Here is a 237,885-nt window from a genome sequence, read left to right on the forward strand (position 1 = left end):
TAATTTCCGTTCCAATGAGCCCTTCTACGATATTATAGAACCACTGGGTCAATATGATTACCCCTGGGAAAAAAAAACAAAAAAACACGGATCCGTGATCTTTCTTCTGGCAAAAAATAGAAAATTCTACATTTTAGTAGATAGGAGCTTGAAACCTCTACATTATGGTTTTCCGATATGCAGAATATGATGGTGTGATTTTCATTAAGGTTGTATGGTTTTTAGGGGGTGTTTCCCCCTTTTTTCCAACATCAGCCAAGTTTTCTCAGGAGCGTAACTTTTGATGGGTAAGATTAAACTTGATGGAACTAATATATTTGACATCAGAATTAAAATATTATTCTTTTGATGTATCTATTGGTATCAAAATTCCGTTTTTTAGAGTTTCGGTTACCATTGAGCCGGGTTGCTCCTTACTTACAGTTCGTTACCACGAACTGTTTGAAAACGTCAAGCCTTCCAATCCCTTTTGACTATTTAAAAGGGCACTAGGCCTTTAGTTTTCAAATTAAAAGATCCCTTTTTGGGTTTCTAAAACAAAACTGCCCAAAAACACTTTACATGCCCCCATGGCATAAATTAAAACCCTGGCTTGAAGGACTTTGAGGGGGGTTGCCACTTTCACAGGAATAATCTCCAAGTATTCCAAAAGCTTTGAACAAAACAAGTGTATGGAAACTTTTATTGGCTGTGCTTCAGGAAGTGGTGGGCGTGAAAGGGGTTTTAGTTGCCTTCCAATTATTTTCGACTTCTAAAAAGGGCAATAGCTAATTCAATTTCCAATTGAATGAGCCCTTTTCGAAGTTTCTACGACAACTTCTTCGATACGAAGTGCCCTGGTCTAAAGGAAAAAAATAATAAATAACACATTGTGCCAACATTAATCTTATATACCCCCAGGTCATAACTTAAAACCCCTGCCCTAAGGGTTGCGGGGAAGTAACCTCCTCGAAAACATATTTTCTCGCTGGAAATCAGTTACTCTGAACAAAATGGCTATCTTAAAATTTTTATTGGATGTGTTTGGGGAAATGGTGGGCGTAGAAGGGGTGTTATCTGCCTTCTGATCACTTTTGAGTATTAAAAATGACACTAGCTATTACAATTTCCAATCAAATGAGCCCTTTTCGAAGTTTCTACGACAACTCCTCAATGCGAATTACCCTGGTATGGAAAAAAAATACATTGTGCAAACATTGTTCTTTACTTAGGCAGCGCGATTGCGCTATCTATAATAGCATCCTGAATCGCCTAATGCTCTTTTACCTACCTTTTTTCATCCAAAAAATCAAAAAGGAAATGAAGAGAGTTTTAAAGTGGAAGGTAGAATTTTTGTTTCAAGAAAAATTTCTTCTACTTCTTCCTACGAACCGATATACATGGCGAACCCAAGATATGTTTGAGCATGATAAAAGCTTGTGGAGTACTATATTACGCCATATAAACAGACTGGGATTCTACGACAGAGTGATTACACCATAGGGGTAGCGTAGGCTACCTACAGATAAAGTTTTAATTCAAAACTGTGACCCTAGAATTCCACTTTCCAATTTAGAAGAATTTAAATATCCCAAATTTGAAGTGACTTATCACCGTCCTGAAGACGAGGTTAGGTTCTTCGCGCAGTGGATACCTAGGGACATACCTGATCGCGATAAGTGCATAAGACTTTTACTTTTTGCATGAGTAGCAGTAATGCGTCCTCTTTTTTCTTTTTAATTTTAATCTCATTTTTTTTCTTCACCGCTTGCGTACCGAAAATTTAAAGGAAAAACAAAATAACACAAGAAAAAACAAAATAATACAAAAAACACAATATCGAACAACAACCCATAGTAAAAAAAAAATAATAATATCACCTTAAAAAACATTCTAGTGAGATCACTAGTATCACCTTTTTTGCACTTAAAGTTTCATTTAAAAGGAAATTGCTACACCTGATGCATTTTGCAAGTACTAAACATGAAATGCTAAATAAATACATTTTTTGATAACAAATGCATCTTCATATACCAGGATGTCTTATTGGGACGATGTCTTATTTGGTATAGTATTTTTAGTCCAGGTCGGCCAGAACTCTCTGGCAGTATGGGCTTCTTTTTCTGTTTTTTTTCGACATTTTTCTTATGATAATGGTTGCAGCGGTAGCTGCAACCTAGTAATCACTATCATATACGATACGATACGAATTTATTATGTCAAATAACATGAGTTAAATGAGACACAAAATATAATTTAATTATTCACACTTCCTTGTCACTTACTTATTAAAATGAGACACAAAATATTGTCGAAAAGACAAACTGTATCGGTTCGCGGGCTTACAAGACTCTGGTTTGTTCTGGTGCCTTGTATTATACCCTGTTCGTGCCGGTTCGGGAAGCAAGCCTCGATGCTTGTTCGACTTCAAAAGCTTCTGTCCAAAGGCCATTGTAAGCTGGTGTCGCCTAGCATCAAGTCTTCCTAGGGCTAGGATTTTAAGGCTTTCATCGTAATTCGTGAACTCCGGTCCTAATATCAAACGGGTAGGTCGTTTCTGCACATTCTCAAGGTCATTTCTTTGCTCTTTACTTAACCCCGGATGCCGTACAGAGCAAGTATACACTAAAAGGCTCAGAATGTACAGTTTATAAAAATTCAACAGTGAAAAACGACTAAAACCGAACCGTCAAATTGTAACTAGATTACGCAACGCTATATTCGTCTTCTTTGTACTATTATTTACATATTCCATCTATGACATTTTTGAGTTAAAAGTCACACCTAAAATTGTCTTATTATTTACAATCGGCATATTTATATCGCTTTGACTTGGAACTTCTTTTTTCAGAAACGAGATTCTCATAAGTGCTGACTTTTTCCTATTAATTGAAAGCCGTTTTTCTTCGCAGTCAGCCTCCAAACGGCAAATTATGCCATCCGTACTAATCATGGAACCTAGCTTCTGAAGTATCATCAATGATAAATCACCTGCAAACTTAGCTCTGTTTTCATGCCAAGTCGCAATTTTGTTACACAGTATTGAAAATAAAACAGGTCCCGTTTTGGTACCTTGGGGTATTCCACAGAAAAGCTCAAGAAAATCCGATTGTACCCCATCAGTACTAACACACTGTTGCCGTCCGTGTAAAAAACTATAAACTATCCGAACTAAAAAAGATCTAAAATCTGTCATTGACTCAAGAATATCCGGATGGCTTGATTTGTCGAAAGCCTTTTCTAAGTCTGCTTGCAATATTTCTACAAATGTATCTTTATTTTTCTAGATGCTCCAGAGCTTCTTCCACAATTTTGATGAAAAAATGTACTGTGCTAGATTCTTTCATAAATCCATACTGACAGGGATCTATTTTATCCCACAAATCTTCTAGTAACCGTTTCTTTAGAAAATGTTCGAAAACTTTAGATACAGTAGGGGTTAAAGACATAGGTCGTAGGTCACTTACCCCTTTTCGATTCGGAACTTTAGAGTTTAGCGATCGTTCAATCCAGCTGGGTAGTAGATCGTTGAAGTCACCCATAACAACCACGGAACTGTTTGGGTGTCTAAATTTAATCTCACCTAAGCATGCTTGTAGATTGGCTATGAGCTCCCGCCTGTAACTCGACCGCGGCGAAAGATAGAGTACTCCAACTACGATCGAGCAAAACTTACGGGGAAGAACTTTTGGTCTCAGTATTACCCACAACAGCTCGTAGTCGGTAGCCTGAGAGCCTTTGTATATCTTATGCGGTATATCGTTTCGAATGTAGACGCCTACTTCTCCTCCATGTGTGACGGTTTGACGACAGCACCTTCCTTGTTTCTCCTACTATTCACGAGAAAATTATAGCCACTTATCTGGGCGTTACATTCATTGGCAGATCACGTCTTTGCTATGCAGCAAATATCAATTCTATGGTCATTTAGTCGAAAGTTCCGTCACTTTTTTGCTTAGAGACTGGGCATTAATAAGGAGGAAATAGGGGAGGTCGCAGGAACTAGCTGTTTCTTTCTTCTTATGTATATGGGGTAGATCGCCGGAAAATGCTAGAAGTTTCCCAAATTGTTAGAACTTGTTGGGACAAGGGGCGTGGGGGATGCAGGGACACCAAGAGATGACCAGTGACTTGCCATACTTCAGTTGGGAGGGAGAACTGGGCTTGGTTTAACAACTTGGCCGTTACCTGAGAAGAAAGAGGGAGCAGCATTTTGGCTAGGGTACATTAAATACAAAGGGGAAATGCCTCTCTCGTTAGAAACTGGTCTTCTATGATTATTCAGCGGGAAATGCCTAGGATGGTTCGTATTTGGCGACCTTGCCAGTCGCTGCTTTGGAGAAAGTTCCTTTTTTGCGGTGTGGACAAAGTTGTATTTCTGTTTGTTAGGGCACTGGCGTAACGAACCATGCTTGCACACCTTCGGGTGATGAAACTTGCAGTTCTGACTCTTGCACTTATTAGCTTTATTACTTGCAAGGATGAACATAAGTAAAAGCTTTACCTTTGTTCCATTTTCCCTGACCGAGATATTTGCAAATCGTCCTTTTCTGTTTCTATTCCTTGTGGTCGACTAGTAAACTGTGGGCGGCTTTGTTTAGAAACGCTTTGTTGTTTAAGGTGGTTGGCAACATCCTCTTTCAGCTCAGGTACCACAAGATTTAGCAATAGACCTGTTTGATTTTATTGAAGCTGAATGATTTTGTCTTTTTCAGCCAAAGCAAGGCGGAGCTGAATCAACTCTACTTGTGCAGAATCTTGATCTGTAGAGTAGTCGCTTTTGTCGTCTAAAATCATCGGTTGGAGACTTTTCTTAGCTGCAGGTTCTTTCCGGGTAAATTTAGGGGATAAAAATAATTCTTTATCCGTCACATTTCTGGGAGGAGTTGCCTGCCCACTCCCATCGTCACCATCCGTTCATAGCTTGGGAGCCGAAATTTCACTCGTGAAATTACATATCGGTTGCTGCAACCACAGAACAACGGCCCATAGTAACGAAAAATTAAAAACTTGCCATACACCATGGTCGAGAACCATATTCAGGAAAGTTACAGTTGCCTGGATTTAACAAACAAGGAAAATCACTTTTTGCATCCAATGAGCCCCCTCCGAAGTTTATATGATCACCCTTTTTATAAAAACCTTATATACCCCCAGGACATAGCTTTCAACCTTTGCCCTGACGGCTGTGGGGGGGGGGTGTCATTCTCAAAGACATAGTTTCTAGGCCTTTTAACTACACTGAACAAAATGGCTATCTCAAATTTTTTATTGGAGGAGTTTGGAGAAATGATGGTCGTGAGGGGGGGGACTGGTTGCCCTCCAATCACTTCCGACTATTAAAAACAGCACTAGCCCTTTCAATTTCCAATCGAATGAGCCCTTTTCGAAGTTTCTACGACAACTCCTTCTGTACGAAGTGCCTTGGTCTAAAACGAAAAAAAAAAATAATACATCGTGCCCACATCGCTCTTTACTTGCCTATGATAAGTATAATAGAACTGGTTAGTAAATAGCATGGTACTATTATGACTAAACGAGATAATAGTACGATTCCTGAACTAACAGTAAATGACCTCTTATTTTTTCACTAGCCAGTTTTTTGAAAACTTGTTTTATAATTTTGGTTACTATGGACCGTCGTTCACTCTTTAATAGGTTGCAGCTGTCGCAGCAGCCAGGATTAAAGAAAATGAAGACGTGTTTTTCGTCAAAAATTGCATTACACTTTAAATATATGTTTTTTTGCATAAAAAACACGTAAACATTTCAACTTTCTTTGTAATAAGCCCTTAAACAGTTTTCTATGTTGTTCCTCGCTAACGAGGACGAAAAAAAGGGTGAAAGAGGGTAAAAGAGGGTAAAGGGTAAAAGATGGGGATACATCAGTGCTACCTGTGCAAAAAACGATTTTCCTTGCTGCTCAGGCCAGGGGGCTTTAAGTTTTCTGTATATAGCTGTTGCTACAACTCGCTAATCCCAAAAAAATGCAAAGTGTAAGCAGTCACGTTGTCCCATGACACAATTACGACTCAGAAGTGTGTCTTCTTGAACCTTGGCAAAGCGACTTCCAAGATTTCTGCCTGATTCTATATCAAATCAAATTTTCCAGAGTTAGTACACACGAAACCTGATTTGCTCTGTAGACACATTCCGGGAAATTTCGTTCTATTGGTAAAACGTGTTTTTTCCAAATTTGCAAAAAGTCAGTGTTCTTGGTGGAGGAGTGGTAGTGTTTATATAAAAAGAAAACGTTCCAGGTCTTAATTTTGGGCTTAATTTTTGCCATTTTCTAAAACTTTCATTCACATTTTTTTAGTTAGAAAAACTTTCGTTTTTACGTTCCTTTTTCGTTTTTACCAATTTATCTGTTGTACCCGTTCCCTAAACATAAACGAAAAGACATCCTCAGTTTTGTATTCAGTTTCAAATTCAGTCTCACATTTTTTTTTTGCTATTATTTTTGATATTTTATGATGGGATGGTTTCCCCTCGGGCTAGGAGCAGGAAGGTGTTTGGTTAATTTTAGTAATTGGTGAGAGGTATGATCGTGTCCGAGAGGAGTGCTGACTATTGAGTATTTATGTTTAAACATGTAAATATTGTGGTTCTCGGCAGTGGCGTAATTTTGTCAAAATCCCGGGGTGGGGGAGCAAGTTGGAGCCACTTTTCTCAAATAAAGTGAAAATGACAGTAAAAACTAAAAAGAAAGTCATTTGGTATCATAAACGTACTATTTAGTACTATAAGAGTACTATAAAGCTACCTTACAGTACTGTAAAGGTAAATTTGTACTAAAAACTGATCTGTCTCTGGTGATGCTTGAATTATGCATGTTTATCTTAGTTTTGACAAGATTTTGGAAGCAATTAAATTTCAGCTGTGGGGGGGGGGGGCAAAACGAGATCTGGTAGGGGCAGTTGCCTCACTGCCCCATAGCAAATTACGCCCCTGGTTCTCGGCATCCAGGAATGGGCTGAGATGTTTTTAATTATGTGAGATTTTTTTTGTCAGTAAATCCATTGAACATTGAACCTGCTTTAGAAGCAGGAGGTGTCTTCTTTTGAAAAGTATACTACTCTGTTTGCCGAAACCTGTCATGCTACCTCTCACGTAGCCTCAAAGTTTGACTTCAGTTCTACCTCCGTGCCTTCAGCCTAGTCAGTCTTTCTCTTGAAGTTCACCCGTGTCACCAGCTAAAATTGAGTGAAATACAATGAGGTTACACGATATGTATGTAGTTTTATTCTGTATTGTTTTTATTTTAGATAAATAAGGAAAACGGATGTTGTACTCTGTTGGAATCTCCTTCAAACGGTATATAATCTTGAACCTCAAGGACAAAACTATTGCTTTTTTACTAATTTGCTGAAGAGCACAACTAAAAACATTAAATTTACTTAATGTATCGAAAAAAAATAGAAAAAAAATCTTGGTACTTGTATGATATATCTCCTACCTAATATTCTTCTATAGGCTCATTCCTAATGAAAAATACCAAAGTAAGGTAAAAATATAAAACCGGGGTGTTCTCGAATTTTACACACCGTAAACTTGAGTGAGTGGCGCATAAGAAGCAAGTACCAATATTCTTTCCCCCTACGGAAATAAAACAAATAAAACTCAAATAAAATTCTAAAATTTGGAAAGCCTTATTTTCCACGGGAGGGAGGGGGGGGGGGGATATTTTCCGTGCGGGAGGAGGTGGCGGTATTTTCCACGGGTGGAGGGTATTTTCCCTGCGGGGGGGTGCTTTCTGGAGGGATATTTTATGTGTGTGGGGGGTATTTTCCAGGGGATATTTTCCATGGGTGTATTTTCTGTGGTGGGGGGGTATATTCCAGAGGGGGGTATTTTCCGAGACGGTATTTTCCGTGGGGGGGGGGGTATTTTCGGGGGGGGGGGTAATTGCGGGGGAGTAAACGCCGGCCACCGTCTTATCTCACGCTAAACTGAAAGAAACTAACGAAAAAACCGGTCTATAATTCGTCAATGAATGAACAACTTTAGCAGTAGGGGGGATTATCATACAAGTACAAAATTCCTTATTCAGGCTAAAATATCATAAAATGATTTTATTGCCCCTTTAGGATAGACCAAATAATATATGCTAAAATCCTTTTTTGTGCATATACCATGTTAGGAAATTATACAGAAATACTTTCTATAAACGCGATATTCTTCTTTTTTGCACCCCCAAGGAGTTTTTCCAGCCGTAATTTAAATCCGTTATAGGCTAACTAAAAACGTGAACTTTAAAAAAATATTTTAGTCGACATGTAAGCTATTCCATATTTGACAATGGGCAAGACGAGCACACTACTCGATTTTTCCTTATACTCTGAAAAATATAATAACCAGTTCCCCCGCAAACGTACCCCCTTCCCCTCCTGATGGTCCCATACATCGCCCAAGGAATACGTGGAGGCTAAAGAAAAAACCTAAAACAAAATCCAAGGCTAAAAGAAAACCCAAGATGTTTCGGAAAAACCGAAAACATCTATTAATCAGATTATCATGTTTCCTTCCGTTATTATTCACTTTTTTAAATCATTGCAAACAGTATTTTGATAAATTATGCGCTCTGTTACACAGAGATAAATTTCAGACTGAGAAGATAACCAATTAATATAGGATCTATAACGTATGCCTATACCAGTACTGGCCAACACTGAAGCTATAGAAAAATGTATTATTAAGGCCTTATGACATTTGTGGAATTTCGTGTATATTGACCAAACTATCATCTACAGTTAGTTTTTTTTTTTAGGTAAACATCTTTTGCATTGTTTCGAGACACAGCTACATCATTTTTGGGAGGAACACGGATAAAGGCTTTTCTTTAGCAGCACCAGCACAGAGGGAGTTCCTGGGCCTGTGGCATCCCAACTTTAGAGGGTCTTTCTATTCTGCATGTAAAACCTATAATTTTCTATATTTTACGCATATTTTGCACATTGAAAAAAAATTGCTGAAATATTAGAGTTATTAGAATTTTTCCCGTATATTTTCCTATACTTTTCATACAGTTTGCCTAATCGGGCTGTTTTAACGAAGACCCCCCCCCCCCGAAGCATTTATATGGTTTATGACTGATAAGAGGTACAGAGCACATCCTTAAACAGGTACACACACAGGAATTTTGCTTGGAGGGAACATAAATTCAGAAAAAAAAACATAGAATTATTTCCTACAAAAGGATCTTATAAGTATTTTTTTGCAATCCACCTGTTTCTTGGACTTCGAAGTAACCTATTCACCCCTTCTTCAGGATGACCTGACCTTCTCCTATTTACCCCTTCTCCTGAGCACTAGCCTGGGGACGAGGGAGATTTTAGAATAAATCGAAGTTACTGTATCCTTAAAAACAAGTTCGTATTTCCTAGAATCGGAAAATTAAAAGGATTAACTCAGTAACTGAAAATGGTACTTCACCAGTATCAGAAATCTATTCAATTTACCAAACGAATCAGAAAATTTATTCAATATTCCCTAACGAGTTGTCTCAATGGTCGTCTAACCACAGTTATTAACCAGTTCATTGATTCATTGTAGCCTATAATCCTAGGTCAACAAAAAAAAAACGCATAAATAAATGTGTGCGCTTTTATAAGACACTCAAAAGTGAGATAACTTTACTGATTTACCATTGCAGTTGAATTTATTAAGCGTCATTTATATTTTGTGGTCTTATACTTAAAGGATATATCCCTGGCAACAGGGGAAGTATACTTTCCCAATTTTCCTTCTAATTTTTGAACTTAGATATGAGTATTTACTTAATATATGATCAGTACGTACCAAGGCCGTATCCAGGGGGGGGGGGAGGTTTACCCGGTTTTAACCCCCCCCCCCCCGAAATTTTTGACCGACTCGAAAATAAGTAGAAAATTAGTAAAACCTAGGTAAAAATAAGTAAAATTAGTCGAAAACTGAGTCAAAAATTAGTAAACCCCCCCCCCAAAAAATGTCAAAAATTAGTAAAACCCCCCCTGAACAAAAATCCTGGATACGGCCCTGGTACGTACATATATATGGTGAAGGGGGCTTTTGGCCTTTATATCTACTCCTGAAAATTTCGAGATAAGTACCGTGCAAATTTTAATTTCATTTTTTTTCGACTTAAAATTTGCCAACTGTTTAGTGTATTTTTTTTAGTTTGGGTCCTGTTTAGGTTGTTACTCATCCCACAGTTTGTCATTCTTCCTGCAAAAAAAATCAAAGTCATGCGCATGCGCCTGCCTTATATGTATTTGTTTGATAGAGCTATATTAAGGTTCGGGTATTGTTTATAGTAAATACCAGCTAAATACCAGAAAATCCTGGAAATTCTTTCCACGAATGATTGCAGATAAATTCCCTATGTGTCTGTTGACCAAGCTAAAAAAAAAAAAAAAGTCTCATGGGTCCAAGTGTTTTATTTTTAAAGCATTTCTACTTCACCAGAGTCAAATTTCGAAAAAAATTGCTTTTGTAATACATTTCCCCATTGACTTTCAGATTTTAAGTGGCTAATTCCTTTCCTGGCCTTTCAAAGGTACTGGATTCGTAAAGAGTATAGTCAAAACAAAACCTCTGGTGCTAAGGTTAAGTGGGGCGTTGCAGCAACTGTGACCAATTGGTTGCATTCAAGGACAGTCATATAAAATCAGGTTTCTAGGGAAAACTTAAATGTTCAATTTAATTTTTGCCCTGGAATTAGACAGCTCTAGAAACAAGTTCTATGTGCACAAAACAGTGAGAAAATGGATACAACGAAGACCGCCTCTTATGCATCTTTGTACATGCAATTTTCCTATTTTATCACGCATACGTGGGCCCTGAAAGAATCCCTGCAGTAAAGCAAAGTCTAGAATCTGTCATGGCACTTGCTTACGGTAACAAATCCTGTATATACGATAGGATTGGAGTCAAGCTCCCTAAGAAAACAACTAAAGCTCTATCGGCTAATCCGTATCAAATTTACCTAAGTCTTAGGCAGCGCAATCGCGCTGCCTAAGTACAGAACGATGTTGGCACAATGTATTATTTATTTTTTTTATTTTTCCATACCCGGGCACTTCGTATCGAAGGAGTTGTCGTAGAAACTTCGAAAAGGACTGGTTCGATTGGAAATTGAAGTAGCTAGTGCCCTTTTTAATAGTCAAAAGTGATTGGAGGGCAACATTCCCCGCCACGCCCATCATTCCCCCAAACACATCCAATCAAAATTTTGAGATAGCCATTTTGTTCAGCGTAGTTGATTTCCAGACATAAAATGTGTTTTTGAGGAGGACACTGCCCACAACCCTCAGGGCAAGGATTTTAAGTTATACCCTGGGGGCATATAAGAAGGATATTGGCACAATATATTATTTATTATTTTTTTCCTTTAGAGCAGGGTACTTCGTATAGAAGAAGTTGCCGTAGAAACTTCAAAAAGGGATCATTCAATTGGAAACAGGAGTGGCTTGTGCCCTTTTTAATAGTCGAAAGTGATTGGAAGGTGACTAACACCCCTTCCCCGCCCACCATTTCCCCAAACACATCCAATCAAAATTTTGAGACAGCCATTTTGTTCAGCGTAGTTGATTTCCACATAGAAATTATGTTTTTGAGGAGGGCACTCCCCCACAGCCCTCAGGGCAAGGGTTTTAAGTTATGCCCGGGGGCATATAAGGTTTTTATAGAAGGCGTTGTCGTAGAAACTTCAAAAAAGGCTCAATATATTGGAAATTCAAAGGGACAGTCCCGTTTTTAATAGTTGTAAGTGATTTGAGGGCAACTAACCCCCCTCTCACGCCCATCTTTTCCCCCAACACATCCAATCAAAATTTTGAGATAGCCATTTTGTTCAACGTAGTTTTAAGTTCTGGAAATTAGGTCTTTGAGGATGACACCCCCCCCCCAGAGCCCTCAAGGCAAAGGTTGTAAGTTATGCCCTGGGGGGCATATAAGGTTTTTATAGAAAGCGTTGTCGAAGAAACTTGAAAAAGGGCCCATTCGATTGGAAATTGAAATGGCTATTGCCCTTTTTAATAGTCGAAAGAGATTGGAAGGCAACTAACACCCCTTCCACGCACACCATTTCCCCAAACACATCCAATAAAAATTTTGAGATAGCAATTTTGTTCCACGCCGTTCAAAGTTCAGGAAATTATACTTTTGAACAGGACACTCCCCCACAGTCTTCAGGGCAAGGGTTATAAATTATGCATTGGGGGCATATAGGGTTTTTATTGAAAGCTTTGCCGTAGAAACTCGAGAAAGGGCTCATTCGATTGGAAATTCAAAGGGCTAGTGCCCTTTTTAATAGTCGAAAGTGATTTGACGGCAACCCCCTCTCACGCCCACCTTTTCCCCAAACACATTCAATCAAAATTTTTAGATAGCCATTTTGTTCAACGTAGTTGAAAGTTTTGGAAATTAGATCTTTAAGGATGACAACCCCCCTCCCACAGCCCTCAGGGCAAGGGTTCTAAGTTATGCTCTGGGCGGCATATAAGGTTTTTATTGAAAGCGTTGTCGTAGAAACTTCAAAAGGCTCATTCAATTGGAAACTGAAAGGGCTAGTGCCTTTTTAATAGTTCAAAGTGATTGGAGAGAGACTAACGCCCCTCTCACGCCCACCATTTTCCCAAACACATCCAATGAAAATTTTGAGATATCCATTTTGTTCAACGTAGTTGAAAGTTCTGGAAATTAGGTCTTTTAGGATGATAACCCCCTCACAGCCCTCAGTGCAAGGATTGTAAGTTATGCCCTGGGGGCATATAAGGTTTATATAGAACGTTGTTGTGGAAATTTCAAAAAGGGCTCATTTGACTGGATATTGAAATTGCCCTTTTTAATAGTCGAAAGAGAGTGGAGAGTAATTAACCCCCCTCTCACGCCCACCATTTCCCCAAAAACATTCAATCAAAGTTTAGCGATAGCCATTTTGCTCAACATAGTTGAAAGTTCTGGAAATTATGTATTTAAGGACGACAAACCCCCCAGAGCCCCCATCGCAAATGTTGTAAGTTATGCCATGGGGGCATATAAGGTTTTTATAGATAGAGTTGTCGTGAAACTTCAAAAGGGGCTAATTCAATTGGAAATTGAGAGGGCTAGTGCCCTTTTTAATAGTCAAAAGTGATTGGAGGGTAACAAACCCCCCTCTCACGTCCACCATTCCTCCAAACACATCAAATTAAAATTTTCAGATAGTCGTTTTGTTCAACATACTAGAAAGTTATGGAAATTAGGTCTTTGAGAATGACACCCCCCTAGTCCTAAGGGCAAGGGTTGTAAGTTATGCCCTGGGGTTAAATAAGGTTTTTATTGAAAGTGTTGTCGTAGAAATTTCAAAAGGACTCATTCAATTGGAAATTGAAAGGGCTAGTGCCTTTTTTAATAGTTGAAAGTGATTGGAGAGGGATTAAAGACCCTCTCACGCCCACCATTTTCCCAAACACATCCAATCAAAATTTTGAGATATCCATTTTGTTCAACGTAGTTGAAAGTTCTGGAAATTGGGTCTTTTAGGATGATAAACCCCTCAGAGCCATCGGTGCAAGGGTTGTAAGTTATGCCCTGGGGGCATAAAAGGCTTATATAGAAAGTTATTGTAGAAATTTCAAAAAGAGCTTACTTGATTGGACATTGAAATTGCCCTTTTTTTTAATGGTAGAAATTGAGCGGACACTATTTAACCCCCCTCTTACACCAACCATTTCCCCAAGCACATTCACTAAAAGTTTAGAAATCGCGATTTAGTTCAACGTAGTTGAAAGTTCTGGAAATTATGTATTTAAGGATGACAAACCCCCCAGAGCCCCCAGGGCAAATGTTGTAAGTTATGCCATGGGGGCATATAAGGTTTTTATAGATAGAGTTGTCGTGAAACTTCAAAAGGGGCTCATTCAATTGGAAATTGAGAGGGCTAGTGCCCTTTTTAATAGTCAAAAGTGATTAGAGGGTAACAAACCCCCCTCTCACGTCCACCATTCCTCCAAACACATCCAATTAAAATTTTCAGATAGCCGTTTTGTTCAACACAGTAGAAAGTTATGGAAACTAGGTCTTTGAGAATGACACCCCCCCCCCCTAGTCCTAAGAGCAAGGGTTGTAAGTTATGCCCTGGGGTTGTATGAGGTTTTTATTGAAAGTGTTGTCGTAGAAATTTCAAAAGGGCTCATTTGATTGGAAATTGAAAGGGCTAGTGCCTTTTTTAATAGTTGAATGGGATTGGAGAGCGACTAGCACCCCTCTCACGCCTACCATTTTCCCAAACACATCCAATCAAAATTTTTAGATATCCATTTTGTTCAACGTATTTGAAAGTTCTGGAAATTAGGCCTTTTAGGATGATAACCCACTCAGAGCCCTCAGTGCATGGGTTGTAAGTTATGCCCTGGGGGCATATAATGTTTATATAGAAAGTTGTTGTACAAATTTCAAAAAGGGCTCATTTGATTTGAAATTGAAATTGCCCTTTTTAATAGTCGGCAGTGAGCGTTGAGTAATTAACCCCCCTCTCACGCCCACCATTTCCCCAGAAACATTCAATCAAAGATTAGAGATAGCCATTTAGTTCAACGTAGTTGAAAGATATGGAAATTATGTATTTAAGGATGACGAACCCCCCGGAGTCCCCAGGGCGAAAGTTGTAAGTTATCCCCTGGGGGCATATAAGGTTTTTATAGATAGAGTTGTCGTAAAACTTCAAAAGGGGCTCATTCAATTGGAAATTGAGAGGACCAGTGCCCTTTTTAATAGTCCAAAGTTATTGGAGGGTAACTAACCCCCCTCTATCATCCACCATTCCTCCAAACATACCCAATAAAAATTTTTTAGATAACCATTTTGTTCAACGTAGTAGACAGTTATGGAAATAAGGTCTTTGAGAAAGACACCCTCCAGCCCTCAGGGAAAGAGTTGTAAGTTATCCCCCGGGGGCATATAAGGTTTTTATTGAAAGTTTTGTCGTAGAAACTTGAAAAGTGCTCATTTGATCGGAAATTGAAATGGCTAGTGCCATTTTTAATAGTTGAAAGTAATTGGGGAGAGACTAACGTCCCTCTCACGCCCAGTATTTCCCCAAACACATCCAATCAAAATTTTGAGATTGTCATTTTGTTTAACGCAGTTGAAAGTTCTGGAAATTAGGTCTTAGAAGATGACAACCACCTAATGGCCTTTAAGGTAAGGGTTGTAATTTATGCCCTGGGGGCATATAAGGTGTTTATAGAAAGCGTTTTCGTTTCAAAAAATGCTTATTTGACTGGAAATCGAAAGGGCTTGTGCCCTTTTCAATATTTAAAAGTGATTGGAAGGCTTGACATTTTTATAGTAAAGATCGATGTGGTTATAATGAATTATTTTTTGTTGTTGTTGTTGTTTAGACCAGGGCACTTCGTATTTAAGGAGTTGTTGTGGGAACTTCGAAAAGGGCTCATTCTTATTAAAAATAGAAAGGGGTGATGCCCTTTTTAATAGTCGAAAGTAATTGGAGGGCACCTAATCCCCCTCCCACGCCATCCCTCCCATTTGCCCATTATGTTTAAAAACTAAATGTTGCTCTTAAAATTTAACCAAATCAAAATAGCTAAATGTATCCAAGCTATCAAAGAAAGTAAACAGATTTTTTTGGTAATGGTATCAAGTTTTCCATTTCAGGTCAACAAAAGGAGGTAAGAAACTACACTAAACAGTATTTTTGTGTTCGGGTGGTTAAAACGGTGTATGTTATTAAAAATTGCTGAAAATTTTTCTCCAGCATACAAATAGCAGGCCAAACTAAAAAGTCTTAAAAAAATGTAAAGATTTAAAGTATTATTTTCTTTTTTTCTGAAATGACTATGTCAATATAAAACGAACATAAATTAATAAAAAAAAAAACTTTTTCGACAAAATAAGTTTTTCAAAGAAAAGTAAAGAACTCCATTAAACGAAAAAAGAGCAAAAATAAAATCAAATAATCTACCAAGTGTGAAACTACCACAAATCAGCATCAATGAATAAATGAAACCCAAAACGAACAGAAATTACAATAAATAACCGAGTCAAACTCAAAACGAGCAGAAATTAACATAAGTTGGGCTCAAAACAACTATGCCTTCGCAAGGCCAGAATAAAATTTGCACTTTACTGAAAAAAATACAAATGAATGTGCATTTTCAGTTTAATATACATACACTGATATTTAATAATCAAAATGTTAGTATTATTTTATTTATTAAAGTTATAAAAGTAAAAACATTTATATGTTTTTATATGCGTAAAAGTATATAGCGTCGTGTATCAGATAATGCATAAGTACCCATACTTCTTCTAGTCTACATATTGTATACTATCCCCCGCCCCCCTCTTCCGCCCCAAATTATTATTTTGGTAATTTTTGTTCCTTTAATTTCCACGACTAAGCTTTTGAAACTTAAACCGGACAACTTTACTCGTAATTCTGAAATTAACATATTTGTTTTTTACGATTTTATATACTAGCCTTAAGCTTAAAATATTATATTTTGTTGATTCCCGTTGAATTTTCAAAAAAACTGGAACATAAGAACTTATGAATTTCAACTAAGAGTACTCAACCCCTCAATTAGCACATTAATTTATTGATTCTTACTTTGGAAGTCCTGTACTTACTCTCTCTTCATCATATTGATAAAATATTATTTTTGATAAAAAATTTACAAAAAATAAACAACAAATTAAATTTGGAACTGAGAATATAACATATTATTTATGCAATATAGTAAAAGAATAAAAAAATACCATATTGAGTATTACAAAATCGATATAAAAAAAGCGTCGCTATTATCAAATTTGAAGAAAGCAGAAAACCAGCAGTTTCTAAAAAAATTTTGGAGGGTTTTACCAATAGTAAAGTTGTTGAAGGAACGATACAATTGGCAAATCCGAAAGAACTCTCAATTCCCATAATATATCCGATTTAAAAGAGTCGAAGTTGCGAGTTTGGCTGAGGCCCGACAGCCCATCCTGGAAAATGTCACAATGACGATAATTTTTAGACGCCCCTCCCCTTCACTGTTTGTATTGTGTTCACAACTTTGACTACCCCCTCTTCAGTTCCCCATAGAGATTGGATTTAATAGTACATTTACCCCTATATTTAATCAGTTTTAGTTTAGGTTTGACACTTGTAGGTATTGGGACAATAAGAATTCAAGGATCTAGGCCTACCCCCCCCCCTCCCGAAAAAAAACACACATAACGTGCAAATTAACCTCCACTCTCACCAAAATTTTGTTGAAACCTGGAATTTTACTCGGGTAGATATCCTAACTATAGGAACTTTGACCACCCCCTTTCCCCGCAAATTGGATCGAAGTCCAAACCAAAAAGTATCACAAGGAGGACACCAGATCTTGGGTTCCTGAAGTTTTGATTAATGTAAGAACTATCCGTTTTTGGACACGTCGTGATGACAAGAATGGAGCAACATTCTCTTGCAAAAAATGTGAGCTGGGTATGGACCCTCTTCCAAATGCCCACCAACAACATTTGACCTTACGTTCAACGGATTTTGGTTGATATCCTACAGCTCTCTTTGACTAATGCTGTGGTGATTATAAATTGGAGACCCTCTTTCCGCTCTGGAGGTTAGATTGTGCTCGAAAAACAAAGAAAGGATCCAAGCTTTTACTCACCACCAACTCTGGGTGGCACCCGATGTTGGTGCCACCAACAATGCATCCCAGAGAATGCATTGACAGTAGGAGTTTAATTTCTCCCACGTTCCTGTCCCAAAGAGTTGGAAACAACCCCTGAACCCAAAAGGTCCAACCACCATAAAATTTTTTTACTTCTGTCTAAGTTTGTTTGAGATTCCCCAACCCCTTTGGTGGATGTCCTACAGAGTTTATGGATCCCGATCTTGGCTGGCCTGCTGGGGTCTAGTTATGACCAGACATCCCAAAAACACAGCTTTTTCAGCTGGCTTGATTAGGATTTGAAGCCTTCTTCTTGTAGATGTGTTGGTGAAAACAGTTTAAGGACCATATCCCAGAGGCTGAATTAGGTATGGACTCCAAAACGGCTAAGTTTAGAGGTCCTTTAGAGTTTAAGGACCACATTCCAGAGGCTGAATCAGGATTGGACTCCAAAACGGCTCAACTAAGACCCGGCCCTCACTTCTCAGTAATTTGGTCAATATCCATCGGTGCGTTCTGGAAGGTGTTTTAGTGGCAAGAACTTAGGGTTTCATTAATTTCCTCTTCCGAGAGAGGCTGTATAGGGACCCTCAGTGGGCAGGAGCGTGCGAAGAAGTTTTTTAGAGAACGATGCTGATGATACAGTTTCATTGGGGGGGGGCAATAACAAAGAAATAAAATTTAGTTAAATTTTAATAAAAAGTTCTCTGAAATCAAAAAAAAATTTAGGATTTATTTTTCTTTGTGGGGACGGAGAAGCCCCTTAGACCCCTTCCTGCGCACGTAAACAAAAAATAACAAGTAGAACAATAGAGATTTTTTCTGTAAGACAGTGGAATTTCAAACTTTAAATGAATATTTCGACCCTAGTTCCAAGGGTTGTCCTCAGCATTGCACAAATGAAAATATAAAACAGAAACTTGCATTAACATACGACCCTTAAAATTATTTTTTTAAACAGCGCTAGCATACTTACTTCAACGGAGTTCAACCAGGACTTTGAGAAAAAAAAAGAAAGAAGACAAAAGAGTCCTCAGCATAGCACAAATTAAAATATAAAGAAGAAACTTACATTAAAATACGATCATTAAAACTACAAAAAAAAAAAAAAAAAAAAAAGCCCTAGCATACTTACTTCAACGGAGTTCAACCGGACTCTGAAAACAAGAGTCCTAGTTGAACTTCGTTGAAGTAAGGATGCTAGGGCTGTTTAATTTTTATTATTATTTTTTTTAGTTTTAATGGTTGTATTTTAATGTAAGTTTCTCTTTTATATTTTCATTTGTGCTGTGCTGAGGACGACCCCTGGACATAGGGCCGAAATATTCATTTAAAGTTTGGAATTTTCTTACGGAATAAATTACCTATTGTTCTACTTGTTATTTTTAGATTCTGATGGAAAGGTAGTGTGGTCTTCGTCGCTATTTCGCGGCGCACGTTCCTGCCAGAGAGGTCAACTACGACACTTGCGCATACTCTTCATCAATTCGATATAAGTTTGACAACATTTTTGTCATTCTGTGGAGATGACAAGAATTCAGAAATCCCTTAACCCATTCCCTAAAGAGGTTAAATGGAGTAACTTTGTGACTTTTCTAGAAATATTTCTGGGAAACCTAGGGGATATACATAATTTTGATCTCAGGTTTTCAAAAAGGGAATTCCATGTTCTATGCCAGTCTAGCAAAGAATGATTTTTTTTGGAGCTTTGGCGATTTCGTCTCATTTTTTGTTTATACAAGCTAAAAGGCTAGAAAAGAAGGCTATTATTTTTTTCTGAAAATTTTGTAAGCTTAGCAAATAGCCTTCTTCTCGGTTTCACAATTCACACTCAGGAAAAAAAAATTCGAGTTTTCATGTCTTACCATTACCATGATGTATATTCTGTTGGACAAATATTTTGTCCTATTCAGTCTTTTTAGGCTTAAACTACAACTACTAACAACTCACCGCAGCTCCAAGCCGCCTGAGGCCAACACAGCTACACGCGGTCCTCCACCATCCTAATTTACTCAAAGCATCCCTCTTTACACTCTCCCAAGAAGTTTCCATTTCCCTTAAATCTTTTTTTTTACACCCCCCCCCCCCAACCGCGGACGACTTATAAGATCATACAATATCACGATACCAAAGTACACAATTAACCTCAAAAAAGATAAATGCCGATCGTATATCAATTTTTTTTAGATGCTCCCCCCTTCCCATTCGTTCGTAATCACAATAATTAAATGTTGTGCTATAAAATTTTGACTTTAAGGCCAATAATGATGATAACATGTAATTTTTGTTAAAATTAATACCACTGCCCTAAGGTTTTCTGACACCCACAAATTGTCCTTTGGCAGGTTAGTTAATAATATAACTAGTGATGACGATAAGAAAAGGAATACTAATAAAGAATTAATTCACATGACAGCGCTGGACTGGAATACGTTCAGTTCCGACACTGAAGTGTTTCTTCTTAAAGAGATCCTGTATGCGCAGAAAATAAATTTCCACTGTCCCATCTTAGGCTACGGCACAAAGTTTATTAGAAGAATAGGCCGCTCGCCGAAGGCCAACAGTTTCGCGCGTAGCGGAGGCCAGCGGGGGCGGGACTTCTAGTCCAACTCTCTTTATTTTCTGGTTAATTGTTGTTCAGTGTTTTATGCATGGAGAAGAGTGATTTATTTTTGCATATTTGATAAATGTGGTAATTAAAGTGTCCTGGTAATTATATTGTGTCACTCTGAATCACCAAATGCATATCGAGTCTTCTGATTATCTTTGGATTATGATGGGCCTAAGGACAATTAAACCTTTGTCAAAAGTCAAAGGTTAGAATTTCATTTAGCCTACCAAATAAAGTTTTCTTTGATTTAGAAATAGACTATTTTTAACTTGGGTGTATATCTAGGAGCAGTCCAGTACATAAGGAAATATGTTAAGAAAACAATTCTTACTTCATAATATACAGAATAATCCTAGTTAACATATTTTGCTGGGGGAGAATATCTTCGCTTCTTTTCTTGTATTTCCAGTTTTTCTATCTGTTTCTTATTGGTAAATTTGCAGTTGGTCATATAATTTAGCTAAGATGAAAGCGAAAACGTCATTTGATGCTATGTTTTTATGCTCTTTCATAATTCAAGAATCGCTTCTGGGGCTAATTGCATCTTGAGTCCTTAAAGGTGCTCCGAATGTATTTTATATGAATAATTAAAGAGCATAAAAAGCATCGAATGATGTTTTCACTTTCATCTTAGCTAAATTATATGGCCCACTGCAAATTTACCATGAACTTTAGCCATCCCCACCCTCCTAATGTGCAAATATATACCCTGAATTGGAATAGCCTATACCCTGAATTGTCGACGGCAAATTCTCGAATCGGATAATTTAGCTTTATTTTTGTCGACGGCATTTGAAAATTTGAAAGGTAGGAAAACAGTTTATATTTGAGCTGCCTAATAAATGAGGTTGGAATTGTTATAAATAAGTATTTTTGGAATATATTACCTTTGAACAGCTTATTTATAAACTAGTGATATGTTTTTAACCACTTTTCAATTAACTTCCTTGAGTAGTTACAAAAATGGAATAGGCTACTTTGGGGCCCTTTAAGGGATCAAGATGCAACTAGCCCCAGAAGTGATTCTTGAATTATGAAATAGCATAAAAAAGGCATCAAATGACGTTTTCACTTTCATCTTAGCTGAATTATGTGGCCCGCTGCAAATCTACCCACTTATTTCTGTCTCTTATACATTAGAGATGAAGGGGGGATAATCTATTATTTGTTAAGCTAGCCCAAATCACTTTTTGATTTCCTTCGTTGCTTAGAGAGGCTAAATAAGGCTATGATTTTAAACATGCCTACATCTGAAGCAGAAGGAATGCAGGAGAAGAAAAGTTAGCCTATTAGTCTTATGGTTGCCCTCTTCTGAAGGAAATACTAGGCTATAATAATAAAAGAGTACAATAATTCAAATCCCCATTCCACACTTTTTCCAAGCGTAGCCTAATGATCGCTGCCGTAACAGTTGGTTCCCAGACCCCTCCCCTAATGGGGCCAGGTATGGCCCTAGTAAATGTACAGTAATTTCCGAAATTAATCAGTATTAACTTTCCCCCATTCCTCTAGACTGGATTTATGCTGCTGCTTCCGTATCTTTTAGTCATTAACTTCAGTCAAAACCTCGAGTGTTAAGAAAAAACAAGGCCCTTTTGCTCTTTTAAACATGTTCGCATATGTTTTAAATATATGTTTTGATATATGTTATAAATATTAAATATATGTTTTAAAAAATTCGAACCTAAAGCTTGAATCGGATTTTTTCCCAATTTTTTAAGAATTACTCCTGAATAGCAAAGGCCGTTTAGTTAGAATAAATAGCTCTTTTAAAAGACCCAAAAAAACTTTAGCGTAAAGAGCGAGGTATTGATGAGAGGGTTACCTCCCTCATATACGTTATAATTTCTGTTCGCTCTAAGTTTTAATGTTGCTCCTTACTTTCAGTTAAAAAAAACTCGCTTTTTATATTTAATTTCTGATCGTTTTTCAAATAATGCTGGGAAATCTGGCTCCCCCTCCATGGAAAATTCTCCTCCGCACGAAAAATCCATCCGTGGAAAGATCCTCCCACGCAATCCCCAGGCGCCCCATCAGAAAAAACCTCCCTGAAAACTTCTGTATACTTCCCAATAACCCTTACTGTATGTAAACAATGGGAAAGTTCATAGCTTGCAGCCCTTCCCCGGGGGATGTGGGGGGGGGAAGGTTAAATCATCCTCCAAGACATAGTTATTAGTTTTTCGACTATGCTGAACAAAATGGCTATCTTAAAATTTTGATCGGGTGACTTTGGAAAAAAATGAGCACGGGAGGGGGGCTAGCTGCCCTCCAATATTTTTCGTTACTTAAAAAGGGCACTAGAACTTTTTATTTCTGATGAAATGAGCCCTCTCCCGATCTTCTGCTATTACTGATTCGATATGATCACCACTGGGGAAAAATCAACAACAAATAAACACGCATCTGTGATCTTTCTTCTGGCAAAAAAAAAATGTAAAATTCCACATTTTTGTACATAGGAGCTGGAAACCTTTACAGTGCTAAATATGCTATCTCTAATATGCTAAATCTGATGGAGTGATTTTCATTAAGATCATTTGATTTTTTGGGGATGTTTCCCCCCTTTTTCAAAGATTTGGCAAATTTTCTTAGGCTCGTAACTTTTGATGGGTACCATTAAATTTAATGAATTTTACATATTTTGAATAAGCGTCAAAATTAGGTTATTTTGATGTATCTATTGTTATCAAGACTCTGTTTCTTAGAGTTTCGGTTGCTATTCAGCCGCATTGCTCCTTATTTGTAGTTTGTTTCCTCGAACTGTTTGATAAATTAGTTAAAAGTGTGCACTTTAATAAATAAACTGTCGAGGAAAGACGCTTAGAAAGAGGATGTGGAATTTGTTGAAAGAGCAATTAATGTTTTCGCCAGTAGCCATTGGTGCTCCCTTGAAGACCTCCACACTAAGGAGTGAGACTGCTTCTTCACTTAGGGAGTTTTTAGAGCCCCACAACTCTATTTGGGAAGAAGTTGTTCTGTAGTCTGGTGCTGGCTCGTTTGCAGTACAGCTTCATGGTGTGCCCTCCAGTTCTGTTGACTGGTCAGGTTAGCCCACTAATTAAAACAACTCCACGACTTGTGAATATATGCAAAACTACTGCTATACAAAAAAGGAGCAATTTTCTTTTATTGGGGAGCAATCTGGCACTCCTTAAATTTCTTGTACCCCTCCCTGCGGAAAACATTTTATAGCCTTGTCCCCGGAAAGTTTTGTTTGTTGTTGAAATAAATGAACTGAAAATCTCATAATCCGTAAAACAAAGGATTTAAAATATTAAATAAGCAATATCTATAATAATTCTCACTAAATAATACAAGTTAAAGATAAATTAATTTCGGCTGAAACGCCAACTAACACAGGTATGTAAACAGAGGGGAGGGGTTCCATGTCCGCTCCCCCTTCTGAAAAGTCACTAACCTTATGATCTTCTCATAATTCTTATAATTTGTGTATAGGCCCAATTTGCTTGTTTCCCCCACCTTATGTACCCTATAAATTAAATTTTTGCTCATATTGCTTGGCCATTTCGCTTAATCAGATAGCATTATAGGAAAGGCCTACTTTTGGCGTGAAATCGAAATTTATCAAGGAATTTGTAGTGTTTCAGGCCTAAATGTTCGGTATTCTGCGCGTTTTAGGGTCGTAGCCTATAACAAATGAAATAGCCTAACCTCCATTTATGCTTCGCTCTGACGGACAATTTAAAAACTTGGGATATAAAAAATAATGCCAAAATCTCCTAAGTAAAACAGCTTATAACAATAATTTAAATTTAAAGCTTTAAACGAATAAGTGATGGTAACGAATCGTTAAGGAATAAATGGTGTTGCCGAATTAGCATTAGTGATATCTGAGGAAGGGTGCCTTTTTCGCGAAAGTCTGGAGGTGGGACCAGATGGTTAAAGTGGTCTATGCTTAAAAAAGAGAGCCATCAATATTTGTACTATACGAAAACAGTCAGTAAGTGGTTCAAGATTTTTTTTTGCTGATTAATTTGTATTAAGAGTAAAAATTAAGTATTAGAATAATAGTAAAATTGAATAATAATGCAAATAATAATACAAATAATAATAAATAAATAAATAATACAAAACAAGAGAAGATCCCGAGGAAATTTGTGAAGACAGTGAATACAAGCTAAGGGGATAATTCGGCTATATATGCAACAGTCGTCATAAGCGAAATACAATAAAAAAAAACTTTTACAAAAAATCTCATCGATAAGATAGATTTAAAACTAAAATCACAGAAAGAATTCTGAAAGAGTCTCAGCTTTCTTACCTTTTATAGGTTCAGCCAAGATGAGATTTTTTGAGCAAGTTTGTTTTCTTTTCATTGTTGAATAAATTGTATTTCGCTGATGACGGCTATTGCATGCATAGCCGAAATACCCACTTAGATTTTTTAAGTAACAATGGGTTTATTTAAAAAAAAAAATACATATACATCATCGATTCCCTGAAGCTTTCTTGTGCGGGAGAAAACCCTCCTAATAAATAAAAAACCAAGAAACCAAAAAAAAGAGAGAGAAAAAAAACAAAAAAAAGAAAAAGAAAAAAAAAACATAATTACAGCTCAACTTACCGGACCCGAAAACCAACGAACCTCCAAACAACACCCAACAAAATTATAATAATTATAATCATATTCAGCTGCAACTAAACCCTCCTCAAAAACATAACTTAAGTGGCGTGGATTGTATTCACTTTCTCATTCACTGTCTTCACAAATTTCCTTGTTATGTATCTTCTCTTGTTTTGTATGATGGAAAGGTAGTGTGTTTTTGTTCGTATTTATTAGTAAATGTTATAAATAAATAAATAAATTATATTACTTAAACTAATTAAATAATTCGTTAATAATTATAATAATAAATAAATAAAAACAATACATAATAATATGTAAATCAGATCAATAATAATATTTAAAAAATTGGTTAATTTAAAATTCAATTATGCTTAATTACGCATGGGTAGATTTTTTAGACGGTCATTTTCAAATGCCCCCAAAAATCGAGGTATACACTATAGTAGAGTCCGGTATACCCATATACCTGCGCGGGAAACCCATCCTAAATCATACAACGACGTTTATGTAATTCCGGTACAGAACTATTTAAACAGTCAAAATATTCAGGGCCATATTATTTTATTTCCGATTGCAAGATGGTTAAGAAAAAATCGGATACGGAGACATGGATTGTATCAAGTTGCACCTTTAGGTAGACGGTTGGGTCTCGACCATTTGGTGCGTTTCATTATCAGCTGAACTAATGATTGTGACATATGGTAGCCGGCTGCAAGCAACCCCGTGACTTTGGTCACTCCAGACAGAAATCTGATACCCACTCTAGTATCAGATTACTACTACCCGCAACAAGATGGTCCTAGTAGTTTATTGTCTTAACTAAGTCATCGAGTCTGCATGGTGGTCCCTTATTTTTGAATTATACAAATCTAATAACATACCGACTTTCGGCTCGCTTCATCTGAGAGATGAGCTGTGCCCATAAAAATGGAAAATACAAAAACAGTCTTTTTGTTTAAATTTTTTTAATTATATATTATTATTCGCATTTTATTATTTGTTGACTTATTAATATATTATTATAAATATTTACAAATTATTAATTAATCATTTTTAATTACTTTAATTTAATTAATTTTAATTATTTATTTAGTAATTCATTAGGTACTGTTTTGTTTAATGGTACACACCGCTATAGACTCTATCAAGGAGAGACAGAACGGGAGAGATAAAAACAAAATAGGATGAATATATAATATTTTAGAAACTAATTTGGGCTATATATTTGCACATTAGGGGGTGGGGGTAAAACAGAGCATATAATAAATACGTAACCTAACCTAACCTAGGTACCTTTTATCCATCCCCCCCCCTAAACCCCCAAAAACAACAGTTTAAATATTGTAAATTGTTCATAAACCATTATAACCGGGTATCTGTCTTTCTCGTTTGACTAATTTCCTTAATAGAGTCTATAGCGGTGTGTACCATTGAGTAAAACAGTACCATTCATTATTATTTATTTTTATCATCATTAGTCTATTAGTTTATTTTTAAACTAAAAACTGAAACTCAAGTTTGCATGTAGCTTAAATTCTCTTGTATTTTATAATTTTCGCCCATGCTTGATCTGAGAACGAGAACCATTGGCGTAAAGTTAAAAAAAAAATCCTGGAGGGGGTAAACTTATTTCCCAATACACAACCTAAAGTGGGCTGAAGTAGCAAAAAGTCGAAAGAGGGTAAAATTAAGCGAAATAGAGTGTTAGGCATTTTTTATTGTATGGATAACAGGTTATATAACATAAAAGAATGATACAAGCGTAATATAAGCATGGTCCTAAGAATTTTCTATGCTTAAAACTGCTACAGAGGACAAAATTAGGCCTTCCAAGGGCAACTGTCCTAAAGCATAACTGTATTTTTGTATAGTATTTTGAAAAAAAAGCGAAACTAATGAAAAAAAAGCGAAGTCCAAAGAAACACGAGTTTACCTTTAGCTTAAATTCTCTTCTTTTTTACCATTTTCAGCCGTGCTTAATTTGCGTTCCTAGAATCATTGGCGTAAAATAAAAAAAAAAAAAAACTCTTGAAGAGGGCAAACTTATTTTCCAACAAACAACCGTAAGTGGGTTGAACCGGCAAAAAGCCAAAGGAGGGTAAAATTAAGCGGGATAAATGGATTTTTATCGTATGAGTAAGAAGTTGCATAAAGAATGATTGAATCATAATCGCAAATACGAGTTTACGAAATTGCCGAATTTCTAAAAAAAATTGGCAACCTAATCATAACTGATATAGAGGGCAAACTTTGGGTTTGCAGAGAGAAATTGCCCCTTGGTCTCTAGCTATTTACGCCCCTGCAAGTACCCTATTTGTAAGTTTCTACACTTCAATGGAAATTCTTTTCTTTGAAATTAAGCCTTGTTATTTTTTTCTGTCCTAGCACTTGTAATTCGAAGTCCGTTCTTTCCGCACATCGAGTGCCCGAGTTTAGGCCAATGAAATTTATATTCCATAAGCAGTTCAGTATCTCAAATTGATACAAGTATCAGGGTCATATCCAGTATTTATTTCGGTAGGGGGAACTTTAAAAAAACGCATCAAAAATTTGTTTATATTTGTTTTTGTTACGTTTTTACGAGTCGGGCAAAAACTTAGGGGGGAGGGTGGCCTTTGATACACCCCCCTGGATACGGCCTTGACAAGTAGGCCTATGACCGGAGATTTTCTACCTAGAGTCTCTCTAATGCTTAAACCTTTCACCTAAAGAAATAATGAAAGGATAGAAAATCTGACTCTGCGATTAACTTATACGAAGTTAATCGAGAAACATCGTCATTTCAAGTGGACATAGGGTGCGTACCTCTTGCCGCAAAACGTACATTTACTAGTAGTTTCATGATTGTTTATGATGGTGTGGAAACAGCGCCTGCGGTAATTCACAAGGTGTTATGTTACGAAACATAAATTTTACAGGAAGGTAAAAAAAAAACCAAAAGTGTGTTTCGGGTTTTTGACTGTTATTAGTTAGTAGCCTATATAACCCAAAAATTAATCTTGGCATCAAAAGCTCTAGTATGCAACTATTTTTGTTAGTAAAAAAAGAGGTAATAACGTATTTTAGATGAGAGAGCAACTTCTGAATATTTCAGGAACCAGAATCTATTAGGTTTGTTCTGGTTGGCTGTATAAAGTGAAAATATTTGTTTTCCAAAAAATGTTACAGAACTATTAATTGGGAAACTAAACATTCCGACAGCATCTGCCCCCAAATAAGGAATTTTTTTGTATTATAATTTTTAGAGGATTCACAATGTACTTCCATTGTTTAGTTGTTGTTTAAATTTCGTTCAAGTCTGAAGACTGCGTTGCAGTAATAATATAAGACGTTTTTTTACGAGTAAGTGTGAGTACAACCATGCACTATAATTCCCCATAGTATTCTGTTAATGCATGAGTGCTCTTTACTGAGGGATTGTCCACTCTGCCAACGGGCGTGCTTCTTAGAGCGTTACTTGTTCTTCCCCTCGTGGCACATTTCCGCCACTTGGCAAACTTCCACCGCGTGTGATGCCCGCCTCCTGGTCTTCGTGATTTTTAAAAGTGGGTGACACCCAGCCCTGTTTGTTTCATGTGTAGTTATTTTTAAATCACAAAATGCGTTATGAATTGTGCAACATTTTACTGTGCTAGTTGAAGCATTCAGAAGCCAAATCGAGTTACATATACCCTTTTTAGATGTACTCTTTGGGATCAAAAGTCAAACGAAATCACTCTGCTAGAAAAAGTCAAATTTCTCAGTGTACACCATACGTTAATTGTGGGATACATACCTGCTCGTTGGAGCAATTCTCCCAGGGCACTTATGCAGGAGAGACTTTCGGATTGGGCCCTAAAAAATTTGGACGATTATTGCTATGTCTATTATTTTTCAACTTGATTTGCTTGATTTCCGAGGGTACCCGCCTCCCCTAAAATAAATTCTGGTGTACAAATCTCATCACTCGTGAGATGAGAAAATAGTTTCTTGTTTTGGTGTTACGTCAGGAAATATTATCTTTCCTCATCCCCTAAGTGTTGGTCTGGTGTGCACTTATGGTGAAGCTAGAGCGAAACTGTGATCTTTAGAAATAAAGAGACACAACATCAAAGGTGGATACAGAATTAGTTCTTGAAAGGGATACCAGCAAGACTTGGCTCGGCCAATGGTATATTTCGTCCCTCCATCCCTAAAATCGAAACAGCTTTAAACCTTCTGGGAGGGGTGCCTCTAATACCACTCCCTAGATCCGCCCCTGCAAGCTCAACTGATTTGTTCTCCAGTCGAGTGATTTTTCAGTGATATGTCTTGTGATATAACCCTTCAGACAAAATCCTTAATTTGGCATTTCCTGACATATTTTAGTCATGAAACAGGTATCAGCTTAACCAATATCTTGTTACTATCTAACACATTACATTACACTGCATTTTCACTCCAATAACCTAAGACAAATATTGACATAGCTAATGCTACACCTTCTAAAACTGGGGTGCAACATTTTCGTTTAATGTTTTCAACGTTCCGGGGATTTCAACTTTTTCTAAGACAACTATTTACGTAGCTAAATGGTACACCTTTCTAAAACTGGGGTGCAACATTTTCGTTTAATGTTTTCAACGTTCCGGGGATTTCAACTTTTTCTAAGCCAACTATCTACATAGCTAAATGGTACACCTTTCTAAAACTGGGGTGCAACATTTTCGTTTAATATTTTCAACGTTCGGGGGATTTCAACTTTTTCTAAGCCAACTATTTACATAGCTAAATGGTACACCTTTCTAAAACTGGGGTGCAACATTTTCGTTTAATGTTTTCAACGTTCCGGGGATTTCAACTTTTTCTAAGCCAACTATTCACATAGCTAAATGGTACACCTTTCTAAAACTGTGGATACAACGTTTTGGGGATTTCAACAGTTTACTAAGGCAAATAATAACATCGCTAATACCACACCTTATGAAACTGGTGGCCTAACGCTTCACTGAGCGTTTTCAACGTTCCTGGGATTTCAACGTTTTGCTATGGCAAATATTAACACAGATAATACCACAACTTCTGAAACTTGTTGCATAACATTTTCATTGAACGTTTTCAACGTTCTGAGGATTCCAACGTGTTACTAAGAGAACATAGGTGATGCTTCACCTTTTGAAACTGATGGCTCATCGTTTTCTTTGAACGTTTTCAACGTTCAGGAGATTTGTACATTATCCTGGCAAATATTGACGTACATAGCTAATGCTAACTCACTTTTTCACTTTTACAGAATAAAGTAGTACCCGTCAACACCAACACAAAATTTACCCACCATGTTCACAGAAAAGATTAGGCCTTTGTCTAGCCGAGTGTGGAAGACTTGGAATTCACTTCCATCAGAAATAGTTGCAAGTACCATGGTCCAGTCTTTCAAAAGTAGTTTAGCCTCTACAGATTTCTTTACTGGGTCCTATCACAATCCAATTTGAGAATATTTTTACTTTTGTATTAGCTGATTTGTGACAGTGTGACAGTTATTTTGTAGGCTTATTTTTTGGTAGGTTTCAATTATTAACAAATATGTTTCAGTTAAGTTGGTATGCTATTGTATGTTTCAGTAATATTGTTTCCAATGTTTTCAGTTACTGTATGTTTTTGTTATGTCATTGACATTGTTATAGACTTTTTTATAATTGTTTTGTGCGACAAGCTTTCTAAAGCTTACCGTATCTTGGTATTAATAAATAAATAAATAGCTAATGCTTCACCTTCTAGAACCGAGGATATAACGTTTAGATTTAACGTTGTTAACGTCCTGGATATTTCAATGTTTTCCTAAGGCAAATATTGATATAGCTAATGTTACACCTTTTAAAACTGGGGATACAACGTTTTCTATCCACATAAACGCAGTTTTGTCTATATTTTATGGTACAGCTGTGGCATTATCTGAAAAAAAGGGGCGTATGCCAGGCAATAGAGATAAGAGGCACCCGGTTTTGTGGGAATCTCGTGTTAATTACTCTATCTCTGCTAGACATCAGGAGAAATAAATACTATTTGAATATGTCAAAAGCAAATGTTCACCCATGTGGGGTAGGCCAATTGACAAAGCCGTTATCTTGTTATTCATTCAATTTGCTTAATTTTGGAGTCAAGGGATTTATAATAGGCAACTGTTTTCGTTTTTTGTTATGTCTCAGTTTATTTCTTTTTGATATTTGGTTATCAGGATCGCAGGTCCATTTTATGCACTTTAAAAGTGTCCACGTGGACACAAAAAAGTGTCCACGTTTGAATATGGTCTTTGAATTTAACTGAACGAAAAGCCAAATATTTTAATCTTGAACCAATGTTTTCTTTTTCAAAAATTAATTATTGCCTGGATTAATTAATATTTGTGTCAAAAATAGCGTCTCAGCTTCTAAGTCCAAAATTTTGGTACTTATTTATTACAGCGACCCCACTCAAGAAGTGAAGTTAGGTCAATGCTAATGAAATATATCAAAATATGATGAAAATATAATACTTTAGAAACAAAATTATTGAAACTACGGAAGAAAATCATGGAAAGCAGGCCTCCCAGAACGCATTATATTAAATGTCTAATCACCTCTATATGTCAAATATTTATTCAAAATATACCTACACCATAGTTTTTCTCAGTGCGACCAATAATGACCTACTGCAGACTAGTCAAATAAACCGGTTTTTCTCATATCTTACATATCAAAGTTCTTGAGTGGGGTCGCTATATTACATAATTCCCAAAAATTTAAACGGAGAATTCATTTTGTTTTCACCGTCATCACTTAAAAGATTAACATCAGAGAAATAAGGTAAAACCATGTAAAACAAAATAGTTCGAGTTATTCTAGGTTTTACAATGACGGGTTGGACAAACACTACGTTTGACATGCTAAAAACAACCTTATATATTCAATACGGAAGTATTTAACGCCAGTGTTCAAACGACCTTATCTATTCAATACGGAAGCATTTAGCACCAGCATTCGGAATAAGAGTTATTTTTTGATTGACGCGCTGATTTTTAGCGCTGATTTTCTTTTTTTTCACTGGCTTAGTTTCAGATCTTGATCCAAATAAAAAAAAACAAGTTTTTTAAACTGAAAGTAAGGAGCGACATTAAAACTTAAAACGAACAGAAATTATCCCGTATATGAAAGGGGCTGTCCCCTCCTCAACGCGTCACTCTTTACGCAAAAGTTTGACTCTTTCTCACAAATCTACTTTTTAAAACAATAAAAAACTTTAGCGTAAAGAGCAAGGCGTTGAGGAGGGGACAACCCCTTTCATATACGGAATACTTTCTGTTCGTTTTAAGTTTTAATGTCGCTCATTACTTTCAGTTTAAAAAACTTGTTTTTTTTTAATTTATGGTATTATAGTTGTTTATTTAATACAGGGGATGTTTCCCCCCTCTTTAAAAAATCGAGTAATTTTCTCAGGCTCGTAGCCTTTGATAAGTAATGTTAAACTTGATAAAATTTATATATTTAAAATCAGCATTATAAACATATTATTTTGATACATTTATTGACATCAAAATTCCGTTTTTAAAAGGTACTTGTATGATGTTAAATGAAAAAAAAACAAGTTTTTGTTAACTGAAAGTAAGGAACAACGTTAAAACTTAAAACGAACAGAAATTATTCCGTATATGAAAGGGGCTGTCCCCTCCTCAACGCCTCGCTCTTTACGCTAAAGTTTTTCATTGTTTAAAAAAAAATAGAGTTGTGAGAAAGTCAAACTTTAGCGTAAAGAGTGAGGCGTTGAGGAGGGGACAGGCCCTTTCATATACAGAACAATTTTTGTTCGTTTTAAGTTTTAAAGTCGTTCTTTGCTTTCTATTAAAAAAACTTGCTTTTTTATTTAATTTTTGAACGTTTTTGAATTAATTCAAGTTTTGATTTTGACTCATCGAGAACGAATAATAAAAAAAAAATGGCACATTAATTTTACTTTTATTTGGTTAAATGACTTTCTCGAAACCTGTTCAATTTTATTTACGAACGTTTTTATTAGTAATAAATATACGTAACTTACGAATTAACTTACGCAATGAACCTCTATATTCTTATATTTTTAATACGTATATTAGAGGGTTCGCCCCCTAGTCAATACCTTGCTCTTTCAGCTAAAGTTCGAATTTTGTTCCAATTCTTTAAAAATGACCCCTTAATAACAAATGCCGTTAATTAGAATAAATAGCTCTTATGAAAGTACTAAAAAATCTTTGGCTTAAAGAGTGAGGTATTGACTAGGGGATGAACCCAATCTGATTGGGCCAATCATATACGTAATGTTTTCTGTCGTTTTAAGTTTTGATGTTGCTCCTTACTTTCAGTTAAAAAACTTGTTTTTTTATATATAATTAGTAGAGATGGGGGTCCGACTCCCACGGGGACTCCTTATATGGGCATAGAATACTGACGGGACTCCTAATAAGGGCATAGAGTCATTAGGGAGAACACGTGGTTAATGGGGTCAATGACCTAAATTTCCAAGTGTGTCAACAACAACAACATCGACCTTGACATTCGATGAGAGCGTGCACTTACAACAACAACAACATCGACCTTGGAACACCTGTGCTGTCGACCTCAATTCACCTATCGTGAATCAATAATTCCCCTTAGAAACAACAAATTAATTTCCCTTTCTTGACAGATCAATCAATCAATGACATCATCTGTCAGACTTTAAAAATTTTCGCCTAGAAACAATTCTCCAGGAATAGATCCAAGTCATTAATGTCTTTGCCTCGGGAACAGTTCTACTGGTCGAACTCCAAAAGATATTAATAACCAAAGGCCATGGAAACAGTTCTCCAAGAAACATCTTAGCGATGAATTGTTTTAGCGCGGGAATCAGGTTTCTTATTAATTTGAAATGCGTTAGTGCAGAGATGCTAATAACAAAGGAATACGCTGAATTTACGTTTAGGGATTATTTGGGCGAAACTGTTTTAGAGAGGTTATGGAACTATTTCGGCGAAACAGATAGACACATTTTAAAAGAAGAATTTGGAAGAGATTTTAGAAGAGAATTTAATGGTGAAACTCTGTGATCCTTATAATACACAAGTTTCATTTGAACAGTGTTGTGAGGTCCTCTAACCCAACCCAAGTTCCAACCCTCCTATCCCAACCCCGAAGGAAGACTCCAGTACTCAAAGGCCTCCCAAGCTCCCAAAGGGCCACCGGCGCCCCCAAAGGCCCACCCAGACCCCCAAAGGCCCACCCCGCGCACCCCACAGGCCCCCCAAGCTCCCAAACGCCCCCCGGCGCCCCCCAACGCCCACCCCGACCCCCAAAGGCCACCCCCGGGCCCCCCAAAGGCCCATCGAGCTCCCAAAGGACCAACGGGGTCCCAAAGGCCCTCCACCGGTCCCCCAATGTCCCCCCGGGCCCCCCCACTGCCCCCCGGACCCCAAAGGCCCTCCCTGTGCCCCAAAGGCCCTCCCTGTGCCCCAAATGTCCTCCCCCGGCCCCCTACGGCCCCCCGGCCGAGAGACGCGCTGCCAGGATGCTCCGCGGGTCAGGAAAGCGCCGCAGGGATGTATTGTGGTCCCGCAAAGCGCCTCAGGGGATGCGCCGCAGGGAGGCACCGCAGGACAGTGCCGCAGGATGCGCCGCAGGGATGCGCCGCAAAAAAAAGTAAACTAAAAAGTAAAAATTTCGATCACAGAAGGGCACCCTCCCCCAAGGGTCCCCCCAACACCCTCCCCGGCCCCCCCCCCCAAAGAGTCCCCTCTCCATTTTTTAATACTTTTTTATGGCTTTATTTTATCCTTTCTGAACAAGTTCCATTCATAATATCATTCCTAACCCCATTTTTCAACCTCTAAGAGTCCCCTCCCCAATTCATAAATAATTTCTTGAATTTTTTAACATGGTATTTTTTTTAACATTTTACGTATCTTAAAATGACATGAAATATGCGTACGGCTCTACCAATCGTACTCTGTGCTTGTTCATGGACACGACGCGGCTTTTCCACTGGTACTCTATGGCAGGTTATCTTAAATTCAATTCCGACCTTTCTCAAAGAGATGAAAAAATTTAAAGTTCTATTCCAAATATTTCCCCGGAAGAAGAAAAGTTCAACTTCGATTCTGAATTTTCCCAATGAAAATGAAATAAGTTATTGCTCAATTCTATTTTCACAAAATAAAATAAAATTTTCCACTTCAATTCAGATTTTTCTCAAAGAGATGAAAAAATTTTAAATATTTTTCAAAATTTTTCTTAGAAGATAGAAAAGATCAAGATCTAATCTGAATTTTACCAAAGAACACAGTTCAATTCTAATTTCTACAGAGGAAATAAAAAGATTCCACTTCAGTTTTAAGTTTACCAAGACATTAAAAAATTTAAAGTTCAGTTATAAATTTTTCCTTAGAAGATAGGAATAGTTATACTTTGATTGTGATTATTTTCTATGATGATAAAAAGTTTCACTTTAATTCTAAATTTTCTTAAATTCAGTTCCGACCTTTCTCAAAGAGATGAAAAAATTTAAAGTTCTGTTCAATATATTTTCTCGGAAGAAGAAAAGTTCAACTTCGATTCTGAATTTTCTCATTGAAAATAAAATAATTTATTGATCAATTCTATTTTCACAAAATAATATAAAAATTTTACACTTCAGTTCAGATTTTTCTCAAAGAGATGAAAAATTTTAAATACTATTCCAAATTTTTCATAGAAGATAAAAAAGTTCAAGTTCTCTTCGGAATTTTACAAAAGAACACACTTCAATTCTAATTTCTCCAAAGAAAATAAAAATCTTCCACTTCACTTCATTATTTCACAAAGACATAAAGAAATTTAAAGTTCAATTCTAATTTTTCGGTGGAAGATGGAAAAAGTAATACCATACTTGTGAATATTTTCACGGAAGATAAAAAGTTCTAGTTCAATTTAAAATTTTCTCAATGAAGTCAAGGAAAGTTTAAGTTCTCTTCTGAATTTTCTCAGTGAAAAAGAAATTAGTCATTGATCATTTCTATTTTTTCCAAATAATATAAAAATTTTCCACTTTAGTTCAGATCTGTATCGAAGAGATGAAAAATCTAAAATACTGTTCCAAATTTTCTCAACGAAGCGAAGAAAAGTTCAAGTTCTCTTCGGAATTTTAGCAAAGAACACACTTCAATTCTAATTTCTCCAGAGAAAATAAAAAATCTTCCACTTCAGTTCTTTATTTCACAAAGACATAAAGAAATTTAAAGTTCAATTCTAAATTTTTCGGTGGAAGATAGAAAAAGTAATACCATACTTGTGAATATTTTCATGGAAAATAAAAAGTTCTAGTTCAATTTAAAATTTTCTCAACGAAGTGAAGAAAAGTTCAAGTTCCTATTCTGAACTTTACCAAAGAACACACGTCCATTCTAATTTCTCCAGAGAAAACAAAAATCTTCCAATTCAGTTCATTATTTCACAAAGACATAAAGAAATTTAAAGTTCAATTCTAATTTTTTGGTGGAAGATGGAAAAAGTAATATCATACTTGTGAATATTTTCACGGAAGATAAAAAGTTCTAGTTCAATTTAAAATATTCTCAGCGAAGTCAAGGAAAGTTCAAGTTCTCTTCTTAATTCTCTCAATGAAAAAAAATTAGTCATTGATCATTTCTATTTTTCCAAATAATATAAAAATTTTCCACTTTATTTCAGATCTGTCTCGAAGAGATGAAAAATTTAAAATACTGTTCCAAATTTTTCACTGAAGATAAAAAACTTCAAGTTCTCGTCGGAATTTTATGAAAGAACACAATTCATTTCTAATTTCTACAGAGAAAATAAAAATCTTCCACTTCAGGTATTTATTTCACAAAGACATAAAGAAATTTAAAGTTCATTTCTAAATTTTTCGGTGGAAGATAGAAAAAGTAATAACACACTTGTAAATATTTTCCTGGAAGATAAAAAGTTCTAGTTCAATTTAAAATTTTCACAACGAAGTGAAGGAAAGTTCAAGTTCTCATCTGAATTTTACCAAAGAACACATTTCAATTCTAATTTTTCCAGAGAAAACAAAAATCCTCCACTTCAGTTCTTTATTTCACAAAGACATAAAGCAATTTAAAGTTCAATTCCAAATTTTTCGGTGGAAGATAGAAAAGTAATACCATACTTGTGAATATTTTCACGGAAGATAAAAAGTTCTAGTTCAATTTAAAATTTTCTCAACGAAGTGAAGAAAAGTTCAAGTTCTCTTCTGAAGTTTAACAAAGAACACACTTCAATTCTAATATCTCCAGAGAAAACAAAAATCTTCCACTTCACTTCAGATTTTTCACAAAGACATAAAGAAATTTAAAGTTCAATTCTAATTTTTCAGTGGAAGATGGAAAAAGTAATACCATACTTGTGAATATTTTCACGGAAGATAAAAAGTTCTAGTTCAATTTAAAATTTTCTCAATGAAGTCAAGGAAAGTTCAAGTTCTCTTCTGAATTTTCTCAATGAAAAAGAAATTAGTCATTGATCATTTCAATTTTTTCCAAATAATATAAAAATTTTCCACTTTAGTTCAGATCTGTATCGAAGAGATGAAAAATCTAAAATACTGTTCCAAATTTTCTCAACAAAGCGAAGAAAAGTTCAAGTTCTCTTCGGAATTTTAGCAAAGAACACACTTCAATTCTAATTTCTCCAGAGAAAATAAAAATCTTCCGCTTCAGTTCTTTATTTCACAAAGACATAAAGAAATTTAAAGTTCAATTCTAAATTTTTCGGTGGAAGATAGAAAAAGTAATACCATACTTGTGAATATTTTCATGGAAGATAAAAAGTTCTAGTTCAATTTAAAATTTTCTCAACGAAGTGAAGAAAAGTTCAAGTTCCTATTCGGAACTTTACCAAAGAACACACTTCAATTCTAATTTCTCCAGAGAAAATAAAAATCTTCCACTTCAATTCTTTATTTCACAAAGACATAAAGAAATTTAAAGTTCAATTCTAAATTTTTCGGTGGAAGATAGAAAAAGTAATACCATACTTGTGAATATTTTCATGGAAGATAAAAAGTTCTAGTTCTATTTAAAATTTTCTCAACGAAGTGAAGAAAAGTTCAAGTTCCTATTCTGAACTTTACCAAAGAACACACTTCAATTCTAATTTCTCCAGAGAAAACAAAAATCTTCCACTTCAGTTCATTATTTCACAAAGACATAAAGAAATTTAAAGTTCAATTCTAATTTTTCGGTGGAAGATTGAAAAAGTAATATCATACTTGTTAATATTTTCACGGAAGATAAAAAGTTCTATTTCAATTTAAAATTTTCTCAACGAATTCAATGAAAGTTCAAGTTCTCTTCTGAATTTTCTCAATGAAAAAAAAAATTAGTCATTGATCATTTCTATTTTTCCAAATAATATAGAAATTTTCCACTTTATTTCAGATCTGTCTCGAAGAGATGAAAAATTTAAAATACTGTTCCAAATTTTTCACTGAAGATAAAAAAGTTCAAGTTCTCGTCGGAATTTTATCAAAGAACACAATTCAATTCTAATTTCTACAGAGAAAACAAAAATCTTCCACTTCAGTTCTTTATCCGGGTTGCAGCGGTAGCTAGCAACCTAGTAAGAGACGATCACGTCCAATGTTAAGAAATATAAAAACCCATAGCTCCTAAAGCAGGAGTCAGATCAAAACAAAAAGTACACCATTAGAACCGCCTTGTCCGAAACCCCTGTATAGGAAACTTTCTGTCCCTTGGCTTGAACAGCAAGGGAAATATATTGGCTTGAAAATCGAGAAAATTGACTTTAACCACGTTATTCTCCCCAAACGAGATATTTTTTTCTTTTTTTTTCTTTTTTGTATCCAGAGATAGCTTGGCACTGGAACATCGTAGAGGGTTGTTCAATAGCTCATTTTAAAGGAAATTAATTGGGTTAAAAATCTATAGTAACTAAAATAAATTATTTCTAAAAGAGAATAAATTTTTCCAATAAAAACTGTATTTTTAATGCAGTGACGTCATAATTACTATATAAGAAACGTCAAAACTGTAAATGGTCTCATTCATGAATACATAATGGTTAGATCAAAGCAAGCTACACACAAGTTAAAAAATCAGTACTAAAAAATCAAGAAAAGTGGCAGCTACTACAACATTCTGCCTAAACAGGGTATTTTTTTTCTCTTTTCTTTGTTTCCAGTATACTAAACGGGATTTTTCCACCAAAAACTGCATTTTGATGTCTTTTCACACTGCAGTCTTTCAAACATAATCGTATACCAGCGGTAAGAATTGAACCCACGCCTCTGAAGAGACTGGTGGCTAACACCAGTGCCTTGGACCACTCAGCCAGGCTGCCTCTCATAAATAAATATATATGTGAATTTGGGTTGCAGCAGTAGCTAGCAACCTAGTAATAGACGATCAGTCCAATGCTAAGAAATATAAAAACCCAAAACTCCTAAAAATAGAGTCAGATCAAAACAAAAGTACATCATTAGAAATACCTTGTCTGAAACCCTACTAGATAAATAATGAACGTCATCATAGTTTTATATTAGAGCTATGACGTGAATAGAGTGTATATAGTAAAGAACCATCTCTCTCCCATAGTAACTAATATATGGTGGTTCCAGGTGTAGTTTATAATAAAGAACGACCTCTTGCCTATACTAAATTTTATAGGCATACAGTAAAGAACGATCTCTCGCCCACAGTAACTTATATAAGGTGGTTCCAGGGGTAGCTGCAAGCTATCCAGATTGCAGCAGTATCCGGGTTGCAGTGGCAGCTGTAACCCGGAGTCTCTTCGTTTTATAATAAAGAACGACCTCTTTCCTATACTAAATTTTATAGGCCACTTAACTATAGTATAGGCTAGTACAGTTATTATATTTAAGGTCAATATATTAAAAGTTTCCACTAAAAGACGGTCATTGGAATAAAAACTCAATACATACATTTGATTTAGTTAGCTACTTGATTGTTTGAGGCTAGTCTCTTACTATTTCAAAGAAGAAAAAGCCGTAGGCTCTTTCCTGTTTTTAATCAATTAGAAAGAGTTCTACCTTTAAAATGAGTTACGTATCCGGGTTGCAGCGGTAGCTAGCAACCTAGTAAGAGACGATCACGTCCAATGTTAAGAAATATAAAAACCCATAGTTCCTAAAAAAGGAGTCAGATCAAAACAATAAGTACACCATTAGAACCGCCTTGTCCGAAACCCCTGTATAGGAAACTTTCTGTCCCTTGGCTTGAACAGCAATCCGGGTTGCAGCGGTAGCTAGCAACCTAGTAAGAGACGATCACCTCCAATGTTAAGAAATATAAAACCCCCCAACTCCTAAAAAAAGAGTCAGATCAAAACAAAAAGTACACCATTAGAACCGCCTTGTCCGAAACCTCTATAAAGGAAACTTACTGCCCTTTCGCTTGAATAACAAAGAAAATATATTGGCTTGAAAATCAAGAAAATTGACTTTTACCACGTTATTCTCCACAAACGGGATATTTTTTTATTTCCGCTTGATTTTCCTCCTCAGCTAGCTGGGCACTGGAAAATCATAGAGAGCTGTATAATAGCTCATTTTAAAGGAAATTGCAACATCTAGTGCCTTTTGTAATTAAAAATAAAATACTTTTTAAAGTAGATTACATTCAAGAATGAACTCTAGTCTATAGTAACTAAAATAATATAAGGAATCATTATTTAAATGATGAATTTTCCTTAAAAATCATCATAGATAAAAAATTTCTATACCGGGAATCGAACATAGGAAAACTAGGTGAGAGCCACCTATCCTAACCACTAGACCATATAGAATATATTAAATATCTGATTAATGAAGTTTATATTATGGATTTATATTAAAAGACAATCATTAGAGGAACAAACCATTGCATATATTGGACTGATTTTACACAAAGGATCGAGCATAAATGTTGTCAGTCAACAGGATCTCACGTAGTGGATATTAATAGAAGTTTTGCTTGGACTTTAAATTGGCAAATGTGTAAAAATTGCCAGCGCCAGGAATTGATGCTGAGACCTTCGAAGTAGAATTTCAACGCACTTTGCACTGAGACATGCAGGTTAAAAGGCGTAAATTTTTAAATAGTATACAATAATTCAAAATCTTTAAAACAAAACCAAAAGTTTAAAGCTTAGTATATATCATTGTCAGAAATCGTCTTCGATAATCAAATATCTTGAAACGATTACGGTAAAGAACGATCTTTCTCCCATACTAACTGATATATGGTGGTTCCAGGTGTAGTAACATCCGGGTTGCAGCGGTAGCTAGCAACCTAGTAAGAGACGATCACGTCCAATGTTAAGAAATATAAAACCCATAGTTCCTAGCAAAGGAGTCAGATCAAAACAAAAAGGACACCATTAGAACTGCCTTGTCCGAAACCCCTGTATAGGAAACTTTCTGTCCCTTGGCTTGATTTCACAAAGACATAAAGAAATTTAAAGTTCAATTCTAAATTTTTCGGTGGAAGATGGAAAAAGTAATACCATACTTGTGAATATTTTCACGGAAGATAAAAAGTTCCAGTTCAATTAAAAATTTTCTCCAAAAAGTTATGGAAATTTCAAGTCCTCTACTGAATTTTACTACAGAACACACTTCAATTCTAATTTCTCCAGAAAAAACAAAAATCTTCCACTTAACTTCTTTATTTCACAAAGACATAAAGAAATTTAAAGTTCAATTATAAATCTTTCGGTGGGAGATAGAAAAATTAATACCATACTTGTGATTATTTTCACGGAAGATAAAAAGTTCTAGTTCAATTTAAAATTTTCTCAATGAAGTGAAGAAAAGTTCAAGTTCTCTTATGAATTTTACCAAAGAACACACTTCAATTCTAATTTCTCCAGAGAAAACAAAAATCTTCCACTTCAGTTCCTTATTTCACAAAGACATAAAGAAATGTAAATTTAAATTCTAAATTTTTCGTTGTGAGATAGAAAAATTAATACCAGACTTTTTATTATTTTCAATGAAGATAAAAAGTTCTAGTTCAATTTAAAATTTTCTCAATGAAGTGAAGAAAAGTTCATGTTCTTTACTTAATTTTACCAAAGAACACAATTCAATTCTAATTTCTACAGAGAAAATAAAAATCTTCTACTTAAGTTCTTTATTTCACAAAGACATAATGAAATTTAAAGTTCAATTCTAAATTTTTCGGTGGAAGATAGAAAAAGTAATACCATACTTGTGACTATTTTCCTGGAAGATAAAAAAGTTCTAGCTCAACTTAAATTTTCTCAACGAAGTGAAGAAAAGTTCAAGTTCTCTTCTGAATTTTACTAAAGAACACAATTCATTTCTAATTTCACCAGAGAAAATAAAAATCTTCCACTTCAGTTCTTTTTTTTCACAAAAGACATAAAGAAATTTAAAGTTCAATTCTAAATTTTTCGGTGGAAGATAGAAAAAGTAATACCATACTTGTGAATATTTTCACGGAAGATAAAAAGTTCTAGTTCAATTTTAAATTTTCTCAACGAAGTGAAGGAAAATTCAAGTTCTCTTCGGAACTTTACCAAAGAACACACTTCAATTCTAATTTCTCCAGAAAAAATAAAAATCTTCCACTACAGTTTTAAGTTCCCCAATGAAATAAAGAAATTTAAAGTTATATTATAAATTTTTAGACGGAAGATAGAAGAAGTAATACTATGACAGTGATTGTTATCCATGAAGATCAAAAGTTTCACTTTATTTCTAAATTTTCTTAAATTCAGTTCTGATTTTTCTCAAAGAGATGAAAAATTTAAAGTTCATTTCTAAATTTTTATCTAGAAGATAGGAAAAGTTATACTATGATTGTGATTATTTTTCTGTGAAGATAAAAAGTTTCACTTTAATTCTAATTTTCTTAAGTTCACTTTCCGATTTTTTGCAAAGAGATGAAAAATTTAAAGTTCTGTTCCAAATTTTTCATAGAAGATAGAAAAAGTTATACATTGATTTGAATATTAGACATGAACATAAGGACCATCACTTTAATTCTGAGTGTTCTCGAAGAAGTGCAAAATGTTCAAGTTCTCTTCTGAATTTTCTTAAAGAAGTAAAAAAATTTAGCACAATTCTGAATTTTAGAAATGAAAATGAAAAAAAAGCTTCCACTTCAGTTCATAATTCCTCAAAGACATAAAAAATTCAAAGTTCTCTTCTGAATTTTACCAAAGAGCATAATTCAATTCTAATTTCTCCAGAGAAAATAAAAAGCTTCCACGTCAGTTTTAAGTTTACCAAGACATAAAAAAGTTAAAGTTCAGTTCTAAATTTTTCCTTAGAAGATATGAAAAGTTATACTACGATTTTGATTATTTTCATGAAGATAAAAAGTTTCACTTTAATTCTAAATTTTCTTAAATTCAGTTCCGACCTTTCTCAAAGAGATGAAAAAATGCGGAAATGTACTAGCTCAGATTTGGGGTTTTAGTCCAACAGCCTGAATGCTGAAAATCCATTAGCTCAATATTGGGGTCTCAGTCCACCAGGCTGAACGGTGGAAATTCACTGGTTAAGTTTGATTAGGTTAACTTATCATGAGCGCTCATGATAAGTTAGCCTAACCTTTTCCCGGGAGTCTGGTTAGGTTAGACTAGATTAAGTTAGGTTAGGTTAAGTTAGGTTAGGTTAGCCAATGTACGCTTCACTTAGGTTAGCCGAGGTTAGGTGAGAGACAGGCAAAAAGTTAGGTGTATGATTAGGTTAGGTTAGGATATATTAAATTAGGTTAGGTTAAGTTAGGTTAGGCTAGGTTAACCTACGTACGCGCGTGAATTTCTGTCATGAAATGCAAGAGTTTGAAAATTGGGGTCTTAGTCCACCAGCCCGAATGGTGGAAATCCACTAGCTCAGTATTGGAGTCCCAGTTCACCAGCCTGAACGGTGGAAATTCACTAGCTCAGAATTGGGGTCTTAGTCCACCAGCCTGAATGGTGGAAATCCACTAGCTCAATATGAGGGTCTCAGTTCACCAGTCTGACTGGTGGAAATTCACTGTTTAAGTTAGGTTAGGTTAACTTATCATGAGCGCTCATGATAACTTAACCTAACCTTTTCCGGCGAGTATGGATAGTTAAGGCTAGATTATGTTAGGTTAGGTTAAGTTAGGTTAGGTTAGCCCATGTACGCTTCACTTAGGTTAGCTTAGGTTAGGTGAGAGACAGGCAAAAAGTTAGGTGTATGATTAGGTTAGGTTAGATTAAGTTAGGTCAAGTTAGGTTAGGCTAGGTTAGCCTACGTACGCACGCGTACGTAGGCTAACCTAGCCTAACCTAACTTAACCTAACTTAACCTAACTTAATCTAACCTAACCTAATCATACACCTAACTTTTTGCCTGTCTCTCACCTAACCTAAGCTAACCTAAGTGAAGCATACATGGGCTAACCTAACCTAACTTAACCTAACTTAATCTAGCCTTACCTAACCATACTCGCCGGAAAAGTTTAGGTTAACTTATCATGAGCGCGCATGATAATATAACCTAACCTAACTTAAACAGTGAATTTCCACCATTCAGACTGGTGAACTGAGACCCCAAAAGTGAGCTAGTGGATTTCCACCATTCAGGCTGGTGGACTAAGACCCCAATTCTGAGCTAGTGAATTTCCACCGTTCAGACTGGTGAACTGGGACTCCAATACTGAGCTAGTGGATTTCCACCATTCGGGCTGGTGGACTAAGACCCCAATTTTCAAACTCTTGCATTTCATGACAGAAATTAACGCGCGTACGTAGGCTAGCCTAGCCTAACCTAACTTAAACTACCCTAATTTAATATATCCTAACCTAACCTAATCATACACATAACTTTTTGCCTGTCTCTCACCTAACCTCGGCAAACCTAATTGAAGCGTACATTGGCTAACCTAACCTAACTTAACCTAACCTAACTTAATCTAATCTAACCTAACCATACTCCCGGGAAAAGGTTAGTCTAACTTATAATGCGCGCTCATGATAAGGTAACATAATCTAACTTAAAAAGTGAATTTACACCATTCAGCCTGGTGGACTGAGACCCCCATATTGAGCTAATGGATTTCCAGCATTCAGGCTGGTGGACTAAGACCCCAAATCTGAGCTAGTGCATTTCCACATTTTTTCATCTCTTTGAGAAAGGTCGGAACTGAATTTAAGAAAATTTAGAATTAAAGTGAAACTTTTTATCTTCATGAAAATAATCAAAATCGTAGTATAACTTTTCATATCTTCTAAGGAAAAATTTAGAACTGAACTTTAAATTTTTTATGTCTTGGTGAACTTAAAACTGACGTGGAAGCTTTTTATTTTCTCTGGAGAAATTAGAATTGAAATATGCTATTTGGTAAAATTCAGAAGAGAAATATTAATTTTTTATTTATTTGATGAATTATGAACTGAAGTTTAAGCTTTTTTTTCCTTTTCATTTCTAAAGTTAAGACTTTTTCTAACTTTTTTTTAATTCTTTAAGAAAATTAATAAGAGAACTTGAACATTTTGAACTTCTTCAAGAAAACTAATAAGTAAAGTGATGCTCCTTATCTTCATGACGAATGTTCAAATCAATGTATAAATTTTTCTATCTTCTATGAAAAATTTGGAACATAAATTTAAATTTTTTATCTTTTTGCAAAAAATCGGAAAGTGAACTTAAGAAAATTAGAATTAAATTGAAACTTTTTATCTTCACTGAAAAATAATCACAATCATAGTATAACGTAGTATTCCTATATTCTAGATAAAAATTTAGAAATGAAATTTAAATTTTTCATCTCTTTGAGAAAAATCAGAATTGCATTTAAGAAAATTTATAAGTAAAGTGAAACTTTTGATCTTCATTGAAAACAATCACTGTCATCGTATTACTTTTTCTATCTTCCATCTAAAAATTTAGAATAGAACTTTAAATTTCTTTATTTCATTGGGGAACTTAAAACTGAAGTGGAAGATTTTTATTTTCTCTGGAGAAATTAGAATTGAATTATGTTCTTTGGTAAAGTTCAGAAGAGAACTTGAACTTTTCTTCACTTCGTTGAGAAAATTTTAAACTGAACTAGAACTTTTTATCTTCCGTGAAAATATTCACATGTATGGTATTACTTTTTCTATCTTCCACCGAAAAATTTAGAATTGAACTTTAAATTTCTTTATGTCTTTTGTGAAAAAAAAGAACTGAGTTGAAGATTTTTATTTTCTCTGGTGAAATTAGAAATGAACTGTGTTCTTTAGTAAAATTCAGAAGAGAACTTGAACTTTTCTTCACTTCGTTGAGAAAATTTTAAGTTGAACTAGAACTTTTTATCTTCCGGGAAAATATTCACAAGTATGGTATTACTTTTTCTATCTTCCACAGAAAAATTTACAATTGAACTTTAAATTTCTTTATGTCTTTGTGAAATAAAGAACTTAAGTGGGAGATTTTTATTTTCTCTGTAGAAATTAGAATTGAATTGTGTTCTTTTGTAAAATTCACTAAAGAACATGAACTTTTCTTTACGTTATTGAAAAAATTTAAAATTGGATTATAACTTTTTATCTTCCATTAAAATAATCACAAGTATTGTATTAATTTTTATATATCACACCGAAAAATTTTGAATTTAAATTTAAATTTATTTGTTTAATTTTTAAATAAATAAATGAATTGTAAGATTTTTTTTTTCTCTGGAGAAATTAGAATTGAAGTATGTTCTTTGGTAAAGTTCAGTAAAGAACTTGAACTTTTCTTAACTTCATTTAGAAAATTTAAAATTGAACTAGAACTTTTTATCTTCCGTGAAAATAATCACAAGTATGGTATTAATTTTTCTATCTCCCACCGAAAAATTTAGAATTGAACTTTAAATTTCTTTATGTCTTTGTGAAATAAAGAACTTAAGTGGAAGATTTTTGTTTTCTCTGGTGAAATTAGACTTGTAGTGTGTTCTGTAGTAAAATTCACTAGAGGACTTGAAATTTCCTTATCTTTGTTGAGAAAATTTATAATTGAACTGGAACTTTTTATCTTCCGTGAAAATATTCACAAGTATGTTATTACTTTTTCCATCTTCCACCGAAAAATTTAGAATTGAACTTTAAATTTCTTTATGTCTTTGTGAAAAAAAAGAACTGAGTTGAAGATTTTTATTTTCTCTGGTGAAATTAGAAATGAACTGTGTTCTTTAGTAAAATTCAGAAGAGAACTTGAACTTTTCTTCACTTCGTTGAGAAAATTTTAAGTTGAACTAGAACTTTTTATCTTCCAGGAAAATATTCACAAGTGTGGTATGACTTTTTCTCTCTTCCACCGAAAAATTTAGAATTGAACTTTAAATTTCATTATGTCTTTGTGAAATAAAGAACTTAAGTTGAAGATTTTTATTTTCTCTGTAGAAATTAGAATTGAATTGTGTTATTTGGTAAAATTCAGTAAAGAACATGAACTTTTCTTCACTTCATTGAAAAAATTTAAAATTGAACTAGAACTTTTTATCTTCCGTGAAAATAATCACAAGTATGGTATTAATTTTTCTATCTACCACCGAAAAATTTAGAATTTAACTTTAAATTTCTTTATGTCTTTGTGAAATAAAGAACTGAAGTGGAAGATTTTTGTTTTCTCTTGAGAAATTAGAAATGAAGTGTGTTCTTTGGTAAAGTTCAGAAGAGAACTTGAACTTTTCTTCACTTCATTGAGAAAATTTAAAATTGAACTAGAACTTTTTATCTTCCGTGAAAATAATCACAAGTATGGTATTAATTTTTCTATCTCCCACCGAAAAATTTAGAATTGAACTTTAAATTTATTTATGTCTTTGTGAAATAAAGAAGTGAAGTGGAAGATTTTTGTTTTCTCTGGAGAAATTAGAATTGAAGTGTGTTCTTTAGTAAAATTCAGTAGAGAACTTGAACTTTCCTTAACTTCGTTGAGAAAATTTAAAATTGAACTGGAACTTTTTATCTTCCGTGAAAATATTCACAAGTATGGTATTACTTTTTCCATCTTCCACCGAAAAATTTAGAATTGAACTTTCAATTGCTTTATGTCTTTGTGAAATACAGAAATGAAGTGGAAAATTTTTGTTTTCTTTGGAGAAATTAGAATTGAATTGTGTTCTTTGTTAAAATTCCAACGAGAATTTAAACTTTTTTATCTTCAGTGAAAATTTAGAAAAGAACTTAAGATTTTTTATGTCTTCGAGACAGATCTGAAATAAAGTGGAACATTTTTATATTATTTGGAAAAATAGAAATCATCAAAGACTAATTTTTTTTTTTATTGACAAAATTCAGAAGAGAACTTGAACTTTCATTGACTTCGTTGAGAAAATTTTAAATTGAACTAGAGCTTTTTATCTTCCGTGAAAATATTCACAAGTATGATATTACTTTTTCCATCTTCAACCGAAAAATTAGAATTGAACTTTAAATTTCTTTATGTCTTTGTGAAATAAAGAACTGAAGTGGAAGATTTTTGTTTTCTCTGGAGAAATTAGAATTGAAGTGTGTTCTTTGGTAAAGTTCAGAATGGGAGCTTGAAATTTTCTTCACTTCGTTGATAAAATTTTAAATAGAACTAGAACTTTTTATCTTCCATGAAAATATTCACAAGTATGGTATTACTTTTTCTATCTTCCACCGAAAAATTTAGAAATGAACTTTAAATTTCTTTATGTCTTTGTGAAATAAAGAACTGAAGTGGAAGATTTTTATTTTCTCAGGAGAAATAATAATTGAATTGTGATCTTTGCTAAAGTTCAGAATAGGAGCTTGAACTTTTCTTCACTTCGTTGAGAAAATTTTAAATAGAACTATAACTTTTTATCTTCCATGAAAATATTCACACGTATGGTCTTACTTTTTCTATCTTCCACAGAAAAATGTAGATTTGAACTTTAAATTTCTTTATGTCTTTGTGAAATAAAGAACTGAAGCGGAAGATTTTTATTTTTTCTGGAGAAATTAGAATTGAAGTATGTTCTTTGCTAAAATCCCGAAGAGAACTTGAACTTTTCTTCGCTTCGTTGAGAAAATTTGGAACAGTATTTTAGATTTTTCATCTCTTCGAGACAGATCTGAACTAAAGTGGAAAATTTTTATATTATTTGGAAAAATTGAAATGATCAATGACTAATTTCTTTTTCATTGAGAAAATTCAGAAGAGAACTTGAACTTTACTTGACTTCATTGAGAAAATTTTAAATTGAACTAGAACTTTTTATCTTCCGTGAAAATATTCACAAGTATGGTATTACTTTTTCCATCTTCCACTGAAAAATTAGAATTGAACTTTAAATTTCTTTATGTCTTTGTGAAAAATCTGAAGTGAAGTGGAAGATTTTTGTTTTCTCTGGAGAAATTAGAATTGAAGTGTGTTCTTTGGTAAACTTCAGAAGAGAACTTGAACTTTTCTTCACTTCGTTGAGAAAATTTTAAATTGAACTAGAACTTTTTATCTTCCGTGAAAATATTCACAAGTATGGTATTACTTTTTCTATCTTCCACCGAAAAATTTGGAATTGAACTTTAAATTGATTTATGTCTTTGTGAAATAAAGAACTGAAGTGGAAGATTTTTGTTTTCTCTGGAAAAATTAGAATTGAAATGTGTTCTTTGGTAAAGTTCAGAAGAGAACTTCAACTTTTCTTCACTTCGTTGAGAAAATTTAAAATTGAACTAGAAATTTTTATCTTACGTGAAAATATTCACAAGTATGGTATTACTTTTTCTATCTTCCACCGAAAAATTTGGAATTGAACTTTAAATTTCTTTATGTCTTTGTGAAATAAAGAACTGAAGTGGAAGATTTTTATTTTCTCTGTAGAAATTAGAAATGAATTGTGTTCTTTGATAAAATTCCGACGAGAACTTTAAGTTTTTTATCTTCAGTGAAAAATTTGGAACAGTATTTGAAATTTTTCATCTCTTCGAGACAGATCTGAAATAAAGTAGAAAATTTTTATATTATTTGTAAAAATAGAAATGATCAATGACTAATTTTTTTTCATTGAGAAAATTCAGAAGAGAACTTGAACTTTCCTTGACTTCATTGAGAAAATTTTAAATTGAACTAGAACTTTTTATCTTCCGTGTAAATATTCACAAGTATGATATTACTTTTTCTATCTTCCACCAAAAAATTAGACTTGAACTTTAAATTTTTTTATTTCTTCGTGAAATAATGAACTGAAGTGGAAGATTTTTGTTTTCTCTGGAGAAATTAGAATTGAAGTGTGTTCTTTGGTAAAGTTCAGAATAGGAACTTGAACTTTTCTTCACTTCGTTGAGAAAAGTTAAAATTGAACTAGAACTTTTTATCTTCCATGAAAATATTCACAAGTATGGTATTACTTTTTCTATCTTCCACCGAAAAATCCGTGAAAATATTCACAAGTATGGCATTACTTTTTCCATCTTCCACCGAAAAATTAGAATTGAACTTTAAATTTCTTTATGTCTTTGTGAAATAATGAACTGAAGTGGAAGATTTTTGTTTTCTCTGGAGAAATTAGAATTGAAGTGTGTTCTTTGCTAAAATTCCGAAGAGAACTTGAACTTTTTTATCTTCTATGAAAAATTTGGAATAGTATTTTAAATTTTTCATCTCTTTGAGAAAAATCTGAAGTGAAGTGGAAAATTTTTATATTATTTTGTGAAAATATAATTGATCAATAACTTATTTCATTTTAAATTAGAAAATTCAGAATCGAAGTTGAACTTTTATTCTTCCGAGAAAATATATTGAACAGAACTTTAAATTTTTTCATCTCTTTGAGAAAGGTCGGAACTGAATTTAAGAAAATTTAGAATTAAAGTGAAACTTTTTATCATCATAGAAAATAATCACAATCACAGTATAACTATTCCTATCTTCTATGGAAAAATTTAGAACTGAACTTTAAATTTTTTAATGTCTGGGTAAACTTAAAACTGAAGTGGAAGCTTTTTATTTCATCTTTAGAAATTGTATTTGAAATCTGTTATTTTGTAAAGTTAATATTATTACTTTATATTTTCTATCTTATATTAAAAATTTTGAACAATATTTTAAATTTTTTAATCTATTTGAGAAAAATCTGAATAGAAGTGGTAAATATCATATTATTTTGTGAAAATATAGTTGATCAATAATTTATTTCATTTTCATTGGGCAAATTCAGAATCTAAGTTGAACTTTTCTTCTTCCGGGTACATATTTGGAATAGAACTTTAAATTTTGTCATCTCTTTGAGAAAGGTCGGAATTGAATTTAAGATAACCTGCCATAGAGTACCAGTGGAAAAGCACCGTCGTGTCCATGAACAAGCACAGAGTACGATTGGTAGAGCCGTACGCATATTTCATGTCATTTTAAGATACGTAAAATGTTAAAAAAATAGCATGTTAAAAAATTCAAGAAAGTATTTATGAATTGGGCAGGGGACTCTTTGAGGTTGGAAAATGGGTTTAGGAATGACATTATGAATGGAACTTGTTCAGAAAGGATATAATAAAGCCATAAAAAAGTATTAAAAAAAAATGGAGAGGGGACTCTTTGGGGGGGGGGGGGGGCGGGGGGGGGGTTTGGGGGACACTTGGGGGAGGGTGCCCTTCTGTGATCGAAATTTTTACTTTTTAGTTTACTTTTTTTTTGCGGCGCATCCCTGCGGCGCATCCTGCGGCGCTTTCCTGCGGTGCCTCCCTGCGGGGCATCCCCGGCGGCGCTGTCCAGGCCAGCGGTGCATCCCTGAGGCGCATCCCTGCGGCACATCCTGCGGCGCGTTCCTGGCCCAAGGCGCATCCCGGCAGTGCTTCTCTGGTCCGGGGGACCTTTAGGGGCGGGGGGAGGGCCTTTGGGGCACAGGGTGGGCGTTTGGGGCACAGGGAGGGCCTTTGGGGTCCGGGGGGGTAGTGGGGGGGCCAGGGGGACATTGGGGGCCCGGTGGTGGGCCTTGGGGACCCCGTTGGTCGTTGGGGCGCTGGCGGGGCCTTTGGGGGGCCCGGGGATGGCCTTTGGGGGTCTGGGGGGGCCTTTGGGGGCGCCGGTGGCCCTTTGGGAGCTTGGGGGGCCTTTGTGGGGCCCGGGGATGGCCTTTGGGGGTCTGGGTGGGCCTTTGGGGGCGCCGGTGGCCCTTTGGGAGCTTGGGGGGCCTTTGAGTACCGGGGGCTTCCTTCGGGGTTGGGGTAGGAGGGTTGGAACCCTTTGGGTTGGGTTAGAGGACCTCACAACACTGTTCAAATGAAACTTGTGTATTATAACGACCACAGAGTTTCACCATTAAATTCTCTTCTAAAATCTCTTCCAAATTCTTCTTTTAAAATGTGTCTATCTGTTTCGCCGAAATAATTCCATAACCTGTCTAAAACGGTTTCGCCCAAATAATCCCTAAACGTAAATTCAGCGTATTCCTTTGTTATTGGCATCTCTGCACTAACGCATTTCAAATTAATAAGAAACCTGATTCCCGCGCTAAAACAATTCATCGCTAAGATGTTTCTTGGAAAATTGTTTCCATGGCCTTTGGTTATTAATATCTTTTGGAGTTCGACCAGTAGAACTGTACCCGAGGCAAAGACATTAATGACTTGGATCTATTCCTGGAGAAATGTTTCTAGGCGAAAATTTTTAAAGTCTGACAGATGATGTCATTGATTGATTGATCTGACAAGAAAGGGAAATTAATTTGTTGTTTCTAAGGGGAATTATTGATTCACGATAGGTGAATTGAGATCGACAGCACAGGTGTTCCAAGGTCGATGTTGTTGTTGATGTAAGTGCACGCTCTCATCGAATGTCAAGGTCGATGTTGTTGTTGTTGACACACTTGGAAATTTAGGTCATTGACCCCATTAACCACGTGTTCTCCCTAATGACTCTATGCCCTTATTAGGAGTCCCGTCAGTATTCTATGCCCATATAAGGAGTCCCCGTGGGAGTCGGACCCCCATCTCTACTATAATTTCTGATCTTTATTTAAATAATGCTGGGAAATCCGGCGCCCCCTTCATAGCAATGTCTCTTCTCCCATGAAAACTCCCTTCATGGTAAGATCCTCCCACATAACCCCCGAACCACTCCCTCCCACTACCAGAAAAAATCCCCTCTGAAAACGTCTGTATAGTTCCCAATAAACAAAACTATATGTTAACATTGGGTAAAGTTCATAACTTTCAGCCCTCCCCCCGGGGACTTCGGGGGATTAAGTCATCCTAAAAGACATAGTCATCACATTTTCGACCCTGCTGAACAAAATGGCTATCTCAAAATATTGATCGGTTGACTTTGGGAAAAAAATGAGCGTGGGAGGGGGCCTAGTTGCCCTCCATTTTTTTGTCACTTAAAAGGGCAATAGAGCTTTTAATTTCCATTCCAATGAGCCCTCCAACGATATTCTAGGACCACTGGGTCAATACGATCACCCCTGGAAAAAAAAAAATAAAAAAAAAAAAAATAAACACGCGTCCGTGATCTTTCTTCAGGCAAAAAATACAAAATTCCACATTTTTGCAGATAGGAGCTTGAAACCTCCGCAGTAGGGTTCTCTGATACGCTGAATATGATGGTGTAATTTTCATTAAGGTTCTGTAACTTTTAAGGGGGTCTTTCCCCCTTTTTTCGAAAATCAGCCAAATTTTCTCAGGCGCGTAACTTTTGATAGGTAGGACTAAACTTGATGAAACTTATATATTTGAAATCAGCATTAAAATCTGATTCTTTTGATGTATCTATTGGTGTCAAAATTCCGTTTTCTACAGTTTCGGTTACCATTGAACCGGGTCGCTCCTTGCATACAGTTCGTTACCACGAACTGTTTGATAGCGTCGACCTAATATTCTTCATATAAGTAGAACCTGTTTTCTGACGCTCAATCCTAATGAAATATTAAATAAAAAAAACAAGTTTTTTAAACTGAAAGTAAGGAGCGACATTAAAACTTAAAACGAACAGAAATTATTCCGTATATGAAAGGGACTGTCCCCTCCTCAACGCCTCGCTCTTTACGCTAAAGTTTGACTCTGTCTCACAACTTTATTTTTTAAAACAATAAAAAGTTTGACTTTCTCACAACTCTATTTTTTAAAACAATAAAAAACTTTAGCGTAAAGAGCGAGGCGTTGAGGAGGGACAGCCCTTTCATATACGGAATAATTTCTGTTCGTTTTAAGTTTTAATGTCGCTCCTTACTTTCAGTTTAAAAAACTTGTTTTTTTTATTTAATTTCTGATCGTTTTTTAGTTAATGCAGCTTTTATTTGCATAAAAATTTTACTTTTCTTTTGCTAAATGGATGTCTTTACAAATTAACTTACGTAACTAACTTCTATATTCGTATATTTTTCTTCTGGCAAAAAATACAAAGTTGCAGATTTTTGCAGATATGAGCTTGAAACCTATGTAATAGGGTTTTCTGATACGCTGAATCTGACGGTGTGATTTTCATTAAAATTCTTTCACTTGTAGGGGATGTTTCCCCCTCTTTAAAAAATCAAGTAAATTTTCTCAGGCTCGTAGCCTTTGATGAGTAATACTAAACTTAATAAAATTTATATATTTAGGATCAGCATTATAAAAACATTCTTTTGATACATTTATTGACATCAAAATTTCGTTTTTAAAAGTTTCGATTACTATTGAGCTGTATCGCTTGTTTTTTTAGTTGTTTTTTTTTATTACGTATATGTTATTACTTATATGAAGGGGTTCTCCCCTTAGTCAATACCACGCTTTTTACGTTAAAAGTTAAAAAAAATTTTTATTCACAAACCCCTGAATCACAAAAGCCGTTCAATTCGAAGAGATAGATATTTTGAAAGCACTAAAAAAAAAAACTGTTTCGTCAAGATCGAGGTATTTACTTGGGGGAGAACCCCCTCAACTACGTGATAATTTCTTTTCGTTTTAAGTTCTAATATTCCTTCTTACATTTCAGTTGAAAAAACTTGTTTTTTTTTATTTAACTTCTGATCGTTTCTTAAATAATGCTTGGAAATCCGGCGCCCCCTTCATAGAAATGTCCCTTACGCCAAAGAAACATCCTCCACGGAAATATTCTCCAGAGTACTCCTCTCCTCTAGCCCCCCGCCCCTAGCGCACAAAAAATTCCTGCAAAATGTTTTTAAATTAACAAAAAAAAAAAAAACAATCTTGCAAGAACGGCGCCCCCTAAATGGCCATTTACCTACCCCCAAGAAATCTTCCTTCATGGAAAGATCCTTCCATATAGCCCCCGACCCTCTCCTTCCCCCACCTACCAGAAAAAATCTCCTCTGAAAAAGTCTGTATACTTCCCAATAACCAATACTATATGTTAACATTGAGTAAAGTTCATAACTTTCAGCCCTCCCCTGGGGACTTTGGGGGATCAAGTCATCCTAAAAGACATTTTTATCATATTTTTGACTATGTTGAACAAAATGGCTACCTCGAAATTTTGATCAGGTGACTTTGGGAAAAAATGAGCCTGGGAGGGAGCCTAGTTGCTATCCATTTTTTTGGTCAACCAAAAAGAGCAATATAACTTTCAATTTCCATTTCACTTAGCCCTCTCAAGGGCCTCTGGGTTTATAAAATCAACCCTGGGAAAAAAAACAAAAAAAAAACAACAAATAAACACGCACCTGTGATCTTTATTATGGCAGAAAATGGAAAATTCCACATTTTTGTAGATAGGAGCTTGAAACCTCTACAGTAGGGTTCGCTGATACGCTGAATATGATGGTGTGATTTTCATTAAGGTTCTATAACTTTTAGAGGGTTTTTCCACCTTTTTTCAAAAATCAGCCAAATTTTCTCTGGCGCGTAACTTTTTATGGGTAAAACTAAACTTGATGAAAATTATGTATTTGAATTCAGCATTGAAATATAATTCTTTTGATGTATCTATTGGTATCAAAAACCCGTTTTCTAGAGTTTCGGTTACCATTGAGCCGGGTCGCTCCTTACTTACAGTTCGTTACCACGAACTGTTTGATACCTAATTACGATACAAATGTAATACTTTACAAACAAATTCGGGCTATATATTTGCTCATTAAGGGTGGGGGGGTTGTAAAGTATAGCATGTGTACTTACCTTGTGTGTTAGGCACAATCATTCTGCGTATCATGAAGTAAGAATTGTTTATTAACTTCACACTGTCCAAATACTTTACCCCCCCTAATGTGCAAATATATAGCCCAAATTATAAATTTCCCATCAATTTTGTCACTTCTCTTTGTCTTGTCTCACGCTAAGCTGAAAGAAACCAACGAAAAAAAAACAAACAAGTGAATATTTTGAATATTGGATTTGCGAAAATACTTGCAATAGAGTTTTATTTTGCTTGATGGCGACATAGCTTTCATGGCTTAATGTGGCAACATGGTCAAAGGAGATTTCTTCTTTGAGCCTCAATATTTTGCATATTCCAAGTATTTGTGAAGATAAAGCTGTGTTCTGTGAATATGCCAGCTTCTCGTTTGCACGCATACGCTCTCAAAACGCCCAAAGAAAACAATTCATTTTTTTCCAGCCCTCCCGATCTTAAATACATTATTTGAAAAAAACTACGTTTTCTAAAGAGTTAAAGAGGCTGAGTTACAAGGTCGAACCTTAAAACGTACAGGGATTAGGAGGCACAGTTGGGGGGCTGCCGCCCCCAAACCCCCGCTTTCGCAGCCTTTAAATAAAAAAAAGTTTTTTAAACTGAAAGTAAGGAGCGACATTAAATCTTAAAACGAACAGAAATTATTCCGTATATGAAAGAGGCTGTGCCCTCCTCAACGCCTCGCTCTTTACGCTAAAGTTTGACTTTCTCACAACTCTTTTTTTAAACAATAAAAACTTTAGCGTAAAGAGCGAGGCGTTGAGGAGGGCACAGCCTCTTTCATATACGGAATAATTTCTGTTCGTTTTAAGATTTAATGTCGCTCCTTACTTTCAGTTTAAAAAACTTTTTTTTATTTAAAGGCTGCGAAAGCGGGGTTTGGGGCGGCAGCCCCCAACTGTGCCTCCTAATCCCTGTACGTTTTAAGGTTCGACCTTGTAACTCAGCCTCTTTAACTCTTTAGAAAACGTAGTTTTTTTCAAATAATTTCTGCACGTTTTTGTACAGTTTATTACTTATTATTGCTTGACTAAATGTTAGCTGATCGTGTCAGGAGTTGAAGTTGGGGGGGTGCCGCCCCCCCCAAAACCACCGCTCTTTAACAATATTGTGTTTAGGCTTTTAATTCCTGAATAATCAAATCACGTCGTACAGGGTGCCTCCTAACCCCTGTACGTTTTAAGGTTCGAACTTGTGACTCAGCCTCTTTAACAGCCCCCCCAACTGTGCCTCCTAATCCCTGTACGTTTTAAGGGTTGACCTTGTAACTCAGCCTCTTTAACTCTTTAGAAAACGTAGTTTTTTTCAAATAATACACATAAACAGGTTAGACATGCTTTGTTATGAAAATTAACCCGCAGATATTTTCATAACAAAGCATGTCTAACCTGTTTATCTGTATTATTTGAAAAAAACTAAGGTTTTTCGTAAATGTAAATTCGGGGGATAATTTTTTCGGTCTGAAAATATCAAAAGGCCCTAACAGGTCGAATTCTGCTTCGAATGAGTCCTCATTCAACCGGATCCGTTGCCAACTGTGTCCTGTCGGCGTGGCTAAGAAAAAAAAGAGATGATGATGAATTTTAAGTGGCTATATTTGTTTTTTTGAAAACAGGGAAGGAGTGATCGGATTGAGCTGAAATTTCGAGGATAAGCTCCCGGGCCCTAGGAAAGCTCAACCTCTAAATTTCAGCCCAATCAGACAACGTTAAAGGGGGGCTGTGGTGGGAGGGTCCAAACTTCCGGCCCAGTTTACTCCATGAAGATAAAGTCGGAGGAATTTGAAATTTTGCAAGTTTCTTAGTTTGAGCTTGGGCTACAAAATACGATTGCCGTCGTCTCTCTGCGACCTCTAGGACCTGAAATCGCTTAACATTGTGGTGGGTCGCCTCTTTATAGAGGCACAAGTGTGCCTCCTTGATAAGATCAAGATCAAACCGCTTATGCTGATGGAACGGTAAGCAAAAAGTGACCTTTGTGGAAAAACAGAAGTTCATTGTAAAGAAAGTGACCATTTAAAGAGGCGATCTAGTTGAAGCATAGACTTTCCTATAGTAATCTGGAAAGAACATTATCTGTTTATCTAGGGTCGGGAGGTACGCAGGAATGACCTCAGGACCTAGCTCGCCCCGAAATCCTTATTTCTGTTTAATTACTAGCTAGTTCTTGTTCTTATGAAGCAAAAGTTACCTTTCATTATTACCCTTCCCCCAGTTTTGTTTCATAACCCCCCCCCCCCCCCACGCCCCCAATAAACCTCAAGTACCTGCCTGATCTGGCAGTTTAATTCTAGTGTTTATTAACTTTAATTGGTATTAATATTGACATTGTCCGGCAAGGCCGTATCCGGGGGGGTGGTTAGGGGGTTTGACCCTCCCCCCCGGGAATGTTTGTCTGACTTGTAAAAGTGTAACAAAAATGGACATAAACAAATTTTGTATGTGTTTTTGAGATTTTTTGTGTACCCCCCCCCCACACAAAAAAAAATTAGTAAAACCCCCTCCGAAAAAAAATCTTGGGTACAGCCTTTTTGTCCGGAGCTATTAATGTTGTTTGGGTAATTGTTCGGTCAATATCTATCAAATCATACTATTGAGTTAGGAATAAAGTGAATACACCATTCGATGCCTTTTTTTATGCTGATTACGAATATAATAAGCATTTCTATCGGAAATGAATTTCAGCCCCCCCCTATTTAGGCTGTATCTAACCTAACCCAACCTAACCTAACCCTGAATTGGTCTATATAGGGGGGGGGGGGCTGAAACTCATTTCCGATAGAAATGCTTATTATATTCGTAATCAGCATAAAAAAAGGCATTGAATGGTGTATTTATTTTGTCCTAACTCAATAATATGATTTCGTAGATATTGACCAATTGTTCCTCCAGAAACTGTAACAACAAAAACCGATTATAAATTCATGTCGTAAATGTGGCTATATTTATCCAGGTCGGAAGATGGCCTTTTTTATTTCTTTGTCTAAAATAATATACAAAGTTTGTAAAGCTATAATTGTCTTTAGTGTTTGCTGTTTTTGTTTTGTCTCGTTCATCAAAAAGTCATATTCTGTATGTGGCAGTTCAAAACACGAAAATGTATTGTTTCATTTCCCCTTGAAGGCATTCACAGATGGGTAGCGGTGGGTAGAGAAACCCTCTGCTACCCAAAATTAATTATAAACCGTGTTTTGTAGCTTTTTTGCATGGGGTCATCTAAGCATGGGAAAGTCAACTTGAGTACTGGCGCTAAATTAAGTAAATTGTCTTTATTCGAATCGGATGTTCTCCACGCTAAGGCGTAATTTAATGTATCTAAAGCGTAATAGAAAAAATTATCTTGATAGCTTGTATTTAACCTTGTTGAGGCTGTAAACACCTTTATAAATTAAAAGAACGAAATAGTGCTGTAGTATTTTGTATAAATTAAAGTATTTTGTATTTTGTATTAAGTGTTTTGTATAAATTGTAGTATAAATAAAAAGAAAATTAACGTATGTAGTATTTTGTCCCACTAGTTGCAAAAAGAATGATTTGAATTTTGAAAAAAGGAAATAAAGAGGAATACAAGTGAATTTAATATTCAAACTGTTTTGATAATATAGAATTGACTCACCCAATAACAAAATCTTAACAAAGGCGTGGAAGTTACATCCAAAGTCAAAATCTTAAACATACGGTTTAAAATATTTCCAAGTGTTGTGGCGGATCTAGGGGGTACCGGGGCACATGCCCCCTAGAAAGTCGGAAGTTGTACTAATTACAGAGGCAAACAGTACTAGTAGAGGAGCCCATGTTTCGTTGGTGTCCCCCAAACATAAATTTTGTATATACCCCCGTCTAAGTGCTTTACGTTTTTGGCAAATTTTACCACTGGAGAAGAGGTTTGTAGCCACTCTAAGGCTTATACATAGGACAGAGTTCTTTGGACTCGTCTGGCCCATAAATATCACAGTTTTTTCACAAATTTTTTATATTATGCCATATTTTTCCGGTTTTTTTTTAGATTTGCCCGCCCCCCTATAGAACTTTCTGAGTAAGTACCTAGGCATCCCTCATCTTAAATGGAAATAATTTTGTTTGTTAGTATTTTTGGTCATGCTCTTTACTGTAATTGAAAAGACTTAATCTTTTTTGTATTAAGTTTGAAACTGCAAAAACATCCAGGTTGATTTCTACGGTATTTTCTGATACATTCAGGGTAAGGCGAAGAACAATGATTTCTTGTGTGACTTATGTGCTAGAACCTCGCTCATACCTCCACCGATTCCTGCTTAGATTTTGCGATTGGTGTCTTACCTACATAAAAAAAAAACTAATTCGGCTTAAAATATGCCTCCCCTGGACTGTAGGTAAGCTTTGACCCAGTGATTCCCTAGGCTTGAGCTGGATTCTAAGCGAGAACTCAAATCTTGTTGGATGTTAGTAATCTATCTTTCACCATCCTACTCAGCTCCCAGCTTTACGCCCCTGGGGAGGAAGCATAAAGGTAATTTTTTTTTGATAATTTGAATCCCGGGCTCTAGGCACCACTTTCGAACATCCACGATTGCTATACTTATATAAACCAAAACAAACTTGTTTGTTTTGATAATTCCATTAAAATATAAGTTCTAAGAATTGATAAGCTTATTAGACTTTTTAGTCAGCAATTTCTAATAATGTACATTTTTGTGACGACATCTCCCTTTGCGGCTGTAAGTTTTCTACCGGAAGTAACATTTATAGGTTTTACAATTTCAACAAGCATTGACTAAATTCAGCCTGATATATATTTTTTAACCATCAAAAATATTATTTCGGCCTTTGAACTTTCGCTGTTAAATCTTATTGCTTGTTTACAGTTTTTCTCTTCTTTTATGCTAAATTAGCATAGGCTATAATAACGAACAACAGAAAAAGACTATATCAAAACCATTATTTTTAAAACTAGATTTTCAAAAAACATGTAGTACTCGACAAGGGTCGTATCCAAGTTTGTTTTTTTTTTGGGGGGGGTACAAAAGGGTTTTTTTTGGGGGGGGGGGGTAAAACATTTAAAAAACGCATCAAAAATTTGTTTATAACCATTTCTGTTACGTTTTTACGAGTTGGGCAAACATTTTGGGTGAGGTAAAAACTTTAAAAGCCGCATCAAAAATTTGTTTATATTCATTTTTGTTACGTTTGTACAAATTGGACCTACATTTTTTTTTTGGGGGGGGGGGTCAAACCCCATACCCCCCCCCCCCCCTGGATAAGGCCCTTTACTCAACTCTGGGTCAAAATTAGTGTTTCGCTTTCGTTTCATGCCTTTATTTTTATTTCAGTAAAGGATGAAATATATTCTAGAATGCATTGGGGGGGTCAAGGAGGGGGCATCCTCCTCCAATGCTTTGCAATTTTTTGCTTTGAAGGATCTAAGTGTGTTTCTTCAGTGAAAAAAGCAAAACACTATTCATATTTTTCTTCAGTGTGATAACCTACTCTGTAAAAAAGTTTCTTGAGACAGTTGGCTTTTGAAAAACAAGGGATTGGTTGTTGAGGGGGTTCTGGTTCTTCTATATTTAACATGTTTTTAGTAAATCAGCAGAAATTTATGCCTTCCACAATAAAATAAGTTTTATTGTAGAACAAAAAACAAACATCGTATAACAAATATGTGTCACTAATCCACACAGGGATAACTTATCCATGGCCTGTTCAGGAGGGAGAAGATACATATACAATTTAGAAATTAAGTCATAAACAATAAATAAAGTCTCTCTCCCTGGAAGGAGAGAGAGAGGAAAAGATTTAAGCGAATAACAATGTCGAAAGTAATATTCGAGTTTGAGCTAAAAGCGGTATTTGTTATTTGTCTTATTATATCGATGGACAAAATATCCGGATTTGTCGGTTGGGTCCAAGGGATTTTGTCCGATTTGGAACCCGTCCCCGAATTGTTTTTTGACTTGTACAAACCTAACATAAATAGGCAACATGTAAAAAAAAAAAAAATGCGCAAAAAATCTGGAAAATCACTAATCTATTCAACGAGATTTTTTTGTAAGCTGCCTCCGAACAAAAATCCTAGATATGGCCCTGGTTTTGATTTATCTTTCTTCAAGACGCAACTTTTGGCATAATTTTTCGAAGGATCTAGCAACTTCAAGCTACAGTTACCCAGTCTCTTTTTTTTATCATGTGTTTTCATTAGTAGATGATTTTTACTGAAATAATATTATATTAAGTTAGTCGAATTGGTCTACAAAAAAGTATTTACTCTTCGATTGAAAAGGTTTTAAATTTAATCAGTTGGTATTAACTTTATATTTGCATTGTCCTGTAGATAATATCAATCAAGAGCTCTGAACTTGAAACCAAAAAAAGAAGTCTGAAAGTGGGACTTCGTCGGATTGGGTTCTGAAAGACTTATATAGTTAAAGACTTAATATTGAGAAAAAACTTATATAGACTTAGCCTATATAGGGAAGACTTAAAGACTTATATAAGGAAGTCTGAAACTATGAAGTCTGAAAGTGGGACTTGGTCGGATTGAGGTTCTGAAAGACTTATATAGGCTAGTTTCGGATAACAATTATATATTCAAATTTCCTTTCAAACTGGTTTTAATAGTGAAAACTTGGGATTTCTCATTTTTTGCTGTTTAGTGAAAAAGAAAAACAGATAAACCGAGTGAAAATAATAAGCAACGACGAAATGGGGAAGAATAGCAAAACCTATAAAACGCACCCTAAACATTTTGTTTCGTCCATATTATTTCATTGTTTATTTCAGAGTGTTAATTGAATCGGAAACCGGTCTTTTCATCTTGAAAACCAGCATCTTAACTGCTATTTATGTGAATGTATAATACTTGTAATTCTCATTGTGAAGCTGATTGTGAGCATGGGAGAAGTCAAGTTTTATTACTCTCTTTAGCTATTTTCTCACAGTTAAATTTTGTAAATTGCCTATTTTGTTAAGTAAAAACTCTGTTTTTCTAAACCACTCATCATCTCCTTATTTTAGTGATATTTTAATGCTTCTATCATTTAACTTTTTTTAAAGTTACTACGACTCTGAGGTATCAGCTAAACCACACAAAGGTGCAAAGAGTTTAAAAGGTGTACCCGTTCTATGCGGATAGGTTCCTCCTAATCGTTTTAATTCTCTTGTGTGAGTTAAGGTGAGTACAGAACAATTTATTTCGGGGAACGGGAATTAGAAAACAATGCAATAATATGTGGATTATTATTATGTAAATATACAGGAAAATCTTATAGGATAATCGTAAAAATTTTTTCCTGGAGGGGGGCTTAACCCCAACTGCCTCTCCAGTACGTACATGCTCTATTTTTATATAAATTCGATATCATATTGTTTTTTTTTTCTAACTTGCTAACCCCGGCGGGCCTATCCGTGATTAAATAAAAAAACGTTTTTTTTTCAACTGCAAGTAAGGAGCAACATTAAAACTTGCGGTACTGTGCTAAAATCCAGGACACACGAAAGAAAGACCGCATCGAAATCTCAAAGCCGCTATTGATAAACAGGTTATGCTGCATAGTGAGATATTGCTCACTCCATGACAAAAATTTAAACTTTAGTTTTTTGAAGTTTAGGGGTACTAAAAGGTAGCTAGGTTAGGTTATGTGTTTAATATATGCTATGCTTTACCCCCCCCCCTAATGTGCAAATATATAGCCCAAATTTGTTCATAAACTATTATATTTTCATTCTATTTTATTTTATTTCATTAGCATTAACCAAACTTCACTTCTTGCACGTGTCCTGGATTTTAGAACAGTACCAAACTTGCTCTTCAACACCTCACCTCAACACCTTGCTCTTCACCCTAAAGTTTTTTTTATCACTTTTAAAAAGTATCTTATTGTTCTAGTTAAACGAACCTTTTGTTTCAGGAGTCGTTCTTAAAGAATTGGGACAAAATTTAAACTTTAGTATAAAGAGCGAGGTGTTGAGGAGGGGGCAACCCCGTTACATACGTAAAAGTTTTTGTTCGTTTTAAGTTTTAATGTTGCTCCTTACTTTCTGTTGAAAGAAACTTGTTTTTTTTTGTGATCGTTTTCTAAATAACGCCAAAAAATCTGGCTCCACCTTCACGGAAATATTCTCCTCCTTGCGGAAATATCCTATGGATAACTCACTCCCGATGAAAATTTACCCCGTACAATTACCCTTAAGATCTCCACGCGTAAAATTGAGTTGGTAAAGAGCAATCAAGACATATAAGAAGAATTTCGTATAGAAATTCTGGCAAATTCACCCAGTGTAAAGTTTACCCCCTGGAAACTTCCCTCCCCACGGAAAATTATCCCAGTTGAAAATACCTCAGATGAAGATCCCCCCCACCCGAAAATGCATGCATACTTCCCAATAAAAAATACTACATGTAAATAATGGGCAAATTTTATAACAAAGACCTTTTCCCAGGGGTTTTGGGGATCATGTTATCTCCAAAGGCATAGTTATTGGTCCTTTCAACTATGCCAAACAAAGGGGCTGTCAAAATTTTGATTGGACGATTTTGGGGAAAAGGGGGCATGGGAGGGTTCCTAGTTGCCCTCCAATCTTTTTGGTCACTTAAAAAGAGTGCTAGAACCTTTAATTTCCGCTCGAATGAACCCTCTCCTGATGTTCTAGGACCTGTGGGTCGATACGATCACCCCTGGAAAAAAAAACAAACAAAAGAAACGGTACTTGTCTGTTAAACGGAACGCACTCAAGAATTAGGCTGTGTAACATTTGACAGAGACCGGTTTCAAACAGTTCGTGGTAACGAACTGTAAGTAAGGAGCGACCTGGCTCAATGGTAACCGAAACTCTAGAAAACGGGTTTTTGATACCAATAGATAGATCAAAAGAATCACATTTCAATGCTAAATTCAAATATATAACTTTCATCAAGTTTAGTCCTACCGATCAAAAGTTACGCGCTGGAGAAAATTTGGCTGATTTTCGAAAAAAGGGGGAAAGACCCCCTAAAAGTTCTAGAACCTTAATGAATATCACACCATCTTATTTTTCGTAACAGAGAACCCTACTGTAGAGATTTCAAGCTACTATCTACAAAAATATGGAATTTTGCATTTTTTGCCAGAAGAAAGATCACGGATGTGTTTATTTGTTGTTGTTTTTTTTTTCCCAGGGGTGATCGTATCGACCCAGTGGTCCTAGAATATCGTGCGAGGACTTATTGGAACGGAAATTAAAAGTTCTATTGTCCTTTTTAAGTGACAAAAAAATGGAGGGCAAATAGGCCCCCTCCCACGGTCATTTTTTTCCCAAAGTCACCTGATCAAAATCTTGAGATAGTCATTTTGTTCAGCATGATTGAAAATATGATAACTATGTCCTTTAGGATGACTTAAACGCCGGAAGTCCCCGGGGGGAAGGATGAAAGTTATGAACTTTACCCAATGTTAACATATAGTATTGGTTATTGGGAAGTATACAGACGTTTTCAAGGGGGTGGGTGGGTCGGGGATATATGGGAAGATCTTTCCATGAAGGAAGTTTTCATGGGGGAAGGGACATTACTATGAAGGAGGCGCCGGATTTCCCAGCATTATTTAAAAAAAAGATCAGAAATTAAATATAAAAAAAAGTTTTCGAACTGAAAATAAGGAGTAACATCAAAACTTAAAACGAACAGAAAATATTACGTGTATGATTGGGTTCACCCAATCATACACGTAATATTTTCTAGATTTTCTAGTACTTTCATAAGAGTTATTTACTCTAAATAACGGCGTTTTTTATTAAGGGGTCGTTTTTAAAGAATTGGAACAAAATTCGAACATTAGCTTAATGAGCGAGGTATTGACTCGGGGGCGAGCCCCCTAATATACGTATTAAAAATTTATGAATATATAATTTCGTTACGTAAGTTAAGCATATTTATTACTAATAAAAATGTTCGTAAATAAAATTAAACAAGTTTCGAGCAAGCCATTTAACCAAATAAAAGTAAAATTAATATGCAAATTTTGTTTTAATTATTCATGTACGGTGAGCCAAAATCAAAACCTGCATTAATTCAAAAGCGTTCAGAAATTAAATTAAAAAAACAATTTTTTTTAACTGAAAATAAGGAACGACGTTAAAACTTAAAACGAATAGAAATTATTCCGTATATGAAATGGGCTGTCCCCTCCTCAACGCCTCGCTCTTTACGCTAATGTTTGACTTTCTCACAACTCTTATTTTTTTTTTTAACAATAGAAAACTTTAGCGTAAAGAGCGAGGCGTTGAAAAGGGGACTGTTTTATGGATCTATAAGTATTAGGTTGTTTTATTGATCTATAGGCTAGGTTAGGTCGGATATTTAATATAATGCGTTCTTCACGGTCTGCTTTCCACAATTCTTTTTCGTAGTTTCCATAATTTTGTTTCTGTAATATATTATCATTATTTTTCATATATCATTAGGACTATCCTAACTTCACTTATTGGATGCGTTCCGTTTAACAGACAAATACCAAAACACAAATAAACACGCATCCGTGATCTTTCTTCTGGCAAAAAAAATTTACAAAGTTTCATATTTATGCAGACAGGAGCTTGAAAACTCTACAGTTTGGTTCTCTAACGAGCTGAATCTGATGGTGTGATTTTCATGTGATTCTTTTATTTTTAAGGGGTGTTTCCCTTTTTTTTGTAAATCAGGTAAATTTTCTCAGGTCATAGCCTTTGATGGGTAGCACTAAACTTAGTGAAACTAGTACTAGTACTTAGTACTTAGTAAAACTAGTACTTAGTGAAGCTACTTGTGTAAAAATTACACCCTTACGCAAGCACAAGTTCCTTGGGGTGTCAGGTTTTTTCCTTCTGATATTTTTTTTTTATTTGCTTTTGATTTTAATTTGTTTGTTAAGATTCCGTTTCTTAGAGTTTCAGTTACTATTGAGCAGCATTGCTCCTTACTAAGTTCGTTACCACGAACTGTTTGATTGATCTACGTTATCACGAACTGTTTGATTGATCTATAAGTATTGGTCGGCTTTGGCTGTTTTCCCTTGATATTGAGCAATTGTGAAAAAGTAGACCCTTACGCAAGCACAAGTTCCTTGGGGTGTCAGTTTTTTCCTTCTGATATTTTTTTTTGTTAATAAAAGTTTTTAACTTTTTTAAAGGTAATCCTCATTTTTTATAATGACTTACAACAATCATTTTCTAATTGAATTTGATTTGACGCTTCAGAATCAAACTTTAATAATTGTCATTTTTCCTTCCTTCTCCCAATATTTTTTTCTTCGCATGACCAGATATTGATTACTTTATTTTGTCCTCAAGCTAAACCTCGAGGCAATTGTTTGAAATTGCTCCCTTGTACCAAAAGCCACAGCCACCGCAATTGCTCGGTGAATCTACCTTCAAAATTATTTGATGACCATGGTGGCAATCAACCAAAAGAACAGACGGAACTCGCAGCAATGGTTACAAAAACAGTCACTGTCATCGTTTATAATTATGAAAAACGAAAAGACATTTACTGGAAGCTCGAAACGCTACATACATCCAGACAAATTACTCGTGCAATTGGGGGCAGTTGCAAATTTTCAAGCGCCGCAACGCTTGATTTACTACTGTTTATTGATAGCGACACAATGATTATTTAATTATGCAATTATTACAGGGGTGAAAAAAGAAGAAAAGAGAATGCCATAACTTAGGTACAAAAGGATCAAATATTTTGGAACCCCATTCTAGGACCATTGGTTCGATACGATCAACCCTGAGAAAATGGTTTTGGTTTTTTAAGGGAAATAGTTTTTTTGCCATTTTAAGAGTCGGGGGAATATTTCTGGGGGAGGAAAGGAGGTTCAAACCTGGTTCCTCCCTCCCTGGACGCAGTCCTGGCGACCCTATACTAAAACACTGGCCCGAAGAATCCTCTTCCCATACAAATGATGGCATAGATATGCACGTTTTCCTATTTCGGAAACCCCCTCCATTGCGGTGAATAATAACATTAAAATATTAAGAGTAAATATTGAAATTTATCTAATTTTAAAGGATAATACTAAAGATCCTTTTATGCCACTGTTTATATAGTTTTTTGTTTTTTTTACGGGGAGCTCGAAAGTCTCCCCCATCCCCTATGTACTCTTACAGCTATTTCTACTATTTCTATAAACGGGTCTTATCATTTGGAGGCTCAGTTAATATTTACTGGAATAGAGAGGGTTTTCGAAATACGGAACCGAGCATATCTATGGCATCATTTGTATGGGAATAGGATTCTTCGGGCCAGTGTCTTTTCTATAATTTCGATAACATAGTTTTTTTTAACTTGCTAACCCCGATGAGCCTATCCGTGATTAAATAAAAAAAACAAGTTTTTTCAAGTATAAGTAAGGAGCAACATTAAAACTACTTATATGAGTGGGGGGGAGGGGTTGCCCGCTCCTCAACGCCTTGCTCTTCATGCAAAATTTTTTTTTAGCACTTTTAAAAAAGTTTCTTATTGTTCTAGTTTAACGACCCTTGTGTTTCAGGGGTCGTTCATAAAGAATTGGGACAAAATTTGAACTTTTATGTAAAGAACGAGGTGTTGAGGAAGGGGCAACCCCTTCATATGCGTAATAGTTTCTGTTCGTTTTAAGTTTTAATGTTGCTCCTTACTTTCAGTTGAAAAAAACTTGTTTTTTATTTAATTTCTGATCTTTTTCTAAATAACGCCAGAAAATCTGGCTCCATCTTCATGGAAATACTCCCCTCCCTGCGGAAATATCCTCTGGACAATTTGCTCCCGGTGAAATTTTACCGCATACAATTACCCTTAGAATCTCCACGCGTAAAATTTAGTCGGCAAAGAGAAAGCAAGACATATAAAAATAATTTCTTACGGGAATTCTGACAAATTCCCCCAGTGTAAAATTTTCCCTGAAAATTTCACCCCCTGGAAACTTCCCTCCCCATGGAAAATTCTCCCCGTGGAAAATACCCCAGCAGAAAATTCGCCACCCCCCACCGAAAATGTATGCATACTTCTCAATAACAAATATTACACGTAAACAATGGGCAAATTTTACCTTTTCCTAGGGGCTGTGGGGGCATGTTATTTCGAAAGGCATAGTTATTGGTCCTTTCAACTATGCCAAACAAAGTGGCTGTCAAAATTTTGATTGGACGAATTTGGGGACAAAGGGGTGTGGGAGGGGGCCTAGTTCCCCTCTGATCTTTTTGGTCACTTAAAAAGAGCACTAGAAATTTTATATTCAGTTTGAATGAGCCCCTTTGGGGCTCATTGGGGTTCTTCGGGCCAGTGTTTTATTATAGGCTCGCCAGGACCGCGTCCAGGGAGGGGTACTCGGTTTTGAACCTTATCTCCTTCCCTAGAAATATTCCCCCAAATCTTAAACTGGTAAAAAAAAACTGTTTCTCCTAAAATAACAGTCTTTCTCAGGGCTGATCGTATCGAACCAATGGTCATGGAAGATGGAAATGGGCTCATTCAAACGGAAAATAAAATTATAGTTCTGTTTTCAAGCGACCAAACTATTGGAGGACAAATATTGGAAGCTTCCTCCCCTCGCCTTTTTTTTTCCTAAAGACATTCGATCAAAATTTTGAGATAGCCATTTGGCTCAGTATAGTTGAAAGCTCTAATAACTATGCCTCTGGGGATGACGACCTCCCCTTGCCCCTGGGGAAAAGGCTGTAAGTTATGTAATTTATCCATTATTTACATATAGTATTTGTTATTGGTAAATATACGGCAATTTCTCAGGGGGGGCTTTTGCAGGGGACTATTTTCCATGGGGAGGAAAGTTTTCAAGGGGAATTTTCCACGGGGGGGGGGGATATTTCCGGGCATGATTTGAGAAACGATCAAAAATTAAATAAAAAACAATTTTTTTTCAACTGAAAGTAAGAAGCAGCATTAAAATGAGCGAAAATTATTGCTAAATTCCTCGGTGTTTTCGCTAAATTTAGATTTTTTTTGTCATAATTTTTTAAGAAAGACTGCTCAAACACAAGGGCCTTTGAGTTTGAATAAGAAGTAGTTTTAAAAAGCTTTAAAATTTTAGCGTAAACAGCGAGGGATTGAGGAGGGGGCATCCCCCTTGAATCGAATCCCATAAATCCCACACATTTGGCTCTATGTTTCGATCTACCATCCCTATCGAACATTCGCTCAATAAATTGCCCCGATGGATCCTATCAAAAATCTATTGCGGAATATGAGAATTTTAAATGCCCCCCTACCCCCAAAGGGGAGTAAATATATTTTAATTTTTATTTGCTGAGCAATGACTTTTTTTTATATTAATTGCGTCTGCTGCGCAGACCACCTGATCAAGCATTTTCAAAGTAATTTTTAATGCTGCAGGATAATGAGAAAGTACTTTTTTAAAATTTTAAATTGTCCAACTTAAATTTTCCAGATGCACGGTAACTATCATTTAATTGCTGTCCTTGTTTTAATTATTAAACACGCTTACTTCAAAGTGAAAAAACCGACTACCAAGTTTCATTTGCGGTAGTAGATTAGCCCACACCTGTCGTTGTCCAGGTGCTGTAAAGCAGTTACACGGCAATTACCCTTTTGGGGGGTGAATTTTTCAAAGAACAGTAGCCGTCCCTTTTGAACCTTGAACCCATTTCTCTTTTAGAAGCTTGGTACTAATAACTTTCCTTACTTAGACAATGACGCCGGCAGGTGTCGGAAAAATTATGAGCGATAAAATTAAGTTTAGATCCCTAAATGTGCGAGGGAGAATGTACTATATTTTGAAGAGGACCCGTCTACCTAAGCCATCACGCCAGTTGGAATGGTATCATTTTTTTTTCAAATAACACCTGTGTCGTTTTCTTTAATAGCAAGAGTTGCGGCGTAATCAATTAGTCGCTTTCATCGCTTTATAAGATTGGAACCGTCAATGACCTTGCACCTATCCTCGGCAAGGAGGGAGGTAACCTTTATGGGATCTATGGCTGGTAGGTTGTGAGGCCACCCATACTCCGTATTTCAGATTTTCAGACTCGCTTCCATGTTAACGCTATATCCCAGTCCCAGTGGCGTCAATTCACGAATATATGGGGGACAAAATGTAGTTATCGGAATCTAGGAAAGGAATTTAGTTGTAAATAGCCACTTTTCAATAAAAATGCCCAAAAAGCTATTTTTCAAAAACTAGGGGGAAACGCTCCCTCTAATTGACGCCCCGTCCATCCCCTCACCATAATGCCGGATGTAATCCTGGGTTTTATTCAAAAACTTCTTGATTATATTTTTTTAAATTGACATTATGAACTAGCATAGGACGAGAAATAAGTTAAAAAAAGGTACAAATAAGTACATATAAAAGTACGTGAGTAATAAAAAAGTGCATAATAAGTACAAAAAAAGGCAAAGTAATAAAATCATCAAACTTTAGAATATGGCCTAGGATTATGTCCAAGCATTGGGGTGGAGGGCTGGGATACAATTAAACTGGAAGCTAGTCTGAAAATCCAATAAACATAAACTTGAATGTAGCGAAGGAAGAATTTTGTTATTATAGCGCTTAGTTCAGAATAGGCCATAAAGTAAATTGTTCGCAATTTTTTGTAAAAGATACCTCTTTTGTGGCCGTACCTTACTTATAACCCGTCGATCACCCATTCGTGACCTCAATCAAGAGATAATAACTAGTAGCTAATAAAGGCGTTTGAATCCGTCGGTTCTTGATACAACTGGACTAGTAATCTTGCCAGAGAAAATTGCTGCTGTTTAGTTTAGATGAGTTTTTACCCCATTATTACTTTACGCCTATTATCCACGCCCTCTCCTGTTAATGGGCTGCTCTTGAGAGATGGTCTGTTGTTTTTTTATTTCTGTTTTTTATGAGAAAGGGTGTTGCTGCTTCCCATAAACAGTCTGCTTCCGAGTGTTTGGTCACGCAATTATCACGACTAATTCATAGACTAACTTTTTAAGTTCGTTTCCTCCTACTATATCCCATTATTTTTTCTTCTTTTTCGTTATGCCTTTTGCTTTGGAATCTAGAGTTTAGTGTTAACATTGTTTGGGTGGTGAAGGCCTCAAGGTGGGGATGGTTTTGTGAAAACCAAGACTGAGGACTTTCTCCGCATAAAGGAGCTGTTTTTCAATACTCTTCTTCTTCTTCCACTTCTCCTTATTCTGTGTGAACTAGCTTCTTTACTGGTTCCTTTTCTCTTAAATAGGCACATAATCATTGTTAGGGGCCTTCGGGCCCAAAGTATGTCCTTATTATTAGCCTACTTTTGCAGTTTTTGAACTTCTCCCTTCCTCAAAATTTACCCTGTGCATATGCCTGCTCGTAATCGTAACGTTTGTTCCTTTCTTTGTCTCTTTGTTCCTTTCTTTGTCTCTTTGTTCCTCTCTTTGTCTCTTTGTTCCTCTCTTTGCCGTTCGAGGGATCACTCACACTGTTCCAACTGCTGTACATCTTAGAGTGCAAAGTGTGTTGCACAGTTCTGCCACGCGTGGCACAGTTTTGCTAAGCTTTCCACATTCTGGTCACGATTGGCACACATCACATGTGTACGTGATTTCTGAAAGTTGGCACCCCTTTGGGTCCGTCGTAGGGGTGAATCTATCCTCATTTAGACTTGCCCCTATAATTAAAATACGTTTTGAATCTTTTCGAGCTTCTACCACCCCCGAAATAAAACTTGACTGCTTCCACGTAACCTCTTGATCCCTTCTTAGAAGTGATTCTTGCCCCATTTACATAGATAAATTGAACTGTATAGATGATATTCTTTAATTTTTTTTTATAAATCCTACTGAGTAATCTATTGTTTTACAATTTATACTACATATTGGGGGCTCAAATGAATAAACAGCGGCAATTGCAAGTAAGGTGCCGCTGGGGGGCAAATCATACCATTAACCAAACACCTTACGATGCTAACTAACTGAGCGCAACACGTTCAAAGCGGATGACAATGTGCACTCAGTAAGTCTGAAATATAGCAAAAGATATGTGAGCACTTTCAAAACAGACCAACTATCTTGGACCATAGTTATAACCTATGTTAATTCAAAAAACGGAACTAAATCGTCTATATCAACAAATGAAAATATAGAGGTTTTGATAGACACTTGATGTTGTTTAAGCAACGCTTTAGTGGTATTTAAAAAACATAGGCTTTGTTAAAAATTATTTAACCAGTAGCGATGAATACGTAAAATATGTATGTATAAGAATTTGGTACTTGTGCCTTATATCCTACACACGAAAGAAGTCAAGTGAGGTTAGTGCTAATGAAATAAAAATAAAATAGGATGAAAATATAATAGATTAGAAATAAATTTGGGCTATATATTTGCACATTAGGGGGGGGGGGGGTAAAGCATAACATGTATCAAATACGTAACCTAACCTAGGTAACATTCCCCCCAACCCCCCCCCCCAAAAAAAAAAAACATTTTAAATATTGTAAACGCAATAAGAAGTCACGCTTTGCGATCCATTTATCCATTGCTAATACCCGTTTGACTGTTTTCCTGTAGTATTTCTTTGTACAGTCTATAGCGCTGTGTAAGATATAATGCGCAAGTACCAAGAATTTCAGTATAAAGAAATAAATAACTGTACATAAAGCGTTATAAATTAGCTTACGTCCTTAAAAAAGTTGTTTATGCACAATACTGCATTGCCAAGGACCAAGGCTGTATTGAGGAGGGTTAGAGTTTGACCCCCCCCCCCAAAAAAAAAATATATTTGTCCGTCTCGTAAAAAACGTAACAAAAATGAATATAAACAAATTTTTGATGCGATTTTAAACTATTTTTTTTACCCCCCCCCCCCGAAAAAATCCTTTCGTAACCCCCCCCCCCCACCCCCTAAAAAAATTCTTTTATAAATCCCCCTCCCCGAAAAAAATCCTCGATACGGCTTTGGCAAGGATCCAAGCACTTAGCCTTTATTTGCTTTCAAGTTTTTAGATACATATCCACCAAATGTAGTTCGTTCGTCTCAACGTTAGTATTGTTGCCTATATTCTAATTCTGATTTTGTGCATAAAACCAGCAATTGGCCCTTATAATCTTATAACAAGCAATAAAGCTGGACTTGGATCAAAGTTGAAGAAAACTACCCCAAGTTTGTCCTAACACTCCGCCTGATTTACTATGAGGTGGGCAACTGTGTCCCATCCTCCTCAATAAAATATCGGTTTAATATAGAATTTCATTTATTATTGTTTATTTAAGCATTGTGTCTTTCATCTGATGTTTTGACTAATACCCCCTCCTCCAAATATACTCTATAAGGTTGCTTTGAATTATTTAATTATAATTTATTATATCCAATGATATTTATATTTAATTATATTTATATTTAATTATATTTAATTAATTATAATTAAGGTATATTTAATTATAATTTAATATACCAATCCAATTGTTTTTTAGATTTACCGGCTCAGGTGCCGCCATTAACCCCTGGAACAAATAAGAAAATGACAGAAGCCTTAAAAGCGTCATTTGCATCATGGGAAAAGGAACAAGAACAGCTCAATATCCCCAAAGGTAATTATTTTTGTAGAAATCAGTTGCTGTTATCACTTGTGAATAACGGGATCACAGTTTTCAAAGAGCAAGGAACTTACGTAGCTATTCGGCTGGAATAATTTAAAAGACGTTATGTGACATTTTGAGCGAAAATGTGGCTAATTTGCAATTTCTTGCTAAACTTTTTTTTGAAAAGTTGCGCTGATTTGAATACTTCAACGCGCGACCAGCTCACAGAAGCACCAAAATGGTGCAAATTCGTGCCAAATTTGTGCTACCTGTTGTACATCTCAGAACACCAAGTGTGTCGCTCAGTTCCGTAACGTTCAGTTCCGCAAATTTTTTATATTTTGGACTTCTGTATTTTAAAACAGTTTTAATCGTTTGAACCACTTTCGAAGTTCAATTTTTAACTCTGAACTCGAAAATGGAACCAGATCCTTACTAATCATTGGGGTTAGAGCAACTGCAATGTCATTTATTTTGACAATTAGCGTAGTGAAAATTAGATGGTCAAGGACAGTACAGATTGGATTGTGAACGGTAATCCATTTATTTTGATAATCTGACAATCCCAATTTGGTATCTGTGTCGTCAAGTGAAGAGACAGTGATTTACAGTTAAAATAAAACATAACCATTGACATGTTTCTTTTCTAACAAAATCATAAGGTAGTTCTGAGACTTATACAGGTGGATGTCTTCGGGTCTGCTCCATTTATACCCCAGAAGTTCCCGTAATAGTTTTAATCGATTTCCCTATATTTTTGTCACAATTTCCTAGCTTTAGGCCCAGCGCCCACAGGGCAACTGTTTCAAGACAGCGGTTGTAAACTAGTCTCATCTGCAACTGGTTTATGACCAGTTTACAACCAAAATGAAACGTGTTTCCGCCTCCGGACGTGAGTGTTTGTGAGTCAGTTCGTCAGTTGTGTTTATTTAATTGAGCAGTGCAGTGTCGTTAACTATGTGGAGTTCCGACGAGGAAGACTTAATTGATTACTATGAGTACCGCAGATTTCGTAGGGTTCAGAGGGAGTATTGGGTCCATCCCTACTTGGAAAAGAATGCAAAGTCTCCTTTGTTCTTAGCAGCAAAAGAACTGTCTAACAGATAGAAAATTTATCGTATTTTACGGAATGTCGAAGGAATCTTACCTGGAGTTGACAAGGATTGTACGTCCGTTCGTCGAAAAATGGATACAAATATGAGGGAATGTGTGCCTGCAGTAGTTTGTTTAATTTTGTTTAGTTTCGCACGTTCAATTCCTGGTCTGACATGTTGAGAGCCAAAATAATTGGACAATATCAACGCGGCAGCTCTCGAAAACGTGTGGGACAACACTCCAACGCAACGCAACTGTGACCACGGCTGGAGGCTCAAACGCAACCGGTTTTAGACGGATTGGAAACCGGTCTCATCTGGATTGCCTCGTGGGCGGGCCCCCACTCTACTTCGAGGCCACGGTTACAAAACAGTTGCATGCGCAATCGGTTAGCAGTTCTAGTCTCAAAACAGTTGCCCCGTGGGCGCTGGGCCTTAGGGTAGGTGGTTTTAAAACTTCACTATTTACATGAATACATCTTTAAAAAAAAATTATTCACTCAATGATGAATATTTGGATACGAAAGAAATTTAAACTGAATATTTTAGACCGATAGGATGACAAAAGTCTCTTGATTCTTTTGATAATTGCTAAATGATTAGTGGCTTGCGGTAGCCGAGATTCCCTTTTGTGAAACACAGCTTGTTTTTAGAACAAAAGATAGCTGTTTATTTTTTTCAATTCTTTACCTTGCTGACAAGCACGGGCGCGGTATAAAAAGTTTTGCATGGTTACCTTTTCACTACACCCATGCCGAAATGGTCTACCGGCCAACCTTGTCGGGAAAAGACTTAAGTTTTATTATTACTATCTAGGAGGTATTTTTTTATTTACCAATGTTTGAATAAAATTGAGGGGGTGCCAACTTTCAAAAATCGCGTTCAACGGGTGGGGCATGCCAAGCGTGGCAAAAGTGTACCAAGTGGCGTGGCGAAATTTGGCCACGCGTGGTGAAACTGTGTCAAGCGTTGCGAAGATTTGTCACGCATGGCGAAATTGGGCCACGCGTGGTGAAACTGTGTGACACACGCGATGCTCCGAAATGTATACCAAGTGACAGAAAATGGGAAACTCTTCGAATAAAATCAATAGAGAAAATGCGACGTTCTGTTATTTCCTTACCGCCAATTAGGCTTTTATTTTGATATGTTTTAAGTTGTGACTATTTTAGATTTCTGTGTAGATCGAACCTTGGCACCTATGTCTGTGTTTGCATAAAAATGATGGCGCGTCATTTTTAGTTGCTGCGATATTAATATGCCGTTTATTATCCTTGATTTTTTTCTTTTTGTCACGAGGCATCAAAAAATCCTCGAGTTCCATCAAGACGAAAAGGGACTTCTAAAATAGGTTCATAGGTAGGATGAAGTTTTCGGTTCGTCCTTCCCCGCCGAAATCTCGAGCTTTGTCTGATCACTCGTATCATTTCTTATATTTTACATATAATTTATCTATGTTAGGCACTTCTTTCGAATTCGGAATCCATTTCCCCTAGTCTTTTTCCTTAAATAAAAACCCTGGGTAATTACTTAAGTAGATTCAATGCCTTAAAATTAGTTAGCGAGCCTCAGCGTCGGCTGACCATCTCAAAGGCAAAGGGGCCCATTTCCAAATTCTCCCAGGGGCCTAGCTACCATCGAAACCTGTCGAGAATCTGCGGTTTGAGTATAAAATTTGATGGAAAAGACAAACAAATGTTACGTCCCCTTTGTAGGCAATGTTTTCAAAGCGGGTAGCACCACAGGGAACTCACATAGCTATCAAATTGCTCAAATGATGTCCCTTTAACTGGGGTGGATCCAGGTAGGGTCGGGGCCCCTGACCCCCCTTCTAGATTTTCTGGTGCCCTCATTCCGCTTTTTATTTTTTTAAATAAACTTGTCAATTTGGTCAATTATTTTTGTCCTTGTCATATTCCCCCCCCCCATATTTTTCTCTAGATCTGCCTTTATCCTTTGAGCTGATATTTATCGTTTTCCCAGCTGCTAGGCTAGAATATTTTAGGGACTGCCCTTTCCTGAACTTTAGAAAGAAAATTCCTCTCCGTCTCATCGAAAAAACAAGGCTCATACTTTATAATGTTGGAAGTTTCAACTAAAACTGAATGTCTCTATCTCCGGCACGATACGTTAAATGGTTATTCTAAGATTTTTGGGAAAGTAGTTGTCGCCATCTAGGTTTCTATCGTTTAGTCGGTCTCTTATAAGTTTTGACAACACCTTAAATGTTTCTAAGACTAGTTTTTTATATTTTTCTCGTATATCTCAGGCTTGTTCTCAATTATCTGAAATTCATATATCCAAAGGCCTTATTGGTAGACCAAAGGATGGCCATGTCCGTTTCCTAGGTATCCTCCTTGATGAAAATTTATCTTTTAAACACCATATTGATTTGATTGAAATGAAGGTATTCAAAAAGCTCGGTATTCTAAGAAAACTCAAGCATATTTTTCTAGGACCAATTCTAAGAATCCTATTTCATAACTTAAGTCATTCCTGTGTTCCCTGTATGGATGTCTACTTTCCCTTCTTTTCTCAAACCGCTTTCGAATACTTACGATAAAGCTATAAATCTTTTTCAGGATGTAAATCGTTCAGCAACTAAACCGCAACTAAACCGTTATTAAAAAACATTATATTCTTTCCTGTGCGTTTTTCGCTTTTCTTCAGCTCCATGGTGATATTTCTAGGTCCCTTAGATTTACGTCTTCTTTTGTATCTGATTGGTCAAATTATCAGCTCTATAGTTATCTAAATATCCCAATTCCGCATACACCAACAATAAGATCCGATTTTAATCCTTTTGTTGTACGTCAGTTGACATGAAACGCCCTTCCCGATTCGGCTCGAGAATGCCACTCGTTTGGCACCTTCAAAAGACTAGTTATTTTGTTTTTTTCATGTGACTAATTTTCCTTACTTTTGCCTGAATAAACTTTACTTTATAGTTTTTATTTGTTTATATTTTATTTTCTTCTCCTTTTTGCTCTTCTTTCAGTAACTGTGAGCATAAGTGTTTTTGCCTTATACGCAGCCTTTCTCGTGTCTTACTTTTGTGTTTTGAATGGTTGGCAATAGTTTTTCATTTAATTGTTTTTCGTTTCTGTTATTCTTTTCTTTTTTTCTGTATAATCTTACTGTGACCAGTGGATTGTAGAAGGATATGAAGATCACCTTTTTGATTTGAGAATAATATGCAGAGAATGAATTATGTTATGCTGTATAAACGTTTGATTAATTTTTTTCGTACTGTTTTTTTTTCTTGTTCTTTTTTTTTATCTCAGTAAGTAATTGGCTATTGTTGGATCTGGGTTTCTTACTCGTATATACTCCCCTAATAACAGGCCAAGGAGCCTTTGGGGGGACTAGCACAGTGTATTATTGTATGTCTATTGATAATGAATAAAATCTTATGTTATCTATCTTACCGCCCAATCATAGTGTGGTCACACAGACTAAAAAAGTTTATAATGGACGAGATACGGGGATCTTTTCAAGTACCCAACTCCCTTAAAATAGTCGCATAAGAATACAGGGAACTGTCACAAAAAAAGAGAAGAAAATATTTAGTCAAATCTTGCGTTTTATGGGGAAAAACTAAGAACTAATAATTATTTTAGGGTACTTGTTAGTAAAACGAAACCCACCAAAGAAGTGAAATTAGGTTAATCCCAAGGGCGGATCCAGGATTTTTTTCGGGGGGGGGGGTACTAATTTTTAACTTTTTTCGGGGGGGGGGCACTAATTTTTGACTCAGTTTTCGACTAATTATACAGATTTTTACCTAGGTTTTACTAATTTTCGACTTACTTTCCGACTCGGTCAAAAAAAATTTTTCGGGGGGGGGGGTGGGTTCAAACCGGGTAACATCCCCCCCCCCTGGATACGGCCTTGGTTAATCCTAATGAAATATAACCTGTATATAACCTTTAATTTATATAATGATATAATTTGGGCTATATATTTGCATATTAGGGGGGGGGGGGTAAAGTATTTGGACAGCGCTCGTAACCTAACCCCCACCCTCTCTAATGTGCAAATATATAGCCCAGATTACAGAAATCTAATGCATTCTGTATAAATTGTATCATCCGTCACTTATTTTTGCAGCTATGAAACCGGTTTTCTGAGGTGTAACCTAAGCGTAATTCTTGAGTGTGTTCCGTATTACTAACAATTACCATTTTTAGTAATCGTTTGAAACTCTACTCCTTTATTACAAATCAGTGAGCGATTGGTATATAAACAGTGTGTATAACGGCTTCACTGACTTCGATCACCCCCCCCCCCCAATATCATCCAGGGTACGGTTCCGCATACATTACTCTTATGTGAGTACCGAAAATTGACATATCACCATAAGGAAAACAAATATTTACATTCTCAAATTAGACGTTTTATTTGGTACGTTTGTTTAGCCACGTAAATTTATTTGAAGTCTGCAATTTAACAACGATAACACCAAATAAGGGTAAAAAACGAAATGCCCAAAAGGGTATAATAATATTGCGCAGCATTAATGCGTCACAAGTTCAAACCGTTTAAAATCCAACATAGTTCTTTATTTTTTTCCAGTATTGATTAAACTATCAAGAACTTGAGGATTACTGTAGAATTCTCTCTACTGCCTTAAGGATCTATTTTACCCTAAGGTAGTGAACCTTTTACAAAAACCCAAATAAGCAAATAATTAACGTTTAGAATACATGAAAAAAAGCCTTGAAACTAAAATAAGTGTTTATTTTTATTTTTTGCTCCTTTAAAAGTTAATGACACGTAGACAATGTAATTACACAATAAATCGCTGCGTAGGCACGTGAACTGATTTTTTCCAGCGGGGGCGACCAATAATAAAATTTGTTCCGGGGGGGGGGAGGTTAATAATAAAGAACACCAGTTTGATTTGATAACTTAAATAAGAAATGCCCAGAAATTCAAGAAAATTTAGGGAATTGATGGAGGAGAGGGAACCCCGAGCCCCTTCTTCTGCACACAGCCATGTTTTTGTGTGAAGTTAGTTGCTTTGCGTCATTCTTTGGTATTAAAAGATCTATCTAAATAGGCACGTACATATGATTTTTTTTTGGGTGGAGTAGGGCAACGGGAAATAAGTTGAAAGCATGAGACATTACGAGGAAATTCGCAAAAAAATATCGAGGTTTCTGAAAGGAACGAACTCGAAGGCCTTCTCTCCCGCCCTGTCCGTCTGATTGTTAGTATGAATTCATAACAATAGAAGATAATCTAATGCTTTGGAGCTAAAATCTTAGGGATTGGAATTACATGATTGCATACCATGTATATTATTGCTCATTGATTTGTTATGAAACGAAGCTTTAATTACTAACAATAAGTGAAAGTTGTGTTTTTCTGATAATACGTCATTAATAGAATAAGAAAGGTTTTGGTCTACTCTTATTCGTGGAATCTTTTTCGTTAAATGGTCGTACTTCCTTTTTAGTTAATCATATTGAAAGTTTCATATTTTATGCCTGCAAAAATAACTATGATAGAATTTAAATTTTATTGCCATCAGTTTCAATTTGCTTTGGTATGATCAGAATGTGAATAATTTTTGCATGCTTGTTTAGAATTTAGTTATTCGATTTGCAGCTTAACTGTTTGAATTGATTCAGATTTCTCTGTATACAGGGGTTTCGAAGTTTTATGCTCCCCCCCTCCCCAACGTGGGAAAAGTAAACTAAATTAATGTTTACTATTCTAGGCCATTCGATGGTAGAAAATTATTTAAGTAAATATTGGAGTATAAAGCGTTTAAGTATTCAAATTTTTTATTAGTTGATCTACTCCCCTTCCATCGTCTATCGAGATCCTGGGCAATTCTTTGAATTGATTTATTTCCTTTTGATGTTTTGCAGACTGTTGCTTATTAAATAAAAGAAACGGCTGTTTAAAAAAAAGTTAAAAGCTACGTTAAAACTCAAACGAACCAAAATTATCCTACACGTAAGGAGGACTCCCTCCCTTCAATCCTCCCTTCAGTCCTTTGGCTGAAACTCGTGCTTTGTGGAAGTATTTAGAGTGCAGGTGCATCATTTTTTGGGGAGGGGGCCAGTTGCCTCCTGGGTTTGTTTGTACCGCTTCGTAGATTTTGAAAATACATTTGTTGGCATTTTCGTTAAAAAATACCGGTGCTTATTTAGAATCCGGTAAACACACGAGAAAGACCGTATCGAAATCTCAAAAATGCTTTATGAAAAACAAGTTTTCGTTGCCTTGTGAGGTATTGCTCACTCCGTGACAAAGATTTAAACTTTAGTTTTTTGGGGTTGAAGGGGCAAAAAAAGGTACCTATGTTAGGTAACGCATTTATTACATGCTATGCCTTATCAACACCCCCCCCCCCTAATGTGCAAATATATAGCACAAATTTGTTCATAAATTATTATATTTTCATCTTATTTTGTTTTATTTCATTAGCATTAAAGAAACTTAACTTCTCGCGTGTTTATCGGATTCTAAATAGGTAACAAAATACCTTTGTTTTGGCATTTTCACAGAAAACAACTACATTTTTGAAAACATATCCTCCCCGCTCCTATATTCTTGTGACATGACACTTTCATTAGAATGCAGCACGTTTAGCCCGACTCACCCCCCCCCCCTCTCACTACCAAAAAAATCCCCCTGAAAACTTCTGTATATTTCCAATAACCAATACTATATGTAAACATTGAGTAAAGTTCATAACTTGCAAACCTTCCCCCAGGGACAGTTGGGGATTAAGTCATCCTCAAAGAAAAAGTTATTGTATTTTTTGACCATGCTGAACAAAATCGCTATCTCAAAATTTTGGTCGGGTGAATTCGAGGAAAAATGAGCGTGGGAGGGGGCCTAGCTGCCCTCCATTTTTTTGTCACTTAAAAAGGGCACTATAACTTTTAATTTCCGTTCAAATGACCCCTCCCGCGATATTTTATGGCCACTGGTTTGATAAGATCACCCCTGGAAAAAAAAAATAAAAATAAACACCCACATCCGTGATATTTCTTCTGGCAAAAAATACAAAATTCCACATTTTTGCGGATAGGAGCTTGAAACTTCTGTAGTAGGGTTCTCTGGTACGCTGAATCTGATGGTGTGATTTTTATTAAAGTTCTATGATTTTTAGGGGGTGTTTCCCCGTTTTTTTTCGAAAATAAGGCACATTTTCCCAGGCGCAACTAAATTTTTATAACTAAACTTGATGAAACTTATTTATTTAAAATCAGCATAAAAATCTGATTCTTTTGATGTATCTATTGGTATCAAAATTTGCGTTTTTTAGAGTTTCGGTTACTATTGAGCCGGGTCGCTCCTTATTTACAGTTCGTTACCACGAACTGTTTGAAAGTCAATAAAAAAAATTGTCAAAAATAGATAAAAAAAAGTAAACGCTTGTGTAGAGCTTTTGACTGAGGGGGCCTGCAACGTTCTTTACATGTAAGATAATTTCTGTTCGTTTTCAGTTTTAATATTGCTGTTTACTTTTTCTGTTGTTTGATCTCCATCATTATGCCAGGCTTTTTTTTTTTTAATAATGTTTCGAGAATGAAAGGCTCATTTAGATATATTTACATCACAGAATAAAATGATGCTCTCTTAAACAGGAGGAGCTTGGCACCCATCCAACTTCATTTTTTACGTTGAAATAGCGTACAAATTCCGGGAAGGAGGGTTGGATAGGCAAAGAATTAGTTTTCAGGCCACGATTTTCAATTTTTCAAGGAGCTTTCTTTGGCACAATTTTGTTGACAGGGACTCGTCCTCCTTTGTAGGTAAGCACATGAATATAATCTTTTGTTTTACTTTCAAAAATATTTTTGAAGCGGGAGAGTAGCTGCCACCCCCTCAGCACCCCTATTGCAACTTTACTACAAATAAATATATTGGTCAAAATGATGGGGGGTCATAGGTTAAAGCCCCTACCATGCGAGTATATATCCAAAACTGTTTATTAAATGTTGTTGGAGTGCGAAAATTTGCCCGAATTTAGATTGTGGAGGGGTCAGAAGGCCTCAAAAAGTGGCATAATCTTGGCGAAAATGGCACCATCAAATTCAACGTGTCTTTTCAAGCCTCTCTCTGCAAACATACGGATTTTAGTATTTTTCAAACATTTTGTGGTAATGTATCAACTAGTTCATCTCTATCTTATGCTGGACCATGTAAAATTTGTTAAGTTTAAATGGGGCCATTAAAGGTTGTTACCATGAGTACAGCTGCATAATCAAGAAAAGAGAAAAATACCATTTAGATTAAAATCGAGTAGTTGCGGGCATCAAGCCATGGCTAATTGTAGAAAAAGCCAAGATAGATAGTCTGGGTGAGAGGCAAATCTGGCATAAGCCATTTTTGGGATTGTATAAAAATGATGTCATTTCACTTGTTGATAGATGGGTCTATCATCCGTCCGTCCACGAGTGGGCCTACAGCTGCATAGTTAAAAAAAAGAGAAAAATACCATTTTAATTAAAATCAAAAAGTTGCGGGCATCATGCCATGGCTAATTGTAGAAAAAGCCAAGACAGATAGTCTGGGTGAGAGGCAAATCTGGCATAATCCCTTTTTAGGATTGTATACAAATGACGTCATTTCACTTGTTGATAGATAAGTTTATCATCCATCCGTCCATACATCATTCTAGGGCTGAACTAAGGTAGTCATAGAACTAAGGGATGAAAGATTGGATTGATTTCGGGTTGACGCGTGACGGACAATGTCCACTGAACTTGTATGCAAAATGGGGGACTGAATTTTGCTTGGACTCACAGGCGAACTAGTGACCTAAACCTAATAGGCTTGGCCACTTTTAGTCTCAGGTGGAACACCGTGTCATAGGATTGACACATGACCAAAAAGTCCCCTTGACTCGCAGGCCAACGGCGAGACCTGTAGTTTTCCAAGTGTTTGGTTAAATGGCAAGGGTAAAGCAGGAGTAACTATGACTCTCTTATTGGACAAATGCTTGTGTGTTAGCTTCTGGAAAGGCACACCCGCCTAGAGTCTCAGACTGGTTGACCAAGAAATTAAAATTGACACAGGACCGTTAGCTCACCTAGAAGGGAAGGAGAAAAATACCAAAAGTGATCCAATCTTTTGAAAATTTCACAATTAAATTTTGAATCCCCATAATAACTAACAGAATTTTAAAGCTCCTAACTATGAAAAGGCCAAATTCTGTCTTTTTCATGTCACATGTGCATGCTAGTTGCTTTTCCTTTTTTTGGGCGGGGGGGTGTTTAACTAGGGGTAATCGCATTAAACCACTGGCTGTGAATTTTGTCAGAGGGTTTTATCCAGCGGAATACGAAAACATTTAACTCTGTTTTTAGGAGTTATTGGAGGATACCAAAATTAAAATAAGTTTGGTCACAATATATTTAGAAAGGGTTTATGTAGCCTATTGTTTACAACTTCGGTTTCTTAAAGTTTGGGATGCTGTTGACAAGGGTCACTCCATAGTTACCGTTCATTGTCCTGGGAATTTGATTGGTTTCTTTATTTTGTGGAATATTCTTTTTGAGCATAATCACTCGATAAATTTATCTAGCGGGAATCTCCCCCTCTCATTGGAAGATCAAAAGTATACGAAAAGCCCCCAAACTTAAAATGGCATTTTCCAAGCAAATATTTTGTTCACATAAAAATAATGTTGTTCACAAAAAATTTTTAGTTCACATCAGGCTAAAAAAATTTATTGGGGTTTTTGAAAAATCTAAAATTCAGAAAGAAAAACTTAAACATGTAAAAAACGTAATAAAATTACGCCACGATTGAAAAATACTGAGGTTTCAAGGAGGACATCCCCTTAATAACTCATTCCCTCTCTTCCTTCCTGTTTCAGAAATTTGCTTGTCACAACCCCAGGAAACATTTTATGCATGCATGCCCCAACCCCCGTGGAAACAATTCTGCAATAACAAATGTAGAGGTAGCGCCGGAGGTAGAGGCGTAACTGATGATTGGCTGGAAGACTTATCACGTGCACACTTTGTTGTGTCACATGTGTGACAATTTTGTTAAAATCCAATTGACGGGAAGGGACTTATTTTAAGCCAAATGGAATATTAGAGCCTCCAAATATCCCCAGGATGTTTTTAGAGGAGGCTTATATCGTTCATAATGTAATTCAAAGGAACACAAAGGGTAAAAGATTTAGTTTAAATCAGTATTTGGATATGTTGTGTTACAACTGCTATGCGTCATCTTTTGGCTATTTATGCGGACACATTTTTCAACATTTCCTAGATTTTAATCTTTCGCTATCCATGGCCTTGACCACCAGGAATATGGGTATTAGCTTTTTAGTTTTTTTTTTTTTAAATACCGTAGACATCACTTATAATTAGTCAATTATGAAAAAAATTAGTGATTACTGACGCAACGATTGTGAATCTGTTTAATCTATCGGTAGATTTATTTGGTTATGGTTGGAAGTTGAAAGCATGTTAGGGGAATTAGTTCTGTTGCTGATATTTCTGACCTCGCTGGGTCATAAAGGCTTATGCGGTGGTACTTTGGACCTGTGCCTCATCCCAAATTAGGTATTTCCTTTTTTACGATTTCTGCTATAATAATTTATTACCATCTCCGGTAGCATTATTGAATTTGTATTGCTCCTCCTCCCGAAGACAATTCCTGCGTGCATGTCTGGGCAGGGTATTTTGATGATTTGGTTTCGGAGTATCTATTTTTCCCAAGTCAATAAGTAAGCTGGGGTATACAATTTATGCTTCTTTAATAACCTCTATGGCTGAAGAAATCAAATTCTTCGAAAAAGAAAAATATTTCCCCCAAAAAACGAACTTAAGTTCGATTTTCTCGAATGTGCTCGAGATTGAAATAACACATTTACCCTACATTAGGTTATTTATTGGTGTCCATTTCCCACTTCTGGCCGAAGAGAGATATGATAGAAATAGAAAAGAAAAGATATAGCTAAAACGAAATGGAAATATAAAAAACGGATGTAATTTTTCATTAACACAATGCAGAGGGGCATAAACTGGGAGGATATGCCCATATGCCCTCCTTTGATTTTCCTCCCATCCAATATTTCGAAAAATACCTTTTTTATGAGGATTTTCACTGAAAAGGGCCTTTTTTTGTAGTATTTTTATCAAAACATTGAAAAAAAGGATAAATTTGTCCCCTCTAAATTTTGAAAATAGATTTTGCCCTTCCTCCCCCCAGTTTTCGTGAATTGACGCCACTAACAATACATAATTCACAAAAAAAACTGTTTTCACTTATATTAACTGAAACCAAAAAAAATCGGCTTCACGTACGCTTTTATCAACGGAAGAAAAAAGGAAAAGAAAACATCAACGAAGTGACTTACATAAACAAAACGTATAAAGAAAAGGAGAAAACACACGCTTTGTACCAAAAACAAAAAAGAAAGAGCCTACGTATCAAAACCGTCCAATATTCAATTATAACAAATGCACAAAACACAAGGTTGCCTTCCGGTGAGAAAAAAGTCACTAGATTTTAGTGATTTTTTATTGATTTAGGGATTTTCTTCAATAATCTAGTGATTTATCTACTGATTTACTGATTTTTTGTTTAGGTAATATAAAAAAATCACTAGAAATAGTGATAAATAACTAAGGATGGCAACCCTGACAAAGCATGGCTAACAAGGCAGAACAGATCAGGTGCTTCCGAAAAGAGACAAGGGCAAAAAGAGCCAAGGTGCTTTGAATAAAAGGGACAAGGCACCATGTTCTATAATAGTTCTGTCTAAATGATTCCTCTATCAGAACAAACTATCGACTCAAACACAAATAATTTATGCCGAAAACCATGGGGATGATGCAATAAGCTCTACTAAATGAACACGAATGTGCTACCTTTTACAAAGAGTTATAAGGGTTATAAGAATCCTTCCGGAAGTACCTTATTTCACAACTTATTGAGCAAAATTTGTCTGCGATTTTTTTATTTTTGCAATTATAGTTGAATTTGACTTCAAACTAAAAGCTGTGATATGTCGCAAGACAATGTTTCGAGGCAAGTTAAAGAAAAATTTAAAATTTATGGGTCCCTAAATCTTTTAAAATTGAGTTACTTATTGCCAGCATATATCTTGGAGACTGGAGGTTGATTTACGTTTCTCACAAGCAGCTCACCGTTATCCCTATTGAACAAATCTCCCCCAAAATTTCCCTGGAATTTCGTAGAACAAGACTGCACCTAATGGTTTCAAATAAACGGTTGTCAACCTGTATTAAAAAAAAACCCGTACATTAGAAGCGCCATAGAAACATAACGCTATATAGTTGAAAACTAATATGTTTAACGTTACCCAGAGTCAGTGACTTCAACTGGCAATAATTTAGGGATGAGTGAATTTATATTGCAAAATTTAGGGGGGAGGGGTCTTTTTTTCGAATTTATCAATGAAAATACCAAAAAACTAATTTTTTCAGTGAGACTACCAAAAAAAAGTATTTTAAAAATCAATGGGAGGCAAATGTCAGAGACCTATTCTATTGGTGAGACTATTCTTTTGGCAAAAAGAATAATTCCTCAGGTCCAAACAGCTGTACTTTAGTAGGGACCACAGCACATTTTTCAGTTGGAGGGGCGAGTTTGAATCCCAGTGATAAAGTATTTTCTCGGCACTTATCCGTTTTTATATAGATGATTCTGACGGATGTTGAAAAGGGAATTCCAGGTATTTCCCTTCCACGTAGGATTGTACAACAGCCGATCTAAATAAGTAACCCCCTGTGGTTGGAACTAAAACAAGCAAGTGGTTAACCCGGGGTCTGTTTGACCTCGCATGAACGAAAATATCGCGCTTTATAAAAAAAGAGTCAAGTAAGATGGCTTTTTGGAGTTATTAAGGCTGGAATATCGTGGATGTACAATCTAATCAAGGAGGCACACTTGTGCCTCTTTAAAGAGGCGACCCACCACAATGTTAAGTGATTTCCGGTCCTAGCGGTCGCAGAGAGACAGCGGTGATCGCATTTTGTAGCCCAAGCTCCGTCTAAGAAATGTGCAAAATTTCACCCCCCTGCGACGTTATCTTCATGGGTAAAAGTGGGCCGGAAGTTTCGACCCTCCGACCACATCCCCCCTTTAACGTTGTCCGATTGGGCTGAAATTTAGAGGTTAAGCTTTCCTAGGGCCCGGGAGCTTATCATCGAAATTTCATCTCAACCCGATCACTCCTTCCCTGTTTTCCAAAAAAACAAATATAGCCACACAATGTTCATTTCTCTTTTTTTTTATCAGCCACGCCTACAGGCCACAGTTGGCAATGGATCCGGGTGAATGAGGACTCATTCGAAGCGGAATTCGACCTGTAAGGGCCTTTTGATATTTTCAGACCGAAAAAATTATCCCCCGAATTTACATTTACGAAAAACCTCGTTTTCCTATAAGAGCCCATGTTAAATTTTCCTACCACAGCCCCCTTTAATGTTGTCCGATCGGGCTGAAATTTAGAGGCTAATCTTTCCTGGGGCCTGGGAGCTTATCCTCAAAATTTCAGCTCAATCCCATCCTTCCTTCCCTATTTTCCAATTACGCTAATTCCTTCCCTATTACGCTAAAGTTTGACTTTCTCACAACTCTTTTTTTTGAACAATGAAAACTTTAACGTAAAGAGCGAGGCGTTGAGGAGGGCACAGCCCCTTTCATATACGGAAGCGGGGGTTTGGGGGGCGGCAGCCCCCAACTGCACCTTCTAATCCCTGTACGTTTTAAGGTTCGAACTTGTGACTCAGCCTCTTTAACTCTTTAGAAAACGTAGTTTTTTTTCAAATAATTCGCCATAAAGACTTGATTTTAGTTCTTTAAGTAGTAAGAATTTTAGTCATAAATGCTCAGCGTTCGCTTCCAGTGATGAAACTAAGCACTAATTTCAATAGGCAAGCTTGCTGTCTTAAGATAGTATCATAAAGCTAATAAGAATCAAAGTAATGGGGTAGTAAGTAGAAGTAGCATCAGTAAGTAGTAAGTAAGTAAGTAGTATCAAAGTAAGTAGTAGTATCAGTGATAAATATGGAGCTTTACAAACGTCCAAAAAAGTTGTTCGTCCTTCCTGGAACCTGAATTTAAGTTTTTAAAGTCCAATCATATAAATAAGGAATTATACATTTTGTGGTTTTTAGCTCACTTGTTTTCCGTTTTTAGTTCCTTAGTTTTTGCCTTGCCTTTACCGTTATTCTTTGTCTCTTTGTCTTTATCTTATGTCTTTGTCTTTTGCCTTTGTATTCTTTGTCTTATTTTGCCTCTTTGTAAGTCTTCTCTACACATTTCTTTTATTCTCCTTTTCTTTGGTGCTGAAGATAAACCATCAATAACGGCTTAACACGTCTACCCTTTCAAGTGCGTAGTCTACCGAGCTTGGTACAAAATTACGTTAGGAACGCGCCGTTCGGGTTTAAAAAAGCTGGAAAGACATAACTTCATTCTCTCCATTGCTAGAGCCCCCCCCCCAGATCCCAATCCCCCACCCCTTGAATCAAGATTATGAGTGCTTCCTTGTGCAATTTCTTTGCTTTAACTATTTAGTGGATCTATTTGTAAGTTTGAAATTTAGAAAATCCTGGATTCTTCGGGTTGTCATGAAGAAGATACCTTTTTAGGATGTCTCTCTTCAAAAATGTATATAAGTCTCCCATATATGTAGCCTTGTGTTTCATTTTAGATCCTAGATTGTGGGCAGAAGGCGACGTTGAATCTTGGTTACTTTGGGCAATCAAAGAATTTTCCCTTGAAGGGGTCAATTTAATGGCTTTCAGATTAGGAGGCAGAGAAATGTGTGCTCTCGGCAAAGAGAGTTTCCTCGCCAGAGCTCCTCCGTTCATAGGTGACATACTTTGGGAACATTTAGACATATTACAAAGAGGTATTCTTTTTTTTCTTTTTTTATTTATCATATTGTTTTTTATACTTGTTTCTACAGGATAAATAGTAAAAAGGTAAAGAAAGGTGAAATTTTCTATTGGAAATACAGCGAATTAAGTAAACGAATTCTATTGGAAATAGAAAATAAAATGAAAACCTAACTTCAAGAATTTGCTTGTGCCAATAGAATAGCACATTACATAGACGTACCCATTCTTTTCACTATACAAATTTTTCTGACATTTGTTGCTACAGTAAGGATAGCAAAAAAAGAGATAAAGAACGGTAATCTGTTCTATTTGATGCACAAAAAATTAAATCAATGATTTCTACTGGAAATAAAAATATTGTAAACATAAAATCTAGGGTACTGGTGCATTATACGGACAGTTCTATTTACTGCTAAAGAAGTCAATTCTGGTTAATTCTAATGAAATAAAATAAAATAGGATGAATATATAATAGTTTATAAACAAATTTGAACTATATATTTGCAGACTATGAGGTGGGTGGTAAAGCATACCATATATTAAATACGTAATCTAACCTAAACAGAGACAGATACCCTGTTATAATGGTTTTTGAACAGAATTATAAGAATTACATAAATAATGGCAAATCCCAAATTGTTATTTTAACATTCATATTGGATCACCCGTTTCACTCAATTCCACTCTAACAACTGTTTTAGTACTGGGTATCTGTCCCGGTATCTGTAGCATCTCCCGTTTGACATTCCATATGCAGTATATAAAAGCGTCCGTTTAATGCACTAATACCAAACCTGGCTTCAAGAATTGGTACAATCCCATTTTTCGGGCCTCTAACGAAGTCAAACAAGAGATGCTACAGTCAAACGGGAGACACGCGTTGAAAAACCCGTTTTTACAAGATGATTCAAGACACTGCTGTAGAGAAATACATTGTATAGCGGGGTTTTAAGATATTTAAAGTGTTGTTTTTTTGGAGTTTAGATGGGGGAAAAGGTACCTAGGTTAGGTTACGTAATTTAATACATGCACTGCTTTGCCCCCCACCCCCCTAATGTGCAAATATATAGCCCAAATTTGTTTCTAAACTATTATATAGTCATCCTATTTTATTTTATTTCATTGGCATCAACCAAACTTGACTTTTTAGAGAGGCCCGCAAAATGGGATAGTACCCAAGAATCTGTTCTGCTTTACAAATACAAAGGAAACAAAATTTGTTTGGAAAACAACATATCCAGTAAACCTTCCCAGTGATAATTTTCTTTGGCATCCTTGTTTTTCTTTCTATTTGCTTTCTTTACATGCCTTACTTGCTAGACGAGGAAAGTAGAAAAATACTTTTAAATTTGCCTTGATCATTTTACGTGAAGTTTCCTGCCATAGATGACACAGACAGGTTGTTTAAACCACTAAGAAATGGAATTTGAAGCCTTATAAGACAAGTTGGTCTCAAGCTGAATTCCGTGTTTTTACCTTGACTTTTACTTTGACCTTGTTATTTTTAACTTGACTTTGACTTTTTCTTTTTATTTTGCTGCCAGTAACAATTATATCCTCTCTTGATATTTTATTTGTCTTCGTTTTTCATGAAACGGTTGAAATTCATTTTACGGTAATTTTTTGGGAAATTTTGGGAAATTTAGCTTGACTTTAGTTTTACTGGTTTAATTTAACTTTAAGTTTGATTGGTATAGGAACTGCTGCATCTAGAATGTACACTAAACCTTCATAGGAAAAGCTCCAATTCACATTCAAGAGCTTCAGACATTTTAGTATTCTGTTTGTGCTTTTTGTGCTAGAGAAATTAAGTGATTTTGTAGTTTTCTCGGTTTCATCAGGTGTATGCCTTCAGTGAAACTGGGAAATATGATTTTCAACTCAACAAAACTTTTGTGTGTTTCTGGTGCGACTTTTTCGTGTGTTTCCGGTGCGACTTTTACGTTGAATTAGAAAACGCAATCATAATTTTTCCTACACACATAGTTTTTGCGTAATGTTTTTTTTAGAGATTTTTTTTGTTCTGGTTGAATTTTGGATGTTTCAAACAAAACAATCTAAAAAAAAAAAAAAGAAATCGTATCGCAAAACTGTCGTTGCAAGAATAATCTTATTATATTTGAACTAAATTAAATTAACCAAAATTGTATCGCAAAACTTTAGTAAAGTGTTAGTTTTTTTTGAAAAACTTGAAATAAATTTCGTAAAAGATCCAAGCATAAAAATCAATATTTTATTTTTAAGGAAAAATTGGGAATTAACGTAAAATTCCAGTAGAAACGTATACTTTTAATTCTTGAATAATAGAGCTAAAATTTGCTGCAAAGCGTACTTTATTTCTCAAAAATTGAGGAAATCAAATAGGTATTGCGACAGAAGGGCATTATTGCTACAATATGAATGAATATAAATAAATAAATGATAAAGTACATATTGGGTGGAGGTTTTACTGACCAAGAATTAATGGTGAAAACATAACACCATATCTAACTTTGTTGACTTAGGTACTTGGCGTTACATTAATGCCATGTTTGCTGTAACTTTACACTTCGCCGACAATATCAGGGGTTATTTGATCCTCAGTTAATTTTGATGGTGCACACAGAGCATATTAAGAAATAATAAAAGAAATTTCTTAACTTGCAGAAATTGACTCTCCAATGAGTTGGTTTTGAGTCTCTTCCAAGATTTTAATGGGCGAATGAGGAGAATGTTGAACGAATAATTTCTGTTCAGACTCGTGGTGCATATCGATATGTTTTGCCGATAAGTCAAGTATCAAAATCTAACTTCTTTGCAAAAGTAGTGTTTCCCCAAAATACCAAACACCCCTTTGCGTTGGGGATGACCTTGTTGTCATGTTCTTTCAAACTGTCTTTTTTCTGAAATTCTTACTTTTATGTACAGTTAATTCGACACTGCATTTTTTGCCATTTTGAGCCAAAAACAAAAGCAAGCCATTTTGAGCCAAAAACCAAACTCTTCGGAATTATTTATCTCCAGTCTCCACCACGCACTTGCAGGAGGCGTTAATTGATGGAGGGGGCCACCCTAGATTTGAAAAAGTTTTTGGGTATGTTCACTGAAAATGCCCTATTTTTCTATTTTCATAGAAAAAACTGCCATTAGATCCTGAAAAATGGATTCCCAACCCCCCCCCCCCCTGCAGTTTCTTGAATTGACGCCATTTTGTACTTGAAAATGATTGTCCGCTTTGGCTACCTAGTATTTTTTATGCTAAAGTTTCAAATTAGATCAAGGTTATTCAAAATAATTATTTGAGAATAATTTAAAAGAAGGGGGAGTCTTTTTTTCAAACTCCCCCTCCTGGGTAGAGGTGGGGCTGATACCCAGTTTGATTGGAAAGTTCAAATGGAGCATATTGGGATATTATAAAAGAAAATTCTTAACTTAAAAAAATCACTCTTTGATGAACTGGTTTTGAGACTCTTCCAGGATTTTAATGAATGAATATGGAGAATGATACATGCAAGGCCGTACCCAGAGGGGGGTTAGGGGGGTTTGAACCCCTCTGAAATGTTTTTTGACTCGTAAAAACGTAGCAAAAATGGATATAAACAAATTTTGCATGCGTTTTTTGAGTTTTTTTCCTGTAAACCCCCCCCCCCTCCGCTTCGAGTAAAACCCCCTCCGAAAAAAATCCTGGGTACGGTCTTCTGGGAACTGTTTCTGTTCTGACTCGTGGGGCGCACCGATTTTTTTTTACCGAGTTAAGTGTTCCTTCTTATAGCAGGGGCGTGTTATTCCAAAATACCAAACACTCGCTTGCCCTGACTGGCAATGACAGTGTTGCCATGTCCTTTCAAACTAATATATATTTTTCCCTTAGATTATTATCTTTGCAATTTTTTCTTGATGCATTTTATGCTTCAATATTTTGTATTAAATGTTTGCTAAGGGTATGGAATTCACTATGCGACAGATTGCATTGGATTTTGTCATTTCAAAACTGTTCCTCCGTATTTATAAAATGGAAGGAGGGGGCAAAAATTCCGTTGCGCACGAAAAGATAAACCATGTGAATCAAACCCTTTGTGAAGGAGAGTAGTACAATTATACTCTTTTGAATATGCTTGTCCACTATGGCAACGTAGCATTTAGCTGAAAGCTGTCCATTCAAATGGAGAATATGCAAAATAATTATTTAAGAAGAATTTTAAAGAGGGGTAGGCTCCCTTTTATAATGAGTTGGATTTGAGGCGTAACTGTGCCAGGCGTATACGCAGGATTTTCCGGGGGTGGGGAGCGATAATGAAAACAAACTTCACTTTATAACGGCCAAGGAATTTCTTTTATAATGGCCCAGGAATGTCCCTGGACTGTAAGAATTGCCAGACATATTACGGACCTAATACACACACAAGTACTACATTACCGGGCGGGGGGGGGGAGTCTGATCCCCAGTTAGTTTCGATACAGAGAGTGCATTAAGAAATGACAAAAGAAAATTCAAAAATTGCTTGCAAAAATGGACTCTCTGGTGAATTCGTTCTGAGTCTGTTCCAGGATTTTAATGAATGAGTGAGGAGAATGTTGCATGGACAATTTCTGTTCAAACTCGGGGTACGTACCGGAGGAATACATGTGTATTAGGTTAACATTTTAATATAAAGTCATTGCAGAAATGGTACCATGGAATTCTATTAAGAAGGATAAATAGAATTTTATGCATATATTCGAGATATAATAGAATTCTCGTAGAAACACCCTCCACGGATGACTGCAAAGGTCATTTATTAAAGAGATTAGTGTTCGGTTCGTAAAAAAAAAACCAATAGGAACTTGTTGATATACTTTGAGAAAGGAGTAAATTTTGTCTAGACGGTTTTTTTTTTCTTAAAACAATGAAACTTCAAAATTTTTGCATAGCAGTTTGCTATGAAAAATATACTGATTTTAAGATCTGAAGCTGCATCCAACTAAAAAATTGCGCAAAAGCCAGAAATGTGTCCCGTCTGATATTATTGCTTCAAACCCTAATATCGAACTAATCCTCCTTGTGGGGAAGTTTCAGTAGGAACAACAAATTATATGAGATAAATAGATCCTAATTTAGGAGGCCCAGCTGTATAGTTAGTAAAACATTTTAAGAAGAGCCAGAATTAGCTAGAAAGGTTTAAACTGGGATGTCGGCATTGGTTGACAATGCCACAGATGGAGCCCGAGCAATAGTGACAGACGAAGTAGCAGTGACAGGGACACAGCCAGAATTGAACAGTGGAACAGAATTCAATTGAACAGAATTGGAAAGGGATGAACAGTGACATTGACACTGGGTCATTAACTTGCCGAATTCGAAACAAAAAGATAAACTTCAATGTTAGTATATTTGCCATATTTAATTGCAATAATTATCTTTTTAACAAAGTTTATCTAGGAAGAGAGTGTAGAGGGGCCATACCTGATGCAAAGGATCTGCCTATTGCATAATTTTCCCATTGAACAAGAACTTTTCGGGTTCCCCCTTTTTTTAGTTAAAGACACAAGAAAGTGCCATTTTATACTGCAAAACAACAATTCCGGTCGAATAAAACCCTAATGACGTAATAAGGCCGTAATAGCGGTGATTAAAAATTCTGAGGCAGAATTTAAGAGAGAGAAAAACGGGTATAATTCAAATAAAACAGTGTAACAAAAAAAAACAGCCTCTTTAAATAATAAAAAATCCGAATATTTTGACTCCACGTCCGGGAGCCTTTATCAACGGGAAAAAGTTAAATTAAATTAAATGCTACATATAAAGAAAAAAACGACAAGAATAAATAGAACACATCTTAATAACCTCCAAAACGCTGCAGATACGCAGATACTACGTCTGAGACAGACAATCAGTCGGAAACTTTTTATAAAGCTCCATATAAAGTTAACTTTTTTAAAAAGTTCACCTTTCCCCAATCCACCAGCTTAAGAGAGTGTAGAGGGGGCTATAGCTTCTACAAAAGGTCTGCCTAGTGTATAATTTTCATATTGACCTAGAACTTTTTTAGTTTCCCCTCATTTTAGCCATCAGTTATTTCACACACGACTAAGTTTTTTCTTCATAGGAGTTTCATCGTTATAAAGCCTGTAGTTTAGTTTTAGCGTTGTCGAGATTTTGTCTCTAATTGAAAGCCGAAAGTGGCGCAAATTAGTTTAACTTAGAACAGATATGTTAGCGGAGACTAAAGATTATCTAGGAGGTCCAATCGTATAGTTAGTAAAATGTTCTAAGACGGGGCAGAATTAGCTAGAAAGGATTAAATAGTGACGCTTGCATTGGTTGACAGTGACTGAGCCGGAGCAACAGTGACAGTGACAACCAAAGCAACAGTGACAGCGACGGAGCCAGAAGTAGTCAGAAAGGGTTAAAGCGAGGACGTTAGCATGGGTTCACTAACTTGCTGCAGTCGAAACAAAAAGAAAAATGCACTTTAATGTTAATACTTTCGTCATATTGTACTGGACTATTTGTCTTGATAACAGTCCATTTATAATTTGTTTCGACCGATGTAGTGCAGATGGCAAGAGAGTGCAGAGCGGGCTATAGCTTCTAGAAAAGGTCTTCCTGTTGTATAATTTTTCTATTGATCAAGAACCTTTCTAGTTGCCTCTCAATTTAGTTCCTAGTTGTTTTGCACCTTAGTACCTCCTAGACCTCCTTATAGATCCAATCAGTTTCATGTTTTTCATCTTCGAAGTAGCATCGTAATATAGCGTATAGTTTAGCTTTAGAGTTTTCGAGATCTAATTGAATTCCGGAAGTGGCACAAAGTGGTTTAACTTATACCAGATGTCCCCCTATTTGCTGTCAATTGACTTCTATTCTTCAAGGGTTTTCAAAGCTATGTAATAAGGTTTGACATTATGCTTAGTCATCCAGTTGAAAAAATGGAACTGACAAAGGGCAACAAACTCAATTTATTGAACGGAAAATTTTCCTTTAGTATGTATTTGTACCAGTGGGCCAACATGTAATTAATTACTTATTTTATTTAGATAAAGAATTGATTATGATTTATAAGATACATCAAATCTAGATGGTGGTTGGTTACAGTGGATAAAAACAGCGTTCTATTTTAAGATACGCTTTTAATTTTCAATAGGTCATGAATATTTGACATCAATGCCTTTAATATTATGCTATGGAGACATGCATATGCAGTCGGGGACATATATAAAAGGAATTTTGAGGCTCAACTTTCTCCATTGAAATATGTTTTGGCAGTGTAGGTGAGGGAGGGGCCAAATATAAATCCTTGGACGAAAGTCTATTATAATAGTTAATTCTTAGATTTGCGAAGGTGGAAAGGAACATCCTAAGATTATCTGAGGGCTCAATATATCAATCAAATGCATTTTTATTCATAATGATCTGACTTTGTATGTTCATCACATTTTATCCAAACTATCCTAGAACTAGTTCCTTGGCTAATTACCAAGAAAAGGGTCTTCCCTCTCCTGCTCAAATTATGTGATCACAGACTACAAAGTGACCACATTAAGTTGGGTACTAAAAAAAAGATATATTGTTCGGCATGATTTTTTTTTTTCATTGGTTTATATTGCAGTTTTTGTTAATGCTCTGCTATTCAAGGTTTTGTCCAAGCATCGTAACTGGTTGGAGTACTTATGTATTAGGCCTATACCGCCAACACTAGAGTTTAAGCCGTGTAAAACTCGAGAACAACCCGGTTTTATATTTCTGTGTTAAGAAACAATTAGCTTACGATCAGTGGAAAACAAGTGGCGGGTGACAGAATACATTGGTATTATATAATTTGGGCTATATATTTGCACATTAGGGGAGGGGGGGGGTTAGGTTACCCCCACTTGACCTCCCCCCTTCATTTATTCTTAAATCAAGTCTTAAATTTGAAAGAAAAGCCGCCTTACAAACTACATTTCCGCTCAACTTGCTAAACAAATAGGAACTATCAACTAGTGAAAATTTGTCTAAGTAGACTACAGGGCAGCCAGAAAGAGAGCATTAAATGTCATTTTTTCTTTTATATTATATTTTTCTGGTCATAAAAGATATAGAGAAACAAAAGGGACAGTGAAGCGTTCTTAAAATTTTGATTCCTCTTAGGTTCCATAATTAGTTTGTTAATTTTGACGTTAAAACTAGAACTCTAAAAAACGCAGAAAACAAAATTTTAAAAAACGACTGGGTACTTATGCATTAGATGGTCACTTCTATATACTGCTAAAGAAGTCAAGTTTGGTTAATGCTAATGAAATAAAATAAAATAGGATGAATATATAATAGTTTATAAACAAATTTGGGCTATATATTTGCACATTAGGGGGGGGGGGTAAAGTATAGCTTACATCAAATACGTAACCTAAACAAACATAGGTACCCCCCCCCCAAACCCCAAAAAACAACATTTTAAATATCGTAAACGCAATGAAAACCACGCTTTGCATCGCATTTCTCGGTACTTGGGCGTTATAGCCTATGAGTAGTTACAAGGAAACCAGTCATGAAAAACCCATTTTTGACGGGTTGTTTCAAGACAGCGCTATAAAGTAATGGAATGCATGGCGTGGTTTTCATTGCGTATACGATATTTAAACTTTTGTTTTTGGGGGGTTTCGGGGGGGGGGGTACCTAGGTGAGGTTAGGTTACGTATTTAACATATGCAATGCTTTACCCCCTACCCCCCTAATGTGCAAATATATAGCCCAGATTTGTTTATAAACTATTTTATATTCATTTTATTTTATTTCATTAGCATTAACCAAAATTGACTTTTTAGAAAAGCCCATATAATGCCCAAGTAGCCTACCCATTTCTCTATAGCAGTCTCTTGCAGTTAACCTGTCTTGAGGGTTTTTCGTGCCTGGTTTCCTTGCACAATATATAAAAGTGACCATCTAATGCATAAGTACCAACGACTTTTTATGGTGATTAAAGGGGTTTTATTTTATTTCCTTGATGACAAGTAACATAAATATCAAAAGAAGTTGCTAACCCCCATGCTTTATTCAGTCAAGTTTCAAATTTAAAAAGAAAACCGCCTTTCAAACTGAACATCCTCTCAATCCACAAAGCAAATATGAAATATCAAATAGTAGAAACTGGTCCAGATAGAGTTTGCTGACACCCAGCCCAAAAGATATCTTTTTGCTGGTCAGAAAGCAATTGTTAAACGTTTCGCTTGTTTGTTAGGAAATAAGTGAAATTCCAATGTGACGCGTGCCCGTACTGCAAGTTTACTTAGAATGTTTTGTTGGTTTCTTTGACATGTGTTTGGTTTTTTTTATCTTCCGGCGTTTAGATGGTTGATGTTGTCGGACGTGATTTAGCGGAATTTGCCAAATATGCTTGATTGTTTTTATACTTTGTGAATTTACTCAGTTCTAAAGGCAGAATGGATGGAACAAGGGAAATTCAGAATAGGGTTTTCTTAAAAGCATATGTACTGTGTGTTAAAATTGTATATCGCCTATGTCAAGATTAAAGATAGCATCTGAGATTTCCACATTCCCAAGATATTTCCCAAAACCATTTCCCAAGCTATTCTCAAGGGAAGAATCAGTAAGGCAATGGTCCTCCTGATCTAAATTGCGGATCATCCCTTTGAGAACAGCTTAGCAAATGATTTTGGTAAGTGTTGAAATGTGAAGTACGACTTCCAGGCTTGGCAGCGACGTTATATGACCATATAGACTACCGCTTTGAGGCCTAACTCCGTTATTTTTTCTGATGCCAAAGGATCTTTGGTACTTATCTGTTCAGCCAGTAGGCCTACACACTCCAGAATTTGGATCTATAAAATCCGACAATAACCGGTTTATTGCTGTTTGTATACAGAGACAATTAGCTTCGATTCAGTGGAAAACTACATTGTAGCTATATTTTAATAAATATTTAGTTGGTATTTTGGTTAGGTTAGGTTACATTTTACATGCAGTCCTGCTATACTTGACCCCCCAACCCCCCATCCTATTGTGCAAATATACAGCCCAAATTATATATATCGAATCCATCTTCCAAGGGTCTCAGTTGTTTCAACCCCGTACCTTTAGATCCAAATTCTCGAGTGTCTCCTGGCTAAAACATAAATACCGGATCTTTTTAGTCAATAGTAATTAATTTTGTAAATAAAATTCTGATAAATTCTTCAAGTATTGTACCGATTGTTTTATTAAAAGGTTTGTAGGAATGAATATCATAGGCAGCGCAATCGTGCTGCCTAAGTAAAGAACGATGTGGGCACAATGTATTATTTATTTTTTTCGTGGTCTTAGACCAGGGCACTTCGTATCGAAGGAGTTGTCGTAGAAACTTCGAAAAGGGCTCATTCGATTATAAACTGGAGTGGCTAGCGCCCTATTTAATAGTCGAGAGTGATTGGAGGGAAACTAGCCCCCCCCACGCCAATCATTCCCCTAAACACATCCAATCAAAATTTTGAGATAGCCATTTTGTTCAGCGTAGTTAATTTCCAGATAGAAAATATATTTTGAGGAGGAAACTCCCCCACAACCCTCAGGGCAAGGGTTTTAAGTTATGCTTTGGGGGCATGAAAGAATGATGTTGGCACAATGTATTATTTATTTTTTTCCTCTAGACCAAGCCGCCTTGTATCAAAGGAGTTGTCGTGGAAACTTTAACAAGGGGTTATTCAATTAGAAATTGGAGTGGCTTGTGTCTTTTTTAATAGTCGAAAGTGATTGGAAGGTAACTAACATCACTTACACGTCCACCATTTTCCGAAATACATCCAATCAAAATTTTAAGATAGTCATTTTGTTCAGCGTAGTTGATTTCCAGATAGAAATTATGGTTTTGAGGAGGACACTCCCCCACAGCCCTCAGGGCAAGGGTTGTAAGTTATGCCCTGGGGGCATACCCCATTAGTTTTGAGGAGGGGTGTCGCTTCTGCTTTAGGTCTTCTTTGATAATATCCAAAGTGTTTTTTTTTGCAAAATTTTGCTTTCTCTCCTCTTTTATTATTGTCAGGAAATGTTATTTTTTTCAAATAATTTCAATTTCTTCCAGAAACGGACCGAGAAAGAATCGCTCTTGGTAATGGACCTGTTATTAGCAATTTCTACCAACCAGAAAGCTGTCTTACCATACCTGAGTCTCAAGAGTTCCAATCCAGTGATCCCTTACCATTCCAACCACCAATGACAACCTCCCCTGTCCAGGGTTCGACTCCTCCAAGGCAACCGAGAACGCCGTACCATCCCTCGTCGAGTGGTAAGTCATATTCCTGTTTAAATGTACAAAACTGTTTTTCTTTATTCAAATTACGGTACTTGTCCATTATTCAGAACACGCTCAAGTCTTTTGATCTACAAGATCTGACAAAAACCGGTTTAGCTATCTGTATTTGGAGAAAATTAGCTTCGGCTCAGTAGAAAAACTACGTTGTTGGTATATTTTAATTAAATGTTTAATATATAGAGTTGGTATTTTGGTTAGGTTTCATTTTGCATGCAGCCCCGCTATACTTACCCCCCCTCCCCTCAATGTGCAAATATATAGCCCAAATTAGATATATCCTATCTATCTCCAAATGCGTCTCGGGCCCCTTCTGAATAATGGACAAGGACCGATTACATCAAGTTTGGACGATTTGATAGAAGTGCACAAACTAGTGCATGTTTAGAAATATGCAGATAGTATCTTAGTTTTTATCCCCAATGCATCTCAGTTGTTTCAATCCGTGTACCTATAAATTGAATCTTGGGTGTCTTCTGAGTAATTGACAAGCACTGATTACATTAAGTTTTGACGATGTGATAGAAGTGCACAAATTAGTGCATATTTAGAAATCAAAATCCTTAACTATTGTCAAAAATATTGTTGTACGTCCAGTTTGTATTGACAATATTGTTGTAGTGATAATATTGTTGTACGTTCAAAAATATTGTTGAACGTTTAAAAATATTGTTGTGTGTCCAGTTTGTATTGACAGTACTACTGTACTGACAGTTTTTATTGTCAAAAAATTCTCAGAAATATTGTACGTCCAGTGGATTTCGTTAGAAGGCTGCATCACCACACTTGTTCTTTCAATCATCTTTCAAGTTGTCACTTAAAATGATGAAATTCTTTTGTCTGGCAATAAAAATCTTCATTCTGCCAATTTATTTCAATCAAAATTCTTTTCATAATCTTTGTTTTGTCGCGTGTTTCCATTTCTTTCTCAGAAGGGATGAACAGGGGGCAAGGGGTGCTCCGGAAATAGTTGGCTTGCCCCTCTTTTCTGAAGGGGTCATTCTGTTAATGTGGGAACAAGAGACGACATGATAATCCTCGAGTTTCGATGCTATTTCCATGTCTCCGAGAAATGTTGATATTTTCACTCGGAAGTGAGTAATACCTAAAAATCAAATTCTCTATTACCAGATGTGAACGAAAGAGAAAGAATATATTAAGTAAAATTGGACATAGTTACGCAAAAGGAAACAAATTCATTGTTATAATAATCGAGCAACAACTATTGTGGTACCCCAGTGATCTATTTTTAGGCAGATTTTTATGCATCGTGTTATGAAAAACCGTGGTAACTTTATTTAAAAAAAGTAATGAGTTAAGTACTTAGTTTAACTCAGGACTAATAGTTTTATAGCCTAATACTGCCACTACTACTACTACTAATAATAACAAATAATCTCAGCACCAAACCGCCTGATCACACCCTCTTTTTCTGTCCAGTCTATTGAGATATTCACTCTTTACTCCCTCCTGTGAATTTCCCATTTATTTCGTATCCTTTCATGTGACCTTTTCCAACCCTATTTGACACTTTTATTTCAATATAGCTTTAGAAAGTTAGACATAAATTACTTGGTAAAATTACCTTCCACCACTTTCCCAATGGCCCACGGCGATCCGCTAGATCCACGGCCATCTAGATCAATGGCCATCTGCTAGATCCACGGCCAGTTTTACGATCTGTTATACCGTTATAGCCATCCTGAACAAGGCATACAATATATTCCTGTCCAATGTGCGGAGATGGTGACGATGATTCAAGCACTTTTTTTGCAAGGAGTCAAGAGGATTGAAAGATGGAATGAGTAGATATTATGTTGTGATTTTTTTTTTTGGGGGGGGGGGGTAGTAAAGTTGGGAAGGTTGGCTGGTTCTGTTATGGCGCATAGAGACTTTTTTTTTAATTACTTGGGAATTAAGAATATGTTTTTTATGTTGAAATTAATTTCTATATTAAAGGTCTTTAATTATAATAAATTTGATACTACTTCATATATGCCCTATTCATCAGTTACTAAGATTCACCGGGGTTGTAATACTAGCCTTTCCGAGTCGAAGTCCACACTTAAACTTAAAAGTTTGGGTTTTTCATCATACTATACAATTATATATAACAAACTGAGAACTGCTTTATTATAATGAATAATAATGTATTGTTAGTAAGTTATATTTCAGGGAGGTCATTTGAGAGAAGTAGGATGGTAGGATAATACGGTCTTCTGAATTTTATGGCATTGTTGCGAAGCTTTTCAAAATTATTTTTAATAAGAATTCGGACGATTTCGTAGCATAGCGTCTGTCAGGGTTGGATATATCCTCTTTTTTTAAGCGGAGCAAATTTTGGGCCCGAAGCTTTAAATATTCGTAGAACTAAGGTATACTGCTAAAAACCCTTCGAACTGGGGTGGGAACAATGACTATTTCGAGTTGTTTCAGTTATTTTTTTTTAGAAAAAAGGCGGAAAAATCTTTAGAAAAGGCGGAAAAATCTAAAGCTGCAATTAACAATTACACTTGCAAAATATGAACAAATTCGTTGTTGCCGACTATTACCCCGTAAGTTAGACATATTATTAGCGAGGACTAAATTTTATGGTACTATCCCATTATCCGGGCCTCTCTAAAAAGTCAAGTTTGGTTAATGCTAATGTAATAAAAAAGGAGGAATGTATAATAGTTTATAAACAAATTTGGGCTATATATTTGCACATTAGGGGTGGGGGGGGGGGGGGTAAAGCATTGCATATATTAAATACGTAACCGAACCTAATCTAGGTACCTTCCCCCCTAAACCCCCAAACCTTGCTATCATTGCTTGCTCTATAACAGTTAATACGTAAAAAACGGATTTTATCATTGCCTAGTTTATAGTGGTTAACCCGAGAGGCCCGGATAATGGGAAAGCACCAATTTTATTGTTTAAAGACGTAATAAAGATGCCACTAACCCCGATCTCAAGTGGCCAGGTCGCGTGCGGCCTCTTATCTCCCTAGATCCAGAACTGAGAGGATCCCCCCCCCCCAATTTTTGCATAAAATAGAGCCCCAGTTTTGTCTAGGCTATTAGTTGCCCTTTTACATTCAGTTCCGAGTGGTAAGACCACACACAAGCTATCGTTGTTTTTCATGAGCATTCAAAGTGAATCAAGTCACTTTGATATATTCAGAGGCACGATGTATAACTAGCTTATTGTTTAGCATTATGCTACATTAAATTTTATGAGAAGTAGGTGAAAATAAAAAAGATAATTAAAATATATTATTTCAGAATAATTGTTTATAATATTTTATGCTAGCAGACTTAATAGTTTTAATGCTTTAAAAGAGAAATTTCTTTTACGGGTGGTCAATATCAAGGACACAATAAACCTACCTGTTGACGCTTTTTTTCACATAGCATGACTGTTCGACCTGTGGGAATATATAAAAGTTTGTGTTCAACTCTGCTATATATCTATCTCCGCAAAGGAGGACCTATCGGGAAAGATCATCAATTCTTCTAGTAGGAATCTTTTCCGTCAAAAATCACATTTTAAGCTGAAATCCTTGAGTTGCTGGGAGGCAGGAGTGGATCCAGGAGGGCTGGGGGCACCGCCCCCTAGACATTTCTGGTATGCTCATTCCGTTCTTTTTCTTCTTTAAAATAAACTTCTCAATCTGGTATATTATTTGCGCCCTTGTCAAATTGGACCCCCCCCCAATATTTTGCTCTAGATCCGCCGGTGCTGGGAGGTACTTATGACTGAAAGCAAGGATTCGTTCCTTCTCAATGAATCTAGAAGTGGATGCCCCATTCATATCTGAGTGTAGCCATACATCCAATTTCGTTTTCCTCCCCTCAATGGATTGTCTGGACCACAATATCCCCCCTCCTGCCGACTGCAGTAACAAAATTTCGCGCCACAAATTAATAATTTGGGTCCGAATAGGGTCAATATGCTAATGATAATAGTTCTGAGATAGCCCGTCGGTTTAGAACTATCGGAAAGCTTATTTGCGCAATGGAGGACGATCAACAGAGTTCCTCCATGTTTCAGCCTGAAGTACCTTTCAGCAACTGTGCTTATTGATATACAAAGTACTAAATATACTTTGTGATGAATGATACATTAAATAGAATTATTGATCCTCCCAGGCACGTACATAGTTTTACTGGGAATGTTTTTTGATGTTGTATTCGGACAGCTTCAAACATTAAAATATGTTTACAGATTTCCGTATAATTATTCTAATTTGTGGTAGGCTATCAATGGAGGTTCTGGCCTGTCTTGCACCCAGGGCAAAATATTGATTAGCGCCCCCTCCTGTCTCCCAAAAATTTTCAAACCAAATTTTAACAAAATTTTCATTTATTAAAAACATTTCATTTATTTATATCTGACTTTTCTTCCTTTAGCCTCTGCAAAATTATTAACTATTTCTTCCCAATTGATTGCTTTTAATTCTTGCTCTTTAGTCTATAGACAAACACAAGTCTTCGCGAACTCCGTGCGTTTTTCTTCCATGACACCAGCAAAGATTTCCTAAGGTGGCTTTCTAAGCCTTTTGTTATTTTTTTGGGTTCCTGGGAAATCCGCAAGTATTACTAACCGAATAGTAGATCTTGCCTACTCGCGTATTCGAAATTATCTGGTATCTATTCATGTTATAGAAGCTGTCCGCTTTAAAAACTTATGTAGATCAGACATCACGTTTCACGCGTGGCATGGAGTGTCCCATTCGTGGTACGAAGGACTGCATATGTTTAAAGTTTATCTCGCGTGGCAGAACAATTGGCTTCCCAAGAAGCACAGAAGGTGACGGAGAAGGGATGACCCCTCGATTATTCCTTTTTTGATGTCTTATGATCTATGTAAGAAAAAAAATTTTTATCTTTCCTCTTTTCTTGATGTAAATACAAAGAGTAATTTAAATTAATTAACTCATTGAATTTAATGGGTGCGATTTATTATTTATCATTATGCATTCATTATTTACATATATATTATTACATTCGATAGAGACTAAAAGAAGGATATATAGCTCTGTTTGTCGAAATATTCCATAACTGAATCTGGATTTCAGTGCTCTTAATTTTAGAGCGCCCATTTCTGGACTTGGTGCCCCGATTAGATTAAAAAATTGATTTTTTTTTAATTTTTATTAGAGAAATTGGAAAAACAATAAAATTGCCCCTGCCTTAGGAAAGGTAAATGCTTGTACTCCACAGATGAGTTCTGTTACTCTAGGATAGTTTGCTCATAGCACCAACTATGAGTTATGTTAGAGATGTGTTATGTTACTCTAGTATAGTTTGCTCATAGCGCCAACTATATTTTTTTTCAGCATGCACTGGTTGTTTTTTTTTTTTTTAGCAGAAGTATAGCAGTGATGTCAATTGCCGGAAGGGAGGAGGCATGGATGGGGTTATTCTCCATTAGATTTTGAAAAAATACCTCTTTTACAGAGCTTGTCCGTTGGGGAGTTGAGGAAATACATCACTGAGAGAGAAAAAGAAAATAGAACTCTGCCACCGAGATCACACAATAATCAATAAATATATATAAAATTTTTTATTCTTTTCCTCCGGAAAACGTATAACATATTTTTATGTTTGTATTTTTATAATACTTCCCCGAAACCCTGGTGTTTCACCTTACTGTGGACTTACTCTAACAAGAGAAGCATAAAATTAGGGTTGCAATAAGGTCTAAGTAACGTAGAAGTGGCACAACATAGGGAGCAGATTATGGTAAATTCACCCTGATGAGTTTTTATGCCATCAAATGACCTCAGCAAAAAAAAAAAGAGTTTTTAATATCTTTCCCTTTACGCGTTGCGGTTTCGCATGGTAGATCACAAGGCTTAACCACAGGAAGTGGCTTAATAGGTTACGATACTTCAAAAACATTTTTTGTACTCGTGTGTCCCTTTTGTTTATCTTGCACGGCACTAAAATTTGTTTCTTTCCAGTTCGAACGGAAACGACCATTTCCGATGAGAAAGTAAAGCACTATTCATAAAATGCTTGGTTGTGTCCGGAAAGTAACAAAAGTAAATACTCAGTATAGAAATAAAGGATTTATCCCATGGGTGAATTATTTAATGATGTGGCCATCATGATTTTTCTTTCATAATTCACATGATATGTTGCATGTTGTTGTACCCAATTGGTTGAACTGCGAATAGTACCCTTAACCGGTAATGAGGTTTCCAAAAGAACGTTTTACCTTATCTCTCCGGATTTATTCTCTTGTATGTCCGTATGTGATGAAAGTGATAAAAAATAATGTGAAAACTACTGGGTCGTATCCAACATTTCTGTTCGGGGGGGGGGGGGGGGGGGGTTACAATTTTTTTAAACATATCAAAAATATGTTTTTATGTATTTATATTACATTTTACGAGTCGTACAAATAATTTTGGGGAGGGGATTCAAACTTCCTAAACCCTCCCCTGAATACGGCCTTGGAAAACTAATATCTGTATTTTCAGGGGTCCAAATTTATTTTTGCTGTATATCTTAATATAATTATATCAAATTGTGCTTAAAGAGGAAGGCATTTGTTTTTTAATATAGCATTTTGTATTGATTAAAAGAAATTGGTTAGTTTCAGAAATAAGTTGCATTTTGGGTAGTTTTTGGATAATTCATTTTTAACACACTATTTTATGTCATCTTGAAGCCTATCCTCATTTTGAAACCTCTCTGTTTTTAATGCTGACATTGACCTGACATTGTGGAACTACTATGAAAACCTTACCAGGCTCCGTTTTTTGGCCTGTAACACTTAATTAAACCGGTTTACTAATAGCGTTCTAGCTATCGGAGGATTGTAGGACAAGCAGGATTAAGCGTTATCTTAATCCTTAACTGTTTCTCTGTTGCGAGGATTGATCCTTGGAGAAGCGGGATCCTTAGGCCTATATAGAATCCCGGTTCCTATATAATTCAAATTATCCCACAAACTTATGAATCAATCAATCAATCAATTTATTCAATCAATAAACTCAAAAAAATACACTTCAATATAAACTCCCCCGCAAGGCTCTATGGCCAGGAAAAAAACAGGGGAGAAACAAAAATGAAACAAATACATAAAAAAAAACATTTTCAACATCATACATTCACACCTTTAAGAGACTCAACGCAAGAGAGAAAAAACAATAAGAGAAAAAAAAAATCATAAAATACAATGATCCACATAAAAAAGAAGAAAAAAAAATCCAAAAATCAAAAACTAAGCAGGGAACTACCAAGCAATCAGTTTATTCTGTCTAGACTATCCTCTGGTCAATCAATAAATCAATTTATTCAACCAATAAATTTACGACAAAAACACTTCAATATAGAACCCCCCCCCCCCGAAGGTTCTATGGCCAGGAAAAGAAACAGGGGCAAAACAGAAATGGCATAAATACTAAAAAAAAAATAAAAAAAAAGTATTTTCAATATAATGTACAATGTAAATGTCAATGTAAAGTTGGAAACTTTGTGGAAGAAAAATATTAATGGATCGATGCTTGGAAAATTCGGAAAATATCTCGCCAGGATATATATGTCTCTGAGAATTTTTTGTAGGAAATTTTGCAATTTGACAATTCTGTTTCCGGGAGCTAAGAGAAAAATAGGGACGGGAAACAGTCTTATACTGATTAAACATTTCTTTGCCATGTTAAGTTTTTGATGCTCAAATAGTTCGTAGGGTTTATTTAAAAATAGACCACGAAAGCAGGCATATGCGCAAGGGGGGTCTCGAGCCCCATCGAAATTCAAATTCCTCCTATTTTCTGAGCACTTCGTATTCGAATTAATTTAGTTTCACTATTGGGCCACCTCGAAAAAAAAAATCATGCGTTTACGCAGGGCCGGATCCAGGATTTTTTTTTTTGGGGGGGGGGGAAGGTGTGTGTAAAAACTTTAGAAAACTCATCAAAAATTTGTTTATATGCATTTTGTCACGTTGTTACGAGTCGAGCAAACATTTCGGGGGGGGGGGGGGTCAAATCAATTCCTGGATACGACCTTGCGTACGTGCAAGGCCGTATCCAGAAAGTATATAGCGAATATCCTTAAATTGTTTATTACCCTCAAAATCTCTAAATTGAGTGTTAACTTAACTGTAGAATTAACCACTAAACGGCATCATAATGTTTTTCATTGGTTGCAAACAGAAAACATATTGCTAAAAAATTGTTTCGCATAGGATTTGTTTAGTCTAAGAGAGATCAGTTTGGAAATATCTAATTGATTTAAAAAAAATTAAGAATATAAAGGAATTGTGTCACCTATTATGACGCCTTTTAATTTACTGACGTAATTGCCAAATATGGAAATGTCACCTATCAACTAAAGAAAAAACACAACCAACAGCCCATCATTAAAAAAGATGATTATTATCTTCATTCATTTTCCGGAAATTATTTTTCCGCCCGTGTGAACAGAAGAAGTATTTAACCCTCTTTGTTTCCGGTGACAATGTGTTTCCAGAAGGGTGTGTACATATAACACAATAGCGCAAAGTGGTAGTGGAAACAGGTTGAAAGTTGAAAAATTGATTCCGTTAAAATTAACCCGAGTTGAATCATTATAGAATGCTTAAAGATTGGCTGGCTAAAACTCAAGAATATACCGATTGGCTAAAACTCAAGAAGATTTAACTAAGAACAAAGACAATATAAAAAAAAACGAAATATGGTTAGAAAGAAAAGTTGAAACAAAATTTTGGGAAATTAATTTAGCTAAGATTAACCCAAGTTGAATAATAATTAATTACTTGAAGATTCTTTGGCTAAAACTCAACAATTGTTTGGCTAAAACAAAAATGTATAGCTAAGAACTAAGAAAATGTAGAAAAAAAGGAATATGGTTTAAAAGTAAAAGTTTAATCAAGAGTTCGAAAAAATATCGGCTATTACAAGAGTATGTCTATTATCGGGAACGCGTATTGGCATGGGGGTATTTGGGCCCCTATCTCATGCAAAGTGTTGCAAATAACCTATAATTTCCATGTAACTTGTGTATTTTTTGTGTTTTCTCGTATTTTTACAGCTTTCTCGAAATAAAGTTTTTCTAACGTTCCGGCTTACTCGCGTGAGATATAGGCTACAAATCTAGGACTGAACAGATTGTTGTCTGCTTGCTTAAAGGCCCTAAGTTCCCATCACGGACCTCTCCCCTTTCAACAGTTCTAGGAAAATCCTAGCGCTAGAAAATTTTTATTTTCGAGGTCGATGTCATGGGTCTAGCATGCTTAGGAACGGGCAAAAAACGCCCGACTTTAGTCTTGCGTAGATTTTACTCTTTGCTTCCATTAGAAAAATATAGAAGGAGTTTATAGAAAGAATCATAGAAGGAATTCCTTTTTATTTAGATAATAGAAGGAATTATGAGGGTACTGGTTAAGAAAGCGGTAAACACGCGATATATTGTATATGGAAGATGCTTAAGAAACTCGTTAAACGGGTTTATTTCAATAGAGAATTTGATTGCAAACCGTGGTTTGTCACTGCGTTTACAATATTTAAACTTTTGTTTTTTGGGGTTTACGGGGAAAAGGTACCTATGTTAGGTATCCCTCCCTAATTTGCAAATATATAGCCGAAACTTGTTTCTAAACTATTATATTTTCATCTTATTTTGTTTTATTTCGTTATCATTAACAAAACTTCACTTATCGCGTGTTTACCGCTTTCTTAACCAGTACCATTATGAGAAAACCTGCGAAAGTCTCGAAATTTACCGGGGCAGGGGTACTGAACTGAACTTTAATTTGGGAATTCTTCAAATATAGCAAATTGTGAAAAAATTTATGTGTACGAGCTGTATATTCCACTTTATGTATTGAAAGAGCTGCCGTAGGGTGCGCAAGGTGCCCACATAAAGCAATTTTTTTTTCGCAGACGAACTCGCGAGTTCACATCACGAGAGTGAATTCGCGTGGTATGCCTCACAGAACGCGAAATTTCAAGTATGATTTCTAAAGGACAGAAACAAAAGATTTATGAATTGTTACTGCTTTAGTCTTTAAGACGTCGGAGAGAAAAGCTGAAACGATCAAGAAAGTTCTGGTTTTGCGAATCAAATTCGACTCAAAGTTGAAAGGGGCGAACTGTGAATTTTGGACATGCGAAGCTAAAAATATTTGCCTGACGACGACGAATTCGCTTTCTGTGGACACCTAGCTTAAGACGAGTATCCTCCTTTATCGATAATTAATGTAGGTACTCTTAAAATATAGAAAATTGTGAAAAAAAATTCTTATGTACGAACTGTGCTCCACTTTAGGTACTGAAAGGGCCGTATCGTAGGGTGGTCAAGAGAAGATGATCTTCACTCTGTTTGAATAGCTGTTTCGTTATAAAGAAACAGATACAGAGAATGTAATTTCGTCACAGTACCTAATTCAAATGAAGTTCACTTCATGGGGGAGACAAAATAGGCATTAAAGTGTAACCAAGTCTCCCTCCACCCAACATCCGTTTCCGGCACGAGAAAACAATGAATAATTATAGTGACATATTGTTTGGCCAGTAAGAGACCGACTGTTACAAGCTTTTGCCCAATAACACGGCAGACTTTAATTTGACGTATTTGATAGCCGTGATTGTTGGTTTGATTATAATTTGTTGTTGGTGCTGTGGGAAACCTTGCTTCCGATTGCAAGTTGTCTACTAATGGGTTTGTATTCCGACAGGTTGCTGGGTTTGTTTTCATACACTGATGGAGGTCTCCCAGAGAAGTAATAGCTTTTCGTAGAAACGGAAGGGAGTCAAGCTCGTGCCTCGCCATCCTCATGTGGAGATCTCTCGTGGTACTTGTCGGTTATTCGAAACACACCCAAGAAGTGAAGTTAGGTTAACCCTAATGAAATATAGCAAAACATAATGATAAAATACTACTTTAGAATTTTTTTTATGGAAACCTAACCCCTAACCATCTCTATATGGCGCCCCCCTCCCTAAAAAAAAAAAATCCGTGATCCGCCCCTGAGACAGCGAGATGATTTTATTAATTGGAGCAACAAGCTGCATCTGCCTATATGACCTAAATTTAGTTCCCACACAAATCCACCCCATAGAATCTCGACCCATATAATTGATCCTCAACCCAGACAAAAAACGACCCTACCTCTTTTCAACCCCTTATTCATTGAAATTCGATAGAATTGAACTTGATCCTTCGCGAAACAGTGAAGTCTTGTGCTTACCTGATCCATATTGACGTCGGCAAAGTTGCTAGTTAAAAATGAGTTGACATCGATGTCAACAGAATTTACGCCCACCATGGCATCTAATTCCTTAGGAAGATACAAAATTGAGGCATAACTCGTAGCCTATTTTTTTAAGATATTTTGACAATTTTAATCCTTATCTGACCTATTACTAAAAGTGAAAAATGTTTAAATTAGATTTATGAAATCAATAAGATAAGATAAGATAAGTTTTATTCTTCATTATATACACATACAATATTACATGTTATTATTCCCCTAAAGGCTCATTGGCCTGTACAAAGAGGGAAGACATATGAAATGCTTACTCAGAGATGAAAAACAAAAGAAAATTTAAAATGATCACTTACTCATATACGACGGAGAAGAAAAGAAAATATAGATAAAATGAAAACTATAGAAAAAATAAATAAATAAACTAAATTATTTAATTAGATTAAATAAACTAAAAAAAAAAATAATAATAACATCTACGGAGCAAAAGAATTTTTTACAATTTTTTCAAACAAACCGAATGAGTGGCACCCTCGAGCTGATTCAGGCAACTTATTCCAAACAATATGACACGCCATTAGAGGATTAAAATCTGACCCCCAAGCTTGATTATGCTGAATAGTTCAGATCAGGGCTGTTTCCAGGCAGGGTACCTGATCTGGACCCCCCCCCTGCTCAATATTTTTCTGAATCGCAAAGTCTTCTGAAAAATCCAGGTAAAAACTATCTCTCCCCAAAAAACTAAAAATGTTTCTCTGACGCGTAAATTGATCTTAAAAATGCTGGTAAAAATAACCTTATTTGAGACCGTTAGACAAGTTTCACAGGAAATAAACCACTATTTCTTCATTTCTTGGGTACCCTCTCCCACTATTTATGTAGTATACCGCAAACACTCAAGTAAAGTATTTGGACAGCGAGAAGTTAGAAAACAATTCTTACTTCATAATATGCAGAATAATTGTAGATGACACATTTTGCATGTAGACCCGCTTTACTTTACCCCCCCCCCCCCCAAGGGCGGATCCAGGATTTTTTTTTCAGGAGGGGTTTTACTAATTTTTGACTCAGTTTTCGACTAATTTTACTGATTTTTACCTAGGTTTTACTAATTTTCGACTTATTTTGACTCGGTCAGAACTTTTTTTTTGGGGGGGGGGGGGGGTTTAAACCGGGTAACCCCCCCCCCCCTGGATACGGCCTTGCCCCCCCCCCCCTCCCTAATTTGCAAATATATAGCCCAAATTTATTTCTAAAGTATTATGTTTTCATCATGTTTTGGTATTTTTCATTAGGATTAACCTAACTTCACTTCTTGAGTGTTGGCGTTATAACACACAAGCACCCCCTCCCCCGAGAAAAAATCTTTTGGTAACCCCTCACCCCCCGGACCAAAATTCTGGATTCGAAACTGATTCTTATCGGTTTGTTGTAAACAGGTGGGGGGGGGACATGCATGTTCTTGAGTTTTTAATAATATGAAAACGTCCCACACTTTCCGAATAAAACGTCCTTGCAAAATAATTTGCGATAATATTCTTAATGTAAAAATAAATACCATGGCACAATCACAGCTCTAGTTTTTGTAAGGTGCCTTTTCTGTTCTGGCTACGTTTTTTTTCAAAACCTCAAGCTATGCATCTTAAATCAAGAAACTTGACATATGTTTTATAGCCTGTGACTTTTTTAAAAGTCACGAAGGTACAGGTGATACCTTTTCCATTCCCAAATTCAAATGGAAGCAAAAACACAACCGTTACTCATGGTTAACGCCCCCTCTCAATTATAAACTTGGTCTGCTTCGCTACTTAGCTTCAACGTTTACTATCTTAAGCATGGGTGTACATCTGTTAGCGACATTTGGTCGATGTACAGGGGCAAACACCTGGTTCACCATCAGAAAAGGCGCTAGTCTTCCCTGATGTGTAACCCCTTCGGCCATTTCGTTTTTCCGAAAGACTCATGCTGTTATATTTTGTACTTAAATAGTTTTTAATCGTCTCCTTGGGGTCATTCGATAGTCCTATATCATTTGCCTTGTTTGATTCACAGAACCTTTAATTGACTGCTTTTTTTTTACTTGCTTATTAGGCCAGCCATTTTTACCAACCTTTTACCTTTTGTTGTGTAATAAAAAAGGCCCAATATTATTCAGTACGTAAGCATCGCCGTCTCTGTAATGTCACAATCTCTGAACTTTTCGCAAAGAGTTTTTTGCGATATCAGTGAAAGAGATCTGATGTGGCAATGTTTTGTATCAATGTGTAAGAATAAGCCATATACTGTATTCTTGAGATACGCAACGTTTTGCTTCGGAGGGGAGGCGGTATAACTTCAAAGAAGAGCAAAAATAGAGAAATTGGGTGGTAAACATAAGAGAATATAAGAACAATTGTAAAAGTCGTTATTTTACGAATGGGCGCTGTTATTTTACGAATATGGCATCCAACGAATGGGCGCCAATATTTTCGAATTTTCATTGCCTCTCGTTGTTTTTCAAAGCTTCCTGCTACTAAATTTGAAGGCCCCTGACTACGAAAGTAGCTAAAGGCGAGTTTTATTGTGTAGTTTAAATTATAATATAAATTAATCCCTTGTAAATTTGTTCTGTATAGTTAAAAATACAATTCATAGGTGGGGTTCTTGGCCGCCACTTTACTGGTAAAGGGGTCCATGAGACAAAAGATGTTATAAGCCACCCATTTAGGGAATCAATAATAATGAAAAAGGAGTAGCAATAAAATAAAATTTTAGCACCCCTCGAGTACCCACTGCTACCAAAAACTCATCAGAATGGGTAACTGCCAATGGAACAGACGGTAGGCGCATGTCTGATGTGATGCCTCTTATAAGACGATGTATGTCTAATTGCCGATTTAGCGATTTAGGTCTTCCATCTAATCAGTGTTAATCTAAGTAGCAGATGGTCAGGGCACGCGCATAGAATCAGTTTTAGGCCTCATTCATTATCATCTGATAGTAGATAGCACTTATAATAAGTTATATGATTTAAAATGGCAAGCGAAAGCTTAACAGTTTCTAGCATTGTGAGGATGAGGATGTTCCTCATGATTCCAGTCTGGTCGCTTGGCCTTGCTTTAAATAATAATAAGTTAAATGTCCTAAGAACAGCCAATATTGCTTGTTTAGCTTCCGAGTGCTATTGGCTTATCTCGGTCACTTGTAGACTACCAATAGTATAGACGTATTGATTTATAACAGACTGCATACAGAATGTGTTTTAACGAGCTCCGTGGGGTTGCTCCGTGGGGTTCAATGCCACTAAAGATAGTTTCCTAAGGGCTCTTTCAAAACTACTTCACTGGAAGTTTCCTACTTCACTAAAGTACAGTAGGCGCTAAACAAGGAAGATATATAACAGCTGAATGGTGACTTCATGTTAATGTGTATTGTTATTCTCTCTCTTTTTTTTGCATGCTGACCAATGGTCTGCGTTGCGCAGGTACCTATCCCCTGATTCACTGCCTTCGGCCGGGAATGCAATGCGTGGTTGGGAGCAAATCATTCGACGCTTCCCATATTTTCCCCAGATTTCTCCAGGTACCCATTTAGAGCTGGGTCGACTCCGGCTGAGCTTACAGGGTCACACCATTGACCCCCATTCCGAACCAAATAACCAGTGATATGTTATTTAATATGATTATTTAATTTTAATATTATTAAATATAATATTATTACTTTATTTAATAATACTGTAAAATTCAAATTTTATATTATTTAATATGCGTTAAGGTAGTAAATCTATTATCATAATTGAATGCTAAGACGAATTTTTTAAACTACCGATGCTTTAAAAAAGAAACAAACGATCATTTTTCAGAACTGTGGGCAACAGTAAAAGATATTCTGATTGTATTTTTGAATTCAGCATAAAAAGTGTATTAAAAAACTTCTTAGACGTTTGAAATTTTTTAAACAGTAAAACCATTAAAATTTTTCTAAAAACCTAATTTGAAGGTATCACTAACCAAAAAACTAAACGTGTTACAATTCATGTTTCTTATTTGTGCTCAGCACTCTTAAACACGAAAAATGGAAGCACAAAAAAGGTAAAAGGAAATTATGTTTGAAAGTCCCTTATCCTTCTGGCAGGCATACACGCTAGTGGGGGGGGGGCTAAAGGCCTCCATCTAAATTTTCGGAGTTCTATATTTTCCCCAATAATTATCCTATACTTCTTATTTAACTGGCTTGTTCCTTGTGCTACTTGTCGGTAGTACCCTTCCCCCCAGATAAATTCCTGCGTGAGCGCCTGCTTTTTTTACAATGCAGAACTGTAAAAACGGTACTCAGAGAAAAAAATTGTTTTTTTCAGTTAAATTATAAATTTGATGGAAGAAAGTAAGAGTGAATTATGTTGTAAATTCTGACGAATGCATGTTGCGAGTTTCAATACTTTATTTTTAAGTTTCTACAGTTCGAGTAAGTTGTACGAAACATATTGATGCATAAGTAATTTATTACCTTATTTTATTTATTTCGTATGTCGGGTAATTGTTTTGGGAAATCGATGTTTTGTTGAAAAAAATCTATAATCAAAGGCATTGTAAGAAGTTGAGTTGCGAAACTTGAATGCATGTTCTCGCACGTTTCACGGTTTTTTTGTTTGTTTTTTAGTAAAAACCCGGGATACTCTCGTCTATGAAGGGTTCATGACTATTCCAGTGTTGTCATTGGAATAATCATGTGTGTTCATTTACAGTGTTGCCATGCTTAGTGAAAATGACAGATGATAATAAACACAATTTTTGGTATTGGGAATTTTGATGAAGCTGTAATTATGTATTTTATTTTTGCTGACGCGTTGACTACCTTTTCTAAGTACGTTTTTGTGGGACCGGTGTATTGATATTCTTAGAAATGATGTAACGTTGACAGGTTTAGTAATCAACCAAATCTGAAATTGATAGCTTGCTACTTAAATTAAGGATTTGCCCACTGTCGTTGTTTTACATAAGTACTTACCTTTCTCAGTTTCTCACCCCTTGTGCTTGCATTCGATAGAACGTTCGATTTGGACTGGTCGAAGGCAGGGGGTTGGCAATTGTCCCCATAAGAAGTTTTATTCCCTCTAAATTTTGAAAAATATCATTTTTCTTTAAAAGCTTCATTAAAAGAAAGTTGCAAAATTCTTACCCTCTAATATATTTTCGTGAATTGCCACCCCTGGTCAAAAGCACAAAATTTAACAAACACAAAAGATAGGTTTCGGAAATAAAGTTTTGCGTTATACCCCCGACGCATTTAAAAAAAATCTTAGTGATGGTTATGATGAAGATTATGGTTAATTATACCGTTTCAATTTTTGAATTGAACGTTTAAACGTTATTTTTTAGAAGCCTAAGTCATACTTTATTTTCAAAAGAAGGTATGGCTGACTGGTTAATTCGCTTGCAATACAATTTTTCTGTCATATTTTTCGTTTCCTGAATTAATGTATTGCCAAAAGAAGATGCGACTTGACAATTTAAAAACTTATTTTTTATCACCCTATTTTTACGCCATGCTAAGATTGTTCACTTTTGGCATCCCCATTGTGGAAACCATCTAGTGAGACATCCCCATGGATATTACTAAGCTATTAAGATTGTGTAGGCTACAACTAAAATATGCCAGGTTATGCCCTGCATTTCTAGGCCCTTTTTTCTTCTTTGGGTCCTTCATTTCTCTGGGGTAATCGTGGATAAACTCACATTAGCTGTATCTGAAATTCATGGATTTATTTCGAATTTACTTTCTTTATTTAACTTATAATTTTCAGAATATACACATATTCTCAATCAACAGCGTCAGCATAAATAGTCATGTTTTTTTTTTTTAACCCAAACATCAACTCTAACTTTATGGTTCCTGTTACAAAAAATCCACTTATAAAATTAAAAGCAACTTATTTTTTTTAAAATAATGATCATGTATTTGCTTCCTTTTTCTTAATTCGGATTGTCTTTTACTAATTTACTATCCATCATAAAGTTCAGAAGTAGTATCTATTTCATAAACGTTGATTAGTATTAAATGCACCTGGCTCTTTGCACGTGCGCGAATTTGTCGGAAGCGAAAAAAACTTTGCCGTTTTTAATACCTACGCTTATTTTATTTCAATCCGGTAAATTTCTACATTTACGACATTACCATTATTTTGTCATAAAAAGTGATTTCGGTAAGGTTTAAAGCAATTTTTGAACTTATCATTATTCCTCGCCGGCTACAAAAAAATGGCCCAGTAAAGGTAGAACTGGTAATGGATATGGGTCGTATAAAAATGGATTCATTTGAGGCTTCTTTCCTCGTTAAAGAGTGTAGGTAAATTATGGGTTTACCTTGTTAATGTTAATTACCGATTGGTGATTTTGACCTTTAATATCATTTACCGCAAGCATATTTTTCTCCTCTGAAAATTATGTCTGCCCTATTGGTTGGAAACATCGTTTAGAAGGGTAGGGAAAACAACCTTATTTTAAGCCATATTAGGAAAACCTGGGGTTTTTAAAAACAAGAATATAGAGGATTTCAAAAAGGCCCATACCTGGGATTCTTGATTTGGGGGTGAGGCGTCAAGCTATATTGGGGCCGTTCATGGCTTTCTTATTTTCCAAGCCGGGTGCTATAAAAGTTGAAAAAATATAATGACTTTGGTCATCAGGGAAAACCTACAGCGCGTATGGTATAAATGTGACATTGAGAACGAACTTTTTGTAGTTCAGTTCCGAAGTCCGATAAGGACTTCAGAAACTCAGAATTTCAGAAATGTGTAACGGATAGGGCGATTATTTCTTTCCATAATGCGTAAAATTCAAAGAAATAATCGGAAAGGAAATCTTTTTACGCCCAGGAATCTAGTATCAATTAATGTTTACATGGCTTTGACCTTCGATGAAATCATTAATTGGTTATATTTTAGTTATAATTAAAAAACATAGAAAAGCGGTTCTACAGTTTTTTGCAGTAAAAATGTCATTTATAGATAAAACTCGGGTGGTCTTTTTTCTAAAGGTTTCAATTTTTTCTTAAAAAAAGGCATCTTTTCTATTTTATTTAATTGCTTTTCTGTGATACATAGTTTCACATTTAAAAATTCTAAAGATTTTTTAAAATCTTTAAGATTTTAAATCTTTGTTCTAAAATGGTTATAATGAATCTAAAGATTTGTTTTTAATCACCATATTTTTGGTGATTAAGTTTCGTGAAATTTAGAATGTGTTCCCGGTAGAAATTACAATTTACTTCGTACTTGCTTCAAATTAGTGCCAATTAACTGCTAACCTGGAACGTTTATTAACGAATGCCCTTAATACGTATTATAATGGTTATAAAAATGGTGAGTAATTTTTATGAGTAATGAATAAAATATGAAAAAGGTAAGCGTTGGTGGTACTGTTCTATTGGCTGGCAGAACCGCGAGATATACGAAGATTTATTTAAACTTTAGTTTTTTGGAGTTTAGGGGGGAAACAGGTACCTAGGTTAGGTTACGTATTTAATATATGCTATGCTTTATCCCACCCCCCTAATGTGCGAATATATAGCCGTAATTTGTTTCTAAACTATTGTATTTTCATCATATTTTGTTTTATTTCATTAGCATTAACCAAACTTCACTTCTCGCGGGTCTCCCAGCTAATAGAACAGTACTGCGTTGGTTTCTTATGACTCATAAATTTTCATTAGATTAGTCATTTGCTCCTATTTTTCCCAATTTTGTGATGATTGTGCACAAGTTGATGCACTAAAGATGCAATAGTTGTCCGTATTCAGAAAAAAAAATATACAAAACTTAAATAGGAAGTTAATTTTCGATCGTCCCAGCTGTTAATTCGCTCTCACTTGGAACGAGAAACTTGACTGTTGACTTTTGTTGAACCTGGAACGCATCTTTGAAGACAGTATCGAGGGAGGGGGAGGAGGTTTCCGGGTTGAACCTCTCCCTCGAAACTTTTATCCGACTCGTAAACATAACAAAATTGTATATGCATAATTTTTTATGTGTTTTTTAGAGTTTCTTTTGAAACCCCCGAACAAAATCCTGGATACGGCCTTTGCACCCTTACATTGTGAAACCACCTGAGTTTGCTACAGAAACAGTTTTCGTGATTTATTCAAAACAAGCTCTTAAAGGAAGGTTGCGTACCCTACTTTCAGAGAGCCACACTCACCACTTTACAAGCTTGTGAGCAAATAAAGTACATCACATAAGCGCATTAAATTTTGAGTAAATACTTGTAAGGATGAACTGTTACCATTCAGCCTAATAAGGCAAACAAAAGAGGCTAATAAGCCGACAAAGGAAGTAAGAATAACCGCAAATTTATGCTTGAATACGGAAGAATTTCAAAATATTTGCTATGCAATTAACAAAACATGCTTTTCAATATATTAGTCCTCTAGTATAAGTATTACTTACAATTTCATGTTTCTCAATGGAACTTATTACAGGACTTTTATCCAAAGAAATACGATTGAATGGTTTAATAATAAACGGATGTAACCATTTAGTGATCCTGTTAAGAAAGGGTTTAGTAAAATTTGAAAAGCATTGTTTGCTATGAATTTCTGCGTACCTCCATCCAAAAATAACTTATTTCTTAATATAATTTGCATAAAAATAAAAACATTTTAAAATCCGACCTTTCCAATGTCATCCGATAACGAACAATAATATTTGTTTATCGCCTAGTCCTGGCAAACGGACTTAACTGCGAAAAAATTCTTATGATCTAGCAGTTTTTTTCGGTAGTGAATCTCTCCATGATTATACCTTAAGGGTTAAAACGAGTTAGACCCCGGAGAGATCGAATGACTCCTCCCTTTCTCATTTAAAAGGATTAATAAACAATTTGTCGAAGTTTATTTCACCTTTTTTGTCGAGTATTATTTTGCAGAAGGAGGCATTATATACTGACAAGTACGCTTTTTTAGGGGAGGGGATTTCAAGATTTGGAAGGGGCATAGATATGAAGCCCCTCTCTCATCTGCGTAGATAACTAATTCTTCTTTTGCAAGCCTGTTTTTAAATATTTTAGATTTTTTTTAAGATCTTTTTTTAGCATCCATACATTCCAAGTCCATGGGAAACAATGAAAACCCCTTTTAATATGTTTCACATAACACCGTTACATCGATTCTTATAATTAAAGATCAGATGGCAAAAGTATGGACTTGGAAATGGAAATGCATAACCAAATTTAATTTTTTTAAATACATGATTTGAAGCAATTTTTTTTATGATAATACTTTCCAAAACAGGAGAATCGAATTTGGTGGTATTTTACAACTAGACAGAGCCATATTCTTTATTTTGCATTAGCCTACAATATACAAAAAATAGAATATACATTAGGGGATTCTTTATTTGGTGGTGATACATACAATAAGACAGTGTCATGTTCTTTATTTTGTATTATATTGCGCTAATTTCCATGAAATTCTTATATTGTTTTTGATTCCGTATTTAAAAATTAGGACAGTTGTTTATACAAATGAAAAAGAAAATACCTTTTATTGTGGAGAATCAAGCATGAAGTGATACTGTCGTGTGTGGGCATTTTGAAAGTTGAAGTGATAGCAACGGTATCATTTCCCAGGGTACTAGCAGGGAAGGGGTTTGGCCAAGTATGCAAAAAGTTTCAAACTGGCTAGTAGCAGAACTCGAAAAAAAAACTAAAAGCTAACGAAAAGTTTGGGAAGAATGAAAGCACTGGCAGTTTCTGACAAAATCTGCCGACAATTTCACTAGGCCATGAAAACTGCCCAGTAGTATGGTTACCATGCTAGCCCACTTTTTGCACGCCAGGGTCTGGAGCGGTGCTGGATCTGATGCAGCTGCTCTACGTTAGCCCAATTTTCCTAACGCGGATATATTCAATTACACCCAAAGACCTTCTACACCCCTCCATTTGAGATGGTCGAGGGTATACTAAGGATTGAAATCAAGGCCATCCCAAGGGGGTCCGATTTTGGGCCCATTTCACTAAATGTGGGAAATCCAAAAAAAATATGTACTCGTGGTTAAATAATGGCTAACTACTTTCCGAACGAAACATTCGCAAGCTAGAAGCCATCCGGTTCAGGGATGTCTGTTCACAGGAATGGAAGGGAGCCGGGCAATTTTCAAAATCTGTCAGATAAAAATGCAAAAAAAAATCCCTTTTCAATGAAAATAGAAAAAATAGGTATTATCAAAATCTACGGAGGGGGAGGGTAATCTTAGGGGGAGGGGAAGCTGGGAAAAGACAGTTTAGGACATGCTAATAGTCTTTGCCCAATAGATTGCCTACGTCCTCCCTTTTTAAAAGGACTTTTGAGTATGTGAATATGCACAAGTGACGAAATACAGACTGAATTTCCTGATTCATAGACAAGTTCCTTCTAAGGCCACCAATTTAGGAGAGCCCAACAGAGAAAGATTCCCTGGAAATAGGGCCTGAATAGAGTTCTGTATATTTTACATATATAGACACACCCCCTCCAAGATAATATGAAATGGTTCATCTTCCTCACATTTGCGGCCACATTGAGTTGACAGTTGTAATTTTATATTTCTATCAGTCAATGCAATAGTGTTAACTTAGTAAAGGGTTTTGTTCATTAATTTTGCTTGCTATTCACAATCTAGCCTGCTCCGGGTTATCTTCTGGATCTTATGTTATTCTATGGATATTATGATTATCCGATGGATGTTGTATTATATCATGTATAGGCCTAATAATTTTTTTCTGATGTTGAACAATCATGTAAAGGTAGGCACCAGTGACCTCGTTTGGGTGGGGGGCAGTTGCCCCTCAGTAATCTGGAGAAACATTATTATATAGCCAATGCCTCTTGACTCTCCGGATGTAGACCGCGTAATTTTCTTTGTTTTAGAATTATCCCCCTCTTTCAAAAAAATCACAGTACCTTTTGCCAAATGAATTTCTGTCTAGGATCCTGAAGGAAGTCCTCCTTTTATAATGAAGTCCTCACTATGTACAATAGATGTCGTGAAGCGTGGCAAAAGTGTGGCAAGCGTGCCGGAACTATGCAGCCCATGTAGTGCTCCGAGATGTACACCAACTGGCGGAAACTGTGTGTCCCCTCGGCTAACTCTAATGCTAACGCTCATTACCTTGTCTTATTTGGTTTAGTTTTATTTTTCGAAAATAATCAGAGTACTTGTTTAGAATCCGATAAACACGTGAGAAGTGAAGCTTCTTTAATGCTAATGAAATAAAACAAAATAGGATATAAATATAATAGTTTAGAAACAAATTTAGGATATGTATTTGCACATTAGGGGGGGGGGGTAGCATAGCATATATTCAATACGTAACCTAACCTAACTCAACCTAAGTACCTTTTATTCCCCCTAAACCCCAAAAACTAAAGTTTAAATATAGTTCCCGGAGTGAGATATCCTCTGTTTTAAAGGGTCTAGGCATTACCCGGTAAAATGCCTATCTGATCTTCAATACAATTGTCGCGTGTTTATCAGATTCTGCACAAGTACCAATAATCAGTTACGGAATGCATTCGAAAAAAAAATGATCACGACGATAACTAATACTCAGGTGCGATACAAGTATAATCTGAATCAGTTAAAATGCATAAAAAGAATAAAACTACAGTGACTCATTGAACTTGTGAAACCGCAATATGCTTGAAAAACACTAATTTTCAGCCACAGAAACTAATAGTTCTAAAAACACATAAGACGTGACTGTATATTCAAAGAATCGGTTGCTAAATTCTTAGTTCCGTGAATTTTATGATAAATACTCTAAGTTGAAGTCAAATGAAAACCACAAAAATTGATATCTACAGGTGCTCTATGTACTTTGGTGCGTATAGCTTAAATTTGTTGATTGCTTTCTCCTGTATAATTTCTTAGTATTACAGCTGGTTTCAAACACAAGAATTAAACATTGCACCTGTACAAGAAATGAAATTAGAAGAGTAATTATCAAAATATATTTTCTCCGATGCAGGGGTCTCCAGAACAGGGTTGCCAACTGCCGACGTCTAAAAAGAATGCAAATCAAGGCTAGAAAAGAGTAATTTTTGGTAAAAAAAAGAGTGCAAGTCAAAAAATTTGCGCACATCCACTCTGAGATAAAAAAAAAGAGTGGATTTTGCTCGAAAAGTGTGCAAGTATGGAACCCTGTTCCTTGGGTCATATGCCCTTCTGACGAAGTTGCCAACTACTGATGTCTAACTCAAAAGAAAACTGAAATCCCCAAAAAATGATTTTCACTCTTCCGCATCCCCTAAGAGGCAAAAATGAATGCATTTCTCACGAAAAGTATGCAAGTTGGCAACCCTGCTCGAGAATCGATTGCTTAACTCTCAGTTCCGCGAATTTTATTATGCTTGAAAGTAAAAGGAAAATTGCATAAACTGATGTCTACATGTACTTTCCTTGCGTAGTTATAGCTTAAATTTGTTCAATAGATTATAGTTTAAACATTACACTATTATAGCTTATAGCTTTGCTTGTAGCTTAAATATCCGAATTTTGTTTTTGCTCATATATAATTTTCTTAGCATTACAGCTGGTCTTCAGACGCAAGTACTAGACATTGCACCTGCGTAAGAAATAAATTTAAAATAATAACTAGATCAAAACGTCTTTTTTCCAATGCCGGGGTCTCTAGAATTCAAGAGCCTTTAGAATACTCCCAGCCAAAATAATCATTTCTAGATCATTAGCCAGTGAAGCAATATACAAACTTGTACAAAAAGAATTTGTTACATAAATTTACCATATCAAAAAAAAGCATGTAAACTGTTGGCCTTCATAAAAAAATAGAATTACCTGGTTTCCCAGCACGAGTGATTGAGATTGACCTATCGGGCACACGCACAAGTTTTTTTTTAGGGAGGGGGTGTCATGCGCTGATAAATTGTTCACCCCCTCACTTCCAAAATAAATTCCTGCGGGCAGGCTTGCAGTCTTTGATTTTTTTTAAAGATAATTAAGTTGAATTAGAGAACAATGTTGCATGGGTGACGATTAAAGGGGGGGGGGGGGTTAAGGGAATGCATTAGCTCCTATATTTTGAATAATACTTTTGTATCCATCTTAAAAAATTAAATTATTATTTCCCACCTAGATTTTGTAAACAAAAAAACTTTTTGGTATGTTCATTTTAGAAACTAATACTCATCCTTATCCCCCCCCCCCTGAGCGCATCTCCAGCATTTTATTGGGGGGGGGGGCAAGAGCGGTCTACATCCAGAGAGTCAAGGGGCATGGGCTATATAATAATTTTTTCTTGAAACTATTGGGAGGCAACTACCCGCCTTTCCCCCTGAAGTGACTTCACCCCCCCCCCCTTTTCATGAATCGGCGATACTGGAATTACAGTCTTGTATTTCTTGTAGTTTACAGTCTTGTATTAATTGTAGTCTTGGTCGAAGACTCTAAAATGTCAAGAGGCCTGTATTAACCACCTTTCTATATATGAATTTGATATGTCCTGGATTCGGATACAAGAAAGGTGGTCTAATCCAATTGACTCATAAAAAACATAAATTTGTAAACAGTTTTATTTTATAAATGCTAGGTTTTAGCCTAGCAGACAATAATTAATTATATATTGAATTAATAATAAATATTTCAGTTAATGATAACTATAATACAGTTAATATGTTTATAGATTTAAGCATTTGTTAATTAATAAGCCATATTAAATTAATTATATTGAATATCTGTTAATTTAATTTATTAAATTTCGACATGTTTCGATATTAGCTTTCGCTGAATATTACCTCCTGCATAACGTCTACCTAATGTCATAAAGCATGTTAAAATTTGGGTTTTTCCGCAAATGTTTCAAGAACAAAAAGAAGTCAGGAACCCACATCCATATTCCAAATGTTTTTGGCAGAAATGGGTAGCATCCAGGAGAACAACCCAGAAGCAGTTTCCATTCGAGCTTTTCCATTGGCTGAAGAGGCTGCTTGACTGGTAAATATTCACCAATAGGAGAATGACGTCCTCATCCTCACCTGTGCGACGCCTCCGATGCCTGTTGCGGGTTTGTTGTCATTTAGGGCAGAAGACACTACACTTCCGGCAAAGGAGGATGTGTTACATTATTAGTGAAGAAGTTTGAAAGGAAGTTTGCTGATTTATTTTGGGATTGACTCATTGTTTTGTGAATCCTACAAAGTTATTTTTTTATCGAAAGAAGTTGTGAAAATATATCAAGCTGGATATTCTTACTATACGACCGGGACTGTACCCACACAGCAAACTGAAGTTCTGTGACAGTAAGTACTTTCATTGAAGACCAAACTATTGGCATTAGTGCTTCATTCCTACTAGGCCTATTCAAAGCTAAGCACTATAAAATTCTGAAATTTACTTTTATACCTTATGAAATATTTACTAGGCTAATATCATTCCTTATGATAGGCTATACCAAAAGACGGTACTTATGTATTAAAGCGACAACACTCAAAAAGTTAAGTTAGGTTAATCATAATGAAATAGGTTCTTTCCCATTATCCGGGCCTCTCTAAAAAGTCAAGTTTGGTTAATGCTAATGAAATGAAATAAAATAGGATGAATATATAATACTTTAGAAACAAATTTGGGCTATAAATTTGTACATTAGGGGGAGTGGGGGGGGGGAAGCATAGCATATATTAAATACGGAATCTAACCTAGGTACCTTTTTTCCCCCCGAAACCCCCAAAAACAACACTTTAAATATCTTAAAGCCACGCTATACAATGTATTTCTCTACAGCGGTGTATTGAATCGTCTCGTAAAAATGGGTTTTTCATTGCGTCTCTCCCGTTTGACTTTAGCATCTCTTGTCTGAATTCTTTAGAGAGGCCCGGATAATGGGAAAGTACCATGCCTTATACCAAAATATGACGAAAATATAATACTTAACAAAATTATGGAAACTACAACAAAAAATTACCGAAAGCAGGCGCCCAGAATGTATTCTATTAAATACTTAACCTAGCCACCTCTATATATTAAATAATTAACTAAAATATACCTGCATAATTGTTTATCTCACCCAGGCTAAGCTAATTACCTCCGATTGGACACAGAGAAACCAGTTTTACAACAGATCAAGAAAAGCAGTGTGGTCGCTATAATAGACGAGTACCCGAAAAGAATTTTTTGAAAATTTGCAGTGTTTACTTCTGGAGAGTGGTCATATAGCATTAGCATTAATACCAAGCTAAATAATAAAATAATTAGAAATTTATAAATCTTGGATGATTAAGTCGTTGGTATATTCTTTTACAAAATAGGCAAGGCCGTATCCAGGGGGGTGGGGGGGGGGGGGGTTACCCGATTTCCCACATATCTCCCCACATATCTACAAAAATACGAAGTTCAATTTTTTCGGAAAAAGGTGAAACTTCACAATTACCAATATAGGTAGAAGGTCATTGGGAACAGCTAACCGTGAGGGGGCACTGACTTCCAGAAAACAAGTACACCAGGCGGCGCGTGCCAGGAGTGGAAATCAGTTACTAACACTATTACAGAAATGGAATCATTGGAGGCTATCTAAAGTTGCAAATACTTTATTCCGGAGGCTTGGTTCTAGTGTGGTGATTTTCTGTCAGAAAAGGCTACAATATTACATTTTCGCGGGGAGGTGGGGGGGGGGGGTTCCATGGTCTTACTTTCTCTTTGCCGACTCAATTTTACGTGTGGAAATGTTCGCGGGAAATCTTTAGTGGTGTCGTTACTGTCTTCAGGATTTTTTCAAGGGTGGGGGTATATTTTCCGCAGGAGAAATTCTCCATAGCAAATTTTCCGCGGGGTTTTTCCGGGAAAAAATTTCCACGGAGTGGAGATCCCCAGTATGATTTGAAAGACGTTTAGAAATCGAATTCCTTTTTAAATGGAAGTAAACTAGGGGGAATTCGTCAGGCGGAATCTTCCGCAAAAAAAAATTCCAGGGGGATTTTCAACGAGGATGAAATTGTCCGAAGGGGATTTTGCGTGGGAAGAACTTTCCATGGAGGATTTATTCTTGGGGGGGGATTTTCCATGGAGGGGAGTCGGATTTCCCGGTGTCATTTGAAAAACGATCAGAAATTAAATTAAAAATGAGCTTTTTCAACTGAAAGTGAGAAGCAACATTAACACTTAAAACGATCAGAAATTATTCGGTGTATGAGAGGGGTTTCCCCTCCTCAATACCACATTCTTTACTCTAAAGTTCGACTTTTTGCCCCAACTCTTTCAGAAAGACTCCTGAAACGCAAGGGCCGTTTAATTAGAATAAGATAACTTTTTAAAATACTAAGAAACTTTAGCTTGAAAAGTGATGTATTTAGGAGGGAACAACCTCCCTCAAATACGGAATAATCTCTATTCGTTTTAATTTTACTCTGGATTTTCAGTTGAAATAACCTGTTTTATTCTTTGCTTATTTATTCAGAAGTACAGAAACGACATTTCAATGCTGTTTAGCATTCAAAGCAAAGGATGAGACAAGTCAAAACTTAAGAAGTGCTTATCTCGATTTTCAGTTCTTTTTTCCCTTTGGGGCAAATATTTCGAGGATTTGCCCATATCCAAAATCGTATGTACCTTGAGACATGCCTGGGAAAGTTTGCCTTGTGTGGGGCAAAGAGGGACTAAGGATCCCTAGATTGTTCCCGCTATTAAAATACACTACCCCTTAAATATTCGAGCCTACCACACCTTAAAAGAAAGTTTGATATTGAGAACCTACTGCTGAATATTCAGTTTGTTGCTTTAAGCTACAAGATAATATCTTAATTTATAACTTAAACTACGAATATTCATTGAGGATTATTGATTAAACCTGGTTTGATTTTTAACCCAATTTGATTAGGAGTCTTTGCAAATTAATAGGTCAATGCCTGAGAGATGAGATGTCAAATCATTTAAATTTAATTTTCAGCAAATTATTTAGTTAGTTTTATCATTGTTAGCCTTATGGTTTGTGATAAAATTTTCAAGAAGTGAAGAACTGATGTCAGCATTTTTTGGAATAGCGAAATTCATTGGAAATTCTATGGGTAAGTTTGGTTCGAACAACAACCTAGATTGTAATCTGAAGTCAAGCAGTCTAAACTAGTGTTACCATTTGGAAGATTTTTTTATATGGTTGCTGAATGAATTCTTCAAATAAACATATTCTATAAAATATTGAGCCGTCTGAAACGTCGGCGCTTCGGGAGACGGAGATTTGCTAGATGTTTTCCAGAGGAATTGTCTATGGATTGTTTTGAGTGCCCGTCTGACTGACCGTACTCCAAGCTATTCGGAAAATGTGGTTCTATCCCATTTTCTAAGCCTATAATGACAGAAAGGATGAGATGGCTAGGAAGGTTTTGTGGATGAAGGATTATTTTTGGATGAAGGATGAAGGATCATTTTTGGCCATCCATCTAGGGCCAAATGAAAAGCAGGCCGTCCCCAAACGAGGTGGGAGGAGGCCGTGAGAAAGGATTTAAACGTCATTGGGACTTCTTGGGAAGGTAGCCTATATAGAGGGAAGCTTTGCATAGATGGGGATGGTGGAGGAGCGTGCGCAAGTTTGTTAGACTCAGGGGCTTGGTGATGCAGTCAGTTATAAGTGACAGTGTTTCTTACAGCATTCACATGCAGGGTTGCCACCCCTAGTGATTTATCACTATTTCTAGTGCTTTTTATATTGCCTAAACCAAGAAAAATATTCACTAAATCAGTACATAAATCACTAGATTATTGAAGCTATTGAAAATAGTTTAATTAGCATTAACCAAACTTGACTTCTTTAGCCGTGCCCGCATAATGCACCAGTACCGTTTTTCATTTATTTTTATTTCTGTTTCTTTCAGTTTTTCTCATTAGTTTTGTATATAGATTTATCAGCTTGGAAATACATACACATATTGTTAAGCAGAAATGACACATTAGCCGTGAGGAACTTTGAAGGCATTTGGACCCTACTCTTACTTGTGCTAATTTCTGATCGTTTCAAATTCTAATTTCGATTTGTTTTAGTTTTCATTTATTCATCTGTAGCAATTCCCTTTCGTTTTAAATTTATAAATTATTCATTAGAGGTTTGACACTTTCGGACTATTTACCCCGAAAATGGGTGCCTTCAGCGCCTTTTCACTTTTTTGTTTTCCCTATCTTGTTCACGTGGCAACACTAACTGCCATTATCTTGATCGTCTATTCCTCCATGTTTTAACTAAAATGAACCGACTGACCTCGTCTGACATCTGAAGCTTCTGGATTACTCGTTTCAAGGCAGAAGAAAAGTCCTTTCCCGTTTAAAACGAATACTTAGATAGCATTGTTCAAACGACAAGAACTTGTAACCTTTCTTCTCAATTCAATCCTTCTGTCAGCCTCATATCCTTGCCTCTTGCCATTTGGATACAGGAGCAACGTGATAGAGTTATGCCGTTTTTGGTACTATTTAGAGGTCTTGATACAATGCTGTACATTACATTTGGACATTATTTGGTATAATATAAGTTTTTCTGTATATTTTAGTTATTCTTGCTCCTTTCTTACTAAGATATCTGTTCCAGCATATGGAAAATTTTCCTCTTGTTATGGCAAATTTTTTAACATGAGATCGTACAAACTATCCTCTCGCGCCCTTGCGGTGCAATTTTGGTCGGAAGACTGGTAGACTTTATTTCAAACCGTTGGCAACGCTGGTAAGCACCACGAAAGTTACTGTGATCTTAGGGGAAAAAAAGGTGCCTCATGTGATGCAGGATCTGTACTTGGAAAGATCGGCCAGATGAATGCACATTATTGGCATAGCTTGCCAAGACAAAGCGTTAGCAAAATTTGAGAAGGTCGAAAAAAAAACAACAGGAATTATGGCTGGGTAGAAGGAGGCTTAAACGACTTCCCTGATATTTTTCACTATCATATCCCTGTTTTTGATGGATTGTAATTTGTCTTCTCCCTTAAATAAATTAGCAAGCACGTTGCATTTGCTTCGTTTTTTCATTCTTGCCAAATTGGGCATGTTGTTTGCTATAGGCTACCATGTTACAGAATGATATAGTATCCATTTTGGATCTTAATGTATTAAAATATTTTTAATATACAAATGATTACTTTGGCTGTTAAAATTGTTTAATTATTTCTTAATTCAAATGTTTGTGCCATCTAGGTAAGAAGGCATGAGATGGGGGCTTCGCTCTTCCCCCTGCGAAATATCGAGACTTCTACAATGACTCCTATAAATTATTTCATATAATTCGCTTTATTCCATATAATTCACCGTACGTGCCTGGTTCCCATTCCATAAAAACTTCCGCCTATCATGTTTTTCTCCCATCAAAACAACGTTAAAATTGACGATGCTCTGCAAATTGGGACAGATTTTCGATGGGCACTTTATTTTATTTTTTCGGGCATGGCTTCCTGTTTCACATGGATGTGCATGAAGGGTGCTCTCCATCCGGTTCCGGCATGACCCTGCCGTGTCTTTACCAAGAGGGGGACTTCGGCAGTGTCTTATGGGCTTTCTTAATTAATTGGAGCTGTATCTCTGAAACAAAATGAAAATTAAAAGTTTTTAAGATGGTAACTGAAAGGCACGTGAAAAGGAACCACGTGCATATGATCAAAGTTTTAGAAGAATCTGATCCGCTTTAGGTCCAAGTAAACCCGATTTTTCTAGAGGTCTCTCAGACCAATCATTGGGTGGGGGGGGCATACTATCGCTTTGTGTGTTTAATACAATACCCGCTTCCAAACATCGTCTCAGAGAAAAAAAGCGCCATCTAGTGCTACATAGTAATTTGCCCATTATAAAACTGGCCTTTGTTGGGCTGGTTAATGTAGGCCGAACCATTTCACAATGCATAAAGAGTTCAAAATAGAAGAATCTGACTTCTATAAAATATAAAGTTGGATTCAAACAAATTCGAGGTTAGTGACCCAGCAAAGGCGTTTTAGGGGGGAGCAGAAGGGGCCCTTGTCCCTGGTGCAGAAACCTTAAGGGTGCAAAGTTTCAAATAAATGATCTGCCGGTTATAATCATTTCGTACTTTTTGAATTTCATTTTTATTATAAAGTAGAGGGCGCACTAAGAAAATTTAACCCGAAATTTTCGTTTCCCCCACATCTTCATCAAAATTTCTTGAAATAAAAGTAAGTAGACCGAATTTAGTTAATTTTAATGTTTTTTGTGATGTGTTGTATTCAAATTTGGTTAATAAATGAAAATTTTGTTAATAAATCAAAATAAAAAAATTGACCTGAAAATTTTGGAGAGACAGGGCAGGGGGCTAATTATGATTTTATCCCGGGCGCAAGAGAGGCCAAAATTGCCACCATGGTCAGGGTAGTTTTTCACTCTTATTATGCCCGGTTCAAAGAACCTAACAGTTGCTCCGTTTTCTTTTTCCTTTGATGTGCATTTTTATGTTCTGGCTCATCTAGTAAATAAAAACAAAAAATATTTGTTGCCAGCAACAGCAATAAGAGCAATATTTGCTCTTACAGGTGAGATCAGGGTTGTCATATTTTTTCATCATAGGTACTTATTAAGATATCAGTAGTCACACGAGAAAGACCGAGATCCTTGATAAAAAACAGGTTTCTGCTAGATATGAGGTGTTGCTCATTCCGGACAAAGATTTAAACTTTAGTTTTTTGGGGTTGAAGGGGGCAAAAAAGGTACCTAGGTTAGGTTACGTATTTATTATTTGCTATGGTTTACCCCCCCCCCTCTCTCTAATTTGCAAATATATAGTCCAAATTTGTTTTATTTCATTAGAATTAACGAAACTTCACTTCTCGCGTGACTACTGGATTCCTAATAAATATCCCATTATACTAGCCCCAATGATGCAAACTATTAGCCCCACTAGGTAGATTTATACTTATTCAATAGCTAGTTTTGGAGGGGGTGGATGTTGGGAATGTTTTGGATACTGGGGGAAAGTGGAGCCCCTCGCTAATTTTTTCGAATGACCTACCCAATTGGTACAGTTCTATAAATTCCATTAGCTAAATTGAATTTTTTTAGCTCCACTGCCGAAAACTTCTTCCCAACCATGCAGCACTGATCGAGACCACGGGACTAATGAACCACCTTTGACCTTCTCTTGCTGCTTTAAGCGTAACTAGTAGACAAATTTAAGTTTTATTACAGCTCTAAATGCATCTTGTTGGTCTCTGGAATCAAATAAATGCGATGCGTGGAAAATTCAGATTTACTGCCATGAGCTGCCAACATTTCAGATGTAAATATTCTTTCTTAATGAGAAAATAAAAATAATGGATAATACGATAGGATTACAAGTAAAAGGTTGAATTGAACCCATGCAAAATTCCAACCACGAAAACTATGTTATTCAACCGAAAAAAAATTGAGCCGACATAATATTTAGTCCTTGCACCCACGGAGGGAGGATTATCTTTAGGTATGGGTACTCAACATAATCTCGATATTTCCCCGTATTTTTTTTTACATTTTCTTATAGTTCTATATGGGTCAGAAACAATCCCCTCAGCGAACCCACGGAAAATTCGACACCAAGCAAAATTCCACTTCGCAAAACTCAGCAGTTCTTTGTGTGTGTGTGTGTGTTTGTATGTGTGTGTGTGTGTGTGTGTGTGTGTGTGTGTATATATATATATCATAAGATAATATTTATTGCAAAAAGCCTGCGGGCCGTAAAAACACGACATACGACTACAAACAAAGCTCGGAGAACAAAATACAACTTTAGATAATACAAACCACGAAAAAACACAAAAACCACAACAAGGTCAACTTTTTTAACTGACAAACAACAACCATCATAAAATAAAATTCCTAAAAACCCTAGCAAACCATCCCCTCAAACATAGTTTTAAGTAACTAACACAACTGTTTGATAACACACGCATTCCTCTCAGACATCCGCTCAATTAATCAACATTCACTCCCACAGCTCTTCATACTCGGATACAAAATGAAAGAGATTCTCATTCACAAATCCACACATAGGGCAAAAGTAGGGGCCGGGCGCCAGCCTAAACTTTCCCAAAAATTTTCTTCTGTCTCCTAAATCATCCCCCTGCACCAACAACAAATTTTTCAAATTTTCTCTATTTAACCCAAATTTAAAATAAACCTCCTCCCCCCAACACTCTTTAGCTCGGGAGTAAAACCTCAAAGATATAGATTGGTCCTTTTGGGCTTGCCATTCTTGGATTTCTGGGTCGTTTAGTGTTTGCTGGACTTCCTTCCATACTGACACGCTATCATCCATCGGGGCATTTTCCTTCATTCCACATCTCCGACAGGCCACAATGTGATATGATATAATATTTTTTAGCAAAAAAAAACAGAAAAAACAGCGGGGCCATGGTAAACAACATAAAATAACATAATAGAGTATGCAAAAGAAAAATAAAATAAAATGAATAAATAAATTCATCTAATCAAAACAAATTCTTGATGCGCCATACCCACACGGATGAATCTACAACTATTTTTTATACTAATAAAATTTCTAATTCCCAAAACCCCAACGAACAACCTCTCATCACTTTTCTCTACCCCAAAAATTTCCTTTCTGAAGCCTTCAAACTCTGCACAATCAGCAACAAGATGGAACAAATCTTCCTCATTCTTTAACCCTTATCCTCCTCAAATATTTTATTCTATCGCCGAGCGGTAAAAAAAATTTCCACTTTACGAAAATAGAAGTAGATCAAAGACTGTTCAGTCTTTGATGCATTGTTGAGAATATTAATTTCGTTGGTTTCAGATTTTTTTTTTTGTGTATTTCAAATATATTTGTGTGTATGCAGATTAGTATGTATCTCTATGTAGAGGGAGTAATTCTGGAATAATTTTATCCCCACCCCGTGTGTGGATACTGTTCAATCTTTCATAGATTATTGAGAACCTAAATTTTGTGTGTTTCAGATATTTTTTTTCTAGTCTAGACAAGAACGTATTTAGGATCCGTCAACCTGCCCCGTCAAAGCCTTGCGCACATGCCTGAGAGCAGGGCTGTGTCCAGGATTTTTTTTTGGCGGGGGGGGGGGTACAAAAGGTTTTTTCAGGGGGAGCTGGTACAAGCAAACTAATAAAATACATCGAAAATTTAGTTATATTCATATGGGGGGGGGTCAAACCCCCTGACCTCCCCTGGATACGGCCTTGCGTGAAACTACCTGTATCCTTAGCTCAGATTTTCAGTTATTCCATGCCGACAAAGGTCATAGATGACCAACATAGAAACAAGAACCATAGTATGAATGCATATGCTAAATTTATATAAATAAACTTATGCTTGAAATGCACCATTTGAAACGCACCAAGTGTATGCGAATCGTGCAAACAATTTAATGACAACTCGAAGACTCTGTTGCATTATCGCCTGTATTATCCTTCATGGCAAAATGTTTTCCTTAGAAATCATCCCCTTTTCCATCTTTGGCACATGTACCACCTTTCAAAGCTAAGGGGTCTTGCGCTAGCTTATTTTGTGTTCACCGGAAAACCAGAGGTAGCAAAGGAGGCACGAATGTATAAGAAAAGATATATATCCACCATAGGAGGTGTGGCTTGGAAAGAAGGAGGTAAACCCAGGAAAAGGATATGAGGTACTGAGTCTTGTACAGCTGGGATAGACAGTGTGCAACCCCTTGGTCAATGTCTCTCTATGAAGCTTCTTCACTCCGCAAACACAAGTCAATATTGATAAATCTCAAGGAATTTCTGAATGTGCTCATTCTCTCTGGCATATGGGTGAACCTTCAGCATGGGTCTAGAAATTTATATATGAAGGGGGCATTCAGTTCTGGAATTTGTTATAAATAACACCTGCCTTGTTGTAGTCTGATTAGAAATTGTATTTCCTTTTTTAGATAAAGTGGACTGTCACTTCTGAAGGTTTATTTTTCCTGGAGTATAAAAAATCCTAGTCCGGAGTTGGAGAAAGTCGAACTACCTGGTATCCAGAAATGTTGGTATCCACTTCAATACAGAAATGTTGAAATACAACTTTAGACCTATTGCTAGTCTTTTCAGCTTCTTCCAATGTATACTGCCCTCCCACCTGTTTCCAGGGGCGTAATTTGCCATATGACAGGGGAGAGCAATCGCCCCTCCCAGACCTCAGTGTCCCGAAATACTGTTGGACTTTGTAGTCATATTATTGTAATCTAGGAAACAAGGGTGTATCTAGGATTTTTGTTCGGGGTGGGTATTTTTTCGCAGGGTTTTACACAATTCTTTTTTTTTACACATCAAACATTTGTTTATATGAATTTTCGGTACGTTTTTACGAGTCAGAAAAAAATTTCAGGGGGGGTTCAGATCCTGTACCCCCTACCTACCCTGGATACGGCCTTGCCTGGAGACATGCTTTTGTTTTTCCTTCAACATTTTTTTTTTCTTGGGTTGCTTGGAAGGTTGAACAAGCGATAATCCTCCGTCTTAATATATGCAATGCCATCATATTCTTAGCATGTTTGGTGATTTGTTATGGTGGTTCGATTTTGAATTATCCAGAAGACACTCCCACGCTTTGTAAACGGTTTTTATGTATTCCTTGTGTGCTACATCACGATCGAATCATATTATTGAAAATTTCCTAAATCCGTCGGGTGTCTACACCCTCAATATTCTAAGTAGGGTCATGAGACTGCAAAATTTAAATTATTTGTCCTTAAAATTGTAGTTTAAACTGTGCGTCAAAATTATGTGGCTGTCTGAAATTAGTTAAATTACCAAATTTTTTGCCGGCCATAGAAAAAAAACGATGGGTCGCCCACTCTGCCACTGGGTGTACATTTTGAAGCACCAAATGTTCTAACAGGCCGTGCCTTTTCTCGCTGTTCACCTCTGCCACGCGAAGAGCGTGCCATCTGATGTGTGCAGTTTTGAAACTGGACATACCCTCGAATATAACTTGACGCTTTCATTGAATGTTCCGTATTCGCGATTTTTGATTTCGAGAATGCCTGTCTTTTTCCTTTGAAGCTGGAAGTCAAATTTGCTCGACGATTGCATTTTGACTCATCGGTATTATGAAGGACCGGAATGAAATGAAAACGTCGGAATTAATTATCACCGGAGTAAAAACGTCGATCATATTCTGGAGCAGGAATTATATTGAGAAATCAATTGCTGAATATATTCAGAAATATACATTATACAAAATATATTATAACATATATATATATATATACACACACACACACAAACACATATATATATATATATATATATATATATATATATATATATATATATATATATATATATATATATATATATATATATATATATATATATATATATATATATATATATATATATATATATATATATATATATATACAAAGTAAGAAAAAAATTAAGAAAATAATAAAAAAAGTAAAATAGTAATATTAAACGAGAATAGTCATGCCGTGGTAATTTTTTTGCTTATATTGTAGTTTAAATTCAGCAACGGAAACGTCGAGTTGACGACCACTTGACGACAAGTACCGAATTTTTTGCTACAAAAACTTTTGTCAAAGCCTTTCGTAATTTTTCTCTTTTTGGGTGAATTTTTTCTCTTTTTGGCGTCTAAAATTCACCGAGCTTACGAAATCTAGTCTGTCTTTTACCATTAGGTTGTCTCCAATCAGGCGAGCAATATTTTGTGTATGTGTCTTTTCATCTGATTGCCAGAAGCTGCTAATACCCATCAGTTGTTATCTCCCGTCAGCAAAAAGGTCTAAAGTTCGCCTATCCAATTCATATAACCTTTGATCCAAAGTCGTAGCGTCTTGCGCGCTTACGCACCTGGGTTTGATAAATCTGCAATTAATGTACTAATGGTGGCAGTTATTAGTTAATTCGCTAATTATCTGCGAACGTTGTAGCCGGAAGAGAAGGAATTCAAAGCTGTTGGCTACATTTTGTGAAGATTTCACTCGCGAAATTAAAAATGATACATTCGGTGGGGGGGGGGGGTGCAAGATGCTTAGTAGCTGAACAAGTTTCCACACGATGTGTCAAACATACACGAATTAATTTCTCTGATTGCGGGTACTACCCTTCAAGATAGGGAATTACCCACGGGGCGAGGACTCCCCGCAAAAAGTTGTAGCTTTCTTGAATTTGTAGGCACCTGTTGATTAAACGGTGCTTGTTAATTTAGCGAAACATACTCAAGAATTACGCTTAGGTTAGATCTGAGTAAACCTGTTTCATAGCAACACAGATATGTGACGGGTGATAGAATGCACAGGACTCGTATAATTTTGGCTATTTATTTGCTTGTTAGGGGGGAGGGGGGTAGGTTAGGGTAGGTGTGCTGTCCAAATACTTTGCCCTCGCCCCCTAATGTGCAAGTATATAGCCCAAATTATATTGCCATATAAACTAAAGTTTATATTTCATTAGGATTAACCTAACTTCACGCCTTGGGTGTGTTTTGTTTAATTAACAACTACCAAATTATCTAATAAAGTTGTTTTTTTTAACTATTGGGTCCTCCACCTTTTTATTTTCACCCCCCCCCCCCCCCCAGTGCGTACGTGGTTGCTCCAGGAGCAACCACGTCTGGCCACTTGTCTGTACCTCCGTGTCTCTATGCCTCTAGTGTAGCCTACCTTACGAATTTTACTGTGCAACCTTCATTGACCAATTTTTAGTATCCTCAATGATAAACATGCAAGCACCAAATGTTGAACGTATGACTTCTCATATCAGCCGCCAGACGCCTCGAATTGTTTCAATTAATAGTTCAAAAATTTTTCAACAGCGCCTTTTTTTTAAGAAGAACTTAGCCAACGCTCAGTTCCCTTTGAAATTTCGCAGACAGGCTGACGGTTCTAACTGAGATAAGATCCGGAGGTGCAGACTTTTTGGGCGCTTAGGGATCAGGGCCAGTCCTACTTAAAACGGTTGAAAGGGGTTCTTCTGAATCAATGTGATAATCCTAGCCAGGTCCAGTAAAATGGGAATGTAACGTCCACGGTAAAATCTACATCAGTGGTCAAGGCTGTATGCAGGGGGGGTTTGCCCCCTCCTGAAATGTTTGTTTGACTCGTAAAGACGTAACAAAAATTAAAATAAACACATTTTTGATACGTAACTCTCTTGAATATAACGCAAACTCTGTTTTATAATTTAGATTAATGCGCTATGTAAAGTATTAAATTGTGGATAGGTGAATTACACACTTTTCGATAAAGAAATTAGCAACAAGTTTTAAACTATGTGACACATGGGTACAACTCGGATTCTTGAAGCAAAGAATTCCCCCCTGTACCATTTCCCCTTACCAATTATATGTTTGGGCAATATAATATTGCACAAATCTGCTAAAACCTTGTTGACTTGTTGACACTAAATTTATTCGGATTTGCAGTTTTCTATTCATTATTATTTCAATTATTTTTATTTAATATTTCTTTAATTTATTTTCATTTTATTATCTATTTATGGATTATTTTCATTTATTAACTGCGCCCTCTATTTTATTTTAATAGAAATAAAATTTCAAATTACAAAATGTTAATAACCGTTAGATAATTAATTTGAAATTTTTCGCTCTTAAAATTTCTGCACCCTGGGCAAGTGCTTCTCTGTTTTCTATGCAGTTTTATATTTCGTTTCAGTTTTCTATAATCGAGAAATCTTAGAAAAATTCAAAGTAAAAATTTTTCGAGTGCAAGTTAGAAAAAGAAAGAATTAAACTTGTAACATACACAAATAATTTTTGCATTTATTTGGTAGTTGATTAAACATGACAATTATATTATAAATATAACAATATTTGACAAATGTAGTAACTTATTAAGAACAATCGGTACTTTTTTGTTTGTTTGGAATACAGGTAATATGCAGTAAAAAAAATAATAAATTACCTGTGACAATTCAATTTTGCCATCGTTGTTTGCAGTGAAGTTATTCAGACTGTTTTCTCACCTAAAAACTTATCCAGAATTATTTATTTTCCCACGGTTAACAAGTTTTTTTTTTCTTCTGATCGCCAGACTTGTTATTTCACCTCGGGTTTGGAATTGTGTTAATAATATTGTTTTTACTTCAGCTACCTCACTCATCAAAATCTAAAAAGCACGCGAAAATCAGATTCGGGTGCTTCAGTTACTGAAAATCAGAAATTTTTCAGGTGAGTTTTCATACTAGAAAATCCGAGTTTTCCAGTGTCTTCCCAATTGTTTGATTTATGAAGCTTCATAACATGCCCTCAGTCCTCAAATCTTCTTATATGACCGATTATTTGGTCTACATGATTTCTTATACCGATAGGAATCGGAACTTGTCATCAGTACTGTCGAGCAGAAAAAAAGAAGAAATCTACCGCTAAGTGTTTTTGGACCCTGAATTACCGTACTCGACTCGACCTATGTCAAGCCGAACGTAGTCGTCAGTAAGGCAATTGTTAGATTGTCTGTCCAGTATTCAGAGAAACTCAAATGGAGTCCTTTTTAAATGCACCGAGACCACTTCTGTTAAAAAATCTAAAATCTAAGGATTAAGATATTGTGTGCCAAGTCTTGAGACTGATTACGCTGAATTCAGAAACCCCTTTCAACCGTTCCCAGAACAGGCTAGGTGCGAGACATTGCAACGATCTGGTGGAATCTGAACTTCGTTATATCCAACCATTAATAGTCCTCTTCTTTAGATCTCACATGACATAGTGAGGGACTGACTCTTCTTGCATATTGAACATCTTGGATATTCGGAGATGGAATCTCAGCCTTCTCGGCTATACAGTTCCTGGCTAAGTGAGGTCGAGTGCTATCACTGAAGTATCGAGGCTCTTCCCCGTCCCATGTTTCTCTGAATATTCCGGCTATTTCTGAATTCTGTTCTTAGAGCGGAAGTCGTATGAAGTTGCTTTCTATTTTTCTAAAATAGTTTGTCTTGCGTGATGCAGCGTGTATATTACCGCAGCTCTTATTGATGTCTTTTGAGTCTACTTTTTCTTCGGAGAGATCGTCTCTGCCATATCCATGCTAAAGACCTTATACGTATTTATGTATAAGTATATTTGATGTACGTCTGAAGAGGACATGTGAAACTGATTAATATAGACGACACAAAAGTAGACACGTAAACAGTGTTAGGGATTTCAGAGCATACGACACTACTAGAATAACATTTTTGGAACTCGTGGCAAAGCACTGTTCCATGTCGTTAAGTAGTTCTATCACAGTTCATTTTTATTATGGATGAGGAAGTATGGTTCAAATGATCCTATTGGTAATTGTGTAAAAAATCTATTGAAGTTTTGTGATTTGTTTCAATTTTTTTATTTAAAATACCAAAATCCTGTCGATTTCTCCCCTTACCTACTCTAAAATCACCCTCATTGTAGAAATCAAGCCAAATTTGAACTGTCGTTTTATAATAGTTTTGTTCTATATTGTTTTTTAGCTCGTTTTTTCGTTTCCTTTTTAACACTTGTTGTTTTGTTGTTTTTTTTCACAATTACAAGACTTGATAGTGAAGCGGTAAGAACACTGCCTGTGGCCGAATCTAAGATAAGACAAAATTTTTAAGGAACTCAAAATACTGGTTCCAATTGGAAACCGAGAGGTCATAGTAGATAGAAATATGAAGTGTACAAATGTCTGCAAAAGAATAAATAAAGTTTTATGATAATAAAATCGGAAGACTAAGAAGTCAAAAATAATAAATATAATCACCGACTTTTTTTCATTTAAGTATTTATAACTTGGATCAATTTGATATATGTTATGTTAACTCAGATCCGTTTTTTGCCCCTACCTTTTAGTCCATTTTGAAAACGAGTCTTTTTAAAAACATTTTTTCTAACCAACCGTACCGCAACGGTATCATGGCGACTTCTTCCTCGGGCGCTCAGAACTATACAATTTCCTCTAAAATGAAGAACGTAAGTTTTTGGAATGCCATTTTGACAAGAATAAATTTAAAGTGGCAACTGTGTTAGGTAGTATTCCGTTCACTTGACTGATTCATTTTGAATAAGCGGTTTACAAATCTCTTCAAAATCTTCTCAGGGAGACTTAAGAAGCAGTAATGAATATAAATTTATATCCATTATCTTGTAAGTATATAATTAAGTGATGCTTTGAAGTGTTCTGACTATAGTTATGTGATATGTTGGATGGTCTTGCGGAATCAAAGGGTCTGTGAGAAGTAACACCGGAACAGGTGTCATGATTTTAGTACATGTTAAAGTAGATATATATGCAGGGTTGCCACCTATAGGAAAAAAGTACTATTTTAGTACTAATTCATTATGTGTAGCACCGTAGAACCTGCTCAGGGTTGACACCTGTAGCACGAAAGTATTATTTTACCACCATTACATTTAATCTTCGGACTGTAGCACCGAAAATTGTTGTGTATTACACAAATTTATATATAACTATATATATATATATATATATATATATATATATATATATATATATATATATATATATATATATATATATATATATATATATATATATATATATATATATATATATATATATATATATATATATATATATATATATATATATATATATATATATATATGTCATTAAGTTTTAAATGCAAAGAGAAGTGACCTACTGTATTTTCAATGAAAATGCAAAAAATCATTATAAAAAAAATTGATCTCCACCAAGCCCCATGTCTCTAGTCTTGCTGTTTGTGTTGAGGGGATGAACTGATTTGATTTAATAGTTCTGCGGGTGACTGCATCGACTGTGCTTGGATCGTTACCCAGCAGACACCGCGGTTGTGTAAACCTAGGGCTGTTCATCACCTTTATGTGTGATACAAGTTTCACTGTAAAAAAAAATACATATAGCTTAAAAGAGTTTAGAAATAAGAGCTATAAAAGAGTTGTGTTTGATGAAAAAAAACATAAAAAACATAATAAATTTTTGAAGAATTCAAAATTTATTTGATTGGAAATTACAGAATAAATCCTAACAGTTTTGAGATATTGTTCGTGTGGAGTAGTAACCCCTGGAGTGTTGGTTGTTTAATGATGAACACGCTGTTTCTATTCTTAAAGCCTCATCTAATTGGTTGTGTCCCCTCCCCTGAACACAGTGAGGGGATAAGTGTATAATTAACAATAAAGGGATCGAGGGGGACCTCGGTGCCCAGATTGAATTTCTGGGCACTTGTTATTCAAATGATCAAACAAATTTTTTTTATTATTATTATTGCACCCCAACCCTGAAAATGGTGATTGAGGCCCTTAAAAAAAACCCCTGTCTAAGTGACTAGAATCCTATTTTTCGTACCGGACGTGGCATCTTCTATTCGGAATCTGGTCTAAAAGAAACTATACCGATTTAAAATGGTAATCAAACGCCACTGCGCAGTCTTTTTGCAATTAACTCTCGTTGTGTCTAAAACGGAAAAAGACTAGCGGTGACAAACAGACCAAAGACGTTTTATAAAATCAGTCAGTATTAATTTAATTAAAAAGAGCAGAATTTAAACTTGTTTTATACATAAAAATACACCGAAGTATTAAGTAAGATAGTAAAAATACACTAGTATATGAAATATGGATTTTATTCCTCAAAGGCATATAAAGAAATTTTTTGCTTGTATTGGCAAACTCCACCTGTTTTCCCTGTGTGTATTTTGCAACTATACCTTAGCAGCAACGGGATAAATCTAAAAGCACCGTAATCTAGATTCAAATTTGATAATTGAAACAACATTTAACTCCATGAAGTAATTCCGCAATAGAAGTCCGATTCTAAGAAATACGCAGTTTACGATGGCAGATTCTTTCTGTTTTTATCTGTGTTTTTTCTTCTTATTTTTCAAATAACATCTTTTCTACATTTGACGTGGTCCATATCTTAGGCAAAACGAAAATGTTTTTATGAACAAGCTAATCAAAAACTTGGTGCAATTCCTCATCTTCTAAGTGGTTTTTATAGGCTACTCAAATATTCCACGATTCTTCAGTTTACTTTAATACCTATCCATCACGTTCTCTACGCACTAAAACGTCGCCTGTCTACTATCTCAGATAACTTTATCAATCACACTAGTTTCTTTTTGCTTCAATTTAAATTTTTAGCCATTGGAAATGCCTTTTCATTAACCTGAGGATTCTCTTGTTTCAGAGTTGAGAAGCAAATTGGTCTTCCTTCTTCTTCTTCTTAAGGTTTATGTCCCCTGGGAGACATTGGATTTTTTAAGTCAGCAACTGTAACCTAAACCGAGAGGACAGAATACTTGTATAATTGGAATAATAGTTTCAGACCTACCAATTCACCGAGTCATAATTATGATACTGATTAGACTTGTTCTTAGAGACTTTTCTAAATTTGTTTAAAAAGGAAAGCATTTTTCTGGAAATCTTTTCAACTTATTTTTCATCAATCTGTCATCCTTCATCTACAGAGCATTTCCTAGTCATCTCATCCTTTCTCTCATTATAGCCCTAGAAAGTAGGATTGAACCACACTTTCGTACAGCCTACTATTTGAGATATGGTCAGTCAGTTGGATGCCCAGAACAATCTGCAAGCAATTTCTCTGGAAAACATCTAACAAATGCTCCTCCGTGTTTCGAAGTGCCCATTGATAACGATTAATGATTTATTATAAATGCTAATTAATGATTGTGCTGCTAAATGGGGAACTCCGCGAGAATATTACCTTCGTAATCCATGTATGACTTTTGAAATTCGTGGAACTTTTATTTTAATAAAGTTACCACAAGAGGAAATAGCCGTGTTAGATTTTGTTTATTAAAAGTCTTTGTTAATTGGCCTGAGAACCTAGGTTCGTCGTACATAGTTAACTCCTATCGTAAAGGACAAAAGCCAAATTGACAGAACGGGAACTAGTTTTTCTGTTTGTTTTCACTAAGTGTACTGTTACTCAAAGCAGTTTTTCAATGAAATTTACATGTGAAATTCACGGAATGAATTACTGCGTGAGGTGTAGGAGCCAGTTATGGCGAATTAACTGTGGGAAAGATTGCTATCGGAATGATTATTATTTCAAGGTACATCTTGCTATTAAGTTTAATTTGCTTAAAACATCTTTATGAGTTGAACAAAGATAGAACCAGTTCGGATTTTCTGGTTGTTCAGTTTGATTTTTTGTTGAACAACTACCCCCGCCCCAGCAAAATTTCAAATTTTGGTAGTTAATTGAATTCACATGTTTTTGCTGGAAAGATGGTGCTGGAGTATTTTCACTTTTATGACTGTGCTACATTAACAGCAGTTGGTAATGCTGTTCTGGGAGGAAGCTGTCCCTGAAGGGCACGCATGACATTTGATCGCATTATTTTCTTTTAATCTCCAATCATCATTTCTTTTACAGTCAAATAATTTTTTAAAATACTTCAGTATTGTTCATTATCCTCAGTTTTCATTGGATAACATCACGGCGCTCATTCGTTGATGCATATATTTATCGCATGCATTTGAACGAATCTCAACGAATCCATTTTATTCGTATTTTAACCCCTTGAAGCATATGATATGTATTTTAATCCCCCGAACAAAAATCCTGGATACGGCCTTGCTCATGGCATAGCCTCCTCCCCCTAAGAGAGTTCCTTGGTGACGCTTTCTATAGGTGCACATATGATTTTTCATTTGGGTACAAAAAAGCTAACACACTACTGATGTTTCTAATACACCTTAAGGGGAACATTAAAACAAATAGAAAACTACATTTAAAACGTAAATATTCCATCAAATATAGTCAACCCTGGACGTATCCAGGGAGGAGATATGGGGATTTGACATATGATATGATATGTTATATATGATATGGTTGGTACAAAAATATATGATTTGTTTTTATTCTAGGCAACTTCTCCACCTCAACGAATGATCCCCTAAATTTGTTAGGGGAAATGGGTGGAACGGAAGGAGGAGGTGGGCCACCTCCTCAACTTGAGCACACCTATCAGACGACACCTACCTTTGATCAAGAGCCTGAATACCAGAGTTTAGATTCAGTGAGTCAGCCACAACATACAGTGATTAGTCAAGAAGCAAGTCAGGACTTTTATAATCACCATGGTCAATTGCCTTATGTTAGACAACACCATTATAGAGGTAAGTTTATTCGGCTTCTTCTACTGCGAATTGGGATTACGACTTTTTTCAGCAAATGAGGGGCCAGGAAAAATATGAAATAAAAGTAACTTTAGGGGGGGGGGATTTTTGTCTATGAGAAGAATTCATGAAAGTGGTGGTTGCACTATGTTCAAAAAGTATATCTTTAATTTAGGAGGTTTTTGTGTGATTTTTTTTTTCAATTAATTTGGTCGATTTTTCTCAGACATCTGATGGGGGAACTCCGTAAATTTTTCCTTTGTCCCTAAGGGACTGCGGCTTTCCTGTTTCATTGAACTTAGGATGGCAATTACTAGTTTTTTTAAACCTTAGGGACTATTGTTTAACAATATAATAACAAGATAACTAATAAGCATTGAACAGTTCCATTTTAATTCAGTTTATTGATAGTTTTCTAGCCATTAAATAAGCAGAAATGTGAGTAATTTCATACTATTTTTCTGAGGTTTAAGTCTGATTTGTAATTTGTATACTTAAAACATAGTAAGCTTTAAATGAGCTGAAAAATAATATTCTGTGTTTCTAAAACGTCATTTTGACAAGAATAAGTTGCAAGTGGAAACCCTGTCACGCAGTATTTTATTCCAGAATTTTGACTATTTTTGACAGACTATTTGTGACTATTTTTACTGTACAAAATGTGATTATTTTTACATTATTTTTTTAGGTTTAGGTCTAATTTAAAATCTGTGTACTTAAATAAAACCTAAGTTTAAATACAGAACTGTGCCAAGTGTGACGGAACAATATGGTACACGTGGCGTTCCGAGATGTGCACCAGATGGTGGGTCACCGGTTCCTCGAATCACACTTGAACTAGTTTCTGAGGCAATTAACTTTTAACTGTCGCCATCTATCTGTGACCCAACACTGACGTTTGTACATTGTGCAAAAGTTTGGCGACAATCCTCGCTCAAATCAGATGAAGCCCTCGTCCAATAAGCTTATTGTAATTGGTCCAACAAGCTTATTACACTAGGAGCGACATAGGCGTATAGAGAGGGAGAGTTAGGCCACTAGACTTCAAGTACTACTACTACTACTAACAACTCACTGCAGCACCAAGCCGCCTAAGGCCAACACAAATACGCATGTTCCTCCTCCATCTCAATCTATTCAAATGCCCCCTCTTTATTTCTTCCAATTTTCAAATTACTCGCGTAAAATTAACTTTGCCGTCCAAACAGCAAAGTACTATAATTGCACTAATTCAGTAAATAATTGTGAATAATTACAATAAGCTATATTGAACGTGGGGGAAGTATTGACCGCTATCAACGGCTCGAAGGATATTTGCCCCGTTCTTTCCACTTAAAAACCTGCCATAGTTGTTTTCTAGCCAGCCAATCAATTTTTTTTAATTCGTTGTCCTCCCTTACAATTGTATTTTTGATCTCTTTTAACCATGCGAAAAGGACGTAAAGATTTAAAAACAAAGAACTTTAGTTTTTTTTTCTCTAAAGGTCTATTCTAGTAAAATTGAAAATTTTATGTTCAGATAAATAAAACTTCACTGCTTGTCAATTTACAGCAGTGAGTTAGCAAGCTATTTTGCCTAGGCTGTAGCATTTTAATCGAACTTAGAGTCGCTAAACACATAGTATCTCTCAAATGGTCTCAGTGGCGTCAATTCACAATCACAAATCTAAAGGAGGGAAGGCAATTTCTTTTTCAGTTAAAGGGGTGGGGGTCATTTTTTTTTCGATATTTTTTTTTCAATGAAAATGCTGGAAATAGGCATTATTCAATGAAAATATCCCAAAAACGTGTTTATCAAAATTTAGGAGGGGGGGGGACGTCAGACGCTTTGTTATCCTGTGATAGCTGACCTTAAAATTCGAAAAAATGTTTTTAAAATCGTATTTGATCTACAAACACGCCTTTAGGATGTTTTAGTGCTCTTGGTCCGGTAGCAATGGAGAACTTGCGGTTTTCTATGTAATCCACGAAAGCTGACCAGAGCCAAAGGCGTACAGGAAGAGCCCATGGCAAAACCACTAATTGAAACCGTAAAACACTAAAATTTTGACAAGTTTAGTTTTGGTAGTTACTACCTATTTTTTCCCCTTCTTTTCTTGCACGCAAAAAGCTAATAACTAATCTTCACGTGTGCTTTTTAAGGCCTTTAACAGCAGTTAATAGGTTCGAAGAAAGTAAGCCAGTATATGTTGAAGAACAGAAGACGCTTGCAAGTCAATGAGTTTTATTGACTGAATAACATGTCCATGATTTTTATATTGCTTATTATAATAAATTCGCTTATTTTTGACACTAATCCCCCTTGAATCCCCCACAAAATGTCTTTCGAACCCAAAAACTATCTTTCGAACCCCTCAAACCCAAAAAATGAATCCCAAAAAATAGTCTTTTTGAATTCCCCTCAAAATAGAGTTATATGTTCGTACCTGTCATTCCTCTCAACTAATTTTAAAGTGGTCTTCATGAGGACTTGCCGCCGGCTCCAGTAACCAAGAGTTCACTACTATGTCGTTGTTATCTTCTTAACGGTTGCCACTGAGGTGGCAACCCAAATCGAGGCAACATAACATGGAATAGAAACACACTCCCCTGAAAATTTGAAGGCCAAACCTCCTCTCTCCCAGCGCAAAATCGTGGCGTTGGTGCTTAGGAATAGGCATGGTGTTTTTTTTTTTTTTTTTTTTTTTTTTTTTTTTTTTTTTTTTTCGACTTCATGCAGCAGAGGAACCACTATCAATGATGAAGCATACTGCCTGACCCCCAGAAAGCTCCGCAGAGCGATATAAGAAAAATCCAGCAAATTTCCCTGAAAAAGTCACGCCCTGGAAACTTCCCTCCCATGGAAAATTCTACCGGTGGAAAATTTACCCCTTCCCCACATCAATTTTTATTGATGTGTATGAAATGTATGAATACTTCCCGATAACAAATACTGTACGGAAATAATGGGCAAATTTTATAACTTAAAGACCTTTCCCCAGGGGCTGTGGGGTTTGTGTTATCTCCAAAGGCATAGCTAGTCGGCTTTTCAACTATGTTGAAGAAAACGGCTATCTCAAAATTTTTTATCGGGCAAATTTGAGGAAAAGGGGTGTGGGAGGGGTCTAGTTGCCCTCCAATCTTTTTGGTCACATAAAAATGGCACTAGAAGTTTTCAGTTCCGTTCTAATGAGCCTTCTCTCCATATTCTAGAACCGCTGGGTCGATACGGTAACCCCTGTAAAAAAAACAAACAAAAGCATAACAAATAACTTTCTTCTGGCAAAAAATACAAAATTCCACATTTTTGCAGATAAGAGCTTGAAACATCTACAATAAGGTTATTTGATACACTGAATCTGATGGTGTGATTTTCATTAACATTCTATGACTTTTAGGGGATGTTCCCCCTTTTTTCGAAAGTTAGGTAAATTTTCTCAGACTCGTAACCTTTGATAGGTAAGACTAAAGTTTAAAAAAAACTTATATATATGGAATCAGCATAATAAGACGATTCCTTACGTCTTTCACGATTCCTTTGAAAATCCTTTGAGTTTTGGTTGCTATTGAGACGGGTTTCTCCTGACCTATAGTTTGTTACCATGAAGTGTTTGATAACAAATATAACTCATTATTTATTTTCTCATTAATTCTCCTTTGGATTTAAAGTTTGTCAATGCTAACTAGAACCGTGTCCAGGGAGGGTACCCGATTTGTCCCCCCCCCATCCTGAAATTATTGTCCTACTCGTACAAAAGTAACATAAATAAACGTAAACAGGTTTTACACACAGAAACCTTTATAATCGCTAATCTTTTTGTGTATCATTCCCCTCCCCCCTGAACAAAAATTCTGGATTTTGCCATGTTTGTGCCCTGCTTGATTTGAGAGTCCTGTGTTGCAACAACAGTTTTTTTTTCTTTTTCTACTGTGAATATCTTGATGTTGTTAATTATAACTAACAACATAATGGAATCCTATGTTGTCTTATCTAAATTTCTGTCGAAGTGGAGACTACACCCTCTAGGTCCCCCTAAATTTTGAAAAAAATCTTTTTGATATTCTCATCAAACTTTTTGACGTTTTTTGGGGCCATTTTCGTTGAAAAAAAAAATCGAAGAAAATTTCCACTTCTTAGGTTTTGGAAAAATGCATTTTTCGGGAAAAAATACCAAAATTATAGTTTGCTAGAAAAATGGAAATATCCATAGTCTAGATCACTGTATAAAGATAATTAGCAGTAAGTTCACCGCAGATGATTTCTGGCTCTTTATTCTTGGTGCGAACAAAGAGCTCCTCCCACATACTCTTTAATTAGTGCGTACAAACAGCTCCTCTCATTTGATCTGCCATCAGCGGTCCAATAACCCTGGAACACGTATTTTGGCAGAAACTTTCTCAAAATGCCTTTGAAACCAACTCGAGACTTCGAAACCTACTTGTAATTTCCATAAACATCTAATAATAACATTGCACTACTAATTACCGATTTTCATATATGTATTGGAATAAATTAATTTAAAAATAGTATCTTTAAAATTTAGTGTTACAACGTTGAAGCCAAGTTTCGCGTTCAGAGAAATCTGACTTGTCTACCCTTGAAAAGATCTAATGGCGCTTATGTTTTTACGTTCCCCGGGGCACTCGTACCTCGGTCCAGGTTTTTATAATGGGTGAGATAGGGAACGATCATACTGCCTATTATTTATATACTATGGTCTAGATGTTGCTAGATGTTGCATTTGAAATATAAACATGTCACAAGATATCTGAATCATGTTTCCTTTCCCATTTCCAATATTTTGTGTGATTAACAATCTGCGAAGGCTGTTTACCAGGTAATCCCAATCGGTTTCTATTCTTTTTATCTTCATCTGCGGTATTTCGACTGAATTTCTCGAAACCACGAACTTGGTCCTCTGTCTCAAGCATGGGTTAACCAAACTACAGTTTGATAGCTCTGTGGTTTTCGATTGCTGTACCATGAATAACATGTGATGTAGATATAAAATCCTATTATATGTCTATTATCTATCTAGCATTATGGCTTCTGCTGTGTGTATATACATATAGCCTACCAAAAATATATTTATTCATTATTTCCCTCAAAATCGAGAAGTATATAAGATACATCAATGAAATTCAAAAACACTTAAAAAAAATTATTCACAATAGGTTTAGAAACATAACTGAAAGATACGCAAAAAAATATTAACGCTGTTTAAATTCTGGAAAAAAGGGACAAGTTTATGCATAGAGAGAATCCCAGATAAACAACAATATCAGAAAACGGAATGAATTGTCAATCACTTAAATCTTAAGGTCCATTCACAATGAGATTTTGTTACATAGATATTTACCTAGCGCCAATTTAGCGCCAATCAGAAGTATTTGTAAACTTTTGTGACAAATCTAATTGGCTGGAATTAGCGCTGGTTGAATATAGTTATTAGTTAAAGTATCGTTGTGAGCGGGCCCTTACTTGGGTGGAAATGTCTCGATAATCAGTTCAAACCGTTTGGGGGTCATACGGACCAAATCTGTAAAAGAGCTTTCTTGGTATTTTGTTTGAAGTGTGAAAACGTATGGTGCGATCTTTAGACGTGACTGTAACGACTTGCTGACTAGTCTAGACGATAAAATGAATATAAACAAATTTTTATGCATTTTTTAAGTTTCTTTTTGTAACTCTCCCCGCCGGAAAAAAATTATTTCGTAAGTCCCCCCCCCTCTCCCGAAAAAACAATCTGGTTACGCCCCTACCAGCAGTCCAGGGGCGGATTTTGTTTTGATGTACTTGGTACTTTCAATATATAGGTGACATTATGTTCTTGTAGGAAGATATGACAATTATAATGAAAGTATATACAGCAATAGTCTACAGCAGAACCAGCAGTTTGATCCAAGTTTTACGAATATTCCCTCTGATCATTGGGCACCTGCTGAAATCAATTGGGCACCTTATAATCAAGTAAGTAAACTAATTGAGCTAAATTTTAGTTACTGAATTCATCATATGAATTTATCACTTTTAACAGGTACCTTTTGAGAGGGGAACAGTCCTATATAATTTTTAACCCATTTTCAAGATGGACTAAGTAGTAGAATTTTCGTCTTGAAAATCTATGAACAAAACTGAAGACGAGAAGCGAAAAACTGGTTGGCCTTTACATAACAGAGATATCAAATTAATCTAATTTATAAATTCACAAATAAAAAAAAGTCGTTGAGCTGAGGAAAACGAGTTAAAAAGATCAGGTAATGTAAAGTACAGTTTGTTTTGTGTCACCTGTTTTCACTTACGTTTTTATGTATATTCTCTAAAACATTTTTTTTTTACTTTTAAGTCTATTTCGAAAACGAGTTTCGAATTATTTTTTCGTATTATATTCTATTTTTTAGTCTTATCGACAACTAAACCCTTTAGCCTTCTGTAAGACAAATTAGTGTCTGTTTTATACTTTTTACTGTGCTTAATCACCCGTTTATTATGGTTAATTTGTAAAGGGGAACATAAAAGAGGGGAGGGGGATTTTGATGTTGTACTGTTGCGCTGTCATCGGAAGTGCATATACTGATAAAATTTGGAAGTAATTGAACATTTGGAAGTGTTCGAAAAATGGCTTACAAATTTATAGCTTTTTTGTGACAAGCAAACAAAAAATGACAAAAAAGTCGGTGAGTTAAAAGATTGTAATGTTAGGACCAAAAATTGATAAGTATCTGGATTTTCGAAATAACACTATTTTATTTAATTTTGATTTAATTTATTTCTTTTATTTTGTTTATTTATTTTATTATTATTTTTTGGGAGGGGAGGGATTGGGGGTAAGTATGGCTGGTAGTGGTTGTAGAGCTCATGTTAGGTTTCGTAAATGGTAATGTCTACCCAAGGCCGTATCTAGAGGGGGGGGGTTGAACCTCCCCCCCCCCGAAATGTTTGTATGTCTCTTAAAAACGTTACAAAAATCGATATAAACAAAATTTCGTATGCGTTTTTTTTTAGGTTTTTTTGTGTACCCCCCCCCCCCCCCAGAAAAAAAATTCTTGTTTAAAACACCCCCCGAAAAAAGTCCTGGTTACGGCCCTGTCTACCCATATAAGTTTATAAACTTCGAATTTGTTGTTAATATTTCTCTTAATAAAACTTTGTTTCTTCTCTCTAAAAAAAATACAATTACAATTCGAATTTGTCATTTTATGTGAGGGCAAAACAAACTTTTGCCCTCTATGCCAATTTCGATAGCTCTGTATAGTATGGCCACTTTATGAAAATGTTACGGGACAAATATTTTTGAAATTTGGAGGGGTGGTGGTGTATTTTTTCAATGACAATGCCTTAAGAAGGGCATTCTCCAATAGAATTGCCAAAAAGGGCAGTTTCCGAAATCTAAGGGGCAAATGCCTTCCTAATTGGTGCCACTTGCTCTCTGTGCTTATCTTAATGAATCGCTTAAGGAGTAATTAAATCCGTGTTCCTTTTTTATTTCAAGTGTGATCTTCGATTCTGTTCGGCAGTACTTCAGTTGACGCAGATATAACAATTATTTTGTTATTCTTCGTTCAATTGCAATCCCTTTCCAAATACCACATCCTGTTTTAAAATTTTACGTAAATCTAAAAAAAAATTCTCATGGGTTTATGGACTGAATAAGTGAGACATAACGTATATTTGCATTTTATGTCAAAAAAGAAGTTGTCAGGATTATTAAATAAACTTAGATTTTCGGAGTCGATATTCCTTGGCTTTTTCTCATGATAACTTGGAAGCTTTGTAATTAGTTTTATGAGTGGTTTCCTGTACTTGAATAAAACTAGTTTTGCACACCATTCAAATCTATTAGGATTTTTTTTTAACCAAAAGCAGATTTAGTCTCTTAAACTAAAATTGAAGGCAATTTTTCTCGAATAAAAATAGATTAAGAGTTCTGTTCTGGAACAGAAAAAAATGAATTACAAATTCCGACTGATGTTGTTGCCATTTTGGCCTTTGAAGGGTTTCGAACTAAAGAAAAAAAGTATTTTTTTTTACTAAAAGAAGTTTTAATGGATGTGAGATTGGGCTAAAAAAGAGGGACTATAAGGAATAAAAATCGGGCTTTGTTTATTTTAAAAGTTTTTAATGAAAAAATAATTTTGCCTAAAATAAACACCAAAAAATAAGGATTTTAAGCTAAAAGATAGGGCTTTTTGCTAAAGAATGGGCCTTATATCCCCCCCCCCCATAGTCCTCTATCAGAACCCCCGTCCTATGGGGTTTCTCAGCTTATATTTAGGTTATCCCCCATCTGTTGCCTAATCCTTTTGTGTGGAAAAACGTTTGTCCTTTACATAAGGGAAAAATTGACAGTGCTGTTTAGTCCAAACAGCACTCAAGAATTCTCCTAACATTAAATTGCTTCAGAAGATAAGGAATGAGATAATAAGATAAAAAAAATGGCTTATCTTCATAAGATAAGGCAACGACCTTACACTGACTCTCAGCCATGTCGGCTGCAACCGTTGAATGGATTTGGAGCTGCTGTGGCGCGATAGTTACTACCCATACCGGCTACCTATACCCTCCACAAGTGGGTTGTCTTTCAGCTTTTATTCCAGTCTTCATCTGCTCAGTACCGCCCTAATACTTACTTTAAGAAATTTTGGTGTGACCCCATTGACGTCAAATGGAGAGGGGACAGGGGGTATTTGCCCCTCCCTAGATTTAAAAAGAAATAATGTTGTTATTTTCATTGAAAAAATGAATTTTTGGTATTTTCATTGAAAGAACAACGGTACTTGTCAAGAAAGCGGTAAGTGCGCGACAATTGAATTGAAGATCAGATAGGATAATAACCGGGTAGTCTCCAATGTATAGTGATTGAACATTGGTTTCTCACTCCGGGAACTATACTTAGACTTTAGTTTTTTGGGGTTTAGGGGGACTAAAAGGTAGCTAGGTTAGGTTAGATTAGGTTACGTATTTATTATATGCTATGCTTTACCCCCCCCCCCCTAATGTGCAAATATATAAGCCAAATTTGTTTCTAAACTATTATATTTTCATCCTATTTTATTTTATTAGTATTAGCGATACCTCATTTCTCGCGCACTTACCGCTTTCTTAACAAGTACCAAAACAACAAATTAATCTCCCCCTGGTTTTTGAAAAAGGATTTTTACCCAACGCCGCCTCCCCTCTCTATATTTTCGTGAATTGACGCTACCTTTTAAGCAGCGATTTCATCGATTAATTGAAAGTTTATTTACTTTTATGTTTGGCTCTTAGAGTCAAGATATATACTTTGTTAAGTTTAATATTGAAAAATTAATGTGTCGTATTGAAATAATTATGTGACTATAAAATTATGTGACTGGGCTGGTCAATTTTTATATGTTCTTAGGCACTTATCTGAACTTTAAAAGGGAAAGTTGAAATTGGAGGAATAAGGTACAATGAGAATGTTTTGTGTGTTGTTAAGTGCACCATTTTATGTTGATCTTGTCGATATTAGTTTCTTGTCGACATGTTAGACCTTACTATGTACGGAACTTGGGGAGAGGAGGAGGAGGATGCTGCACACAAAAGTTATAGCCTGGTTGCAAAATTTTGTTTATATTTGATAATTGAAGTCATAAAATAAAAATTACTTGGAAACTAGTTTTTGCTTCTTCTTTTTCATGGATTTTTTTTATACTTTTTAACCTTGGTACTTTCCAGAAAAATAAAAATTAAAAACAGGGCGTGGTTATGTCTGAGAAAAATGCACGATGTATTTGATATATAGTTGGACGAAGAGAGTATGTCTAAGTGCGTTGCTGTAGTTTCACTTTTTGATGTAAGGATCGCTAGTGTTGTGTCTGTGATTCATCGTGCTTCTATACGTGCAAAGAACAAAAACAGAAAATGCTAAAATTTGGCTGAAACCTTTGCATGACCCTCAAAATCTCAAAAATATTGTGCTATCCCAGTGAAACTAACATCAATAATGTCAACATTAACTGGTATACCCGGTTATATACAAGTACTATTATTTACCATTAAAAATTCAAAATTATAAAAGTAAAAATATTTTTTAATTATTTTTGAAAGTCAAGAACTGTAGAAAAACATGGAAAGCTTGATTAGTCTTGCCATATAGTTGGTCTGGCATAGCCATTGAAAAATGTGCTTCCATCCCTTGTTTAAGCACAAACGTATGATTGATTTTTTTTTTTTTTTTTGTTTCAGCCCCATCCTGCATTTTTGAATGGATCTCATAGTCCTGGCATGCATAGTCCACAGGATACAAAGCCAATTATTAACGCATCGATGATGCCTGCTTACCCTGGTAATATTCTATCTACTTTTTCGCTTATAATTACTTTGGTCCAGGATTCCGTACTAATGATTGACATTTTTGATCGTTTTCCTGTTTATTCTTGAGTTGATTTTGAAGATGTGATGATCAGAAAGGCTGATCTCTCTATTTCGTGTTATTTTAGATTTGCGATATACAGTTAATCTTCCTTAGGTCACAGTTGGCTGACCTTGATGTAGGACTGTGTCTCCTCGTTAATCGAAAAGGGCTATTACTTTAAATCTGTCAGTGGCCCCTAGTCTTCTCAGAAGTTGGAGAAAGAAAGCTTTGGCAGGCTTTTTGGTCCTCTCCTTCTTCAGCGAAGCTGCTCGTCTTCAACGACTCGAACTTTAACGATTTTTGAATATGGAAAGGATATTGACAATACTTTTGGGAGTAAATAAATTCCATCCTTAGGCCTTTCTATCTGTCTTCTCCTTCACCTTTAAGTCTGGTGCTTAATACTCAAGATGTGATTATTGTGAGCTAAATGTGAGCTATTCTTATCTATTGAGCTACTGTTAGCTGTGTGAGCTAAATGCTCAAAATGCGTTTTTTGCTAATATTAATAGAAGTACTGCTCCTAGAGTTAGCTCATCTCTGTCACAACCGGGCTTGAGATCAAATCTTGGATAATAAAAATCTTGGCCTTGAATGAATGGCTATGGAAGTAGTATCCAGAATAGAAATTGATAGAATTGTTAAGGATTTAAAGAATTCGTCGTTTTCTAGTGACGATGCTGTTCCTTCTAAGGAAGTTAAGCTCATTTGTTGACGTGTTGCAGTTTGTTTGGTTTCCTTCTGTCTCTTTAAGTTTTGTGGGTAATGAGAAAGTTACTGAGGGTGAGTTTAGTGCTCCAGATGCATTTTCTTCTTAATTGCTGATTTTGGAAGAAGTATTGCTTCTACGTTTAGCTTTGCTCCGTCCTTCTGCTCCGTACAGTTAGCTTTGCTCCATACTTTAGGTCTAATCTTAAGGACCTTTATCAATGATTCTGGAACCAGTATCCAATTTAAAATCGTTAGAATTATTAAGGGTCTAAGGAATTTATCTGCTTCTTCTAAGGTAGTTATTGGGAACAGTGTCATTTGTTTATTGAGAAGCTCATTTGTTGATTTGTGACGACGTGTTTCTGTTGTTATACTTACTTTGACTGAAGACAAACTCTAAGTTCACTGCATGCGATAGTAGGTTTTAAATAAAAATATGCCTTGTTTTAAGGCCCATTTGCAATGAGATTCAATTAATATAGAGACTGAGCTTGCACTAATTTGAACCAATCAGAATTGTTCATATAATTTTCAGCCAATCAGGAAATCCTATGAAAAATCTGATTGGCTCAAACTAGGGCTAAATCTCGATGTTAGTAAAATTTCACTGCGAATGTATCATTCTTCCTTCCATTTTTCAATTCTTTCTCTTTTTCGTTACAAAACCACTCGTCTTAGAATACTTCAAGAGAAAAAGAATATTCCATGTTGATCTTTTATGAACAAGAAAATTCAAATTGATAAAAAAAAAATATATTTTGTTTGAAAGCTAAGCTATACATCCTACGTGTATCAATCATAGGTGCAGCATTCGCTGCAACGTAGTGAAGACCAAACCAAGACCCATAGTAACTGAAAGTTTATTGCGAAACTTGAGAAAAAATTAATGACAGAGAAAAAATATTAACAAAAATATGTTAATTTTTTTATATATCCCCCACAGCTTTCTCAAGTGGCTTAGTTTTTTCTTGTCTGTGTGTAAGGACGGGTTCACAAATGACCCAGCCAGTTATTGGCATTATATATCTAATATCGGCCTAGTATCGGTTTTATAATTGTGATTGTAAGACAATGCCTTCTCGTCGTATTGCTTTCAAACTTCTAAGAAGTTTTCTTATGAATTTCCTCTGTTGTTTTATTGCGTGAAGCATTCAACAGAGCGTGGATGTGGATTCCTGAATTCAGTATTCAGGAACTTTCTGAATTTATGGCTTGATTCTGGATGGATTCCTGCTAGATCTTAGTAGTAGCAGTAGATCTTCGTTTAGCACTGGTTTCTTTAGCCGGCTGAATTTTTGTGTTGAATTTAGGATTTTTCGCTATAGGAGGGAGTATATTTTCTTGATTTAGTTCTTATTTATCTGATAGATTAACTTCTAGTGATCCATCTTTTTCATGAGAAACAAAAATTATCTGATTTTTTTTCTCTCTCTTTTTCAGCGTCGTTTTAGTGAAATCTAATTTTTTTTTTTATCCTACCATGTGTATTTCCCTGTCATGCTTTATTTCCGGGGCATGGCTCTACAAGGGACTTTGTTGCAATTCTTTGCTTATACTACTAAATTACAAAAAAACGGATAGAAAATAACCTTACTTCAGTCCCTTCTTAAAAATACTCATAAAAATGGATTTGTTGAGCAACGTGAAACCCTGACAAAAATTATGTTGCACATTTTTAGGTCTTCATAATACTGGAATTTAGGGTTTATTTCTATTTAAAGATCTTAAAACTGTAAAGAATATTTTTCTTTAATTTACAAGGCTTTAGTTCCTCTCTCTCTGTCTTCTGTCTCTCTTTCTCTGTCGGTTATGAAAGAATTGAGAACTGAAGAGTAATAGAAATTTGCTATGATATATTTGAGTGACAGGATATCTGACAAATTCACATCTATCACCAATGTATTATATTAGACATTATATAATATAATATTATATAATGTTGCTGTAATTCGATTTATCCTCAGTGTTGATTTTTTATATTTCCAATATTACTAAGTTCTTAGCAAAATCTATATGGCTCTATCTCCTCTCAGTTTATTGACATTTTGACATGATTCTCTCCTCACGACTAATCCCTCTCTAATCCTCCACACGTATCACGAATATATCAGATGTCAAGGGAATTATGCTTTTGTTAATTTTCCATATTACTAAATTCTTACATTGCTAAATATTACTAAATTCCTAAATCCTACTAATTCAATAAATTAACTAAATTCTAATATTACTAAATTCTTAGAAAAATCTATACGCCTCCATGTGCTCTCAGTTTTTTGACGTTCTGACAAAAATCTCCACACAACTAATTCTCCCGTTTTATTTTTCAGGTGCACCCCCTGGAGGTGGGCCGTGCTTTACTGGCTCAGGGCCAATTCAACTCTGGCAGTTTTTGCTGGAGTTATTAACAGATAAAGCCTGTCAGAACTTCATTAGTTGGACAGGTGATGGCTGGGAATTTAAGCTGTCTGATCCGGATGAAGTTGCCAGAAGATGGGGAATCCGAAAGAATAAACCAAAAATGAACTACGAAAAACTATCTCGAGGTCTTAGATACTACTATGACAAAAATATAATCCATAAAACATCCGGAAAAAGATATGTTTATAGATTTGTCTGTGACCTGCAGAGTTTATTAGGGTAAGTATTTCAAATTTGTCTGATTAGATAAGATAAAGTTTTTAATTCGGAAATAGCTTTCACGAACGCACATTGCTGAACTCTTTTTTCGAACTGGCCTTTCCGAAAATTTCCAAAAATGAACTACGAAAAATTATCTTGAGGTCTTGAATACTACTATGGCAAAAATATAATCTACAAAACATCCGGAAAAAGGTATGTTTATAGATTTGCCTGTGACCTACAGAGTTTAATAGGTTCAGTCTTTCAAATTTGTCTGATTCGATTCGGAAATAGCCTTCAAGAACAAACATTGCTGAACTCTTTTTTCGAACTGACCTTTCCGAAAATTGCTATAACTTTTTTTTTTCGGCAAAAAATTGCCGAAAAGAATTACCAAACATGAAACTCTTGGTAAGTCTTTCCAAGTTGTCTTTTTAGATACGATAGAGTTTTAATTTGAAAATATATTTCATGAGCAAACATTGCTTAACTTTTTTTCTCGAATTGGCAATCCCAAAATCTGCCAAACTTTCTTTCGGCTAGAAATTGCCAAAAATGAACTACGAAAAATTTTCTCGTGGTTAAGATACTACTATGGGAAAAATATAATCCATAAAACATCCGGAAAAGGATATGTTTATAGATTTGTCTGTGACCTACAGATTTTCAAATTTGTCTAATTAGATAAGATAATAAAAATAATAAGATAATAAAGTTTTAATTTGAAAATATCGTTTGCGAGCAATTATTGCTGAACTTGCACGTGTCTTCTAATAAAAATACAGCAAAAAAAAAACAAGAATGAAAAAAAAATATAAATCTCAACAACTATAAAAGTAGATCAGAAAAAGTTAAATGATCAGTATAATAAAAAAGAACTGCTAAAATATATTAAATGTATTACAACTAAAATAAGAGAGCATATTAATTTAGAATGTGGTAAACAGTTGAAAATGGGGTTAATATTAACATTACGAAAAAAAAATATATCCTCTTTTACTTTTCCCTTATGCAGTAAATTGGGGTGATTATAGGGGCCTTTTGGCCTTTCTCCTTTGGAGGAAAATCCTGATTGGACTGTGGTTGGTTTAAATCAGTTTATTTAATGAAATATTGGGTCATTAAAGAAGTTGATTGGAAACAAAAGCCACCGTATCCATTTTTCCATCGTTGAGCAAAGAGCAGGAAAAGTCCTTCTAATTGATTTGATTTCATATTGATTCTTTTTTTATTATTATTATTATCATTAATTGGGTTGGAAAATTAGATTTTTAAGTCTATAAATTGAATAAAGAACAAAATTATCGAAGTAAAACCAGTTGATTTTCAGTCCGACTCGAATTGTGTTTGTGCAGTAATAAAAAAAAAAAATCCAAATCAGATACACATAGATCTGAGGAAATTATATTTAAGGATATCGAATAAAATGGTTAATTATTTTAAAATGCCTTTACTTTGCTTATAATGTGCTTTTTAAAATTACAAATGAAGTGTTTTTTTAAGCTTTGTTTTTATAGTTTCTTATAAGATTTAAAAAAATTTACTACAGTATAAATATATTAACGGATTTTCCATTATATAATAAACGGATTTTCCGTTTCCGAGCGCTTTGACCTGTGTCATTTCTGAAGAAACTTTTCACTGCTGTTATATATTGATACTCTTTTGCACTCTTTCTGTAAAGAGTATGTTCCTGCCATCTATAATTCATTTTAGGAGCAAAATGTTTTATATCCTATGCGTTTTGGCCTATCATAACTAATCATGCTCTATAGACTCGTATGTTATCAGATGGATCCCGTAAGATTAACGCCTTGTTTAATAAATTTACTTATACTTTGAAGACCCAAGCATTTATTGCAAATCTAAAACATTCTGTCGTCTTGTATTCCAGTTCCAGGGTTGCCACCAAACCAAAAAATTTCGTAACGTCCAAACTCTTAAAAACGTAACTTTTTCGTAAGTTTTGATAGGAAGGTCTCTTTTCAAGGCAGGGTGCCTTAATTTTGCTATCAAGAGTGGTACTTAAGGGGGGGGGGAGGGGACATTTGTTGCCTGCATAATTTGAAAAATATATTGTCAAGAATGAGAAGTTCAGAATGTTATTATAGCTTATTATGCGAGTAAGCGAAGTGGGTATTTTCTCATTTTAATAACTGAGTGAATGTGTTATAAGATTAAATGACAGCGATGTGAAAGAATGTCCATACTCATGTCAGTGTAATTAAAATGGGAAAGCGGATTTTTTCACGGGGGGGGGGGGGCCAGATTACTCAGAAAATGTGAAACTTACTCATTATTCAAAAGCGTAACATAATTGTAAAATAAATTCAAAAAAATAACAAAAATGTAATGTTTCTAGGACCGCGACGTAAAACGTACCGTTTTATTTAAAACGTACCAAAAATGGTAGGAACGTAACCTTGGTGGCAACCCTGTCCAGTTCTATATCACTTGATGAAGGGGTGTTAAATCGATCTACTTTGAACTAAATGATACGATTGCCATCTACATTTTCTGAACGAACTTCTTTCGAATCTCCCATTAAAATTTTCTTAGCCTAACGGCGCACAAATTGAGATTCATTTCTCTGCTTTTTACGTTTTAGGCTAATTTTGTCACTCTAAAGTAATTTAGACTATTGATTCAGTTGTGATGATTAGTTTAGCAATATCTCAACTGATGAAATTGATAGAATATACTCAATTTATATTCTTTATTATAACCTCTAAAACTCCTAAGATTTTCTTAGCTAAATACATTTTTTTCAGCAGTTCACAGTGACTGTTGGTAGATATTTGGCTGTTAACTATAATTTCGTGCTAAAACGTGGGTTTTAATCCTATTGGTTTATGTCCGAGGTGTGTCAATCATATTTTTCTTTTTTTTGGAGATACTAGTAAACCTGATTTTTTAAAAATTTGATTGGCTATAAATTATCCTGCGTGAAATTTGAAGCAAGTAAAAAGGCCAAAAATTGTTTGAATCACAAGACTGTTTAAAAGGTGTTTCCTCTGCTTCTCTGTAGTTAAATTGCATAATTAGAATCTGGCCTGAATTGGGTATTTAAAAATTAGCATTTTGTTTTACGATGGATATAAAATAATCTATTAAATTACTTATTTAATAATCGAAAAATAATTTTTAATGAATAATTTATAAGATTTTATAATTTTAATACTTATAATAATATCCACTCCTTACAACTTAAATTAAAGGGGTGTAGGAGAAATAAATTACTCCTTAAGAATATGCACTAGAGGGAGGCTAATATGTGAAATTTTAGCAATAAAATTGATGAAAAGTTAAATTCAAGCTGATTGGCTCTTCTGTGTAAAAGCTAAGCCATTAAAAAGAGTTTTGACTTATAATTTTTTCACTAGTAATTTTTCTGTGGTTCTTACCAAGGTTGCCCCCCCCAAGGTTGCCCCCCCCCCCAAGGTTGCCCCCCCCTAGTGATTCATCACTATTTATTTTGATTTTATATTGCCTCAATAAAAAATCACTAAATTAGCGCATAAATCACTAAACTATTGAGGACAATCACTAAATCAACCAAAAAATTACTAAAATTTAGTGATTTTATTCCGTCGCCGGGTGGCAACCCTGGTCCTTAGCTTTCTTTATTTCATTTTTTTTAGGTACACTGCAGAAGAACTTCACGCAATTGTGGAACTCAAACCGGATAAAAAGGACGAGGATTAGACTCAAATTCAACCACCCTGAATTTACAACAGTCTTTCGAACAATCATAGAAATGTTTTAAAACAAATTTTTATTTGTTTCATAGCCATGTGGGGCCAAATTTTTGGCTTTTGCCATAACGGTATTCTAGACAAAGATACACGTCGTGTAAACCATGGTTCTCAGAATATGTTTGTTACCTGTTTTTGAGTGCCTTAGTGAAATATTTGCTACAACGGTTATGCTTGAGGTATGCAACCTGAATTCATTCAATCGATCTGTCGTATACCAGGTCGGTCCCAGCGCTGCCCTGATGTCAAACATCTTTACTATTTTTCGCCACAAACTATTAGAAATGTTTTAAAGTAATTTTTCTTTTTTATTTTGGAGTTACTAAATAATATAAATTAATTATGTTGATAGATTAAACATTATTATTTTTTTTTTCATATCTTTAAATAGAAATTATTTGCTTCGTTGAACTTCGTTACTTTTTTTACGAGAAATACTATAAGTGTTCGGCATCTGCGTGGCTCTCGGCATCTTGGCATCATAGCTAAAAGAGAATTTAAATAGAGCTGATTGGAAATTGATTTTTCTTTCATTATTAAATTCGAAAATATTTGATAAAAAGCTAATTTGAAATGCAAGCGATTATATGACCTTGATTTTATACTTTTTTACTTTTATAATTTTGATCTATCTTTTTAATAGTTATTTATTTGTTTCTTAATAATAAAATATTACTCAAGAATTCATGGACTAATTTTAGAGCTCTAATCACTATTTTTATTTTGTATTTAATAAATGATGTAAAAATTTATAAGGTAAATGGGTTCTGATCTTCAACCAGTATATACTACGGAAGTATTCATAAATTACATCATTTACCTGAATTTTTTATTTACATCTTGTTAATTCGAATCGGGTTGCATTGAGACTTTTCAGGGCATTGCCGAAGTAGCTATATACCAAAGTTTTAAAAGTATTTTTTTTTACCCTGATGTCGTGTACAGGGGCGTTTTATGTGATGAAAAAAGGTGTTTTTCGCCTGTCGTTAATTATTTTACATTTCCTAGAAATTTGTCTTTCTGTTTGTGCATTTCCATTTTGTCTGTGGTTAAGGATCGCCTTTTTTACCTGTTTACCTTACTCTTGTTTCCCACTGATGCGATTTCACGCAAAAACGGCGATTTTTACGCGATTCGTCAAATTTCCTCCGCTTTTTTGCTGCAACTTAATGCGTCACAACAGTTCAGCGGCTGTGTTGAAATCTACTGAGCTGTTGAAAATCGCATCCGTTATTCTGAAAGCTTACTGCAAGTAACTTTGCAAGTAACTGAGAAACTCATTGCAGTAACTGAGAAAACATAAATTGCAAGTAACTGAGAAACTCATCATGTTTATCAGGAATTTTTTTTACTAACATTTGACAAACAACACTTAACCCTTCAGATTAGCCCTTTGAATGTTTTTCTTGGCTTCTAGAACTTGATTTAGCCTATTCCAATCCATATGCTTTTTAAATATCGAGCAATATTTTTTTCCGATTTTTCGACATCTGCTATCCGTGAGCCGTTTTGCGTTAAAAAAAGAATCGCATCAATAGGAACCAAAAGTTAGGGTCACAGCTTCAAAAATTTTGCTATGTTTGTCGGTGTTGTGTGTCAGGTGTTTAAAAATGTGAGGTTTTTCACCAGCCGACAAGCTACACGCGACAAAATTGTGCCACAAAACCAAACGTTTTAAATATGATGATAAATTGAAAAACAGAATAATCTTAGCGTAAAATAATTATTCGCAAACGTAGCTAATAAGTTAACATTAGTTTGTTTTTTTTTAAATCGTTTTTCTCATTTTTTTGTGCGCCAGATGTGCGTCACTGATACCAAAAAAGGCGTCGCTTGCTCGGGAAATTTGCTGTTGAGTCACTAAAACGTAAGCTTTTACGTGGAGACGTTCTTTTGTAAAACTTGTATTATTTTTAAGGGTTACTTGAGCTAACAATCTATGATACGTTAAACAGCAATAAAGAATATACTATAAAAATTTAATACATAATTAAGAAAGAATTTAATAATTAATATATAATTTAATAAAGAATTTAAGAATAAAGTACTTAAATACGAGAATGAATGATAGAATAGAAAGAGATTTTTTCTTAGCCTAAAATCATTATTCGCAAGGATAGTTAATAAGGATAATGTTTTTTCAAGGATAATGTTTTTTTCCGCGCTCTGACAGCTGCAGTTAGTCCGCTGTATATTACCGCCCACCCAAATGTAATTTGGGTTTAATTGCCGCATTTAGTCCGCTTAGCAATTACTGTACACCCAAATGTGTCAGTGATGACGGAAAAAGTGTAGCTTGTTGGGAGGCTTGCTAATAGTAACCAAGCCTTACGTGGCCCGTTACCCGCGTGACCTGTGGTACGTAAGCTACCCGTGGGCGTACTTGATTCTTTTCAGTCGGTGCCAAAAGAAAATCGTTGGTGCTCTTGAAATAACCTGTTTTTTTGGCTAGAAACACTTGTTTACCAAGTTCTAAAAAAGCACAGACCAAACACTATATGAAACTATAAACTGAAGCTAAGTACCCAAGGGCGTACCCAGTGGGGGGCTTGGGGGGTTTGAATCCCCTCTGCCCCCCCCCCCCCCCCGAAATGTTTCTTTGGATAAATCAGAAGTGTCATTTAGTGACTGAGTTTGGCTCTAATGCTTAATCACGTGAACTTTCTAAAGTTCTTTTCTCTATTCTGCCTGCACGAGGCGCCAATTAGGGTGGGGGGGACTTTGTCTAGATTTTGATATTGTTAAAACAAACTGAAAAAGAAGCACCAATGCCTCACCCCCTAGATCGTATAAAATATTTTTTTGTCTCTTAATTAAAAAATCGAAATAATTTCACCCCCCCCCCCCCACCTATATGCTACAGTTTTGTGAATTTGTGCCCCCTGTTTGCTTACCTTAGAAATTACTCTTGGCGCTTCTCTGATATTGCTGTCTATCTATTATTTGGATTCCACTGTGAACAGATCTGCTGTTTGTACCCAATCCCCTCCTAGTAATCTCAAAATTTGTATTATATATATTATATTACTTATTTTTGTATTCGTATTTTTCATGCTTTTCATCTGGTTTTGGTGCTTTGTTGAACCTGTCACCCCCGAACTAAATTCCCACGTACGTGCTTAAATCCGAATAAAATTAATTAATTAAATTAACAAAATTAATTGTATCCAAAATTAAGTCTAATGAACATTCAGTTACAGATTTGTATTAGAAATTAAACACTAGGCAAAAAAGGCACCTTCCAAAATTTTCTAAAGAGGGGAGGGGGAATTCAGTAAAAGAAAAGTTGAGTTATGGAGTGACGGGGTCTAAAAATTGTGTTTTATCTGAAAAATGCCACAATTTCTCAAATTTAACCTAAATTTGTAGTTTCATGTATCTTCTATTGAAGCCTTTTATTTCGTCATCTCTAATGGCTACCCTTGCTAGAGCTAAATGCAGATAAAAGGGGGAAAAAGTTTGCTCTTGATCCAAAAGTTACTTTCATCAAATTATTTAAACGCCTTATCAGACAGCGGTGTAACCTTCATATGTTTAAACCCTTAATCAAGGACGGTTTTTAGCATATGGTAACCAAGTATATTCTAATAATAATTTCTAATAATTCTAATAAAAGGAGGTGCTATATCAGCAAACATTTTTATGGTATTTCATCGGTGCTAATTTATTTAGTTTCTACCAGATCTGATCTTTACTCAGATCAATATATAATTTTGATTTAATGATTACTCATTTAACTGCTATAGTTATGCCTACTTTTTTTCTCTATTGTTCTCTTATCGCTTCCATTCGATACAAAAATATACTATAAATTTATTATATTTATTATTGGATAAATCTTAAAATATATAATTTTTATTATTACATATTGTTATCACGTCGAAAATGGATTGATGTATTTTGCATTTCATTTTTTTTTATAGGGGAGTAGAAATAAGAAATATTTGTGTTTTTTTTTAGGATTAATACAAGAAAAAAAATCTATAAACTGGTTCTTTAAAATATATATTATCTAAAAACAGTGCTTAGACGTGTCTGGCTTCGAATTTAATTTGCTCTATAGCCCATAAAATTAGGTTTGATAGTATTTTTAGCCTCTTTTTTTGTCTTGATCATGGCCAATTTTTTAAAATATATTTTTGAAACCGATTGAAATTTTTGAAACACGATTATGGTCACTTTTTTTTAAGCTGATTCGTATTTTATGTCTCGATCGTGATATATTTTCTCTCTGTTATGAATTAAGTACGCCGGAAAAATTCGTTAAAAAAAATTGAAACTAATAAAATGTTTTTGAATCTGACTTAAAAAAAATTCTGGCTATTTTGATATGATCCTTTTTTTCTGATATTTAAACCATTTTGAATTTTTTTTTTAAACTGATTAAAATAATTTTTCAACATATCTTCTCTGTTACGAAATAAATGTGCCACTGGAAATTCATGAAAAATTAATACTTGAAATTCTTGGTGCCTCTCTCTTCTGCAAGTTTTTGTAGTTGACATTACCCTTATAATACAAATAATATGTCTTATTACCCGAGACGATCCCTGACAATAAGTAAAATACGGAAATATAGTAATTTGGTAATTCCTTAATTGGTAATATAGTAATTTGGCAATATAGTAATTTTCCATTTAGTAATTTGGTGCCTTGTTAATTACCTCTTGACCCTAAAAAATCACACATCTTAGTTTCTCGTGAATAAAAATAATATAATTTAAAGTCCTACACCAAGGTCATCGAAAAGCTCTCATTTTGACGAAAAAGTACTATATCGTAAAATGACTATGTGTGTCTTCTTCTTCTTCTATTTAACAGCAGGCGGGCTTTTCAGTGATACTATTTAGCCCGTGTCTTGAAGTCCTACTGTCAACTTTCTTCTATTTCTTCTATGAAATTCTCACAGTTTGTTCATAGATTAATGCATAAGGAGATGTGGCATGTTTGAAATTCTCACAGTTTGTTCATAGATTAATGCATAAGGAGATGTGGCATGTTTTCTCTTTTCCGTAAGAAGTTACCGCCTAAATATTTTTAAATGTTCTAGTAGTTCTTTAACAATTTTATAGTTGATATGATTAATTGACAGAGAAGATATTTCATTCACACATAATGCATAGTGTTTACTTGATTCTGACATGTTTCATATTGGTATATCTGTGTGTTAATTGCTATTTTTTAATTATTTTACTATGGAAATACAAAAAAAAGAAGTATTGCTCGGGAGGGGGGGGGGGGTCAAGTTGAGAGAATTGAAATTGAAGAAGTATATGTGCTTAAGGTATCATCAGAAAGTGTCAAATTTTGTTTTTTCGCTTAAATGAAGTAGAATTTTCTTTTTTAAGTTCAGGAAAGGGCAGTCCCTTAAAATATTTTTGCATGCCTGTTCGGGAAAACGTAAAAATTTACCTCATAGAAATTATCATTTGATCAGTTTCACCACTTCGGGTTCCCTCTTGCGCAACCCGCTTTGATTGACAAAATGACATAAAATGACATATTTCAAAATGACACAAAATGACATAAAGCTCGTCGACAAAAATGACATTAAATATTACTATCTTTTCCGTAAAGTTTCGCCGTCAAACTTCAAATTCTTTACAGCTCTCGATGATAGCTACATTAGCTAGTTCCTTGGGAGAAAACGCTAATAACCCCTTTGTCTTTATGAAGGTCAGCCGAAGCCGAGGCTCGTAAAATGATTCTAAGGTACCGCATCCTCTTAATAAAATGTAAGATTTGCAATTTATGTTTCTAACTAATGTAATTACAATTTTTTTTTTTAAGGACACACAGTACTTCCTATTTTTAGCATAAATAATTTACAGTTTTGTTTGAATTTTAATTCAAATTTTAGTCGTAAAATTTTTATTCACAAACAAGTCTACTTTGTCGGTCGTAAGATTATGACTAAATTAAACAATTTTCAATTACTCAAGTAATGGAAAATAAAATTAAGAAAACGTTTAAATCCAAGAATAACGTTTAGGTGCCAGTTTATTTTATATAGCAAAGTATATTTTCAGCATCAATAAAGTATTTTGTAAAAGCTATAAAATGTCAAGAATTTCTTTTTTTTTTTTACAAAAAATGGAAATCATTAAATCACATACAAATATACTGTAACAGCCAAATAGTATTAGTAACTTACAAGTGTGGAAACTGGGACTTGTGTCGACAAAAAAAAAAATCACCGACACCATCTAGCATTTGGCGTTTATTTCAAGCATCGTAATTATGTTTTCTCAGAAACTGAGATCAGGCACGTACTACTACACTCATTTTACTTATTAAATTAATTGCACTAATTTCGCCTTATTATTACGCTGAAAAAATGTCAAGAAACGACGGACGTTAAATGGCGTTGTTGACTTTGTTTTGTTTAAACTAGCACCAGTTTTCAAATATTTTTGTCCAGCCTGGTTTAATATTAAAAATGTGTTTTAAAACCGTATTATTTTCTTCAAGCATTAATCATAAAGTTACTATGAAAATTACTCTAAAATAAATTTTTATTTCTTCAAACGCATGTTAAACTCACATTCAGAACTACATCTCAAATTTCTGTGCCTGCGTAATTAATCATTTATTGATAATTTTAATAATTTAAGATTAATGATTTTTTGCAGCTGTACAAATAATTTGTTATAATATTACTGATAAAGCAGCAAAAATATCAGATGTGGCAACACTGTATGGGAAACAATTAATTTTTAAAATACAAATTTGTGAATTTTAATAATCATTGCATCGCGGAACATCTTCTGAAATAAAGGCTTATTTTAAATTTATTATTTACCAGCAATGCGCTTTACATTTTTTATTATTCCACCCCTTAAGGCATTGCAATATTCTTTTTATTTTCCTACCTTCCTCTGGTCACTAAACAGATGAAATAAGGGGTTACCAAAGGACCCTTGGTTTCTAATTTATTATTAAGGGATTAGCTCTTTCTCTTTATTCCATAAAAGCACCGCACGCATACTTTTTTTTACCCCTACTTCCTCATCTACAGATAATCCAAACAATAATCTTGATATTAAACACATGAAATACAGGGTTGTCAAGGGATCTTCGGTTTTAAATCTGTTCCCTCGAGGGATTGGCACTTCTTTATTTGTATTTCTTTCATGAAGGTAATGCACAACATGGCGTATTCTCTGTATTTTCCAACCTTTCTCTACTAAGAATGACCCAAATAATGCCGTTTTATCATTAGACATGTCAAATAAGGGATTACCAAAGGACCTTTGGTTTTTAATCTTTCCCTGTAAAGGATTAGTGCTTTCGTCATTTTTCTCTTCTGTAAAATTGGATGCACGATACAGAATGTTCTTTTTATAATCCTACTTTTGTCTACTAGGAATAATCCGAATAACGATCTTTTGCTTTACATAAGACTCTTTATTCCGTTTCTTGAATATATAATTGACCTTATTCCAGTTCAGCCCTACCTTTATTAATTATATCCTATCTGCCCCTCTTTTCCTCATCATCATCAAAGGTTATTTTAATTGATATTGGCTATTAAGTAATTTATGTGAACACTGCAAGGCCTTATCCAGGAGGGGATGGTGGTAGTTAGGGGGTTTACCCCCTTCCCTGCCCCCGAAATGTTTGTCCAACTCGTAAAAACGTAAAAAAAATGAATTTAAACAAATTTTTGTTGTGCTTTTTTAAAGTTTGGTTTTGTACACCCCCTCCCCCCAAAAAAAATTCTTGATACGACCCTGAATCAACGAGAAACTATGTTAAAAACGTAAGAAAATCAATTTTTATTTTAATTTTTGCTATGAAATTGTGTTACAAGTTGTGTTTTTTTTTTCTTAATTTATCATTTATGATGATGGTGACGAAATAAATCCAAACGAATACCCTATTAGCGCTGAGCTCATTTAGAGTGAATTATGCCATGGTTGTTGACTCATTGATATAATAAAAGTTTTATTTATAATTTGATAAGTGGAAATTTTTCTTTAAATATCATATTCTGAATGCACTAATTTATTTAGTGCGACACATTTGCGTGAGAACAATCTCTACTTAAGGTTCTGTAGTGCGGATAATTTGCGTTTGAAAATCCAGCGGGCTCTGTTTTCCCAGTGGACACGTTTACTACAAGTTATTGAATATTGTGAATTTATGTTCCGCTATATGTATAAAGTTAGAATTCTCTCGGCCGAACTATAGTGTCAAATCTTGTGCCTTGTAATTTTGTATATTTACACTTTTACATGTATTGACTTGAGTATTTTTTGAACGTCTTGGAGATAATATGTTTTTGTAAAGTTTGAAATTCGGTTTATTTTGTAAATATTGCGCTTATTTTCAATACTATGAATACAAGATCAAATTTACTATTTTGTTGTTTAGTAAACGTGAGATTTTGACAGAGAAATATGACACGTTGTATGCACGTGCGCCGGGTTGCTCCTAAGTCCATATCCCTCTCCCCCTCCCAAAAAAAATCTTAGAAATGCCCCCCCCCCCTGCTTAAATTTCTGTGTATATGCCTGATAAGACATCAGGTTGTTGATTTCCGGTAGACAGCGGAATGACATCCGGGTGACAGCAAGATGACCCAATTTTGTAGCAAATAAAGGTCAAATTAGGTTTTGTAAAGTATGTGGACTTTTGCTAAATACATGGGAGGCCACCACCCCCATCGCAACCCTGTTACTTACGTCTGAGTTCAATTTTTTTATTTATTTTTTTTACAGTGCCTCGACATATAAGATCTATCGTTATCTGTTGAAAACTACTATTTTCACTATGAGAGGGGTATTGTCACAAATTTTCAGTACCCATGATGCATGCTTTGTCTAAATAAATTACCGCAGCTGAATGCAGTTCAGAGGTAAAATCCCCCTCCGGAGTTACCTGAAAGACCATTTATGGAAGGTTTGAAAATCATGCCCTTAAGGGTTTAAACCCTTAAATTAATCGGAGGTTAATTCCTCCGATTAAAAATTCAACTTGTCCCTCGTCTAATAGCTGGTCTGCAAATATGCAATTCTATATTACTGTTTGTATCACGGTCAAGGCAGTAGCGTTGACTGAGTAAAGATTAACGTGTCTACTTTTCACCTGGCCCCTTCGTGTCAAAGGGATTGTCACAGGAGCTTTGAAGGAGTGTCATTTAATTGTAAGTTTTAGTTCTCTTACAAAGGATCAAATGTAATCGGAGTGCAACTCCTACCCGTGCAATTTTTTAACCCCTGTTGTCACCAGTGGTACTGGATTAAAATTTTGAGATAGATAGGTGTAACAATTGTGTCTCCAGGAGGAAGGGGAAATAATCCACACAGGCCCAAGGCCAAGGGCTCAAATTGGCCCATTCTTTATAGATAGCTACTGTCAGAAAATGTGGGCTTTTACACCTTTTTAAACGAAGTTTATGAAAAAATAGAGATAACTACGATCGAAGACGCAAATTAGACCCTTGCACTTCCGAAATCAGTGTGCCTGAGTTGACATCAAGTCCTAAAGTTCTGATTCAGTTTAAAAACGATTTAAGTCTAATCTTTGGACTTACTGGTGCAAACACGAGGGAAAAAAAGAAAAAAAAAACATCGAAGTCCGAGCTGCGAAATTTCGAGGACGCCGTGCAAAAACGAACTAAGTCCTGGCTCATTGAAAAACCGAGTTAAGTTCACACTTGGCACAAAAATGAGCTAAGTCCCGAACCGACGTAAAAAAAATTATAGTGCCAAGCAGTGGAATTTTGGTGACAGAATGTGAAATCGAGTCAAGTCCTGAATCAGCACATAAATCATGCTAAGTCAAAGCTATGGATTGATTCAATACTGAAAAGATATAATTTTGCTGTCTGTGAAAAAAAAAAGCTAGGTCTAGAGCTCATGTAAAAAGAGTTAAGTCCTGCTCTATGCTACGACGGGATAAGTCCAAGCTTCAGACTGATTCGGTGAAATACTGTTCGAAGTCCTGACTCCTCAGAAAAAAAAATTAAAGCGAAGCTACGGACTTAAACAGTGCAAGCAACCCAAATCCTTAATCAGAGTAAAAAACGAGCCAAATCTGGGCTCGATGCTAGAATATTCTACCACCTGACTCAGTGTAGCAGCGAGCATAAGTTAGCATTTAATGTGAAAATGACCGAGTCCTGATTAAGAAAAAAGCAAGCTGAGTCTTGGCTAGGTAAAAAGTTCAAGCTGCAGACTGATTCGGTGTAAAACGAGATAGGTCGTGAGTTAGTATGAAAGTGTATATTCAATACAAAAATCGGCCGCTTCCAAGTTTTGGACTGACTACAAGCGCCAGATAAGTCCTGAGTTAGTGCAAAACGAGATAATTCCTGACTGACTGCAAAAACCAGCTAGGTCCATGGTATAAAATTTCGATGACGCCATGCACAAAAGAACCGACTTCTGACTTATTGCAAAAATAAAATAAACCCTGTCTTAGTGTAAAGAAGAGGTAAGTCCCAGCTAGGGGTTTAAACAAACCAAATCTAAGCTGGAGAATTTGTGATTCGATACATAAGCCCCATGTCTGGACTAAGTTTAACGAAACGAACTGACAATGAAAAACGAACTAAGTCTTGACTCGATGAATAACATCTAAGTCCAGACTCCGTACGAAAACGAGCTATGTGTTAATTTGTTGCAAAATTGAGCTAGGTCCAAGCTGCGCTTAGTCCACCCCACTGTCAAGTTTTTAGCGGAAAGGGAGGCAGGTTGCGCCTTACTTGTACAGAAACCCTGCATTTTTTCAATATTTATGCTTGAGGGACCAACGTGGGCTTGTGGCACCAACGTTTCCTGGACTGGTAACAATTTATTGGGCTCCTTCAACAGTCTTGTGTTTATGGATTTGAAAGAGATGATTACTTCTTTTGATATCAGCTTTAGGACCTTTATTCAGAAATTTTACTTGACAGTTCTTTATTCGTTAGATTTGTATATTTCGAAGCAGAAACGCACAATTCACCGTTACAAATAATATTGCAGCCCATCAGAAAGTAGAGCTAACCCAAAAGTGGAATGTGAATGTTAAGAAATGTTGCGTCATTAATAAATACAGAAGAATTTATAACTATTGCCCTGCATTCACACCTCTGTGATTTTTTTTTTGTATTTCCTTTTCTTTGGGATTGTCGTCCAATTTGACATCAATCCATAAATATTGATATTCTGTGAGAAAATATTTTCAAGTTCACACCAAAATATCTTTGTATCGCTTTCGGACTACAGGAAAAATCGAAATTCCTGAAATGAGGGTTTGTTTAAGATGTAGCCTACTTAACCTAATTAAGGCTTCAGACTGATGTGTACGAGTTACTATATAAAAAAAGAAAAAACCTGACAAGGAAATATCAAAACAGACTGGTTTTAGGGTGGATTTCATTCCATATCAGGTAGATTATAGATTATCCATGTAGCAAATATGGCTCTTCGTATGGATGGCTCGAAGGTATCGTCAGAAGGTGACAGTCTTCTCACATTTTGTTTCGGGTACCAAATTTAAGCCAAATATGTTTCGCGGTTTCGATGTAAAACCCAAAAAATAAAATACCTTGGGCGATGTTCATAAGTCTTTGTTCTGTCTTCGGTATACAGTCTTTTTTTTACCTCTGGATTGTCCCATGCTTCTTCTTCTTCAAGAAGGTAAACAAGAAATTTGTGGAGCTCTTTTGGTATCATTTGGGAGATCTGGTCGAGTGTTATTTGCACGTCTTCTGCTTTGACGTTTAGCTTCTGATCAGTGATTGCTCGCTTTAAAATCTTGGCTGCAATAAATAGTGTATTTCTATCCTGGTTGCACAACACTGAACTATTTCTAGTGCTACACCGGTGCGATGGAGCCCGTGATCCAGTGTTTTGGCTTGCTGGAAAGTGGTCGTTCACTGAACCTTGTTCAGGTTTAGCTGAGTTCTTTAAGGCCAAGCGCTGTTTCAAACTAATGTCAAACTCTGCATCGGAGTCACTGCATTCGGCTGTCACCACTGGGAAGTTATCTTGAAAAAAGCTCGAATCACTACTGCTGCCATCGTGTTCGGACCCCACACGCACAAACTTCTCTTCGACGACTCGCTGAAAGCTGTTCATAGTAACGATTAAAATCTCAGCAGAAATTTTCTCGCGAAGAAAAAAGATGTCAGAATGCCCCGGATGCAAAATGACGCTCAGAAAAATTCCGTAATGCTGTAAAAGTCTTCTTTTCAAGCGGGTTGACTGATAGTTTCTTCTGATTTTTAGGTCTGTTCTAGACAAGATTGAAAAAAATGAAGCGCACAGTTGACAGAGTCTCACCGTCTTTTCTTTCAGTAAAACTTGTTCGTACTCCTTAATAAGTTCCAAAAAGCAGTTCTCGTACGGCTGTTTCACCGGCTGAGCACTTCCCTTTTTCATAAACTGTAGTAAGCACACGCTATGGTACTGGACATCACTTGCTACCATGTCAATGCTACAACCAAGGCGATTGTCTAAGCGGAAGAACACATCCGGGAACTCTTTTCTGAGCTATGTAGCGGCCGCATAAATATTGTCTGCCCTAGAATTTTTAGCAACTTTTATCAACGGTACTTTCTGTCCGCTTCCTTTCTTCTGTTTTTCCACAAATGACACATTTCTGTCGATTCTGGTGCAAAAAGGTCCCTTGAGGATATGCTTGTATTGGGTTCGTCCACTGGCTGATTGGGTACAAGTTTGTACAGATCCTTCCGACCTGATGGATGCCATTTAGGATTGTTTTTAAAAAATTATCAACGTCTTCTAATTCAGTTGCAAGGTCGGCAGAGTGATCACTGCACAGCCGTGATGCACATTTTTCGAGGATTGCAACATTCTTCACCCTGCAGAGGGAATCTTCTGTCACATCCTGGCAAATCACACACTTGCTGTAGTTGACTGATAATCTGGATTTTTACTTGGTGTCAGCTCAAATGGCAGCCACTGCATGCTTTATGGGATATTCTCTCACGATTTCGCAGAATCTGTAAAATAAAAGAGGGGATAAAGATAAAGTACGTAAACCATCAATTATTGGACCATCCAAAACTGATGTGTCAGCTACATTTTACTAGAGCTGTATTCTGGCACTTTTTTGCAAGGGTCCTCTCCAGGCTCAAGCTGGAAAAATAATTGAAGAGCTTCCTTAAATATCTGATTTTATGATATCTTCCCACAAAATTGAGTTGAGATAAAATGAGCCGGAAGAGGACTCTAGCCAAGAAGGGACGGAAAGAGCTCTAATAAAATGTAGCTGACGTATCCGTTTTGCATTGTCAAACATGATTGTGAACACTCTAATAATCACCGTCAGTCACACTGACCAATTTTCATGGTTATCTTAAGTAAAGTTATCTTTATCACCACTGAGTCTGTGTGACGGACCACCTTGACTAAGTGTCCTAAATGACCTGACCAAAATGAGGCGTAGAGTAAAGTGGGCGAAATTTATGAATCGTCGTGATACCAAGATTACCTGCTATCCGGTACTGACACCCAAGAACCCAAAAACTACACCCTAGTCGATGTTTTGAGCCATAGTTCTAGCAAACCCATCGTGTCCCATAAAATAACTGTTTACCTGCCTAAATAATACTAATTAGCTGGTGTTTACCTTTACTTTGACAGTATTACATCATCACTTCAGGGTCAAAGACTTTCTATCTGTCCAGGAATGATTAACTCTACCTGCTGTCACGTGATAAAAAAAATTTCCCACTAGGTAGCAGGCTACTAAACAAATTCCTATTATCGGGTACACTCGCTAAAAAAGTTGCAGACCCCTCAGACACAATAATTTAAACTTTTTTTCTTAGCTCAATGTGTTCGGAATTGAGTGGGCTTTCTTTTTTAATATAAAAAATTACTTTATCTTGAAAAAATTTCGAGTTATAAATTCGAGCTTTTCTGTTATAAATTTGTTGACAAACATCTGAATTTTTTAAAACTGCAGTAAAAAGTGTACTATCTTTATTTTTTTTTTACAAACAAAAATCATATTCGTGTAGCCCCAAGTCTATTCTTTGACCAATCTTATCGCTGGATTTGACCAATCTTATCTGTAAAAAAAATTTAGAATCGTCGAACCCCATTATAGGCCAAATTCGCTGTTTTAGCCTATATATCAGAAACGCCCCAACGGCGAAAATGCGCCCTACGATATTCGTTTTCAGCATGGTCGACTACCCTGGGATTCACCCTTTACATTTTTGTACCTTCCGGCATGGGTACTAATTGAAATAAGCGAGATACAGAATCTGGCCCTCTGACTGTTACAACAACGAATAAGAACGCGGGTTTATTTCGCTTCTTTTTTCCTGACAGAGTGTGACAGAAAATTTAACAAAACATGTTCAGGATGATGATTTACTGCTGTCTGTATAATTTTGCACAATGTAACTATTTATTTGAATATTACTTCTTATTTTCAAGAAATTGCTTTTTATAATCAATGACATCGTTATTATTTTTCTCAATTATGATTTAAATATAAATCACATAATACTTCACAAATTTTAATTGTCAGGAATATTCTTGTAGAATATCTATCAGAAAAGAAAACTTAAAAATAGTAGGAGGGTATTGAATTGGTTTTATTTTCGACTGAATTTTTGTCTTTCTCTACGGTATGTCATTTTAATCTAAAAACAAATTATTTATTTTTTAATTTGTTTATCATAAAATCCTCTGCTAGAATAGGCTAGTTGAATTATATATAGGCCTATTTTAAAGATAGGCTAGCTAATTTTTGTAAAGGGTATCCTTGGGCAAAAAGCAGGGTCAGTATGGTGTATTCACTTTATTCCTAACTCAATAATATGATTTGGTAGATATTTAGGCCTACTGTTTATGCAAGATTCTATAGCCTATCTGACAGAGACAAGGTGAAGATACCACTTCATTCTTTTTCTTCATATTGTTTCCAAATAGCTTATACTAGGTCTAGGCTAATCAGTTCACTTGCAAATGCATTACATTTCTCCTGTTGGTCCCATATATAACCCAAGAGATAAATATTTACATAGTCATATATTTTTGCCTAGAAGTTGGTCAATATATACCAAATCACGTTATTGAGTTTCAAATAAAGTGAATGCACCATTCAATGCCTTTTTTTATGCTGATTATGAACATAATAAGCAGTTCTATTAGAAATGAATTTCATCCCCTCCCCCCTCTATAATAGGCTATACCTAACCTAACCTAAGCCAACCTAACCCTAAATTGGCATATATAGGGAGGGGGGCTGAAATTCATTTCCAATAGAAATGCTTATCATATTCGTAATCAGCATAAAAAAAGGCATCGAATGGTGTATTCACTTTAGTCCTAACTCAATAATATGATTTGGTATATATTGACCTAGAAGTGCCTACATCACTTGATGACTAGTTTTGTACTTATATCAAGTTCAGTAGGTCTAATTGCTTCTAGTGCAAAATTCCATTTTGAGGGTAAATTTTTGGAAGCTCATATTATTGATTTAGGAATAAAGTGAACACACCACTCAATGCCTTTTTTTAGGCTATCTTCTTTATGAATATAATAATTGCTTCTGTCAGAAATTCAAATTTACCCACCCCATCCCCCTAATATGCAAATATATACACTGAATTGTAACCACACAATAGGGGCATTTTTTCACTCATCAATGTGCTAAGATCTAACATCTTTTGTCAGAAAATGTTTAAAAGTGAAATCTTTGAACAAAGATCTTACATCTTTGGTTGTTTTTGTGCAAACGTCTTTCATCATTCTGATCAGCGGTCTGAGAACAATGATGAGTAGATCATCAAAGTTCTCTCATCATTGTTCTATGTGGCAGAACAGTTGTGGTCTTCACACTTTTTGCTAACATCAGTGAGCTGTAAGATCTTAGGACAAAGATGAGTTAAAAAACAATGATCTTTGCTGAAAGATATAAGATCTTAGTGGTAAAAAATTGGCCTAATGAAGTTATCAACAATAGTTAAGTTATTGGAAAGTGGTTAAAAACATATAACTAGTTTATAAATAAGTTGTTTAAGAGTAACATATTTGAAAAATACTTCAATTCAGACATAATTTATTAGGCAACTCAAATATAAAATGTTTTCCTACCATTTTAAGTTTTTCAAATACAATCAACAAAAATAGTGCTGAATTTGGCAATTCAAAACTTTGCCATCAACTACTACTACTACTACTAACAACTCATCACAGCACCAAGCCGCCTGAGGCCACCACAACTACGCACGCTCCTCCTCCACCCCAACCTATTCAAAGCCTCCCTTTTTACACCCACCCACAAAGTTCCAATTTCCTTTAAATCTTTCTTTATGACGTCCTCCCACCCCAGACGGGGATGACGTGCTTTCCGTTTAGCCCTAGATGGTTGGCCAAAAAGAACAATCTTCGGCAATCTGTCATCCTTCATCCGCACAACATGCCCTAACCACCTCAACCTTTCTTTCATTATAGACCTAGAAAGCGGTATTGAACCACATTTTTTGTATAGCCTATTGTTTGAAATACGGTCAGTCAGCCGGGTACCCAGAACAATCCTTAAGCAATTTCTCTGGAAAACATCTAGCAAATCTTCATCCGCTTTTTGGAGCGTCCATGCTTCAGAGCCATACTTGACCACTGCCATCATTGTAGCTTCCAATATTCTAATCTTGGTTCGCAGACTTGTTTTCCTGTTCTTCCAAACTTTTTTCAACAGTGAAAAAACACCCTGAGCCTTGGCTATTCTATTTTTAACATCAACAATTCATTGTATATTCCAATTCAGGGTATATTTTTGCAAATTAGGGGGGTGGGGGTGGGTAAATTTGAATTTCCAGTAGAAGCAATTATTATATTTGTAAATAGCATAAAAAAGTCCTCAAGTGGTATGTTCACTTTATTTGTAAGTCAATAATACAAACTGCCAAAAATTTACCTTTTTGTTCTTAGTTAGGCCCCAAAAGGTAACTTATTACCTTGTATGTAGGCCTAGTTTTAGATGTGTTATAAACATAAATTTAATTTTAAACTAGCCTAATTAGTTTCCCATAAGGAAAGCCTCCATGTAGTAGCATGATTTAATGAGCTGGAGGTAATAGGCTTGAGATTGTCTGTGCATGATTTCAATGCTTGTTGATAGCAGAGTATCAGTAAGTGTAGAAAACCATATTGTGATCAAGATTGGTCCAGGATTGTACATGCATTTTTATAAAGGTATCTTAATGCCTAGGCTGGTAGAAACAGGGATACATGGTATCTTAACTTGGTGTAAGGGAAAGAAAACAGTAATAGTTACAAACTGCTGAAATTTTGTAGGTGTAATAGTGTAGGGTAAAAGACCTCTCTTTAGAAAACACCACTTTTCTTTGGCATTCCAGAAATTAGAGACAGTTTTTCAGACTGTCCCTATTTTAATACAGCATGATGCAATGTGAGTGTAGTAACAAGATCACAACTTTTATCAGCCTAGGGGGAATTTTCACCTACTAATTTGTTGTCATAAATTCAAAATATGGTCTCTGTTTTGACAAGTACTTAAGAAGAAAAACATCATATTTAATATTTGTGATTTATAGATTAAAATATCCAGCAATAAAGTTTACCTTTTTTAACTACTAAAATTAGTAAGGTAATCAATAGAAAACACAGAGCATGGAACCGTTATAGAAAAAATAAGACCACAGAAAATTATCTAGTCTTCAAATCCTTTCGTAGTCAAACAACAAACCAAATAAAGGTGTTGAAGAGAAGGTTTGAGGAAAAACTCACAGAGGAAGTTAAGGATAACCCTAAATCTTTCTGGTGTTATGCCACTCAAAATGTAGCAGAAGACACACAATCCCAGATATCTTGCACGATAGTAAATCAGTTGCAGATCCTGAACTGAAAGTTGAAATTTTCAACCAATATTTCTCTTCTGTTTTTTTGTCCAACCCCAGTATGGTATATCCTACACCTCCTTTATATGATGTATCATGTAATATGGAACCAATTCTGATTACAGATACTTTGGTTCTAAAGGAACTCACATCCCTCAAACTGAATAAATCTGCTGGCCCAGACGGCATTCAGCCACATATCCTACACAAATGTTGTACAGTTTTGTGTCGACCTCTTTCCCTGCTGTTCAATTTATCATTCAATCTTTCTAGACTACCTCAGGATTGGAAAACTGCCCATAATATTCCTATTTTTAAAAAATGTAGAAAGGACCTTGCTGAAAATTACCAACTCATTAGCATGACATTAGCAGTTGTTAAGGTTCTTCAAAGAATAATCAATTCTGCAGTTGTTAAATACCTTGAGGTGAATAATGTTTTACACAGTTCACAACATGGCTTTTGTTCTGGAAAATCTGTTGACACCAATCTCCTTGAATCATATGATCACATCACCAAGTTGCTTGATATTGGGGTTCCTGCTGACATGATTCTGCTTGACTTTTTTAAAGCTTTTGACAAAGTGTGTCACAATCGACTTGCAATTAAATTGTGTGCAGTTAAGCTTGAAGAGAAATCTCTGCTCTGGATCCTTGATTTTCTTTACTTGCAAAACCTATTTTTTCAGTTGTTTGATGACTTTGGAGATTGTATTCTTTCTTCCTGAACGTGTGTTCTGAATGGAGTTCCTCAGGGAAGTGTCATGGGTCCTACACTATATAATATCTTCATTAATGATGCTCCTACCATTATCAGCAGTAATTCAACTCTTTATGCAGATGACCTGAAGCTTTTTGGGCCAGCTTTGTCCTGTGAAGATCATGCCCTGCTACAAAATAATTTTCAACTGCTGGGTCAATGGGCTGAGGCCTGGCTTCTTGAATTCAATGTGGCCAAGTGCCATATCATTCACTTTGGCAAACAGAATCCATGCTGCTCTTATTTTTTCTTAGACCACCCACTCTTCTCTGTAAACAATGAGCGAGATCTTGGTGTTACTATTGACAATGAATTAAAATTCAGCACACATGCTAAGAGGTCTGCTGCTGGGGCTAGTTCAACCTTGGGTTTGATTAAGCATACCATTTCCACTTGTTCTTCCAAAGTCATCATTGTTCTTTATAAGGGACTTGTGCGTCCTAAGCTTGAAGTTGGAATGTCACTTGCCTCTCCATATTTTAAAAAAGATATAAAGGTTCTTGAAGAAGTGCAGAGACCAATAAAGTGATATCTGGCATGCAAGAGCTTTCCTATCCTGTAAGACTATCAAAGTTGAATCTCCCTACCCTTGTATACAGGAGAAATAGAGGGGATGTCATTTTAGCCTTTAAGTTATTGAGGGCTAACATTCTCCCAGCATTATTCCCTGCAGTTAGCACCAATTCAAGAACTAGAGGTCATCAACTGAAATTTGTCATGCAGTCTAGAACATCTAGAGTCTATACTCAGTTCTTCTCAACACATATTGTCAACAATTGGAACAAATTATCTAATGAAAACTGTTACTGCTGAATCCGATGATGTTTTTCAATAAAGGCTAGATGCTGAGTGGTCCTCCAAAGCAGCACCTGGTCACCAGTGATTCTTGCATACAACTAGTCATCATTCCAGAGCTTTACAAGGAGAAATCCTTAGATTGCTCCTAGCTACAATTGAAGGTAATTTTAAGGTAATAAAAGTTACATTTTTAGAATCAGAAAACATTCAGCTTTCTGTTAATAAGTGAATAAAATATCCTGACAATATTACTAATGTTGAGTTTTTACCAACACTAGGAAAAAGCAATCATTTGGTATTGGCAATATCACTAAAATGTTTTTTGAGTTTTGCTGATAATCCAAATAGTGCCCCCAAATATGATTATGGTAGAGCAAATTATGTTGCATTTTCTGATTATATTTTGTCTCTTTCTATCCAAGAGGAGTTACAGCAATGTAATGCAACCACTGATGTGTCCTTTGAATTTATTAAGCAGACCCTTAAAGAAGGTATAGATTGATATGTAACAATATTTACTAGCAGGCAGTTTTACAAAAATAAACAGATCCTTCCTTGGTATATTGTACAAATGCTAAAAGAAAAAGGTGATAGGTGGCATGAGCACGTAAAAATTAAAACTTCTGATTCATGGTCAAAATATAAAAGAGCTAGAAATAGGGCAACCAAGTTCCTTTGTCTAAATCATCAAGAGGTTTAGTTGAATGTTATTGCATCAGTCTAAAATTCCCTAAAAACGTTTTGGAAGTATGCAAGAAGGGACCAAGTTTCACAATACCCATCATCCACTTCCTCTGTAGATTCTGAAACTCTTTCACATATAGATGATAATCATGAAAAATCACAACTTTTCAATAAGGTATTTGATTCAAATTTCACTCAAACACATACTTAATTTACTCTTCCAGATTTAACAAATTAATTTGATGATTCAGATTTTACAGTCCAGTAGGTTTATCAAAGCCTCCAAAATCTTGATCCTAGAAAAGTACCAGATATTGATGGATTTTCAAATGTTATGCAAACTTGCATCAATGCTTGCTGAACCATTCACTTATCTGTTTAATCTTTGTCTCTTGTCTGGTGAATGTCCTTCAGCTTGTAATAATGTAATCATTAGGCTATTGTACAAGAATGGTTCAAGTCCCATTTTAAAAATTACATTTCAAATAAATCTATCTTTCCCATATAATGGAGAAAGTTCTGGTGAGCAGAATACAAGCACATTTTAAGGAAAATAACTTATGACATTCAGCTCAGTATGGGTTCCATAAATGGCACTCTTGTAACATGCAACTTCTGGAGGTGATTAATAATTTTCAATTGATGGTGGATAATGGTATTTTGTTTGATTGTATTTATATTGACTTTTTCAAAGCATTTGACAAAATTTCCATCCTACTTCAGATTAAGAACTGTCAACTATATGGTATCAGCCTGCAAACTGAAGTGTGAATTATCTTACAAATAGAACCCAAGAGGTTGCAGTAGGTGATGCTTTGTCATCACCTATGTCTGTCATAAGTGAAGTTCTGCAAGGCAGTTGTCTTGGGCTGGTACTCTTCTGCATTTTTATCAATGGTTTGCTGTGTGTTGTTAAAAACTTAACCTCAAAAATGTTTGCAGATGACATGAAAGTTTACAGGTCAGTCATGAATGAGCTAGATATTATTTTACTTCAAGAGGATTTGGATGCTTTGTGCTGGTGGTGTACTGCAAGCTCTATGTTCATTAATGAAACCAAGTGCAATGCTGTGCACTTTTTGTGTAGACTCCTTCAATATTACCATTACTTTGTTGATTATAAATCAATTTCAAGCATGGAGTATGTTCAAGACCTTGGGATTTGCTTTGATTTAAGTCTCAAATTTGATAAACATGTATTGGATATCACCTATAGGGCACATTACCAATTATTACATCTAAAGTGTAAATTTTCTAAGTTCAATCTTGCTCATTGATTAAATAAAAAAAAACAAGTTTTTTTAACTGAAAGCAAGGAGCAACATTAAAACTTAAAACAAACAGTAATTATTCTGTATATGAAAGGGGTTGCCCCCTCCTCAACCCCTCACTCTTTATGCTAAAGTTTTTTATTAAAAAAAAAAAACAGTTGTGAGACAGAGTCAAACTTTAGCGTAAAGAGTAAGGGGTTGAGGAGGGGGCAGCCCCTTTCATATACAGAATAATTTCTGTTTGTTTTAAGTTTTAATGTCCTTGCTTTCAGTTAAATAAACTTTTTTTTATTTATTTCTGGACGTTTTTGAGTTAATGCAGCTTTTATTTTGGCTCACCATATGTGAATAATTATAACAAAATTTGCATATTAATTTTACTTTTTTTGGCTAAATGGCTTTCTCAAAATTTTGTTCAGACTGTAACTTACGAATTAACTTACATAACAAAGTTCTATATTCGTATATTTGTATTACGTATATTAGGGGGTTCGCCCCCTAGTCAATACCTTGCTCTTTATGCTAAGTTCAAATTTTGTTCCAATTCTTTGAGAATGACCCCTTAATCACAAAAGGCCATTAATTAGAATAATAGCTCTGATAAAAGTACAAAAACTTTAGCATATAGAGCAAGGTAATGAGCAGGGGGCAAACCCAATCATATACATATTAATTTCTGTTCATTTTAAATTTTGATGCTGCTCCTTACTTTCACTTGAAAAAATTGTTTTTTTTAGTATTTAATTTCTGATTGTTTTTTTTTTAATAATGCTGGGAAATCCAGCACCCCCTTCATAGCAATGTCCCTTCCCCCATGAAAACTTCCTCAATGGAAAGATCCTCCCACGTAACACCCGACCCCCCCCCCAACTACCGAATGAAATCCCCCCTGAAATCGATTGTATACCTCCTAGAAACCAAAACTATATATAAATTATGGCCAAAGTTCGTAGTATGCAAAACTTACCTTAGGGACTGTGGGGGATTATGTCTCCCTAATAGGAATAGTTATGACATTTTTCAACCATGCTGAATAAAATGGCTCTCTCAAAATTTTTATCAGTTGACTGGGAAAAAATGAGTGTGGGAGGGGGCCTAGTTGCCATCCACTGTTTTTGATCACTTAAAAAGGGTACTAGGACTTTTAATTTCCATTCAAACGAGCCCTCCTGCAATTTTCTAGGACAACTGGTTTGATAAAATAACCCCTGAAAAAAAAAAAAAAAAAAAAAACATAAACATGCATCCCTGATCTTTCTGCTGGCAAAAAATACAAAATTCCACATTTTTGCAGATAGGAGCTTAAAACTTCTATAGTAGGGTTCTCTGATATGCTGGATCTGATGGTGTGATTTTCAATTCTGTTCCATGACTTTTAGGAGGTGTTTCCCCCTTTTTTCCTAAATTAATGCAAATTTTCTCAGGCGTGTAACTTTTGATTGGTAAGACTAAACTTGATGAAACTTATATATTTGAAATCAACATAAAAATATGATTCTTTTCATGTATCTGTTGGTATCAAAATTCCGTTATTTAGAGTTTTGGTTACTAATGAGCTGGGTTGTTCCTTACTTACAGTTTGTTACCATGAACTGTTTGATTTCACTTTATGTATCCACTGTACATCCACCACTTGAGTATTGCTCATCAGTATGGTATCCCCTTAATAAGAGAGGTAAAGAAAGAGTTGAGAAAGTGCAACATGCCTAGTCTTCAGTTCCAACATGATAGAGCTGACCTAATAAATACATTCCACATTGTAAGGAACATAGATAATACCACTCCAACTCACTTTTTCACATTTACAAAATACAGTAGTACCTATCATCACCAACACAAAGTATACCCATCATATCAACAGAAAAGATTAGGCCAAAACTCTTTATCTAGCCAATTGTGGAAGACTTGGAATACACTTTCATCAGAAACAGTTGTGACTATCATGGTTGAGTCTTTAAAAAGTAGTTTAGCCTCAACAGATTTCCATACTAGGCCTTATCACAATCCATTTTGAGAATATTTTTGTTTTTGTATTAGTTGTTTTTGGGACCTGTATGTTTCATAAAGTATGTTATTTACATGTTTTTTTATTATTATTATTATGTTGTCATAGAGTGTGTTTCAGTGCTGTCATAAATTGTAATAATATTTAATGTGACAAGATTGGTAAATCTTACCACATTTTGGAATTGAATAATAAATAAAATAAAACTCAAAGAATATATACTTCAAAATAGGATAATTGGTTGGCAACTGGGGTGAGCTTTCCCAGGCATTTCAGCTGGGGGGGGGGTGGTGGATGACGCTTCTGTTTTTTTATTTATTAATGTTTGAGTTTGGAGGGGTGCTGTAATTATTTTTCCCTGTGCACTAACAACCCTAGGAATGGCCCAGTTTACATAATGGCAAGACTGATACTAGGGTATTTAGGAGTGTTTTATTAATGTTAACAGTTAAGATCTCCATCTAGTAGTGTCTAGGGTTAATCTAAAGCTGAGATTTAGGAAGAGTAACTACCTTCCAGGTAGCTATTATATTGGTAGACTCCAGGATGAGAATTTGAGAGAAACTTTCCAGGAATAGTTGAATACTAAACTGGAGTAAAAAATTTAAGAATGTAGAAAATGGATAGAATAATTTTAGGAAAATAGTTTTTGAAGTTGCTGATGTTGTCTTAGAAAAGAAATGCAGCTAGGAATATTAGTGAAAATTTTTTATGTTAAATAAAGAGGAGAAGGGGCTTATACAAGAATTGTTTTAGTAATGGATCATATGAAAATAGAGGAATGTAAAGAAAGTAGAGAAAGTGTTAAAATATGAATCCAGTAGGTGTGAAGCTGATCCCATGGATAAAATTAAGATCTTGAAGATGCAGTCAAATGATCTAATAGTAAAATAATGCAATGACATGTTAATAAATTGAAAGAGGGTAATCAATATGGACTTGTCCTAGTTAAAGAAAGAAATAGGGCCACAGTTAGTGATAAGGAAAGAGTTAAAGAGAAACAGCAGAACATTTTGAGAATATGCTAAACTGTCTTAGAGTTTTACAGGAAAAGACATAGAAAAGATTGAAAAAGCTGTTTGGCACTGGATGTGAAGGAAGATTGATTTTATGAGGAAGAATTAGTGACAGTACTAAAAACATTAAAAAATAATAAGGTACTTATGTATTATAGCCACCCCACTGAAGAAGTTTGATCTGATCTGTCTGCATAAAACCAGTTTATCTGTATGCATTTGGAGACAATTAGCTTGGGTACACTGAGATAAACTACCATTTAGGTATATTTTAATTAAATGTTTAGCATTTAGAGTTGTTATTTTAGTTAGGTATTTAATATATTGCATTGAGTGCAGCCTGCTTTCTGCATGAATATTTTGTTACTAAAGTATTATATTTTCATCATATTTAGGTATATTTCATTAAGATTAACCTTACTTTACTTCTTGAGTGGGTTGCTTTAATATTTAAGTACCAACAATAATGCCCCAGGTGCTGATGGTGTGATATTGAGTTTTTTTTAAGTGTGGTGGTTATGAAGCTAGAGATAAATTACTGAAGATTATGAATATGATTTTTGAAAAAGGGGGAGGACTTAGCATTTTTAGGAGAACTCTTAATAAATTTTTTGATAAGAAAAGTAATATGAGTGTGGTAATTATAGATGCATTCGCTTGGTTTCTGTAGGTAGCAAATTATTTAGTACTATGATACTTTTTAGACTTAGAGATGTTGTAGATAAAGTTTTAAGAGAAGAACAGTGGGGTTTTAGGAAGGGGAGAGCAATTATGGGCCAAATTTTCGCTCTTAGGTTAATGGTTGAAAAGTGCCTGAGTCATCAAACACCTTTAGGCTGCAGTTTTATTGATTATGAGCAAGCATTCAATTCAGCTGATAGGAGAGCCCTTACAAAGGTATTAAACTTGTATGGTATACCTGAGATACATTAAAGTGATTAGTCAAGCCAAAGTGATATAGTAATCTAGTGATAAAGTAATTTGTCAGCCAACAGACTAGGGCCACATGAAATGCAGGTTACCCCCAAACGGGGTGGGAAAATGTTGTTAAGACAGACTTTAGGGAAATGGGAGCTTCTTTGGGGGGATGTAAAGTGGGAGGCTTTGAATAGATTGGGATGAAGGAGGAGCATGTATAGCTGTGTTGGCGTTAGGCAGCTTGGTGCTGCAGTGAGTTGTTGGTAGTAGTAGTTTCAGTGTCCTCTTAGTAACAATGCCTCCTCCCTGGCATTGGTCCTTGGTGGTGGTGGTCCTGGATGTAGGCCTAGGATATATGCAAAATGAAAAGAAAATTTCACTTTAGAATATGCAGCATGTTTCTATAAATTTGATTACCATGCTTTCTTCTATTGTTATCCATATTTTTAAATAATATTTCCATCCACAATTCCATTGAAATCCCTTATACAGAATTGATTTCATGGGCCAAGAAAGCGTAAAGCATCCATGATACAATAATTGGAAAGTGCATCAAGGAGGCACACTTGTGCCTCTTTAAAGAGGCGACCCACCACAATGTTAAGTGATTTTCGGTCCTAGAGGTCGCAGAGAGACGGCGGTGATCGCATTTTGTAGCCCAAGCTCAAACTAAGAAACGTGCAAAATTTCATCCTCCTCCAACTTTCATGGGGTAAACTGGGCCGGAAGTTTCGACCCTCCTACCACATCCCCCCGTTAATATTGTCCTATCCAACTTAAATTTAGAGGCTAGTCTTTGCTCCGGCCCGGGAGCATGTCCTCGAAATTTGAGCTCCTTCTCTGTTGTCCAAAAAACAGATATAGCCACTTAATGTTCATTTCTCTTTTTTTTTATTAGACACGCCTACAGGCCACAGTTGGTAATGGATCCGGATGAATGAAGACTCATTCGAAGTGGAATTTGACCTGTTAGGGCCTTTTGATATTTTCATACCGAAAAAATTATCCCCTGAGTTTACATTTACGAAAAACATCGTTTTCCTATAAGAGCCAATGTTAAATTTTCCCACCACAGACTTCCTTTAGGGTTTTTCGATCGGGCTGAAATTTAGAAGATAGGTTTTCCTGGGGCCTGGAAGCTCATCCTCCAAATTTCAGCTCAATCCGATCACTCCTTCCCTGTTTTCCAAAAACCAAATATCAAGTTTTGTGGGGATTTGCTTGCGTCAAAAATAGATTCCACATACTAAAAATACAAGAACAATTGTGTCTCTTTGGTACAGTGGTCGATACTCCTGACTGTCAGGCGGAAGACCCGGGTTCGATTCCCCGTCAGAGGAAATTTTTTATATACTGAATTTAAAATTTAAAAAAGAAACTCAGTTTCTTTTTTAAATTATTTGAAAAAAATTACGTTTTTTAAAGAGTTAAAGAGGCTGAGTTACAAGGTCGAACCTTAAAACGTACAGGGATTAGGAGGCACAGTTGGGGGCTGTTAAAGAGGCTCAGTCACAATTTCGAACCTTAATACGTACAGTGATTAGGAGGCGCAGTTGGGGGGCTGCCGCCCCCAAGCCCCCGCTTCCGTATATGAAAGGGGCTATGCCCTCCTCAACGCCTTAATCTTTACACTAAATTTTGACTGTCTCACAACCATTATTTTAAACAATAAAAATTTTAGCATGAAGAGCGAGACGTTGAGTTTATATTTAATTTAATTTTTAAAAAAGAAAATCAGTTTATTTTTTAAATCCAATCTATTAAATACTTCGGCTCAACAGGCGTCTCCAGAAGAATATCACAGTCGGCCTTCAGGTTACAGGTAAGTCTCCACTGCTTTGATAACATTATTTGAAAAAACTACGTTTTCTAAAGAGTTAAATAAGTAATAAACTGTACAAAAACGTGCAGAAATTATTTGAAAAAAACTACGTTTTCTAAAGAGTTAAAGAGGCTGAGTCACAAGTTCGAACCTTAAAACGTACAGGGATTAGGAGGTGCAGTTGGGGGGCTGCCGCCCCCAAACCCCCGCTTCCGTATATGAAAGGGGCTGTGCCCTCCTCAACGCCTCGCTCTTTACGCTAAAGTTTTTATTGTTTAAAAAAAGAGTTGTAAGAAAGTCAAACTTTAGCGTAAAGAGCGAGGCGTTGAGGAGGGCACAGCCCCTTTCATATACGGAAGCGGGGGTTTGGGGGCGGCAGCCCCCCAACTGCACCTCCTAATCCCTGTACGTTTTAAGGTTCGAACTTGTGACTCAGCCTCTTTAACTCTTTAGAAAACGTAGTTTTTTTTAAATAATAAAATAAGGATGATAATGGTAATGCATTAATAAAATATACAAAACGAAGATTAAAATCTAGGGGGCAAATTTGCCCCCTAGCAACCTTGTTGTTTTTCCTGTTTTTTTAAAAGAAAACACAAAAAAAAGGGAATTCTCACAAATCTAGTGGAAGAGGATAATTACACCCTCTCCCCCCTCAGCTGATTCTCCTGTTTATTATATTTTATTTTTTTTTCTGAAAATGCTGTGGACCAGAATGGTGCAATTATATTTAGAATGAGCCTTGAATAGAGAATTTATTAGAAGTTGTTTAAGCTCACCTGAAGCTATGGATATTTAGATGGACTTTTAATTTAATAAAGTTAAAACATTTTAACCGTATTTTCTTATTTGAACCATACAATAAATAACCGAGTTAAACTCAAAAATAGGAAAAATTAATATGAGTAGGGCTGATAACCCCTATGCCTTCTAAAGACCAGAACATAATTTGCGTTTTACTGAAAAAAACAAACAAACGAATGACTGTGGATTGTCAGTTTAATTGACATATACTGACATGTATTTAAATTATACTTGCAAACACCCTTTAGTGAATGGATAAGTTTATCAATTACTTAATGGGGGCTGAATTCATCATTTCCTAATAACACTTGTACATTCCTATTGTGTTTTTGATTGTCTACCAAAGTAAAGTATAATGTAAGATTTAGTGCAATCACCTGAAAGCTTGAAAAAGGCAATTTGAGAAATATAAATACTATTGATTTAACTTTGAGTTAGTCTTTTGCTAACTCTTTTTATTGTTGCTTAGGCCTACTACAAAGCCTATTATACAGTAAATACTGGACAGAACCAAAAACAAAGATAAAAAAGGGAAAGGAAAATAAACTGACATCATGATAAATAAGCATATATTTCATTGAAATAGATGGCTAAGGTTAGGATACTCATAGGGCCAAAATCAGCTAGGAAAAAGGGTAACATCCTCGATTAGGGGCTTCTTCTATGTTGAAAGTAGTTATCTTGGCTTAAGGTAATTTTTCAATTTGGCTTTTTCTTGCATTATGGACCAACTATTAATGAGAAATAATTACAAAAATGATGGCAAATCCACAAAATAAGCAAGCTTTAGAATATAGCTTAAGGCTATAACTGCCCTTTTCAAGAGAATTGGGACACAATGGTTCCCAAAGCCAACAATCCTTTCAAAGGATAGCCAAACCTTCTTAAACTTTTTGGTGCCATATGTTTTAGCTTAATTTTGATGATTGTTTGCCTAATTTTGTTTTTCTTCAATGTTTTTTTTTGATTTGGCACCTACTACTGCCAAAAATTGCAGTTGATATGGAAGTCTTTTACACAAATGGATTTGTGTTTTTTTTTCTGAGTTTTTAAGACACTTCTGGTGTGTTAATTCCTCTTTTTCCCATTCCTTAGCACTTTTCAACAAAACTAAAAAAAACTCAAATAAAAGTTTTAAATTTAGAAACCTTATTTCCACAGGGGGGAGGGTATTTTCCACGGGGGTTACTTTCCGTGGGGGGAGGGGGCATTTTCCGGGGGTTAAACACCCCCCATTCACTATATTCATTTTTTGTTATTTTACTGTGTTCATGGCTGTATATTTGGCTTTAAAATACACTTATTTGTCTATCTATCTAATATGCAGAATAATTGTACCAAACTCATTTTGCATGCAGACTCGGTATGCTTACCCCCCCCCCCCAAATGTGCAAACCTATTGCGCAAATTTATTTCTAAAGTAACAAAGAAACGAACAAAAAGAACGGTGTGTTCTCGAATTTTACACAGTATAAACTCAAGTTAGTGGCGCATAATGCACAAGTACCTAAATTCCTTCTCCCTAGGAAAAAAAAACTCAAATAAAATTTTCAAATGTGGAAAGCCTTATTTTCCACGGGGGGGGGGGGTATTTTCCGGGGGGTAAACGCATAGAACCCTGATTTTTATCCTACAAGCAACCTTAACCAAATGAATGGGAAATAGCAACAGGTTATGTGTATATTATATGCTATCAACAATACATGGCAGTAGCAAAAGCTACTAAGGAAGGATCACTGTCGTTTTTTTATTATGAACTTCATTTGATATTTTGTAAGATAACATATACTTTCATAAGGATATCATAAGCTCCAATAGAGCTAAATTTGCTTCATATGTCCAGTAAAAGAAAGCAAAACAAGCAAGACAAAAGTTAAAAAATCAATCAACCCTAAAATTGGCCAATAAAAACTTAATACAAATTAATGAAACATAACATTTAAAAAAATCCATGTCCAAGAACTAAAATGAACTTCATACAATTAATGACCAAGAAAAAAAGAGGGGGTTAAAATAATACTTTATGAAAAAAAAACTATCACAGGCTAAAAGAAAAAATAGCCAAATTTACATTCCATGTAAAATATTGTAAAAATGAAAACAATTGAAATCAAAATCATTAAGGATATGAAAAGAATCAGAAATATTGACAATTGAAGAAAGGATTGTGCAAACGGCTAGATTAGAAAAGAAATAGAGCTCAAATAAGTTTCCCAAATAGGCTAAACACTAAACAAAAGTGTTGCAGAATAAAGGAGATGAAACTTTTTTGGAACCTGTCTGTGAGGTTAAGCAAGGGAGTCAAGGTCTAGTGGGGCTGTGAAATTTAGGGAGAATTTCCTTGGTATGATGGTTAGAAATGGTGGATTTTGGAAAAGACAAGCAAATTTTATTCATCCTTTCTTTTAAGGTGGTAATGCATGCTGCTTTAAAAAAGATGGACTATGGAATTTTGCCCTCTTTTAAAATGATCCTGAGCAAACGCTTTTGGACTGACTCAGTTTTGTTGCTAAGTTCACTTGAAATATGTGAATGCCAGACCAGACATACATATTCCAATAACAGCTTGACAATGGATGGAGGAATGCATCTACATGCAACTGAATTTATTTAAAAGTTTAAACATGGATAGTGATACATTTGCCTGGTTAACAATATTTGAAACATACATGTCCAACTTCAGATTATTAGAAATTGTGACACCAGTGATTTTAACATGTTTCACTAGCATTTCAGGTGGTGTAGGGTATAGAGAAACGGGAGTGGATTTCAATAACTTTATCATAATTATATTTGGTTTGGTTGCATTTACTTTCATATTTGGATTCTTAGCTTTGTCTAAAAGATGGGTTAGGGCTATAAGGGGGTCACTTTTAACATTCCTATGACATTTTCAAAAGTTGACTAGTCATGCGCATATTTCTATCTCTGTGGGAATTACTTACCAATGTCATTAATCATTATTAGAAATAAAGGTAGTCTCAATGAGGTTCCTTGAGGAATTTCACAGTAAATAGGAAGGGGGTCAGAGAAATTATTTTTGTATTTTACAACTTGTGATGTATTTGAGAGGAACAATATAACAACATTTACTAAGAGAGGGTTGAGTTCAGAGTTATTCAGTAATAAACAAGTTTGGATATTGTGGTCAACCAAGTCAAATGCTTTTTGGAAATCAACTAAGTTAAGGTTTATCCAAATATTTGGTTACCTTTTGTTACTTAGGAGGTTTTGTACCGAGTGTATAAGGTAATGGGGTGGTGGAAGTTTTGCTTAGATTACCAAATTGTTAGACCTCAAGGCATGGAGTAATTTTAACTTTAAGCCAGTCACACAGAAAACCTTTCAGAAAACCTTATAATGGGGCATATGTAGGCAAAATTAAGAATAGTAGATTTTTTTGGGACAAGTGTTATAAAACCCATTTTCCAGCAACTTAGGAATCTACAAAATTTTGTGATTTGGTTGAAAATATTTGATGGTTCAATATACAATTAGTTACAGGAGTTAAAACCTCCTCAGAATTGGAATCTCTAAACTAGTCTTAAATTTAGACCCATAAAGGGTTTTGGAGTTGTTATTTAGAAACCTAAATGAGCATGAATATATTTTCTTTTATCTGAGTTGTTAAAAATTTTTCCAAGGAAGGTAAAATGGAGAATGTAAGGAAGGCCAGAAACAGAGCAGGAGGATGAAGACTGTAGTAGTTTTGATGTAGTTATTGCCTTATATCTTAAAATCATCAAATAATTTCTGAGACCAAACTGGCTAATCATGACAAAATAAAAAATTAGGACAGAAACGAGGACAAAAACAACCAGTAAAAAACTGAAGAAAAGGTTATGCAAATATTTCGGTTGAGACCTCTGCTCAATCATCCTCAATGCAGAATAATAAAAAAAAAATGCAGATAAAAGTCTAAAGGGCACTATGAAAACCAAACCTAAAAATAAACACTGAAACTAAAATGAGGATCTTTTCAAAGCAACAATAAAAGGGTTACTCAACCCTTCAAGTAACACACAAAAATAGACTTTGTCATCCAATATAAGGTTCAAATTCAAACTGAAAACTCTGCTATATATCCCTTTATTAAGTGAAGAGTAGGCTACAATGGCGACTTCAAGAATATCCCTTTTGAGTCTGTACTTCTGAGGTAAGAGGAGAAAGAATTGTGGTAAAACCTAATATTGTTATTTTAGCATTTTGGTGACTAAAGATCAGGGCTTTTGGTTTATAAAGCATAGCAATCTAAAATGTTAAAATTCAAACACCCACAAAAAAAAAACGTTTCTTTGAAACTACCCTCTCCCCCTCCTCTTCTTGGTAGGTTTTAAAATCCACATTCCTTTAATACACCTTTTTAGTATGTTCAGACTGCATTAAGAACAGGGGAGGGAAAGTAAAAGAAGATCCAAAGGTAACCATCCAATACAGATCACTTCCAGTGTCATTCATTAAGTGTTGCTAACATATCTCCATACAGGAGGGAACCCCCCTCCCTCTACGATTGGTCAGAAGTTGCCCTCCCAAAGATAGGAGTTCAGAGATATCTTTTTGCCCCTCCCCATCCCCCCAAAAACAATTAATTATGTAACTTCTCCATTTAGCATTATTATAGATTTAAAAACCCTTAAAGAAAGATACTAACCGTTGTAGGTACAAGAAACTATGAAATTTATTAAGGTAATAATGGAACCTTACACAAATAAAGGCTTAAATTACTGTGGGACACAGGGAATTTCCCCTGTAGACCTCTATTCCCCTTCCATTAAAATTCCAAAGATTGTTTGCTGTATGCATCTTTAGCCTCCCTCCCTTATATATATATATATATATATATATATATATATATATATATATATATATATATATATATATATATATATATATATATATATATATATATATATATATATATATATATATATACTGGTCAAATAAATAAACCTATAATACTGGTCAAACTTGTATATTCAGAATATATATATATATATTCTGAATATACAAGTTTGACCAGTATTATAGGTTTATTGGATAGTATACTAATTGACTAACAGAGTTCTATTGTCTTTTAGGAATCATACAGGATGTTGGCTCCAAGGATTTCAGTAGCTCTTAGAAGAAGCTTTTCAACAAGTTTGCCTGTAGTACAAAAAGCTGTTGATCCAATCCAAAAACTATTTCTAGATAAAATTAAGGAATATGACCAGAAAAGCAAGTAAGATTCAGTTTCGTTTTCAACCAAAGGAGGACACTAAAGGTTTTTTAGTTACTCTTGCTAAATAGCAATTCCCATGTCCCAAAAATCTTACAAAGATCTTTCAGCTCATGTCCCAAAAATCTTACAAAGATCTTTCAGCTCATGTCCAGTAAAAACTAAGTCCTAAAAATCCCTTAGAACAAATTTCTCAAATTTATTTGTATTAAATGTATGCTTCATGTTATTCACAACATGTTTTTGAGAGATGTTAAATAAGGTATTTCATCAAATTTCACACACTTTTCTCATAGTTTTGGTATATAGTAAAAAAGAGCAGGGCAGTGTATTCAGAGACTGAAATAAATCAGTGTAAAATTCATGTAATAAGAGCATTAACCTATAAGAAAATAAACCCTGGGTTTATAGCTTGAATAATTTTCATACTATATTATGTACATCAACTGTGAAAAAGAAAAATGTGTGAAAATTATATGCCTGTCCAATATTTAATGTGCCTGAAACTGTCATAATATGGGATATTTGTATTTGAAAATTGGAATTGTAAGATCCACACATCTGCATCATTCTTACTAATATTGTGCCCAAACATCTAGACACACTTTTTAACTACCTAGTCCCAATTAAAAAATAAAAATTTAAAGTATCTGTAGAATTGCTGGTTTTTTGGGGCAATATGGAAATTTGCAACCTGATTGGGTCAGGGCATGGGCGCCCATATGGGGGGGCAGGGGGGGGGGTGGCTCTTGCCTCCCCCCCCGGTTGAATGATACTGCCTTATTTTCATATTTTTGTTCTGAGATTTCTATTATATAGCATTAAAAGTAGCAATTAGACGAAGTTTGCCCCCCCCCTGGAATTCAGCTTATGGGCGTCCATGGGTCAGGGTGCCCTTGTCATGGTAGAGGAATGGACATTGTTGCCAGTCAAATGTGACAGCTACCAGGCTTGAATTTTTGTTCAGGTTGGCTCAAAGTTTATTTACACCTTTGCAAATAGCTTTCATCCAAAAGAATCCCCCATCCCTTCGAAGCTTCTGCCTAAAATAAAATAAAAAGAAAACATTCAAAACTTTCAGATTATGTCTAGGAAAACACTGGATGGATTTCTCCTCTTTTAGAAGAATATCTCCAAAATCATTTTATTAATATAAAATTCTAAATAACACGTAATTTATTTTTTTACTTCTATCTTGACCTTTCTCAGTCTATCCATATATGCAGTAATTTTTATATATCTTCTAATTGGCTAACTTTGCTCAGTGATTTCTAATAACCTGATCGCAACATTTTTTATTATCTGTCTTATTCTTATTGAAGGAATAACCGGTTTTCCCGTTGCAAGATGGGAAAACCCTATCAACCTTATAGGGTTAAATTGAAAAAAAAGTTTAACTTAAAAATCCTCTCACCCCTTTCAGAAAAATCTTTGAGGAATTGTTTTGCCTCTAAGTATTTTGTGAAAATTCTATATGTCTAGTCCTATCTTAAGACTTGCTAATTGGAAAGAAACTCAGCCTGAATTTAATAGTCCAACCCTTTCCCCCCTCAAATGAAATGAAAGACCCTCGCTTTTGGGTTAACAAAATCTAATGAACCTGTTAATTGTGTCAAATCAATAACATAATGTAGCTGCTACTTACAGATAAACGCGTGATTTTCACTTTAAATAAAGTTAATTTCGCTTACTATCCAAAAAAATTCGGTTGTTTCAAACCTATTTTTGCACCCTGAACTCTCAAAATCTTCAAAACATTGTTTTCCTAACATCTACTATCCATTTTCACAAGTTTGATACTATGTTCTCTCTTAGCCTTAACCCTGGTTCTTAAGACCAAGTCAATCAAAATAATCCATATAAATCCTATATTCAATTTTGCTTAACTCTTGGTTCCACGCTGAACCAACTACTAACCTCTATTCCTACCTTAACTGGATTAATGTTATCCTTGTACATAGCACTAGTCACTCTAATGTAATGGGCAGTTGCCCCCCTTTTTTTTTTTTTCTCTCCAGACTTTGAAAAATACCTTTTTTTTGTATCTCATTGAAAAGTTCCTTTTTTAATATTTTTAATCTAAAAATCGGGAACAATATGAAATTACCCCCTTCTAGATGACTATATTTCACCCCTCCTTCTTCCTAGCATTTTGTGGATTGACGCCCTGAGCGTCCTATCCCCTTCCTAAAAACACACTGTTTTTCTCTTCAAACTATATATATAGCATCTCTTAGTCTATTAAGTGGCATCATCAGGGTTGCCAGCCCTAGCCATTTATCACTATTTCTGGTGATTTTTTTTTCATATTGTCTAAATAAGAAAAATACTAAATCAGCACATAAATCATTAGATTATTTAAGAATATCACTAAATCAACCAAAAAATCACTAAAATCTAGTGATTTTTTTTCACGGGGTGGCAACCTTGGGCATCATGTTATGTTAAGTAGTTTACTTCCTATGGAAAACAAGGTAACGTCTCTCATATATTTAAAGTTTTCTTAAAAACGATTGGCAGTTTACCTTTTTTCATAAATCATTTTCATAGTCTTCAGTGATTCATCTTTAGCTTTGCAACCTCCATATTTCAAAAACTAATTTACCACACATCAAGTAGAATTATCTGCTTAAGCTACTGTTCCACTAATTACATTCTTGAATAATTCTTTATTCATATATCTGTTTGAGTCCCTTAGTATCTTATTGGTAATGACTAAATTGACATCAATTTACATTGAACTCTGATTGCATGTTCTTTGATTATACAACTTAATATCTTCAATTACTCACTGATGGATACTTCAGTGAAATAGATATGGAATGAGATAATTCACATTAAATATTTAACTTTAGTGAAATGAAATAACTTATACAGTCAATAGTGAAGTGAGTCAAAAGTGAGCATTAGTTAAAACTAGACAATATTGACAATTCGGGTTGATGCCCATCTTTCCTGCTGTACCATAAACAATAATTGCTTGGCATTCAATAAATAATAATGATTTATTTCAACCCTCTTTACATGTATGAAATGGACTTAGAGGAGTACAAAAATAAATGGAAACAATAAACAAGAGAAAACTTACAAAAAGTAAGTAAAATGTCAGGTACTTACGCAAAACAAATAAACTATACAGCCAGTTAAGGGAAAAGTCTATAATATTTTCTCGACGCCTACGGAACCAGTCCACAAGCTGATCTGTTTTTGAAGAAATATAAAAAACGCCATATCTACTCAAAATGTACCGATTGCAAGTCCAAAGCGGCAACTACAGAAGATTTGCAAAAACGAAAGAATAGAGATATAATTTTCTTCCATTCAGGTATCTTGAAAAGAACTCCGCAAAGGGACCAAGAAAAAGACATGTGAGGTACAGAAAGCGTTGTAAAGTCTACCCAGGGTTATTTTCTGAAACTGGCCTTTAACTCGAGCAAGCAGCCTGTATAATTTTCTAAGCATTTCTTGCATTGCTGAGATAGCAAGTGTTTTAGTAGTTTTAACGTTTGATCCAAACGGGAGACCTAAATAATTCAGAGAAGACAATGCAGAAATAGATTCTGCATAGACAATGCAGAAAATAATATAAAAATCATTTTATTTTTTTTTCAGTCAAAGATTTCCTTAAAGTTCGTGAATAAGAATCCTTGAAGGGGATCTTCGAGCCGGAAAATTGTCCCGATTCCTTCCTTATATGCGGATATGTTCAAATCTAGTCTTCAATTGCTTGTTTTACAATTAATATGCTCTCTCCTTATGCATGTACATAGAGATGGGGGGGGGGGGGGGCTTTGGACACACCCCCCATTCGGGAGAATTTGTGAAATTCCCCCTGAAGCTCCATCTCGAATCCAAAGAGCCTCAGAACTTTCTAGGTAAGGCCTAGAAATCGGACCTGAAATCCAGAGGGATATAGATGCTAAACTGGATAAACTGAAGAATATGTATGGAGGAGACAGCCGGTTTATATAAGTCTCCCCCCTCCCCTATGAAAAATAATCTTTAGCACATGCTTCATTCTGTAATGTTCTTTTGTTTCTAATTTCTTTTATTGTTCTAAGGGCTGCTGGTGGCAAGCTCCTAGAAGCCTCACCTGAAATCCAGAGAGAACTTGATGCCGAACTGGATAAACTGAAGAAAATGTACGGAGGAGATACTGCAGATCTATCCAAGTTCCCCAGTTTCCATTTTGAAGGTCAGTGTTTAGTTAAGAAAGAGGGCATATTTGGTCTAATTTTTAAAGCTCTTGTATATAGAGAGAAATTGTACATATGTAGGGTAATGTAGGTATAGAATAATTATGAATAGGTAAGTCAAAGTATAACAATTGCATTCATATATTCCCTTTGCATTTCTAATCGATTTTATTTACTTTCTATTATAATACTATATACTTTTCATTTATATTTACTTGCTATTAATTTACTATTGTATTATGCGTATACTATAAATGGCGAAACCCCGTAATCTAGTTTTGATAATAAGACATTTTGACTGCTCAGTGGCATTCGATGGTTTGTTTAATACAGTTTCATGTCTTAGAGAACGTCATTACGGTCATCGTATCCAAGTTTTAAATTTTGTTAGAGGGGACTCAGACTTGTAATCTAAAACTGAATCAGATACAAAACCGAAAATATGTATTTATTGCTCTAAAGTATTGCTTGAGTTAAAACGAACCTGAAACAGAATAAGCTAGGAACTTTTGTTACGAAAATTAATCTTCGTAAAAGCTATTTTGGAATGCCTTGTTGTAACTTTGACAACTTAAGTGCTTTTTAAAGATTCACTAATTATTATTTTTCTAAATTATAGATATTTGGCACTGAGCTAATCTCAGTGATTGTTAGTAATGGTCTGTGAATTGTTGATCACTAACTGAAACTCATTGATAGTGTTGTATAAATTTATAGATTTTGGTTGAATGATCTTGAAGAAGGATTTAGGGGCTCAGTAACGTAACGCTGGTCATATTTCATCTATTAGGAGATAAAACGGAGCCAAAACACATGAAATCTTAATATATTAAATTAACAATAATTGAATATCTTTAATTTTTTCTCTAAAAAGGCACTGTAATTTCTCTAAAACATCACTAATTTTTTTTTTCTGAAAATCGGCATGCTACAATTTTCAAGTGCGGAAAAAACGATCTAGACAGGATAAGACTTTGAGAAAATTCATTTTCCCCTCCCAGCCCCGTTAATATTTGTCGTAAATCGTGTGCTGACTGAAAGATTCCTGAAGGTTCAAAGCCATGAGTATAAGTTGGAGTTTCAAAATGCTATTTTTTAGTTGACAAAATTGTTGATTCGGAGCTTTTAAAGAAAAACATTCCATTTGTTAGCTGAATTTCAGATTCTTAATTGCTTCACCATAAATGCTACTTATTGCGGCAGAAACATTACAATAAAAATTTTTATAACAAGGGATCAAATATACATATGTAGAATTGTTGTTCGTAATAAGATAGTTGTTCGTTTTTCTGTGTAATAAAAGAAGATCTAGATAGGCCCCGACTTTGAGAAAGTTCGTTTCCCCCTCCCAGTCACCTTATTATTTTTCATAAATCGCCTGTTGACTGAAATTAGACCCCTGAATGTTTAAAACATTAAGCATAAGTAGGAGATATTTAAAAACGCAGCAATTTAGTTGATTCCAATCTTTTAGAGATACGTTCCCATTTGATAGCTGGGAAGTGAGTTTCGGATTCTGAATTGCTTTATATTTAAATCTACGCATGCCCTGACGAGGATAGGCTGGGTATTAAAGATTGGAGCTGTTTTTATGCTCTGAGATGGTTTTGGGTCTCCGCTCCGCCGTAGGTTCCTTTTCCCGTCCCTATTGCCGACAGGGAAATCCTTGCTTGCGTGGCCTTATATTGGCATCAGTGCCCCTCGAGGAAATTATAGCTTAGTAAACGACACATCTTTTACAATGGATTCTGATTAATAGATAAATCTTCTGGGTTGGTCTGTTTTGGGCTGAAAAAAATTCTTCCCAGCTAATTTATGTCTTATGGGTTGCCTCTCAGTAGTAGCGTAATCTTTAGAGGTATGAATATTTAATGAGTTGGGGGTAATAGGCTTGAAATAGTTGGTGCACGATTTCGACTCTTGTTGATGGAAGAGCATCACCAAGTGAGGAAAACCATTTTGTTACCAATATGGGCCCAGAATTGCACAAAGACTCCATTCAACTTGAGGTCTCAGGGACTTCTTGCTGCCCGGTTCTAAGCCGGCTTAAGCGCTTCGTGTAAGCTTGAGAAGATGTGTTAGTCCCTATCGTGCACTGAGTCTGGGATCATTGCTTTTCCTGAGGCTAAAATAATTTCAATGATTTACATAATATGAAAATTGCAACTTCGAATATTAAAGCGTTAGAAAATAACTATCATATCAGCATTTTGACTGACGAATTCAGACGCTTCGAACTGGACTTGTTAGGAGTTACAGAAACCCATATCCTAGGGATAGGAAACATGAAATTAGGTGACATAGAGTTCATTTACTCTGACAGAAAAGACGGTGTACACAGACAGGGAGTAGGGCTCATGATGAATAAGGAAGCTGCTAAGTCTTGTTTAGGTCGGAAAGGTTTTAATAATAAAATGCTAGTCGTTCATTTATTGACTAAAAAGTGGAGGGTATTAGTCATAGTAGTATATGCCTATTTAGGACCGACTGACAGAGATGGTAGTGACTCAGATAAATTTTACTTAAAGCTACAGGAACAAATCGACAGGATCCCAGGTAGAAATATGGTGTTTTTATTAGATTTTAACGCCCAAGTCGGTAGAAATAAGGAAAGATGGTATCCTAGCCAAGGTAAATTTGGTGTACGAAAAGATAATAGCAATGGTTATAGACTGCTTCAATTTTTTGGCGCATCAATTTAGTTCTAACCAATGCTGTATTTGGTCATTAGATGGCCCATGGGTTAATATGGTATTCACATGATGGTAATACAGCTAATATTATTGATTATGTTATTGTAAACCAAAATTCTCACAGTTTCAGGATTTGAAGTCTTTCCAATTATTAAAAAATTATAGACGCAATTCATGTATTTACAGAAAAAACTGCCTTAGGGCCCTTGACACTTCACTCCCTCCTCCGAAATTTTGTATGTTCGATAAATTCATAATTTCTGCCTCCTTTAAAATAAGCCCCTCCTTGTGCCTGATGCAAACAGTTACTGCTTGGATATATGATAAAAAAAAAAAACTCGTCCCCTATCCTTCAGATTTTTAGTAAACTACTGGTAATATAATTCTATCTTCTATTCCAGATCCGGTGGTTGACCCAATCAATATGCAAAAATGAAAATTCAATTCAGTGCAAGCTCGTTACATTACTTTGTAACTATATTTTGTGAATATAATTATATAGTGTTACTGAAAAAGTGTGTATATGTTTGAATTGTATTTAGAATACTTATTGGGACAAGGAATATATATATATATATATATATATATATATATATATATATATATATATATATATATATATATATATATATATATATATATATATATATATATATATATATATATATATATATATATATATATATATATATTTGGCTTGTCCAGTCCTTGGGGGCAAAGCCACCAGCTAAGTCTGACCATAGTGGAGAGGGCACCAGAGGTGAGTCAAATGGAGTCAAAGTATATTTGATGTCAATACTTGTTAGTACACATCCGGTGCAACCTTGTTCGAAATATATGGTGTGTTCAAGAACATGCGACCTCTACTACCAAAACAACTAAAAAGAATACCTTAAACCATACATTTCTGTTTAATGAATGTCCACTTGTGTGAGTGAAAGATCATAGATTCAATCGATTAAAACCATGATATCCAGTCAGGGGCGCAGCTAAGGGGGGGGGGGGAGGCGGTTTCATAAGGTGGTGATGGGTGGAAATTCTATGGTGTCGGTGCCGCTTGGAAAATTTACCACCTTGGGAATTTAGCCTATGTGTCCGCATTTGTCGGCATACTGGACGATTTTGTCGACACATTCTTTAAATTCCTCTTCCAAACTTAAAACCTAACTGCACCCCTGTATTCAGTCAGTGTGCCTAGCATGGATTCGTTAGTGAGAGACCATATTAAACAAATGATAGGGTGAAAATAAAGGCTGAAAGAAAGAAAAAAAATTCAAGTTGATTTTGTGTTTAAAAGTTGTCTTTTTACTTGGTGTTTTCAAAAGCCTCAATAAACCATTTTTATTACTTTTGAAATATTTGTCAAATTAGTTTTTTTTTATCAAATTAAGGATAAAAAAAATCACCACTAATGATATACATATTGGTTAAAAATAAAAGCCGAAACCAGAGGCCAAAGGATCAGTAAAGACCTCATGTGAGTAATTTTCTTATTAAACTTATGACGAAACAAACAAACTTTTTACCTTTTCAAGCAAGACCGTATCTAAGAGGGGGCGGGGGAAGGGGTTAAACCCCAACCCCCTGCCAAATGTTTGTTTGACTCGTAAAAACGTAGCAAAGGACGGATTGGTGAGTACAGGATTGAAGCGTAGCAAATGCGTTGCATTCATGATTTTTTAAAGTTTTTCCTGGTGAACTAAATTAGCTCACCAGGTGAGCTGAATCTAGCTCAATTTTACCTTTGAGCTAAATTTATGCCAGTTTTATTTATAATGAAAGTATACTTTTAGCACGTCCAAGCATTTATCTAATTGGAAAAAAAAATCAATAAACATAGTTCCTTTGATTGGACTACCAAACGATTTAATCAGGATCCAAACAGGATATTTTTTAGCGTATTTAATTCAACTCTCCAAACTGCAAAAATAACTAACAACAATTTGCGTAGAATGTCAATTATTTACAAAAGTTTTCTTCAATAACTTCACTACATACTTATCCTGTTACTTACAATACCAGTTGAATTTAAATTGACATTATCTTTTAACTGTCTTTATTAAAGTATTATAACCATGATCATAGCAAAGGATATTGCAGCTATCTGGACCTAAAAATAAATGAGTATCGCTAACTCATTTTGAATCACTATAATTGAATATAAGATTAAAAATTTGGCTTTTAATTTCATAGCTGAATTTTCATTTCTTATTATAATGGCTCAAAAACCAATGGGTCACAATAATCTTGTTTTTTTGCGGGGGGGGGGGTTATAAATTCTTTATTTTAGTCTGTTTATTTTATTATATACTATAAATCAGTGGTTCCCAAACTTTTTCGTTCCGTGTACCCCTAATCAAGGCCCAAAAAGGTTGCGTACCCCTTTCTTGTTTTACTTTTTCTGAACTAAAATTGGATTTTCAAAAACACGAGATTTGTTACATTTTGAAATTTCAGTTCTAAGGCGCGATCACTGGCAAGTTCGATCAGATTCTCTGTAAGCTTGTCACTAAGACCGAAGCTTGAGCTCACGTCTCCAACAAATGGGTTTTGGATCCAATCATGGGTTCTATCTTGGGTCATAATCGATGGGAAATATGACCCAAGTTTATCTCGCAACTTTGTCAGATGCTCCCGAATACAATCACAGATGGTGTTGAGGTTAGCGATTTCACTATCGTCCGCAAATTTGTCAAGGGTCAGGAAGACACTAACGCTGTTTCTTTGAGGCTTTTTAAGCCAGAACTCCAATTTTTTGACGAAAGCACACATCTTCGAATTCAGGGAGAGTTTGTCCGTCCGGAAACCTTACATTGAGAGATTCAAGTCATTCAGTTTGTCGCACAGCTGAAAGATGGGCCTGCCTGCAGACCCAGTCATGGTTTTCAAAAAGTAAACTGAATGCAGACTTTTGCTCCAGAAGAAACTCATGAACTTCTTGTCGGAGCTCGAAAAGTCTGTTTAATATCTTCCCACGAGACAACCAGCAAACTTCTGTGTGCAGAAGTAAATGTTGATGTTCCGAACCCATCTCTTGGCAGAACAGTCTTGAGTTCAGCGGTTGGGTTTTGATGAAGTTGAGAAGTTTTACAGCCTCGTTGAGGATCTCGTGCAGATATGTATTCATCCTTTTCGATGCAAGAGCTTGCCTATGGATGATTCAGTGCAACCACTTCACCTTTCGATTTTTCTTCCTTATCCAGGTCATGAGCCCATTATTCTTCCCTGTTAGGGAGGCAGCCCCATCACTGCAAACTGATAGACACCAGTTCCCCGATAAGCCCCTTTCTGCAAAGAATTTTTTAATTACCTTGAATAGTTTTTCTCTAGTTGTTCTTGACTGTAGGTTCTGACAAAACAGAATATTACCTTTTATGTCAGAACAGTCTTGATATCGGACAAAGACGATCACCTGGGCTTCACCTGACACATCAATGCTTTCGTCAAGCTGTAGCGCAAACATCTTCATCACCTTTATTTGTTCAAAAACTTGCATGACAATATCGCTTGCAATGTCTTTTATCCTCCTTGAAACAGTACTGTTCGACACAGGTATAGACTGAAAAGCAGTAGCAGTTTTCGTATCAAACATTATTTCACTGACTATCACTAGTGCTGGTAATATCATACTTTTGGCAATGGTTTGCAGTATTTGCTGTTTCGCAACTAAATAGGACACAGCATATGAAGCCCGGAGAGCCTTGGAAGAACTTGATTCCACTTTCGCAATTTCCAAACAGTTACTAGCGAATGCTTCTTGTTTACGCTTGAACATTACTGAGATGCCGGTTCATATGCGCAGGTTTAATGGAACTGTTGGCCACGACTTGACCACAAAGAATGCACTGTGCATTCACTGGATCAGACTTTGTCGCACTCAATCCGAGCCCTAGGTATTCTGACAAATATCGACGCACTTTGACCGAACATGATTCGTCATACTTCTACTTAGGTGCAGGTTCTGAGTTTGGGGTACCATCATTCGGCTTCTTGTTATTCTTGATTAGGAATTTATCCATGTTCGTTTGCAACCACAATTCACGAACATTGTGTTTCAACAGATGACAAGACACTGAAATCGCTGGTTTCAAATTGTCTGCGACAGAACTGATCAAGACCTTATGGCTATGGAGAAAAATTAGCGGATTACTGAAAGCGAAAGTTTTGAAAATGAGTCTGAAATTACGTACAATGGGTTGTCTGATTTTGAGGAAATGTTGGAACTGAGTCAGAAAAAAGTTTTAAAGATGTAGATTAAATTAATTTTGGGACCTTCGCGTCCCCCTGGGGTACGCGTACCACCGGTTGGGAACCACTGCTATAAATAACTCAATATAGGCAAGCATCCTTTTTAATAATACTCTCATTAAATTAAAAAGAAAATTTGGTAATTGTGTGATGTATCGACTGCACTCAAGAAGTTTTCTGTTTGATCTGATAAAATCTGGTTTGTCTGTTTTAAATCAATTATAACAACTATAATTAGCTTAGTTTGGAGGAGAAAAATTATGATGAAGGTATAGGTTAGGTATTTAAAACGATGCGTTCTAGCGGCGTGCTTTCCATAATTCTTTATCGTAGTTACTATAATTTTGTTAATATTCGAATTGATAATAAGAAAATCATCTGCTTAGTAAATCAAACTAAAATCACAAGCGTCTCCATAAATACTACTACTACTACAACTCACCGCAGCACCAAGCCGCCTGAGGCCAACACAGCTACGCATGGTCCTCCTCCATCCCAATCTATTCAAAGCCTCCCTTTTTACACCCGCCCACGAAGTTCCTTTTTCCTTTAAATCTTGTAAGAATGTTAAGTATAGTAGGACGTAAAATACAACCTTGCCTGAGTCCTCTAGATCTTTTCAAGACCTTTTTCAAGTTTAACCCTAACAACTACAGCTATACCAATCTGAAAGCAACGAAACAATATGGGCCGTAACTCCAAAATCCAGCAGATTCAAAAATACTTTCGATTGGACTATAGAATCGAATACTGCTTGTATATCCACAATACACAAATTTTGATTATTTTAAAATTCTAAATATTTTAATTAATTTAAAAATGAATTTTTAGTTATTGATGAACTTTTGTATTTTTAATTGAATTTAGTCAGTAGATTAGTAGATTAGGCCTTTCAAAGTTTACATATTTTCAAAATTAAAAATCTACCTTTAGTCCTTGGGTGGGGCTTCCACGGAATCAATAAAGTTTTTAAGGCTGTCATCAAAGCTATTTAACCGCTTTTTCTCGCATAAGTTTGTTTTCACAAGAATTGAACAAAGCCCCTTTTACCTGATATAAACACAGGAAACTTTACTAGCAATAGTAGAGGACTAAGTACCATTTCTACGGGACGTATAGGAATTATTATGCTATTTGCTTACTTTACGTTCCTTTGCACCTTTCCAGAGCATGTACTTATGGATTTGCTTGGTTTATGTTCCTTCCTATGCTATTCTAAAGGTTTATGTTCCTTCCAATGCTATTTGGGGACACTATGTTCCTTCCAATGCTATTTGGGGACACTATGTTCCTTCCTATGCTATTCTAAGGGTTTATGTTCCTTCCTATGCTATTCTAAGGGTTTATGTTCCTTCCTATGCTATTCTAAGGGATTTATGTTCCTTCCTATGCTATTCTAAGGGTTTATGTTGCTTCCTATGCTATTCTAAGGGTTTATGTTCCTTCCTATGCTATTCTAAGGGTTTATGTTCCTTCCTATGCCGTTCTAAGGGTTTATGTTCCTTCCTATGCTATTCTAAGGGTTTATGTACCTTCCTGTGCTATTTGGGTAGATTATGTTCCTTCCTATGCTATTTGGGTTGATTATGTTCCTTCCTGTGCTATTTGGGTAGACTATGTTCCTTCCTGTGCTATTTGGGTAGATTATGTTCCTTCCTATGCTATTTGGGTAGATTATGTTCCTTCCTATGCTATTCTAGGAGCTTATGTTCCTTCCTATGCTATTCTAAGGGTTTATGTTCCTTCCTATGCTTTTCTAAGGGCTTATGTTCCTTCCTATGCTATTCTAAGGGTTTATGTTCCTTCCTATGCTATTCAAAGGGGTTGTGTTCCTTCTTATGCTATTCTAAGGGTTTATGTTCCTTCCTATACTATTCTAAGGGTTCATGTTCCTTCCTATGCTATTCTAAGGGTTTATGTTTCCTCCTATGCTATTCTAAGTGTTTATGATCCTTCCTATGCTATTCTAAGGGTTTATGTTCCTTCCTATGCTATTCTAAGGGTTTATGTTCCTTCATATGCTATTATAAGTGTTTATGTTCCTTCCTATTCTATTCTAAGGGTTTATGTTCCTTCCTATGCTATTCTAAGGGTTTTTGTTCCTTCCTATGCTATTCTAAGGGTTTATGTTCCTTCCTATTCTATTCTAAGGGTTTATGTTCCTTCCTATGCTATTCTATAGCGCTATGTTCCTTCCTATGCTATTCTAGGAGATTATGTTCCTTCCTATGCTATTCTAGGAGTTTATGTTCCTTCCTATGCTATTCTAGGAGCTTATGTTCCTTCCTATGCTATTCTAAGGGTTTATGTTCCTTCCTATACTATTCTAAGGGTTTATGTTCCTTCTTATGCTATTCTAAGGGTTTATGTTCCTTCCTATGCTATTCTAAGAGTTTATGTTCCTTCCTATGCTATTCTGAGGGTTTATGTTCCTTCCTATGCTATTCCAAGGGCTTATGTTCCTTCATATGCTATTCTAAGGGTTTATGTTCCTTCCTATGCTATTCTAAGGGTTTATGTTCCTTCCTAAGCTATTCTAGGAGTTTATGTTCCCTTCTATGCTATTTTAAGGGTTTATTTTCCCTCATATGCTATTCTAACGGTTTAAGTTCCTTCCTATGCTATCCTAAGGGTTTATGTTCCTTCCAATGCTATTCTAGGTAATTATGTTCCTTCCAATGCTATTCTAAGGTTTTATGTTCATTCACATTATGTTCTAAGGGTTTAAGATCCTTCCTCTGCTATTCTAAGGGTTTATGTTCCATCCTATGTTATTCTATTGGACCTCTACACGTGATTAAACAAGTTTTGAAACTACATGCTATTTGCTTGCCTTATGTTTCCTTAGTAGGCTACCTTTCCAAACAAAGTGATAAAAAAAGGGTAAGAGATTCGCGAATTGGACTTTACGAACGATGTTAATTGAATAATAGGGAAAAAACAGAGCTAGATAGCATTTGCGAATTGGATTGTATGAAGGTGGAAAATGGTTAACGATGATAGAATGGCTTTGTGAGTTGACCTAACTTTACCTCTCTGATGCGGTCTGTATAATACACAAGTGGGGTTTGAACAGTGTTGTCAATTTTAAATAGGGTCGACCGATATAGTATGCTAAAAAGTTGATATTAAAATCGTATTCAAAATATTTTCTCGGAAAAAAAATTTAAGTTTTGTATTAATTTTGGATATCTAAGGATATTCTTTGAGTTATGTCATTAAGGAAGTTGCTAATTAAAGAATAGTAGGCTAAACTCAGAATTGATATACAGCCAAATCGTATTCAAAATATTTTCTTGGAAAGAAATTTGTTTTGTATTAATTTTGGATATCTATGGATATTCTTTGAGTTATATCATAAAGGAAGTTGCTAATTAAAGAATAATAGGCTAAACTCAGAATTGATATACAGCAAAATCGTATTCAAAATATTTTCTCGGAAAGAAATTTAAGTTTTCTATTAATTTTGGATATCTATGGATATTCTTTGATTTAAATCATTAATGAAGTTGCTAATTAAATAATAGTAGTCTAAACTCAGAATTGATATACAGTCAAACAGTATTTAAAATATTTTCTCAGAAAGAAATTGAAGTGTTGTATTAATTTTGTATTTCGAAGGATATTCATTGAGCTATATCATTATTAATGAAGTTTCTAATTAAAGAATAGTAGGCTAAATTTAGAATTGATATACAGCCAAATCGTATTCAAAATATTTTCTCGGAAAGAAATTTAAGTTTTGTATTAATTTTGGATATCTATGGATATTCTTTGAGTTATATCATTAAAGAAGTTGCTAATTAAAGAATAGTAGGCTAAACTCAGAATTAATATACAGCAAAATCGTATTCAAAATATTTTCTCGGAAAGAAATTTAAGTTTTGTCTTAATTTTGGATATCTATGGATATTCTTTGAGTTATATCATTAACGAAGTTGCTAATTAAAGAATAGTAGGCTAAACTCAGAATTGATATACAGCCAAATCGTATTCAAAATATTTTCTCGGAAAAAAATTTAAGTTTTGTATTAATTTTGGATATATATGGATATTCTTTGAGTTATATCATTAAGGAAGTTGCTAATTAAAGAATAGTAGAATAAACTCAGAATTGATATACAGCCAAATCGTATTCAAAATATTTTCTCGGCAAGAAATTTAAGTTTCGCATTAATTTTGGATTTTAGTATTAATTTTGGATATCTATGGATATTCATTGAGTTATATCATTAAGCAAGTTGCTAATTAAAGAATAGTAGACTAAAATCAGAATTGATATACAGCCAAATCGTATTCAAAATATTTTCTCGGAAAGAAATTTAAGTTTTGTATTAATTTCGGATATCCATGGATATTCATTGAGTTATATCATTAAGGAAGTGGCTAATTAAAGAATAGTAGACTAAACTCAGAATTGATATACAGCCAAATCGTATTCACAATATTTTTTTGGGAAGAAATTTAAGTTTTGTAATAATTTTGGATTTTAGCTCGCCTTTAACAAACTTAGCCATAGCTAGTTGAAACTGTGCATAAATATCTTCATTTTTAGTCTAATTGCGTAGGTACTAAAGGAACATTGAACATTTTTTCTGATTTTGTGTTTTCGCAAGAAAATAGCTTGTCTTTAGCAAACTTAGCCATAGCTAGTTGAAACTGTGCATAAATATCTTAATTTTTTAGTCTAATTGCGTAGGTACTAAAGGAACATTGAAAATTTTTTTTCTAATTTTTTGTGTTTTCGCAAGAAAATAGCTCGTCTTTAGCAAACTTAGCCATAGCTAGTTGAAACTGTGCATAAATATCTTAATTTTTAGTCCAATTGTGTAGGTACTAAAGGAACATTGAACAGAAATCGCCAGAAAAATAAAAAGAACATTGGCACAAAATATCACTATGGAATATAAAGATGAATCGATGAAAAACAAAGTACCAGCAAACGTTACTGCCACCGATCAAACAGTCAATGAACAAAATAATACCGAAGACGAAAATGCTTTATCATCATCATGTGTTGGGTATATGGGATAAAATTGAAAAAATTTAAGTATCTGAGTGAATAATTTTTTTTTATCCACATCTTTTGTCAGATACAACGAATATAATTGACAAAATCTTAATATCGCATATATTGAATTCTATGCCAGCATCCTTGTCGGATATGCTGGTTAAAATTGACAAAAGCTAAGTGTCAGGGTGAATTAATTTTTTTTTATCAACACCATTTATCAGATAAACCAAATATAATTGACAAAATCTAAGTATCAGAGTGAATAAATGCATTATCAACATCCTTTGTCGGATATCTCGGATAAAATCTAAGTATCAGAGTGATTTAATTCTATATCAACATCCATTTCTCGGATAAATAGAAAAAAGTTGACAAAATCTAAGTGTTAGAGTGAATAATTTTTTTTATCAACATCCTTTGTCAGATACATCAAATAAAATTGACAAAATCTAAATTTCAGAATGAATAAATGCTTTAACAACATCCTTTATCGGATATGTAGGATAAAATTGACAAAATCTAAGTATCAGAGTGACTAAATTCTATATCAACATCCTTTTCTCGGATACATAGGATAAAATTGACAAATTCTAAGTGTTAAAGTGAATAAATTTTTTATCAACATCCTTTGGCAGATACATGGAATAAAATTGACAAAATCTAAGTATCAGATTGATTAAATTCATTATCAACATCCTATGTCGGATATGTCAGATAAAATTGACAAAATCTAAGTATCAGAGTGAATAATTTTTTTTATCAACATCCTTTGCCAGATACATCGAATAAAATTGATAAAATCTAAGTATCAGAGTGACTAAATTCTATATCAACGTCATTTTCTCGGATACATAGGATAAAATTGACAAAATCTAAGTGTCAGAGTGAATAAATTTTTGTTTATCAACATCTGTTGTCAGATACATCAAATAAAATTGACAAAATCTAAATTTCAGAATGAATAAATCCAGTATCAACATCCTTTGTCGGATAAAATTGACAAAATCTAAGTATTAGAGTGAATAATTTTTTTATCAACATCGTTTGCCAGATACATCGATTAAAATTAATAAAATATAAGTGTCAGAGTGAATAATTTTTTTTTATCAACATCCATTGCCAGATACATCGGATAAAACTGTGATACATAGGATAAAATATCGGATATAAGTGACAGAATCTAAGAATCAGATTGATCAAATTCTACATCAACATCCATTTCTCAGGTACATCGGAATAAAATTGAAATAATCTAAGTATCAGATTGATTAAGTTCTATATCAGCATCCGTTTCTCAGGTATATGGAATAAAATTGACAAATTGTAAGAATCAGGGTGAATAATTTAATTTTTATCAACATCTTTTATCAGTTACAACAATTATATTTAACAAAATCTAAATATCAGAGTGAATAAATGCTTTTTCAACACCCTTTGTTGGATATGTTGAATAAAATATGCAAAGTCCACAGAGCTTTATTTCATTTTTTAAGGTTATTTGCTAAGAGGGGAGGGGCGCGCACGTAACCTAGGCTAAAGTAAACTTCAAAAATGTAATAAAGCTATGTTGATAAAGCTATGTTGAAAAAATGAAATAAAGCTCGACTGAAATAAAGCTATGTTGTAACTGATAAAAGATGTTGATAAAAAATAAATTATTCACTCTTATACTTAGATTTTTTCAATTTTATCGCATGTACCCGAGAAAGGGATGCTGATATATAATTTAATCCATCTGATACTTAGATTTTGTCAATTTTATCCGATATTTTATCCTATATATCCGAGTTTTATCCGATGTATCTGGCAATGGATGTTGATAAAAAAAAATATTCACTCTAACACTTAGATTTTGTCAACTTTTTCCGATGTATCCGAGAAAAGGATCCTGATATAGAATTTAATCACTCTGATACTTAGATTTTTTCAATTTTATGCGACATATCCGATAAAGGATGTTGATAAAGCATTTATTCATTCTGAAATTTAGATTTTGTCAATTTTATTTGATGTATCGGTCAAAGGATGTTGATAAAAAGAAAATTTATTCACTCTGACACTTATGTTTTATCAATTTTATTCGATGTATCTGGCAAAGGATGTTGGAAAAAAATTTATTCACACTGATACTTAGATTTTGTCAGTTTTATCTGACATGTCCGACAAAGTATGTTGATATTGAATTTATTCGTTCTGAATTTAGATTTTGTCAATTTTATCCGATGTATCTGACAAAGGATGTTGATAAAAAAAATTATTCACTCTGACACTTAGAATTTGTCAATTTTATCCTATGTATCCGAGAAAAGGGTGTTGATATAGAATTTAATCCCTCTGATACTTAGATTTTATCAATTTTATCCGACATATCCGATAAAGGATGTTGTCAAAACATTTATTCATTCTGAAATTTAGATTTTGTCAATTTTATTTGATGTTTCTGACAAAGGATGTTGATAAAAAAAAATTTATTCACTCTGACAATTACATTTCATCAATTTTATTCGATGTATCTGGCAAATAATGTTGATAAAAAAATTATTCAATCTGATACTTAGATTTTGTCAATTGTATTCGACATATCTAACCAAGATTTTTGATAATGCTTTAATTTATTCTGAAATATAGATTCATTAAATTTTTGTTGATGTGTCTAACAACTGATGTTGATACAAAAATTTATTAACACCAGTACTCACATTATATCACTTTTCTCTTGTGTATCCGTGAAGATTATGCTGACATACAAATTACTCACTCTGATACTTATATTGTGTCAATTTTATCCGACATATCCGATAAAGGATGTTGTTAAAGCAATTATTCATTCTGAAATTTAGATTTTGTCAATTTTATTTGAAGTATCGGACAAAGTATGTTGATAAAAAAAAAATTATTCACTCTAACACTTATATTTTATCAATTTTATTCGATGTATCTGGCAAAGGATGTTGATAAAAAAAATTATTCACTCTGATACTTAGATTTTGTCAATTTTATCCGACATATCCGACAAAGGATGTTGATAATGAATTTATTCATTCTGAAATTTAGATTTTGTCAATTTTATTTGATGTATCTGACAACGGATGTTGATAAAAAAATTTATTCACTCTGACACTTAGATTCTGTCAATTTTATGCTATGTATCGGAGAAAAGGATGTTGATATAGAATTTAGTCACTCTGGTACTTAGATTTTGTCAATTTTATCCGACATATCCGACAAAGGATGCTGATACTGAATTTATTCATTCTGAAATTTAGATTTTGTCAATTTTATTTGATGTATCTGACAACGGATGTTGAAAAAAAAAATTATTCACTCTGACACTTAGATTCTGTCAATTTTATCATATTTATCCGAGAAAAGGATGTTGATATAGAATTTAGTCACTCTGGTACTTAGATTTTGTCAATTTTATCCGACATATCCGATAAAGGATGTAGTTAAAGCATTTATTCATTCTGAAATTTAGATTTTGTCAATTTTATTTGATGTATCTGACAAAGGATTTTGATAAAAAAAAATTATTCACTCTAACACTTATATTTTATCAATTTTATTCGATGTATCTGGCCAAGGATGTAGATAAAAAAATTTAGTCACTCTGATACTTAGATTTTGTCAATTTTATCCGACATATCCGGCAAAGGATGTTGATACTGAATTTATTCATTCTGAAATTTAGATTTTGTCAATTGTATTTGACGTATCTGACAACGGAGGTTGATAAAAAAAAATTATTCACTCTGACGCTTAGATTCCGTCAATTTTATCATATGTATCCGAGAAAAGGACGTTGATATAGAATTTAGCCACTCTGGTACTTAGATTTTGTCAATTTTATCCGACATATCCGATAAAGGATGTTGTTAAAGCATTTATTCATTCTGAAATTTAGATTTTGTCAATTTTATTCGATGTATTTGACAAAGTATGCTGATAAAAAAAAATTATTCACTCTGACACTTATATTTTATGAATTTTATTCGAGGTATCTGGCAAAGGATGTTGATAAAAAAAATTATTCACTCTGATACTTAAATTTTGTCAATTTTATCTGACATATCCGACAAAGGATGCTGATAATGAATTTATTCATTCTGAAATTTAGATTTTGTCAATTTTATTTGATGTATCTGACAACGGATGTTGATAAAAAAAATTTATTCACTCTGACACTTAGATTCTGTCAATTTTATCATATTTATCCGAGAAAAGGATGTTGATATAGAATTTAGTCACTCTGGTACTTAGATTTTGTCAATTTTATCCGACATATCCGATAAAGGATGTAGTTAAAGCATTTATTCATTCTGAAATTTAGATTTTGTCAATTTTATTTGATGTATCTGACAAACTATGTTGATAAAAAAAAAATTATTCACTCTGACACTTATATTTTATCAATTTTATTTGATGTATATGGCAACGGATGTTGATAAAAAATAATTTATTCACCCTAACACTTAGATTTTGTTAATCTTATCCAATGCATTCCAGAAAAGGGTGCTGACGTACACTACAGCCACCCTGATAATAAGACCATGTCAATTCTTTTCGATATATTTGACATATGATGTTTTCAAAGGATTTATTCATTCTAATGTTTAGATTTTGTCAATTCTATTTGATGTATCTGACAAAGGATGTTGATAAAAAAAAATATTTGCTCTGACACTTATATTTTATCAATTTTATTCGATGTATCTGGCAAAGGATGTTGATAAAAAAAATTATTCACTCTGATACTTAGATTTTGTAAATTTTATCTGACATATCCGACAAACGATGTTGATAATGAATTTATTCATTCTGAAATTTAGATTTTGTCAATTTTATTTGATGAATCTGACAAAGTATGTTGATAAAAAAAATTTATTCACTCTAACACTTATATTTTATCAATTTTACTCGAATTATCTGGCAAAGGATGTTGATAAAAAAAATTATTCACTCTGATACTTAGATTTTGTCAATTTTATCCGACATATCCGACAAAGGATGTTGATAACTAATTTAATCAATCTGATACTTAGATTTTGTCAATTTTACTCCATGTATCTGGCAAAGAATGTTGATAAAAAAAAATCATTCACTCTAACACTTAGAATTTGTCAATTTTATCCTATGTATCCGAGAAAAGGATGTTGATATAGAATTTAGTCACTCTGATACTTAGATTTGTCAATTTTATCCTGCATATCTGATAAAGGATGTTGTTAAAGACTATTCATTCTGAAATTTAGATTTTGTCAATTTTATTTGATGTACCTGACAAAGAATGTTGATAAAAAAATTTATTCACTCTGCCACTTAGATTATGTCAATTTTATCCGATGTATCTGACAAAAGATGTTGATAAAAAAATTTATTCACTCTAACACTTAGATTTTGTCAACTTTTTCCGATGTATCCGCGAAATGGATGTTGATATAGAATTTAATAAATCTGATACTTATATTTTTTCCCAGATATGTGACAAAGGATGCTGAGAAAGCATATAATCACCCTGATCATCATATTTTGTCAATTGTATTGTATATATTTTATTAAAGTTACTGAAAAAAAATTTATTCAACCTGACGATTATATTTTGCTAATTTGATCCAGCATATCCGACAAAAGATGCTGATATAGAATTTAATCAATCTGATATTCAGATTTTGTAAATTATGTTCGTTGTATCTGACAAAAGATGTTGATAAAAAAATTTATTCACTCTGTCAGTTAGATTTTGTCAGTTTTATCCCATGTATTCGAGAAAGGGATGTTGATATAGAATTTAATCAATCGGATACTTAGATTTTGTCAATTTTATCCGATATAATTGACAAATGATGTTGATAAAGAAAAATTATTCACTCTGACAATTAGCTTTTTTCAATTTTATCTCATGTATTCGAGAAATGGATGTTGATATAGAATTTAATCAATCTGATACTTAGATTTTGTCAATTTTATCCGATATACCCAAAAAATGATGATGATAAAGCATTTTCGTCTTTGGTATTATTTTATTCATTGACTGTTTGATCAGTGGCAGTAACGTTTGCTGGTACTATGTTTTTCATCGATTCATCTTTATATTCCATAGTGATATTTTCTACCAATGTCCTTTTTATTTTTCTGGCGATTTCTGTTCAATGTTCCTTTAGTACCTACACAATTAGACTAAAAATTAAGATATTTATGCACAGTTTCAACTAGCTATGGCTAAGTTTGCTAAAGGCGAGCTATTTTCTTGCGAAAACACACAAAATCAGAAAAAATGTTCAATGTTCCTTTAGTACCTACTCAATTAGACTAAAAATTAAGATATTTATGCAGTTTCAACTAGCTATGGCTAAGTTTGTTAAAGGCAACCTATTTTCTTGCGAAAACACACAAAATGAAAAAAAATGTTCAATGTTCCTTTAGTACCTACGCAATTAGACTAAAAATGAAGGTATTTATGCACAGTTTCAACTAGCTATGGCCAAGTTTGCTAAAGACGAGCTATTTTCTTGCGAAAACACACAAAATCAGAAAAAAGTTCAATGTTCCTTTAGTAAGATATTTATGCACAGTTTCAACTAGCTATGGCTAAGTTTGTTAAAGGCGAGCTAAAATCCAAAATTAATACAAAACTTAAATTTCTTCCCAAGAAAATATTTTGAAAACGATTTGGCTGTATATCAATTCTGAGTTTAGTCTACTATTCTTTAATTAGCAACTTCCTTAGTGATATAACTCAATGAATATCCATGGATATCCAAAATTATTACAAAACTTAAATTTCTTTCCGAGAAAATATTTTGAATACGACTTGGCTGTATATCAATTCTGAGTTTAGTCTACTATTCTTTAATTACCAACTTCCTTACTGATATAACTCAATGAATATACATAGATATCCAAAATTAATACTAAAATCCAAAATTAATACAAAACTTAAATTTCTTTCCGAGAAAAATATTTTGAATACGATTTGGCTGTATATCAATTCTGAGTTCAGCCTACTATTCTTTAATTAGCAACTTCCTTAATGATATAGCTCAAAGAATATCCATAGATATCCAAAATTAATACATAACTTAAATTTCTTTCCAAGAAAATATTTTGAATACGATTTGACTGTGTATCAATTCTGAGTTTAGCCTACTATTCTTTAATTAGCAACTTCCTTAATGGTATAACTCAAAGAATATCCATAGATATCCAAAATTAATACAAAACTTAAATTTCTTTCCGAGAAAATATTTTGAATACGGTTTGGCTGTATATCAATTCTGAGTTTAGCCTACTATTCTTTAATTAGCAACTTCCTTAATGATATAACTCAAAGAATATCCATAGATATCCAAAATTAATACAAAACTTAAATTTCTTTCTAAGAAAATATTTGAATACGATTTTAATATCAACTTTTTAGTATACTATATCGTTAGACCCTATTTTAAATTGACAACACTGTTCAAACACCACTTGTGTATTATACAGACCGCATCGGAGAGGTAAAGTTAGGTCAACTCACAAAGCCATTCTATCATCATTAGCCATTTTCATAGATTGATGTTGTCTCAAATTTATAACAAATTGCCTGAGTTAACAACCCCGAGGGATTACCTTAACTGATAATCAGTTTAACTCTTTTTTTCTCCACCTTCATACAATCCAATTCGCAAATGCTATCTAGCTCTGTTTTTTCCCTATTATTCAATTAATATCGTTCGTAAAGTCCAATTCGCGAATCTCTTACCCTTTTTTTTCACTTTGTTCGGAAAGGTACCAAGGGAACATAAGGCAAGCAAATAGCATGTACTTTCAAAACGTGTTTAATCACGTGTAGAGGTGATAGCATAGGATGATAGAATAGCTATTCTATCCTATGATAGAATAGCATAGGAAGGAACATAAACCCTTAGAATAGCATAGGAAGGAACATAAACCCTCAGAATAGCATAGGAAGGAACATAAATATAGTACTTTTTAGTACTATATTAAATAAAAAAAACGAGTTTTTTAACTGAAAGTAAGAAGCGACATTAAAACTTAAAACGAACAGAAATGATTCCGTATATGAAATGGTCTGTCCCCTCCTCAACGCCTCGCTCTTTACGCTAAAGTTTTTATTGTTTGTAAGTTGTGAGACAGAGTCAAACTGTAGCGTAAAGAGCGAGCCATTAAGGAGGGGGCAGACCCTTTCATATACGGAATAAATTCTGTTCGTTTTAAGTTTTAATGTCACTCCTTACTTTCAGTTAAAAAAACTTGTTTTTTTATTTAATTTCTGAACGTTTTTGAATTAATGCAGCCCTGATTTTGGCTCACCGTACATGAATAATTAAAACAAAATTTGCATATTAATTTTTTTTGGGGGGGGGGGGGGCTAAATGGCTTTCTCGTAATTTTGTTCTAACATAAATTACGAATTAACTTACGTAACGAACTTCTATATTCGTATGTTTTTATTACGTATATAAGGGGGTCCGCCCCCTAGTCAATGCCTCGCTCTTTACTCTAAAGTTCAAATTTTGTTCGAATCCCAAATACCTGAATCACAAAGGCCGGTTAATTAGAATAGATAGCTCTTTTGAAAGTACTAAAAAAAACTATAGCGTAAAGAGCGAGATATTGACTAGGGGGCAAACCCCCTCATATACGTAATTATTTCTGTTCGTTTCAAGTCTTAATGTTGCTCCTTACTTTCAGTTGAAAAAAACTTTTTAAATAATGCTGGGAAATCCGGCGCCCCCTTCATAGAAATGTCCCGTCCCCCAAGGAAACACCCTCCATGGAAAGAATCTCCCCCGCAACCCTCTATTCTACCCCCCCCCCCCACCGGGAAAAAAATCCCTCCTGAAAACGTCTGTATACTTCCCAATAACCAATACTTTATGTAAACAATGGGCAAAGTTTATAACTTGCAGCCCTTCCCCTGGCAACTGTGGGGGATTATATCATCGTCAAAGACGTATTTATTAGATTTTCGATTATGCTGAAGAAAATGGCCAGCTAAAAATTTTGATTGGGTGACTTTGGGGAAAATGAGCGTGGGAGGGGGCCTAGCTGCCTCCAATTTTTTGGTCACTTAAAAAGGGCACTAGAAGTTTTAATTTCCGTTCGAATGAGCCCTCTCACGGTATTCTATGACCACTGGGTCGATACGATCACCCCTGGGAACAAAAAAAAAAAAATAAAACAAAAACAAATAAACACGCATCCGTTATCTTTCTTCTGGCAATAAATACAATATTCCACATTTTTGCAGACAGGAGCTTGAAACTCCTACAGTAGGGTTCTCTGATACGCTGAATCTGATGGTGTGATTTTCGTTAAAGTTCTAGGACTTTTAGGGGGCGTTTCACTTTTTTTTTGAAAATAAGGGAAATTTTCCGGAGAGAGTTTATATTTTCGTTTTGCGTATAAGGACTGATTGTTTGGATTTTGGCCTGGCTATATCTATGGACTGGTTTTGACCTTGAATTGGAATTGCCTTTATTATTGCTTTGACGTGAGCAAGATGTTAGTGGAATACGCATATTCGCATGGTCTGAATTTTCTCCAATCAAATTTTCGGGAAGGAATTGATGAAGTGACGATAATTAATCACACACTGGAATTTTTGATGATAAAGATATTAAAGATGCGAAAGCGGAGTTTTGGGGAATAGCAGATCCGAAGAAATTTAAGTTTTGTATTAATTTTGGATATCTAAGGATATTCTTTGAGTTATATCATTAAGGAAGTTGCTAATTAAAGAATAGTAGCCTAAACTCAGAATTCATATACAGCCAAATCGTATTCAAAATATTTTCTCGGAAAGAAATTTAAGTTTTGTATTAATTTTGGATATCTATGGATATTCTTTGAGTTATATCATTAAGGAAGTTGCTAATTAAAGAATAGTAGGCTAAACTCAGAATTGATATACAGCCAAACCGTATTCAAAATATTTTCTCGGAAAGAAATTTAAGTTTTGTATTAATTTTGGATATCTATGGATATTCTTTGAGGTATATCATTAAGGAAGTTGCTAATTAAAGAATAGTAGGCTAAACTCAGAATTCATATACAGCCAAATCGTATTCAAAATATTTTCTCGGAAAGAAATTTAAGTTTTGTATTAATTTTGGATATCTCTGGATATTCTTTGAGTTATATCATTTAGGAAGTTGCTAATTAAAGAATAGTAGGCTAAACTCAGAATTGATATACAGCCAAATCGTATTCAAAATATTTTCTCGGAAAGAAATTTAAGTTTTGTATTAATTTTGGATATCTAAGGATATTCTTTGAGTTATATCATTAAGGAAGTTTCTTATTAAAGAATAGTAGGCTAAACTCAGAATTGATATACAGCCAAATCGTATTCAAAATATTTTCTCGGAAAGAAATTTAAGTTTTGTATTAATTTTGGATATCGAAGGATATTCTTTGAGTTATATCACTAAGGAAGTTGCTAATTAAAGAATAGTAGGCTAAACTCAGAATTGATATGCAGCCAAATCGTTCAAAATATTTTCTCGGAAAGAAATTTAAGTTTTGTATTAATTTTGGATATCTAAGGATATTCTTTGAGTTATATCATTAAGGAAGTTGCTAATTAAAGAATAGTAGCCTAAACTCAGAATTCATATACAGCCAAATCGTATTCAAAATATTTTCTCGGAAAGAAATTTAAGTTTTGTATTAATTTTGGATATCTATGGATATTCTTTGAGTTATATCATTAAGGAAGTTGCTAATTAAAGAATAGTAGGCTAAACTCAGAATTGATATGCAGCCTAATCGTATTCAAAATATTTTCTCGGAAAGAAATTTAAGTTTTGTATTGATTTTGGATATCTATGGATATTCATTGAGTTATATCATTAAGGAAGTTGCTAATTAAAGAATAGTAGGCTAAACTCAGAATTTATATACAGCCAAATCGTATTCAAAATATTTTCTCGGAAAGAAATTTAAGTTTTGTATTAATTTTGGATATCTATGGATATTCTTTGAGTTATATCATTAAGGAAGTTGCTAATTAAAGAATATTAGGCTAAACTCAGAATTGATATACAGACAAATCGTTCAAAATATTTTCTCGGAAAGAAATTTAAGTTTTGTATTAATTTTGGATATCTAAGGATATTCTTTGAGTTATATCATTAAGGAAGTTGCTAATTAAAGAATAGTAGGCTAAACTCAGAATTGATATGCAGCCAAATCGTATTCAAAATATTTTCTCGGAAAGAAATTTAAGTTTTGTATTAATTTTGGATATCTATGGATATTCTTTTAGTTATATCATTAAGGAAGTTGCTAATTAAAGAATAGTAGGCTAAACTCAGAATTGATATACAGCCAAATCGTATTCAAAATATTTTCTCGGAAAGAAATTTAAGTTTTGTATTAATTTTGGATATCTATGGATATTCTTTGAGATATATCATTAAGGAAGTTGCTAATTAAAGAATAGTAGGCTAAACTCAGAATTGATATGCAGCCTAATCGTATTCAAAATATTTTCTTGGAAAGAAATTTAAGTTTTGTATTGATTTTGGATATCTATGGATATTCATTGAGTTATATCATTAAGGAAGTTGCTAATTAAAGAATAGTAGGCTAAACTCAGAATTTATATATAGCCAAATCGTATTCAAAATATTTTCTCGGAAAGAAATTTAAGTTTTGTATTAATTTTGGATATCTATGGATATTCTTTGAGTTATATCATTAAGGAAGTTGCTAATTAAAGAATAGTAGGCTAAACTCAGAATTGATATACAGCCAAATCGTATTCAAAATATTTTCTCGGAAAGAAATTTAAGTTTTGTATTAATTTTGGATATCTATGGATATTCTTTGAGTTATATCATTAAGGAAGTTGCTAATTAAAGAATAGTAGGCTAAACTCAGAATTGATATACAGCCAAATCGTATTCAAAATATTTTCTCGGAAAGAAATTTAAGTTTTGTATTAATTTTGGATATCTATGGATATTCTTTGAGTTATATCATTAAGGAAGTTGCTAATTAAAGAATAGTAGGCTAAACTCAGAATTGATATACAGCCAAATCGTATTCAAAATATTTTCTCGGAAAGAAATTTAAGTTTTGTATTGATTTTGGATATCTATGGATATTCATTGAGTTATATCATTAAGGAAGTTGCTAATTAAAGAATAGTAGGCTAAACTCAGAATTTATATATAGCCAAATCGTATTCAAAATATTTTCTCGGAAAGAAATTTAAGTTTTGTATTAATTTTGGATATCTATGGATATTCTTTGAGTTATATCATTAAGGAAGTTGCTAATTAAAGAATAGTAGGCTAAACTCAGAATTGATATGCAGACAAATCGTATTCAAAATATTTTCTCGGAAAGAAATTTAAGTTTTGTATTAATTTTGGATATCTAAGGATATTCTTTGAGTTATATCATTAAGGAAGTTGCTTATTAAATAATAGTAGGCTAAACTCAGAATTTATATACAGCCAAATCGTATTTAAAATATTTTCTCGGAAAGAAATTTAAGTTTTGTATTAATTTTGGATATCTATGGATATTCTTTGAGTTATATCATTAAGGAAGTTGCTAATTAAAGAATAGTAGGCTAAACTCAGAATTGATATACAGCCAAATCGTATTCAAAATATTTTCTCAGAAAGAAATTGAAGTTTTGTGTTAATTTTGGATATCTAAGGATATTCTTTGAGTTCTATCATTAAGGAAGTTGCTTATTAAAGAATTGTAGGCTAAACTCAGAATTGATATACAGCCAAATCGTATTCAAAATATTTTCTCGGAAAGAAATTTAAGATTTGTATTAATTTTGGATATCTATGGATATTCTTTGAGTTATATCATTAAGGAAGTTGCTAATTAAAGAATAGTAGGCTAAACTCAGAATTGATATACAGCCAAATCGTTCAAAATATTTTCTCAGAAAGAAATTGAAGTTTTCTATTAATTTTGGATATCTAAGGATATTCTTTGATTTATATCATTAACGAAGTTGCTAATTAAATAATAGTAGGCTAAACTCAGAATTGATATACAGCCAAATCGTATTCAAAATGTTTTCTCGGAAAGAAATTTAAGTTTTGTGTTAATTTTGGATATCTATGGATATTCTTTGAGCTATATCATTAAGGAAGTTGCTAATTAAAGAATAGTAGACTAAACTCAGAATTGATATACAGCCAAATCGTATTCAAAATATTTTTCTCGGAAAGAAATTTAAGTTTTGTATTAATTTTGGATTTTAGTATTAATTTTGGATATCTATGTATATTCATTGAGTTATATCAGTAAGGAAGTTGGTAATTAAAGAATAGTAGACTAAACTCAGAATTGATATACAGCCAAATCGTATTCAAAATATTTTCTCGGAAAGAAATTTAAGTTTTGTTTTAATTTTGGATATCTATGGATATTCATTGAGTTATATCATTAAGGAAGTTGCTCATTAAAGAATAGTAGACTAAACTCAGAATTGATATACAGCCAAATCTTATTCAAAATACTTTCTTGGGAATAAATTTAAGTTTTGCAATAATTTTGGATTTTGGCTTATCTTTAGCAAACTTAGTCATAGCTAGTTGAAACTGTGCATAAATATCTTCATTTTTAGTCTAATTGCGTAGGTACTAAAGGAACATTGAACATTTTTTTTTTGATTTTGTGTGTTCTCTCAAGAAAATAGGTCGCCTTTAACAAACTTAGCCGTAGTTAGTTGAAACTGTGCATAAATATCTTAATTTTTAGTCTAATTGCGTAAGTACTAAAGGAAAATTGAACATTTTTTCTGATTTTGTGGGTTGTCGCAAGAAAATAGCTCGCCTTTAACAACCTTAGCCATAGCTAGTTGAAACTGAGCATAAATATCTTAATTTTTAGTCTAATTGCGTAGGTACTAAAGGAACATTGAACATTTTTTTTTTGTTTTTTTGTGTTTTCGCAAGAAAATAGCTCGCCTTTAACAAACTTAGCCATAGCTAGTTGAAACTGAGCATAAATATCTTAATTTTTTAGTCTAATTGCGTAGGTACTAAAGGAACATTGAACATTTTTTTTTTGATTTTGTGTGTTTTCGCAAGAAAATAGGTCGCCTTTAACAAACTTAGCCATAGCTAGTTGAAACTGAGCATAAATATCTTCATTTTTTAGTCTAATTGCGTAGGTACTAAAGGAACATTGAACATTTTTTCTGATTTTGTGGGTTGTCGCAAGAAAATAGCTCGCCTTTAACAACCTTAGCCATAGCTAGTTGAAACTGAGCATAAATATCTTAATTTTTAGTCTAATTGCGTAGGTACTAAAGGAACATTGAACAGAAATCGCCAGAAAAATAAAAAGGACATTGGTAGAAAATATCACTATGGAATATAAAGATGAATCGATGAAAAACAAAGTACCAGCAAACGTTACTACCACTGATCAAACAGTCAATGAATAAAATAATACCAAAGACGAAAATGCTTTATCATCATCATTTGTTGGGTATATCGGATAAAATTGACAAAATCTAAGTATCAGATTGATTAAATTCTATATCAACATCCATTTCTCGAATACATGGGATAAAATTGAAAAAAGCTAAGTGTCAGTGTGAATAATTTTTTTTTTATCATCATAATTTGTCAGGTATATCGAATAAAATTGACAAAATCTAAGTATAAGATTGATTAAATTCTATATCAACATCCTTTTCTCGGATACATAGGATAAAATTGACAGAATTTAAGTGTCAGTGTGAATAAATTTTTTTTATCAACATCCTTTGCCAGATACATCGAATAAAATTGATAAAATATAAGTGTCAGAGTGAATAAATTTTTTTTTATCAACATACTTTGTCAGATATATCAAATAAAATTTACAAAATCTAAATTCCAGAATGAATAAATGCTTTAACAACATCCTTTATCGGATATGTCGGATAAAATTGACAAAATCTAAGTATCAGAGTGACTAAATTCTATATCAACATCCTTTTCTCGGATACATATGATAAAATTGACAGAATATAAGTGTCAGAGTGAATAAAATTTTTTTTTCAACATCCGTTGTCACATACATCAAATAAAATTGACAAAATCTAAATTTCAGAATGAATAAATTCAGTATCAACATCCTTTGTCGGATATGTCGGATAAAATTTACAAAATCTAAGTATCAGAGTGAATAATTTTTTTTAACACAATCCTTTGCTAGATGCTTCGAATAAAATTGATAAAATATAAGTGTCAGAGTGAATAAATTTTTTTTATAAGCATACTTTGACAGATACATCAAATAAAATTGAAAAAATAGAATCGTCAGAATGAATAAATGTTTTAGCAACATCCTTTATCGGATATGTCAGATAAAATTGACAAAATCTAAGTACCAGAGTGACTAAATTATATATCAACATCCTTACTCGAATACATAGGATAAAATTGACAGAATCTAAGTGTTAGAGTGAATAAATTTTTTTTATCAACATCCGTTGTCAGATACATCAAATAAAATTGACAAAGTCGAAATTTCAGAATGAATGAATTCATTATCAACTTCCTTTGTTGGAGTTCTTTAATGTAAAACTGTATAGATCCTTTATGTAACTATTTCGTAGTGCCTTTTATAATTACTTTATATTCGTTCTTTATTATAATTAACGAATTCCTTTTCGTGTCTTATATGTATTCATAAGTCTCCGATGGTACAATGGTAAAGATACTTGCTTGTAATTAGTGGTTAGGATAATTGGCATTCATCAAGATTGGCTATAAAAATGAAGTTTTAAGTGGAAAAATTGATTCTATTTAAAAATTTTCTTTTTTAATTACAAATGGCACTAGATATAGCAATTTCCTTTAAAAATGAGCCATTGAACAATTCTCTACGATGTTCCAGTGCCAAGCTATCTGTGGAAAAGAAAAGAAGAAATATGCCGTTTATGCAGAATATTGTAGTAGCTGCGACTTTTCTTGATTTTCAAGCCAATCTATTTCCCTTGTTGTTCAAGCCAAGGGACGATACGCTTCTCATACAGGGGTTTTGGACAAAGCGGCTCTAATAGTGTACTTTTTGTTTTGATCTGACTCTATTTTTAGGACTTATGGGCTATTATATTTCTTGGCATTGAACGTGATCGTCTCTTACTAGGTTGCTAGCTACTGCAGCAACCCGGATTCTTAGAACAGACCTTACTCCAGCTTTATTGTAAACTCACTTGCCAGTCTTTGCTCGGTGTAGCCTTGTAACCTTGTATAGCTTTAGTGTTTCACTTTTTTTATTTTTAGTTTTGCTTCTAAAAATTTTTAAGAAGGAAAAGAAACAATCAGATTTGTAATCTTGTAAATACTTAGTACTTTTGCTTTATCTTAAAATCCCTTAAAGGTCTTTACTAAGAACGGTCTTGTAAACTTATATGGTTTTCAGCTTACCTTGGTTTTTATACATTTTTATTTTTTTTATTGCTTGGTTATTTCTCGGTAGTTAATGTTTTACACCTGTTTTAGAAAGAAAGAAAAACTGTCCATTTTTTGGTGAAAAGTCAAAGAATTTTTTTTTATGTTTGAATTGTATTATGCACCTCCTCCTTTTCGAAAACTGTCTTAATATCTTGATATTTTACTTAATATTGAATATAAACATTAAAATTATAGTAAAATTTTGAACTGATGAGCTTTCAGCAATTAAAATCATTATGCATCAAATATTCAGTTTAATTTATTGGTTCTTTCTAAAGTTATTCAAGACGAATATAGTTTCTCTACAAAAAGAGTTTGGATACTGCCCCCTTCCATAACTGTAAATAAAAACCAAAAGCCTACTGCGGCATTGGCGCCTCACTGAAAACGAATTATATTGCAAATATTTTATTTTCCAGTTCTTACAGCATTGAAAATAAAAATAAAATCACAGTGAAATAAATTCTTGAACTGATGGATCTTTCAACAACTAATATTATAAATCAAATATTCAATTTGATGTTGTTTATACTTTCCAAGACTATTCAAGACGCATATAGTTTTCAGTAAAGCGCCAATGACGCAGTAGGTTTTAGACTTTTACAGTGAGAGAAGGAGGCGATACCCAAACTCTTGTTTGTAGTGATTTTTGTTCGTTTCAAGCTTGATTTGTATATTCATTTTAAGCTTCACTCGTTTTAAGACTTATTTATTCATTTGCATTAATATATATTGTATTTTTGTTTGAATTGATTGTTTATTTAATTTCTCATCGTTTTAAGTTTCATTTATACTTCAATAGCAAAATATTTTTTTTCGTTTTGAGCTTCATTTTTCTATTCAATCTAAGCATTACTCACTTTAAGATCTATTTATTCATTTATATCATTACTTGTTGTATTTTTTTCCTATGATTGTTTATTTAATTTCTGTTCGTTTTGGGTTTCATTTATTCTTTAATAGTAATTGCTGGTCGTGTTTAGTTTTAATTTTAAAATGTATTTTTATATTCTGATCTTAATTTTAAAATTAACATTACTTTTCTTTGAAAAACTTATTTTTCGGAAAGTTTTTTAATTAGTTTTTGTTCGTTTTTGATTTCAAAAAGTTTCAAGTTTTTAAAAGTTCTTTATTTCAAAATCAAACTTAAAAAAAATCAAATCTTCATCAAAATATCAAAACTGGTATCAAAGTAACAATATCAAAGTGAAAAAAGTTTGCCCCTTTTTAAATGAGCCCCCTTTGAAGTTAATACGACGACCCCTTCTATATGAAGTTCGCCTGGGAAAAAAATAAATGGAGTGTGGGGGTAGGCTAGCTGCCCTTCGATCACTTTTTACTATTTATAAGTGAATTACAACTTTCAATTTCCAATCAAATGAGCTCTCTATAAAGTTTATACGAGCATCCCTTCCATAACAATCATAGGCTATATACCCCCAGGGCATAACTTACAACGCCTTCCCTCGGGCCCTGGGGGGCTGTGTTGACACCGTAGTTTTTGTTATCTGAACTTTGAACTATTTTTAACAAAATGTCTATATCAAAATTTGTATCTGATGCATTTAAGGCGTGGGGGGGGGGGGCTAGTTGCCCTCCAACCTCTTTTGACTTTTAAAAAGTTAACAAGAAATTTCAATTTCAAATCAAATGATTCCTCTTCGAAGTTTATACAAGCTTCCCTTCCATAAAAACGATATATGCCCCCAGAGCATTACTTACAACGCCTGCCTCCGGGCCTTAGGGGGTTGCGTCGACACTGGAGTTTTTCTTATCTGACCTTTGAATCATTTTTAATGAAATGGCTATTTTAAAATTTTTATTGGATAGGCTTTGGGAAAAAAGGGTGTGGGGGGGGGGCTAGTTACTCTCGGATATCTTTTGACTCTTAAAAAATAAACTAGAACTTTTAAATTCCAACCAAATTAGCCCCCTCTGAAGTTTATACGAGCTTCCCTTTCATAAGAACCATACACACCCCCAGGACAACACTTACAAAGCCTACCCCCTGGGCCCTGGGGGGTTGTGCTGACACCCGAGTTTTTGTTATCTAATTTTTGAACAATTTTTTAAAAACCGGCTATCTCAAAATTTTTAGCGGATTTTGAACCGTCAAAATACAAAATACAAAACTGGATATATTACCCCATGGTAAAAAAGAGTTCAAGCGCCTAAGGGTAGCAAGTGGACGGAAGGAGACGTATCATTGACGAAGTCCTAAGGCTCAAGCTAGAGACGGGAAGCTGTATAAATCTGGTATTTAACCAGCTAAAGATCCAAGCGAGAGCCAAAAGCCCAAGCTGCTGACCTTAGCGCGTGAAGTGAGTGAAAGGAGTATCAGGCTGTATTTTAAGAGTTGAAAGTTCGTGCGAGAATGTAACCATTTTTTGGCGGTAGTCTCCTCTATGGCCTTTACAAAGTCCCCATTGCTTCAGGGAAGATGGCTCTCACTTTGTCTAAGGAATATTTTTAACTTTTGGGTCTTGCTGTTGATCACAGTATAAATATATAGCAGTAAGTTTACCGCAGATATTTTCTGGCTCTTCATCCTCGGTGCGAACAAACAGCTCCTCCCACTTATTCTTGCATTAGTGCGTACAAACAGCTCCTCTCATTTGATCTTCCATCAGCGGTTCAATTACTCCGGAACACGTATTTTTGCAGAAACTTTCTCAAAATGCCTTTGAAACAAACTTGAGACTTCGAAACCTACTTTTAATTCCTAAAAACATCTAATAATAACATTGCACTACTAATTACCGATTTTCATATATGTATTGGAAGAAATTAATTTAAAATTAGTTTCTTCAAAATTTAGTGTTCCAAAGTTGAAGCCAAGTTTCGCGTTCAAAAGAAATCTGACTTGTCTACCCGTGAAAAGATCTAATGTCGCATATGTTTCTACGTTCTCTGGAGCACTCGCAGCTTGGTCCGGGTTTTTATAATGGGTGAGATAGGGAAAGATCATACTGCCTATAATTTATATACTGTGCTGTTGATAGTCCCCCTCTCATTTTTCAGATGTAAGAAATTAATAGAAGAAAAACACATCTCTTTTTGAAATTAGTATTTTGTACGGCAACAGCTCCTGTCATCAGAAACTTCAAGTGAGTTTTGAATTAAAAAGTGTTTTTTGCTTGTACCAAGCGTGTACTTAACTGTTAACAATTCTGCTTTTTAGAGTAGAATAAGTAGAAAGTCAAATCATTGTGACTTACTCACTGTTGTTTTTTTTAAAGGGTAAGTGATGAATAAGGCACGGTTTTACACTGTTTCTTAGCTGTAAATCTTGTTATTAGTAACGCTTATCTTACCTAAACCAAGGAGGACAAATAACTCATCTTAGTAACCCGCGTACACATAAATACACTTGGTATGAATAAAGTAATAAGAATCTTTCCATCACTTCTGACTGTTAAAAGGGAACTAGAAATATAAATTTACAATTAAATGAGCTTCCTCTAAACTTTATATAACGACTCCTATCATAAAAAACCTTGTATGTCCCGGGGCACAACTTAAAAACCCTTACCCCCTGGCTCTCAGGAGTTGTTTCAACCCAGAAGGCCTTGTTACATAATATTTAAGTAAGTAAGTATGACGGCACTAGACCCTTAAGGTCCAAACGGGTGGTGCTGATCTCCGTTTCGTGGCCCTTCAGTCAGGAAATGCAATGGAGGGTTGGGGGCATCCTGTGCTTTCGCACACCCCAGCACGCCAACCACTTAGCCATGACGGCTATTATATATATATATATATATATATATATATATATATATATATATATATATATATATATATATATATATATATATATATATATATATAGCATTATGAACAAAACGGTTATCTCAAATTTTCTTTCGTATGCATTTGAGGAAAAGAGTAACTTGGTGGGAGGTGTTAGTCACCCTCCGACCAATTTTGACTCTGAAATACGGCACTAGAACTTCTGATCTCTAATTGATTGCGCCTACTCTGAAATTTTTCCGACCACGCCCTCCATAAAAACCCTATATGTGAATAATGGACAATTAGTATAACTTATAGCCTTAAGTATAACTTAAGCATTTTATTAGAACTTTGGCTTTATAAAACCAAAAAAGAAAGCGAAACAGGGAAACAAAACAAATTAAAAAAAAGGGGATCACCAACCGAATGATAGGAGCTTATTAATACGTGAGAAGACTAAAAACTACTAGGTTCAAATTATACTTAATAAAAGGCTTTACGGCTATTAGTACTACTACTGCGATGATTACAACTGGTACTTCTGAAACTAAGGGTAAAACAGTGAAATATACAGGGAATGTTAAAGAGGATAAGGAACCAAATTGAAACTCGCTATGCGGATTCAGATTATTAAAAGATCGTAACAGCTATGTCTTAGGAATAACCTAGAATATTAAATTGAAACTGTCAGTGTATGATAAGGGGTATGTTGAACAAACCAAAGGTTACGATATGTATACTACCCCTACTACTACTAATGCTACAATTCAGGCTTGGGGTATTAAGAAGATATTTTCACAAGCTGTTGGGGGGGGGTAACTTACCATTAATTAAAACACTTTATAGTATGCAATCTGTCACATGACCGTATCAGAATTTATTCAAGAACAGCTTATAGTATTAGGTTGAAACTTTCAGAGCATGTGGGGGGTTATGCTGACCTAATAAAAGTGCACTATGTACACACTACTAGTAGTAGTAGTACTACTACACATTTCAAAAGAATAGCATTTAGATTTTAAATAAAAGTTCAAATAGGGATAAAATCCTTTTAATAGACAGTGTTTTTTATAACAGTGATAGAAATTCACAAAAATACCAGATATTTCGGTCACATATACAGTGACCGTCATCAGTAGTAAAACTCAGTTTTACTACTGATGACGGTCACTGTATATGTGACCGAAATATCTGGTATTTTTGTGAATTTTTATCACTGTTATAAAAAACACTGTCTATTAAAAGGATTTTATCCCTATTTGAACTTTTATTTATCGTCATGGAAAGGCAGTGGGGTCTCCGAAATTATCTAAGCATTTAGATTTTCGTACTATCTTTCCAAAGAGTATCTTTCTTTCTGTTCAAAGTTGTCCTTGTTTTACTCGTGATTGCAATAGTTAAAGTTGAGTTAAAAAGAATTGTCTGCTAGACCCGGGGACTCATTTATTTAATGAAATGATAAAAGTCTCTAGTACTGTTATAGATGGTGCCATTTCTTCGTGAATTTGTTCAAAATTATTACTGTTTTGTTTTTTTAGGTGGCATGGTAATAGGCATGGGCCTCATTGGTGCCTTGGTTATCACAATGAAGATTTGTTTAAAACAAGAACAAATTCAGTGAATCTGTTTCGTATTTATATTTTATTTCAAAAAATTCCTATTAGTTTTATGATAATAAACGCAATATTTATCCTTTGGTTCAAAATTGATTAACTAAACAAAAGAAATTACAAATTGGAGTTATTTTATTCTTAGATTACAGGATAATTTAGTGTATTTGAAAAAACTGTCGTTTCTCGCCCAAACTTAGCGAAGAAAAATCTTAAATTCCTGATTGTACTTTTTGGGAATTCTTATAGGAGGATCTCTAAGCTTTTGTCATCAATACATCAAATAAAATGGGTTATCAGAACTGGAACAATATTATTGGGATGTGAGAATAAATATCCTAAGTAACAATGGGTTTATTTAAAAAAAAAAAATATATATATACATCATCGATTCCCTGAAGCAATGCTTGTGCGGGAGAAAACCCACCTAATAAATCAAAAAACCGAGAAAAACAAAAAAAAAAACAAAAAAAAAAAACAAAAAAAAAAAAAAAATAATTAGAGCTCAACTTACCGGACCCGAAAACCAACGAACCTCCAAACAACACCCAACAAAATTATAATAATTATAATCATATTCAGCTGCAGCTAAACCCTCCTCAAAAACAAAACTTAAGAAATACCCTAGCTGGGTATTTGGCGTGTCTCGACTCTAATTCAAGCTCTAATAAGGGGAAGGGGTATGGAGGTCCATAAATTTATGTCATCAGGATATCTACCAGGAAAGGCTGTCAGATCTCAACCAAAATTTGTGTGAAGTAAGAACCACGGTCCAAGTTATGTCTTTTAAGGAACAGGTTTGATGCGACCTTTGCGAGAAACGAAAAAGGGAGGAGTATTTAGGGGGGCCTCAATTCTTGTCGTCAGGACATTTGCCAAATAGAATTAGGTCCATTTTTATACTATTTTTCCTTTTCATAGAATCATAAATATTGTCCATATTAAATATTTTTTTACAGGCACCTTTGATCTCAATAAATTTTACATGTTTAAAATAGCATGAACCATAAATTAATCTTAATGAAACTGTTCTTAATCTTCCATTTTCTTAGAGTTTTGCTTGCAACAGATATGACTCGTCTTTTACTTGTTTTCCACTGGCGTGGCCGGTCTCATAATAGAGAACTTGGCTTTCAGTATAGTCTGCAATTATAATAGTAAAAATGACAAAAATGGATCTCCTAAAATACAGAACACGGCTCACTATTTGCTGATATAACCTCGTTTAAGTATGATCGTCAGAACATCTTTTATTGCAGTCAAAATGACCAAGATAGATTATGTTTAATCGTCTGAAAACTCAACATTGTGAGGAGCATTTGGAAGAAGAAAAGAAGCACAAGGACTTATGAATTACAGCAGGGTAAATTGCTAAAAGCAAAATCCAAACATATAATTCCTTTATGTTTGGATTATGCAAGTCTGTATCTTGAACTAAATGGTCTAGTAGGTCCCTATGGCAGGTCTTTATCCCCTGGGTGTGCTTGCAATGGCGAATACCTTTCTTAAACGTACGACAGAAGTCCCGATAGAGAATAAAAAGTTTGTAATCTTTACGTCATAGACTAAGGAAAAATAAATATATATAATATAAACAAGTATTATAAATGATCATAAATGTATTTTATATGGAACATAATACAGCCTTGCTGGAATATACGACACAAAAAGTGGATTTAGGGCATTTTTATATGTTTTCTAAGGCAAGGTAACCAGCTAGGACGTTTGAAACATTTAAAACAATATACTACTGCATTTCACCTAAGCTTAAGACTAATCTGATTTTTAGGCTGACTTGAAGTTTCTCTATTTAGTCTGAGTGTTTTCAAAAGCAAAAAAAGAGATTTCTTTTTCTACAGCTCATATCGACTTTTTAAGTTTGAAGACAGTTAAAGGTATCTTTTTGCGTTTTTTCTACCTGCAAGCCAATATTTTCAGATTTATTGGGATGAGACCTGAGCATTGATGAAAAATTCAAACATGGAAAATTCGCTACCGACAATACAAAATACGTCAGTTTACTTATTAGTAATTAAGAAAAAACTTTTTCTATAAAATAAACCTTTTAAAGAAAAGAAAAGAGTTACTTTAAACCAAACATAAGCAGGAATAAAGTCAAATAGTGCTCATTCAAGTGTAAAATGACTATAAATCACTATACCACCAGAAAAACATACCCAAAACGTAACTATAAACCAAAGCCACATTTGGGCTTTAGCCCAATGCGTCTTAAGCTTGTTTTCTCTTTTATAACTTTAATAAATCCGGAGTTGTTGAGACCCTCAGGAATTAATATCAATATATACTAAGCGGTCAGCATGAAATTGAACCCCATGCACAAAGTAATAGAAAGTAAGCAGTGTAATATAAAGTAATTAAGCAAACAAAGTAAAAATCTGCAAAAAATAAGCAGTCCGGCCTCAAATGAGAATCACTCCTTGATTTGCTTCACCGGCTCTACATAAAAGAATAATAAACACAGGTGGAAACCTTATGAGTAGTCGTAGATGAACCATAGTGGACTTAGATTATCTATATCTCCTACTATTGTTTTAGATAATAGCTCTGCTCTAGCCAAATCTCCGCTAGAATGAAACTCTGACTTTAAGA

General features: G+C 34.9%; 3 protein-coding genes across 3 annotated transcripts; 2 read left to right on the forward strand and 1 right to left on the reverse strand.

Annotated features, from left to right (window-relative positions):
* Positions 1–20,263: 20,263 nt before the first annotated feature.
* On the forward strand, positions 20,264–172,563 carry pnt (ETS transcription factor pointed). Its single transcript, XM_089092561.1, has 9 exons — positions 20,264–20,437; positions 74,219–74,335; positions 90,092–90,292; positions 101,294–101,497; positions 146,515–146,766; positions 152,583–152,716; positions 156,956–157,055; positions 160,163–160,472; positions 164,096–172,563. The coding sequence occupies exons 1-9, from the start codon at positions 20,362–20,364 to the stop codon at positions 164,157–164,159; spliced, it is 1,458 nt and encodes a 485-aa protein (XP_088948687.1). The 5' UTR covers positions 20,264–20,361; the 3' UTR covers positions 164,160–172,563.
* A 6,142-nt stretch (positions 172,564–178,705) lies between these two features.
* LOC148950682 (ATP synthase-coupling factor 6, mitochondrial-like) lies at positions 178,706–204,747 on the forward strand. Its single transcript, XM_089091704.1, has 4 exons — positions 178,706–178,808; positions 197,204–197,346; positions 201,405–201,538; positions 204,634–204,747. Exons 2-4 carry the CDS (start codon positions 197,216–197,218, stop codon positions 204,666–204,668), a joined length of 300 nt encoding a protein of 99 aa, XP_088947830.1. The 5' UTR covers positions 178,706–178,808; positions 197,204–197,215; the 3' UTR covers positions 204,669–204,747.
* A 2,645-nt stretch (positions 204,748–207,392) lies between these two features.
* LOC148950683 (zinc finger BED domain-containing protein 5-like) lies at positions 207,393–208,007 on the reverse strand. Its single transcript, XM_089091920.1, has one exon. It carries the CDS (start codon positions 208,005–208,007, stop codon positions 207,393–207,395), a length of 615 nt encoding a protein of 204 aa, XP_088948046.1.
* Positions 208,008–237,885: the final 29,878 nt, after the last annotated feature.

This window comes from Artemia sp. Qi Xiang Cuo, chromosome 7 (assembly GCF_049724085.1).
Source record: "Artemia sp. Qi Xiang Cuo chromosome 7, ASM4972408v1, whole genome shotgun sequence".
NCBI lineage: Eukaryota > Metazoa > Arthropoda > Branchiopoda > Anostraca > Artemiidae > Artemia > Artemia sp. Qi Xiang Cuo.

Coding starts and splice junctions, on each gene's coding strand:
- pnt (XM_089092561.1), top strand. CDS start 20,362: ATGCATATCGAGTCTTCTGATTATCTTTGGATTATGATGGGCCTAAGG. Junction 157,056..160,162: donor GATGATGCCTGCTTACCCTG/GTAATATTCTAT, acceptor TTTATTTTTCAG/GTGCACCCCCTGGAGGTGGG. Junction 160,473..164,095: donor GACCTGCAGAGTTTATTAGG/GTAAGTATTTCA, acceptor CATTTTTTTTAG/GTACACTGCAGAAGAACTTC.
- LOC148950682 (XM_089091704.1), top strand. CDS start 197,216: ATGTTGGCTCCAAGGATTTCAGTAGCTCTTAGAAGAAGCTTTTCAACA. Junction 197,347..201,404: donor GAATATGACCAGAAAAGCAA/GTAAGATTCAGT, acceptor TATTGTTCTAAG/GGCTGCTGGTGGCAAGCTCC. Junction 201,539..204,633: donor CCCCAGTTTCCATTTTGAAG/GTCAGTGTTTAG, acceptor CTTCTATTCCAG/ATCCGGTGGTTGACCCAATC.
- LOC148950683 (XM_089091920.1), bottom strand. CDS start 208,007: ATGTTCAAGCGTAAACAAGAAGCATTCGCTAGTAACTGTTTGGAAATT.